Raw genomic sequence first — 253644 nt, forward strand, 5'->3', positions numbered from 1 at the left:
GAAGAGACGGTACAGGTTTTAGAGAAAGAAGTACTTACGTCAATATAAATACCTACACGGCTTGAGAAGGATTAAATAATTGGCTTGGGTTCTAAAATTAATTAACTGAACCAGACAAACCGGATTTAGAAAGGAAACGCCGGGTCAAGTCGTTACAATTTTGACTCGTTCCAATCAAAAGTCTGATCGCCAATGTCCACATGAGACAGATTAAAGACTACCTAAAGATGTTAATAAATTTAAATTTAAATATCTTGGTACTAAATTTTTTTTCAAATGTTAATAACTTTAAATTTAAACAAATAACAATTATCAAATTGAAAATATTTTAATAAAAAACTAGATATTAACCCGCACATCCATGCAGATATATTTATATTTTAAATTAATATTTAAAATACAAAATATGTTATAAAGATATATGTCTAATATCAATTTTATGTATATAATTTTTATTTTGAAAATTTTTATTTGTTGAAATTTGTTTGATGATATTGTACAAATCATATATTAATAAAGTATTTTATTTTATTTATTTAAAATACAACATCAATATTAATAGTTTAATTTTAAACATTAGTTTTATATGAATTACTAAAAAAATATTAGCTCTTTGTTTAGAAGTTTTTATTCTCGAAATGTTTTTATGTAAATAAATTAAATTGTTTTTGTTATATTTTAAAATATTATTTTATTTAATATATTATATTTCAGTTTAATGTTTTTATTTTTACTAAAAGTATCAGCATAAATGTTACAGCCAATAAAATATTATTTATTTTGTTTTATATAAAAATTTAATTTGATCATTTAAAAAGAATTGGGCTATACTATTTAACTTCAAAATTAGTTACTGAAATATATAAAATATGGTCTATATTAAATATTATAAACAGTCAAATGATAATTACTTAATGACAATATATTTATGTTTTCTTAGAAATGTTATTGTTTAGATATATATTGTTTTTGTTAGGAGAATATTATATATGAGTAATTTTAGGATGTTTAATTAAATTTTTAATGAATGTGGTCTAACATAGACTTGTATATGATAGATAAAAAATATGATTTTATTTTAATAGAGTAGATACGGAAACAATTCTTGCAGCGTAGCACGGATGTTTACCTAGTCTTGTTTCTCTTTTTCATGCCTCCACATCATTAGAAAAAAAAAAACCATTTTGTGACACCAGTAAGTCAAATTTTTTTTAACGAAACAATTTTTTTACGTTTTGAAAAACTATCAGAAAACTATTATGGGCGGCTCTGTTACCATTTATACCAAAACTTTTATTTGGGCTTATATTCGTGTTTAGCATAAGCTGTATTGTTGGCCCACCAACGAAACCCTTTTGTCACTTCGTCTCTTTTGTCAAACTTTGCTTCTTCGTAACTGATGGAGTTAATCAGTTAATCTTAATAACCTCCACTCCTCATCGATTAACTGTAACAGGTTAATGATGGCATTTATTCACATCAATCCGCAACTTCTTCATCCTTTCACCTTCCCTCACTTTTTTAACTATTTTCGTCCACTATATATATATATATATATGTAATTCAAGCAATGGCTCTGTGCGTCTCTTTGTCCTGTATTATACCTAAGAATCTGCAAGCGATGTTACACTCATGACGAATCCGAACTCTTATTCTGAGTTGAAGGCTGGTCTGTGTAAGGAAACTGTATCGATCTGTCTCCTTTGTTTTTGGAAAGCAAAGAATTTAAAGAAAGGTGGAGCGCTTATGGGGCATTGATATTGTTATGGTAGATAAACATGTATGTTATCTTCAGTGAATCTGTTTTTTCAAAAGATCATTATTCCAAAATAGATTCTAATGTGCGACTGTGTTTTATGGAATGCAGTCTACTCTGATCTCGAGCTCCATTAGCATCCACCGCTTGAACACCTTTCAACACCTCCTCAAGAGAGGGAAGGATGTATGAGCTGAGTGGATTCGATGTGACAAGGACTAATTAGTACTTTAAGCTCACCACGCACCCGTCTCTCTTTGATTCACGCAACATACCAACATGGTCGAGATTACAGAAACCATTCATCTCAACCAATGGAGGCCTTCATATTCCGCAATTATAATGAGATGATGTTACTAGAGAACACAACCACATACTAACAAGGTCAGTTTGTGAACTTTACCTCGATATTAGTTTGATTAAATGCATTGGCTCGACGATAGGACCGTTTCTCTAGCACAAAATATATACACAATGTTACTTGTCTGTTTATTTTCTAAGTAAATAGGTAAAATTATCTTAAAAGGTGACTGAACAAGTGAGGTACTTGCAAAAGATGAAGACGAGAATCCCACTGAGCCTAGCGCTTAGGGCTTATGATGTAATCCCTCCCTATGATCAAGCAAAGGCCCTTGGGAAGTCAAACATTGACGTTGGCCGGATTGCTGCTGGATTACCTTGTGGCCGAAAAGGAACTTTACAACGAAAGAAGAGAGTAAGTGTCAATGCTTGTCAAGTTTCATCCTTATTTTCTGCATCAGTTTCTTATGGCACTGATAGTTGGAATTAAATTCTCTGTTTTGAATATCATGCATGCAACGTTTTGTCAATGCTAGGTACGAGCTGTTACATAATTCTCATCTCAACTTGAAAGGACTACACAAACTCTTCAAAGTTGTTCATGTATGAACTGAATACAAAAACTGAAGTCTTTCTTCCATTTTCTGAAACTTCAATGGTACATGTACATCTTTGTTTTGCATTTTGACCATGAACTATGTTGATTAGCCAGTTATGTGGTGTGGTTTCAGTTACTTGCAAATGGTGTAATCCCAAATGAGTATGGGATCAATCCACAACAGAAGCTCACAATCGGTTCAAAGGTGTGATCCTCAACGTTAAATTCTAGCTCCCACAAAGGTTTGTAATGTTTTACGTATTCATGCTTTCATGTTAGATATTTTTGGTGAAGTAATGATGTTCAAAACCACTTACGATGATGAAACACAAACTATTCAGCATATTATGGTAAACCTGCGGTTATAACAGTATGTTAAAGCCTCTGTGCTTGGAAAGTCATGTTATAAGTTGTGGATCTCATGGTTGTTTTATGAATACTAAAATAACAACATTGAACCAATGTTCAGAGGCCCGACTGTTTGGATAAGTGTGTTCTACGGGATCGCAACTCTACTTTCCGAGTAATTGGTGGTGTCCATGGAATACTCAATTCTGTTACGGTGGCTTCAACGTAAACACCAAGCAGAGTTGCTATAGACCTACTTAGAAACACCCTTTTCAGGTGCATATATAAATTTACATTTGGAGTTTATATATGTATATATATATATGCGGATTTGGATAGCTTTAACCTTATCAAAAAAAAAACATAAAAATGGAATGTCGTTGTAAATGCCTAATACAACTTTGGCCTTATGTTGGAGTTTTGTCTGTAATCATCTGAAACAGTACAGCACACAGCAAACCAACACACACCTCATAAAGAATCACCCTTAGGTTGAGCTATCTTCTAATATCTAGCTAGAGTCTTTATTTTTCTTTTGGCATCGATCTAGCTAGAGTCTATGTAGGTATCCACAAATATGGATAAGTCCAACACAAACGTCTTCCAAAATGTATTTATGGATCAAATTCAAATAATTCTGACATGTTCTTACTTAACGGGTATCTATTTCTCAACATTACTTTTTCTAAAAATAATATATTTCCCAACATTGTGAATTATCATCCATACAATTAGTATAAAGAATTTCTGACAAATTGTACATAAATAGATTAACTAAACTGAAATGGTTCAAGAGCAACTTACCGGGTGTCAAAGCTAGATGGTCAACAACTCCCCTCAAAAGTCACATAAATGCAAACAGGATAGATGATAACATCAACAACAAATTCAACAAAAGTAGGAACTCTACATCGAAAATAACACTCATAAAAGAAGAAACTTGGAAGAACCTCACTATCAAGCTACTACCGATGCATTATACAAACGAATGGGAAAGGATCATCCGGACCTTAACAGACCAGACAAGCAATACGACACGATTATTTCTATTCAGATACGTCTTCCAAGCTACTTTGTCTGCTATTTGGAAGGAACGAAATGACAGAAGACATGGAGAAAGTCCTAATAGCCCTGCAACCTTGATCAAGAGCGTGGACAAGGCAGTGAGAAACCGAATCTCTAGCATGCGTCTTATGGGAGTGTGCAAGTATACCAAAGCCATGGAAACATGGTTTTTAGTAAGATAAACTTTGAGATTTTATTTCAGATTACATAAAAACTCTCAACTTTTGTTGCATCTATTGTAAAAACGTTTTTTCTTGAATAAATTTAACATTCATTCAAAAAAAAAAACAACATTACACACTCATAATTACTAGCAATATTGTAAAAAAAAAATTATAACTTAACTTTCGATAAATTACCAACATGAAAAAATTAATCTTTATTTTTTTGGTTTAGAATTAGATCAATGTAAAATATGACTAAATTCAGTAAAATAAATATATTCTTTTCAAAAAACCTCTTATAAATATATGTTCACAATATAGACATAAATTAATAAATAATGTATACAAAATTTACATATATATAAGCAAAATATTTGATGTTTTTTCACACAGTAGTTTATTTGTAGTTTTTCTAAAAACCTCAACATATTTTGATGTTATTTTATTATTTTTAATGTAAAAACTCCATCTGCATTTAAGGTACATAATTTCAATATCAAATGGTCTAATAAAATAACATGAAATTTGCATTTGCAAAATTTAATTAATAAACATACTTTTAAAAAATCTTTTTTGCATAAAAATATAATTCAAAACATATAAATCTATAAAACTCTAAAAACTAATTTTTTTATAAACTAATAAATATTTTAATTTATAGTTTTAATGTATCTAAAACTCTCAAATATGGAAACAACCCATATCATATAGTTTACCACCTAACATATACTCCACACATTAAGTTATAGGAAATTACCAAAAATACCACATTCATAATACCACTTTTCATATTTACATTGATCATTTTTACCCTCACTTTTAAATAGGGAATACGACATTTATAACCCTAAAGTTAACTAATCTAGAATTAGAGTCTAGAGTTGAAGGATGGGGTAGAGTTTTTGGAATGTGAAATTTAGGATTCTAATAAATATATAATAAATACATTAAAAATAGGGTGAACGATCTATTTCCCCATGATAACTATTATATAGCATCAGTTCCCCACCGAACTATGACCTCATTCTAAATCTCCATGAATTAAAAGTTGTAAACTTATTTCTCCGTGAATCAATAGTTCGAAACTTAATTACCCATAGACCAAGGTTTAAACTCAATTATTGGCTTTAATTGGTTTACTCCTAGTTAAAAAACTTAAAATCAATTAAACCAAACCAAAATCCAATTTTTATATTTAATAGAGATTTTGCCCGGGCACGCCCGTGGCTATATACAAATAACATATATTTTATATGTATATTAAAATATATTACATCTATGTTATAAAATATAAATAATAAATTGAATTAAAATGAGTAAAACTCACAATTTGTTGTCTTCTACTATCTAAAATATGTATGGGATAGTGAGCAATATGAAATTAATAAAGAATTTTTTAAACCTAAGTTATTCTCAAAAATATTTTTACATGTTTAGTTTATTATAAAATATATTATTATCTCAACATCACATTTTTTTTTGTTATATGTGTTATTTATATCATGTGTATGGTTTTATATGTCTCTTATTTAATATTTTATAATATTCACTGAATATATGTGATGTTGAGATTAATAATATATTTTATAATATATTTAGTTTATTGTAAAATATATTATTAATCTCAGTATCACATATTTTTATATATCTATATTAAATATTTTTTCTTATGATTAGAATCTGTTTTTTTTTTAATTATAATTAGTAAAGCTGATTTAAATACTCATTGATTTAAATAAAACAACATTTAAAAATGCTTATTATAAAATATTTTATTATAAAATATTTTATTATAAAATATTTAGTTTTATATATTTATTTAAATAAAACAACATTTAAATGTTTATGTTTTACATATTTAGTTTATTATAAATATTTGATGCAATGATTTGAGAATTAATATTGATGTTTATTGTTTATTTATAAAACACACAGAAAACAATATAGGGTTATGTTAATCAGTAAAAGATCATACCTACTTGTTGAAGAGCTGCAGTTCAAAGCCAATACGGAGCTCCCTGTTTCTTGACTCCCATAAGTGGAATAAAATGAAGTGTAACTCTGAGTCAGAGAGGCCTGGTGTGATGGCGTTGAAAAATAGAGCCGCCGAAGACTTGGTTAGAGATTTTGCTGGTTGAGTTTTCCTTGCAGGAGGACGTTTTATGGATGTTGTTGAATGAGCTTGGAGGTTGGAAAAGGTCTTTATATAGGAGGAGAGATATGGAGAGTCAGAATGATCATATCAATTAAACTTAAAGGAGTGTAAGAGAAAATTGATAGAAGAAACAGAAATGGAACAGTATATTAAAAAGGAGGAAAAAAGGAGCTGAAATGAAACCATAAAGAAGTAGTATTGATGGATCGATTAAAACTCAGTCGAAATGGTTTACGGGGAGAAGCCGAAGTGGCAGAGGAGAGAGAGAAGACGAAGTGGCAGAGGAGAAGAGAGAAGACGAAGTGGTAGAGGAGGCGAGAAGAGACACGCGACTTCAGCTCCGCGTCGTAGACCTAGGTCTAATTGTTAGATGATCTTAAAGCCCAATCCCAAATCAAAAGAAGTCCACACATAAGTCAATTCAGAAAAAAAATTAAGCCCAGCCCGAAAAACGAAATATTCTGATTGGATGATTATTTATGCTGACGTGGACATGCTAGAATTGGAGATGATCCCCTTTTAGTATAGTATAGACTAGGGATTAACCCGGGCTACGCCCGGGTATTTTTATTTTTTTCTAATTTAAGTTGTTAAATTATTTATATTTAGGTTATGATATATATATTTATATAAATGTTAAGATGCATGTCATAATTAAAACATATTTTTAAATTTTAACACGTTAAATTAACATATTTTTTACTATTTAAATATTTTTTGTAATTTTGTTGGCTATCTAGTTATCATATTTAGCAAAACTATCTGTTGAGTGTTAACAAAAATGTTTTAGATATTAAATTAAACTGTTGAGTATTTTTGGATCGACCACATGCTCAACAATCAATCGATCCGTAAAAAGATGGTCGATCTCCTTGGCCAGGTAAGTACAATTTTAGCAAAAATATCTTTGATTTTCAGATATTAAGTATATAACTATTCTTTTTAATTATATTTTCTGATTAAATTATTGTATTATAATGTTTATGTAAATATTTTTGTGATGTTTGAATTTGTGTTGTCCGTATACTTAACCTAGATGATATTGATGTTTAAGAATTTATTGTTTTCTGGAAATAGAAAATAATGATATATCAAAACGTATCTAATACTTGTTAAATGATAGTATAATGTAAATTATATCCATTATTTGAAAATAACCATTTGTTGTTTTTAATTTTTTTTTTTAAATCAGAAATTATTTTTATTTAAAAACATTATTCATATATAATATAATAGTTTAAGTTTGGAAGATTAATCTATATATATAAATTATGTATATTTTAAAAAAAATAATTTAAGATATTATATATTGAGTAACTGAGTAAAAGCTGAATTTCTTATCTTGAAAATAAAATATTTATATTTTTGTCTTCATGTTATACTCACCAATCCATCATTGATATTTATAACTCAGTATGTTTTTAAAATAACTTAGTTTTAAGTAATAAACAAATTTAATAATTAAATTCATCACCTATAATGTTATATAAACTATATTTGAAAACTCTTTAAAATTATATTTTAAGCATAATATTACTATTATTTAATTTAAGTTATTTTAAGCATAATATATGCTAAACCAACTTAAATTATATTTACAATAGAACCATCCTAAACGTGTTAATAAACCAAAAACAATACTAAACCAACATGAACCAATACCTGATTCGGCGTGGAAGGAAGTGTTTTGGGATAAATGCTTGAATGGTTATTAACTGTAATAGTTTGATCATGAAATAGTTAGTATGAATATTAACAATAAAATGATGGATTAGATTAATTTAAATTTGTAAGAATACCTTTGAGTCTATGAAAAGCAATTCAATTCCCATGAATAAGTTTGGCTTTTGGAAGTTGCGGGTTTCCCAACAATGAATCCACCTAACAAAAAGTTCGTTGTTATAGAAAATCTCCTTCAAAGTCATTAAAGGTTTTTGGGACGACAATAGTTGATGGTGGAACCATTTTTTTGCTCGAGTGCTTTGAAGTTTTCCTTGATAGTATGAGGTTGATGTTGATGGAATAATGAGTTTTGTATGGACTTTCTTGACTCCCTCTGTTTCAAAATACATGAAGTTTTAGGTTGGGACACAAATATTAAAACACTTGTTTTTTATCTAAAAGGTATCACTAAAATATAAATTAAAAATTATTCAACCAATCACAAAACATACTACAAAATATAATTGGTTACACAGTTTTTGATAAAGTTAACAGATACCTTGAAATATGAAAACATCGTCTATTTTGAAACATCAAAAACTCTCTAAAACAATATCTATTTTGAAACGGAGGGAGTACATTTTAATTTTTTTTGTTTAATGTGGTATTTTCATTTTTATATAACTTACTACCATTTTAAGATATATGTACCTTTAAGATAGATGTTTAAATCTTAATGTACTTTTCCATTTTTTTTAAAATGTTTATTTCCATTTCTTATATTTTTTATTTACGTAATATCTATATTTTATATTTTAAAATAGATATTTAAATCTTAATGTACTTTTTCCTTTTTTTTTAAATTGTGTATTTACTTATATTATATATTTAATATTTTAAGATAGATGTTTAATGCTTAATGAACTTTTTCCATTTTTTTAAAAAAATTGTGTATTTACTTATTATTATATATATAATTCATATATTATAGATTTACATATTTACTTATTATATATTTTCCTGTATATGTATTTTCATTTCTTGTACTTTTTATTTACTTAATATCTCTATTTTACTTTTTAAGATAGATGTTTAAATCTTAATGTACGTTTTCCATTTTTTTTAAATTGTATATTTCTATTTGTTATACTTTCTATTTACGTAATATCTATATTTTAAATTTTAAGATATATTTTTAAATCTTAATGTAATGTTCCATTTTTTAAATTGGGTATTTACTTATATTATATATTTAATTTTTATTTATATTGTGTATTTCTATTTCTTATACTTTCTATTTACTAATAATTTTATATTTTAAGATAGATTTACATTTTAAGATAGATGTTTAAATACTAATGTACTTTTTCTATTTTTTTAAATTGTGTATTTCTTTTTCTTATACTTTCTATTTGCGTAATATCTATATTTTATATTTTAAGATAGATGTTTAAATCTTAATATAATTTTTTCCATTGTTTTTAAGTTGTGTATTTCTTTTTCTTATACTTTCTATTTACTTCATATCTGTATTTTACATTTTAAGATAGATGTTTAATATTTAATGTACTCTTTCCATTTTTTAAAAATTTTGCATTTACTTATTATTGTATATATAATTCGTATATTTATATATTTATAATATTTACTTATTATTTATTTTTCTATATATTGTGTATTTCTCTTTCTTATACTTTATATTTTATTAATATCTATTTTTTATATTTTAAGATAGATGTTTAAATATTAATGTATTTTTTCATTTTTAATGTAAAACGGCAATGTTTTAAAGAAGAATTTGGACAAATAGTCAAATAGTTATATTTATGTTTTTTTTCTTTTTTTTATAAAATGGTTATGTTACATTATGGAGATAAACTGTTTTTTTTTAGTAAAAAATAGTAATTTTACATATGTTTAATGTAGTTTTTCCATTTTTTTCATGCTGTATGTTTACATATTATAGTTATTTTTAAATATAAAATGGTAATCTTACATATGTTTAATGTAGTATTTCCTTTTTTTATGTTGTATGTTTACATATTATTTATTATTTTCAAAATTATATATAATGTTTTTTTACAAAATAGTAATGTTACATTATGGAGATAAGATGTCTTTTTTTTAGTGAAAAATGGTAGTCTTACATATGTTTAATGTAGTTTTTCTATTTTTTTTATGCTGTATGTTTAGATATTATTTATAATTTTCGAAAATTAGTAATATTAAAATGTAAAACTATATTTTATGCCACGTGTCATCTTTCGGGAGAAGTTTTTTTGGCTGATGTGGACGCTCTATGGAGCCTCAAAGATAGATTTACATTTTAAGATAGATGTTTAAATACTAATGTACTTTTTCTATTTTTTTAAATTGTGTATTTCTTTTTCTTATACTTTCTATTTCCGTAATATCTATATTTTATATTTTAAGATAGATGTTTAAATCTTAATATAATTTTTTCCATTGTTTTTAAGTTGTGTATTTCTTTTTCTTATACTTTCTATTTACTTCATATCTGTATTTTACATTTTAAGATAGATGTTTAATATTTAATGTACTCTTTCCATTTTTTAAAATTTTGCATTTACTTATTATTGTATATATAATTCATATATTTATATATTTATAATATTTACTTATTATTTATTTTTCTATATATTGTGTATTTCTCTTTCTTATACTTTATATTTTATTAATATCTATTTTTTATATTTTAAGATAGATGTTTAAATATTAATGTATTTTTTCATTTTTAATGTAAAACGACAATGTTTTAAAGAAGAATTTGGACAAATAGTCAAATAGTTATATATATGTTTTTTTTTTTTTATAAAATGGTTATGTTACATTATGGAGATAAACTGTTTTTTTTTAGTAAAAAATAGTAATTTTACATATGTTTAATGTAGTTTTTCCATTTTTTTCATGTTGTATGTTTACATATTATTGTTATTTTTAAATATAAAATGGTAATCTTACATATGTTTAATGTAGTATTTCCTTTTTTTATGTTGTATGTGTACATATTATTTATTATTTTCAAAATTATATATAATGTTTTTTTTGAAAAATAGTAATGTTACATTATGGAGATAAGATGTCTTTTTTTTAGTGAAAAATGGTAGTCTTACATATGTTTAATGTAGTTTTTCTATTTTTTTTTATGCTGTATGTTTACATATTATTTATAATTTTCGAAAATTAGTAATATTAAAATGTAAAACTATATTTTATGCCACGTGTCATCTTTCGGGAGAAGTTTTTTTTGCTGATGTGGACGTCTATGGAGCCTCAAAGATAGATTTACATTTTAAGATAGATGTTTAAATACTAATGTACTTTTTCTATTTTTTTAAATTGTGTATTTCTTTTTCTTATACTTTCTATTTGCGTAATATCTATATTTTATATTTTAAGATAGATGTTTAAATCTTAATATAATTTTTTCCATTATTTTTAAGTTGTGTATTTCTTTTTCTTATACTTTCTATTTACTTCATATCTGTATTTTACATTTTAAGATAGATGTTTAATATTTAATGTACTCTTTCCATTTTTTTAAAATTTTGCATTTACTTATTATTGTATATATAATTCGTATATTTATATATTTATAATATTTACTTATTATTTATTTTTCTATATATTGTGTATTTCTCTTTCTTATACTTTATATTTTATTAATATCTATTTTTTATATTTTAAGATAGATGTTTAAATATTAATGTATTTTTTTCATTTTTAACGTAAAAAGACAATGTTTTAAAGAAGAATTTGGACAAATAGTCAAATAGTTATATTTATGTTTTTTTTTTCTTTTTTTTATAAAATGGTTATGTTACATTATGGAGATAAACTGTTTTTTTTTAGTAAAAAATAGTAATTTTACATATGTTTAATGTAGTTTTTCCATTTTTTTCATGTTGTATGTTTACATATTATTGTTATTTTTAAATATAAAATGGTAATCTTACATATGTTTAATGTAGTATTTCCTTTTTTTATGTTGTATGTTTACATATTATTTATTATTTTCAAAATTATATATAATGTTTTTTTTTACAAAATAGTAATGTTACATTATGGAGATAAGATGTCTTTTTTTTAGTGAAAAATGGTAGTCTTACATATGTTTAATGTAGTTTTTCTATTTTTTTTATGCTGTATGTTTACATATTATTTATAATTTTCGAAAATTAGTAATATTAAAATGTAAAACTATATTTTATGCCACGTGTCATCTTTCGGGAGAAGTTTTTTTTGCTGATGTGGACGCTCTATGGAGCCTCAAAGATAGATTTACATTTTAAGATAGATGTTTAAATACTAATGTACTTTTTCTATTTTTTTAAATTGTGTATTTCTTTTTCTTATACTTTCTATTTGCGTAATATCTATATTTTATATTTTAAGATAGATGTTTAAATCTTAATATAATTTTTTCCATTGTTTTTAAGTTTTGTATTTCTTTTTCTTATACTTTCTATTTACTTCATATCTGTATTTTACATTTTAAGATAGATGTTTAATATTTAATGTACTCTTTCCATTTTTTTAAAATTTTGCATTTACTTATTATTGTATATATAATTCGTATATTTATATATTTATAATATTTACTTATTATTTATTTTTCTATATATTGTGTATTTCTCTTTCTTATACTTTATATTTTATTAATATCTATTTTTTATATTTTAAGATAGATGTTTAAATATTAATGTATTTTTTCATTTTTAATGTAAAACGACAATGTTTTAAAGAAGAATTTGGACAAATAGTCAAATAGTTATATTTATGTTTTTTTTTCTTTTTTTTATAAAATGGTTATGTTACATTATGGAGATAAACTGTTTTTTTTTAGTAAAAAATAGTAATTTTACATATGTTTAATGTAGTTTTTCCATTTTTTTCATGTTGTATGTTTACATATTATTGTTATTTTTAAATATAAAATGGTAATCTTACATATGTTTAATGTAGTATTTCCTTTTTTTATGTTGTATGTTTACATATTATTTATTATTTTCAAAATTATATATAATGTTTTTTTTACAAAATAGTAATGTTACATTATGGAGATAAGATGTCTTTTTTTTAGTGAAAAATGGTAGTCTTACATATGTTTAATGTAGTTTTTCTATTTTTTTATGCTGTATGTTTACATATTATTTATAATTTTCGAAAATTAGTAATATTAAAATGTAAAACTATATTTTATGCCACGTGTCATCTTTCGGGAGAAGTTTTTTTTGCTGATGTGGACGTTCTATGGAGCCTCAAAAGGTCTCTTTTATTAGTAAGGATTTTTTTATCAGCCTCCATCTGTGATGTATCTTTGTTTTCTGATGAACAAAACAGAACCTTTTTCAGTTGTAAAAACAAATGCGTAAACTCCCCACTTAAACCACCGTAAACCTTTTTATGTTTCCGTGATGTACTAAAATCTCTTTTGCAATTTTTTTTTTAAATAAACATCAAACTTAAGTTCTTCCTCCAAATCAACATTATCTCCTTCATCAAGGATATCCACCCATGCCTTTTTTTAGAGGCTTAAGTACCCAGAAACCAAATTCAACATTTAATTCATCAACATGTCGGTTAGATTAAACCCAGATCGCCTTTTTCACCGGAAACCATCAAATACGTCCGCAGCATATGCATATATACCAAAACTACAAGTCTCTCCCGCAGTATATTGACGGATTTACGTTGGTGATGTCTGCATTTTTGATTAAACGACAATGGAGGAGGAGAGATTATAGCCTGGACTGAGGAGATGCTCAGAGACGATGAGTGAAGAGTTAGAGAAGGAGAAACGCCGGGAGCAACAGAGCTTTTCGGTTTTAGGAAGACCAGTTACGGTATTGTGTACTGAGAAGGGTTCGGGATGACTCCAATATTGCTTTTGTTCTCACCAATAAATTGATCATGAGAGAAGATCAGTTTTTGGCCATGGCTAGGGTTAACGACATTGGTGAAAAAGGAGAAGGAAGGCCTCTGAAGAAGATGAAAAAAAAAATTATATATAAAACTGGATTTTGGTTTGGTTAATTGATTTTAATCTTTTTGATTAGGAGTAACCAATTAAAACCAATAATCCAATTTAAACCATGGTCTATGGATAATTAAGTTTCGAACTATTGATTCATCGAGAAATAAGTTTGCAATTTTTAATTTATGGAAATTTAGAATGAGGTTATAGTTCGGTGGGGATCTGATGTTATATGATAGTTATCATAGAGAAATAGATCATCCACCCTTAAAAATATTTAAGAAAATAAATAGTTTTAAAAATAATTTTTGATTTTCAAAAAGAAATTTTGAAAAAAAAAATTACAAAATTAAAATTCAAAAAAAAAATTATAAAAAAATTTAAATTTGGAAAAGTATAATTCGAAAACATAAAATTGTTATTTATTTATTTAAATAATTATTTATTATATGAGAAATTGCCATAAATACCACATTCATAGTATCATTTTTCATGTTTACACTAGACACTTATACCCCTAAGTTAATTAATATAGACTTAGGGTTTAGAGTTGAGGGGTGGAGTAGAGCTTTTGGAATGTGAAATTTAGTATTCTAAAAAACATATAAATAAATACTTTAAAAAATATAAAAAAATTGAAAAATAGTTTCAAATATCATTTTTGATTTTCAAAAAGAAATTCTGAAAAAAAAATTCGAAAAAAATCAAAAAAAAATTCAAAAAAAAATTCAAAAAAGATTTATAAAAAAGTTCGAATTTGAAAAATTATAATTCAAAAACATAAAAAATTTTGTTTTTAATTTATTTTTTATTTATTTAAATAATGATTTATTATATATATAGAGAACAAGTGTATAAGAGTCTTTTGCCACTTAATGAAAAATGTATTTTTGAAAATGTCCCTTTAGTGGTGGCAAAGATGAAAAGTGGTACCTTGAAAAGTGGCAAAGATGGAAAGTGGCAAATGTATAATTTTTTTTTGAATTTTTTTTTCAAAATTTCTTTTTCAAAATCAAATATTATTTTTAAAACTATTTATTTTCTTAAATATTTTAAGCCTCTAAAAAAAAAGGCATGGGTGGATATCCTTGATGAAGGAGATAATGTTGATTTGGAAGAAGAACTTAAGTTTGATGTTTATTTGAAAAAAAAATTTGCAAAAGAGATTTTAGTACATCACGGAAACATAAGAAGGTTTACGGTGGTTTAGGTGGGGAGTTTATGTGTTTGTTTTTACAACTGAAAAATGTTATGTTTTGTTCATCAGAAAACAAAGATACATCACATATGGAGGCTGATAAAAAAAAATATAAAAATTGGATTTTGGTTTGGTTTAATTGATTTTAAGTTGTTTTGACTAGGAGTAAACCAATTAAAACCAATAATCCAGTTTAAACCATGGTCTATGGGTAATTAAGTTTCGAACTATTGATTCACGGAGAATTAAGTTTACAACTTTTAATTCATGGAGATTTAGAATGAGGTTATAGTTCGGTGGGGATCTGATGCTATATAATAGTTATCGTGGGGAAATAGATCGTTCACCCGTCGAGTTTACATATTGAAGTTCATATAATAAATGAGCTGAGCTAAGATAGCTCATGAAAGAGCCGAGTTTACTATGAGTTGAGCTGAGTAGAGCAAATTAGCTCATTTTGATATCCCTAAATGTTATATTTTGATTTACACATTTTTCAAAAAACAAAAAACATTTAATTACATAAATAAATTTTCTTCTAAATACTCAATTAAAGAACCTCACGGATGATGGTCCTCTTAGAGCATGATTAATGGGGGTTCTTAGGATTGTGTTCTTAGCGGAATATAAGAAACCGTCTCTTAACTTTTAACTAAAAAAGCTAAGAACCGGTTCTTAACTTGTATTCAGATCCAAAAACAAATCAGTACAATTCATAGTATTCTACAAACAACACAACGAAGTCAATCACAGTACAAAACAAAAATGAAGACTTGAGAGGAATTTTATTTTAACAAATCGAATCCCTAAACTGTAAATCCAAATCTATAACTGTAGGATAATGTTGTTATCAATCGAACTTAAAGCAAACAAGAAATCAAAGCAATGAAGAAATATGAGCAAGAGAACAACTATTCGACACGATTTGAGCTCAATTCGAAAGAGATGTCGAAATGTGAACCTCTGATACTTTCGAGATGGAGAAGCGGAGTCGAATCGAAGAGTTGTGGCGATTGCGAGAACGGCGGAGATGATTTCTTAGGCAAATGGAGATGACTTTTTAGGGTTCAGTAGATAAGGGGGAAACTGAGAGAGAAGAGAGGGAAACCACAAAGAGAGAGAGAGAGAGAGAGAGAGAGAGAGAGAGAGAGAGAGAGAGAGAGAGAGAGAGAGAGAGAAATGTGATTAGATTAGGGATTTTTACTAAGTGTGTTGCGGAAAAGCTAATTTTAGTTTTCCGCTTACTTAAACTTTATCATAGCGTTTATGCAATGCTATTCTATAATAATAAATTTTTGAAGTCATCTACTACAACAGTTCGGTAAAACGAGGTATAACAATGTGCTATCAATAGCAATTTTTTTTGTAGTTATAAAACTCTAGTAGGATTCAATTAACAAGCTCTTTGTTATAGCTTATCCCAAAAGGTGGTGTCTTTATTTATCAGCATACGTGAGTCTTCCATTTATTTTCTTATAGTCGTTCGAGTATTATCTAAACTATTAAAAGAGAATTACAAAACTAAAATATTTCTTAAGTTTTCAACTTATTTACAATGGCATACCACTGAAGTTATTAATTAACTTATCTTTTATGATTCTTTGTCTTTTCTTTTTTAATTAATATATTTCCAAAATCAAATTCAAACTAAAAATTTATGCCAACAATAATTAATAAACCTAGGTTTTTGTATTCTTTGTCTTTTACTATTATTTTACATATGTGTGACTGGAAATAATTAATTCCATATATAAATTTCATAATTTAATACATACATTATACGGTAACTATTATACTAATTCGAAAAATACATAATATATAGTATATACAACAATTTTACTATACATTATCATAAACTTTTAATCCGTAAATAGTATATACACAAAACATTATTATATATTAACATAAAATTTTGATCCATAAAAAAATACATTTGTTTGGATATATAGGTCATATTCTAAAAATATTAATCATACAATTGATGGTTTACAGGATAAAATAAAATTATTCAATATAAACAATAAAGTTATTGTGTTTCGAAATGTCATATTAAACAATTATTTGAATGAATAAATTTTAAATATATATTATAACTAATACAAATAAAAAATTATTTATAAAAAATAAAAATAAACGTCTGCGCGAATCAAACTCTAGTTTATGATTATTAAATGTACTATGACTGAATATTTAATAAAAAATTAAACAAGTCAATCGCCTAATTTCCAAATTCTATCTTTTCTTCCTCTCACCTCTCTTTCTAATCTACTTTACAGGTGTTTGTTACCGAATTTTGGAACAAGAGAATTATCATGCTAACTAATGAAACATTTGAGATTACCAACAAAGAGTTGGCATTTTCCCTATGAGAGGCCAACGAGAGCCGCGGTGCCATTATCGATAGTCTTTTTTGCAGTGGGCACAATTTCAAAGCTTGAGACCCATCATTTTCGTATAAGCAATCGCGGAAAATGGTAAGAAAAAATCCACTGGTTAGATATATTATCCGACTAGAACGGAATTTTTTTTTTATAAAAGACAAATAGTACATAATTGTTAAACAAAACAGAAATTTATTTTTACAATACAAAATTTTACCATCAGTTTAAATACATAATAATTTAGGCACTTATGATATGCATTACATTAAGAGATCACAATATGATGTTTATTATTCCTACTCATATAGTTTATAATCCTTTGTATCTTGTTATAAGAAAAAAAATCATTCGATCAAACAAATTTAATGTGATACTTTAGTAATTTTAGTAATTTATAGTCATTTTTAAAAGTTTTAAATATAAGATACACGAAAAAATCTAAATTTTATTATGTAGTTAATGTGATTATTTAATTTAGTTTAATAATATAAAATTAAACAAAAAATGATGAATTTTTTTATTCAAAATCATTAATTGTCATATATATAATTTGATTATATTAGGTAACCACGTAACTTTTATTTAAGGAAATAATAAGAATATATATATATATATATGTGTGCATTAATAATTAATTTATGGTTAGTTTAATAAGAAGTACGATATATGTTATTATGTTTAGATGAACCAACTTAATTCTCTAAAAACTTTAATAATCACTCTAGCGAAGATACTCACATATTTTAAAAATTGTAAAGCTTCTCAAACAATATATATAGAACATTTCAATACCAACACACACCGTTTTGACCGGTTTATTAAACATACACAATATTTCAATACCAGTTTACCAAAAAAAATACCAACAGCGACAATTAGTATATAAAAAAAGCTTATGATGAGTTGTTTCGATAAATCTTCATTTTAATGTCTTGGACCATTTGTTAACACGTACATTTGCTATCTGCGCCTGCAGATTTTATCAACAAAAGAAAAACATCATCAGTAAACTGGGTTTCTGTAAACAAATCACGCACACAGAACACATGTTTTGACCCAAAAAAATGGAGAACACATGCAACAAAAAAAGTTTACCTCTTTTTCCCAATCACACCTCATCGTGATAAAACATAAAATCATTGTCTGAACTAAGGTTCCTCCAAACATCATACCAGCCCAAATACCCTACAAATAAATAAAATCACAAACCATTATTCTCAATAATCTCATATATAAATGATTTAAATAAAATAATAAGAGAATATTGTGAATCTACCATGACGCCGAATTTAAAGACCCAGCCCATTAAAAACCCAAGTGGAACCCCAATGCAATAATAACATCCCAAGTTAATATATGCCACGTAGGATTGCCAACCCGATCCAACAGCAACACCTACTCAAGAATCAAAAGTAAACACAAACTTTGACTCAATAATTAAAAGAGAAATTGAAAAGTGATAGCTATAAACAAAGGGATTTCGACGTACCGGAAAGAACCGGTTGAACGCTGTTAAGAAGAACGGTGAGAGCTAACAAAATGGTGAGTTTATTAACAGCCGTTAAAACGGCTTCGCTTGATGAAAAGACGTGAGCGATTTGGTTATGGAAAAGCATTATGATCACCCAGAAAAATAATCCGATTATTAAGGATTGTGTCACCGAGACAATCATAGCAAACTTTGCTCCTTTTCCATTACCTGCTCCTAGTTCGTTTGCTACACGTACACTGCAAATAGTTATTAAACATTCCCATGTTATAATAATAGATAACTTGTGACTATCTTAATATATACCTACACATGTCTACACAAAAAGAAAAGACGAGAATAAACTACAAATCGACAGTATACGTACAGTACATACTTAGTTAATCCTCTGTTTCATTTCATTGAGTCAATTGGCCTAATATACAAAAAGAGTTAGATATTAAGGATTTGCCTAAAATAGTATAACATTAGGTCAAACAGTGAATAAAGAATAAGCCAATGACGGGCTTAACCCTACGCACTCTGTTGCTTCCATTTTGACTAGGTATAGATATTAGAAAAATCTGTTTAAAGATTTTATTAGATTTAAGAAATATTTGGAGATTGTGTAATTGTCAAGTAGTAGATTTTGGGTAAACACAAGCCACATTTTTTTGTAACTGAAACGGCACATTTAATACCAAACTAGATTTTGACACGCGCTTTAAAAGCGCGGGTTTATTTTTTTTTTTATTGACAAATATTTGGTAAATATAATATTTTCATATATTTGTGTTTTATTTTATAAAGACTTAAACTTTTTATCTTTATTTATCGTATTTTATTTTAAATGACTATTTATGTTAAAAAAAATTAAACCTTATTTCTTTAATGAATTAAGTTGGTATAACTCTGATAAATTAATTTTATTATGTGGTTAATATTTTAATAAAAAAAGTTATATACTTTTAGTAAAGATTTATACTTTTCAATGAAAAAAATTAATTTTTTATGAATGCTTAAATTATATTAAGAAAAGAAAAAAAAATTAATAATAGTTGAAAAAAAATTATTTGAACTTAGACTCAATGGCCCAAAGGAAAAAAAAAAAGTGAGAATTGAATCTGATTTTTTAATAGGCCCAAATGGCCCAAGAGAGATTTGATGTGCGCTGGATCGACCCAATATAGATGTGTTATTGATATTACTTAATTGCCCTTAATGAAACATGCAATGTTAGTAAAAGAAAGGGCAGACTAAGGTAATTATGACAATATGATCCTGCTTTAATAGTATAGATAACCCGAGGTCTCTTTACAAAGAGAATTTGCCTGACTGAGCTAGCTCTGCTTGTGACTGTGTGCGCAAAAAAATGTTGCAGAATACAAGTTCCTCTCTCGAACAAGATTTTTAGTGGGGTCAGCAAAACACTAAACCTTAAACCTTAAATCATAAATCTTAGATTTTTGGGTAAACTATAAAATTTTGGGTAAATCTTAAACCCTTAGGTAAACCCTAAACCTTTTGATAAATATTAAACTCTAAATCAAAAACACTAAATACTAAAACAATCAAGGGTTTTCCAAGGGTTTATGATTTAGGGTTTAGGGTTTAGTGTTTGCTGACGATGTTAAAAATATATTTTTTAGTTATTTTTTTTTGTAACTGCTACTTTTTTTTAAACATAATATAACTTGACAATATTTTGTTAAAACAAATATCAAATATAAAATAACAAAATCATATTGGTTGGTGAACCTACAAGTTCACCTTAGAGAATGAATCCAAGAATAAATCTTAAATAAAACATCAAAGTTAATTTGATATTTGAGAAAACTATGAGATCTTAATGATATTTGGTGTATATAAATGAGATTGACAAATAAGATTTTGAGAAAGATACACACGCAGAAATGTAGGTTCACCTTAGAAAATGAATTCAAAAATAAGTCTTAAATAAAAAAAAAACTAGGAGATGTTAATGATATTTGGTGTATATAAATGAGACTGACAAATAAGATTTTGAGAAAGATACCAAGCAGGAAATACAACTTGACCAAGATCTCTTCTACAGATTGCTTATATATAGATCTCTCCTATCGTTGGTAGCTTGCACACTGAGTAGGGGTAGCAGGGTAATATAAATTTAAGAACAGTGTCCAACAATGTGTTTTAGGTATTTTTCTAATATTGGTATAATGTATGTGTACTGATTACAAATACTCTTTCATTTTATTTGATGTTTAAGATTCTTGAATATTTATTAAAAATGCATAATTTTTTTTTTTGGATAAAATGTTAAATATTATACCAATTTTCAGTTTGTAACAGCAGTTACAAAGACACCACTAGTAGCATAATACAAAAACGAAACTAAACACACAAACTAAAAACAATAAGCAACATTGAAAAGAAAACCGAGTAGAGAAGCTGTCATAGAAGCTATCTAAACAGTGAGACGGACCAGGACCAAGCGAGCAAGAAAAACCGGAGGAAAAGAAACCGGTTGCCGCAAGCTACCGAAAGATAGGTGCCCTCAAACCTAGAAGCTATGGATCCCCTGCAGCTTCCGACAACTCAACCCGACACAAACCAACCGAAGAATCCAAGCACGGACCAAACCACCAAACCAGACAAACGCATATCCGACGGCACGAGAGAGAACCTCTACACGACGATGTCGTCGTTCGAAAAGCAGACTTAAAGATTGCCGTCTCCAAACCCAACCTTCTATGACCGTGTACACCCATTGAACCGAAAACTCATATAGAGTGAGCGGACCGCACAGAGACTAACCCTCTGGAACTACACTTGCAAGAGAAGAGGCATGACCGAGAGACCAACTGTTGCATAACACCCACAGAGAAACTAAACCACCAACAAGATTGCTCATTTATTCGGGACGAGAGATGAAGAAGAGAGATGCAACCGCCAAGAGCTCCAGGGAAGAGGGAAGGAAACACCACCGGAAATGCCGGAATATGCTTGCAAACGAGCCCAAGTAACACAATCGACGACACGCGCCACCACCACGAGTCGTCAACCTTCCACACGCTGCCACCACGCACCACCTCTATAACCACACGCTATCACCAGAGGCCACCGAGAGACCACGCACCTCCTCCAGAGATCACCGGAGGAGCAAAGGAGAGAGAACGGAGACTCGCGAAATCTCAGATCTAAACCACCGCAGAGCCCAAGCGCACAACCGTCGCACCACGATGCCGGAAATCAAGCACTCGAGCTAGGAAAACCCCTCGATGCACCTCACGCTATCGCTCACAAACAGGCTCAGCCTTGGACACGAGAAAACCACCGGCCAAAAACCCTAGAACTCTCCACCGCCAAAGCTTCGTCAAAGCACTGCTGTCCTTAAGCAACGCTTCCACCAAGAATCAATGAACCAGAAAAGCTCCAAAGCTACAGGATCTGAACCGGAACAGAGCCAATCACAAACATTATCCCACCGCAGAAATCAAAGACACAGAGAGACGAAGGAGGAAGAGAAGAAAGCAAAACGGGGGTCTCTGGACGGCCGTATTGAGGACGGCGGCGACCACCGTAGAAGAGGAGGCCGACAATTTGAAACCCTAGGAGAAGAGAGAAAGTGGAAAGCGGTTTTTTTCTTGTTGGCTCCCGGTCCAAAATTTTATTCAATTTACCTCTTTTATGCTAAAATATTATTAACTAAAACAATTCCACTAATTAAAAATCACTATGCAGAATATAAATAGTCACAGAAATCAAATAATTTTAAAATTTTACATAGAAAATATGAAAAAAAAAACTAAAATAATTCATAAAACATCATCTTCTCTATTAAAAGAGAAGTACTATTTTTATCTACCATAAAAAGTCATACTAACCTTATTAGGTCCATTTCATTAATTACATTTATTTAATTATTTATATTAATCTATTCAATATAAAAATATATTAATAATAAACCAACTGTAAATTTAAATTTTATTTTTAGTTATAACAAATATTGAGAAAAAATCTAACAAAATCTTTCTAAAAAATTAAATTATTTTATTTAAATTAATACCATTGATTAATTTCATAATTAATAATATATACTATTATACATTAATTTAAATAAAATTTTAGTAAAAAAATAAATAAAATAAAGTGTATGCTATTTTTCAAATTTATAATTATATTCTATATCTTCTTTATTAAAAGAAATAACATAAAATTCATACTAGGTCTATTTCATCAATTACATCTATTTGACTATTTAAGTTAATCTATTTGATATATAACATTTCTAAAAAATCTTATAAATTATATAGATATTAATAAATAAATTTTAACTATAAATTTAAATTTTATTTTTACTTATAACAAAATATGTTAAAAAAACCTAACAAAATATTAATAAAATTTTAAAATATTTTTAAATTAATGCAGCGATTGATTTCATAATTAGTAATATAGTATTATTATAATGTATTTACTTATATAATCTCACAATATACTAAAATAAATAACATAGAAATATAAATTATGCTAAGAAAATATCAGTTTTATAATATAACTAAATAAATTTTTAAAATGTATTGTATTCACTCTATAAAAATTAGAAAAAATGAGATTCTCAATTTTTTATTTCATACTATGAATTTATTTTACCAAACTTGAAAATATATTATATATAATAACAATTAATAATAAAGTAAAATATATAAAACAAATCATTATACATTAATAATATCGAATAAGAAACATAACCAATAACATTATAGATTTATACAATATATAACACAAAAATGTAAATATTTTTTAAAGTTTTGTGATAGTATCCGTTATATATTTATAAAATAAAAATCTATCCGTATGGATGTGTGGGTGAAAAATCTAGTTTATATTAAACGGAGGAATTAGTATTTTATAGTCCCACGTCTTTCTGTCAACGTACGTGAACTGTCACTGAAAGGCAGCCACAGCCATGCACGCATTTACAACATAACTAACACGAGTTCGATTACAATAAATACGTGGTAATAGTTACACGCACATAAATTTTTATAGAATTAAATACTTGGAATGCAGAACAAAAATCAAACCCGACATGACCTTTATCAACAATCATTTATTTATAACTTTTAAATTCACGGCCCGCCTATAAACGACCAAATATTTAATACTTTACTAAATATTACTCCTTCCGTTTTTATATATATGACGTTAGAGGAATTTTTTTTTTTTAAATTATTTAACGTTTTCAATTTTCTATGTAAAATTTAATACTAATTAATGCTAGGTGACCAATGATATTATAATTTCTATTTTATTATTGGTTAAATTGTGGTTCGGTAAACAATTAATGATGTTTTTGTTTAAAAATTAAATATTTCTTAATCTATGTGCACAATCCTAAAGCATCATATATAAAAAAACGGAGGGAGTCTTAAAACCGAATCTCTGATAGGATTCTACCTTTAATTTTAAAGTTAATTACAAAATCATGTCATTTATATATTTATAGTTAATTAACATATTAATTATCTAAGGATATTTATGGATACTATCCGAAAATAACAATAGATACAATCTGATTTGAGTATTTTGTATCTAAAATAAATAATATATTTGATTTATAATTTTAATATTATGTATTAATATTATTATAAGTATAATTATAACAAATATATATATATTTATATATTCGGTTATGTACGATACTCATTTAATTCTCGGTATGGGGCGGATTCGTATCGCTCTTTGGAGTTTCGAAAAATGGACCCGTTCAGATATTTAAGCCGGATCCTACCAGATTCAATATCCTGATTTTTGGGTTGGTTCCGAATCAGTTTTTCGGATGCGGATATTATTCTCAAATCCTATATACTATCAAAAATTAAACCACATAATTGACAATTCATTTTTAGTAGAATAATTAAAAGAAGATAAATTCTGCGTTTTTAAAGTGCGGTTTAAAATCTAGTGGGTGTATTAAAGTGGACTATATCAACCGAACCAGATCCCAGAAATAATTAACTGGTTTAGAAACTAGTTATAGAGAAGGATGACGTTTACCCGGTTCCGGCGAAGAAAGAAAGAGGAATCATCATCTCCCATCCATTTATCGTCATGCTGCCAAAAGTTTTGTTTCATAAGTCAATCATATCTAAGAACAAGGGATTACAACAAATAGTTATTCCAAAATAATAGAAGATAAATGCTTTTATTGGTATAGACAGTGTGGTACAACTAATGATCATCTCTTATGACTACATTTTTCGTCATGTTTCAACTTTACTGTCACCTCTTATTATTGTCGGATACTATCAAAAAGATATACCGCCCGTCGTATAAAAAGTGATTATACCCTTTTTGTAACAACCAAACGAACACACTTACAAAACAATGCGGTACCATAAACACACACAAAAACGTTGAAACTTTCTTACCATATGGACAAAGAGTCGACGGCTATCCGAGGATTCTGAAGAGTTCCAGTCATTATAACCAAGATCTGATAATACCAGTTCTCCAAACTGTCCAGAAGAAACCAAACACCAACTGCTTAAAAAAAGTTGTGTGGTACTGGTACACACAGACAATAATATCAGAAAAGGATACTTTACAAAAGTAAAATGTTGGTACCAAAGCATAACGCCAGAAGAAGCAGAGAGTTTGAGAAACTCCCAAAGTCCGGTGAAGGCTTCGAAGGATAAGCCGGTCCAAGTGAGTGGACAGCCACCGCAAACCGAATAAGCTAATAGAATAAGAACACTGATCCACCAAGATATACCAACTGTAGCCATTGTCCCCGCGACTCCAAGTTGAAGCCCGTACACGAACAACCAACACATTAAAACGTGAGCCACCAATGCAACCGCAGCCGAATATGCAGTCACCTTATAACTCAAGAGGAAAAAATGATTAGCTATTTAGCTTAATATAATAAATGTTTTAATAAATAAACTGATTTTTTCATTGTGTTTGCATTTAGCGTTGTTTTCCGTACTTTGTTTCTGAGCTGGCACTGGAGGAAACGTTGAAGCGGTAAAGCTAAGCAAAAGGAGAAATGGAGAGGGATGGCCCAAAGGGCGACAACACCGCAAAGCTCAGCAATATCGTCCGGTTGACCGAGAAATTTCAGGACCGGAGTTGTGAAAAGATAAATCGGTAATAAAAATACAGAACAAACGAACAGAACAATCCAAGAACGCTGCATATAAACTCCTAACATGTAATACTTCTTCGCTCCAAACGCTTGTCCACACAACGTCTCTAACGCGCTCGCCATTCCAAGCTGCACCATTTCATATACATATATTTTTTCATGTTACTGGGAAAAAATCAACACACATCAAATAATTAAAACTACATAGTACCAAGAGGCCGAAGTTGAAGCCGAGGATGACGTTAATGACAATCGATATTGCGGCGAGTTCAACATCTCCAAGATGACCAGCGAAAGCTTGAGTTATTACAAGTATCGAATTAGTCGTTAGCCTACTGAATATCGCAGGACCAACGATTGTCCATAGCTTCTTTGTCTCAACCCAAACTCTCTTCTTCAGTTCTCCACCGTCTTCCTCTGCCGTGTTAAGACTTTTCAACAGTGGAATCCTCGACTCTGATTCTTCTTCTCCTCCTCTTCCTCTCATAGCTAGTCTTCTTTTTTCTCAGGAGATGAAATATGAGGGAAAAAATCAAATGAGAGGGGAGAATAGAAAGAGCAGAAGGTGAACTTACTTCTTCCAGGTATTTTAATTGAGTTTTGGAATCAAATCATTTTCCGCATGTGATGTAATATGCTTTGGGCATCATTAAAAATGCTAAATATGACAACAAATGATAAATACCCCCTCTGTTTCATTAAAAAATGTCATTTTGATATTTTCACACAAATTAAGAAAATGATTGAAATACATTAAAGTTCTTATTAATTACACATATTCAACCAATAGTATTTGAGATAAATAAAATTATTTATAAAATCAATGTATTTGTAATTAATTTTAAGTTGAAAGTTATATTGAAATTTAAAAATGACACTCTTTTTTTAACATGAAAAAATGCTAAAGTGACACCTAATATGAAACATAGAGAGTATTTTCTATTAAATTTTATAACTTTCTCAATATGATAAACTACAACTTGTCTGTAAAAATGAAAAATAAATAAATCTTGCCTCGTCATAAGTGTTAATACGACACTTACGTGACATTAAATATATGCTTTTTTTGAGACAAATATATATATATTAATATTTATTTGCCACGGTTCCCACGAGTATTAAAAATATGAAATAAGTAAATAAATAGAAGTTTAGTGTATTTTAGTAATAAATTGGAATAGTTATGATCTTGATGTAACGCATTGTGAGACAAGACTCGTCACAGTAGGTAGATTTACCTTTTTTATATCATTTGAAAAAGAAAATAATTACGTAGTAGATTTCTTTTTGGTGAGATTTTCTGTCCAGTAGTGATCAGTAGGCCTGGAACGGATCTGGATATCCGGAAAATTCGGGATATCTGGATCCGGATTCGAATCTATCGGATCCGTAAATTTAATATCTAGATCCGGATTCGTGGTTTCGGATATCCGTCCCGATATTCTATTATCCGCAGATATTTGGATCTGGATCCATAAAATAACTAAAAATAATATTTAAAAAAAATACTAATTTTTTAATATAATACATAGATCAAATATTTATAAATATATTTATATATATATATATCTATAATATTGTATAAACTAAAATATAATATAATAAGATTAATTCATGTATAAATATTAATATATCAAATATAAATAGTAATGAAATTTAAAAATTTAATCTGTTTTAAAAATACGGATCCGGATCCGAATATCCGAACCTAAAAATTAAGATATCCGGATTTGGATTCGGCTTGGACGGATCCAAGATTTTACTATCCGAATTCGGATCCGGACACTTTGGATATCCTATTTTCAGAACGGATCCGGAGCGAATCTTGGATTGAATCCGGATCTCGGATAATTAGTTCCACGCCTTGTGATCAGTTGAATTATAATACGTTGACTAACAGTCTAACAGTTGGAAAAAAAGTGTCCCCTGCGATCTGATTGCTAACCCAGTAATATGGTAGACACGGGCAGGCTTTGAAAATTGTAGTTAGATTCAGATTAACTAAACCTTTTCTGTCAGAACAATTATGAAGTGACTTAGGTTGTGAGAGTCCAATCCGACGCTGTTTAAGCACCAATAGTAAAAATCATTTCAATGGTATATGTTGCACCAAATATAAAGAGATGAACACGCCAAATATAGAGTAACACTGTTCTTTTATTCTATTTTTATAGTAAATTTGTTTCTTTTCAAAATGATTTTTCATTGTTATATGTTTTCATTTTTCATCAAAATAAAATTATTTAGTATTATTTTACACATTTAAATACTATGTTTAGTACATCGTTTGTTTATGATTATGTGCTGTAGTAAAATTTTAATGTTAAAATAATCATTCAGTTGTATAAATAGTGTAACTATGGTAGTATATTGTTACAAAATAAAAGAAATGAGTAACTTTTTAATATTTTTAAAGTTAAGAATTGTATAATAAATTTAAAATATATAATTAAAAAATATAATTAGAATTTTTTATTTTTTTTGAACTTGAGAATATTTGTTTTTAGAGTAGAAAATAGAGCCAACCCTTGGAGAAAACCCATCTTCTAGTTTAGAGTAATCTATTTTTAAAGTGAAAGATAAAAGTAACCATTGGAGACATTGGAGGCAACCCATGCACATTTTCTTTTAGGCAAGTTATTTGAAGCTGACATGAGTCACTGAAGACTTCAAATTAAAACATCATTTTTTACATTCCACAGTTATGGTGAACATTTTCTTATAACCAACAGTTTTACAGACAAGTTTTTGGATTTCATTAATTACCTAGCTAATTAACCAATACTCATGTAAAACCAGTATGATACATATATACATTATGTTAGTTTATACTTTATACCCAGTTCAATATGTAACTCTTTTCCGATAATTATTGTTACGAGACATGTTTGAGAAATAAGTTCACAAAAGGCATTTTTGTAGTTACTACTATATAGGGTTGGTTAAGCTTGAATAATACTTGTGATACAAGTTTCCTTTTCTATGTTGTGTTAGATTAGGAAATATGATAATCATAGATGGAATAGGAAATTGTTAGGTCCTATATATATGAATGCATAATGAGATGCATAATGGGTGATTTTATGATTTGTAATTTGTGATTGATTAATAAGAGAAGGACTTCTTATTATTGAGTTTGTGATTCTATATTTGGTATCAGAGCTTTCTAAAAGTTTTGAGACCTACGTACTGCAACCATGGAAGACGTCAAGGGCGAGATCGTGCGACACAAAGAGACTGGACCAAACTCCGTTAAGTTTCCGATGCTAACTCTGACAAACTACACCGTCTGGGCCTTAAGAATGAAGATAGCTCTCAAAGTCAGAGAGGTTTGGGAAACAATTGATCCCGGAACCAAAGACGAGAAGAAGAATAATATGGCTATTGCGTTCTTGTTTCAATCCATACCTGAAACGTTAGTTTTGCAAATTGGAGACATAGATACAGCAAAAGGAGCATGAGATGCGATAAAGGCAAGACATGTCGGAGCTGAACGAGTCAAAGAGGCTAGGTTACAAACCCTAATGGCAGAGTTTGACAGGATCAAGATGAAAGATGGAGATACGGTTGATATGTTCTCAGAGAAACTATCAGAAATAGTCTCCAAAGCCGCTTCCTTAGGAGAAACAATCGAAGAACCTAAGCTTGTAAAGAAAATATTAAAGAGCTTACCAAGAAAAAAGTTCATTCACATGGTGGCTTCACTTGAACAAGTTCTAGATCTCAATACTACAAGCTTTGAGGATATTGTTGGTAGCCTGAAAGCATACGAAGAAAGAATAGCAGAAGAAGAAGATGATAATGATGATGACTCCGGAAAGTTGATGTACTCTAATGCAAACTCGAGTCATGAAAACTATGGAAACAATGGCCGAGGACGAGGACGCGGTGGCAGAGCAAATTGGAGAGGAAGAAGTCGCGGTAGGTTCGGATCTTTTCAGCAACAGCGAGAAGCCTACAAACAAGGACGTGGTGGAAGTGATATCTCACATATCACATGTTTTAACTGTGACAAACCTGGACATTATGCCACAGATTGTCCAGATAAGTTGTTGAAACTGCAAGAAACCGTTGAGAAAGATGAGAAGAAAGACGAAGATACTCATGAAGCGGATACTTTGATGATGAAAGAGGTTGTTTATTTGAATGAAAAGAATGTGAACCCTAAAGCATTTGACACAGACACAAACGCAAGAGATGTGTGATATCTAGATAATGGGGCGAGCAACCATATGAGTTGAAACCGTATGTTCTTCTTTGAGCTTGATGACACTATTACTGGCAAGGTACGCTTCGGAGATGATTCTCGGGTCGATATAGTGGGGAAAGGTTCGATTTGTTTCATTATTAATGGTGGAAAGAAAGTCTTGAAGGATGTCTACTATATACCGGCGCTACGAAGCAACATTGTGTCTTTAGGACAAGCCACAGAGGTAGGCTGCGAGGTAAACATGAAGGATGATACACTGAAGCTGATTGATAAACATGGCCATCTAATGGTAAAGACTAAAAGGGCTAAGAATCGTTTATACAAGGTCACACTGCAGATAGACCGTGTGGAGTGTATGCACCTAACGACTGGAGACGAAACTACAATATGGCACGCACGCTTAGGCCATATCAACAAGGATACAGTCAAGACGATGATCAAGAAAGAACTTGTTACCGGCTTACCAGCATTACCGGATAGCACAGAGATGTGTGTCTCGTGTTTGAAAGGGAAACAAACACGAAAGCCCTTCCCGCAAGCATCCTCTTATCGAGCATCAGACCTTCTTGAACTAATTCACGCTGATCTCTGCGGGCCTATCACACCACCAACATCATCCCACAAGAGATACATCTTTTTTCTTATTGACGATCACTCGAGATACATGTGGACAATATTGATCAAAGAGAAGAGTGAAGCATTCGAGAAGTTTAAAATCTTTAAGAAACGTGTTGAGCAAGAAACAAAAACAGAGCTAAAGACATTGAGAACTGATAGAGGAGGCGAGTTTGTATCAAGAGAATTTCAGTCTTATTGTGACAAGCACGGCATCGATCATCACTTAACTACAACCTATTAACCTCAACAGAACGGAGTAGTGGAGCGACGAAACCGAACCCTTCTAGAGATGACGAGGAGCATTCTAAAACATATGAATCTACCAGATCATCTTTGGGTTGAAGCAATTAGGCATGCTACTTATTTTATTAACAGGGTTGCAACAAGATCTTTGGTAGGAATGACCCCGTATGAAGCAATGAAGAATCGCAAACCTAACCTCTCCCACTTAAAAGTTTTTTTGGTGTGTTTGCTACGCTAGAACAGAGACAGTTGGTAGTAAGAAACTAGATGATAGATCCAGAGTTCTTGTCCACTTAGGAACAGAGTCGGGATCTAAATCATACCGACTACTCAACCCTCTAACAAAACGCATAATTGTTAGTCGTGACGTTGTGTTCGATGAAGGTAAGGAATGGCGTTGGACAGAACAAACCGGCGACACTAAGGCTGGTGAGTTTATATTCAGTCAAAATCAGTCAAGTGATGGCACCACGGGTATGGAAGCTTCAGATATTTTTGATGTGAATGATAATACAGACGAGGACGATGGTGATGATGACAATGATGAAGGGAGTGATAATAATGATGATGGACCCGCGAGACAACCTCGACGATCAGCAAGGGTATCCACGCGACCCGTATACCTCGACGATTATGTACTTTTTGCAGAAATAGAAAGTGAACGTCTGTTGATGATCATTAATGAAGAACCATGGGACTTCAATGAAGCTAAGGATATAAAAGTCTGGGTGGAAGCATGTAAGGATGAGATCTTCTCTATAGAAAAGAACGATACATGGGATCTTGTTGAGTTGCCCGCAGGTGTGAAGCCAATTGGTTTGAAGTGGGTGTTTAAGATTAAACGGAATGCTGATGGAACCATTAGTAAATACAAAGCCCGGCTAGTAGCTAAAGGATACGTCCAATGACATGGCGTTGATTATGATGAAGTGTTTGCACCGGTGGCTCGCATTGAAACAATTCGATTGATTATAGCTTTGGCTGGATCACACGGCTGGGAAGTACACCACCTTGACGTTAAAACCGCGTTCCTACACGGAGAGCTAAAGGATGAAGTGTTCATTAATCAACCAGAAGGTTTTGTTGTTGCTGGAGAAGAACACAAGGTTTATAAGTTGAAAAAGGCTCTTTATGGACTGCGGCAAGCACCTAGAGCGTGGAATATAAAACTTAATCAGATCCTACGGAGTTTAGGTTTCAGACGATGCTCAAAGGAGCCATCTCTCTACCGAAGGGAAAGCAACCAAGAGATGCTTATTGTAGTAATCTATGTAGACGATCTCTTAGTCACTGGACCTTCGTTAAGAGCTATATTGGATTTTAAACGTGAGATGCAAACAAACTTCGAGATGAGTGACCTCGGGTTATTGACGTATTATCTAGGAATCGAGGTGTTGCAAGGTAAAGATGGGATTGTTCTCAAGCAAGAGAGATACGCTCAAAGGATACTTGAAGAAGCTAAGATGAGTGCTTGTAACTTGACTCATATCCCGATCGAGCAGAATGCAAGTTTCTCTAAGTCGTGTAAAGAAGAAAAGATAGATGAAAGGGAATATCGGCGTACTATAGGGTGTCTTCGATACCTGCTACACACACGACCTGACTTATCTTTCAGTGTGGGTGTACTCAGCCGTTATATGCAGGATCCAAGGATGTCTCACGGTGCTGCATTAAAGCAGATTTTTAGATACCTTCGTGGAACTAGCTCTCTAGGACTACATTATTAACGTGACAAAGGCTTTGATCTCTTGGGATTTAGTGACGCTTCTCATAATGTTGATGTTGATGACGGTAAGAGTACGACTGGACATATATTCTACCTTGGCGAAAGTCCTATAACATGGTGCTCGACAAAACAAGAGCTTGTAGCATTGTCTTCATGTGAAGCCGAGTTTATGGCTGCAACGGAGGCAGCAAAACAGGCGATTTGGTTGCAAGAACTCTTGAGTGAAGCTGTTGGAAAAGAAAGCAAGAGAGTGGTGATTAAGGTCGATAATAAGTCTGCCATAGCATTGAGTAAAAATCCTGTTTTTCATGGCCGTAACAAGCACATTCACAGAAGGTTTCACTTCATAAGAGAATGTGTTGAGAAAGAACAAGTTGAGGTTGAACATATTCCTGGAAGCGAGCAGAGAGCTGACATTCTTACCAAGTCACTTGGAAGATTAAAATTCAAAGAGATGAGAGACCTGATCGGTGTTCAAGATGTGTGTGAAAGTAAGCTCAAGCTTAAGAGGGAGAATGTTGGTTAAGCTTGAATAATACTTGTGATAGAAGTTTTCTTTTCTATATTGTGTTAGATTAGGAAATATGATAATCATAGATGGAATAGGAAATTGTTAGGTCCTATATATATGAATGCATAATGAGATGCATAATGGGTGATTTTATGATTTGTGATTTGTGATTGATTAATAAGAGAAGGACTTCTTATTATTGAGTTTGGGATTCTATATATAGAACATTAGAACCTATGTAATACTTGGACTGACTCTGACTTGGTATACTACATCAGTCTTTTATACCAACATAAGAACATATAGCAGTTTAGAAAAGCAAAAATCTTGCTGCCAAATTATTTAATACACAGATTCAAGCATTACACAAATTTTTATTTTATTGTGTTGGACCATTTGTTAACATGTGCACTGGCTCGTTGTGCCTGCAAAATTTGTAGTAAAAGAACGTCATCAGTAACTACATACTCCCTACACGATCAAAGACAAATAAAAAAACAAATGCAAAATATCAATTTACCTCTTTTTCCCAGTCACATCTCATTGTAATAAAACTTAAGATTATTGTTTGAACTGCGGTACCTCCAAAGATCATACCAGCCCATATTCCCTATAAATGAATAAAATAATAAAACATCAATACAATTAAATACTCCAACCTAATTGGATAAATGATGTCACTAAATAATTAATACTATAAGCGAAAGAAAACGTTTATTACCATGACGCCAAAATTGAAAACCCAACCCATTAAAAATCCAAGTGGGATCCCAATACAATAGTAACATCCCAAATTTATATATGCTACGTAGGATTGCCATCCTGATCCAACCGCAACACCTAAGATGAGTCCGAAAATTAACACAAAACGTTGATACACTATATAAAGATTTTTTCTCAAATTTTTTAAAATGAAAATATTACCAGAAAGAACTGGTTGGACACTGTTAAGAAGGATCGTGAAAGCTAGTAGAATGGAGAGTTTATTGACAGCCATTAAGACCGCTTCACTTGAAGAAAATATCAATGCTATTTGGTTATGGAAAAGCATTATTATCACCCAAAAAGATAATCCAATGATTAATGATTGTGTCACTGATACAATCGTCGCAAGTCTTGCTCCTTTTCCATTACCTGCTCCTAATTCATTTGCCACACGAACACTGCAACATTTAACATAAAAAATAAAAATGTCATGTTGAATTATACATCAATTAAGTATTTGTTAGGTTGTGAATGATTTCATAGACTTCTTTAGCTGTCTTGTCTAACAACTAGTTCACCTTTTTAATTCAGTCGATCTTTTGGTTATGGAAGGACCAGATACCATTAATATGACCTTCTTTTGTTTGTTCATAGTATTAAAATCACATTTTCGAGGTTTAGACTTTAGTGATTGTGCTTCCTAAAAAGAGAGAAATTTCAGCTTGTTGTTGAAACATTATAGTTATTATAATCATATGACTCAGTTGTTCCTAAAGTGTAATTAAACTTCTAATTAAGAATTAATTTCCTTTATTTTTGTGTTAAGCATTATATAACCTTACGTACTCTTACTATTTTGAGTTTTTTTCAGGATTATTCCGAACCACCAAAATTGGAGGATGGGAAAACAGTTCACGATTCATTATAACTTTAAATTTGATGGTCATGTTAACAACCAACCTACAATTAGTTGAATTAAAGTGGACTCAACGGAACCGGATCAAGTTAGATCACAAACCGGTTTAGAAATAAGCAATCGAGAAAATTGGATTTTACCCGGTTGCGGCGAAGAAAGCAAGAGGAATCATATTTTCCCAGCCATTTATCGTCATGCTGCCAAAAAACATTAGTATGTATAACAATGATTATTAAATTATACAAATTTTCGCAACAACCTTAAATGATGCAATAAGGTCATATACGGATTATGTTTGATGACTTCTCCTGCTGGAAAATGTAAAAGAAACGACTTACCATATGGACAAAGAGTCAACAGCTATTCGAGCATTCTGAAGATTCCCAGTCATTATAATTAATATACGATAATACCAGTTTTCCAAACTGCCCCAAAAAGACCAAATATCTACTGTTAGGTAGTTGTGTGGTACAACATTGGTCAATAGTACACATAGACATAGTATAGTAAATTGGTACCAAAGCATGACGCCTGAAGAAGCGGAGAGTTTGACAAACTCCCAAAGTCCGGTGAAAGCTTCGGAGGAGAAGCCGGTCCAAGTGAGTGGACAGCCACCGCAAACGGAGTATGCTAATAGAATAAGAATGTTGACCCACCAAGAGATACTCACCGTAGCCATAGTACCGACGGCACCTAGTTTTAGCCCGTCCACGAACAGCCAACACACTAGAAAGTGAACCACCAGTCCAACTCCAGCCCCAAATGCAGGCACCTAAGGAAAACAAATGATTGTTCCGTTCGTTTGCGTTAACATTCAAGATGTATTATTTTATAAATAACTAATCCACGATCTTGTACCATATAATAAGCAGAATTAATTTGTCACTTGCAAGTGTATATGTTCAACGCAAATACAAGGAAGCATTAGGTTAGATATTTGCGATCTGCAGTAATATATTAGTAAAAACTGAAAATAATATTTGTTAATTTTCTTGTCATCTAAACGCAACTTAAACTAATTATTTTTAAAACAATCAGATCGATTACTTACGTGACTTTTGAGCTGGCACTGGAGGAAACGCTGGAGCGGAAAAGACAAACAGAAGGCGAAATGAAGAGGGATGACCCAAACGGACACGACACCGGAGAGCTCGGCTATATCGTTCGGTTGCCCCAACAATTTGAGAACCGGAGTTGTGAAAAGATAAGTCGGTAACAACAACATACAACAAACGAAGAGAACAATCCAAGAACGCTGCATATAAACTCCCAACATGTGATACTTCTTTGCTCCAAACGCTTGTCCACACAATGTTTCCAACGCACTCGCCATTCCAAGCTGCACCGCGTTCATGTTAGGTATTGTCATATCAGAAAATATAATAATGATTAGTATTACAATTAAATAAGTATCATACAAAGAGGCCGAAGTTGAAGCCAACAACGACGTTATAAACGATGGAGATTGCAGCTAGCTCGAGATCTCCGAGATGACCAGCGAATGCTTGAGTTATTACAAGCGTCGAATATGTCGTTATACGAGTGAACATTGCCGGAGCAACGATTTGCCATAGCTTCTTTGTTTCAACCCAAAGTTTCTTCCTCAATCCTCCACCGTTTTCCTCTATCGTGCGAGGACTTTCCAACAGTGGAACTCTCGACTCCGATTCATCTTCTTCTCGTCCTCTTCCTCTCATCGCTAGTTGTTATTATATGTTTTATTCTTTCGGGATGAAATGTGTAAGAGGTTGTAACTAAAGCTGGAGACAAGAGCAAAGTAGCGTGTGTGTGTGATTTGATTTTTCCTATAAATATATAAAACGATGTGACTACCTCCTTTTGATTTGGTTTTAGAATTAAGGAATTTCTAAATATATATAAGCTTTGTGGGGACTGTTATTTTTGGGGAATTTTGATGTTATACATTGTTGGTAACATTATTCATAAGGAAAGATTTTTACTTGTTACAAGATATATACTTAAAAGGAAAAAATAAATAAAAGATGTTAGCGGTGGTATTTGAACCATTAAGGGTGTCAAGAGGGACAATTCACCAACAGAACTACTGAATTTACCTGTCTTTTGTGAGCAAAAGAGAGTTTTTAGAGATTTAACGGGTGTCAGATGACACTCCATCTCCTTACATAGATCCGCCACTATGTACACTTTCGCTAAAAGAGAAATTTTCAAAAATATATTTTTTATTTAGAGACAAATGATTCTTATACTCTTGTTCTATATATATAATAAATAATTATTTAAACAGATAAAAAATAAAAAAAAATTAAATAAAAATATATTTTATTTTATATTTTCAAATATACTTTTTCAAATTTGAACTTTTTATATTTTTTATATTTTTTGAAATTTTTGTTTCGGATTTTTTTTTGAAATTCGAAAAAATTAAACTATTTTTAAAAAGATTTTTAATTTTTAAGTATTATTTATATATTTATTAAAATTCTAAATTTCACATTCAAAAAACTTTACCCCCACCTCTCAACTCTAAACCCTAAGGCTAAATTAGTTTACCATAAGGTTATAAATGTGTTTTTCATATTTAAAAATAAAAGTAAAAATGATTAAGGTAAATATGAAAAATGAAATTAGGAATGTAGTATTTTTAACAATTTCTCGTAATTTTTTCTAGGAGAGACTGGATTTCAAAGTATTTTACTTTTTTATTTTTTGATAACTTCGAGTATTAAATTGTAGAGTTTTGCGAAATTGATATATTCAAACATACATGCAAACATGAGAAATGGATGGGACATTTTTTTTTATCAAGAAAAGATAAATGGATGGAAGAAAATGGTAAAACCCGTTCGTCAAAAAAAAAAAAGGTAAAACCCGAGCTGTGCTTGTGTGTCATTTTGTTTCTGTTGCATCTCTCTGTCTCTGCTTAAACTAAAATAACTTCACAAAATGTATTTATTTATTTATTATTATTTTTTTTTCACAAAATGTATTTATAAAGGAACGTAACCAGAAATAAGATAAAACAAACTTGAGTTCAACCAAAAGAATGAAGACAAAAAAAGTCTGCCATCATGAGAAATTTCACTATATGACGACAGCAGATAAACCTAATTTTTATTTCTCGTGAAGTATTAACGCAAGCTACGTAACACTTGTTTAATATTGAATATGCACATTTTTTTAAAATATGCACATATTTTACAACAATATTGCATGTTGGGAGTTTATAACATTTTTGTATCACTTTTTAATAATTATTATATTTGTAAGCTTATAAGATTTTTTTGTAAACTTATAACCCGAAACAATGTTGTGTACTATATATATTTTCTCTGTCCCATAATATTAAGATGTTTTGTTTATAAGATGTTTTACATTATAGTTAGAATATATTATAATATAGCAAAATATTTAGGCGGTAGATTATTGATTAGGCATAGATTAATTTTTAAAAAGTTTCTTTAAAAAAGGTTGTGTCATTTAAATCAGATTTGCCTACTAGACGGATGAATCATTGTATAATAGATTAGATTAGATTTTTTTGTTTTAATAATGTGGATTAACTAAATCCGGGTACAAATATAACGATAGCACCAATATAATTTATATATTGGATGTCTTAGCCTGTTATTAAATAGCTCAAACAACTTGTTGGGTCCAATTACAGATAATATACATAAATAAATCGTGGAAAAGAAGTACTGGCTCAACTAACGTAAATATTAATGCAAACAGAACACAATAAATTCGTAATATCAGACAGAAGTTGGATAGAAATCAATAAAAACTCGGTTTTTATATTTTACCAAATAAAACACGTGGCTTTTATTCTTCTAATACGTGGAATCACTAGTGACACAAGTGTATGACATGAATGAACAAGGGTTGAAAGAAAGAAAGAGCGTAAATAGATAGGTAGATAAGCCGATGGGAATCGTAGCGGGCTCTCTAGCAGCGTGGATATGCTGATCTCTCTGGTGCGCAAGGAACCACCTCGTCTTTGAAAAACGGAGTTTTTCCCCTAAAGAAACAATCCAGAAAGCCATCTCTGATGCAAGGGAATGGATGATGGCTCAATCCCCCTCAAAATCAAATCCATCGATGCTTTTGATCGGAGTTGAACCAAACCTTAAAAGACTCGATCTATGCTCGATCTTCAGCGTGGAATTCATCAACGGGCGAAGCAGGATTTGGTTGGATCATAGATAATCTGGTCTCGACTTCTCAACATGCAGCAACAGCGACTTTCGTCCCATCGCCTCTTATGGCAGAAACATTGGCAGTACTCTCAGCCATAACCTTTGCCTTCTTTCACAGTTTAGAAGCCATCTCGATACTTTTAGACTCTCAAACCCTCATCAATACAATCAACAAGAAGGAGAGAAAGCTTGAGATCTATGGCGCACTAAATGACATTTACCTTCTGTCTTTGTCCTTTAAATCTATTTCCTTTAGTTTTATTCCTAAATCGACAAATGTTAGGGCCGACCAAATTGCAAAACAAGTCCTTTGGGCCTTGAACCCAATTTAAGTTTCTTTGAATGAAAATTATGGTTTGAACAAAAAAAAGATAGATAGGCCGACATTTGGTATTGGTCGGGTTTGTTTTGTTCAGATGTCCTTTTTTTAGTTTGTATGCTTCTTGTAGATCTAGATTTGAAGATCAAGGATTTGGTGTTGAGTTTTATCGGTGGTCCAATCCTTGGCGTTGGTCAGTCAGTCGGTCATGTTCTTGTTTGATTGTTGGCCAATGGGTTGGTCGATGCCTAGGATGGTTCGGGGGTCTGCGATGGCGGGTTATACGGCTCTGTTTGTGTCACCTCTGCTCTGATTCTGTCTGCATGTGGTTTTGTTTGCTTCTTGTGGCGGATCTACCCGTGGAGGAAAGTTGTGCTTATCCTTGTTTCTCTTGCAACAGGTCAATCTGGAGAAGTGTTCGTTGTTCTGATCTGGATTTGTTTTCTCCGACTCGTCTACAAGGATTTAGAGATGTGGCTCTTTGCACATAGCGTGGAGGTTTGATTGTTAAAAAGTTGGGTTTCATCATCCTCTGGGGTTTGTGATCTACAGTTTCTCTTGGCTCGTCTAGTGAAAAGTCAGAGCAGTATAATGAGAAGTCGTTCTTTCCCAAATATGGTTCACTCTTTGGTGTGCGCTTATTTCTTCTGTCCTCGTCTGGTATATCCAGTCACTTTGGGTGTCTTGTTGAATTGATCTAATGTCTATGATTGGATTCTCTTTTAACTTTTGTTAATTATGATTTGTTTAAATTTCCAGAGAATTTGTTCAATTATGCCGGCTTTTATCTCCAGAGTATGATTTTGTGTACTCTTGGCTTTAGTCTCTAGGAGTTTAATAACTCGCTAGCTTTGTTTGTGTATCACGTGTAAGTCATGGATTTTCATCAATGAAATGGAATGTTTCAAAAGGGACTAGATTTTGATCCGTGCAACCGAGCGGGTGTTTGTTTTCACTTTTCTATACATAAATTATTGTTTTTAAACATTAGTGGTATATATTTTTAACGTTAATCATATATTTAAATGTTTATATAACTATTTTTAAATACAATAATTTTATAATTTACATGTTATAATTAGTCAATTGTTTAAAATCGTATGTATTTTTACTTCTTATTATATATTTATCTTATTGTATTTGCATTTAGCTATTAAGCAAATTAATATATTCATGAGAAAACATATTTGAAAATTATTTTGTATTTAATTTATGCTAAATTATGATCCGTGTTTAAAAATCGTATTTCTTTTTACTAATATTTTTTATGCTTATGAATTTTAGATAATATATTATTGTATATACAAAAGTCTAAGATATATTCATTTTTAGACATGTATTATATGGTTTGCTAATTTTAAGCCATTCTATCATCATATTATATTTTTAAAATAAATAATTTATATTTATGAAAATAAAATTTAGAAATTTATCAATTGAATATACTTTTATCATATTTTTTAAGTATAATAATTATATTTTAACATGATCATGACTATAAATTAGATAAAATATGATATACTTTATTTATTTTTTTCATTTTATAAACGATAACTTAAAATACATTAAATTATTGTTAAAATATTTTACACAGATTTATTAGAATTTTTAAAATGTAATATATAAATATATATTATATTTAAAATGAAAATATATTATGATTAAAGTAGTTACAAATATTTTATATTATAAGCTTTAAAGAAATACATGTTAATTTTTATACATGTATTATACAGTCTGCTAATGTTAACCCATCTTACCAACATATTAGATTTTATTTTTGAACATAAATATTTTATACCTACGAAAAGAAAATATATAATATATATAAATTTAATACAATTTTATTATATTTAGCTCAATATAATAATTTTCTTTTAATATGATTGATTATGATTACATAATATATAAAATATGACAGATTTTTTATTTTTCATTTTATAAACGATTACTGAATTTATTAATGTATAATAATATTTCAAACTAATTTCAAAATTAGTGAAAATATTTAAATATAATTTCGAAAATAAAGATCTTGTAAAAATCTTTTAAAACAGAATTGTTAGAATTTTAAAATAAATATATTTATATTTAAAATAAAAAGATATCAAAAGATATCTATCTTATTAAAACTGAAGTACAAAATGAGATTGTTTGGAAACATGTATATGAGTTTAAAAAATAAGAGTGTTTGGTAACATGGATTGTAGTCTTTTAAAAAAATATTACTTTTGTTTGGAAATGAAGATAGTATTATTAAGCAAAAAAGAAATGGGCTTATATTATTAAGGAAAATTGAAAGTCCATCATATTATAAGAAACTATCTATTTGGATCAGTTTTAAAATGAGTCAAATCATTTAAACTTTTTTTTCTAAACTAACCATAAAACAAAATTTAAACTTTATATACATATTTCAAATCAAAATAATAATTTAAAATTGATTTATATCATAAATTAATTGAAAAATATACATATATTCAAAAATATACATATATTCAAAAATAAATTTTTACTAAACTATTTTTCAATAACCATTACTTTTGTTTGAAAATAAGGATAGTATTATTAAGCAAAAAAGTAATGGGCTTATGTTATTAAGAAAAATTGAAAGTCCATCATATTATAAGAAACTATCTATTTGAGCCAGTTTTAAAATGAGTCAATCTAATTGCCTAAGTGGGGGTTATTGGTTGGTGTATTTTGATGGATTTGAAAATCCAAACTAAATCTAGTGTTATTGGTTCTATGATTTTAAAATATGTATTGAAATCATGTGTTATTCGTTTAATGATTCATAAATTCTAATTCAAATCAAGTGTTATTCGTTTAATGATTCAAAAATTCTAATTCAAATCAAGTGTTATTCAATCATACGAAATTATTAATAGATTTGATTTCATAATGTATTTGAATGGATTTGCATGGATTTCTTTGTGAAAAATACAAAGGCCCAAATCCGAAGGAAAACCTCCGGATTTGTAAATACTAATCCGAGAAAATTTGAAAATTTGTATATTTTACTTGGATTTATAAATACTATATGAATTTCTAAATCAATAAAAATACATAAACCAATAACACCTCCTAAAACTTTTTTTTCTAACTAACCATAAAACAAAATTTAAACTTTATATACATATTTCAAATCAAAATAATAATTCAAAATTGATTTATATCATAAATTGATTGAAAAATATACATATATTCAAAAATGAATTTTTACTAAACTATTTTTCAATAACCATTATAAAAAATGTTGTCAACATATATATAAGAAAAATACAATACAAAGCCCAATTTGAAATACCAACTCAAATTATGGTTTTTATATTTCATATTAAGTTTTAAAAATATAATATATATAATTATTTATATGATGGTACATATAAAATACGATTAATTATATGATGACAATATAAGATACATAATAATGACTAGGGATGGGCTTTCGGTTACCCATACGAGTTTGGTTCTGATCGATATGCGTTTCAGATTTCCGGGGTCAAAGATTTCAATCCTATTAGGATGTTTCTAGATTTTGGTTTGAGTGTGATTCAGACCTTTGCGGGTTTGGTTCGAGTTTGGATCCATTTAAATTATTTTTAAAGTTTTAAATCATTATATATTTTAAATTTATCAAAATCTATAAATAAAATAATATATTTCCTATAAATTTAAATAACATATGTCAGAATACCTAAGCTTAACATATCAATTGGCTTGATTTAAAATTTTTGGATACAAAATCAATAATTATTTTAAGTATTTGTGGTGATTTGAGTGTACCTTAACTATTTCAGATATTTACTTTTGACTGTCTATATATATTTTCAAGTATTTAAACCAATTTAAAAGTATCATTCTTGATGTTTTATATACGTTAAATCTAAAAATAATTAATATATATAAGTATATAAATATATTTTTAGATAAATTCGGGTATCCGAATACTTCGGTTCAGATCAGATTTGGATCTCTAAATATCAAAACTTTGAATATTTAATCAATTTATGTTCGGGTTTGGTACTATATTTTCGGATCGGTATCGGTTCTGTTCCTCGGATTCATTTTGCCAAACTCTAATAATTACATGAAAAACAAATATCAACATATTTTTCAAAATATACATCCGCGCAGACGCGCAGATTAAATATTAACATATTTTTCAAAATATTTTGCTATCAATTTTGGTTCAAGTTTGGTATTACACTTTCAGATCAAGATCGGTTTCGTTCTTCAGATTTTGTTTTTTTCAAGCACTATTATTAACATAAAAAACAAGTAGCAAAATATTTTTGAAAAATACACCCGCGCGGGTGCGCGGGTCAAAATCTAGTTATGATTAAAGTATTTTAAAAATTTTATGTATTATTAGTTTTAATAAAATACATTTAATAAGATTTCTAAGTAATGGTCCAAATTAAAAAAATCATATATAAAAGAAATCATGACTTCTATTTAATATATAAAATAGGCCCGCATTTTTGTCAGCTGTATATTTGGAGCGCCTATATAAAATATTGGGCTTGTTTGTGAGATAACAAACTAAGTCCCACATTGGAGAATTAGATAAAGAATGTCTAATATATAAAGAGATGTCCAACTCTAATAGTACGAGGCCTTTTGGGATGAAAACCAAAAGTAAAACCATGCGGGCCAGCCTCTAAGGCCCAAAGTGGACAATATCGTACTAATAAGATAAGATAGAGTTGGACACGGGATTTCACAATCCCAACAATTGGTATCAGAGCGGTTGACGAGAAATCTGCAAGAAGACCGAAATACCCTTCGAGAGATGAATGGTATCCTATGAGTTAGGAATGAGAGGTGTGTGGCAGAAATCAAGTCAGAAGATCCTGGAAGTCAGTTGTGGGACACGAGATGAATGTGATACTTAGTTTGAGGGGGAGAATGTGAGATAACAAACTAAGTCCCACATTGGAGAATTAGATAAAGAATGTCTAATATATAAAGAGATGTCCAACTCTAATAGTACGAGGCCTTTTGGGATGAAAACCAAAAGTAAAACCATGCGGGCCAGCCTCTAAGGCCCAAAGTGGACAATATCGTACTAATAAGATAAGATAGAGTTATACACAAACCTAACCTAGATAGAAACTTCCTTTTCCTATTTCTAGGTTTCCTTATTGTGTTTATCTTAACATATTAAACATCTAATAATATGTTAAGTTTCCACAAGCTTGGAATTATCCAACATTCACCCCCTTAATTCCAACTTGAATTAGGGAGATCAATTTCTTGAACTCCGATTAAGCTCCTCATTTGCTTGAACTTAATCATCAAGTAATCATCATCCACCACACCACGGTGTACGAATCCACTCATTGGATTCACATCTTTCTCAAGGTTAGACCGGATGCTCTCCTTGCTTCCGTACCGCTTCTTCTTAGAATCGGCCCAGTTCTTGTAGAACCTTCTCATGACCTCTTCACTTAAGTTGCGATGAGTCTTGTGGCTGAAGCTCACTGCGATGATAACTCTGGTCACATCCGCCATCTTGCGTACGTGAGCTCTGGGAAGGATGTTGGCCTTCTGCTCAACACCCAACTGATTTATCTCTGGTTCATCTTCAGCCTTTGAGAACCTTGACTCCATTGGTACGTGCGTTGTGTCACACGCTTCCACCTTTGTGTCACACACTCCTCCGTGAGTCGTGTTACACACTCCTACGTGAGTCGTGTTACACACTTCCATCTTTGTGTCACACAGGATTCCTTGAGTCGTGTTGCACACTCCTATGTGAGTCGTGTTACACACTTCCATCTTTGTGTCACACATGATTCCTTGAGCATACCTCTCTTGCTTTATTCTGATTCCGTCTGCTCCTTGAATCACCTCTATGCCAAGGTAGTACGTTAGCTTACCTAAATCTGACATCTCGAACTTCTTAGACATCTCCTCCTTGAATTGCCTAATCATCTTAAGCGAAGTTCCTGTCACAAATAGATCATCAACGTAGATGGCTATGATCAAGACGTCTCCTCCTTCAGTCTTGCAGTACACTGATGGTTCCTTCGTGCACTTCTCAAATCTCATCTCCTTGAGAACCTGATCAAGTTTCACACTCCATGCTCTGGGTGCCTGGCGTAACACATGCAACGTCTTGTGTAACACACACACTCGATCTTCTTCTCTTTTCTTCTCAGAACCAGTCGGTCTATCTACAAGCTCCCATATCTTGTTTCTTGTGATAGACTCCAACTCGTCTTCCATAGCTTCAACCCAATCTTCTTCACATGATAGGTTGAACTCATCTGAGGCAATCTCTCCTCCTCTATCGGTGCATCCTAGATTGAACACATCTGAGGCAACCTCTCCTCCTCTATTGGTGCAACCTAGATTGAACATAGCTGAGGCAAACTGTCCTCCTCTATCGGTGTGAGATCTTTTGAACCGATAGAATGCCTCACGATTATCTGCTGGCGTTGGTGGTGCGATTCGTTCACACATATCTCCAAGCAATAATCTCCCTGGCTTTGATGTACAAACCATGGCCTTAGTCGGGAATGAATGTCTGATCTGCTTCCCTGCGAAACATGTGTCACACACGCCTTCTTCGTGTGTTACACTCGGGAATGAGTGTCTTGTTTGCTTCCCTGCGAGACATATGTCACACACGCCTTCTTCGTGTATTACACTCTGCATTCCTACAACCATCTCCTTCCTTACCATGTTGTTCATCACTCCATAGCATATATGTCCTTGTCGAGCATGCCACCTCCATGTAGCATCATCGTCCCTGACATGTAAACATTCCGGGTAGCTTATCTCCATAGGGGTCTTGTAGAGACGGTTTGGAGATCTTGTCACACGAACTAGCAACCTTCCATGCGAATCTGTGAGCGTTAAGTAGACATCTTTCATGTTAACCTCACATCCGTTCTCTGTTGCTTGCCCAAGACTCAATATATTGTGCTTCAGATCGGGTATGTAGTATATGTCCTTGAGTGCCTTCTTCTCTCCAGTCTTGCACACAAAAGTAACCACACCCTTTCCTACAATGTCAACACACGATCCATCACCAAACTTCACCTTCCCTTTGGTGTTGAGATTCAAACTCGAAAAGAACTCCTTATTCCCTGTCATGTGATTGCTCGCTCCATTATCCAAATACCAGACACTTGCATCGCCTTTGTTGATATCAAGATTCTTTGGAATCACCTTATCTTCGTTCAAAAACACCTCCTCGTGTACATAGAGTGCATCGGCCTCTTCTGTCTCGTTTAGGTTGGTTTCTTGATCCTTCTCTGACTTCTCAGGACAAACAGTTGCGTAGTGACCAGGCTTGTCACATCTCCAACATATCAGCTTTGAACGATTCTTCTTCGAGTTGTTATCTTCGGTGTGTGACGAACGGTTTTGGTTGTGTGACCTACCTCGACCTCTGCCTCTACCGTTCCGTCCTCTTCCTCTACCACGGGAATTCTCATAGCCCTTCTGACTATGCTCTTCATTGTTCGAAAACATTAGCTTCCCTTGGTCTTCTTTCTGAGTTTCTTCTCCTACACGCTCCTCGTACGCCTTAAGCCTTCCAACTATGTCTTCAAACCCCGTCGAGTTGAGATCTAGGACTTGCTCAAGTGATGCTACGATCTGGATATACTTGTGTCTTGGAAGACCCTTCAAGAACTTCTTGACCATCTTGGATTCTTCTATGTTTTCTCCCAATGAGGTTGCTTTGGATGATAGGCCCGATATCTTCCCCGCGAAGTCATCGACTGTATCTGCATCATCCATCTTCAACCTATCAAACTCTGTCATCAACGTCTGAAGTCTCGCCTCCCTTACACGATCAGCTCCTAGGTGTCGTGACTTGATGGCGTTCCAGATCTCTTTTGATGCGGTTTGTTCTCCCACCTGGAGAATCAAAGTCTCTGGAACAGATTGAAACAAAAGAGCTATCGCAACATCGTTCTTCTTTTGATCATCTGAACCGGGTTCGATTGTGTCCCACACTTCATGAACACGTAGTAGAACCTTCATCCTCATCGACCAAACTGTGTAGTTTGTCGATGACAACATCGGACATTGGATGGATGTAGATCCAAAGTCCTTCGTGCGTGGAGCTCTAGTCACGTCAGCCATCTTGCCGTCGCGATCTCTTGTTCACAAGCACCAGGATCTTAAGCTACAACTTAAGCTTAGATCGAGTCTCAAACCTGAGGCTCTGATACCAATTCAGATCTCTTAGAAACACAAAGAATTATAAGAACAACTTTTCTTATTAGCTTTAGAAACTACTCAAAACTAAAGCTCTCAATATGTTTCTCTTAGATCATATGGAACACCTCTCCATTAGACCTATATTTATATGAAAGACAATTCCCTTTAACATGTGGGATATGGAAAACACAAACCTAACCTAGATAGAAACTTCCTTTTCCTATTTCTAGGTTTCCTTATTGTGTTTATCTTAACATATTAAACATCTAATAATATGTTAAGTTTCCACAAGCTTGGAATTATCCAACATTGTTCTGTTAATTTAAACAGACCCGTATCTTTACGTAGTTTTAAAAACAAACCAGTATGTAATCTGCTTATTTTCTTGGTCTGATAGTCACTAAGTGATCATGTTTTCACAGAGTTAATACGGCACTGGGGTGGCTTCATATCATTCTCCCTTTGGTTGGCCGAGGATGGAGGAACACTTTGCGAAGTATGGTAACGTAAGCTGTTTATAATCATGTGTTGGTCTTCTTTTTTGGGGTTCTAAGTTGTTCTTTATCTATTTGCGGGTTCAAAGTTCTTTTAACCTTTCAAACAGCCAATAATTTTCTGTAGCTATTTTCCAAACTAACAGCTATAAATGTTTTAAGAAATAAAATGATACTCCCTATATTCCTAAATATAAAATGTTTAGATGAAAACACACAATTAAGAAAATTATTATTTTTATTTAAAAAGTATCATTAAAATTATAAATTGAAAGTATTCAACAAATTATAAAATAAACTATTAAATATGATTGGTTATACCATTTTTAATAAAGTAAATGTTATTTAGAAAAAATAAAAATATCTTATATATTGGAATATCAAAATTCTTTAAAATATAGTACATTTAGGAACATAATGAGTATTTTTTTGTAGTAACTGCAGAGAGCAACTTAATAGTTGAAACGCTTTCTAGGTACATTTTGCTAACATGATTTTCAAAATTTAAGATACACAACCAAGTCGAAAAATTATTGTGTGAAACTTCATTTGATTATGTTGGACCATTTGTTAACACGCGTATTTGCCTTTTGCGCCTGCAAATTTGAATTTAAAATCGTTATCAAAAATTTGAATTCCTCTAATGAATGAGAGACGAGCATAAAACTATATACAAGATTTTAAATTTACCTCCTTTTCCCAATCACATCTCATCGTGATAAAAGCTAAGATCATTGTCTGGACTGCGGTTCCTCCAAAAATCATACCAGCCCAAATACCCTATAGAAATACAAAACATCATACTGTTAGTCTGAAACAAAATATTTGGTGGAATTAGCGAAAAAAAAAACAAAAAAAAAACAAAATATTTAGTGACCTAAATCTATTTTTTTTTGTGCACACCTAAATCTATATAAATGTAAGTAAATCAATATAAGGACGAAGGAGAAATGTAATTACCATGACACCGAAGTTAAAAACCCAGCCCATTACAAACCCAAATGGAACCCCGATGCAGTAATAACATCCCAAGTTTATATAAGCCACGTATGATTGCCAGCCCGATCCAACCGCAACACCTAATCAAAAATGAAAAGTCAACATAAAAATCATTGACTTTATATATGAAATAAATAATTTTGTGACGTACCGGAAAGAACCGGTTGGACGCTGTTTAGAAGAACTGTGAAAGCTAGCAGAATTGAGAGTTTATTAACGGCCATTAAGACTTCTTCGCTTGAAGAGAAGATCCAAGCGATTTGGTTATGGAAAAGCATTATGATCACCCAAAAAAATAATCCGATGATTAAAGACTGTGTCACTGATACAATCGTCGCAAACCTTGCTCCTCTCCCGTTGCCTGCTCCTAGTTCGTTTGCCACACGTACACTGCAATCGTTGATGTATCATGAGCCAAACGTAGATGATTGTTTTTCTATAGCCTTTATTCAATCAGGTTTCTAATTAAAAGTGTAACGACAGTTATTTCCTACAATACATGTAATGTAATTGTCAGGCTAGCTAGTCTAGTGGCCTACTTAATAGTACACTTGAATCTGCCCCCACAGAACTAAAAAACAAGTGAACAACGAGAAGCTATAGATCAGGTAACATATACGAAGGAGAAAAAAATTAAAATTTGTGTACTCGTACTGTCTTATTCATCATACAAAACGACAAGTTGGCAAAAAGAATCAAACAAACTACGGAAGAAGGTAGAAGAAGCCAGAAGGATGTAGCCCAAAATGCCAATATTAGGTTTGAATTTCATATTTTTCAGAAAATAATAATGTTCTATGCAAAAAGTATCCTATTCCTTCCTTGTATTAGAAGATGTGTAGTGTAATGTTTTGAGAATAATGGCTTGAAAACAAAAGAGAGGAAGGTGTTTGATGTTTTCTTGCGAATCATGTTCATGAAATCATGAATAACCTAACTAACAGTAAAATCGTATACTTGCCAAAATGTACATTAACTGCGAACCAGAAAGCAGAAACGCATTTAAGATTCATAGCTTATACTAAATACCATTTAATCAAACGCATTTTTGTAAAATCCTTTTCAGATGTAGTTGAAAAAGAAGAGACGCCACGTTTTTCACGAACCCTAAATGTTATCTAATAATTCCATTACCACCTTATAATTTTACGGGCCCGTTGTAACAGCCAGATGCTTTGCTTTATATGCCATTATAAAGTGGGTTAAACCGACCAGATCTAGTAGACCATATTCGTAAGTCGGTATAGAAGTTAGCAAGTGGAGAAGAAAGTCTTATTTACCCGGTTCCGGCGAAGAAAGCGATAGGAATCATCATCTCCCATCCATTTATCGACATGCTGCCAAAAGTTTTGTTTCACAAGTTAAAGTTGGTCATACATAAAATAATTACAAAATAAAAATATACAGTTGTTTAGAAAGAATTAAATAAGTCAATTATAAGTTAATGACCTTTCAGCAACAACCAAAAGTAGACGTGCAAAACGATGCGATAAGATTATATGATTGATATGGCTTTTTCTTCTATTATTATATAGTGAAAAAACAACTTAGATATAAACAAAACAAAGAAAACGTATGAGGTAAAGAAACGACGACTTACCAAATAGACAAAGAGTCAACAGCTATTCGAGCATTATCAAGATTTCCAGTCATTATTATCAAAATTCGATAATACCAATTCTCCAAACTGTCCAAAAACATATATCTACCGTTAGAAACTATGTGGGCTCATTGTAAAAAGCCACAAAATTGATATATATATAGGTACCAAAGCATGACGCCGGAAGAAGCAGAGAGTTTGAGAAACTCCCAAAGCCCGGTGAAGGCTTCGGAGGAGAAGCCGGTCCAAGTGAGTGGACAGCCGCCACACACGGAGTAACCTAAAGTAATAAGAACGTTGACCCACCAAGAGATACTAACCGTAGCCATAGTTCCCACGACTCCGAGTTTAAGTCCATCAACGAACAACCAGCACACTAAAAAGTGAACGACCAATGCAATCGCAGACGCAATCGCAGTCACCTAAATAGACCCACAAACAAATGAAGACTTTGTCATCCAAGAAAGACTATTATAAATAACTATAGTTGCTTCTTGCCTTTGTACTAAACATTCTTTTGTGATAAACTTGTATAAGCATACATAGGTACTTTCTCTATTGCAATGTAAATGTCTTTTTAGTATTTTAAACACACACACACACACGTACGTGTATATTAGGTATCTGAGCTGAATGTTGCGTAGAGAATTCAAAAACATGACTAGTATTTTTGCCAGAAAAAAATAAAAATCCTAAAGAAATATTTGTGTAAAACAATATCGATATTACGTACCTGGTTTTTGAGCTGGCACTGGAGGAAACGTTGAAGTGGGAAAGACAAAGCGAAAGCGAAATGAAGAGGGATGACCCAAACGGAGACGACACCAGAAAGCTCAGCGATATCATCAGGCTGACCGAGAAATTTGAGAACCGGAGTTGTGAAAAGATAAGTCGGTAATAACAAAATACAACAAAAGAAGAGAACAATCCAAGAACGTTGCATATAAACTCCCAACATGTGATATTTCTTTGCTCCAAACGCTTGTCCACACAACGTTTCCAACGCACTCGCCATTCCAAGCTGCACCACGTTCATATTATGTTTCCTCATCTTAAATTAAAGGAATAAGCAAAAAATGAAAACGTACCAAGAGGCCGAAGTTGAAGCCGACGACGACGTTATTAACGATTGATATAGCGGCGAGTTCGAGATCCCCGAGATGACCAGCGAAGGCTTGAGTTATTACAAGCATAGAATATGTCGTAATACGAGTGAATATCGCAGGACCAACGATTTGCCATAGCTTCTTTGTCTCAACCCAAACTCTTCTCTTCAATCCTCCACCGTCTTCCTCCGCCGTTTCATGGCTCTTCAACAACGGAATCCTCGACTCTGGATCTCCTCCTTTTCCTCTCATCGTTATACTCTTATATTTTCTTCCCTCTCTTCTCTTTACTTTTTCTTTGTTTTTGGAAGATTGTATAAATAGAAAAAGAAAGGAGAGAAAAGAAAGGTGAAGACTAGAAAGATAAGTAGTGTCTGAATTGGCTTTTCCAATGTATATACTTATAAAACGATTGGTCTTCTTCTACTGTCTAATTTAAAATTCCAAAATATTTAATTTGATATTAAAATTCCAATATTTAATTTGATACTAAAATTTAAATATTTAATTTGATTTTAAGTTTGATGAATTTAAAAATATTTGTGTCATTCCATCATAACGGATTCCAAATGTTGACTTTGCCAAATATATGCAGAAAAACATGTACACGATACTTGCTTAATTATAGCTTACTTCTTTATTTTTATCTTTGCCACGGTCTGCCGCTTATTTTATAAGTATAAAAATTAATTCAAAGAATTTGAACTATGTTTAATACAAATATTTATAGCATCTTCGACTCATTGCTAATTTCACTTCTATAATAGCATGTAAGGATAAAATTGCTCTAATTTACCTCTATTTCTTCATTTATAATAGAGATCTCTATTTTTTTCTCTATTTATAGAGAAAAAAATAATATTCCTCTATTTTTTACTCTATATTTAAAGTATGCTATTTTAGAAGAATACATTGTAACATATCTCACTTCTATTATAAAATTCTTCTATTTTAAAAGTGAAAATAGCAAAATACATTAGAGATAGTCTTCGCGATTGCAATCTTGCAAAACAGCTTTTTTTGCCGTAAGACTATGGTCAATAATTGATTGTATTGTTGTTTATCAAATGTATAGTAATCTTAAGCTTTGGATAGGCTCAGATTTGCATCTAATAAATTATTATGATAAATTGATAGTGGGTGATTTAGAACTACAAGATCAAGGGGGCAGATCAAGTTCCATGTAAGGAGCTACAACATGTGCGAGGCACGTGGTAATACTATATGGTTTGTATTTAGTATTGGGTAACGTCGTTTTATTCCCACATGCGTCAGAGTCCATTGTGATCTCATTGCTTACCCAATGATAGGTATGTGTCTGATTGACAAATACCTAAGATAATACTATAAAATCCATTCCCCTCCTAGTAAAATGATTGTAATTATTCCCAGCCAAACTTTACATTTTCCAGAAAACTACATGCTAACTTTATAATTATAACTACAGCCAAAATTATAGCCTTTAGTCAAAAGAAAACTGCAGCCAAAGTTATTTAAATTTCAATTCTACAGTTGTACCAACAAACCAAGTTACTTTTTATTTGTTCAAATTTTCTCTATTTCTATATATTTATTTGTTGTTTGACTGTTTCAACCGCTGTCATTCATGCACATTGAAACAAAGAAGTACAACTGTATTGTATTTTTTTATTAGTACTGTAATTTGTAACAGTTGGGTTTTGCTAGCTGCCTTTTGCACTTTACATCATCCAGTCTAATGTGTTAGAAAAATACATCAAGCTATCTGAATATCTTTTTGGACAGGATTAGAACATGTTAATAACTCCTTTTTTCCAGTGTCCTTATTTAAATTCAAGGTTTTAATGGGGTTTTATGGTCACCTAGTACATTTCTATAAACTGAACTAGCGACATCAAAGATACAACCTGCTGAATAGTTCGAAGATTTGTTTGCTCACTGTATATATTAATAAATTAACCATAACGTTTGGCGAGTCCTGAAATATGGATGCAGACCGAAAACAATGTATTAGGTGGAAGTTAGCGCGTAACTGACACAAAAAAGGTAAGTGTATGACCGACGAGTGTTATGGGACATGGTCAGAAATGCGTGGATGTGAATACTCTGATGCTTTTGTCCTCGTGATTACTTTGTTTACCAGTTTCGCTTTCTGTCGCGTGAGGAGGTCCACGTTTTTTACTGTCACAATCAATACTAGTACAGCTTAAAAAAACTACTTGTTATAAAAATTGGTTTACGGTATTCAATTAAGAATTTGAATTGATTTATACTAAAATAATAAGTATGTCGATATTCAAATATATACTTAATAAAATCTTATATATTAAAACCGAAATAATGACTTTGTTCATGTGTGGTTTTTTTTATTTGGACCTTCCTTTAGAAAGTTTATCAAATTTTACATAACTTAATCATCAAATCTTTTAATATCTTTATCTTTTATTTAAAATACAAATAAATATTGTTTAAGAAAATTCTAAGAAAATCTTTTCAGAATAATGATAAAATTTATTTTTGAAAATTAATTAACTTATATTTTAGTTATCATAAAATATAATTAGAGTTTCAAATTAAATTTATTTTGTATTGTATAACAAAAAATAAAATCATATAAATATTTTAATTATATTTTGATGATAATAAATATTTAAATTGATTAATTTTCAAAATACAATTTATAAAGATCTTTAAAATATTTTGTTAGAAAGAAATATCCTTTCTGTTTCAAATAAAAACATTTACTGCAAAATCAGTTTGTAAGTACAATATATTACAGTTTCTCTTTCAAAAATATTTTATGTTGTTCTTAAGAGTATCTCAAAATATTTCTTCTCAATTATGTAGGTCCAATTTAATCTAACTTCCATATATATATTTCAAATATAGAAATAAAACCAGAAATTATGTTGGTAAGTTCCATATATTCACTTAAGCTAATAATATAAAATCTTTGTAACTATTTTAATAATGATATAGTTTACTGTTAAATAGAATTATTATTGTGCATTGATATATATATTCAGTTATTGTTTATAAAATAAAAAATAAAAAATTTATTTTATTTTTATATATTTTATAATAATAATAAATCATGTCAAAATAAACTTTTATATTGAAATAAATATGATAAATTATATTAAATTGATTAACTTATTTTGATAAATATAAATATTTACGTTAAAAATATAATACGATGACAGAATGGCTTAATATTCGCAAACTATATAATACATGTATAAACAAATTACATATCATAAAATTTTGTATATACAATAATATATTATCTAAAATAAATAAACATAAAAAATATTGCAAAAAGAAAATCCAGCTTTGAAGGACGGTGGGTTAGAATTTAGTATAAATTAAACATAAAATAATTTTCAGATATGTTGTTTCATATATATATTATTTTTTTCCAGTAACTAAATGCAAATATAATAAAATAAATATATAATAAGAAGCGACAAATGCATGTGATGATTTTAAATAATTGATTAATTATAACATATAAACTATGAAATTATTGTATTTGAAATAGTTTTATAAATATTTAAATATATAATTAACGTAAAAATATATATTCTATGAATGATCTAAAATAAATATTTATGTATTTAAATTGAAAAAATATCCGCGCGGTTGCGCGGATCAAAACTAGTTTACTATTATTATAGAAACAACAAGGTGAGATTCTTATTGATTTTAAAGTATTCTGGTAAAAAACAACTGTTACTTATTTCTTTTTCTATTTTTATTGATAAGCCGTTGTTTTGTTTCTATATCTCTCAGTTGGAGAGTACTATTCCAGTGTCCCAATAAAAATTGATTAATAATAATATAATATTCTAAAACCCCAAACTTCACGATATTAACTGAAATTGTATTCTTCTTAACTAAAATCTTAATAAATTATTTATTAAATCATTGCAAATCACTCCCATCTTACAACTTAGAACACCTTTCAGTCAAAAGAAAATTAGTCAAAAATACAACTTAGAACACCTTTTTAAACGGGAACCTTGAACTATCTATAAACTTTTTGACATAATGAATATCATTTGTTTAAATTATTTCGTATTTAAGATTTTCCAACTTTATTAAGGTATAAAATCATAGTGACAAGTTATTAACCAATAAAAATGTTGGACCAGCAATAGCCCAGAGAAGGGGAACGTAGCCCATCTGAGAAAGGGCTTTTCAGCCTGGTTAGAAGTCATCATGCATGGAAACTAGCATAGCTCATGGGAAAGAGAGAGATCCCCTGTATATTAATAGATAAACATTAAAAAAATTATAATCTATAGTTTATACTAATTAAAAAAGTATTATCCTGAGTTGTCACGTAATTGAAATGCTAACTTTATTTACGTGACGGCTTGAAAATCAATTGAGAATTTTGTTAGTCTAAAATTAAATTGCAAGGAAATGTTATATTATATAGTATGACCATTATGAACCATTCATTTATCAAGTTGAAATTATTATATAATATTTCTTTAAATAAAACATACGGAATTACCTAATGTGATTAAGATATATAAGGCAACTAATAATTTTAAATAATACATATTTGCTAACAATCTGTATACTTTCTTATCATTTTTGTTTAATTATTTATTATTAAAATAACTTAAATAATTACATTAATCATATAATAAAAATTTAGATTTTTTTGTATATGTTATATTTTGAATTTTTCAAAACGAGTATAAATTACTAAAATTGTTAAAATTCTCACATAAACTTTTGTGATCAATGTTTAATTTTTTTTCTAAAATAAGATACAATGATTATAAAATCACATGAATAAATTATTTTATTTTAATAGGTTTTGAAGTTTATATATATATACATATATATATATTTCATATCGTTTAAATTAAACTATACGTCATATGAAAATACATACTTATATTTTGATATATGCGTTAAACATATATTGAAAAGTTAATATTTTAGTTTTGAAATTTTCATTGTTTTTTTAATAATTATAAATTATTGAAACCACTAAACATTCCACATTAAAAAAAATTGTTGGTGTAAAAGTTTGTTCCACAAATATGCAAATAATCATAAAATCATATGAGTAGAAACCTCATTTAATAAATATTCATATTAAAAATATACTATATATCTATGTTCACATCATTTAAATTTAATTACACATCATATATGATAGATAAAATTGAAAGTTTTGATTTATTTACCCTAAAATGATTGCGAATAAACAAGAGTGGTCGTTTGATTTATATGTGCACGCCAATTTATTACATAATAGTAACTGATTTCTTAGTTACTTAATATATAATTTTTATTTTATTATTTCATAATATGCAGAAAAACATAAAATAAGTAATAAATATAAAATATTTATTATGTACAAGACGTAGATCATAATCTAAATATGTATCTTTCTAATAATTTTAAATCTTAAACATTTTCTAAATCTCAGACCAAAACAAAATAAGAAATGAGATTAAACTTAAAAATCAATATTTATATAGAGCAATAACCAAAATGAAAAAAAAAACACAAAAATGAGAAAAATATTGAAGATATATAGGACTGGTACGTGAACGTAAACTTTTTTTTTGGTAAAAATGTAAAGATATTATTACCAATTTTTAAATTTTTGACAGAAATACAAAGACAACAAGAAGCGGAGGAAAAGAAAATAAAATCTAAACACAACTCGACCTAGTCTAAACTTGGACCGACTCAAGAAACAATAGCCGCTTAAACAGAGGTCTCAACCAAAACGCCACAACTGCTTACCGCAAAAGGACAAGCCACAGTTAAACCGAGAGACAGAATCCGGTAATTTTGACCTCCCCGATGAACTGCTCTTAAAGATCTGGCCCGACCAAGAACAGCTCGCAGCAGGCATTCTTAGCATCCACCAACACGAACAGCCAGCCATGCCCGAGGCCAAGCACATGCCTCGACGAACCGAGCAATTATTTGGGACAGAACAGCCACTAATGAGCTGCACCATAATTAACTTCTCATAACCATAATTAACTTTTAAATTTCAAAATCATGATATAAAACTGAGCTGACATAGTTCATTGTAACCAAATAGTAGGCCTGAGATTCTTCGGCCTGAACGTTAAGTTCTTATCCGATAAGTAATTTTTTTACCTAAAATTAAAAATAGGATCAGTTCATCAGTATACAAATTATGTAATTAACAAAAAAAATTTTAAAAAAAATTGTTTAAGGGTCAGAAATATTAATTCGATAAAGAATATAAATTTTATTTTTCTGTACGATATTTCTTAAATAATATTTATATAAATTCACCATGCGCAAGACGCATGTTTTATCCTAGATTTGGTTGTGTGTTTGTATACGGTTTCAGAGAGCACATGAATTTTGAAGAATGCTTGGATTATTTTTATTTTTTGAACTGAAAACAAGCTTATTTGCATGGATTATTATTTTTTTTGTTGGTAAAATGCTTGGATTATACTGAGGAAACATGATAACGAATGAACCATTTGATGATCTTCTTAGTTTTCCTGGGGTTTTTTTGTATGCTTTCCGGTGCTGATCATATATATATTATCAGGATCATGGACTATCCATTCTTGATGCGACTTTTTCGAGAATGTCGAGCTGTGCTCTTGATCCATTTTGTTTTGTTATCAGTTCTTGCTGTGGGCTTCCATCTGCAGCCATTCTTAGAGTGCAGAAGAGGTACTTAGGGAATCAGAATCCATGTTGTTCTTGGTGTTAAATATCATGAGCAAAAATTCCCTGGTTGATGTTTGGACAGTCCAAAGCTGCAGTAGTGCATTCTCATCTCCAATTTGTTGTCTGTCACTCCACTTCATATGTTACCCGGAACAACGTACGGGACTGCATGTTCTTGACTCGATTAAATGCACTGATCTGCTGATCAAATGCCAAGTTTTTTTTTTAATTAAGCTTTGATGTCGCCAAGATTGAGAGAGAGTTATGGGTAAGATAGAAGCTAACTAGTGCTTCTCTGTATGTTAACATAGTTTCAAATCCTCGTTAGAGCTTCTCTGCTACAACATCTTGATTGTCTTTCGCTGTTTCTATCAAAGGACCAAACATGACTTCGGAGACACTGACACTTGTATATAATATTTGAAATCTTAATTGAGCATACATGTAGAGACTGTAATTCTGAAAACATAAGGCGAGGTTCTCGTGGGATCATTTGTTGAGCCAGTGGTGATCCGTCATACAAGTGGGCACGCTATATGGAAACTCGGTTAATAGGAAAAATCAAACTAGTAATCTTTAACTTCCCGTTAGATTATTAAAGCAGCATAAGAAATTAAGATATGTCTCTTCTTGTTTTGAATAAATGCATATCCTAAAGCAGGTTTATTGGGGTTCTTTAATAGGGATTGTTATCATAATTGGGCTTTAAAATTAAAGAAAAAATGGGATTAAAACAAGAGGCGTCGCTTAATAAGAAGTGCGAAAAGACGTCCCTTACCAGCCACGTGTCGCGATACTACTAGAGAGAGGAGCGGTGTCGGGGTTTCGACAAAAATGTTTTCTTTTCTCCTTTCTCTCTTTCGGTTCGTCTTCTCTCCTTGGCGAAAGGCGATTTGAATGGCTATTATCTCCCTTCTGATGGCTCTCATCGACGAAACGGTGACGGTTCTATCGGTGGATCTCGGCGAGGAAGGAAAACAGAGACCTTTCCATCGGTGGCTCTACTCGAAGAGGCGTCTGGCGACCTCTCTCTTTATCGGTGGCACTCTGCAACGAAAAACAACGGCGACTGTTGCGGCTGAGGCGAATCGAAAGGTAAAACTGCGGTAATTTATGTTTATGTTTCAATATTTCAAGTATGCATGTCTTAGATGCTTCATCATGAATCTTTAAAAATAAATCCTCTGATTTTTTTGGATTTGTTGTTTTTTTTTGTATCTTTAGGTGGATTGATCAAGAGGCATGATCCAGGTAGATTTATTTTTTCTTTATCGTCAATTTGTAATACATATCCTCTGATTTTTTTTATTTGTTTCTCTCTGTTTTGTCTTAGGTGGATTGTTGAAGAGGCTGTCCGAGGTAGATTGTGTTTGTGTGTAATTAGGTATATTTTGCTCCTTCTTCATCGTTATTTTTATTTGATAAATCGTCGAATTTGTTTTGATATGTTTCGGTTATTTTTTGTTTTTAGATGGTTTGATCAAGAGGCATCACACATGTTCTTGAGACAAAGGGCGTACGATGCATCATACAGGTAAAGCCTATGTCTTTGCTATGTTTATGTGTGATAAAGCATTGTCTTCGATGGTGGTTTGAAATGAATTTAATTGTCGGTTAGTGTTAGGTTATGTAATAAATAGCTTTGGTTATTGTTTGATAATGGTTGTTTTAGGTAATAAATAGCTTTGGTTATGGTTAGATAGAAATAAATGGTCGGGTGTGTTGATTGTGTTAGATAAATGTCTACTCGGACAGCTTGGTTGTGATCAATGTCTTGATAGGATTCTTGAATCTATAAAAAAATTTGCCTTCTCCTCTTTCTTGAATACACTTCAAAACGCGTTCTTCTCTTCCCACTTCCTCACTTTTCTTCTTTCATTTCTCTCTTTCTTGATCGTCCTTCTGATGTGGATTCTTATCCATCTTCTGAAATTTCAAAGTTTGTTGATCTACTTAATAGTCAACAAACTGTTTCCTTTGGAAACATTGAAGATAGTGTCGAACTATCTTCATCTCAAGTTCCCTTTTTAGGTAGTCTAGGAACCGAAGCTTCAAACTTTGATGGAGACACGGCCGCAAAGCGTAGATAACGATGAAATTGGACACCAAATGATGATATTGTCCTGATCAGCTCGTGATTAAACACGAGCAAAGATCCTGTGGTTGGCAACGAGCAAATGTCAGGAGCTTTTTGGAAAAGAATTGCCTCATACTTTGCGGAAAGTCCTCTGGTTGCTAGCTGCGAAGAGAGAGAGAGGCAAGCCATTGCAAGCAGCGGTGACACAAGATCAATGATCTTGTGTGCAAGTTATGTGGTGCGTATGAAGCTGCTACAAGAGAGAAAGCTAGCGGCCAGAATGAGAATGATGTTGTGAAACTTGCTCATCAAATATTCTACAACAACCACAAGAAGAAATTTACTTTGGAACACACTTGGAAGGAACTACGCAACGACCAGAGGTGGTGTGACCTAGCTACTGCTAAAAAGGAAGTGAGCTCGAAGAAGAGGAAGTGTGAGGACGGTGCAGATTCAGAGAGCTCTCAAGAAACTGAGAAAAAGCGTCCCCGGGTGTGAAGGCCGCAAAGGCAAGTGGTAAGAAGAAGGTGGTAGAAGACAATAATCTGAATGAGTTTCAGACTATGTGGACGATCAAACAGCAGGATTTGGCTGCGAAAGAGAGGTTGTCTAAGATGAATCTGCTTGACCGTCTTATTGGAAAAAAAGAACCTCGAGTTGAGTATGAAGAAGCACTCAAGAAGAAGCTCATAAACGACATGTTCTCAATTTAGTTAGTCGTCTAAGAGCATGTTCTTTTTCTTGTTATGTTTCATGTTTAAGTTTGATGTTCTGTTTCAGGTTTAAGTTGATTGTTCTTGTTTCGTTTCAATCTTATTATGTTTATGTAGTTCTGGCATGCATTAATGTAGTTCAAAGTTTAATTAAAATGTTCTTGTTATGAAAAATATTCTTTGAGAAATGTTGTTATCTAAAATGTTCTTGTTATCCAAAATGTTTTTTTGAGAAATGTTGTTATCTAAAATGTTATTGTTCTTGTTATCTATAATGTTCTTGATCTTGTAATGCATATCTTCTATTAACGAGACAGAGGAGACAGTGCAAGAGTGTCACGATGGTGGAGACAATGAAAGAGTGTCACCAGAGTGGAGATAATGAAAGAGAAATGACGAGAAATGTATGTTTGTGTGTTGTGGTGTCATGAGCAAAGATCATGTTTGTGTGTTGTAGTGTCACGAGAAATGTATGTATGTGTGTGTTGTTGTAGTCTTGTGTCACGAGACAAGCAATGTGTGTGTGGGTGTCACGAGAATCTGTGAGTTGTTGTAGTCTTGTGTCTGTGTGTATTTGTTGTGCGTCACGAGAAATATATATATGTGAAACATTATATATGTGTCACAAGAATAAATCACTAACACACTCTTTTTTTCTCACATTCTTCTCTCCATTCTCATATCACATTCTTCTCTCCATTCTCTCTTCTCTTTTATCTCCATCGTAAACAAGATTATAAAACAAACATCTCATGGCATCTTCTTCACATCACAATTTGAAAGGGTCACTTGATGAAACATTTGATGAATCTTTTGATCAACATTTCGATCAAACATTTGGGAATTTGTGCAATGTTTATGGTGATCAAGAAGATGAAAGGAAGACAGGGGAAAAAGAGTTTTCATCGAAAGAAATCGTGAAGAAGGCCATCTCCGGTTATGGAATGATTATTTCAGTGACACTCCAACATATCCAGAAAATCTATTCCGACGATGATTTAGAATGAACAAACCATTGTTCATGCATATTGTTGATCGCCTCTCCAATGAAGTTCAATTCTTTCGTCAAAAAAAAGACGGTATCAGAAGGCTTGGTCTCTCTACACTTCAAAAGTGTACAGCAGCTATTCGTGTGTTGCCATATGTTTATGCACTTGATGCGGTCGACGAATACCTCAAGCTCGGTTCAACCACGACTCGGTTATGTGTGGAAATTTTTATGGAAGCAATAATAAATTTGTTCGGTGATGAGTACCTAAGAAGACCAACACCGGATGATCTTCAACGTCTACTTCATATTGGAGAACTTCGTGGATTTTCCGGGATGATAGGAAACATCAATTGTATGCATTAGGAGTGGGAAGAATTGTCCCACCGCTTGGAAAGGGCAATATTTTCGTGGTTCGGGAAAACCCACAATCGTTTTAGAGGCGGTTGCTTCATATGATCTATGGATATGACATGCGTTTTTGGACCTCCAGGTACCTTACATGATATTAATGTTCTTGATCGCTCACCTGTTTTTGATGACATAATAAATAGTCATGCCCCACAAATGAATTTCTTGGTCAATGGAAGAGAGTACCATTTGGCTTACTATCTCACTGATGGTATTTATCCAAAATTGGCAAATTTTATCCAATCTATTCCAATTACACAAGGACCGAAAGTAGTTTTATTTGCACAACGTCAAAAAGCTGGCCGAAAAGATGTCGAGCGTGCTTTCGGAGTTTTGCAAGCTTGATTTACCATTGTTAAAAATCCAGCACTTTCTTGGAATAAAGTCAAGATTGAGAAGATTATGAGAGCATGTCTTGTACTCCATAATATGATAGTAGAAGACAAACGAGATGAATATACTCAATTTGATGTTTCAGATTTCAAACAAGGAGAAGGTAGCGGAAATTCACATGTCGATCTCACCTATTCTACAGATATCCCTACAAATATCGCCAATCAGATGGGTGTTCAAACTAGAATTCGTGACTGACAAGCGCATCAACAACTGAAAGGTGATTTGGTTGAACATATAATGCGTAAATTTGGACGTGATCAAGACAACAACCGAGCTTGGATGCCTCTATGAAGTTATTATTGTTTATTTTAGTAATCTTTGTTTTTATGTTCTTATGTTTTTATGTTTTTATTTTAAAATCTATGTTTAAAATGTTATGTTTAACTTTGTTTTTAAATAAATTTTATCTTCAATAAAATTATGTTTAATAAATTTTTTTTAGAACCCCTATTTAAGAAACTACCAAAGAAACACTAAAATTAAGGGTCTCTTAACAAAAATTCTTAACTTCACTTTAATACTTAAGAAATCACTAAGAACCCCTAAGTGGGTTTCTCCAATAAACATGCTCTTATGAGCTTTATATATGTCTTTTGCAGACACTCAAGTTTTATTAAACATGAGGGATGCTACTTTATATAGACTTTCTACTTTTTTATTTGAAGAAAAGAGATAGGTGAAAAAAGAATGGTGATGCACTAAAGAACATGAGTTAAATTATTGTCCTTTTGATGTAAGTATTAATGGTCAAATGTATTCTCATCATAATCTATAAGTTCTTCCACTTGTAACCAAAGTCTTTCTTCTTTTTCAATCTACCCTCAAGCCCTATTAACTTAGCCTTGTCGGTTGCTTTTTAGTCTCTTTATTCTTTAAAAGGGTCAAAATTCATATTTTATACTTTATTATGATATATATAATTGATTTAACCTATCGAATTACACATCCTATGATTACGCATAGGCAAGATATAAATAGATTTCAAAACATGGGTCGTGACAATTCAGCATTATAAACCAACATAAAGTTGGATTCTCACGCTTGCAAAGCTTTGCTTTAACTGTTTCGTTTTTTTTGTGAAGTTAACTAGGACTAGACTCAAAAATTAATATAAGTGTCACTGATGGGTATGGAACTTTGGTTTTGGAGGGTCATACACAATATTTTACCAACTAATCTACCAATATATTTACAGTTTTCTACACAAAATCTAATATTTTATCTATTTTTTGTGGTGTCAAATGACTCCACACCCTATAGTGTGGGTCTGCCTCTGCATATCCGCTTTGAAAATTCAAGTGTTCAGTGTTGTCAAGGCAAGTACAAAATTGACAATTTATATTGCATGGAAACCAAGTTAAATATCAAGTATCATTATTATTTTTAATACTTGATTCATTACTTGCCCTGTTTTTTGTCTCATTAGTTGCTATTTGTTAAATAATCTATTAAATACTTGTTCATATTTGTCTTTTCTTTTACTTGTATTCAGGATGGACACAAATACTCATTACTTTTCTTATACTTGTTCTTAGGGCTGGGCAAAAAACATGAATCTAAAGAACTAAACCAAACCCGATCCAAAAAAGTAATACATAACCTCAACCAAAATTGATTAAATATCCGAACGGATTCAAAATTATGGTATCTAGAGATCCGAAACCGAACTCGACCCGAACTGAAATATTTTAGATACCCGAATATATCCGAAATAGATTTATATACCTAAATACATTACTTATTTTTAGATTCAATGTATATTAAAAGCATCCAAAATATATAAGATACTTTTAAGTTGTTCAAAATACTTAAAAATATATATAAATAGTCAAAAGCAAATGTCTAAAATAACTAAAATATACTCAAAACACCAAAAATACTTGAAATATTTATTGATTTTCTATCCAAATATATATTAAAACCAAACCAATTTATATGTTAATTTTATGTCATTTGACATATGCTATTCACATTTATTTGTAATATATTATTTTGTTTATAGATTTTGACAAATTTTAAGAATATAATAAATTAAAAAAATTTAAAAATAATTTAAATGGGTTATCCGAACCCGTAAAGATCCAAACCCGAACTGAAATTTAGAAATACCCGAATGGGGCTGAAATCTTTGAACCCGAAAACCTGAAATCTGAATAGACCCAAACCGAACCCGAATGGATATCCGAACGCCCACGCCTACTTGTTACTTGTTTCGTATCCGTCTTGATTTTTAAATATTCATCGTCATCTAGTCAAGTATCAAATAGTAACAAATATTAAAAATCAGCTATACGGCTTGTTATCACATGTTATTTACTTAGAGAAGACATTTTAGTCATCGTGAAAATTACACAATGCTTATATATATATATATATATATCAAAATATTCATATGTTTTTTTTGTCTTCTTTAAAATATGAACAAATATTTCGTTTAAAGTAATTCACATGTTAATTTTAGTACAATAAACAAAACAAACTTTCATGTTTTTTTCTTATAAAGTATTATTTAGTAAGTAGTTCTTAAATACTAAGAAAAACTGGTAAATAGTTCACAAATATTTGTAAATAGTTCATAAGTACTCGTAAATAACAAGTAATAAAACGGGATAAGTAACTTGCAAGTAATTCATTTTTGATCAAGTACTCAAAATATCAAATACTCGTTTTTAACAAATCAAGTACAAATAAAAAAATTGACTACTCGTGCAAAACAAGTTAAGTAGAAAGTACACGCAAAATAGCGAGTACTCACTTTGTGTCCAGCCTTAAAGTTAACAACTCATCATAATAATACATTTTACATCTTCAATCAGTTGTTTCGTTTAGTCATATTTTCTTTTGTTTTCCATATATTCTCAATACAAAAAAAAACATTTGAAACAAAGTACAATTATTTTTCACCATGAACACTTTTCCATGATTTATATGATATTAGTTGTGATGACCATGTACCATCATATACTAATAGAAATCCAATAACTAAAATATGAAATGTAAAAATAATTTAGGTTATGAATAATAATGAATGTGAGACCAATTCTCTGTGTGTCTCCACGTAGGAAAGCGGTTTCCCGGCAGCTGACAAGTGCACGTCATCTCAAACGTCTTTCAGTATCCATTTGCTCATGTCTGATATCCTCCTCACTCTCAGAGTCCGTTTTTAATTTATATTTTCTGTGAGTTAACATAAAAATTTTATTTTACTTTTACCTTTCGTTTCATGTCAATGAATTGTTTTATTCACTCTTAATCTTTACTTTCCGTAATCTGAGGCCCTACAAAACATTCGCATTTATTATATAATGCGACACAACTGTTGTCTAAATCTTACAACACTGTTATTCTGATAGGAACAGTCATCTACTTCCTTTCATAATAGTTAATGTTTTAAAAGATGTTTATTGTTTCAAAATTGATAAAATTTTGATAAAGTTGTATTATTTTTAACTTTACTGAAAACAATGTAATCAATTAGATTTTACAGTCATTTTTTTAATTGATTAAATGATTTTTAAATTATATTTGTAAAGTTACTTTTTAAAAATATTTAGATTTTTTAATCTTTGTGTAATGGGTCAAAACATCATGTATTATGAAACAGATGGAGTATATTAATTCTCAAATGTTTAATGCACCCCAACACATTTGTTTTCTGGTTTTCAGTTTTCTAACATCTTATTTTTTGCAAGATCATGTTGTTTCTTCAATGAATTGGATCTAATATTCAAATATTAATTACTGCTAATGTTGCTTTCATTCTCGCGTTCTTATATTCTTGCAATATGATGTTGTCTATTATGTATTTGTAGATACGAACGAATGTCACATTATACTCCCTTTGAAGAAAATAAAACCAAAAATGCCAATGTTTGGAGTAAAAGGACTTTACTAAATCACATCCACCATATTTTCATGGTTATTACAAATACATCTCTTTCTTATTAAAGGAGAAACATCATTAGAAATAAACCTTGGCCTCATGTGTTTATTACATGAGTGCCATTTTCTAGGTGTCATCATATAAGCCACTCTCACAAGCTTTTTAAAATAACCCTTTGATAACTAGAATATTTACAACCAAATGCCATTGGACATATACATTATACAATATGCTTTATTTTCATCTCGATCGGTTTTGTTACCGCTGCATTAAACTCCGCTTTAATCACAAACCGGGACTTTATGACAGGCGTAGAATCTGAATTATTTACGGTTGAAAAAGACAACAAATATATCTCGACATCAATCCAATGAATTCTAAAAGGGTGAGAGTGGTTCTTCAACATTTTTTAAAACGGATTGTTATCCTATTTTTTTGAACATTTTTTGAATCCAACATTTTTTAACTAATATCCATGAGTATTATAATCATACTTTTTTAATAAGAAACTTGGAATTATGAACATTTCTATGCAACATCTTTCGTTATTTCAACTACTTCTTTCGATGATCATTTCTATGCAACATTTCAAATCGCTTAATTGGTCAAAGTTCAAAGGAAACACAATATTAATGTAATGCATATAAAAGGAAACAAAATTACAAATAATCGAAATCATTACCTTAAACAAAATAAGAATATTCGTGATTTATTTACGTTTGACCAACACGCTTCTGATACAACATATTGAACGCCAATTTGAATCACGCAATAACCAAATAAGGTAAGTGTAATATATGGGATTAAAGAGGAGCATTAATATGTGATCGTCTATTCAATTTGGCGTGGAGAGTAAAAAACCTATGTGATGTGTTGATATAAATAGTGGAGCAATTCGATACCATCTCCTCACCATCCCTCTTTCTCTAAACTCCTTAAGCGACAACTTTCAAGCAAACACACAAAAAAAAAGGGTGTGTCAAACTCATTGATAATAGCGAGATTAATAGGAGCTGATATTATATGTATATCTATTGTATTTATTGTATATATAATAGGTTAATAGGAGCTGATATTATATGTATATTTTTCTAATATTTTTCTGAATTTGCTAATAAGGCCGACTTAAGAGGGTTACTAACATTGATGGGATTTCGAAAATTGTTTTCGACCCCATTGGTGTTCCAGAAATTGATGCTTTACGATTGAGGTAATACATGCTTTTACAGATTTTGTTAAATAATATTTTTAAAATTTCTACATGATCTCTTTTCTATTGCTCAAAATAGGATTGCAAACGAAGACTTCTGAAGATTGCAGTTTGTCAGCAGTTATTTTGTCTGAATTTTTAATTTTCTTTGTTTTTATACATTGTTCTTTTAATATTTTATTAGACTATTGAGGATTTTTTCATTTAATATTATATTTATAATTTACCCGCATGCAACCAAATATACAATTTAATGCTCATGAACATCGAATGTAAAATTATATTCACATACTAAAATTCCTAGGTATAAACCGTACTTTCTTACATATATTTTTTTCTTACTATGCCTATAATTTTAATTATGCCTACATATTAAAATTTATAATACATTAATAATTTCCTTGCTCCGCGCAGGGCGCGGATTATCACCTAGTTATGTAATATATTCATCGTGCAATTTCGTGTTGACGAGACAAATGACCCTCGCCTGAATTTATGCAGACACTATCATTAAAATAATTTGAAAGTGCCTTAGAACATGTTTAATGCATGTCTCTTAGGCTGAGATTCTTAACGTAATATAAGATACAGTTTTTTAGCTTTTAACTAGAAAAACTAAAAGATTGTATTTTATATTACGGTAAGAATTTCAACCTAAGATACATGCAATAAACGGTTAAACTGTTTTGATATAAAAATTATAAATTTTAAAACAAAAATCTGGTGCCGTAAATTTAACTTCAGCACGTGTTCATTTATCAGATGGCTATATGTTGGGAAGTGGTCACCTCATACGTTTTTTTTTTGATGAAATGTTTAATTTATTGATCAGAGCAAAAGAATGTATATGTACAAAGAATAATACTCAAGACTTCAAACTACTTCAAAACTAGTGTACTAAACTATAAAAGAATTAAGGCATGTGAGCTTCAAACCAGCGGCACATCAGACCCTGCAGCTTTGGTTTCTGATAATACTTGGTCGACATTATCCGACTTCTCATTGTCTTGTCTATGATACGGTCAAGCTGGTGCACAGTCTTAACAGAGTTGTTGTGTCTCCTATCATTTCTTTCCCTCCAGATGTAGTATATGGTTACTTGCAAAACCATTCTCAACAATATGAAAGTAAGACGATCATATGTTCATGTGATCAGCCGCGATATAGTGATGCCCCAGTCCGGATCAGGTTCAGCACCGAAGAGATTCCCCACAACTTTCAACCACAGTGTGTAAGTATACGGACAAGCAAAATATAGATGATCTCTCGTCTCATCTGACTCGCCACATAATATACAAACTTGCGGTTGACCCCATTTGTGCATTCGATGGCCTGTTGAGAGCCTATCACAGAGAGCTAGCCAAGTGATGAAAGAGAACCGAGGTACCCTTTGGGAGAACCAGACAATCGTGCTCCACTGAACTTCATCTCTACTCTGTCTGATCTGTTGCCAAGTACCAGAAGCGATGAACTTATCCCTATAGTCGTCAGGGCCATTCCTCCACATGACTCCGTCAGGGACATTTACAGTCAGCGATAAAGGGAACTGGCGAATTACCTCCACCAGCTGCTGTATGTGCTGATCGCGTGATGCCCTTAGATTCCAAACATCACAAATTCTCGCATTTCTCGGAATGCCTAACTTTTGAGTTCCAATCTCACCAGCAAGGTCAATCAGTTTCCCTGCAGAGAGCCACACATCAGTCCAGAACTTTACTGTTTGGTCATTCTTGATGTTCATACGCAGGAATTGCTTAGCGAGCGTACGGAACTTGAAGATTTTACGCCAGACCCAAAAATCCAACCCTATATCCTTCACATCCCATAAAATCTCACCTCGCAGCAGATATTATCTCGCCCACGTTTCCGTTTAAATTTCGCAAATTATCTTTACACGTACTTAATGGTAGTTATTTGATGATCCAATAATAAACAAAAAAATATTTTATGTATAATGAACTATTCAGTAAATAATTCTGAAAGGTTGTCAACAAAAATTCAGACCTTGAAATTATTAAGGGCATTACTGATTTTGATGTGATTAGACTGCCCATCACTTTATCGCAGAAATATTAATGCATATTATATACTATTGGCATATGGACAAAAAAATAATTATCGCATGTGTTTATATTTTATCCCCTTTTTTAGTTTCCCAAAAAGTTATCTCTAATACTATCCCTTCGCTTTACTTTTAAAAATCAAACGCTAAACTATTTGTATTTTGTGTCGTCAGTTTCCTATAAAAAAAGAAGAAATTGTAAAACATAAGAAGTTAAAAACAGCTAAGATCATACATAGAGGTAAATCAGAAAACACAAATCATAAGTCAGTAAATTCATATTTTCCAATTTTGTTTCTTCAATCAAAATCTCACAAAATTATAATTGTTAACTTTAACCTATCTATATATACAAATCTTAGTATTGATTAAGTTCGTATGTGTCATTTTATTTTAAAAAATGAAACAACTAAATGCAAACTAAAATCAAATTTTGTGTTTCTTAGAGTGGTCCGACCAAACTAATTGAGATAAAAGTAATAAAATAGTGATAAGTACATTGGTTCTACACTTCTACTGCTTGGTTGACAAAAAAACAGGGTAATTTGTTTCTCAACTATATTAAAATTTTAAATTAAAATTAGAAATTCAAAAAAAAAATTGTAAAGATAAAAGAGAGCGTTACAAAGTGTGGTTGAGGTCAGATTTACAAGATTCCGATTTCCAATAACGAAGAATGTAAAATAGCAAAAATATATATTAAAAAAAAAACACTTTCTCAAATCTCAATTCCAAAGAGATGAGATAAAAGAGAGAAGACATAAAACCTTTGATGTCCACACTCTCTTTTATTTCTTCTCCTTCTTGAAACTTCCTCTATCTCTCTCAACATAAAAAACGACGTAGTTTTCACTTGCTTCAATGGACTTTGAAGACAACAACAACAACAACAACGAAGAAGAAGACGAAATGAATCTTCACGAGGAAGAAGAAGAAGAAGACGACGCCGTTTACGACTCTCCTCCTCTTCCTCCACCGTCTCGCGTCCTCAAAACATCCACTGAAAGTCCTGACACGGCCGGAACAACCTCAACAGGCGGTGGAGGGTTCATGGTGGTACACGGTGGTTCCTCCGGTGGAGGAGGAGGAAGCAGGTTTAGGTTCCGCGAGTGTCTCAAGAACCAAGCGGTGAACATAGGAGGACACGCGGTGGATGGCTGTGGTGAGTTTATGCCAGCTGGCATCGAAGGCACCATCGACGCCCTAAAATGCGCCGCGTGTGGCTGTCACCGTAACTTCCACCGCAAGGAATTACCTTACTTCCACCACCACGCGCCACCGCATCAGCCTCCACCTCCTCCTCCGCCGGGATTCTACCGTCTTCCGGCTCCGGTGAGTTATCGACCACCGCCGTCACAAGCTCCTCCTCTTCAGCTAGCTCTTCCTCCTCCACCGCAAAGAGAGAGATCAGAAGATCGCATGGAGACTTCTTCTGCGGAGGCAGGAGGAGGAGGAGGAAGTGGGATTAGGAAGAGGTTTAGGACTAAGTTCACGCCGGAGCAGAAGGAGAGGATGTTAGCTTTAGCTGAGAGTATTGGTTGGAGAATTCAGAGACAAGATGATGAAGTGATCCAGAGATTTTGTCAAGAGACTGGTGTTCCGAGGCAAGTTCTTAAGGTTTGGTTACATAACAACAAACACACTCTTGGTAAGTCGTCGTCTCCACCACTTCACCAGCATCAGAATCCAACTCTTCCTCATCCTCCACAGCCTTCTTCCTTTCACCATGAACAAGACCAACCATGAATCTTGATTTCTTGATCACTGTTAGGGTTTTTAATTTAGCTAATCAATCGCTTGAGGAATTTTAAGAGGGTTTTTATTGTTTAATTTATGTACCCATTTTCGTTTTTCTTGGTGATGATGTTCTTGATGACGCTCTTTCTGTTTAATTACGTTTCTCATTATCAACTTCTAAAGTCTCTAAGGAAATTCATGAGCTGTCTTGCTATAATTAGTGACTAGTGCGGATTTTAGTAATTAACATAACATGTGTCAGTGTTTTAGTTCTATCGTGTCTTTCTCTATGAGTATTACATGATTAATGTATGCATTATATACATAATATGTATTTGTTAGCATATGATTAATGGTTTTGTGTGTTTTTCCTTAGCATTATTGGGACATTGTTCCTAATTGTTTCTTAAGTCATCGGTGTTTGAGTGGGAGTGTTATTATTTGTGCTAGACCATTACTTGAACACACACATTTTAAAATTTTGATTAAGTGATGATGTTGTTTCTTAAGTTCTTGGTGTTTAAGAACTAAGATATTTTGTTGATTTTTTTTTTTTTTTGCACACACACCTTATAATATTTTTTTATTATTATAAGTATGTGTTTGTATACGTACTTCTCATTTAATTGTCAAATGAGTGTAGGACTCGAATGTGGATCGGTCGGAATTTCCTTGGGATGGAGATTTCTACCTAAAATATTGTGTAATGGCTTAGATATAGCGTGGATTCCATATTCACCAATCAGTGTATATATATTTAGATGTTAAGACATTTATTTGTTCCCCCTTGGAAATGAAAAAGGTCAAGTTACATCTGCTAGCTGCTGCAACTGTATTCTGATTCCTGGGAATTAATTAAACTCTTTCACTTGAATAAAAATAATAATAATAAAAAAAAACAAAGAAGAAATAATCAAAACATGTCGATGCATCCAAAGCTTCATCGTCCTCTTTATGTCTTTCTAATTGTTTACATTATATGCATGTATACCTGTGTATATATATAGCAATGTTCTTTGGAAAACTGGGGAAGGAGACATGTGGGCTCTTTGGAAGCATGAAGGAGAAGAGATAAAAACATATGGGCACACATACATGTAACATACTAATTATGTTATTCTTCCAAATCCCTAGTTAGACTTTCACTTGTAGTCATGCATTTTTGTTTATTTTTCTTAATTAAGATATTAGTTCATTCGCTTAATTCACTTTATTTTATTTTTTTATGCATTCGATCTTCTATTCTATTAATTAGTTAATTTATGTTTACATTCAATTTAATCGAGCAATACACTTTTTTTTTTATTAGTATCCTTTCTTCAACTAATCATTTAGTTAGTAATAACGGTAAATTGCAAAAATTTGTAGTAAACTTAGAAGTGATTAGTTCAAAAAAAAAAAAAAAACTTAGAAGTGATTAAGCCTAGTAATTTTATTCAAATCCTGATGATACCAACAAACAAAGAAAATTTGAATTCAAATGAATATGAAACCTAGGGTTTTGGTGATGACGCAATGAAATATGGGGAGGGAAAGAGGGAACCAAAATGAATGGAAAAGGAAAGAAGAGGGAGATAAGATTCGAGTCCCCATCTCACGGCCACTTCCATATTTAGCCTTTCATGTCTCAACCTCTACATCTCTCTAGAGAAAGAGAGAGACAAATCTACACACAAATGAAGAGACTTGAGAGAGATGCTTTTGCTTGATAAGGCAATCTCTACGCCTTCTCATGTCCAAACTAAGGCTGCACACTCCAAAGTGTGAAGATGACTTTGTGGTCCTCTCTCTCTCTCTCTCTCTCTCTCTTTTATTTTCTGTTGGGTCCAAAGTTTTGTTTTCGCAAATTTCAAACGCGTGTAGCGCAATTAGCTAGTGTACTTGATCGAGTTTGATCAGTACATGTTTGGGCATAACGAGCTATTAACGTTTGTTAAATAAACACGCGATATTAGTTAGCTTTGACTACTTGAGAAACCTAACTAAATGTGTTTCTCCGTTTTTTGTCCTTTTCTATTGTTTATATTGGGTGACATGAGAACTGCCTAATTAATATGGAATCTGAATAGAATCATTTGTTTTAATTTAGATATTGCTAAAACTTCTTAGTTTGCTCTAACCTTTTCCATTGCTTCACAAAGCAGTTTAATGATGGAGACCATATAACACGTTTACGATTACAAATTTTATTGAGAGGTGAAAAATGTTTACTCGGCTACTGCAGTAATGAGAAATGTTTGTGCCATACGTTGGAGTCTGGATATGTAATAAATGTTCATAGAAAGTAGTGAACCGCAGATATTTTTTGTTTGTGTGCAAAATTTTGGGCTTTTCTTGTGAGCTAAGTTGAATTATTGATGTAAGATGTTTTGATCAGATAAATAAGTATATGTTTTTAAACATAATTTTTTTTCTTTTACTGTGGTCCTCCTTCATGGAATCTTTCAGTCAATACGCAGAAACCCGGACAACGACCCATCAAGGTGTGTGGATGTGTTGTGTATACATGCGTGTTATATCATCATCACCATAATCAACATCATCATTCTCACAGTGTTTTTACTGTGGAATAGTTACTGTCGTTATGCTTCATTTAGGGAATCTAAATGTGACCCACAAGCAGGGTTTTATTACCAGCCTTTCAAGCTAAGTTTCAAAACAAGTAATACTATTATAATAAAAAGGGAAGGAAAAAAAAAACTCGATTTGATTGCGTAAAATAAAAAATATAGGACTAGCTAGGGTTAGGGTTTTTTTCCTTTAAATTATATGATATTCCCATACTCTTAGCTTCAAATACTTTGCCCTAATTTGGGAAACTGATGATGATGATCATCATGATGATGATTCACGTGCAATAGGTCAGATCTAAGAAATATCAGTGTATTCTTACAATATTGTTAATTAGAGTCACTTAATTAATTAATTCAAATGATCGTACGATTTATGTAATTACTGAAAGACAAACTTTGTTTTTCAATATACAAAAGAAAAGTATTTTCTCTTTAGTTATGCGTAAAAGAAAAAAGCAAAGGTTGAAAAAAGTTTAGAAACTAACTTTTAGCAACTTTTTTTGCAGGAAAAATAATAAAATAAAATATTTTGTTTTGGACAGTTGAATGACTATGACGACTCATTATGACGACGCCCAATGAAAGAAATATAAAAAGTTTGTTTGTTTTGTATTGTTTTGTTGTCTCCAATAGTCCACTGTCCAAATAGTTCTTCATTTCAAATTTTGCGTGTATGTATATTATATACTGTGCGACCACTACGAAATCTGAATGCGTATAGTTACGTACAACGTACATATACGTTCATGATATTGTAAGTGGTTAAGTACAATTAGTAGTCACAAGAGGGGTAGTTGCCCAAAAAAAAAAAGTCACAAGAGGGGTTTAATAAAAATAATTCTATACACCATAAGATAGCTGTTATGAATATGATAACTAATATTTTGGCAATTATAATCACTTTTTTTATCAACTATAATATTTTGGCAATTATAATATTTTGGCAATTATAATCACTGCTATATTACTAAGTAGGATAGCTGAAAAATTTAAGGTATCCGGATCCGGATTCGTCGGATTTAATATTCAGATCCGAATTTGTGGTTTCTGGATATCCGTCTAGATATCATAATACTCCATGATATCCGGATCCGGATTCGTAAAAACAATTAAAAAATATTTTTTAAAAATAATATATAAATTAAATATTTATAAAAAATTTATTTAAATGTATATAATATTAAAATTAAAATATAACATTATAGAACTAATTTTATATATAAATAATAATATATCAAATATAATTATTAATAAAATTAAAATTTTAAAAACTTTTAAATATATGGATCCGGATCCTGATATCCGAACCTAAGAATCAAGATATCCGGATTCGTTTCGACGGATCCGAGATTTTATTATCCGAATCCGGATTCAGACGCTCTAAATATCTTATTTTCAGAGCGGATCTCATATCGAATCCTGATCCCAAATAATAATTTCAGACCTATTACTGAGGGATATAGAACAAATACTTAAAATAGCGAGTTTGTGGGTTTATTATCTTAATCATTTAATAGTAAGTTTTACTATACAAATTAGTATATTAATAAAGTAAATATATCTTAATTCATTATAATTTTTTTTATATTTACAAATTTAATATCTCTATATATATTTTTTACAAAAATCTTTCTTATGTGTATCATCATGATTACGCTCCTAAATATCTAATAGTTATATTTTCATACTCGATGGAAAATAAAACCTAGTGTCAGAAGTTAAACTTTAAAGAAAAAAGTTGGACCAATTGTTTTATGAAGAATAAAGCTTTAACGCTTCTGTGGTGAAAATATTCGACAACCTAAACTAATACATAAAGGAGGAAAAATCTTCATATTTTTTATCTACAAACACTATTTTAATTTGCCTCATAAGGTCCGGCTTGGCTCCAATCCTTTCTCATACTTGAAGGTCAAAGTCAATAAGTTGAAGGCTTTGGTTATTACCGCGGGTGTGAAGCAGCTGAACTCTATGGTTCCGTTATTATTTTTTCCCTACTTTTCTCTTTCCGATGCCTATTGGCATCCTTTATTTTGCCTCTTTTCTGCTTTGGTGCTGGTTTTCTTTCTGGTCTCCGTCTATGGAACCAAAACACAAGATGTTATGTTTGATTTCAGTGTTAAAAAAAAAAAATTGATGATCGTTAAAAATCGCTGCTGAGATGCCAAACGACATTGGTAGGCCCGAATTATTTAATTTTAATGAACATTCGATTGGCCCGTTACACATAGTTGCTGAACCTAGAGGTTTAGTGGACCTGAACTCCAATCATTTTGTAATTTTTATTTGATTTTTCGAAAAGTATTTTTTTTAGTTCTTTCTTTTTCGACTTATTTCTTTTAGTTTGTAAATATTTTGGACTTTTGTTGACCAAGTTAGAAAGCACAAAAGATATCATTTTCAATTAGTGGGCCCAATTCTCAGCCCATTAGTGCCTTGCGCGCCTTATTTACTTAGGCTACACCGTTTGAAAGCGTCTTACAACTGAAAGTCAACCTATCAACGCAACCGATACGGTTTTTTTCCCGCTACATTTATTTGGCGGGAACAAAAAAAAAACATTCTCTGTCATTTTCTCTTCCTGTTTCCTACCAAAAAAAGTATTCATATCATTATCATCCTTTTTCATTTTTGGTATGTAGGGGATATATTAAAATATTGAAATTAAAATGTTTTTTCTTTTATTTTATAAATTTGATATGATTATTTTCTTTTCTCAACCTCTCCTCAGACATAATAATGATAATTTATTTTAAGAAAAAGACAGGGAGATTTAGGAAAGATGTGTATGGGGAGAAGAGGAATCATGAGTCTTAGAGCTGAAACAACAAGCTGATACTTCTAGAACCCCATTGGGTGTTTGCGACTCACAACGCTCTATCATTTCCCCAATCTTCTTCACTCTCTCCTGCAAACAGAGTTTAAGCAATAAAAGAACCAACAAAGTTTAAGAGCTTGACATTTTGTTTTATCTCTTTGAACAGAAAAAAACACAAACATAAAGATCTCTTCAGCTTTATTTGGGGTATATAAAAAGAAGATCTAAATGCCAACCAGTTTGATTTTTAGATAGCAAGATCAAATCAGAATCAACCATACCACAACATGTTTTGTGGGGACAATATTTGGTAAAAGATGTGCTAGAGTGTGCAGTGAGTGTATGTGTGAGAGAGACAAAGAGTCACAAGGCACACAGCTATAGAATGATATACTTTAAAGTGGTCTTTGGTCTATACGCTCCACTAGTTCTGGAAGTCAAAGGATTCAGACCCATAAACCAGTTTCTCTTTGCTCTTTTTTTTTTTAACTTATACTTTTTTATAAAATATCATTACACATGTGTATGCGATGCATCAGTTAGTGCACACACACATATAAATGTGTCATCTTTAATGATTTCAATCTTCTCCACAACTGGCATTTCCTTGAAACTGAACACCCAATTGCTGCTTTATATATTGATATTTAGATTTATGAGATTTTTGGTGGAGTTTCTTTTTTACCTTTTGAAGTAGTGAGAAAAGAGGAGAGAAGGAAGAGTTGTCAAAGTGTACTGTGTACAGTTCTCCAGAAACAGAAAGTGCAACTGCAGCAGCAACTTCAGAAGGTCTAAACTCCAAAAAGTCAATACCTGCTCACTCACACAACCACACCATTATTAGTCCAAAACATTCACCCAAAATCATAAAAAAAAAAAAAAAAAAAAGCAAAAGCACAAAGACAAAAAGTGATCAAGTAAAATAAAACAAAAAGGAGACAACTTTTTTCACCTTTGGTTTTGCTGGCTATCACTTGTAATGATCTGGATATCAATGTGCTGGATGGTTCTTGATCACATTGACTCATCTTCCTCAAGAAATATCTTATGTATGAGCAGGGAGTAATCGCTCTCAACCTCCATTCCAATCTGTTCAACACCAAAAGCTCCATCCTTTGGACTGATTTAGCCTCAAACACAAACTGAGGATGTCCAGCCTGCTCCCAAAATGTGACCAAAACCGCAATTGATTAGCGTATTGAAAAAAGAACATCTCCACAATTTGAGAGATTAATAGTACCTGAAGATCTATTAGCATTGGGACTTCAGTTTCTTCAATTTTGGCTGCCAAGGATAAACAAGCCACAGCTAACAACTGCACTGCCCAAGTGTTGCCACTCTACAAAATTGGGACTTTTAGACGATAAAGAGCTAACACATTCACAATCTTTTTAGATGGATCAGTGAGAACTTACAGGGAAATCATGAACTGATAAGAACCGATCCAAGTAGTTCATAGATAAGCAAATACACATTGGTCCAAACTGGTGTTCCTCACAAGCCTGTGGTAATAAAAACAAGAGATACATCAAAAGGTGAGCTTTGAGAGATCTAAAACTCCAAGATTTAAGTGAATCTATTTTGATCTAATATACACAACAACACACTCTTTATGTCTCGGATCATACATCAAAGAGAATGTGATTTTCAGAATTCAAACTCATATGGATGATATTAAAGCTGATCAATTTAATCAAAAAAGGGAAGAGATATAATAAAAGATCAGACCTTCAAAATCCAATTAAGAGCTTCTCTTCTTCTGACATTCAAATCAAAATCTCCACTTCTGAGTCTGCTGATGTAACCATCACTTGGCAAAAGCTGCTTCTCCTTCTCCATCATCTCTCTGATGAACTCATCGCTCTCCGATGGAAAACCCATCTGAGAAATCGAGATTTCAGGGAAAACGATCGGAGCTTTGTCAAGAATTATGACGTTGTCTTCATCACCAACGTTGGTGATCTCTGTACATAAAAGACTCAGTTCTAGATTGTCTGCCATTATAACAGAGTGTTGTTCAAAAAAGTAAAAAAAAAATGTTCTTCTTTCCGATCTAAATTGTTAAGACAAGGATTGTCATCGAAGAGATTGGGTTTTTGATTTTTCCTTATGCCTTCGTGGAAGGGGGTTTTGTTTTTTTGTTTTGTTTTTGGTTGATGGGTAAAAATGTAAAGGGAGGAGCTTTTTATTGAGGAAGTGATGAAGAGGTATTTGGTTTTTTGGGTAAGTAGGTAATGTGGAAGAAGAAGATGAAAGAGTAGAAATTTGAAAACAGAAAAGAAAAAGAAAATGAATTGACTATCATGGTAACAAATGTTTCCTCATTGATAAATTTATGGGAATGTGTTTAAAATTTGTTGTAATAAATAGACTCAGTTGGTTTGGTTTTATTGGTTGTATTTTTGTTTTTGGACGATGAATCTAGTTTTTCGTGACCAAAAAAAAGGATGATGAATCTAGTGAATATTGGGCTGAGTTGTTTTTTATATTTCTGTGTATAATTTTTTTTTTATAGGCGATAAAATGTTTTTAGCATATTTTTGTAATTACATAGATGCTAAAATAACTGATGTTGAAAATTATGATCACATTAGTATACAACTGTATTCCATGATTTTATTCTTCATTTTAGTTGCAATAAATATAGTCTGGCTAATAGTTTAAAACAATATGAAATCCATTTCAATTCTTTTATAAAAAAATAAAATGTGTCTTCTTATCTTATGAATTTTAGTATTATAGGATCAATATGGTATTTTCAATGCACAATATTTATAAGATTACAAGATTAATTTTTATATTGTGATATTGTTCTTTTTTGGTAAAAACATTCGTCGAACAATGAGATCTTCTAAATTCAATCAAATCTAATAAAGTATTTAAATTTTAAATTATAAATTTATCAATAATTATGCTTGAAACATTTGCTCTTATTGATCTTTGACTACTGTTTTGACTAGTCTCACTTTCTGTTTTAATAGTACCAATTACTACATCACTGCATATGCATTTTTGATGGATTTGATGATAGTGTCAATTACTACATCAGTGCATATACATTTTAATGGAATTAGTAGACATGTATAAGAACAATTTTATATACTAACTTGGAATGACCTTTGTTTTTACACAATATGGTCTTTCTTTAGTATGGTTTTATTTTACCCAAAGATGCTGTCTTCTGTTTTACCCAACACATAAGATTAACTATAGGGTCTTTGTTTTATATATCATATAATTACTTGTCCCCAAGTGGTGGTCAAAATTTCGGACCCAGACCTAGGGCCTCTATATGGCTTCCGGAGATCCTACATTAGTATTTCAAAAGAATAAAAATAAATTAATTATCGTTTTACCAAGTGTTTCTTTCTTTTGATGGTAGTAGTAACAACGTGAACTGGAATCACGTGCGAGCTAAACAAGCGTTTGTGTTTTTTACAATCTTTATCTTTTCTGAAAAGATTGGTAAGAAGAAACAAAGGTTTAAGTAAAGAAGTAGTTTTTTGAATTAGAGCAAAAAGACTCGCCCTTTATGATTTTCTTCTTCTTCTCATGCATGCAAATGCCAGACAAAAGTGGTCCATGTACACCTTTGATGTTTAGCTTATCTTTGTGTGTTCTGTGAGAATCGAATTTTTGGATCCTGACTCTGTATAACTTTCTTTATGGTGAATATATATTTTTATGTTTAAGCACGCCTATGGTCAGGTTGACTCAACTTTACCCTAATCACATGGCATGATGGCCCCAATCCGAGATTTAAAACGGCTTTATCCTAATAGTAAATTTTAACGTAAAAGGTTGGAGTCGGAGAAGAACTCATACACTCTAGCTAAGAAGGAAGAAGCTTTGACGTGCAACAAAGAAACCAAACCGGAGCTAACCGGGAATCATCGACTAAAACCAAACCAAAATCTGTTTGTAGGATTGAGCAAGATGATTTTGATTGATTTTAATTGTATAAAACCAATAAATCAATGAATAGAAAACCAAACTGTAAACACTCCCAAGTGAAATCCTGTTTTTACCAAGTCCTACATGGCTACATGCAGCGTTTCAACACAGCATAGAGAGCCATAAAAGAGGGGAGAATTTCAGTCCAAGGCTCTCAGCTAAGATTTGGGACACTGAATAGGTTGCAGTAATATAAACTTTTAATAGAAAAAGGAAAAGATGATGATAAATTAAAAAAGAAAAACAGAGTTGGAACAGAGAAGCAGATAACACCAAAGCTGTGCACATAACCGTCATAAACAGACCATTTTTTCGACAAGTTTTACAGCAAAGGGGGTTCTTGAGTTTGAACTAGATTTTCGGTCATGGTTGCGGGGAAATTACATAACCGTCTGTTCTTCCACAAACAAGATCTTCAGGCCTCATCCATCTGCTCCTGAATAAAGCAATCAATCATTGAGTTTTGATGTCATAATCCAAATAGTGTTACAAAGTTATAAGAGTATCTATGATCACAACACTTAAAAACGTATGCAGATGAGGTGATTGAATATGAGAGAGAGAGAGCAAACCTGCATGTCGGAGGTCCAGAGGGTTAGGTTGTCCCTTAGCAACTGCATGATGAGAGTACTGTCCTTGTACGACTCCTCTCCCAACGTGTCCAGCTCAGCAATGGCTTCCTCGAAAGCCTGCAGGTAAAACAGAAATTAAAAATGCAATGATCAGATACCTCGCAAGTCATACTAACTCTTGTATATGTGATGCAATTGTTCCAGATTCAATATGCACCACTAACCTCTTGCACTACCTAATCCCACCCTAAGTCTGTCATTCTAATAGATTCTACTGACAAAAGGAATAATTAGGTTAACGTGAGTCGCAGGTCAAAAAAGTAATAAAGAAGATGACTTTTAAAAATCTCTGGTATGAAAAGAAGTGGGTCCGTTCGGAAAGAAGAAAGAGCTACTTTTCATTGAACAACTTCTCTACTTGTAGTAATTTTTCAAAAATTCATTAACATCAATCCAACACAATGAATGAAAGATTGGGACACAAGTAGTCCACTAAGTCACTCAAAACATCATCAAAGCAAAAAAAAAAACAACGAATTATGTTAGTCTCAGAACAGATTAGCTTCGAATTCTTCTAGTTGAAACAAACATGCAGCTTAAGGAAGAAAGAGGTACCTGTTTGGCCATGCTACAAGCTTTCTCAGAAGAGTTGAGAATCTCGTAGTAAAACACCGAGAAATTGAGAGCCAGACCCAGCCTGATCGGATGCGTAGGCGCTAGATCAGCAACCGCAACGTCCTTCAAGAGACAACATTCATATGATCAGTTCGTTTCCATTAAAAAAATAACAAAAATCAACAAACAATTAAAAAAAACCAAGAAATAGAGAAGCAAAAGTTGACTACTTTAAAATTAGCTCAATTTGAAACCAATTAAGGAACTAATCACATAGTCTAAGCTAATAGCCCAAACCTGAGCAGCCTTGTAGGCGATCATGGTATCTTCGGCAGCAGTCTTCCTCTCATCTCCAGATTTGAACTCGGCCATGTACCGATGGTAATCCCCCTTCATCTTCAGGTAAAACACCTTCGACTCGCTAGCCGTAGCCGAAGGGATCAGATGCGTATCGAGCAGCTTGAGGATCCCCGAGCAGATCGTCGAGAGCTCCCCCTCCACCTTGGATCTGTAATCCTTCACGAGCGACACGTGCTCCTCGTTCTTCCTGCTCTCTTCCTTCTGCTCGATCGATGACACGATCCTCCACGCCGCTCGTAGAGATCCGATCACGTTCTTGTACGCCACCGAGAGGAGGTTCCTCTCCTCCACCGTCAGCTCCCCCGCCGGCGTGGCGGAGCTTACCAGGCTCTCCATGAACTGGACCATCTCCTCGTATCGCTCCGCTTGCTCGGCCAGCTTCGCCATGTACACGTATTGGTCTCTGCTCAACGTCGCCGCCATTAGAGAGATCCCGATTTTCTTCTCCTTTTTCTTTTTCTCTTTTTTTTTTTGGAGTTTGAAAATCAAAAGAAATTTCTGGAAGAAAATAAGAAAATAAGGAGAAGAAATAAAGGCTCAACGCCGAGTCATCATGAGCTGTAAAGGGAGTTCTCTCCACTCGCGCGTGAATGAAACTCTCGAGTGAAACGACGACGTTGGTTGAATAAACTTTAAGAGCGTGAGATCACGTGGATTATGTGAGGCGTATGGGAAGATGGCTTAGCTTCCAGCCCAGTTGACACTGTTTAAAGTCAAAGTTAGAATATGGGCTTTTTGAGTAAATGGGTTTCCTGAAGCCCATTAAGCTATAACTTGCTGGCTAAGCATATGCGTTTTCGGCGTGACCTGGACACAACTAACGCGGTCGGAGAAAAAGACATATGAAGACAAGAACAAGTTGTCTAAACTCTTCTTTCGCATGATATAATATATGATACTACTATTCTTTTTGCTTAACGAATACTATTATTCGTTCTTAGATTAAAAAAATGTGTAGGCAGTAAAAAAAAACATCAGATTAAAATGCGAACTGTGTATTAAGTGCTAATAAATGAAATTAATTAGTTTACATTTTCCAATATAATAAACATTAAGCACCGGATCAAATTCGTTGTATGAGGAATTGATGAAATTGATGCATAGTCAAAATGGGATAATTGAGAGATCCCGCAAGACACCGGTTTGGCAGGAAAAAAAGAAGAAGTTGGTCGATAAAATGCGACCACATCATTAGAACGAAATCTAAAGAAATTGATTACTCATCCTTTTAATAATAGCAAGTTGTATAGAAAATTGTTTAAATAATAAAAGCTGGGAACACCTATTGATACGTAATAATTTAGATATTAAAAACTGCTAATGCTAAATACTCGTAAAATGTTGAAAAATAAGAAAGACTCGTAAACTGCAAATAATACTAAAGTTTAAAAGGGGGAGTTGAAAATAAGTAATTTAGCAAAAAAGAAAAAAAAAAGAGAGTTGAAAATAAGTAGATTAGTAACAGGTAATACTTGACAAAAAAAAAGTAACAGGTAATACGATTCACAAAAAAAAAAAAAAAAAGTAACAGGTAATACAGGCCTGGATAGAGGCGAGCGTAACGTTGCCGTTATATGAGAAAAAAGGGCGTGTCTCCACATGCCACGTGGGGTTGACGCATTCGTCATAAAGTCTCTCCATCACCGTTAATTAACGTCTCCATCCAACGCCGCTCTCATCAAATCCTTTTCACCGTAATAATGCATGTGTATATTTTATTTTCCTTGATGGCGCAAGTTTTACTAAAACACAACACACTGATAAAAATAAATAAATAAAGAATATACGATCTTCGCCGATCTTCCTGTTCTTTCTAATCCATCGCTTTCGTCTTTCTTATTCTTAGTGAATTCGACGGAGACTCAATGACTGTCACTCACGGAAGTTTTGCTTCACTATTATCAGTTTGAAGGATTTTTTTTTTCAATTTACTGGGGGAAGCATCGGTTTCACACTTGCTATTCTCTCTCTCACTGAGAAAATCTCCAGAGATTCTTCTTCGGATTAGTGGTAACTGGTAAGCTAAATGCATTTGATTGATTTCGTGTTAGATGAGTAGATTGATTCGCGAGTTTCCGTTCACGATTTCGCCTCTCTTTCATGTGAATTTCGTGCAGGAGAGATTAAAAAAAAGTGGTTCTCATCTTTCTTTCTTTATCTACATTGCCTTTGCTCGTTTCACTTGAATTTTGCTTTTATATCCTTCGATTCGTTTCAGTTGCTGCTATGTGCTTAGGAATGTGAATCCGAATTTGATCGTTTTAATCTCTGTGGAATCTAGGTCAAAGATAAGGAGCAATGTTCAGGGAAGCAGGCTTAAGAAGCTTAGGAGAGGTATGCTTCTCTCTCCAATCTCTAGTGCTTGTTTATTTATTTACTCTTATTTTTTTGTTCGTTTTAACATGTTAACAGGATCATGTTGGTTCACGTTGGACGATTGGTAACCGTAAATTGGATGCTAAGTCTGTTTCCAACGGTGTGAAAGCTTCTCATGGTTTTGGACTCAGGACTGCTCCTCCCGTTCCTTCGGCCACTAAACCTGCTGCTGCTGCTGCGAGAGGTAATCATAAAAACGGTGGCTCGAGTTCAGACATGGACATTGCTTCTGATTCAGATGAAGAGACCTTCGAGAGACACCACTCGCCTCAAGATTATAAAACTCACGTTCGCTTCCCTCACGTGGCGGCAGCTCATAATGGTGGACTTGGGCGTAATGAGAGGAACAATAATATGTCTTCGCATAACGAATGTGAAACAAGGAGAAATGTTGAGGCTGGAACTACAGGAAGGACTCAGAACGGCACCATCACTTCAACGACTTCATTGCTTCCTCGTTTCCCAACCTTCCACGCAAGGTTGACTTACTTGACTTGCATTGCTCTCTTATAGTTTGTTTCTCGATAATTAATTTCTCCTCTGTTTGAATGCAGTGAGCAAGGTCCATGGTCTGCGATGATTGCATATGAAGCATGTATGCGGCTATGTCTCCATTCACAGTCAGTGGATAGAGTCCACGAAGCTTCTTACTTCCTGAATAACGAATGCAAGACAATGCGAAAGGCATTTAGTTTGGAGAAATTCTTCCTTCAATCTGAAGAAGAGTTACTTGGAAAGGGACCTTGCGAGTTGGTTACCGAGCCATCTGCTCCGAAAAATAAGAAAACTATTGGAAAAATTAGAGTCCAAGGTATATATACTCTCCTCACATTGCATTTGACCTTTTGTATCGTCTGCAGCGTTTGTTCTTATATCACAGTATTGATTTTGTACAGTTCGTAAAATTAAAATGGGATTAGATCCACCGCCTGGCTGTAACATTGCATCACTGACGGTCCCCAAGGAAAAGCTCGTAGTTGTCCGTCGCAATATCGCGGAGCTGAATTTGACTTTATCTTCTGGATGGAAAGCAGCGAAGAAAGTTCACGTCACTCCTCGTGTTCCTCTTAATGGTTCCTTTTCACGTCAAAGTCTGGCTTACGTGCAAGCAGCTGCCCGCTACCTTAAACAGGTCTCAAAAGCTGTTAAAAACGAAGTGGTTGCATCTCACACTGGATCACAAACTTATGAAACAGTACAAGGTATTTATTTGCATTGTGTTTTGGACATTACTTACTGTCTTATGTTGGATCATTGGGATCTGATTTTTTCTTTTTTTTTTTTGTTTCCAGAAACATATTCATGTTCATTGAGGTTGAAGAGCTCCGCTGAAGAGGATCAAATTAAGACGCAGCCTGGATCCAGCGAGGCGTTTATTTTGTAGGTGCCCTTGTTTGTTCTCGTGATCATTAAAGACCTTCTTCATAGGTGAATCTTAATATACATTTCTCTTGTAGCTTGCCAGACAGTCTTGGAGATGATTTGATTAGTGAAGTTCGAGATTCGAAGGGGCAACTTCTTGGTCGTGTTGTAGTTCAGCTAGCAGCTATTGTTGATGATCCGGTAAGATTCTCTCTCGCTATCTTTCTCAGCTTTATGTTTTCAGATCCCCGAGTCTATTAGATAATGAAGCTGAGGATCTTAAGTTTTTGTCTTTTTTTTGGCTGAACCAGAATGAGAAGGTTCGATGGTGGCCAATATATCACGAACCAGAGCATGAACATATTGGGAGAATACAACTTCATTTAAGCTATTCAAGCAGTCTAGATGAGAAAACCAAGTGTGGATTGGTGGCAGAAACGTCAGCTTATGATATTATCCTAGAGGTGGCTATGAAAGCAGAACAATTTCAGCGAAGAAATTTAGTGTTCAAGGGCCCATGGCTCTGGATGATAACTCGATTCGCATCATATTATGGGATTTCAGATGCGTACGCAAGATTAAGGTAAGAATCGAATGACAAATAATGGTTTTTTAGTTGTCTTAAAATTATCTTTGCAGCAATTAAGCAGTCTTGTGAAAATTTGCAGATATCTTTCTTATGTCATGGATGTTGCTTCGCCTACCAAGGACTGTCTTGATCTGATTTATGATTTTCTACTCCCTATAATAATGAAAAGCAACCACAAGTCTGTATTGAGTCATCAAGAGGTGGGTTCTCTTGGATCTTCTAGTTGCTTATCTTTTTTTTTTTTTTTTTTTTTTTTTTCAAGTAGCTTGCTTACTTCAACCTTTGGTGCCTTGTTGACAGAACCGATTACTGGGGGAAATTGACGAACAAATTCAGCAGATCCTTGCTTCAGCATTTGAGAATTATAAATCACTTGACGAGCTGTCTTTCTCCGGGATGAAAGATGTATTTGAGTCTGCTACGGGGACTCCAGCACCGGCAATAGAATCATCTGTCAAGCTTTATGCTCTTCTCAACGATGTATTAACCCCTGAGGCACAGCTGAAACTTTGCAGATACTTTCAGGTATCAATCAAACTCTTTATCCGTTTCTTAAACTTATTTTCTCATTCGTATGTTGATCTATTGAAAACCATTCAGGCTGCTTCAAAGAAGAGGTCAATAAGACATTTATTGGAAACAAACGATTTACTTAACAACCGTAGTGAAGGTGCTGCACCAGTTGATCCGATGGCACTTACAGCTTCTTATCAAAAGATGAAGTCTCTAATATTGAGCTTTAAGAACGAAATATCCACTGACATTGCGATCCATAACTGCAATGTGCTCCCAAGGTTTGTTTTCAGACTTTCAAGTCAAAAATGTGCAACATATATGTTAACTTAGATATACATTTATATTGTTTGCCTCTTAGTCTCTAATGATTCTTTCTGTCAACTCTCAAGCAGCTATATAGACCTTCCAAATCTTTCCGCGTCAATATATAGTGTGGATCTTTGCAATAGGCTCCGGGAGTTTCTTCTCGTATGTCCTCCTCCTGGACCATCACCTCCTGTTGTTGACCTTGTTATCACAACTGCTGACTTTCAGAGAGATATTACTAGCTGGAACATAAAGTAAATTGACTAATATCTACAATTCTATCTTACTATCTCCTTTTCACACTTTCATGTTACCGATAGGCACTTACATATTCTGTTGCCATGTTGCAGTCCTATTAAAGGTGGTGTGAACGCCAAAGAGCTATTTTATTCGTATATCACAAACTGGATTGAAGAGAAAAGACGCGTTCTATACGAACTCTGCAAGCTAGAGACGGTACTAATTAATTGTCTACTGCAGAACGTGCTAAGGCCCTTATTCTAACGCAATTTGAATTACATTCTTCTTTTTTTTTTCAGGTAAAACCATGTGGTGAGATCTCGGGATTGACTTCTCCTTTTGTGGATGAGATGTATCAGAGACTCAATGGGACACTTGACGAATATGATATTATCATTAGGCGTTGGCCAGAATATGCAATATCCTTGGAGAAAGTAAGTGAAACAACAAAAACTTCATCTTCATTCTTTAGACTCCAGTAACAATGGCCTCACATCGCATGAATCAGTATAAGCTTTTGAGATTTATTATCTTCTCCTTCTTCTAATGTGTTGCTGTTGCTCCTTACAATAAAGGTTGTAGCAGATGCAGAGAAGGCAATAGTGGAAGGGATGGAGAAACAGTTTGCTGAGATTATATCTCCGTTGAAGGAAAGTAAGATCTTTGGGCTGAAAATCGTCAAGAAGTTCACTAAAGGCGCACCTAACCCTTACGCTGTGCCAAAAGAGGTATGTGACTCATTGTTTATTATCTTGGATGTGTAAGAGTAGAAGACAATAACGCAATTTTTGGTGAAATTTCAGCTTGGAGTTCTTTTGAACTCGATGAAAAGAGTACTTGACATTTTACGGCCGAGTATAGAGAACCGGTTTAAATCTTGGAACTCATACATCCCCGACGGAGAAAACAGAATCTTGGGAGAGCGGTTGAGTGAAGTTACAGTGTTGTTAAGAGCCAAGTTCAGAAGTTATATGCAAGCACTCGTGGAGAAACTCGCTGAGAATGTATGTTGTTCTCTAAAACTTGATTTTGTTCTCGCCACCTTTTGTTGAAAACCTTGTTGATGTTTTAATTTGTGTTAACAGACGAGAATACAAAATCACATGAAGCTAAAGAGCATCATCCACGACTTAAGGGAAACCACAGCAGAACCAGATGTTAGAAACCGAATGATGGCATTGAAAGATGTGCTAGACAAAACCATCGATCACCTACACAGTGTTTTCTTACCGGATGTGTTTGTATCGGTCTGCAGAGGAATCTGGGACCGACTGGGACAGGTTCGAGACATCATTAAATCAGACTACGTTAGCAGCATTTTCTTCATCATTTAACTTAATGGTTCTCTTTCTCTTTCAGGATGTGCTTCGTCTTTTGGAAGATAGGAAAGATAACGTGACTTGGCACAAAGGCCCGAGAATCGCAGTTTCTGTAAGTTTTGGTTTAAACTCTCGTAAACAAAATGTTCCTTTTGTTTGTCTCTCTTGTCTTATCTTATGCTCCGATGAGTTCAGGTTTTGGATGAAATCTTTGCGACACAAATGCAAAGCCTGTTAGGGAACGCTCTCAAGCCTGAGCACTTGGAGCCGCCGAGATCAATGATGGAGCTCAGGTCTATGCTATGTAAAGATTCTAAAGACTACAGAGAAGGAGGCTACAGCTACTAGTGATGTGAACCGGTGAAGAATCTGGTTCTGACGGTTTTTGTTTCACTGCAAAGTCTTGTCTCTGGTTCATTAGTATGTTGAGATTTTGGACAAAAACATTGAACCAAAGCAAATGTAGTTAACAAAAAAAAATAGAGGTCGCAATTACAGTAGTAGAAACGAGCAAAGTTTAATCAGAGAGCTGAGACGAGTAGAAAGTGTTTGGTAGTGCAGTCACGCATGTTGTTGAGTTGTTGTCAACTACGGTCAAAGGCAATTATTAAAAAATAGACGTCGCCTGAGAGATTCGAACTCTCGCGGGGAAACACCATGTACTTAGCAGGCACACGCCTTAACCACTCGGCCAAAGCGACTTGTTGTTTATCTCCTTGTTAATTAAAATAATATACATGAGTCAAAACAGAATAAATCAGACATCGGTTTGGTCGGAAAGGGACCAAAACAAAAAAAGAAAAGAAAGTAGAAACCGTAAAACGACAAAAAACAAGTGCACGTTGATTCCCTCCTTCTTCACTTTCTCTCTCTCTCTCTCTCTCTCTACATACAAATAGACCATTTCTCATTTCATCTTTTCTTCTCTCTCTCTCTCTCTCTAGCTTTTTAATCTCTCCAGATGCCCAAATCCTTTACACTCCGTCGCCACCGCCGTCTTAGATTCCATTTACCCTCTTACTCCCATCACCACCGTCGCCGTCTACACCCGCCTCCTCTGCATTCGTCAAAATCTCATTTTAAGCAATGCTGATCACCACCACCCTCTGAGGGCTTCTTCTCTCTATCAGAGATTGATTCTTGAAAATAAAGAAAAGAAAGATGTCTCCTTTTCTCTTAATTGGATTCCTGATGCTGGCTTTTCTCCTAATCCGCCGCCAATGGAGATCCGCCGCCGTGAAGCGGGAGGAGGTTCTCCGGCTTATCTCTTTAGCCACCGAGGAATCTTATCTGGCAGCAGAGAAAAAGGAGGAGGAGGAGGCTCGTGCCACTGTGGACTACTACGGCTCCTCTTCTGTTCCTCCAGATGTTTATAGTTGCGCTGTTTGTCACTACCCAACCACTACTCGCTGCGCTCAATGCAAATCTGTTCGCTACTGGTTCGTTCGCCTCTCAAAGTATAATTTTTTTTACACAGTGAAAGATCATTCTTTTACACGTTTGAGTATCTTGTAGTTCTAGCAAGTGTCAGATTCTTCATTGGCGACGAGGTCACAAGGAAGAGTGTCGACCGCCTCCTCTTCATGATTACGACAGAGAAGTGGATCAGTCTGATGGTAATTTTAAAAAAAAAGACTCAAGCTTTAGCAAAATTCTGTTTCTATTTGTTGTGTGTGTGGTTTTAAATGACTTGGAGCACTATGCAGATGGGGAAGAAACAAATATTGAGTTGCCATCTCGTGGCAGTGGGTTTGAATCATCAGCAGATGGGTTACATGGTCCGGAGACAAACGACAGGGTTAATAATGATGGCGTGTCAGTTGATCTTGCCTGTGACATCTCTACAAGTAGGCCTAGTGTTCAAAAGTTACAACCCAAGTCTGAAGCTGTGGACTTCACTACTTCTTTAAATGAAAAAGATAATTTCTATGAGACGAAGCCAATAAGCAGGAAGAAGTCACATAATCGCACAGAGAAGGTTGAATCATCTAGAAAGCATTCCAAAGGGAAGAGTGTTCTATTTACTGATGCAAAGCCGCAAAGTTCACGTAGGTCAGCTGAGGATACTGTTCAAGTGTCAGCTTCGAATCATCTTTTGTCAGTGAAACATGAAGGAGAAAAGATTGCACTTGGACATGGGAAAACGACATCTGAACCATCTAGTAGTGCTCCTTCTGCTGCGCTGTCGTTTTCAACTATTCCTTTACCTTCAAAAGCTATTAGTAAACCAAAAGTATCACAAGCTTCTTCAAGTAGTAGTGTCTTGAAAACATCGATGCAAAAAGTTGTTCAGCATTTTAGACCCCCAAAGTCATCAAAACTATCTCAACCTTCCACTTCTGTCAATGAGGTTAGGTTTACCAGAAAATATTATCTATCTACTGCCATTTTTTCCATATTGATGTTACTAATTTTTTTTGTGTTTGTGTGTGCAGATGAGCTTCTCTTATGAGATGTTTGTCAAACTTTACCGTGATAGAATAGAGTTACAGCCATTTGGCCTTGTCAACTTGGGGAACAGGTACATAGTTATCCATCTTTAACGTCTTCTTGATTTGACATTGCTAATGTATGGACTGATAGTGTTGTTGCTTATCACTTATATGATTACACTTTTGTAGTTGTTATGCAAATGTTGTTCTCCAGTGCTTGGCCTTCACTCGGCCACTTATTTCTTATCTAATTAGGGGAATACATTCTAAAGCGTGTAAGTTTGCACAACCAAAACCATTTTTAACCACTCTTAACTGTATGTGGAAATCTTATCTTGGTAGTTGGATTTTTTACAGGTCGAAAGAAGAGTTGGTGTTTTGTTTGTGAGTTTGAGTTCTTAATTTTGAAGTCAAGGGGAGGAGAATCTCCTCTGTCACCTATCAAAATCTTATCAAGATTACAAAAGATTGGGAAGCATCTTGGCCCTGGAAAGCAAGAAGACGCTCACGAATTTTTAAGGTGGTTATGCTTTTAGTAGCTTTTGCCGTTTTTTTCTTTATTCAGTAAGGTGAATAACATTGTTGTTTCATAAGAATGTCAGGTGTGCTGTTGATACAATGCAATCTGTTTTTCTCAAAGAGGCTGATGCAGCTGGTCCGTTTGCAGAAGAAACTACTTTAGTAGGCCTTACGTTTGGTGGTTACCTTCACTCCAAGGTTTATATGATTACCATCTGAATCCTTGGCTTTTAGTACAAAGTAATCCTTGTTATTGAGATTTTATTGGTGAATTATATAATATAAAAACACAGATTAAATGCATGAAATGCCTGCACAAATCTGAGAGAACGGAGCTGATGATGGATCTGACTGTTGAGATTGGTGGAGACATAGGAAGCCTAGAAGAAGCACTTGCTCAGTTTACAGCCTATGAAGTCCTAGATGGAGAGAACCGATACTTGTGTGACAGGTATAACTTGAACATGTCTTTTTTGAAACCAAAATAAACTAATAACTCCAAGCTTATCATTTTTGTCTTACCACAGATGTAAATCTTACCAGAAAGCCAAAAAGAAGTTAATGATACTTGAAGGACCCAATATTCTTACTGTGGTGTTGAAACGTTTTGAGGTGAGAGAGTCTTGATCCTCTTCTGAGTGTCTATTATTTGTAGAGTTTATTCAGGAGATAATGATTTGTTTGTATTCATGCAGTCTGATAACTTTGGGAAGCTGAGTAAACCCATTCATTTTCCTGAGCTTCTCGATATTAGCCCATACATGAGTAACCCAAATCATGGGGATCATCATCCAGTGTATAGTCTCTATGCAGTGGTGGTTCATTTAGATGCCACTTCATATTCAGGTCATTATGTTTGCTACATCAAAAACCTTCATGGAGACTGGTTCAAGATTGATGACAGCAATGTAGGTTTCACTAACATTGTTATTATACCACTATATATATTTTTTTTTCTTGATTCTTGATGTTTCATTCCTTATTGCAGGTTTTCCCGGTTCCATTACAGACTGTGTTACTAGAGGGAGCATACATGCTTCTCTATGCAAGGTAAGTTGTGTGAACATTATCAAACCCCAATGTTTGATGTGTTTGTAATATCTGAGAAATCTTTGTCTTTGACAGAGATTCTCCAAGACCGGTGAGCAAGAACGGTGGTGGTCGGAAATCAAAGGAAAGAAGAAACTTGTCTGCAATCCCGTCGAGATACGACAACAATAGCAAGAAGAAGCAAGAGAGAGACAGTAGTAGCAGTATGTTGCCACGAGTAGATTTGTCCAGTGGAAGCTTATCATCAATGTTCAGCTCATCAGAGACAACAAGCTCATGCAGCACAAAAGACTCATCAGGTTTTGAGAATTTATCAGATTACTTGTTTGGTGGAGTTGAACAGGTTTGGAACCAGGATCCATCTTCTCAAAGAGTTTGATGTCCATTTGTTTTACTTGAAACAGTAACCAAAAATAGAAATGTAATTTTTTTATTTGTTCATCTTTTAAGCCAATTAAAATTGTAATATATAATTTATTAATTTAAACTAACACTATCTTACTGGAAAGTAAATAAATTTTTGGTCAATTGCCTGAAGCGGTAACTTGTAAAGTTCACTGGCCTTAGCAAGATTCTAGTGAGAGCTTCTTTTAGCTAAAACTGTTCTTAAACACAATAACACCATTAGTGGCCGCAAAACACTACAGAGTACACACAAATACAGAGAAATCAAAAAGTATATTAACCCTCACAGTACAAAAAAACAAAGAATACTTACATAAAATAGAGAACATTTTGTTGTTGTTTCATGTCGATTTGGTGGTATCTTTTAAGACACCTCCTTTCTCAAGCTCTCCAACGAGGTCCCTAAGAGAGGGAACCTTCATGGCTAGAGTTCTGTAGAGTCTGGAGTACCTAGCCCTCGTGCCATCAGCTGTTCTCGCCAAGGCCAGTGAACTAAGAGCTTCCGGCAACGGACCAAACACTTGTTTCATTTCCTCCAAACTCATGTTTTCTAAAACCGAAGGTCTTGGCACAACTCTCACGATTTCTCCTCCTTTAGGTTCTTGAATTCTTGCATCCGCTTTGATCACGAGCTCTGAGCTGGAGTTAGCTCCGCATTTTATGATGAACGGAGCTGAAGAGCCTCCCGTGTTGAACTGCAGAACGTTCCATTGAGACACGTCTGTTTCCGTTGAGGACATTGAATCTAATGAGGGTCTCTTTTCTTCTTGAAGATTGTCCTCTTGTTCTGGGATTGTCTCGACCAACTGGCGAGCCGTAGCGATTTCTCTCTGTGCACATGGATGATCAACGTCAAGAAGAGAAGGCATTCGTTCAGTGAGTTCTTCGAGAGACTCAAGTAATGCTTTCTTCTTGCTTTTACTCAAAACGTGGACAGAGGCTTGTCTTGTTATTTCCTACATGAATCAAACAGTTTTTTTTTATCAAACCATCGAAGATCAAGTAAACACTCGTGATGATAGAGTTATGAACTACCTTCACTTGCTTCAGTATGGCATCTAGAGAAATGAGAGAAGCTAATCTCGCCTCTTCGGCTGCTGTAGAAGGATTTTGAACTGGAGAAGTGCCTTCCTCCAAGTTAAACAAAGCTGCATCACTTCTCATTTGTTGCAAAATCTGTTAAAAAGAGGAGAATATATAAATTAAAGGCACGAGAAAAACTATTTAAGAGATAATGAGGATGAGGATGGGTATTACCTTTCTTCTTTTGTGGTCAACAGACTCAAGAGCTGACCGAAGCTTTGCTACTTGACCAGCATCTTCTGCTTCTTCCGACGCCAAAGTACCAGCAATATCCTAAGAAAAACATCTCTTTATAAGAAAGATCTCAACATGGCGAACAAGATCTTAAGCGAACCAACATAAGCCTACATACCTTTAGATGCTGCATTTGAGAGGTGTAGACTCGTTTTGCATAATCGGATAAAAGCTGTCCCAAAGCATCTGTGTGAGGTGGCACCGCAGCTCCTACCCCAGCCATCCAGCCATCCATAATTGCTGTGGAAAGAAGCTCTAATTGGCCTGTGGTTCCTCCAGAAGCATCGTCAGCTGTAACAGAAAGAAACTCAAAGCTTTCTGCAAGCCATGACCTAATCTGCCTTTGCAGTTCACCAGCCGGAGTGTGAACAAACAAAGCAGCCAAGGGTTTGTTTCCAATAGCAAAACTTTTGGCGTCATCTTGTATCTCCCTCAGCTTTCCTCCAGTCACTTGCTGCCTCCCAGTATCCTAATATCAAATTTATAAGCAAGAGAAGGTTGTCTGTAACACATGTTTGTATCTCGGATGCTCATTTATTACCTGGTCATGTCCACGGATTCTTGAAACTACGGATACCAACTTGCTTTTCTTGTCTGGCTTTAAATTTACTTTAAAGCCATGTACCTGCTCTTCATAGTATCGAACTGGGGATCTACCCGGGCTGCTACTCCCGCTGGAGCTTCTAGTTCGACTAGTGTAAGGCTTCTCCAAAAAGCGTTCAACAGGAGAAACCTACAAGAAAGTGGACTTAGTCAAAGCACAGGAGACGCAAAAGCCAAAAGAGAAATAACTCTAGTAATATTTATTTATGCTCACCTTGATCGACTGAAGCTCAGGTGATCGCGCAAGTAAGGACCTTATGTACAATATCCTGACTCGAGAAACAAGCATTGTATCCATTACTCTTCTTGGCTCCATCTTCCGGATGAATGAAAAGACAGCATCTCTGATCTCAGCAAGGATCTCATGCTCTCTGGAAGCACCAGCCTTTATAACTGCTGCCAAAACCTGTAAGTCAACAATAACACCAATAAACATTTGAAGACATATCCCAAACAGCCATACATGTTTAATGAGAAACAGACTTTACTTCAGTGGCAGTACCAGCCATACATGCATTCCTGAATATATATATATATATATATAAATATATATATATAAAGGTACTCAGCAAAGAAAACTATTAACCCAGTGGGAGTACCAGCATCAGAAGCTTGTTTGCGCCATCAGCAATGGCTGCAAGACCTTCATACTGTTCCGGATCAAAATCATTCAGAGCAGCTGTCAAGTATTCTCCAGCTGGTGTAGTTTTTACTATTTCAGAGCTGGGTTTTACTACTGTAATTGCGCCATCATTCTTATCTACTGAAGATGGTAAAGCACCCACACTATTTTTCCTGAAGAAAAAATATTACAGTTCAGGTGCCAAGGATGGCAGAACTGTAGATTTAAAAAACTGTTCAAAAGTGATCAAATAATTAATTACCTGTCAAAATCTGCAGGCTGAACTGTTGGTGAAGCTTTCGATGATGGGCTAGAGACCTATATTACAACAATGGATGAGAAATGGAAAGCTGATACATAAGTATGCTCAGCGTAGGCTAGAGAAAAGAATCACCTGAGTCGAACCAGCATTTGACTTTTCTGTTAATCTGTCAAACAATTTTTCGTTTTCTTCATGCAACCTCTGCGGAAAGCAATTATACTCTCTTCAGACGGAATGTTCCAAGTCCAAATATAATTTCAGTGAATTCGAAAAATGGAAGAGTCTATAAATGTGCCCAAGAGGAAGTCAATGTATAACCTCAATCAGTGCATCACGTTTTTTCAGCTCTTCCTCAAGTTTCTTGGTAACAGCAGAGGAATCAACTGTGCTCCCAGCTGTTCTGGGATGAGATTCTAAGGGATCTGCCGATCTTGTTGTGTCAGACTTAAGGGCTTCACTCAGTTGTGATTCTAAGGCTTTAACTTTAGACTGCATCAATTTATAAAGAAGATAACGTTATGGCTATCTTTTCAGAAGTTTATTTAATGTGCCAAGGTTCAGAAAGTAGATACTAATGTAGGACCAACCTGGAGATTTTGAATGGTGGAATCTTGTTGTTGCACCTGAAGCTTTTGCTCCTGTTCTAACTGTGAAAGTTGAGTTATTTGATTTCTTAATTGAGAATTCTGCTCCTTTTCTATGTTATGCTTGTCTGCAACCATAGTAGTCTCTGACTGCACGAACGAAAAAAGGTAAATCATTAGCAGAACGAAAAATTATAACGAAAACTTAGATAACCAGACAATATCACAGTCAGCACTGAAGAACCTTTAAATCTGATTGCAGAGTGAATGAAACTCTCCACGCCCTCTGTACTTCATTGTAGAGCAGTACACATTGGTCATTTGCTTCTTTAAGTGCTTGTTTCAAACCCGTAACCTCTTGTTTAAGACGCTGAGTTTCCCTCTCTTTCTCTAATACCTCCTTCCTGGCATCATTTGCCTGCAGGAAAACAGGATATTTACTCTACATATTTTCGAACTACGTGAGCATATACAAGAACAGCAGGTTAAGCTACAAAGTTACAAAGTATCAATGTCAAGAGACGAGAGAAGAAGGAAAGAGGATGTCATTCTCCAGTTCCACTTACCAAATCTCTCCATTTCTTGATTGTGTCTCGATTCCCAAGGCTTGGTACCGTATTCCGAGCTCTAGCGGCATAGTTGAGGCATGACATTATCTCAGACAAGTTTCGAGCACTTGGACAAATGTTGACGATCATCAATGTTTTGGAGCTCCCCCCTGCACATTACATGAAATTGTAAAGAGAAGTTGAAGCACTGGGGGGAAATCATCAACACAAAGAAAATATAGATGCACATGTAATGGAAAGCAGAAGGATTTACCTACTGAGTCTGCAAGTATTCTTGTAAGAAATGAGTTCTCGTACGGAACTGTATCTTTCTTTGACGTCAGAGAGGATAAAACATCTCCCAGCCTACATGAAGAAAATTGTCAAAGAGTATTGGAAATGCAGAAGTTTAGGCAAGGGAGGGAGCAAAAAGAGGGAACGGGAAAGGACACTTGAACTTACGCAGAAATTGAATTTGTTACATGGAGAAGATCAGTGACGTGATCTCCATTGTCATCTTCCACAGTTAATCCTTCACTCCCAGCCAGGTCAACTAAAGAGAGCTTGCTATTTACACTTTCTCCCGTAATTGTGTTGTTGTAACAAATGTGTACTGAGACAATGCTACAAAGAGAGTAGATGTCCAAAAAGAAAGCATTATCACATTGAGAATCTTAGCAGAGATAATATAAGGGTTAAGCATGAAATAAGACATACAGATGGGTCACATTAGACTTTGACTTATCATTCCCTCTACTCTCAAGTGCAGATTTCAGGATTCTCAAGAACTCCGATGGATTATCAACTTTCTCCTGAGAGATCTCTATAACAGATTCTCGTAAACCCATATTGATCTTTGGTAAGTTGCTCTGACAACCCGGGAGTAAATCTCTGATCTAAAAAACGAAAGTTTCTGAATTAGAAACGGTCTTCAGTTCCCATTACATTATCATGTTTCACTAATAAACGAAAGCCAAAAATATTAAGACATGAAACGGAAAAAAAAGGAAAGCACCTGTTCGTTATAGAGCTCAAAAACGGAAACAGAGAAAGTGAACTGAGATGTGGAAGTTGAATCAGAGTTGGCCAAGTCAATAAGTTCCTCAAAACAACGAGCATATAAACCACGTTCCTGATTAGATCCTTCCTGAGAAAAAGCCAACAACATATCAATCAAATTAACAGGGAGCAATTGCGTGATATAGGTATATATATAAAGGTAAATCGATAAGATGATCATTTAATATGAATTTTTTGCCCCGAGTTCAAAGTTCAGACACATAGATACCAAATAAGAACTATACTTAGTAAGGGGAAAGAAGAGACAACCATGGTGTATGTCTTCCCGGCGTTAGTTTGTCCATAGGCAAATACAGAGACATTAGATCCATCCAGAGCGGATTGCATAAACGGTTGGACATCACTGAACAGTGAAGCTGAAGAAAGTTTTCAGAATAAGTTCCGAGTTCTAATGAATAAGTACAGTTCTTAATCATGAGTTAAGATTGCATTTACAGTGAAGCATGAGGTATCTCACCTTGTCCAACATGAGGTCCAAAAACTCTGTCAAATTCAAATTCCTTCTTGGGGTTGGATAGAGTATCATCACCAGTGTTTACACGTACGGTGCAGTTATCAGGAAACTCAATAATAGAGGGTCCCTCGTCTTCAAATAAAGGCCTTGCTCGACAAAATACCTTCACGTTCCCTGAAAGGTATACACATTCAGGTCAAAATAGAACAAACCAAACTGGTGTAGCCTGTAGGTAAAATGTCAATTAAAAAAACTATAGATTTAACAAGGAGGACAGAGAGAAAGACTGATGACGTGGGTAATGGAAAGATGTGCGCACCTTTGGTGGTGAGTAAGTCGTTGAAGAGTCTTTTCTTCTCATTGATAAGTGGAGATATCCTAGCCTCCGTTTCAAGGGCATGTTGATCTGTGATTAGGCTACGCAGATAAGTGAAACAAAACACATTCCCAGAATAGATATAGATACATACATGAAGTTCCAAAGTGAGCAAGAGATTATTAACTTCTCAACATTTTCTAATCCAAAAAGTGATTACAAAAGGAGGGGGAAGTTAATAACTGACCCAAGCTACGACTTTTATCAGCGAGAACACCTAAGTAACGAGTAACCCTCTCAAGCTTGGCATTAGAATACTCTTGAAGATCAATAGCTTCCTGTCTCAATCCCACATAATCATCCTTTGCAAGCTGTTCAACCAAAACAAGCACTTCCTCAACACTTAAATATACATATCACCTAATTGCATAGCCGCAATAGCATTTCACCTTAAACCTTATACTAACGTTATAATCTCATAGTCACTGGACATATTACATATCCACATTCAAACCTAAAAGACAAAATAATCTCGATATCTTTAAGAAAATGCTTCAGACCTGAACTTTCTCCTTCAAACTCTGAACCTTAGATGCAAGCTCCGACGAGTGCGGTGGAAGCGAGTTCTCAGGGATCGAATAACCTCGAAGCGGAGTCCGATGGTCCTCACTGGAAGAAGGAGACTTGTTCGGTTCGAACCCAGTCACCTCCCAGTTCCACCTATTGTTCTTCTCCCCCATTCCCAAATCCACGGAAAAAAAAAAACCCTAATTTCTATTCCAGATTTGGGCAATCAACCTCAGATTCGTTGCCAAGAGCATTCAAAAGTTTTTGAATTTATTACCAAAACTCTTTTTTTCTTTCCGGTTTGCCTCTTTGTCTCTTTGAGATATATAAAAACATCAAAGGCGGAGGCTTTTCTTTTTTTTCTTTTCTATTAGAACTCTGCGACGTCGTTTTGGTTATTTTTATTTATTTTATTTTCTTTTGAATTTTTAAAAAAAATATTATATGACAGACACCAAGGCGTAAGTTGTTACTGTGCGACTAGCTTTTTCTCATCTCTCTCTAAAGCATTTGCTCTGACCTCTCTCTACATATTTCCGATTACCGACTCCGGCTGCTCTCATAGAGTCGGAGTCGGGTATAGCCTTTGTTGATCTTGATCATGGTTTTGAAAGATCTACAGATTATCTCTCCTTCTACTCAACGGTCGGATGATCCGATCATGATCGGAGTGTTTGAGGGATGTTTGTAGATCTTTCTGGTTACAACACTTTTCTCATCTAGTTGTTTGGTTGGGATTTTGTCCTACTTGTGCAGATCTGATCTTCTTGGAATCTTTTGTATGGATGTGTGAATTTGCATGTTTGGATTCGCGATGTCTTTGTTGTCTTCTCCGGTTCGATCTTCTACCTTATTGTTCCTTGCATGCGGTGGAATCCGGGGTTGATTGGATTCGCTCCTTGTCATTACCAATTGATCTGATCGAGATCTTCACTTTCGTCAAGCTTCAATTTGGCGGTTTCAAGTCCTTCGCGACAACGCCGTTCCGGTTTGAAGACTTAGAAATGGTTCGTCTTCATGTTATACTGGCTCTTGTTGCTTGGGTTCTCAATTGTCTGGGCTATTCACAATAGGAGGTCTCTCTTCACGGTGGTTTGATCAAGTTATCATCATCGGTTTGTTCTTCTCAAAGGATCCGAAGACTGCATGCAATTTTTGCTCATCGTGTTTATGAATCTGCTGTTTTGTCTTTTGCTCAACTAGATGAAAGAATGTTGTTTATATTTTTGTCTTGTTAAATGTTTTTTTCTTTTCATCATGTCTCCCTTAATTGGGCTTATGCTTCTGGGAACTTTTGTTAAGTTCGCCAGCTCCTTTCTCCGGGATACCTGTATCCGCGGAGCTGTATGGTTTCTATCTTTGATCAATATAATTTTAGTAGTGTTTAAAAAAAAAAGACAGACACCAAGGCGTCTTCTGGGACACAAAAATATTTGCGTTTACGACGCCTTCTCGTGTTCCATTTTCCTTCTTTATTTTTCTTTTTTTACTTTCTGATCAATTTTTTTTTTTTTGGTCAAAACTTTCTGATCAATTAAAAATACTATCAGACAGAGTCAGTAGCCAGTTAGATTAATATTTTCCTTATTTTTCGTCTTCTATATTTTTACGAGTATCCTGATTATATACAGTAGAGAGACTATAAAACTAAACACAATGAACACTTCAAATTTACGGTGCAATGAGTATCTGCAATTGCACTACATTATTACCATAAAGGATATGGGTGCATAAGATGATAATTATTACAAGGTGCAATAACAATCGAATTTTTAATTGATTACTATATGATAATAATAACACACGCATATGTGCTCTTTATTGTTATTTTAATTCTTTTATAATTTTTTGGTCCGACCAGATAGCGTGTCACTGAAGGTAAATAATTAGTATTTTCACAGAAAAAAATTGATTACAGAATTTTGGTGGGTCTACCTTATTAAAGACGAACCACCACCAGGGAAAATAGAGCCTGTCAAGGGATAGAATAGTTTCTGAAAGCTCGGAATCAGTAATGTGCTTAAAATGTCATTTCGTTTTAACTATATAAGGCCCAAATTCTAAATCATTTTTGGACCTTTAGCAATATACTCAAAATATAGGGCCATTGCTTATTTGGGGTTTTAGTTAGCTCAGGCCCAGATGATTAGACTAATCCAAAATTATAAACTTTTTGAAAAAGCCTAAAGCGTAATTAGTTAGTGTCAATGCTTAAGACATATAATTGGCAAAAGCAGATGATGTTATTGGATTCCAGTATTTTGTTGGTATTTAAATGTTTCTCCATCTCATCCACACCACTGATTTGGAATATTAAACTGGTTAACATAAGAGATCAATATTAACTTTTAAATGCTTTAATGGATTTCAGACCAAAATAATTAATGGTTGTGGTACCATATTCTTTAACTTAAGCTTTTTATATAGTTACCTTTTGATAAGTTGCGATTGCAGTGTTAACAATTCCGCAAAACTTTATACATATTTTTAAATGTACGAAACCTTTGATATCATTCAACTCATATTTTGTTTCTTTCCCTCCGCTTTTAAAACCTTTAACATATGACTTAACTTTTGCTTTCTTTGATAACATATCATCAACCTACAGCTAAATTATTTGGAGAAAGTATGATAAAATTCTGTAAAAGAAGAAGAATCATATTCTCACGTTATGTTTCATCAAAAACGAGTCCTTTGAAAATCACTTTCATCACATACTACTTTCTTTTCTTTTTTTTCATCACATACTACTTAGTTATGGGTAAAACCAAATAAAGCTCTCACGTTGTTGCCTAATTAATTTTACAAATCTTGAAATCCTTAAACTTTAATTTAAACCAATATGAGTTATCTTGAAATCCTTAAACTTTAATTTAAACCAATATAGAGTGTAAATCTTTCCAATATATATAGCTGACGAAAGGGTTATTTTCTGATCCTACAATCAAGATTTTTGATATAATTCTATAGTTTAATTATTTTCTATTGGGTTAATTTACCTACCAGAATATTTGATGAATTTGTTTAAATTCTTGCCAAACATAAATAAGCATACCGTCTTTCTTAAGTTACGTGCAGACTTTGCAGTTGCTTAGCCAAACATAGATAGAATCACATTTATTAACGGGAATTTTGAAGTAAAAAAGTCGGGTGAAAAGAAGATAAAGAGAAATTAAAAGTAAGGACACAGAGCGAGAAGAGTGGATCTTTGTGATGGACATGAAAATCTGAAGTCAAGCTGTAGTAATGTGAAGAACACAACAAAGTGTCGGTGGTGCCTCTCTACACATATTCTCATAATTAATTAATTAATTTTTTTTTTTTGCAAATTCTCAAAAGCCTAAATATCGTTCCATCATGCCTTTTTGGAAAATAAAAAACCTGTCTTTATCTGTCCAACGGTCCAAAAATCTAATAAAATAAGAATATCGATAATGCACTCTTACTCCCAAGGTTTTTCACACTTTTTATTGGATTTTTTGTTTGATTTATATTTATTCCCACGAGAATGTAACAGGCAAATACTAGCTTTCTTCTCTTTTTATTAGCTGTAGATAGTGCCACTAAATTAATCCACAACCACTAGCTTATGTGTGTGGTACTATGTCTATGTGTCAGTTTTAGTGATGGTGATGTGATTTTATTAGGCTTTAATTAATTACAGTAGTTCCAAAGGCTTGGTAATCCTAAACAGAAAGATGTCATTCTATGCTAATCACATAGTCATATAGAACCGAACGCCATATTGTCATTTAGTATTATTATTTGTATGCTAATAAATCGTAAAGGCTGCTCAATGGGTTGATTATGGAAAAAAATTTGTAATGGTAGAAAAAACGATTAATTATCTATACTATTATTTGAGAAGTGAATTAACTTACTTGTCAATTTTTCCATAATTTTAAAAATAATTATATAATCATTATTACTAATCAATAGTCATAATAATTTAAATAAATATTTTATAATATTAAAAATCAAAAGTTTTGAAAATATAATGATTATTACATGTATAATCCACATTAATATTATAAATATTATCTCAAAAATAATTAAAAACATGTTGGAAAAAAAATATTTCCATCTATTTATTTTGTGTTTATCTACATCTTTCTTTCTTATTTGCTAATTTTAATATAATTATTAGTATATATACACATATAATAATTAGATTTATTTATCATTATACTAAAATATTAAAATTAGTTTATAAAATAACAAAAATAATAATTTATATTTGTTTGTAAACTTAATATTTCATTGCATAGTTTCTCAATTATTAAATTTATTTTAATATTAAAGTACTAAAATAGTATATAATCAATAACAATAAATTTGATTTGTATTTGTTTGTTAACGTGATTTTTTTTGTCATGGTATTTTCATTTTCATTTTTATTCTTATTCTTATTATTCAGTTGAAATAATAACATTTATTTGTTATTAAAGTTGAAAAATTATTATTTTTTGTCAGCAACAATTCCACTCCCATTAAATAATAAAAGAAAAATAGAGATTGACTATAACATATTTTTCTTCATTATAGCATTTAGAAATGGATATAACAATATATAGAAAATGTTCACATAACATATTAATGTTTTGTTTGTCAATAAACTTGGTCTGATTGAGTGTTTATTCAGTTATTATGGGAGGTATTTCACAATATAATTATACAAATATCAATAGTTTTAATTAATTTAGTTAATGTAATGTGTAAAGTTGGCTTCGGTTAAATACTCTTCCGCTTTTGATTTATTTTGAGATTTTGTAGGTTTTGGTAATTTCAAAATTTTGGTTTAATAGCATCACTTTATATTAATAATTATATATTTATTTATTTAATTAGATATTTTTTTTATAAATTAATATAGTAAAAAACATGGTTAAAGATGACAACATATTTTAAAATAAAAAATATTATTGTTGTTATCCAAATAATGTTTTAAATCAATACAAGTTAGAAAATTAAGAAATTAATAAATTAAAAAATAGTTAAATTAATATTTGATTTAATTTTTTTGATCTTTTAAATAATTATATATTTGTTAATAAGTATTTATAAAATAATTATGTCTGCATGTGCGGGCAAAACACCTAGTTTATAGTATGTATTATAAATTTTAGCAGTATAAACAAATAAATATAAGAAATTATTTGTAAACTTTTAGATCATGCATATACAAAAATACCAATTATAATAACATATACGATTTTTATAGCAGACAAATTTACATGTGGTATTCGAAAATCTACTTATATTTTGCTATATATTGATCTTGTACCTTTAGTTATGCGAAACGGTGGTTACTTATAATTTGTTTATTGTTTAGGAAGTCAATTTCAGTTTAAATATTATTTTGAAAAATAGATCCAAAAAAAGAGAATCATGGAAACAAATATAACACTTGAGGTAATCATTTGATATTTTTGACTACTATACTTGACTTCTGAGATAACTAACCTCGTATTAATATAGTTTTCCATATACATGTATGAAGACTATAATGTGAATTAATTTAGAGAAATACATGTTTTAATTTTTGGTAAGTCAATATATCATTTTGTCATTTACTCATTTAGTGTGATTCTTTCTGTAATTATGCAACGTTGTCATTCAGGAGTCTTAAAAACAATAATTAAATTAGTGAAAATCGGCGCAAGAACCCAAAAAAAAAGTGTTAATACAGTGTATCCAAGCAAGAAAGACGGGGGACCCATTGGAGAGACAAGACATCAAAGTTAAGTAACAGGTGTCCATGTGAAGACAACTTCACGCGCTCTCTCTTGAACACTTATAAACCGTCCTGGGAAATTGTTGTAAACAACAAAAGCTTGTAAATAAGCGAAGAGAGACGAAGAAGAAGTAGAAGAAAGAGAACTAAAATCTCGGAAAAAAGTAGAGAGAAAAAGACAAGATAGCATTCTGATTCATGTGATTTACCTTTTCTTCGATTTTGCTCTCGTGCTTCTCTGCTCTGTCGTTTTCTCGACGGGTTTGTGATCGTTCTTTTATTTTTTGGTTTCCGAGCGTTGATTGGTTATAAAGCCTCGAACTTTCCCGGATACTGGATCTGGGTTTCTCTCGTTTCTACACTCGCCTTGGAAAAAAAATGACGAATCTTTACGCGAAAGACAGGATGATTCTCTCTGTGATCTTATTCGTCGTCGTTTTGATTTGCAACGCTTCTACTTCGTCTTCAGCATCTGTAAGTTTGGATAAATAATTTTTTTTTTCACTTTGAGTATGGTTCATGATTCCAGAAATAGTAATTTGAACTTTCCTAGTGAAGAAATTTCGCAATTTGTATCCGTTTATAGAAAGTTTAAGAGACAGAGACATCAACGGTGGTTATGTTTGTTGATTGACTCTTCTTCTTTTGTTGGTTTGTTGAATTTTAAAGTTAATTAACCGTTTGATTAAATATCTATGGATTTAATAGAAAATTTGACTAGTTTGAGACCGAAAGTAATAACTCAAAAGACTTGTTTAATTTCAAAGTCAAGGAGTCTCTCTTTGGTAATGAAAGTTTTTTTTTGATGGATGCAGGACGCGATCACAATAAAGCCAAGACATTTATCTTTACTAAAGAGTGCTTTACAACGGGTATGAATTAGATTATTTTTTAAATGATTATTCATGATTTCTTTGTTGATTACTGTAGTTTATATTTCAAAAAAATTAAATGAGATTTTTTTGGTTATAATTTCAGCCAAGTGGAGAACAGTCTGAGCTATGGAGGCCAATGACCGATCAAGGATGGAGTCCATGTCTTGATTTAGGAAACTCCCCTTGTAAGTATTTTGTAAAAAATATTATCTCTCTTTTTTTTTCAGATTATATGTCTGATCGATGTCCTCTCTAATTGCTACGGAGCAGCATTACCGGAGAAAACCGAGGGCTACATTCAGGTGTTTCTAGATGGAGGACTTAACCAGCAACGAATGGGGATATGTGACGCAGTTGCAGTTGCCAAGATCTTAAACGCAACGCTCGTGATCCCTTATCTTGAAGTGAATCCTGTTTGGCAAGACTCAAGGTAATGTTGTTTTCTTGATAGAAAGTCTACAAAGGAATGTGTTGGCTTAAGTTTTGTGATCTCTGTTTTGGAACAGCTCTTTTGTTGATATCTTCGATGTGGATCATTTCATCAATACCTTAAAGGATGACATAAGAATAGTTAGAGAACTCCCTGAGGAACTCTCTTGGAGCACAAGAGAGTATTACGGCACAGCGATCCGTGAAACCCGAGTCAAAACCGCTCCTGTTCATGCTTCTGCTAAATGGTATAGAGAGAATGTCTCACCGGTTCTTCAAAGGTACCTCTCGTCTGTTAACTTTTTATTAAAAAAACATGTTTGGTTTAAAAGCTTTTTGTCTGAAAGGGTTTGGATCTTTTTTTTTTTGTTGTAGTTTTGGGATAGCTGCTATTTCTCCGTTCTCTCATCGTCTTTCGTTCGATCACTTACCTGCTGAGATCCAACGTCTAAGATGCAAAGTTAACTTCCAAGCGTTACGCTTTGTCCCTCACATTACATCGCTTGGTGATGCTCTCGTGAGCCGTCTTAGAAACCCGTTGTGGAGAAGCAGCAAGGATAGAAAGAATGTGGATCATTTAGGGGACATTACAAATTCTCACAGCAGACAAGAGCCTGGGAAGTTCGCTGTTCTTCATCTTCGTTTCGACAAGGTAGATTCACTTTTTCTCACAAACGTTTTGATGATGTCTGTTTGAGTTGTTTGGTAGTAAGAAGTTTCTTTTCTTGTGTTTATATATAGGACATGGCTGCGCATTCGGCTTGCGATTTTGGTGGAGGCAAAGCAGAGAAACTTGCATTGGCGAAGTATAGGCAAATGATTTGGCAAGGAAGAGTGTTGAACTCTCAGTTCACAGATGAAGAGCTGAGAAGTCAAGGACGGTGTCCATTAACACCAGAAGAGATGGGACTTCTTCTAGCTGCTTTCGGTTTCGACAACAATACTCGTCTCTATCTAGCTTCCCACAAGGTCAAACTCTTCACCTACATTGCTTATCAATGTTTTAATCGATATCGTCTAGGCTGTAAATCAGTTATAGTGTTCTTAAAATCTTATTTATGTGAATCAAATCGTTTTAAACCATTTAAATCAATCTAAATTGGTCTAAATCTATGGAATAATACTAATTTCAATCCCCAAATTTGTCTGTTTTTTTTGTATATATAATTTTTATAATTTATCAAAATAATTGTGTAATTAAACCTAAAAGCTAAAATATCTAATATAAATGTGAAATAGATAAAAATAATATTTTATTAATGATTAGGCTCGAATAATCTGCTTAGTTGCTAGTCTTCTGCTAAGTGTTTAGTTATAGCCTAACTATTTTTAAGTTTTCTAAACATTATTGCTTGTAATGCAGAGGAATGCAGAGGAACTCTGTTTTTAACTGGGATTTTTTGTTTTTTTTTTTAACCTTCAGGTGTATGGAGGAGAAGCTAGAATCTCAGCACTAAGACAAGTGTTCCCAAGAATGGAAGACAAAAGAAGTCTTGCTTCTTCTGCAGAACGAGCTCGTATCAAAGGCAAAGCTTCTTTACTAGCTGCACTTGATTACTACGTAAGCATGCACAGCGACATTTTCATCTCTGCGTCCCCTGGAAACATGCACAACGCTCTCGTGGGTCATCGAACGTTCGAGAATCTCAAGACGATTAGACCAAACATGGCTTTGATAGGACAGCTTTTCCTGAACAAAAGCATCACGTGGGTCGATTTTCAACAAGCACTTGGTGAAGGGCACGTGAACAGACAAGGACAGATCCGGTTAAGGAAGCCGAAACAGTCCATTTATACTTATCCGGCTCCTGATTGTATGTGCCATGTCTGATTAGAATAAGTCCTTTAGATTGTTTTCTGATAATAAAAAGCTCGGTTCTTGATGAGAGGCTGGTTTGGTTCTGTTTTGAGGCTTAATAAAAAGAGAAATTGTACTTCCTACACACAACATATACCCTATTTGCACTCTATACTCTATTTCCCCCCAATTTTTTTCCCCCCATCATCACCATTTTCCCTCAACTCTATGGTATCTCACTTCTTTTTGGATATTGAGCTAATTTACTCTAATAAAAATAGTTACATTATGATAGTTCATAAGTACAAGTCATGATTATTTTACAATAAATATGTTATATTTCATATCTAGTGTAACACCATACGAGCTTTTATTATTAGTAATAATGCAATGCTGGTGACGACAAGGATAAATCAGTAATTTGAGGAAAAAATAATAAATGACTCGAGTGGATAAGCCTTAATTTTTAGCGGACGATACTCACAAGTGTATAGAATATGCTATTTGTGATATATTCAGATTCTGATTAATGCACTAATTATCTTGGAATTATCCTTTTCCTGTTAGCTATGTATTTTGATAAATTGAATTCCATTTTTTTCTGCTTAGGTATGTATCTGGACATGTCTATCGACATGTATAGGCCTCACGGATCTAAAGGCCACACCATAATTGAAAAAATAATGAAGGGTTTGGTAATTGGTAGTATAACTCTATACAGTGCCGTGCGAATAGTTTTAAGGGTCTAAGGCAAATTTTAAAAATAAATTTATTTACAATCGTAATAAAAATAATTTTCTAATATGATATATTATTTTTACCAAATACACAAGTCTAATACTGTAAATGAATAAGTTTATAACGTAAATATGTTATATTATGTTATATAGAAAAAAAATACATGAATTCAAAAAATAAATTAATTAATTTTCGTAGAAATGTTTTTTTTAATAAGTCTAAACTACTATTATAAAAATTATTTTAAATTTTGAAGCCCTAAAAACAGTTATATTTATCGGGGGCTTGAGGCGAATGCCTTTTTCAATACACTGTAGGTACGCCTCTGACTCTATAATTACACATAAATTCACAATGAGTATTATTAAGCAGAGTCACTATAATTACACAAAATTCCATTCAGAAAACTAGAAATGCTTTTGAGTATTATTCCGCCTTTTGTTGGTTATTAGGTAAAAATCCTGTGTGGTAAAGTCTACAGTATAAACGCACAGAAAGAGTTTCCAGTGAACCAAGTAAACCGCTAAGAACCGTCGGATGAATCTTTAATTGGTTTGGCAGGAGGGGAGGGCCCAATAGAAACGGGAAAGGAGAGTAGTATAAATGAAGCGGAGCAGACGATGGAGCTTCTTCAAAAGTCAGGCCAAAGTCAGAGAGAGACTGCCAGAAAGAGAGAGAGCGTCGCCATTCTAGGCTTTCTTCCCCATCGTTCGATCTCACACTTTTCTCTCTCTCTCTCTTGGTAATCTACGTTTCGGAATTACCGGAGATTTCTATTTTTCTAATATTTTCCTGCCGAATTTTCCGGTGAATCATTGCCGTGTTTTAACGGACACGGAGGCGTGCTTGATCGTCCTCCTCCCTTGTTTCATCATTTTGTTGAATTCGCTTTTCTATTTTTAGGCGATCTGGAGAAGCGTTTATGACTTTCTATTAACGAAGAATCCGCGAGATTTAAATAATAATTAATAAAAAGAGATCTCCTTTCTGTGGAATTTTCATTGAAATTGGAGAATTGACTAGAAAAAAAATCTGATTTTTTATTTTTGTGATGGTCACATCGTAAGCAGTATTAATGGATTGGAGATTTTCTCATTTGGTTTTATGAATCAGTGTTTGTTTGTTTATTTGTGTTTGGTCAGTGTCATCATTATGTTGACATTATGATTTGTTTTATTAATGAAACAAGAGGATGATTAAAAAGGGTAACTATTTATTGTTTGACAGGTCGGAGAAGATAAAAGGCACCATTCATTATATTGATCTATGGCTGGATGATAAGAGTTTTTTCTCCGGAGGTTCGGAGTTTCTTTTCTTTCTAAAAGATGGCAGTCTCTTTCCCTCGTCTTCCGAGGTGGTTGTGTGGTGGTAACTCCAAAGAGAGAGATAAGAAAGAGTCCAAAGGGTCTTCTTCACTGAAGAAGATTTATAATAAGACTGGATCTTCTTCTACTGTGAAGAAGATCAAGAGAGGGTGGATTGGTAGAGGAGGAGGAGAGGAGGAGAAGATCATGGGGAATGTTGTGTTTCCTCAACCAGATGATCCAGAGTGGTCTATTGGTTGGGTTGAACCACATGGACCAGGGTTTAAAAGTGAGGATGATACTGGTGGTGGTGGCTTTGTGGTTCTTGTTCCTTGTTACAAGAAGTTGATTGATGGTTCTGGGAATCAGATTCCAACTGCCTTCTTCTCTCCTGTTGCTCCTGGTAATTGTTTCTTTCCATTTTCATAATTGTGATCATTAATATCGATTATGTTAGTGCATGTTATCAGTGATTTGCAACCTGAATTTGTTGAACGTTTCGACCTTTATATAACTGAGTGAACTATCACCGAGAAATGTTTGTGTTTCTTATAGTAAAAATTATACCTGCAGATGTGAAGAATATGGAACAGTGGCTGTCGTCTATGGGGAAGCTATAATAAACTGGAGATTAGGAAAGATGAAGACCGTTTCTCTCATGTTTTTTTCAGTTTCAAAAATAAGAATCGAATAATAAAAGAGAAAAAAGAAAAAAAAAGGCAAGGATTCGTGGATAGCTTCTGGAGAAGTCCTTTTGATTTTCTGTTGCAAGTGAGTGACACCAAAACATCAAGTCATCTCTCAAGAATCTACTAATGGACAAAGGCGATGGTGATGGAGACTTGGCAACTTTATAAAGATTGAATGATGAATGATGAATTGATATGCTATGAATATGATATTTGATTTGAGTATTGGATATTTTTCTGCTTAGCTTCTGTGGTCGAGATTATTGGCTTTGGAAAGAAGAAAAATAAATGTTTTTTCTGTTGTTCTCTTGTGGTTGATCATGTGTAATACAGTAATAGTGTAGTGTACATGTACATAAGGTTCTGTTTAATTGTTTCTTTCTTCAATCACATGTCATGTGCTTACTTCAGACAACACAATATCCCCAGCGTTGTACACGTTATATAATCAGAAACATAGATCTCGTAAAATAAATACTAAACCAAAGTAAATTTCAAACATGTTTATACGCTTTGTTCAGATATAAAACCTTCATTTCACTACTTGTCGTTGGAGTCCTTTGGAAGTTGCAAACCCATGAGGCCGAGTAAATTGGAAGCAGGACCAGGAAGACCTTGTTGTGAAGAGTAGGATTCAAGTAGGTTCTTAACCAAGTTGAAATCTGCATCAATTGGTGTAAATTCATCATCATCATCTTCTTCCTTCTCTTCTGTAGTCTTTGATGATTCCTGCAGATGTGGCACATAAAATATCATCAGAATCAATAGTCAAAACTCTTCAAATTCACAAAAAGAAATGGTTATGTAAGAATTACCCCGTTTTGCTTAGAAGAAAGTTGATTCACATGTTCAAAGCTCTTGTCAAGAGTTGAGTTCTTAAGCTCCTCATTCATTGCTCCAGAGTAGGATTCCATAAAGGCTTCCTTCTCATCATCGTTAGGATCTTCTCCTTCACTTTCATCATCAAAATCCATGTCCATCGAAGATCCTTCTGAGCCATCACTGTCATCATCAACTTCTTCTTGACCACCTTGGCTCCCTAGCATTGACTCAATATCTTTCATGAAACGGTCCACATCTAGATTCACTTCTTTGAAATCCCTGCACAAGTCCAGCAACAGAAGAAGTAAAAACGCTGATTAAAGCTCGACACTGTCATGATACCATATGCAGCGTTCAAGAAAAGTAATAACCTGTTTTGTGGCACTTCTGCTCCTTTGTAACTTGATACCTTCTGGATGAATTGTTCCATCGACTTTGAGATATCACCAAGATCAAAATTGTTCACGTTTGCATCAGACGAGCTTCCACCTTCTTCCTTCTCCTTTCCCTTCTGTTTCCTCTCCTTCTTCTCGTTATAAAACTCCATCTCCTTCTGCCTCTCTTGAAGAACAGAGTTCAACTCATCTTCTCCATCGTACAGCCAAGAATCACTATCAGAAACAGCAACTTCCTGACCCTTGAAGTCATCCTCCGAGTAAGGCAAAGCAAGAATCTCATCAATACGTCTCACAGGCGCACTCATAATCTCTCTGCACATAACAAAACAAACAACTCAAAAAAGACGAATCCTTTTATCAACTTACTAAAAGAACCAATTATACCTTGTTCTTGAAACAGACGAACTCTTCTGATAATACTCCTCAGCGTTCTCCATCAACCTCTTATACTCCTTGGACCCACAAAGCAAACCTTCAAAATAGCCACTCTTCTCGAGATTCTCCTTATACTTGCTCCAACCACTCCCTCTCCCATCCTCTCCTTCCTTCTTCCTCTCCTGATACATCATCTCCATACCGCAAGCGATCTTCATCCCTATCTCAGCTTCAGCGTAAGCCTCCCGATCGCTAATGCTCGGCATCGGATAACAACTCGGCGCCTGAAACTTCTGCTGCACGAGCTGAGCGTACATCGCACGTGACATCTTGACATTAACAACCACAAGCTCCTCCTCTTTGCTTAAAAACTTCTCCATCTTCGCCGCGTGCTTCATCGAGTCCACGTCACGGTCGTAGAAGCCTTCAACGGCAAGGGAGATTAAAAAAGGCACGTGCCTCAGCACGTGCGCCACGGAGACAGGGACCCTGACCCTAACGCGATGCATACTCCTCCACGCTCGATCGGGATAACCGGAGACCCGGTTCCTCAACGCGGTTTGAACCGGATCCGACGCGCGAGACTCGCTACCCCCGCGCTCGAGGAGAAACCGCAGGGAGGTAACCAAGGAAGGATCTGGAAGACGGCTGCGCGGGATGACGTGGAGGTCGCCGCCGCGGATGAAGACGCGGTTGCGGCTCGTCTCGGGGTTGAGCCAGCGAGGGAGGTGGAAGGCGGCTTCGATGAGGAGAAACTCGCCGTCGGTGTCCCAGACGCGGATGGAAGTAGAGGGGAACGCGGCGGAGATGCGGAAGAGGAGGAAGACGGCGAACCATTCGTCTTCTAGGTTGTCGCCGTACTTGAGCTTCCCGTGGAGATGAGGGAGGGGAGTATCGGTGCAAGGACAAGAGGCGGAGGAGGAGGGGAGGGAGATTGAGAGGGAGAAGGGCTCGTGCTGCCATATGTAAGGGGAAGTGAAGGGGGAGAGGAAGTCGATGATTTGGAGGTGGAGTGATTGGAGAGCGGCGGAGGAGAGGGAGGCGTCGGGGAAGATTGAGAAGAAAACGGTGTCGTCTGGGAGACGAGAAGAGGTTTGAGGGAAGAAAGAAGATTCCGATTCAAGGTTCGCCATGGTTCTTTTACTTCTGATGACTAACCGCCGACGACGTATTTATGTAAAAAAAAGAATACCCTGAAAACTTCTGGGAGGACTAGAAGGTTTTGGAATCACCACTTCTTATTTTCCGAAAACGCCCTTTGATAGATATGAGTTATCTTCCTTTGGAGAGATCACTCATTTTTCTATTCCACTAGACTTTCACGGCCGTTTTTTTTTCCCCCAAATTTGTGATAACTACCGTGAATTTCTGTACCTAAAACTTTTCTTTTACAGCTGCAATTACATTTCATTATGTGGTGTAAGTTTGTTCAAAGGTTTGGAAGGTCTTCACAAAAAAAGCCATGATTGTTGTATGATTCTTCGTCTGTACATAGATTTGCTCATGCTTCTTGATTTGATTTCGAAAGTGAAACGTCTTTCATGAATTCTTTTTTTTTTTAACTGTAGCTCATTGTATCGAGATTCACATGATCAAAAGTACGAAGAAGAGAAGAAATTATCTCTCATCTGGTGATACCTCAACTTATAGAAAGAAGACTTTTTTGATGTTTTTCAGTTTGGTCTATGTGATAATTGTTAGTTGCTTCACACTACCACTCCAATGGTTAAGTTAAAACTAGCAAGTAAAGAAAAAGCTGGTAAGCTTCATATCCAAAATCTTTTATGTTACATTGTTCTCGGATCCCTACAGGTCAAAACACTATTGAGAAGTTCACTTTAAAGTATGTTTTCAAGCTACTATACATCTATGGTTGGAGGGAAATGGGAGAAGACATGGTGAGCCACCTCTGCCTTCTGCTAAACTGATAAGACTGATTATAGAAGAGTAAGGAACATGTTTATTTCAGTACAAAAGATGGGAGAAAAGCAATTTGAAGAAGGCTTTCAATACTGATTCTCCACAAGACAAGTAACTGGAGTATAGGGAGCAGATAGAAAAACTTTTTTCATAGTTTTGTTTATAAAAAAAAAGCATTGTAAATGTAGACAAGGGTTTTTTTGGATTGAATACAAATTTAACATTCATTCAAAAAAAAAAAACAATAGTTCTTATTTCTACTTATAATTTTGTCTACTTTGAAAGGAATATGGTCACCTAATTTTAATATCTTGGAAGACATATTACGGGGACTCTAAGCTATAAAATATTACCGGGACTCTAAGCTATAAATTATATTTTACTTAAATAATATGACTTTTAAAATACAATCACACGTTTTTTTAAACTGCTTATTCTTAAAAGATATTAAAAAAATAATTAACAATAAACATCTTTTGATCAAATAATTAAAAATATTTTAAAATAACACAACACTATATACTTTAACGAGGTAGATATATTATATTTTATCATTATTAATTTTTTTTTCATAATATTAACTTTGCTTTTAAATTTTATGTTTGTGTAACTTGATATGACTATAACTGAAATACCAAAGCAAATCTGAATTCTCATTTTTAAGATTATTTAAAATTAATTTCAGTTTGCCATTTAATAAATCTAAAGCATAAAATTATTTAGAATTTATAAAATATTTTAACTATTGTAAATATTAATATGTATTCATGAGCTTCAAAAATGTATTAGTTACTTATGTATGTAACTTCATATTGATCATCTCTTTATTTTCTAATAATTGTTTATAAAAATAAATATATAACTTGACAAATATTATGAAACTACATGCACATTTAAATGATACATAAAATTAATTTTGATTTTATTAATTATAATAAAAAATAATTATACTTCAGTTTGAATTTGAAAGAATATATATAACTCAATATACTCACAACATGAGTGACTCGACTAATACAACTTATATCTAAAATCATAGATTTTACTACAATAAGAATATATAATTTTATAATAATAATTTATTTTATAAATGTAAATTATAGGATTACTCAAAACATATTAACAAGTGAAAATAAAATATAAAGCAATTGTTATATTTTAGTTATTTTGTAAAATTTATATATATGCATGAGACCGTAGAATATTATCGTTATATTAGTTTACGTAATTTAGAATCAGACACTCTAGTTTATCTTATATTTCATTCTAAGCACAATATATAATAAGTTATACATAATCTTTCTCAAATATATTTACATATCTAAGACAACAACCAACGTAAATGCAAATAAGAAAAAAACATAATTTTAATATATTTAAAATAAAAATATATTATAGTTGAATTCAAAGAAATATATGCAGTCTAATATACCCAAATGATAACTAAATCAACCGTAAAAACAACAAAACCAAATGATATAACATATTTAAATCATATCTCTATAATATTATTTGAGAAATCAGTTTCTTATGTGTCGCGCTCACGTTAACTCTAACGGTGGTTTATTACACTTGTACCTTAATGAATTAAAAATATTATTAGTGATTTCCATTTTTTTATTATTAAGGATTTCCATTAATAACAATTATCTATGTTTCCTTTTTCTTAATAAAACTATGATTATTTTTTTAATGTAATTTTTCTTTTTATTAAAACACATAAATAATAAAAAGATTTTTTTAATAAAATATAAACATATACATTTATATAAAATTTATTCTTTATGTTTCCTACGACAAAAATAAAAATTTCAATAACTTTTAAAAATGTCTACTTATAAATATATATGAAAATAACTTCACAAAAACTTAAAAATATCGTAATTCAGATATATTTTTCTAAAATATAATAATATTTTATTATAAATATCTTTCGATCAAATAATTAATAAGAAAATAATTTGGAACAACATAAATGATTATTTAATATCTTATTTTCCCAAAAATTATTATATCTTATCATTATTTTTAAAACAAATAAATATTTTATAACGTGAGGCTACACCAATATAAATAGTATTTCTTATTTATCAATATATTTTTGATTGAATGATTAGAATTTTCATAACAAAATTTATTAGCACTTTAGTTTTTTTAATTTTATGGAAAACAGCATATAGCAAATTATACACAATCTTACAAAATATATTTTTCATCCTAAGATAAAGTAACAAGATGAGCTTATTTTAGTTTAGTTGTAACCAAAACAAATTGGGATCAGAAAATTGATACAATTCAATATACTAAATTATGAAAAATCAAATCAAACAATTATTAAGATTTGGTGTGTAGTGTTCTGCTGTATGAATTTAAAAAATATTACAAGTTATGTTTATTAATGTAATTATGATTTAATATTTATGTTTCCTATTTTCTAAAAGGGGAAATTTTACTTATACACTTTGTTTGATACCACAATTCAATTTTACCATCAATCAAAGGACATTTTCACAAATACCACTTTCATTAATGACCAAAAGACAATACTACCCTTACCTTATCTTCTTCTCAATCATCGATTCTTCTCTCTTCTCTCGGAGTCACCGAGATCCGCCGTCTCTTTGTCTCATGCAGCGGCGACGAAAGAGATTGCAGAGAATCTCAATTCCAAACCTCTAAAATATCGACTCCTTTACGAGATTCAATACCTAGTTAAACTTAACAGCTCAAAGAAGTGATTATCAATCAAAACCAAAGCTTCCATGAGCAATATGATCCTCATCGAATCCAGAAACTTTGGTTCTTAAAGCTATTGAAGGCTGTTACCACTGTTCCCCTTCCGCCATAGCCATCGATGGAAGAAGACTAGAAGAGTATTCATTTTGTTACTAGAAGCTTTGATTGAGATCAGCCCCAATCTCACAAACAATTTTGGTAAACACCGATTGTATTCCTATATTTCATCTCAGTTCTAATTTGGCACTTGCATGAATTAAGAACTTAAACTTTTGTTGTTGTTCTTGTCTAATTCTGCTGTTTTCTAGATGGGTAATTCAAAAGTAATTGCAGCTGTTTATGGCCCAAGAGAGGTACTCTATTACTCATTCTCTTAAGATTGGTGATGCTTTTATTTATCTGTGTTTAACTGTATACATGTTCTCGTTCAGATTCAATACAATAGCCAACAAAAGAATTGTCATATATTGGTATGTATATGTTTGTGTATACTCTTCTTTGTATAAAGCTTTGTGAATTTGAAGTGCTTATGGATATGTTGCTTTACTTGTATGTTTTGGTAGGTGCTGTGTGAGTATAGTATGGTATAGTGATGTCTTAATTTACTAATAAATAAGAGAATCTTTGGCTGTATGCGTATAGTTTGGGTTTATCAATCGATATAATGGTCAGGTTCTTGAAACTTAAAAGCTTACTTATCTGTTGTTCCTTGGTTGATTTGTTATGATGACGAAGAACCGGCTTGTTGCGCTCATCACAAATGTCAAACCTGAATAGCTACGAGATGTTATGTCAGGAGGATGGTAAGACTTTCTTCTATCTGCATCAATCCAGTTAATCAACGATCAAAATATTGTAAGCTTTTCACACTGGCGCTTCTTTTTTGTTAATGGTTTCTTTACTACAGGTTCTTTGTGCTTCAAATGAAGACCACTTAGTGGTGGAACCATTACCACCACCTGCTGGAGCTAAACCAGGAGAGCGTGTTTCATTTTCAGGGTATATAATATAGTGTAAATTGGCTTTACACCAAACCTCTTTTGATTGCTTTGGGTACATACTTTGTAACATCACTTACTTAAGAACCCTTATGTCTTAATATTTATATAGAGTCGAAGGAAAGCCAGAAGAACCCTTACTTTCTAAATTTTTATAACTAATTTATAAACTTTTATAAAATGATTTATAAATTATTATAACTGAACTCTAAACTCTTATAAATGATCTATAAATATTTATGAACTCTCTTATAAATGATTTAGAAGTATTTAAAAATATAAATAAACCCTTATAAAAATAACTTATAAACTCTATAACCATTTATCAACTCTTATAATATTATTTATAAACGTTTATAAAATTATCTATGAGCAGCTGTATATGATTTATAGGACCCTACTAGATCATTATAACTTTTTAAAGGCTTATAAATTATTTATAAGAGTCTTTTTAAATCTTTATAATTGATTTCTAAATCGTTAAAAATGATGTATAAATATCTATAGCTGAGTCGTAAAATATTTTAAATTATTAACAAATATTTATGAACTATTATAAATAATTTAAAAGCCTTTATAAAATTTTATAGCTAATATATAAATCTTTATAAAATAAGTTATAAACCCTTACAAATTAGGTTATGAATCATGCCTGATAAATGATTTATAAGTCTTTATAAATCATTTTATGGTTTCTTTTTAATTTAAATTACCCAAATCCTTCTATACTCTATTTTACTTAAAATCAACCATTTCTACTTTGAACTGATGCTTACAATTAGGTACACATAACTCAGATACAAGGAGTTATAAAACCATTTATTAGGTTCAATCACTACAAAAAAAAGATCAATTTAAATCATTTATTTTTAATATTTGCATTAGTTATAAATGATGTAAAAGAATTTCGCATCACTTAAAAAAATGACTCTGAAAGTGGTGATGCAAATAATTTGTATCATTTCATTAATAATTGATGTAAGAAATAATAATATTTTCATCATTTAGTTTTAGTGATGTTAAAATGTAACGGTTATAAACAATGATGTTAACTCTTATATCAATTGAGTTAAATGATGTTAGTATTAGTATCAATTAAACTAATCGACTTAAATTATTTAAATCATTATTAACAACTGATGTGATATATTTTTAACAGTTAAAATAATTTATTACAATTATTATATTATTTATTAATAATAATATTAAAAATTAAATGGATTAGCAGTTGTCCCATTTATAATTATCTATTTAAAATACTGCCATCGCTTGTACAATGTTTAAATTTATCTCAATAAATAAAAATAAAAATCTTTTAATTAAGCATTTTTTATTTTTTTGTTCCTGTGAAAATTTAACGAAGAAGAAAAGGAGAAGCCTCACAAATAAGACTGGAAAATGAATTCAAAGAAAGAAAGAAAAAAACTTGTAAAAATAGTTAAAAGAATTGGCCATAGCAGTTTCTTCAATAAATTCTTCTTCTTCTTCTTCTTCTTCTTCTTCTTCTTCTTCTTCTTCTTCTTCTTCTTCTTCTTCTTCTTCTTCATTTTGTCTTCAATTGGCCATGGAAAATGATAATGGCGTGGAGCTTGTTACTCCTAAGTAGCAGACAACAAAGAAACATGATCAAATCCAATTGCTTCTGAAACCTGACAGAACAACAGTGCCAATCTTTAGGACATAGAGTTATGTGATTCATTCCAAATGTTAAAATCTTTATACCAAGAACCCTAGAAACTTCCTGTCTCATCATCTGCAGTACACTAGCATCAGCGTGTCTGTCTATATATATATACACTTAGACGTCATCACAATCTAAGATCCTGACAATGTATGGAGAAAAAGGAAATAATACCTATCAAGAATTTTTCATCAGATTTTTAAGAAAAGCAAAATCTTCCTTTCAAATCTTCTATAAACAGAAACACAATCATAATCATCATGATTCATATAAGAATACTTGATTCATGTTGAGAAAATGCTTTTAATCAAATAACAGAGAACAAAAAAACTGATGAAAGAGATTTGAGAGAGTGTGACGAATAGGAAGATCTTCACAGAAAAGAATAATAACTACTTCTCTAATTACATTGGGTTTAAGTGGTTTACTCTATTTGAACTTGTAATGGTGGTTCCTATTTTTGGGGGATTGTAACAATCACATTTGCTACTTTTTAATAGTTATGTGTTTATTCTATAATAATATTGTAGTTTTACAAATTTTGTTCTCGATATAAATTATTTTTTTACTAGCTCAAATATTTTAACTGATGCAAATTAAAATAAAATAACATCATTTTATTAAATTGATGTTAAAGAAAAGGATTATTATAAATTTTTGTTAGCATCAGTTTTCTAATTGATCTAAATTATGTATCATGTTAATAACTGATGTTAACTAAAATAATAAATGCATCAGTTATTTAATCGATATAAATTTATATGATAGCATCAATTTCATTTAAGTGATACAAATTAACAAAAAAAAAATATCATTTTTCTGAAATGATGTTAAATTAATTAATAAAACATCAGTTATTATAATTGATTTAAAAATAGGTATATTCACATCATTTGTAAATAAGTAATTTAAAATAGCATCATTTATTTTTGTGATATAATTTATGTGATGTAATTCACACTTTTTTTTTGTAGTGAATTTATAAGGCTTTCTAAATATCGTTTAAAGTATAATTCATTTATAAGAGGGAAAATTGCAAACTAGCACATCTGAAGTACACTTGTTCATGTTTACACTATTAAGATGTCCATTTTTAAAAGAACCTAAACTGTAAGGAAACAAAAGACAATTATATCATCTAATCTATTTCTATTCATGGTGAGAGACGAGATCTCGTCGACGAGTTTTAAACTGCCTCCATGGGTGGACTACATCATCTTCGTCGGTGGACTACCGTGCTCCGTCGGATCAAAAGTAGCTGGATCATAATCGACCATCTATAAAGTTTATAAAACACATATAAGTATTTATATAACTATTTATAAAGGTTACATTTATGAACCATTTATAAATTTTATAAGAGCTTATAAAACTTTGTATCAACCATCTATAAAATTTATAAAACACATATAAATATTTATATATCTATTTATAATGGTTTATAAAACTATTTAAAAAGGTTTATAAAACTATTTACAAGAACTTATAAGCTATTTATAAGAGTTTATACATTTATTTGTAACTGTTTATAAATTAATTTACAAGGTTTATAAATCTATTTATAAGAGGTTATAAATCTATTTATCAGGGTTTATTCCAAAGATTATAAGAATTTAATAATCTTCATAACACAATTTATAAGAGTATAAATCAATTTAGAAGTGTTTATAAATCAATTTAGAAGTGTTTATAAAGGATCATACAAGCCACTCTTTATGACCTGAAGGCCATCAAGATTCAAGGTTTTGACAGCGACAGTAACGCCAGTGCTAGACTTAACAGGAGCAGTTCCGTTCTCCCCCACCCATCCTTTAAAGACACAACCAAAGCCACCTTCTCCGAGAAGACTTTCGGGTCTGAAATTTCTAGTAACCAACTTGAGATCAAGGAAAGTAAACTGCTTGAGGTGAGAATACATCTTAAGCTTTTCACTGATCATAGGAGTGGACAAAGAGCTTTCATAATTGGTGGTTGTTGCTGTTGTAGAAGAAGAAGAAGAAACAGGGCCAGCTGGTTGCTCATTTGATTTAACAGATTTTGAAAGCTCTTGTCAATGGTCTTCCATGTTTAGCAGGATAATGCTTAATTTTGGTGAAATATTTTTGAACTTCTGCCATTTGCAGCATATGTGATCTCAGCTCGAGCTGGAAGACCATTGACAAGCAATTCAAATAACCTGATCTCACAGTAAGAACATCTTGAAACTGCTTTGTAGCTCCCATAAGTTTTGTTTTCAAGTCATCACAAAATGTTTAAAATGTTTATAATGATTTATAAGAATTTATAAAAGGGTTTACAAAATCACTTACAGGTGTTTGTAAAGATTTTATATAGAAATTATAAGGGTTTATAACGGGTTTATATAAGATTTATAAGGGTTTATAAAAGGTTTTAATGGGTTTTGAAGAGTTTATATAGGGTTTATAAAAATTATAAAGGTTTATAAAACCATATAAATATTTATATAACTATTTCTAAAGGTTTATAAAACCATTTATGAACCATTAATAAATTTTATAAGAGCTTATAAAGGTTCCCAGTATGCTTTGATAGTAGTCCCACAAGTATATCCCTGTTTGTTATAACCTGCAATTGCAACCAGGAACGTGAGATATGTACTGAAACTAAATTTTTCTTCGCCTCAAGTTTGAAATTCCTAGCCAAATGCTCAAGTGAGAAGCATAGGTATGAACTTATAAGCACATCATGAACATATCTCAGTTGAAATTAGATTTCCAGAATACAATGTGTACAGAGGGAGTAACAAACCTCTTTGGCACACGAGGCTGCTGGATCATTGCTGCAACATATCGTTCCAAACATTTGACAATAGTACAAATACTGAGAAAAAAGATAGTACAAATACTGAGAAAAAAGATCTTAAATCATTCACAAAGAGTTAAAAAAACTAACAGTCTCGCCATAGTCACGAGTAGTCCCTGTGGAGTTGATGTAAATGTATACAGGCTCCTTGGGATCCAGCCACTGAAGATACATTAGCTCTGAAACAATGAATCAATTGATGTGTCAACTATCAAACTCAATAAATCATAGTATTGCTGAAGTCAATTTTGAATACATCACCGTTAAACTTCCAAACTCAAGAACATAACGAAGTTAAAGCTTAATACTTGACGATCCTTTAAATAGCCTAGGAATCCATCATCTAGGGATTGGAATTGGAAGGGATGAGTTCACCTGAGCAGGCGAAGACATGAGCTGAGGCGAATCGAAGATGTCAATATACGGCGGCGGACTCGTAAGAGGAGGCGTTTGATCACCAAAGGCTTAAACTGCTCGACACGTTACGAGCTCTCGGAGCCGTCGAATCTTCACCAGATTCTGAGAGAGATCGTTTCGTTCGTCTGAGCTTGTAGATTCTGTCTAATCTCGCCGGAAACTCGTCAACGTCGTCAGATCTCGCCGGAAACTTGTCAGCATCGTCAGATCTCGCCGGAATTGGTCGACGTGAAGAATCTGAGATTTGAGAAATTTGAGTTTGAAGAAGGCATATGTTTATGTTTGATTAAATAAGGGTATAATGGTACTTTAGTCATTAAAATTTTAATGGTAAAGTTGAAAAGTGTAAAGTTGAAAAGTGGTATTAGGAAAGTGGTATTAATGGCAATTCCCTTTTCTAACAATATATATCCATTTATACAAAAACACCAATATATTTACATATATAAGAAAATGAACTTAACTACATGAAATTAAGAAAATAATAGTCCAATTTTAATATAATTAAAAAATATTTTTAATTTAAAATATTAGATATAATTTAAACCAAAATAAATATTTGAAGCTATACAAAATATTATATGTAAAATCATATATCCAAATATCCAATTAAGATGAGAACATAATAATACATAACAAACTGACTTTTCAAATAATATTATAGAGATTAAAAATTAACTTAAAAGTTATAAACAAAGAATTTTTCTTTTATCAATTTTTTAATTCAATCATTGCGTAAATGTTTGTATCCGTGCATGAGCACGGAAAAATCACCTAGTGTATAATTAAAGTAATATAATATTTTTAATATAAATTGTGCATACAAATTATAAATGAATTTAACATTAAAAATAAATAACAATCAATTATTATAGTATATTTATTTTATAAATATTTATATTCGTGCATGAACACGGAAAAATCACCTAGTAATTACATAAAAGGGATAAACAAATTTCTATTATTGTAAAATATTATAGCGTAGAATATATCCACTAATGATTACGAATAGCAAAGGCCAAAGAAAGAAATAGTATTTTAAAATATTTTATAATGTACGATAATGTTTTTTTTTTTGCTAAAATTTTGTGCAGTGTTTCCTCCCCAGTTTCTTCCTTTACGAGAATTCTAGCGTTAGTCCTAGAGCTGGAGGTATGTTTTGAGCCAATTTCCAATAGCTGTAGGATCCCTCCTGCATATATTTGGCATAACCCCAAAATCAGTTTCAGAAAATAAGGTCAAATGGAAACTAAAGCCAAAACAAAGTGAAGTTTTAGACCCATCGTTTGGTCTGAACGTGACTGGAATTCCAGCCCTACTAAGGGATTGTTCACTTAGCCATCCAAATTGGAAGGGAACCGTAGCTGTAACATAATATAATCGAGAAGAGTCAATATCATCTTGCGATTGTTATCTCAATGGATGATTATCTAACTTGTTACACATACAATTTTCATTTGTAAGTAAGATTGGTAACGATGCAGCAAGAGTTCCAGACACAGTGAGGGAATCAATATGGTACAGGAAGTTTCTGCAAGGTTGATTTAAGTTTCCATGTTTAAATGGTATTTAACTTAGTTTCAAGAAATATAAAAAAAATTGGAATAATGTGTAAGTAGAAATATTTACGTCCAGGCAGGTAGCCAGCCGTTGATCCCTACAACAGCGTTTAGGCCCATATCACCCATACCTCCAGCCACATAACCACTCGCAAAGTAGAGACCTTGCGCTGCACCCAGGCCGATACCTCCTACTCCTTTCATGACTATCAAAACCAAGAATTAGTAACATTTGATATATAAATTTGATGCATACTATAGAGTCTAAACTATGCATGTTAGATGTAGATGGTTATGGGTTACCATGAGCAGGTTCACCACCCAAAAGGTTAGTCACTAACACACATGTAGTATTGATAGAAGCCAAATCATCTTCCATGTTTTCAGAAACTTGTGTGACGTCGCACCCTAGTTCATACAACATATTGTAAATACAGTCTTCTTGGTTTTCAATTAAAAGTTTTGGAAGACATAACGTAATTTCAAGTTTAAAGCTAACTGATGATCTTACAAGCAGTGGTTACCGCTCCACCCAAGCGAGAAACGGGACGTCTAGGAGCAGTAGGACAAATCCATTTAATCTATGCATATCCATCATAAAATTCAATTAGAAATTTCGACCAAGTTTCCTTTTGGCAATAAAAACAGATTTATGAAAAACATGTTCACGGATCTGTACATTTGGAAGATTCAACTCTCTGACAAACCGAGCTGAGCTGCAGAACGAATTAACATATATATATATAGTAAGGAACAAACTTTAAAAACATAGAAAAACAAGAGTTTAATTAGGTATATACAAGCTATATGAAATGATCTTTAAATCTCATTTAAAAAAAAAAAAGAAGACTGTGAGGAAAAGAACAAAAGAGAATACTTATTATTCTTTGGCACTAAAAGAATATTGAAATTCTTATTTATAGAACCTTCCGAAATCTAATTTTTTTGAACATCCTTTTCAGTTTTAGTTTTCTTACATTTAAAAAAAAAAAACTCGAATCTTTTCTAAATCATGTTTAAAACTTAAGATCAGGTTTTGTTTGTTGAAAACAAATGAGCATATGTAAAAAAAAAAACGCAAATAATGAATGCGAGAATGTTACTCGTCGCCATTTTCCCCGATGTCGTGCAACCAAACTATAGTGGCTTTGTGGGTTCCTCTAGGACGAACAAGCCTAGTGACTCCATATGCAATCCCATTACCATCTGTGAATATTTTCACAAGACACAAATTCATTATATAGTCAGTTACAAACTTGAATATATATCCTAGAAAATGCTTCAGCAACTTTTATCGTAACTACAGCAGAAGTATAAGCAATAAACAATAAAAAAACATACCAAGAGCCATGTTCTCAAGATAACTGCTTATATTTCAAGGGTCTTTTTCGTTTCCGAGAAGCTTTTAGATTGCGTTACAGATGGAGAATGTAAGGTAATATTTTGCGTATTTATAACCAAAGGAGTGTTAGGAGAAAATTATATTTGTCTTAAAAGATGGATGCATGAAAAAAATCTGGTATTGAATATTGGTTTCAGGAGGAAATCTAATATTAACTTAGAGTCTTATTTTTATATACTATAAAAAGTTGTCAACTTGTCATTTTAAGTTGTTTTAATGGTCCTATTAGAATTGACATATACAATTTATCATAACAATAAAAATAACTAACCTATTAATCTATTTTTCTTATTAAAACAAAACATCATATAGATTCAACTTTATATTTACGTGGAATAATTTTGTTCATTGTCTAGAATTTTCAGTAAGGATCGATATTACAGGAGTAGGCCTATACAGGAGTATCGTAAAGTTTGTTTTCGTAGTAAGGATATTACATTTAGATGTATAATTGATACTAGGTTAAGATCCGCGCCTTGCTCGGAATGAATATTATATATATATATATATATATATTATTTTTAAGTATTATATATTTTTTACATATTATGAAATAATAAATATATATTGAATAATTAAAAATTTAGTAACTATTATGTATATTATAAAATTAGTATAAATACTTAAATAAATTTTATTTATCCAGACAAACACTTTTTTCTATTTTATATGTTATAAAATTAAGTTTAAATGATATTAACATAGATATATATTTTATTTTTAATATCGACATCTGCTAAAAAATATTTTATACTCATATTATTTTTGATCACTTGTATTTTTTATAACAAAAATTTTAAATCAATGATAACAATAAAAAATTCGTGGGATGTTTATTAGTTTTAGTAATTTATAATTTTAAAAACATTCAATGCAAAGTTTAAAATCTAAATATTAAGTTGTCAATAGTTATTCAAAATTTTTACAAAAAAATATCAAATAAAATTCGAAATTAAATACTTAGGTATTTTATATGGTATATAATTTATTTAAAAAAAATATTAATATGCATATATATAATATTTATTAAATGAGAGTTCCTACTTATTTAATTTCGTAATCATTTGTATCTTGTTATAACATAAATTTAAACTATGGATCACAAAAATTTAATCATTTATATTCGTTTTTTAAAATTCAAAATATAACATATACGAAAAAATCTAAATTTTTATTATTTAGTTACTATGATTGTTTAATTTATTTTTAAATGAATTAAAAATGATAGAGAATAGACTGATTTTTATCAAATCTTTATTATTCGAAATTATTAATTGTCATATATTCTTTAGTCACATTAGGTAATTCCATGGTTTTTATTTAAGGAAACAATGAAGAACATTTATGATTAATTTATGGTTATTTTAATAAAAAGCTTATTATATATTTATATGGACCAACATATTTTTCTAATGATTCTAAGAATGATTGTGGTGATGACATGTGGTTACAAAAATATGTTGTAATGCTTTTTTTTTAATATAGAGGGGATATCTATCTTATTATAAAGTACATTAATCAATTGCATTTATGTATGTTCCCATATCGAGTTAACCATTTTGTAGTTATTCTTTTTTTTTTAACTCAAAATTTTATAATCTTTCATAACAGAACACAACGTGGATTACAAAAGTCGACAGAAAATGGTAATATATCCGGAAACAATAGCCCAAAAGAGGAAAATAATAACAATGAGGCAGGATAATACGAAAAAAAAAAACATTAGAGAGCTACAGGTACTAAAGCTGGAACTGATGAACTGATCATAACTCGCAGACACTCATGAGAAACATGAGACCGAAGATAACCAAAGAACTAATGACTTAGGCAAACCCAACCCTGAAGGATACACCACCAAGCCAAACACAGGCGCACCATCGGGACAAGCATGTGCGAGGATAAACTTACATCAACACCAGAGACTGTTGCAAACCAGAGCCAAGGCAGAACCAAGTCAAAACCAAACACCTAGGCTCAAGGACACAAGAGCTTGAAATGACCATTTTGCAGTTTATTCTTGGGGAATTTATCATGACTCAAAACTTGATTTTGATTGCAAAAGTATACCAAAACTTGAATCAAATGCAAAACTAACTCAAAAGTCTTGTGAAATTACAGTCAGTCTCTTGTGACCAAACAAAAAAATAGAACTCATTTTTACGAATATATTCCCGCTAAGTCTTCTGAGATTCTGTTAAGTCTTCTGGACGACGTCCACGGAAGTCGTCTGGTATAGTTGATTTTAAAAATAATTTATAAATTTTGTAAAAAATATTTTGATAAGCAAAAAATTAAAATCATGTAATTATAAATAGTTTTAAGTGATATAAATTAAGATATAATAAAATTGAATTGTTTTCAACATAGATGAGTGAGAGTAATGAATCATGATATTCTTTGGTCTAGGGTTTGGCAACATATGTTGTAGTATTGTATGTATTCTTAGGGTTAGATTTTGGAAAGCTTAAATATTTTTTTGAAAAAAATTAATTTTTTATCTGCATGTGATTATTTCTGTGTATAGTAAATATTTTTAAGTTTAATTTGATTTTATGAAGTGTTTAGTTAGTTAATTTAGTTTAGGGGTTATGTTTAGGGTCTAGACAACTAACATATAAGTCGTCTGATAAGTATTCTAACTCCCGCTAAAAATATTTTAGTTTTCCGCTAAAAATATTTTAGTTCTCCGCTAAAAATATTGAAGTCTTCTGGGCGATTTACAAGTAAGTCGTCTAGTAAGTCTTATGATCGAAAATATTTAACCTTATTGGAATTTTTGTCTCCATATATAAAAAAAAATTACACATTCACTTCCTCCTCTCAAATGGCTGCAACAAAAATGATATGTTCCTCATTCTAAAACTCTTCAACCTCTTTCTAATCTCTTTGAACTTATAAACACCAAACTTTATATCAATTTATTGTTTTGTCTCATGTCTTTCTCAATAGTTTGTCTTGTTTTGCAGGTTTATCATCACATGGTTCTCATCTTCCACTCATTTAAAGGTAGATTTATTAATTTTAGATATGTATTTTTGTGTGTTCTATAAAGGTATATATATCTAATATTCCATTCATTTTCTCTGTTTTAAGCCATTTGAACGTTTTTGGAGATGCATGTTTTTCAGATCTGAATTTGGATATGCATGTTTTCCAGATCTAGAAGACTTCTGGGCTAGAAGACTTCCAGACGACTTCAAGAAGTCTTCCAGACGACTTCCAGGAAGTCTTCTGACGGAATCTTCTCTCATGTCTCCATTTCATAATAGATCTGAGCGTTTTGGTAAGTCCTTATGTTGATTTTTTTTTTCATTTGGTAACCTTTTGTTGCAAAAAAATCATATTTTTTTCAAACTAAAACTCTCCAAACCCACTCTAATCTATTTGATTTGAAAACACTAAACTTTATATGAATTTTTCATTTTTGTCTCATGTCTTTCTCACTAATCTATTTTTTTTTGTTGCAGGTTTTAAACAAATGGTTCTCATCTTCCAATTGGATATGTACTTTGTGTGTTCTATAAAAGTATGTCTATCTAATTTTCCACTCATTTTCTCTGTTTTTAAACCATCTGAACGTTTTTTTGATATGATATGCAAGTTTTACAGATATGGGTTTGATATACATGTTTTTCAGATCTGGATCAGACTTTGGAAGACCTATGGGAAGTCTTCTCGAAAGTCTTCTAAAATGTAATGCGCTAAAAAACTTCCATGAAGTTTTCCAGACGAGACGACTTCTAGGAAGTCTTCTGACGAGGTCTTCTTCCATATCAAGTGGAGTCTAAGCTTGTCTTTGTAGAGGAATGATCTATAATAGTTTTGTTTGTGGCATGTTTTGTGATTTGCATGTGTACTCCTTTAGTTGTGACATTTTTTGTAAATTTGAAAAGATATTAATGAAAAAGTTTGGTAAATATGTTCATTTTCCACGACATTATCTTGCCAAAATTACTTGACATAATTGAAGTTATTGATACAACCTCGATAGCAAAACACAATAACACAAGAAATTAATCAAATTTATTACAACTAAGGAAGAAGAATTCTCAAGAAAACTTAGTCAAATTCACAAAAGATAAAACGTTACATAAGTTTAAAGCTAGAAACACTTTCATTAGATACATAAGTAAAAAGTATGTCTTATGATCTGAGAAGACAGATTAAACCATGTTACTTGATATTCTTGAAGTTACTTAACACTTTTAAAAATTAAATAAACATATCTTAAAGTTACTTAACAAATTAACAAAAACTAATGTAAAAGACTTCCACGGAAGTCTTCTCAATTAGCTAGAAACTTTACTAAGCATGAATGTTGATAACCTTATAAATATATCCAATTAAGTTATAAATTTCATTCAGTAGCCCCAATATTGACTAATAAATATGAATTAACAAAAAAAGTTAAAAAATCTTTATAGTTTTAGAAAAAATGAAAGTTTATTAAACATTGACGCATACGACTTCCACGGAGGTCGTCTGGTAGACTTCTAGGAGGTCGTCTGGTAGACTTCTAGAAAGTCGTCCATTTAGGTTAGTTTTGCAATTGATTTTTAACATAGACGACTTACATGGAAGTCGTCCATCTTTGTTTGTTAAAAAAAAATTCAAGACGACTTCTATGTAAGTTGTCTAGAGAAAATGAGTTAGTTTTGCATTTGACCGGATTGTGTTAGAAATTTGACTTTTCGTGGACGACTTACATGTAAAAAATTAAAAAATCAATATTTTGTTATACCTAGATAACTTTCATGTAAGTCGTCTCAAGTTAGTTTTGCAATTAAAAAATAAAACAAAAAAAATATTTTTTCTAGACGACTTACACAAAAGTCGTCCGTCCGACGACTTACATGGAAGTCGTCCAAGATAAGCAATGTTTAACCAGAATCTCGGAATAAAATCATGTACGACTTTGGTGTTTTCTCTTCTTCCCATTTTATCTTACAACATGTAAAAAAATTTCGAACATTTTTATTTTTGTACTCTTTTCTTCGTCGCTTTATCTATCAATATATTCATTCTTATAAGGGAAATACCCTAGGATAACACTAAAAAAGTTTCTATCACAAATATAAACTCTAAGAATCAAAATGACCAAAATGTTTCATTAAAGAGGTAAATATACACTTATACCCCTAGGGTTAACTAATCCAAACCTTAGAGTTTAGAGTTAAGGGGTGGGGATTTGAGTTTGAGGTTTAAAATTTTAAAATAGAAAATAAATATTAAAATTTTGAAAATAAAAATTTTAAAAATAGTTTCAAAAAGTATTTTCGAATTACAAAAAGAAAATTTGAAAAAAAATTCAAAAAAATTCAAAAAAAAAAATTCAAAAAAAGAAAAATTTATAAAAAAGTTTGAACTTGAAAACATATAATCTAAAACTATAAAAAAAAATTATTTTTTTATTATTTTTTGTTTTTTTTACATATCTAGGATATTAATATCCTTTTACCTATTAAATAAAACATTTTGGTCATTTTCCTCTTTGTGGTGTATTTTTGTGACCAAAACTTGAAAATTATGTATTTATATGAGACTTGCTCTTCTTATAATAAACCCAACTAAATCAAATATGCATTGAATGTTAGAAACTATATTTGATGTACAACCACTAGAAGAATAATCGTTCAAATATAAATTGGGGTTTTCAACAAAATCATACATCTATTCTAACGGTTCTAATAGTTTTGGTTAATTTTATGGGTCAACACAAATCTGTTTTAGAAACAACATGGGTTCAACTTAGTAAAGAAGTCACGATTGAACTGATCTAATTAGTCGGTTCAGTTATTAAAACATTCAATATGTTTGATTAAATATCTAAGAACAATATACTAACACAATGCAAACAAAACTAAAAACCATAATGAATCTTAATTTGATTTTTAAAAATAAAAATAATACCCGTGCAACTCTAGTTACAATTAATTCGGATATCTATTCAGCTTTTGATTTGCTTTTGAATTTTTTTAATTCTAAAGATAAAAGATCCGTTTGGATAATTGATATGATGAATTCGAACCAAACTTCATTTCGATTTGGTTCAGTTCGGTTATTCGAATTCGGAAAAATATGACTAGACCTAAGAGAAAGGATAAAACCTTCTCGGTGTAATAGAAGGTTTTTGAAATCTTGGTCAACTTCCCAAAATACCCTTGTTCAGTTTTTCGTTTCTGTTTCTTCTTCTTCAGACAGAAACTCAAAACCAAAAAAAAAAGAAAAAGAAAAATCAATTTTGTGTTCATCTTTTCTCTCCTCTTTATGTACGATGTGTTACGGTCACAATCAATCGTTTTCACGCAACACCCTCCGTAGCCGATCCCACGACGGAGAAAACGAAGATTCGTTGGTGGTCGACGATCTTCGTGACCGGCTCGCGGAAACAGAGGCGCGGCTGCGACGAGCCAGAGCGAGAGAAGCGGAGCTCAGCCGTCGGTTAGAGCAGATGAAGAGATTCGTTTCCGTCATGGAGATCATGGAGGCTTTCTTAGAACGGAGATTCCAAGAGCAGAAAGATCGAATCGATCGCCTCTTCTCAACCAAATGAAGTATCTTTCGTCTTCTTCCTCTCCTCTGTTTGTTTGTTCTGTTGCTATGAATCTCTTCCTCACTTAAAAACTCTCTCTTGTTGTTTGTGTTTTGATAATATCAATTAATTAAATTACAAAGTTAGAAACTTTTTTTTTTAGTTGTTGTTGTGTTGTGTGTATACAAAAGTAGAAACTCAGGAGGAAGCTTGTGCTGCTTTTTTGCTATGCCAATCTTGAATGAGAGCACGAAGAGTATGGTTCGGTGTCAGAACTTGATAATCCAGTCTCAGATTCGTCATAGGAGATGTGTCATGTCCCATGCTTAGCCACTCCTCTATTGCCTCAAGCTCATACGAGAACCCATCTGCTGCAATATGTGGATTCTTCATCACTTCCTGAAGTATAGGACATATGAAAACACTCGGTATATCATTCGGATCTGCTTCATCGTTCTTTGAGTTAGTTGCTTCCTCGTATCCTCCTTTGGTTCTAAACTCATTAGCTTTCTCCATTATCTTACCAAGCTCCTCCATGATCTCTTTCGTCGAAAACTCCATGTTCCCTCCTCTGTTAACCGAAGAGCACTTCACCGCAAGTGCACCGAACTCCTTAGCTAACTCCAACGGCCACTTACCAGCTGTCTGGTCCAAATCCCTGAGAATACTCGCCTGGTTCATCGACATCGCCTTAAGCAAACCGGGCCAGTTTCTCCCGGTTAAAAGATGAAGTAGCAATACTCCGAAAGCCATCACATCAGGCTTTGTATCAGACTGGTCACTATGCATTGCAAGTCCAAAACCTGTTATTTTAGCTACAAGGTTACGGTCCAAGAGGATCTTGGACGGCGTGAGGCGACCGTGGACTATCGGTTTCGGCTTAACGGAATGTAAGAACCCCAGTCCAGAGCAAACCTGGTGAGCTATACGGATCCTATCGTGCCATTTAAGTATCTTGCTTCTTCTTGATTTCCTCTGCGATGTGAATAGATTGTCCCTCAAGTTCCCACTATGCATATACTCGAAGAGTATGCACTTAGGCCTCTCTGGAGAGTATCCAGCTATTGCTACCAAGTTAGGATGTCTAATCTCATTCAAAAGCTTCACCTTTGCTGCAAACTCCTCATCCGATAAACGGTCGCCGATCACTTTCACAGCCATGGTTGTGTGTTTGATCCTCCCTCGGTACACGTTCGTCCAGTTGCCGCCAGATTTTAACCTCAAACGATCAGAGTAACTCTCTGTGGCCAGTCTTATATCCTCTGCAACGTACTCTCTATACCCACACTTCACTTCATCTGCAGCAAACCCTGTAGCCTCTTTCTCTTTGCAAAACTCAATCCTACGGTTGAACACATCTCTTTGGTTCCTAAGTTTCTCGATCTCCATTATCATCTCTCCTTTCTCTAACGCGACCCTCTCCAGCTCAGCTTCTGTTTGTAGTTTAGCTTCCCTCATTGTCTCAACCTTGCTTGAGAGCTCCTCTCGAAGCTCCCCAAGAGAAACTAGCTTTGCTTTTCCTTTTTCAATGTCGTTCTTTGTTTGTTCAATGCATTCTCTGTCTGAATCTAGTGTCCCTTGAAGCTTCTCTCGTCTCTCGCTTTCTTCTTTGATCCCAGCTTCAAGCTCTTCAATCTAGTTTCAAACCAACCAACAAAAAGTTTTAGGACACGGAATGACAACATGCAGGTTTTAATAGTAACAAAACATATAGATACATAGGTATATATAAAGATTTTTGTTACTATTAACTGCCGTTATAAACATTCTCGAAATTTTAAAGTTCTTGTTTTAAGTGTCAGTTTACTCACTCTGCAGTTGCATAAAGAGATAGCCCATTCAGCTTTGTCTGATCTCTCAGCGTTGACTTTGACTTCTCTCATGTTTCCATCTATCATCAGCTTAGCTTCATTCACCTTTCTTCTCACATACTCTAACTTCTCTCCTACATTCTGACATTTTCAACACATGAAAAATGCAATTAAAATTATTTAAGAAAAACGAATAAAAAAAAGGTATATTCTTTTACCAAATGTTGCAGCACGTCTAGTGCCACCTCCTCACCACCATCTTCATCCTCTTCTTCTTGGACATTGTCTTCATCGTCTTCGTCAAGATTCAAACTCAACAGTTGCTGGAAATAAATCTCCATCTCCTGCAAGTTCTTATCCCATGGACTTCCACTAGCCGCTGGATCATCACTGCCGTTAGATGAACGGTCTAGGTTTCTCCCCGGATCATGGAACATTTTACCAATCCAGCTTCTAATATTGTTGTTGGCATCGTTCTCTCTCTTTAGCAAAACCATTTTGCCTCCACAGATTATATAAAACTCGCAAAAATCCGGTTTATTCTGATATATGTGGAACGATCCGCTTATCGCACTCTTCGATTTCCTGAGTTTCATAAAACAAAAAAAAAGTCGCATTTTTTTAAAATGGATTTTTTTTTCTAAGGTTAAAGTTGGGAACTTTAAACGTGTTTAAGAAGTTACCAAGATGAAGAAGATCTCATGAAAGTGATTCCCATGACGAGTTTTGTGATTCGGAGCTTTGTGATCAGATCTAAGATTAGTACTTGGATTGAATCATCTTCCTTCTCCACCTTGTGTAACTCTGCTTTCACCTGTAACTGTTATTTAACAAAACAGCATAAGAAAATTAAAAAACTGAGTACGTTGCCCTGAATATAATAACGGAATTAACAGAAAAACCTTTTTACAAAAAGTAACGTATTTAGACAACAACTTGTTGATCTTTTGGTCCTCGTACTTTCTCAGTACTTGAAGCTTCTCCTCGCTCACAGAACTCGCTGGAAGCTTCCCAACTATGATAATGATGTAAATTGGGGGTTTATATGATTGAAAAGAAAAAGTAAGAGGTGCGAATTGAGAAGGAAGAGATTGTACAAGGGGTGTAGACGAAATCTTGAGAAATGCTGCAGAGGTGGAGAAGAACGATGGAGATTGGTATGTTGTTCCATTTCTTTAAAGCCCAGTCGATCGTCTTGAAACCTTCTTGTAAATCGTTTCCTACGGCTATGTACACTTTCTCCACCGTCGTTGATCCTTTTGCTTCTTCTTCCAATACCTGATTCTGAACTTCTTCCATCTTTTTTTTTGTTTTTTGTTTTTTCTTGTGAGTGTTTTGTATCTGATGAATGGTTTTCGAAGACAGAGTTTCGATCTGGTTTTTTTATGTAATTGTATCTTGAGAGAGAAAGATTTTTGACTTTTCGTATTTTTGTTAAGTTGACTATTGGAAACAGCCTGAAAATTTCAAAAAAGATATACACACAACATGACGTGCTACCATGTAACATCGTGGTGACCAAAGCATCAGCTAGATTAAAGATTCATAATTTGTGTGTATGATATATGTCAGGTAAGAGTCTTGTCCTGAGCACAGAAGCTTTGAAAAGGCCCACCAGGTTCAGTCTTCAACTCGTTATGACTTTTAAAGGCCATTAGAGCTCCTTTTGATTTAACGGAGTCCCCATTCGTAGCCTAAAGTTCATAAACATCCTTTGAGATTGTAAAATCTGTATTAGGTTTTGTAAGTAGGTCAGTGAAGAATAAATATAGAATATACATCACACATCTAAAACATGTGCATTTTATAAAATATGTGGAAGAAATATAACTGACGGTATAACAACAAATTCCTTACACATATATATTAGCAAATGTATATTTCTGACACAATAACATTTAGACTTGTTAATCATAGATACTTTATCAGATGAATGCGTAATCATGACAATGTCATGGTGTTCTTTTTGTTAAAAAGAACATGTCATATTCGTTAGAATAATAATAAACCGGTGAATATTTTAATTTACTGGGGTAACTTTAATTTTAAACTAAATACAGCTATTTACAGCTTGCAGTGTCGCGTTTTCTTTAATCGCATGGCTGTAATGTTTGACTAATCAATCACACTCCACGTATTCTTTGTGAAATTGTGTGTGATTGTTTAGTTGTTTTTTCTTTCTTAAGTATATGTTCTCCTGTTTTCTCACTGTTAAGTTAACTCGTTTCTGAAAATCATTCGTATTGTATTGTAGTTTAATGTAAAGCATTGTTTGAGGTGTGCAGTGTGCTAGCACTGTCACCCCCAAGTGGTTTGTTACGATACAGCCACGAACTGTAGGCGTGTAGCATTGTTTGAAGTTTATACCATTTGCATGTGTGTTTACCAGAGTATTCTAAATATTTTTTTGTGTTCTCAGACACAATAATATTGGTTCTGATATCATGTCATAATAGTTAATTCATAGTCATATACCAAAATCAAGCATGGATCGTAAAATTCGATATTAACAACACAACATAGTGATTTATTCACAGGAAATAGAGAATATGAGACTAAGACAAAATAGAGATTAAGACAAAAAAAAACAAAAGGTTAGAGAGAGTAATTAGAGACGAGGACGGGGATGCACGTGCGTGGCCGAAATCCTCGACAAGAAAAATAATGAATCAAAACATGCCGCGCACGTGCCTGTTCGGTCAAAGAACAAAAGCAACTGTTACACTTAGCCCAAGTTATTGGAAGTGTGATTGGTAAGAATTAGAGTAATTGAGAGTAAATAAAAATGGAGTAATTGAGAGAAAAAGAAAAGGTGAGAATTAGAGTAAATGAGAGTAAAAAAAAGAAAATATGATTGGTAATAAATTAGAGTAAATGAGAGTAAATGAGAATAAATGAGAGTAAAATAAAGTAAATGAATAATAATAAAGACCTAATATAAGAGATAAAGAGGATTACTCTCAAATAACTAACCAATACTATATCAGAGAGAGAAAGAGAGAGAAAGAGAGAAAACGCGTGTGAGAGAAGGCCGGCGTCCGGCTGCGCGTCCGAGCGCGTACCGGCGCCGGTGGCTCTTCCCCTTGTCGATCCAGTCTAGTTCTACTCTGTGTGCTTCGATCCGGTGGCCCTTCCGATATATTTCCGAATCTGGGTTAGGGTTTGTTCCGGGAAGAGTTCTGCTGATGGAGAGCTTCAATCGGCGGCAAATCCTCCTGTTCTGGATTCGTAGTGAGGTTGTAGGACGGCGGTTAGTCGCTACAGGTTTTCGTTTGAGGTTAGTTTTTGCTTCGGGAGGCGGAGGCTATGATAGCTCCGTCGTCGCCGTTTAAGATTTCGGGAGGGTGGAGGCTTCCTCAGCTCTGCGTCGTCGGCAAAGTCCTCGGGAGGTGGAGGCTTACCCAGCTCTGCGTCGCCGGCTCGTGCTCCGAGGGGTGAAGGATCTCTTTACCTTACCTCGTCGGCTCTTGTTTTTTTATTCTAGATTTGGTTTTAGGGTTTGTCTTTTCATTTTTTCTTGAGTTTGTCGGTTGAGCTCCGAGGGCGATCTCTCGTGGTTGGAAGAGAGAGGTGTCTTATGCAAGTTGGTGATGGTCTGTGCGGCGGTGATGTTCCTCGGGTGTTTGCTCGAACGGTGGCGGATGTGATCTCGCTACGGCGATTGATCTATCCGATAAAGATAACACACGAGTAACTCACGGCTGCGGTTAAGAGGGTGTGGAGGTCATGGATTAGGCCGGTCACAGTGATGCAGGTTCCTGTAATGCCGGTGAGACGCGTCCTCTCCGACGTAGGTGCTCCCGGTGGTGGCGACGTTGCGGGTTTGGGCCCTGAGCTAGGGCGAATCGCTTGTTGTCGGGAATGAGGTGTTTGGGTTATGGACTTGGGCCTAATTTGTATGGTTTCTTTTTATGGGCTTTCGATGTGGGCTTTCGGGTGTCTGTAAGCTTTCACTGGGCTTCGGTCGTTTTTCAATTAAAAATCTACTTAGACGGAAAAAAAAAAAGAGGATTACTCTTGGATAGGGAGGATGACAATCTTACGCCACATGGAGCGATAATGAGAGTAAATTTTATCAATTTTCTTTTCTTATTTTTTCACTTGACTGGTTGTCAAATGATGGGAACCAGCGTTATATTTTTTTCACCATTAACTTTTACTTTTCAATACTTTACAGTCAGACACTTAATCTTAAAACCGAGTTACACATTTAATTTTTAATGAATTTTACAATCATCGCGTTATATTAAAAGCTTCAGAACAGAACCAGTGAACCACCATAAGCCAAGACTGTCAGATTTATTAAATTCGTTCTTATTCTTTTTGTTACACTTACACCATCTCTAATGGCTTATTCTAATTTTTTTACTCTAAATAAACTAATTCTATAATCGAATTTGAATTTGCTCCAATGATATTATATTTTAGAGTAAAAAATAGAATGATGAACCAAAAAAAACAAATCTATATATTTAGAGTAAACCTATTTTTACTCAATTATAGAGTGAGAAATATAGTACAATTGAGACATTTTTACTCTAAACTCTATTTTAGAGTGAAAAATATAGTAGGATTGGAGATGCCCTTAGACCATCTCCAATGTATTTCTCTATTTTTTCTTCTATTATAGAGGGTTTTACTCCAATGTATTTTTCTAAAATAGAGATCTCTACATATAGAGCAAAATATAGAGGAATGCTATTTCTTTCTCTATAAATAGAGGAGAAAATAACAATCTCTATTTTAGAGGCAAAAATAGAGATGGGTTGGAGTGGTTTTGCCTCTAAATGCTATTATAGAGGTAGAAATAGAGGTGTGTTGGAGATGCTCTTAGACCATATCCAATGGTTTACTCTATTTTTTCTTCTAATATAGAGTAACTCTATAATAGAGTTGGATATTGCTCCAATGATACTCTATTTTAGAGTAAAAAATAAAATGTTGAACATAAAATAAATAAAATTAATCTATATATAGAGTAGAAAATATGTTTACACTATTATAGAATAAAAAATATAATACCATTAGAGTATTTTTTATTTTAAACTCTATTTTAGAAGGGAAAATAAAGTAAGGTTGAACATGCATTTAGTTCCACTTAATGGTTCAGTTTTGTTTAATTACATAATGTTTTTTTTGATCAATTTTAATTACGTAGTGTTTTAAACTTCAATATTTGGTCCCATGATCAGGTAAGATGATTGTTTCACATAAATTTCCAAAACAATTATTCCTATATTTTCTCTTGGAAAGAGTATATATTAAGTTTGTATTTGACACTACACGACTAGGCTTAGTTGGCGATATACATTGCAATTATACATCCCCTATATATTAAAAGAGAAGCATTACAACATATTTTTGTAGCCACATGTCATCACCACAATCATTCTTAGAATCCTTAGAAAAATATGTTGGTCCATATAAATATATAATAAGCTTTTTATTAAACTAACCATAAATTAATCATAAATGTTCTTCATTGTTTCCTTAAATAAAAATCACGGAATTACCTAATGTGGCTAAAGTATATATGACAATTAATGATTTTGAATAATAAAGATTTGATAAAAATTACTCTATTCTCTATCATTTTTAAAAAAATTTTAACTTATTAAAATAAATTAAACAACCACATTAACTATATAATAAAAATTTAAATTTTTTCGTATATGCTATATTTTGAATTTTTAAAAACGAATCTAAATGACTAAAGTTGTTAAAAATCTTACATTGAAATTTTTGTGATCCATGGTTTAAAATTTACGTTATAACAAGATATAAATGATTACGAAATTACATAAGTAGGAAATATTATATATATGTATATTAATATTTTTAAAAAATAAATTATATACCATATAAAATACATAAGTATTTTAATTTCGAATTTGCTTTAAATCTTTTTGATAAACATTTTGAACAATTATTGAAAACTTAATATTTAGATTTTAGATTTTGCATTGAATGTTTATAAAATTATAAATTACTAAAACTATTAAACATCCCACAAATTTTTTATTGTTATCATTGATTTATTTTTTTTGTTATAAAGAAATACAAACTATCAAAATAATATGAGTATAAAATATTTTTTAAACAGATGTCACTATTAAAAATGTACTATATATCTATGTTAATATCATGTAAACTTAATTTTATAGCATATATAAAATAGAAAAAGTGTTTGTCTCGATTAATAAAATTTATTTAAGTATTTGTACCAATTTAATTATATACGTTATAGTTACTAAATTTTTAATTATTCAATATATATTTATTATTTCATAATATGTAAAAAATATATAATACTTAAAATAATTTATATTTAATATTCATTCTGCGCAAGGCGCGGGTCTTAACCTAGTGTATGGTAAAAGGTTGAATAAAGTAAAAGTTATAGGATAGGAGATGCTCTAAACAATAGTACGACAGTAGGCCTTAATCACGTGCCTTAATTGCTGGGCACAATAAAAAAAAAATTATGTTCCTTCGTTTTCTTACAAAGGGAACCCGCCCCTACCATCTGGAAGTTTGTCTCATCCACCACATCATAAGCCTTTTTTTTACATTAACATAATTGTTATAAACAAAAACAATTTAACCTATAGCCGGTGTACCGTATTCACATTGTTTTAGTTTTTACGCTGCACTGTATTCACATTGCTCTAGTTTTCACGTTCCACTGTATTCACATTGTTTTAGCTTCACGTTGTGCTGTATTCTACTTTAGCTGTATAAGATTTTGTACATAAACAGAGTAAGCATACTCGAATAGGTCGAACTGCAAATAGCCAGGTTAAACCAGATCCGGGTCAGATGAAAAAGGTGAACGTAAAACCGGCATTTTGCAAACGCATGAAGGGCAAGTGGATGAGAGGATAAAAAGCTGGTAATGACATTATTGAAGAAAGAAGGTCATTTATAAAACTAATCTACTAGCAATAATAATAAGAGTTGCAAATCTATATTATACTAAAAGGAGAAGCTATCCACATCATCAAAAAAAATCAGCCAATCATATGTTTTCAAATTGCCATGTCATATTCTTTTGCAAAAAAAAAAAATTTAATTATTAATTTATTAAACCATAGCCGACGTATAAGATGCTCCTCCTTCCTTCGATCTCCACTTCGCTGGCTAAAAGAAAACCAAAACATCAGGTTTTCATTAATTTTCCTTAAAATATAACATACTATAAAATAACAAAACAAGATGATTAAGAAAAATTAACTTCCCAAACAAATACTAGACAACCCTACATGATAACTAAATGGACATTAATAATCAATCAACATCATTAAAAAATATCAAATCTAGAGATATCTTCCTCTCCTTAACTATGTTTGTTGCACTATATATTCTTCTTTTATAACCAAATATAATACACTTTCATATATATAATATACTCTCAAATCTCAATATTGATAAAGTAATTAACATTTACATGCAAGAACACTTAAGAAAAAAATAACTTATTAAGTTAATGTTGTAGAAAAGAGGAACAGATAATAAAAAACATACATAACACATTTGCAACAAATTAAAATATATAAGACAGCAGTTAGGTGTAGCGCAAGAAAATCTATACGATTTAAGTAAATTTTAGCATTCTCTTAGAGTGTACTTCATATGATATTTTCAGACAAACAACACAAAACGTTTAACTAACTAAATGAATACATTGTGTTTAATTTGTTAAAAAAAAATAAAGAAATCATATTTATAAATAAAAATTAAAATTCAGTAAAAATAAAACTAAAAATTATCTTAAGAGTTACTTTGATGTCTACTCTAAATGTATTGTAAAATTGATATCAAAATAAATTAAAATAAAGTTATGTCAAAACGTTTGTCAGAACATACAAGATTTGTATATACTAAATAAAGTAAATAATTAATGAAACTTTGTGCTTTTGGTGTGTACCACTAAAACAAATCAGCATATACTATTAAAGTAAAAATTAAAATATGTTTGTGGCTTTTGATTAGCTCATTACAAATACTTTTTTGAGAAGTTTTTTAGGATGATCTAGAATTTTTTTGTTACAAATATAGCATTCAAGGGTCAAAATGACAAAAAAAAAGATTTCATTAAAAGATAAATAGACATTTATACTTCTATGGTTAACTAATATATAATTATGGTTTAAATTAGAGGGGTGTGTACATGATTTTTCTTTAAAACAAACTACACAATTTCAACATATAATTTTTTAGTTTCAGTAATAATTTGGGATTTCAAGTTAAAATATGAAAAAATAAAAAAAATTCGAATTCAAAACTGTATTATTCAAAAATAAAAATTATTATTTTATTTTATTTAAATAATTATTATATTTAAATCTATAAAATAAAGGTAGAATGGTCTTTTACTTCTGTAATGAAACATGTTTTAGTCATGTTCCTCTTTGTGAATTATTAAATCTTAAAAGAGCAATTTGAAAAATTTGCCGTAATTCTTTTAGTTGTTATTTCCACTCTATCATATATATATATATACCATTAGATTAATTTTCTATCATTTATTTATAATGTTATACCAAATAATTTTGTGTAAAGTTCAATTTAGTCACCAATCAATGCATTATGAAATAATTTTCTGTAAAGATCAATTTAGGTTAGAACATCATCAATCGATGCAATATGAGAAAGCTTTTCAAATCTCGAAAAATTTACATTCTGATTTCCGCTATTTTAATTCTATTTTAAACTGTTTAATAATTAATAATTAATTTAAGAATGTAAAATAGTAATGGAAGTATGTTTCTACTCTAACATACAAACAATATTGCAATGTTATTATATATATATATTATTTTTTACACAACAACAATGACTAATAACATCTACATATTGAAATACGCATAATCTATCCAAAGTACTTTTACGTAGTATCTAAACATGGAATCATTCTCATTGAAATCTCCAGCTTTCACATTTTTTTAATAAGTTATCATTTAAAAATAGTAAATACCAAAGAATTTTAATATTGAAAAACTATAGTTTCAAATTAAAGATTATTGAATAATTTTATTGGTTATCAAACTTTACAGATTTAAGTATTCAAAATGATTACACATTTATGAATATATATATATATATATATATATGAAATGAAGGTTATTTACCTATTTTTCAAATAAATGTTGAAAAATTAAATCAGATTACTTATAAAGAAATATATGAAACATAAAATAATAGAAAATATTAAAAAATTATTAAATATAGAGTATTTGAACTTTTAATAAAATTTAACATGATTACTAAAAGATTAATAGAATTTTTAACTATGTCTAAATCTAAAATATATATTAAAATATAAATTAACAATATTTTGAAGAAAAAACTTATATTTTGCAAAATAATCCTTCTAATTTGTTAAATATTATATCAAAACAAATAAGTTATATAATTAAATTTTTCTATTTAAGTTTAATATAAAAAATATATATGCAAGTTTTATAGACAAACAAACTGCGCGTAGCGCGGTGATACCTCTAGTAGTAATAGTAAACGTGTTATGTTTTGTCTTCCAGATATTTTGCGACCTTTGTTCCAGACAAAATTTCTCTTCCGCAGGGCTAAAGCTCACCTCCACCTCCTAAAAACATTATTTATTTAATTTGATATACTAAATTTATAAAAAAAATTTAGGGAATTTAGTGATTTAAACCTCGAACTATTTATTTTTCGGAAGAAAAACCTCGAACTATAATTTTAGGCTTTTAAACCTTAAACTATTGATTTCTTAGTGTCGTTAACCCTCCGTCGACAGTGTTAGCTTTTCTCAACGGAACTCCGTTAAATTAAAACGAAGCGTTTCATTAAATCTAAAAAACGTCATGAGTTGTGTAAAAACCCTTTTACCAGTAAAGAAAAACACGATTCATCCCCAAATCTGAGAAAAAATAGGTCTTTCATCTTTCTGAAGAGCCAAGGTGAGGTAAGTCAAATTTAGGGTTCTTGTTGTTTATAAACATAATTCTTTATAACCTATTCGTTTATTTATCAAAAAGGTGAAATTTTGAAAGTTCAGTAACCCAATAACAGTTCAAAATTTGGCTTTGTAGTGGAAAGAAGTACAATTTCGAGTGTGACGAGATGGATAATCACATTGAGGGAGGTGGAATTCCTAGGAAATGTGAATGTGGAGCTCCCACAATCATATTGGAGTCAAAGACAGCTCAAAATCCAGGAAGAAGATTTTACAGATGTGGAGAAATATATGGTCCAAACCATGTGTTCAAGTGGCTTGATGAAGCACACCATGAAGAACTTGGAATATTGAGAAGTCAACAAGCAATGATAGCAAAAGATTTGGCTGAGATTAAAACAGAAATTGGTGAGCTGAAGAAAGATATTGGTGAGATCATTGAAGTGCTTGAGAGTTTTAGATCTAAGTTTTAGACTTAAGTTGCAGAACCGTAGTTGTTTCGTTTATGTATTAAACATCGTTGTTGTTTGGCTTATGTATTAAACATTGTTGTTGTTTGGATGTGTAAGTTGAATTATGTTAAGACTTTATCTACTTCAATATTCGCATGATATTTTGTTTGCCTTTCAAAATGAAAATTAAAAATATAGCATTACAAAAGAACCATCATCCTAAGCAAAACAACAAAATTCAGAGTCAAAAGAATAAAAGCCGAGTAAACATCATCATCAAAACAACACAAACAGTGTAATCATCCTAATTAAAACACCAAAAGGCAAATGCAACATAAAAAAAGCCAAGCAACAAACAACTTCAGTCTGTGGTCAGGTCTGTGGTCGGGTTTGTGGTCGGCTGTCTTTTTGGTCTTCCTCGAGGCAGTTTGGTTGGCTTATGAACAGGATCAAGTTTGCATTTACGCTTGTTATGTCCGGTTTGTTGACAATTGCTACATGTCTGCAAAAAAAAAAATCAGTTCACTTTCAAACCACAACAAATAGTATGAAAAGAAGGAAACACTTACCATAACAGCATTTGCATGAAAAGAAGGAAACTCTTGAGGTGGTTTTGGTGGTTTTGGGACCACTTCTTTTGGGCATGTGCGTATGTTGTGTCCCTTTTCTCCACAGTTACTACAAGTCTGCATTAAAAAGCTTTGGTCAGAGGTTGATAATTGATAAAATATATATGGTAAGAGGTTGATTACCGTTAATGCCTTATTAGAATTTTGAGAAGCTTCTTCACTTGGATCCCTGATTCTGTTGTTATTTTTTGGTCTTCCAGGCATGATTCTGTCCGGAGGAGGCATAACAACAATATCACTATGTGTTTCCCAAAGCTCCATCCCATTCACAGGAAATAGAAGAGATGAGTAGCAAAGTTTCCACTTCTCCACTGAATACCAATCCAATATCACTGTCTCCGGAAGCTTGGTTTCCTTATACTCAGCCCACATTGCAGCCATGATATGACAACAAGGTATCCCACTAACTTCATACTCCCTGCAAGTACAAGATGTATTATCTCTGACATGAACCACAAACTTGTCCTTCCCATGATCGACCTCATATATTCCTCTTCCATTTGACAGCGGAGCACACCACTTTAAGCTCCTCTTACGTTTTTCCATAATCGCCAATGCCTTTGGTGTCACCAAGCTTGTGACACTTTCCATCTCCTTGATCTTAACCAAGTTGCTAGCCATAATATGGCGTCTTATTTCCTCCAGCAATGCAATAATAGGCATTTCCCGAGCATCTTTCAGCACTGCATTATATGACTCACTGATATTGTTCTCCACTGCAGCCGACTTGGTGGTGTCACTAAAGAATGCCCTAGACCAGTGAGAATCAGTGGTCCTCTTCACATCCTCATACGCTTCTAGCTTTATGTTCTTCATCTTCTCAAGTTGTCTCCAAAAAACAGTTTCATTATACGCTCTAGCACACTTCCAAAACGTCTTATGCAGTGGTCCCATCTGTTTATACTTCTTCTGTAAATTAGCAAAGATGTGTCTAGCACACATTCTGTGCTCTGCATAAGGAAGGATTTCTGTAATGGCATAGATTAACCCTTTCTGTTGATCTGAAGAGAGAGCAAGCCCATTACCATCCTCCAATCCCAAATCTTCTCGCAGTAACTCCATAAACCACTTCCAGTTAACTTTATTTTCGACAGGTACAATAGCCCATGCTATGATATACATCGACTCATTAGGATCTCTTCCCACAGCAGTTAACAATTGCCCTTTCATTCTTCCTTTGAGAAAGGTCCCATCAAGGTGTACTATCCGCCTACAAGCACTCTTCCAACCTTGCTTCTGAGACTGAAAGCAAGTGTAGAACTTGTCAAAAACTCGATCTTTTGTTCCTAATATCACAGTAGAACCCGGATTTGTCCTCCTCAACTCCTCCACATAATCATACATTCTTGTGAACTGCTCCGCATACTCATCCTCAATGATATGTTTCATAATCTGTCTTGCACTCTGACACTTGGTTTTTGTAACCCGGAGACCTTTTATACCCAACCTCTGCATGATTTGATCAGCTGTCAACTTCGGATTGTGCCTGAACTCATTGAGAAAATCAGCAGCTATTTTTGGTGCAGTGTACAGGTCGACAACACCTATAGGATAGCAATCGTGTTCTCCTTTATACGACCTCACCACCATTTTATCTGACTGGCTGTTTATTGATGCAAAAAGTCTCCACTTGAAGCACTCTTGAGCACATATAGCCGCTACTCTCTTCTTTTCTGATTTCTGAAAATGGATGTTCACCTTCTCTCTCACAGCATACTTCTCAATTGTTCCCCTGCACTTTTCTTTTGAAACAAACTCTTGCCCTACAAAGAACTCTATCACACTACCTTCATCATCATCATCTGAATCATCACTGTCAACATAATCATTCTGATAGAAATCAATGTGTGCATCATCCTCAGGTTCCTCTTCTACATCATCCCCAATAAGAACATCATCTAAATAAGGATCATCCTCCCTAACCACATACAAATTCAGACTCTCTATCTCTTGTGAACACTGAATCATTTCTATAACATCGCTATCAGTAGACACATCCTTACGATTCTGACCCATTATTCTAGATGGGAAGTAAGCAAACTTACACATATTCTCTGCATATCCAGCCCTCAACACCATCCGCTTCAACATTGCCAAAGTCGGTTCCTGACAATCCAGCCTAATGCTTCGTGTAATTCCACCGTTGTATAAACCATCACTGCCCCAATATCCTCCAAGGTGTAGTCGGAAGAAAATAGTTCTGTAAACAGAAACCAAAAAAAAAAAAAAATGAAACCAAATTCGTGGCTTGAAACAAAAAAGAAACTCAACAACAATAGAAACAAAAAAGATTACCTTCTCATCTTCAACCTACAACAAGCTTCAACTCTGTAGAATTATGAACATAAATGTCGCCTTTTTCACTCAAAAGTTGGGTCCTTCTCCTTCGATTTATACTTAATCAAGCCAAATACCCATCCGAAATCTCTTCAATTCAGAAACCCACCCGAAAACTCTCTGATTCAGAAACCCACTTGAAATCTCAGAATCAAGAGCCCTTCATCGCAATTAGGGTTAGTGAATTGGGATTTTTTTTTAAAGAATTATGTCGTGAAAGAGATTTTAGAGTCAAGTAAAAGACTTCATGCTGTTCTGGACAAACACTGTGTTGTTTCTTACACAAGACGTTTTTTAGATTTAATGAAACGCTTCGTTTTAATTTAACGGAGTTCCGTTGAGAAAAGCTAACACTGTCGACGGAGGGTTAACGACACTAAGAAATCAATAGTTTAAGGTTTAAAAGCCTAAAATTATAGTTCGAGGTTTTTCTTCCGAAAAATAAATAGTTCGAGGTTTAAATCACTACACCAGTCTAAAATTAATTACCATGCCGATTAAGTAATAATTCGATTGATTTCTTGGTGTTGATGTAAATAAAGTTTGTTGGGTTCAAATTCATTTAACTTATGACATATATCTACATGGTATAACCTAAACCTTAACTTAATCAATTATCTTTTTGGTTACCTTTTAACTGAACAAAAAAATTAAAAGCAAATGATATGGTATTTCTGCAAAAGCGAAAGCGTCACTCTTTCGTCCCTTCCGGTTTACACCGGTCGATACAGAAGAAACCGTTCCCACTTTTTCTTTTCTCAACGCATTCACACTCTATATAAAGTGATCTCCTGTTCTCTAATTATCCTTCTTCCTTTTCGTCTTCTTCCTATGCGCATCGCTTCTTCGTCAAAAACTTCTAAAGCTACTACTACTACTATATAGCTAAAGGTGACTGTTACGCTTTTATCAGCTTTATTTTATTTTCTCCTGTGAGTTGCTTTCATTAATCTTTTATTTTTGTCCTTTTCCGCAGATTTTCCTCACATCAAAAAAAGTCTCAAACTTTGAAACCTCTCTCTCACGATGGCGAATTGGTTAACGTTTGCTCTGTCACCAATGGAGATGATGAAATCACCTGAGCATCCCCACTTCGTCTCTTACGACGACGATTCTTCAGCTCCTTACCTCATCGACAACTTGTATGGTAAAAAGTTTCCTCCTTTCTCTTCCCGGTGACGTATAACGCGTGTGTGAACTCACTCACCGCCTCCTTTCTCGGTGACTTGCTTTCTTTTTTTTTGTCTTTTTCCCCGAGAAAAAAAAGGAGAGAGAGATCTTTAACTGTAACCCTTCGTTGCTTTTGTGTTTATTAGTTAAAGTTGCTAACTTTATGTGTGTTTTTGATTGAAAAGTTTTGAAAGAAGAAGCTGAGACATCAATGGCGGATTCAACACCTTTAGCGTCTTTCTTCAACCCGCAAACCCATTCTCCCACTCATATTCCCAAGCTCGAAGACTTTCTCGGCGATTCCTCCTCCTCCTCCTTCGTCCGTTTCCCCGATAACCACCCGGAGACGCTAGACTCTTCTTCTCTCTACCATCCACGTCATCACACCGGAGTCACAGGTCTCTTCTCCGATCATCAACACGACGATTTCCAGGCGGTGGATGGAGGGGTTAAGGAGGGTTGCACCAAGGAAGGAGCTTTGTCTCTAGCGGTAAACAACACTGATGGCGAGAGAGTCAAAAGCAGTAGAAAGGTTACGGTTTCGAAGAAGGAAGCAAAGGCGGTGGAAACAACATCAACTGATGATTCGACGAAGAAGAAGAAGAAGGTTGTTGAATCATTTGGACAACGAACTTCGATTTACCGAGGTGTCACACGGTAAATAGTAGATTCATAGTGCATATTAACTCAAGTTTTTTTTACTTTCTTGCAACGTTGAGATCTCAAAGTTTTGGATCTTTTTCTTAAGGGTGAGGAAAATATTGATAGTTAGCTAATCAAAGTTAACTTCTTTACCATTGGAAATGCAAATGTAGCAGGATGAATAAATGCTAAAGAGATCTATCTATGAGATACAGATTCAAAGTTTTGATATTTTTTGATTAAATAGAGTTTTGATTGATGCAGACATAGATGGACGGGAAGATACGAAGCGCATCTTTGGGACAACAGCTGTAGGAGGGAAGGTCAAGCCCGAAAAGGACGTCAGGGTAATTTGTTTTTTTCACTTTCTATTATTTAAATAAAATTTGAAAAAAAATCATATGAATCATTTGCTTGATTTAGCATCTTTGAATGTTTGCATTCCAGTAAGCAACTGTTGATTGAGATCATTTTGGGTAAACACATTATCTAACTTTTCATGTGTTAGCAAAGCGTTAAGAAGATCAGTTTATCTTTGTTGTCTCAGTATGGAAGCAGTGCAATGCTCTGCTGCAATAAAGAAAGAATGAAAATAAATAATGCATGCAAAAGATTTCATATATATATTAATTTACTTTAAAGCTTTTTCGTTCTGGTTATATGTCTATCTCTCTGTGATGATTGATAGACTCTGTGGAGAAAAGGGCCAAACTTTAAACTGGAAATTCAAACGAAAAGGACTAACAATAATAGAATAGAATATGTATATTTATTTATATTTGTGATTGAATTTTTCATAACAATACTGCCGCCATTTTTGTTCAGTTTCTTCATTAGACAAATCTTTCTTTCAAAAATCTCTGATAGGGGTTGGGAGGGGGGGGGACCCAATACTGATGCAATATATGTTTCTTGATAGACATGTTTTTAGACCCCACTTTTGACCCTTTTATCCCATTATTATTAATATCTGATGTGCAATGCTCAAAGATATTATTTAGGCATGTGATGTAAGACTATTTTAGCCACTATGCAATGTGTTCTTTTGCTAGCTTTTGGGTTTTGAAATTGAAATTTTAAGAATCTTTTTGGGGTTTATGAGATTGATGTGTAGGTTTCTTTATGTCTGTATAACTTGTCAGATTGATTTGTATGTTTTGTTCACATCATAAACAAAAGCAAAGTTGTGACGTAAAAGCTGTGAACACACGAGAGGAATCTAGCTTTGACCCTAAGATTAAACCAGTCCTTTGTTTGTGTCCCCATGAATTATAACAAGTAAATAGACTCAAATCACATGAGGTCAGCTCTGCTAACTTTGTAAATGATCCTTGTATTGGCTAAACCTGTTTTTTTTTTCTATGTTTTGCATGTACCTTCATTTGTAATCCCGGCTTCAAATCAACAGTGTACTTAGGTAAGCAAGATCATAAGTACTCTATTGACAGTTTAATGTAAAGATAAATCGAGTCTTGACAAATTGATGGTTCATTTTTGATTGGTATAAAATAAAGGTGGTTATGACAAAGAAGATAAAGCAGCTAGAGCCTATGACTTAGCAGCTTTAAAATACTGGGGTCCTGCTGCTACTACCAATTTTCAGGTTTTTATGTTCTCTCACTCTTTATAATAACTTTTGCTTTTGTTTGCGTTTATATGTTAACTCTGCTTAACTTGTTTATGCTTATGTCTAATTTTAGATAGCAAGTTATTCAAAAGAATTGGAAGAAATGAATCACATGACCAAGCAAGAGTTCATTGCATCCATCAGGAGGTTAGTCCAAATGAAAATTCATATAACATATCTTATATAATGTTTTTTAAATATGTAAAATGTTTTCAGGAAAAGTAGCGGTTTCTCGAGAGGCGCTTCAATGTATAGAGGTGTCACAAGGCACCATCAACAAGGTCGCTGGCAAGCAAGAATCGGCCGTGTTGCAGGAAACAAAGATCTTTACCTCGGAACCTTCGCTACTGAAGAGGAAGCAGCAGAGGCTTATGACATTGCAGCCATTAAGTTCAGAGGAATCAACGCGGTGACTAACTTTGAGATGAACCGTTATGATGTTGAAGCCATCATGAATAGTTCTTTCCCTGTAGGAGGATCAGCTGTGAAACGTCATAAGCAGCTCTCTCTTGAATCTCCTCCTCCTCCTACTGATGACCATAACATCCAACAACTTTTGCTTCCGTCTTCTTCCGTGGAGCTAGACCCTAACTCAATCCCATGTGGGATTCCGTTTGACCCTTCGGTTCTCTACCATCCCCAGAATTTCTTTCAGCATTATCCTGATCCTACAGTTCCTATGAACCAAGCTGATCAGTTCTTCATGTGGTCTAACCAGTCTTACTAAAATTATATGGTCTAACCCATAAGCTGACCAGAAGGTTGACTGACACGTTAGTAGTGTTATCCCTTTCTTTTGTTAACTCTAGGCTCTAGGATGAAGAAGCAGACAAACTTTTGTGGTCAATTTTGTATTTTGCGAGTGGTGGAAGTGATTTAGTGTTCTTTTGTTAGCGGTGGTTTATGGGTTTTTTTAGTGAACTTTGTTTTTGTATTTAATCGGCGGCTTATCAGTATAACTCTTGTTTTCATTTATGAATATCTTCCTCAGATCTTTATAGTTGTTACTAATGGAAAAAGCACATGTTGAAAGACAAAAAGCATGAAGCTGAGAGACTATACATACATACAACACACTTTCCCTCTTTGGGAGATATATTTCTTTACAATGGAGTAGATGAAGCAAGAAAAGGAAACGTTTTCTATTGTTGTTTCTTCCTTCTTGTTTGTGTGAATTGATTGATTTGATGAGATTGCTTCACTTCACTCCATCAAGAGTTGTCTATGGCGAGTGAGATCGTTAAGGTAGGAGGAAGAGGTGTGATCTTGTAGGTCACACCCGTCCAGACTCTTTCTTCTTGATATCTGCTGCGTCTCAGCTAACCGGTCATCTCCTCCTCCACGCAGTAGCTGCACCAACTGCATCCAAGTTTGCTTTTTATTAGATGCAAACCACTAGTGAGAGACTGTTTTTTTTTGTTTTTGTTTTGGAACATACCCGGTTCATATCAGGACGCATAGCGGCTACATGGTGTATGCACATTGAAGCTGTTTGCATCACTCTTTTCATCTCTGTTTCATCAAACTCATTTCCTAGCTTAGGATCAACTATTTCCTCCACGCTGCTCTTCTCCAGAAGTGGTTTCGCCTATATATACGAAAATCATTCATCATTAATTTTGTTTGATTACGAAATGGAAAATGCTTTGCAATTTATATTTATTTTTTTGGTTAAAGCTTTACAAAAAGTTTTTAAGATCATTACCCACATAACTATACTTTGCCTGCTTGCTGTATCAACAGCTCGACGACCAGTTATGATCTCCAAAAGCAACACTCCAAATGCAAACACATCCGTCTTCTCATCAACAATCCCATGCATAAAGTACTCGGGTGCTAGATACCTTGTAAGAACAACAAAAGGAACCAAACTATATGTTTAGTATTTGATCGAACAGAACAAAATGTTTCACAGAAGTCTCTGTCTGACCCGAATGTGCCTTCGATAGGGAAAACAATGTGATGAGGCCAATTCTCTGGAAGCCACTTAGCTAGTCCAAAGTCTGATATCTGAGCTTCATAGTCTTGACTAAGTAAAATGTTGGAAGCTTTAATGTCACGGTGGATAATACGTCGAGGGCAATCATTATGAAGATAACTCAAACCATCAGCTACACCCAAAGCAACTCTATACCGTTTCTTCCAGTCCAAACACTCCTCCTCAGACGACCCTACAATTTTTTTTTTTTTAAAGAAAAAGACATAAACACAACCAACACCAAACAATGTGTTAAAGCAGTTTTTACTTTTATTGAGAGTGTACCAAAGAGCAGAGAAGCGAGGCTGCCGTGAGGAGCGTATTCAAGCACAAAATGCAAACCGCGATCGCAGCTGAAACCGCGAAGCTTAGCTGCGTTTGGGTGGTTAACGTGTGCGATCATCCCTAGCTCAGATAAGAAGTCGCTGACTCTCTCTTCTGCTTCATTGGCGTGTCTCGTAAGCCTCTTTATCGCCACGATCTCTCCGTCAGGTAAAACTCCTTTGTACACCTCCGCATGTCCTCCTTTCCCAATCATTTTCTCTAACAACATAACCCAAGAAGACCCATGTTAATGTCAGAAACTAGGAGGGTACTTTTGTCTCTTACAGTTTATGTATTTACTCATGGACCGTGGTCATGGTTATATAAATATTATCCAAACCCCGAAAACCGAACAAGACCGAAAAAAACTAAACTAAGTTTCACAATTAGTGAACTATATTTTTTTTGTCATAATCCGCATTTTTCAAGAAAATATGGCGGTTTCTATTTAATCTATTTAAACCGTGATCATAAACAAGTACATAAATATAGTCCCGAAAAAGTGGATATAGAAAACTCTGTTGACGAGCCCCATCAAACTCTAAATATCCTTGAAATTTCTCTATTTGGATTAAAATTCGATTTGAACTAAAAGTAAAATCTTTATTTTCTTGACTTCTGAAATGACACATAGTGCGATACAGTTAAAATAAGGTATTAGATTACGAAAGCACTAAATACCTCATAAACAGGTAGACTGCTAACTGGATTCTCTAACTTTAATAGGTTTCTGTTCGTTATATTATAAAATAACAAAACAAGATGATTAGAAATCTTTTATTTTTTAACCTAATCACTCTTTTGATTTTGGAAATATATATATATATATATATATATATATATATATTTTATCAATATACTGCTTCTTTTACACATCCATCTACAACCTAACCCAAACAGACTAGGGAAAAAATAATTAGGACTCACGAAAAAACTTTGACGGTTCCTATTTTTCTAAACGGAAAAATCAAAACCGAATCCAAACAAAAAAGACAAACGAATATCTAAATATACAAAATATAATAAAATATTAATTATTTTAATTTTAAAATAAGTATATATAATAAGATATTATTTATAAAATTGTAAATTATTTTTAAAAACTCCAACTACCGAATTTATTTCCGGTTTTACGGGTTAACTTGGGTTTTCCATTTTCAATTTTAAACCCAAACAAAAATCCAAACCATTTCCAATTTGGTTCTGATTCGGGTTTTAGGGGAAAATAGAAATTCGACCGACCCAAACTCAACATTACCCAAAACCGATCTGAAAATGTTCGACTGCTAAAGGGTTTAACCCGAACCGGGAACCCAAATGGCTAGCTCTAGTCCTTACCAGCATTAAAACCGTCGGTGGCGGCGACGAGCTCATCGTAAGTGAAATTACGCCACGAGGGTTTAGCCACAAGGAACTGGTCGCAGTCGAATACGTTATCAGGAAGAGGAGACAGCTTCGGCTGTTTCCGCCGCATGTTCTTGCGCGTGAGCTCGTAGCTGGCGAGGAGAGGGATAACAGAGAATCTCCTTATGGATTTCTTCTTGATCGACTCGATCATCTTGTTCCATTGACGACCGTTCGTAGCGGTCGTGGACAACGGCGACGACGACGATTTATCAGGCGAGCACGAGCTGCAACTGCTGCTGTTGTCGGAATCTGAACTCGTTGCTGGGATCTCAAGCACGCATCTTGGCGATGGATCTTCGGACTCTGTTTTTTCATTGCTTCCTTTGGTTTTCTTCTTCTCCATTTCTGTAATGAAACAGAGATTGATTTGAGTTTTTTTTTTTTTATGAACATAACGGAAAATTAACAGAAAGATTCTAACTTTAGTCATTTTTACCTTCGACAGCCATATGTTTGAATTATTATTATTTTTTAAAAAAAAACTCAAAGCTTTCATGAAAGTTTCTCCATCTCCGAGAGGAGGAGAAGGAAGAAGCACGGAGGCCTCGGAGAGAATCCGGAGAAACAGGGAAACAAGAGGGTTTTGTCTTTCTTTTGTCTCGTTTAAGACTCTGTTATTGTTATCTTTAGAAAATTTGTTTATTTTTAGAAGATTAAGAAAGCAGCAAAGTGGATGAAGAAGAAGATGACTTGTAATGGATTGGAATCTCTCCCTGCTATATTTATACAACTCTACCCCCCATGCAAGTCATGTTCTGTTTAGCTTATTTTTGAATATTTTAACTTTGAATTTTAACAACAATAATTATTAATTTAATTAATAATAATTTGGAAGAAGATGAGTTGATAATCGATGGCGTATACATCGCTTTCCAAAGAACGGACACGATGTCGGTTGATATAACTAGAGCTGCTCAATGGCGTTTTCCGTAATTACAGTGAATGAGAAGACAAGACATCCCTCTTTGCTTATGGTTGTGACTTGTGAGGCTGGGCTGGGCTAGCTTCTTTCTGTTATTTATCGGTTGCCATTTAATATTTAGCCATGTGAACGTGCTGACATCTTGTTTTCTTTTATATGCTTTGGTCCCGTCAAGCAACTCTTTTGCTCATTACTGTAAAAACACCACAAACAATTTTTTTTCTGAAATGCTTTCTTGTTTTCAGTTCTCGTGGCACCACCGTCAACATACATGCAACATTTGGCAAAAGAAGCGCTTGACCACTCTAGAGGCCTAGACCAAGCCATCGTTACAGTTTTCAGTTATTTTATTTATTTGACACTGGTAGATATCATATCAAACTTAACATTTTAGATTTTTATAACTAAGAAAGATAGACGACAATTATGAGAGTGTTTTTGTTAACGACACGATAGTCACGAGTCATCATGAACCTTTTTAGTTACAAAAACATTTATCCCAACCGCACACCAGGCGCGACATGGTTGGACCCCATGCACCTTGTCAAGCTTTTCCGCAATAACTTCAGTGAATACAACTTAGTTTATGATGAAGCTTACGTGCGATACGTTCATGTTCACAAATTATACTATCAAGAAACGATTCACCTGGAAGAAAAATTCAACTAATACGATTAACATATAGATATATCACTTTCATGCATACTGCATACATATATGTTGGCTTAGCAAAGATCAATAGAATAATACATTTCGTGGGAGAAACTAGTCAAGTAAACGTATATGAGTCTGACTTATCTTAAAAGTTTAATTGTTTAATTATGTTTAGGAGATTCTACAAAAGGGCTTTTGCATTTGCGTGTAGATTATTCGTTGTAATATTTTTCAAGTGAAGTTGTTGCTAGACAAACACATATAAAAGATAACAAGGTAAGTGAAGTTGTTGCTGAAAAATATTTTTTTGGAAGCCTTTGGTGACATGCGAATTTGATAACGTAATACTAACACTGCAAATTAAATAAAGTTATTAGTTAACTGGTAATTTCAAAGGAGAAAGGTAATAGTAGTGAGAAGAGGTATCTTGCAAAGTGGGTGAACTAAACCCCTTAACTAATTAGTCTCTCCAAATCTAATCCCATTTTCTGCCTGTTTCTTTATTGGGCCCCAAAGTCCAAATCAGAATGGCCACCAAACTCACCAGTCAGTTTATATCGGAGAAGTCAGTCTAACCGATTTTCATTCTCACTTACAGTCATAAACACACTGTTCCAATCTGAAGTTCAGTTAGGTTGAAGTTGAAAATTATGGTGTGCTTTTAAAAAAAAAAAATCATCTAGAACTAATTAATGGTTATCAAATCAAAAATAAAAACCAAGTGACGTGTGTTAATCGTAACTTTCTCAAATAAGAAAGCAATACGTGGATATTTTGTATCCTGAATAAAGAGGCAGTCACTTAACCCAACAACGGATTAGAGATTTGTATTTAGTAACATGTCATATATAAAATCTAACCAAACCACATCGAAAGTGGATGTGACATGTCTACATGGAAAACTAGTTATCGTCATCAACTGAAAGAAGTATTATAATTTATGGATATTGTTTTCTCAAATCATCATATTAAGTTATTAACATTAGTATCATATAACCAAATCAACACCATCGAAGACCACAGATTTATGATAGGACTAAATGGACGTATATTAGATTATTATTTGCTTTTTAACATATCAAAAGGCGCCTGTAGCTCAGTGGATAGAGCGTCTGTTTCCTAAGCAGAAGGCCGAAGGTTCGACCCCTTCCTGGCGCGTTTATTGTTTTTAATTTACAATTTTCATTTTATTTTAAACGACAGTTCTTCTTTTGTTTCTCTGGGGCACCTGATGGGCCGAAGCCCAAGCCCATTTACTAGTAAACAAAACAGAGACTTAATCCAAATATCGAAAGTCAGAGTTAGAGAGTGACGATGGCGCTTCTCGGCGACGACGGCCGAGGCTTCGATCTAGCGAGGAGACTCGAAGCTTCCGGCGTATGGCGGACATGGCTCGGAGATTCCATCTACTTATCATTCAACCATTACCTCTCCTCTCCTTCTTCCTGGGAAACTTTTATGCGCGTAGACGAATCCAAGTCTAGGGCTCAGATTCAACTCCAGCTCCGAGTTCGCGCCCTTCTGTTCGACAAGGCAACCGCCTCGCTCTTCCTCCGATCCAACTCAATCTCCGCTTCGTCAGCGTCCTCCGATGCTACCTCCGTCGCCGTGTCGAAGCTCAATCATAATTGTATGTTGATTTCTATTTATAGAGCTTTGTTCACAGTTTCAGGTGTTGAATTGTTGATTTTATTTTGATTGGGTTTCAGATTTACAGCTGCACGGAGATGATGTGTACTACACTTTGGAGAACGCTTCTCCCGAAGGTGGGTTTCAGCGAGACGGTGGGCTTCGCCACAACCAGAGCTTACCCAAGGTGAGCCAAGTAGCTCTTGTTTGATCTTGACTCGAAAGGATTCACCTTGCGGAACATTAAATTTATATCACTTATATGCTTAGGTGGTAGTGAATTAGGTTACTTCATGATTCTCTATCTAATACTTTGTGGATCTTTGAGCATTGTTGTTCAGTATTCCATTAACACTGATATTGCGTGAGACACTATGCTTATAGTCTTAGTTTTGGGCTTTTTTGAAGTGAATCATGGTACTATTTGTTCTCTATGTTTTTATCTTTCATTGCATCTGTGTTTTGCTTATTTTTCAGAGCCTGTCTAAGCCAAGTTTTAACTCTGGGAGGAGAGGTAGTGAGTCTGATTTCAGCAATCTTGCTCAAAGGTCCAGGTATGAGGAGTTACCCGACACTTGGTACACTCAGTTTATTTCAAGGTGTGGTTTTAAATACGGGATGTCTGTTGGAGGACAAGAATCTGACAAACGCACGCCTGAAGGGATGTCTACTTACCTCAGAGTCGTTGACAGTCATAAGAGAAAGCGTGCTCCTTTTTTAGAAGATCGAAGTACCGGAAGCTCAGGCCACATGGGTAGATCTAATATACATCCAGGCTCCGGATTCGACGGAAGTAGTTCGGATGATGATATACTTCTTCCGGAGACCATGTTTAGAATGAACTGTGTACCCGAGACTGCCCTTTCGCCGTTTGCGAAAACACAAGACGATGATGTTAAAACAGAGTTCTACGGGGTACTTGATACGCTACCTCAAGTTACTACCAGGAGTCATGTTATGATCGAGAGGCTTGGGATGATGCCTGAGTACCTTAGAATGGAAGAAAGAGGCGTTTTGCGCCGTAAGAAAGCTGAAAAGATGGGTTTTAGTGACGAACAAGCTGCTCAGGTGTCACGGAAAGTTGTTGCGCGCATGCTTTTGACAATGGGATTTGAAGGTGCTACGGAGGTTCCGGTTGATGTCTTCTCTCAGTTGGTCAGCCGACATATCTGTAAACTAGGCCGTATTTTAAAGGTTCTTACTGACAGTTACAAAAAGGAGTGCTCAGCGACGCAGCTGATTAAGATGTTCCTTAATACTACGGGATACAGGTGAGTTTCTTTTAAGTGGGTTTGCTTCATACAAGTTCTTTGTAGTTTGTACTCCTCATTTACATATTTTAGTGATAAAAGGTCCAGTTTTCGTTTTATTCATGTGAATTATTTGACGTTTTTACAGTAATCTTGGGAGTTTAGCAGAGCTTGTTAAGGATGGTACTAGGATGATTCATCATCCCCAAAATCAGAAACAACCACAAGTGCTTCAGCAACAGTTACATATGCAGCAACAAGCTCCGCAGCGGTTACCGCAACAAGTATGTACACATAAATTGATAAGTTGTTTTTTGGTTAACTTCTCTGAGTCCTTTGATAAATTGCAGATCCAGCGGCAAATGCATCCACAGATGCAGCAAATGGTTAATCCCCAATCTTTACAGCAGCAGCAGCAACTTCTAGAGAGAATGCGTAAACGTCAAGTTACATCACCGCGACCTGATATGGGTATGGAAAAAGATCGGCCGCTGGTGCAGGTAAAGCTTGAGAATCCTTCTGAAATGGCAGTAGATGGAAATGCATTCAACCCTATGAACCCAAGACACCAGCAACAGATGCAGCAGCAGTTCAGGCAGCAGCAGCAGATTGCTGCACTGTCGAATATGCAACAGCAACAGCAACAGCAACAACCGGGCTATAACCAATTCAGGCAATTGGCTTCAATGCAAATTCCACAAATGCAAACATCGTAAGTAGCGTTGCAAAAACTCAAAAAAGTCACATGGTTCCTATGTTTGGTTTTGAGAGTTTTGTCCACATTCTATTTTGCAGTACAACAGGAACGGTCAGGGCTCAACCCGTTAAGGTTGAAGGATTCGAACAACTAATGGGAGGGGACTCTTCTCTTAAACATGAGACAGAGGATAAGCTGAGATCTCCACCTACCAAATAGCATTTGATACCCTGACCAAGGTCGCTTATTTGTATTGTACGTGTACACAAATCCCTCCTAGGCTTTTAGCATTTTGGGTTAAATGTATTTATTATAAAGACATGTGCAAAGTGTTGTGCCTTATCCCCTTAACTCTGTTTACACATCTCGTTGACGTTATTGGAGTAGACAGTAAACTTTTTATTTAATAGTGTTTGCTCTTTGTTGCGGCTCAAATACGTTTTACTTTTTTTTAACACTAATAATTTATATTAATAAAAACATTTACAAAGGCCAATACAAAAGGCAAAAGGGATCTAAATCAATCAAAGAAAGCTTAGTTAAACAGATGACTAAGCCATGAAGGATAGCCAACAGCAATATAGGATTGAAACAGATCCTCTTTGATCACACTTCTAGCGATGAGTTTAGCTCCCTTGATGTCCTTTTGAGAATGAAATTGAGCTTTCCAGTCCACAATATCACGTAACCATACTGATAATTTGGTGGAGTAAAACTTGAGTGAAGGCCAAGCTGAGGGTTTGTTGATTGCACTAATCATATCATGATCGTCAGAAGCAAAAATGATAGCATTGAAGTGTAGAGTCTTCATACATTCTAATGCCCAATTCCAACTTTCGAAAGAAGCTTCAAGTTTGCTCGAAATTCCAACAAAAGATCTTCTACCATTCATTAGCACTTTGCCTTCACTGTTCCGCAATATCCAAGAAGCACCACTTTGATGATTACTATTGTTCCAGTCAGAAGCAATATCACACTTAAGCCAAGAGATTGGTGGAGGTTTCCATCCGAATATGATCCTCTTTTTTCTTTCCAAATCAATAGCTTTTTCTTGTTTATCAGCATTCTTGATCAGATACCAGTGATCTACTTCATCATCAATCGATCTAATAAGAGAAGGGCCTAAAGCGATCTTACCTTCAAAAAGAAAGGAGTTTCGATTTTTCCATATAGACCAGATAAGCCAAGGACCCTTTCTTCTTATTTGTTCTGGAACAAGTGTATTGATCCTTGTCTTTAAAACATAGAAGATGTTGGAAAAGACAGAGGAAGGATCAAACCCATGAAGAGGATGAGGGAAGTTGCTGTTTGCCCAGGTTTGTCTTGCAATGGTGCAGGTGAAGAGGACATGATTTATAGATTCTCCCTCCAATCCACATATCTGACAACGAGTATCAATCTTCATGCCTCGATCTATAAGCTTGTCTGAAACTGGTAAGGCTCCACTGATAACTTTCCACAAGAAGATTTTGATTTTAGGAGCAGTATCAAGTGACCAAATACGATCCTTTATACCATTCAAGGATGGTAGCAAACTTCCTGATACAAAAGCTTCTTTGTTTGCTTCCTTTTCAGCAAACCAGTAACCAGACCTAACTGTATAATCCCCTGAGCGAGAGTGATTCCAGATGTAAAAATCTGGCGATGAAATAACAGGTTTGATCTTGAGAATGATCTCTATATCTTGAGGATAAAAATTATCTTCCAGCGCTGAGATGTTCCAGTTATGAGAGTTGGGCAGTAACAGATCACATACTCTGAGGTTGAGATCAACGAGGATATTCTTCATGAGCGGTATACGCATTCTATCCCCATCCACCAACCATGGAGAGGACCAAACCGATAAAGAACATCCATCTCCCACCATATGTCTCAGCCCCTTAACTAGAAGCTCTCTCCCATATAGAATACTTCTCCAAGCATAAGAGGGTCTAGATCCTAAAGGAGCAGATAAAAAGGATTTATTGGGAAAATATCTGCTCTTTAGAAAACTGCTTAGAAGGGAAGAGGGAGAAGAGAGAATTCTCCAAGCTTGTTTGGCTAAAAGAGATTGATTAAAGATTTCTATATCTTTAAACCCCATTCCTCCACGATCTTTAGGGACACACAACTTATCCCAACTAAGCCAATGAATTTTCCCTTTATCTTCCTGAGAGCACCACCAAAACGTTGCCATAGCCGCAGTCAAATTCCTGCAAGTTGTTTTAGGAAGTCGAAAACAACTCATTGCATGAATAGGCATTGCTAAAGCTACCGATTTTAATATAATTTCCTTCCCTGCCTGAGAAAGAAATTTTGTGTACCAACCAGACATCCTCCCCTTCATCTTGTCCTGAATGTAATTGAGGAGTTCAACCTTAGAACCACTAAAACATTCAGGAAGGCCTAAGTATGTACCAGCACCTCCTTCAGAGAAAATCCCCAACTGAACTTGTATCTCCTCTTTCAAATTAATATCAATGTTCTTTCCAAAAGTAAGAGAGGATTTTTCCAGGTTTATGATCTGGCCTGTAGCTACTTCATATTTGTTAAAGATCTCTTGAAAGACACGACATTGAAGCAAGTCAGCCTTGAAGAGAAACAGACTGTCGTCTGCAAAAAACAAATGATGAATAGCTGGCCCTTCAACAGAGAATTGAATGCCTTGCAGAGATCCATTATCCGATGCTTGGTTAAGCATATGAGAGAGACCTTCAGCACAGAGAACGAACAAGAAGGGAGAGATCGGATCACCTTGACGCAGTCCACGCTCTGGAGAGATGAAACCATATGATTGATCATTTACAAGCACAGAATATTTAACCGTAGAAACGCAAGACATAATCCAAGATACCCACTTAACATCAAATCCCAAGGCTAAAAGAAGAGCTTCCAAGTAATTCCATTCAACTCTATCAAACGCTTTAGACATATCTGTCTTAGCCGCCATGAAATTCCTGGAGATATAGTCATGAGAGCGGAGGCTATGGATCGCTTCATGCGCCATGATAATGTTGTCAGAGATAAGCCGATCAGAGACAAAAGCTGATTGAGTAGGCGAGACAATATCAGGTAGACAAGTCTTGAGCCGAGATGCCATAATCTTAGATATTGTTTTGTACAAAACAGAGCAAAGACTAATAGGCCGAAGATCAGACATGAGAGAGGCATTAGTCTTCTTAGGAATTAAGCAAATCTGTGTATAATTCCATTCCGAAGGCATCACTCCAGTTTCAAAAAAGAACAGGACTTCATTAGTGATCTGTTCACCCACGATGTCCCAGTATGATTGAAAAAAGAAACCAGACATCCCATCCGCTCCAGGAGCACTATCAGGTCTGATAGAAAAAACAGCTTCTTTAACTTCATCCGGAGAGACTTTTTGAGTAAGAAAATGATTCATTCTTTCAGTAACCTTAGGCTGAAGGTTTCTAAGCAAGGACCTGTAATCTTCTGAGTTAGAAGATTTAAAAAGATCCTTAAAGTAGTCAATGGCAACCTGACCTTTAGAAGCCTCAGACCTTTGAACTCTGCCATCTTTATCATAAAGCTTTACGATTGAATTCTTAGCTCTTGAAATTTTAACAGCAGCATGAAAGACCTTAGAGTTCCCATCTCCATGAAGAATCCAATCATCTTTGCTTTTTTGTTTCCAAAAGTTTTCCTCATCTCTATAAGCCAAGAGAAGATCTTTCTTGAGTGCAAAAACCTTTTGAGTAGAAGGAACTAAAGAAGACTGCTCCTTCTCAAGATCATCTTGAAGTTTGATAATCCGAAGATGAGAGTTTGCTGAGGAATTCTTTTTCCACTGACTAAGCGCTTTCCTACATTGACTGAGACGAGAAGACACTGGAGGGGAATTATGGAAACCGGGAGAATTCCATGCCTTCAAAATAGCTTCTCTAACTAAAGGTTTATGAAGCATTCTTCTATCAAAACGAAAGGATCCTTTATAAGAGTCTTGAGAGGATATTAGCTTTATCAGCACAGGACGATGATCTGATCCACGCTTTGCAAGAAACCGTTGATTTGCAGCAGGGAATTGAGAAAACCATCCTTTGTTACCAAAAGCTCTATCCAACTTAGAATGAATATACAAGTTTCCCCTTGCACCTCCCCATGTGAAACTGTTCCCCGAGCTAGGCAGTTCAGTCATATCACAAGCCTCCAACATAGAGGCAAAAGGCAAAAACGTGTTGTCATTTCTTCTAGGGCCACCAATCTTTTCTGAGTTATTTAAGATCTCATTAAAATCACCGACCATGCACCAGCTACTCTTCCGGTTAATACCAAAGCGGGTTAGACGTTCCCAAACAATGTGACGGAGGCTAATGATAGGGTTACCATATATACACGACAAATAGAACTGCTTATCTTCATATAATACTTGAACATCCAAAATATTCTTGTCTGCATACATGATATTTACATCTACACTGCTTTTCCAAAAAAGAGCAAGACCACCAGAAGTATTTACAGGGTCTACAGTGTACAGACTATCATAACCCAACCATACTTGAAGATCTACTAGGGTATTCCGAGAGTTCATTGTTTCCATAAGAAAAAGGATCTCAGGGAAAAGCGTACGTCGCAATTCCGTGAGTCTTTGGACTGTCAGTTCCTGAGGACGACCCACTCCCCGACAGTTCCAACTGATGATACTCATCTTAGGCGTTGGACGGTCCCTCACGCGGGACCATCAATGATGCATTGCTCTTAGCAGCTTTGGATGCACCTCCCAAATCACCTTCTGCCTTCCTCTTCTTCTGCGAGTTTCCTTCTGGTCGTGCCAAGTCACCAGAGACCTCTGATACTTCCTGAGATTTTTTCTGAGTTCTCTGAACCTTTCTATATCTTCCGGGCTTCCTTTTACTATAAACCTTAGTGATTGGCGCCTTAGCTGAGAAGATTAGAGGAGAGCTTGACTGTTGAAACAGAGAGCTAGGCTGTTGTGTCTGAGAGCTAGGCTGTTGTGTCTGAGAGCTTGACGGTAGGAACATAGAGGCTTGAGGAGTTTGCAGAGTCAAGCGACAGAAGACGTTTGTTGTAGGGTTTATTATAGAACTCCCCGCTGCTATTGCTTAAGCCATAAGCTTAGGTTGCGAGCTTGAGAAGAGAGACTTCAAAGTGAGGTCTTCTTTATCGTACCCAAAGACTAAACCTTTTCCCTTATCAAGATCTTTAGTAAAGACAGGAGGGGGAAGGAGCTGAAGGGTAGACCTCTGTGTGATAGGATTCTGTTCAGCTTCTTTAACTGAGGAAATGACCCTATGCTCGCGGACATGACGATCTTCATTACTGGAGGCAAGCAAGTAATTACGCATTTCTTGCAGAATCTCAGGAGCAATTCGCGGCCGGCCAGAGATGGGGTTGATTCCAACTTGATCCTCTTTTAAAACTCCAAAGAGAGGATCAGTTTCAGAGAGGACCTGAAACGTTTTAGGAGTCTGAGATATAGACATGCATGGTGAGATACGTTCACTTGCTCCTTCAGAGTTGTTGAGAAAGGGGCATCTTGGCTTTGCATGTGTTAATCTTTGACAGTGGTGACATCGCATCTGAACCCTTTCATAGTAATAGTTGACCGTGGTTTGATCTCCACCAGGAAGGTTTATAATCCTTGTCTTTTTTAAAGGCTTCGAGACATGAAAACGAATTTTAACCCGCACATAACTCTGTCTTTGGGGTTTATCAGGATCAAAAGCAACTTCTTCTACATGACCAACAAGATCTCCAAGATCAGAGATAGCTTTTTTGGTGTAGTGATTGACAGGGATATTGCTGATCCGAACCCAGATTGAGACGTATTGAAGAAAACCAGACGGCGGCCGTTCAACCCATCTCTCAATAGCAAGACCCCAGTCATCAAAAGTCTGAATGCCTTTATCAAGGATTTCATTAAGATCGTGTTCATGCATGAACACGAATTGAAACCTTTCTTTGGTTAAGGCAAAACCTCTGACCGTGTTCGCCTTCTGCCATCTTCTTGGTAATTCAAGGATCAGATGAGACATCCTCTGAAATTCTGGGTTGAGAAGGCGACCGATGAGGCTGCATGCGTTCCTTTCTGTGGCGTAGTACTGGGGAAGATCCGGTAGAGTGAAAGGGGAATCATCATCATCTTTGAGGGATAATGCTAGCAAAGCTCTGTCCATCTCAGAAGACATAGTGATCAGAGTTTTTAGAGGTAAGAATAATGGCTTTTGATAGAAAAAGGGAAGGATCGAAGCTTGGTGATGGATACAGGAACAGTTCTAAAGCTCTTTCTGGAAAAGGTAACCACGAAAGAGAAGACAGAGCTCTAGAGAGGATTTTCTAGAGAGAGAGATACAATAAACTCTCAAGTTATTATATAACAGATCTAACAATAAACTCTCCAAACTCTTATGCTTGGAGAAGTATTCTATATGGGAGAGAGCTTCTAGTTAAGGGGCTGAGACATATGGTGGGAGATGGATGTTCTTTATCGGTTTGGTCCTCTCCATGGTTGGTGGATGGGGATAGAATGCGTATACCGCTCATGAAGAATATCCTCGTTGATCTCAACCTCAGAGTATGTGATCTGTTACTGCCCAACTCTCATAACTGGAACATCTCAGCGCTGGAAGATAATTTTAATCCTCAAGATATAGAGATCATTCTCAAGATCAAACCTGTTATTTCATCGCCAGATTTTTACATCTGGAATCACTCTCGCTCAGGGGATTATACAGTTAGGTCTGGTTACTGGTTTGCTGAAAAGGAAGCAAACAAAGAAGCTTTTGTATCAGGAAGTTTGCTACCATCCTTGAATGGTATAAAGGATCGTATTTGGTCACTTGATACTGCTCCTAAAATCAAAATCTTCTTGTGGAAAGTTATCAGTGGAGCCTTACCAGTTTCAGACAAGCTTATAGATCGAGGCATGAAGATTGATACTCGTTGTCAGATATGTGGATTGGAGGGAGAATCTATAAATCATGTCCTCTTCACCTGCACCATTGCAAGACAAACCTGGGCAAACAGCAACTTCCCTCATCCTCTTCATGGGTTTGATCCTTCCTCTGTCTTTTCCAACATCTTCTATGTTTTAAAGACAAGGATCAATACACTTGTTCCAGAACAAATAAGAAGAAAGGGTCCTTGGCTTATCTGGTCTATATGGAAAAATCGAAACTCCTTTCTTTTTGAAGGTAAGATCGCTTTAGGCCCTTCTCTTATTAGATCGATTGATGATGAAGTAGATCACTGGTATCTGATCAAGAATGCTGATAAACAAGAAAAAGCTATTGATTTGGAAAGAAAAAAGAGGATCATATTCGGATGGAAACCTCCACCAATCTCTTGGCTTAAGTGTGATATTGCTTCTGACTGGAACAATAGTAATCATCAAAGTGGTGCTTCTTGGATATTGCGGAACAGTGAAGGCAAAGTGCTAATGAATGGTAGAAGATCTTTTGTTGGAATTTCGAGCAAACTTGAAGCTTCTTTCGAAAGTTGGAATTGGGCATTAGAATGTATGAAGACTCTACACTTCAATGCTATCATTTTTGCTTCTGACGATCATGATATGATTAGTGCAATCAACAAACCCTCAGCTTGGCCTTCACTCAAGTTTTACTCCACCAAATTATCAGTATGGTTACGTGATATTGTGGACTGGAAAGCTCAATTTCATTCTCAAAAGGACATCAAGGGAGCTAAACTCATCGCTAGAAGTGTGATCAAAGAGGATCTGTTTCAATCCTATATTGCTGTTGGCTATCCTTCATGGCTTAGTCATCTGTTTATCTAAGCTTTCTTTGATTGATTTAGATCCCTTTTGCCTTTTGTATTGGCCTTTGTAAATGTTTTTATTAATATAAATTATTAGTGTTAAAAAAAAAAAAAAAACAGATCTAACTATCACAAAAGCAAGTGTTATGCGAAATCAAACAATTAATCATTTTAAAAAAAACAACTAGAAGATACGATACAGCTTATATGTACTTGTTACACTCATTACTCAAATACGTTTTACATTCAATGAAAACCAAAAGAAAAGTACACTTTTACTATTGAGTTAAAAAAAAGACTGGACATCAGACACGACATCCTCCTACATCCTTGGATGTCTTCAAACAACAAAGCATACATTGGTCTTTTTTTTTCATCTTCTTGATATACCTACCCTGCAGAATCAAATGGTTCAGCAGCTGCAACAGAAGTAAATAATGTCGGATTTTGTCAAAAGAATTGTGATTGTCAAAGCTGCTTCGAGGGTTTGTCCTGTGTTAATGCCTTCTCTCCATGCAGAAAGGCCAATTTATAAAATAAAGAGAAAACGACTTTCACTTCCAATGAGCTAGTGAGCCTTTCACTGAACGTTCACCTCCTGAGCTGTGTCTGGATTTTCGGGAAGAAAGCCTGGATCATGGTTTGACTGACCCCTGAAACAAAGTCAGTTGTGAGAGATTTGTCACACAATGAAGCCCATAATATTAGTATTAGTGCGGTACCTTATTGTATAATCTGTAGCAGCAAAGCGAGGCTATCTGGTTTTACATCCCCAAAAAAGTTGCACTAGCCTCTGGCAATATACCCCTTACGTGCTATCAGGAGGTCCTCCAGTTAGCAGTGCATACGTATGAGAGCTAAACTTGCAACCACTTTCCTCCATAACGGCGAACAGTTCATTAAACGCCTCCACCAGTCCCTGCTTCCCAACACCATCAACAACGATCTTCCAAGCTAGCTCATCATGATAATAACCACACCGAAGCAAACTCTTGAAAACCCAAACCCCTCTCTCGTTTTCTCCGTTTTTATACAGCCCACATATCAAGCTTTTGCAAGACTCTAGCTGCGGCAACTGACCAACACAGATCATATCATCCACCACCTTCGCTGCTTCCTTGTACATCTCCAGCTTGCAGCAACAGCTAAGAAGAGCATTGAACATCGACTCACTCGGAGAGATTCCTTCCTCCTGTTGCATCATGCGATCAAGCACCTTTTCCGCAACTCTGAGATTCCCGGTCTCGCAGATCCCTTTGATCAGCATCTCATAGGATCTGGCGTTGGGAGTAACGCCGTGCTCTGCCATTTTTTCAAGAAGCTCAACAACAATGTCAAACTCAATCATATTAGACGTCAGACAGAGATCGTTCTCTTTTCCATGTTTCATCTCTACAAGATGTTTGATCAGAGACAAAAACGTATGATGAGAAGGCTCACAACCAGCATCAAGCATACACTTGAGGACACCAAACGCGGAATCCGTCAGCCCTTGATCGCCATAGCCTTTAATCAGAGAGGAATAAGTGATCGAATCCGGGAAAACACCGTCTTCCTTCATCTTCTCCATCACACCCTCAGCTTCTTTCATTCTCCCTGCGCTGCAATAGCTTTGAATAAACGCTGTGTAAGTATGCGCGTCAGGCTTTGTTCCAGACACCAGCATTTTCTGAAAACGTCTCTCAGCATGATCAAAATCCCCTTCTTTCAGCATTCTATGAATCAAGATCGTATCTGTGATGACTGTACTCTGCAGACCCTTCTCCACCATCTTCTTCTCTAACAACATCGCTTCACTCAGTTTCCCATCGGTGCATAAGCCATGAATCAGGGCGTTGAAAGTAGACGTGTTTGGCAAGCAACTCTTGCTCAGCATCTTCTCGAGGACCGGTTTAGCTTCTTCTAGTTTATCTGACTTGCAGTATCCATCAATCAACGCAGTGTACATCACAACATTTGCATTAACTACACCTTTCTCCTCGAGAGAATCAAATAGTTCGCGAGCTTCTTCTACTCTTTTTCTTTTACATAAAGAATCTATGAAACTATTATACGTCCACTGATCTGGAACCAATCCTCTATCATTCATCATACTAAGCAATCTATACGCACTATCGAAATTACCAGATCTACACTGTCCATCGATCAACGAGTTGTAAGTGACGACACTAGGAGCCACTCTTCGCTCCAGCATCTTGTTAAACACCCCCATCGCTTTGTGCACATTCTTCTTACAAAACCCATGTATCAACTCATTGTAAGTTCTTGTATTCGGTCTAACGTTACGCGACTCCATCAACTCCACAACGTCTAGCGCGTCTTCCATCATCCCATGCTCACAATACCCATTGATCAGCGCATTGTAAGTGACTACATTAGGCATCAACCCTTTCTCCACCATATCGCCAAGTAACTCCCTCGCCTCCTCGAAGTTACATTCACTACACGAGCTGCTGATAAGCACCGTATAAGTGTGAATATTCGGAGTAATGCCTCTCTCCGACATCTCCTTGCGCAGGTCAAGAGCTTCGGACTTCCGTTTTGATCCACACAAGGCGTTTATAAGCACAGTGTAAGTACGAACCGTTGGATAACAGTTATCATCATCATCATCCTTCATTTTCGCAAACAGCTTCATCGCTTCGTCGACCCTCCTCGCCACGCAAAGACCGTGTATAAGGTGAGTGTACGCAACCTCGTTCCTTCTAAATCCCTTCAAACTCATCTCCTCGAAAACCTTAAAAGCAGAATCCAAATCCTTTCTCTGACAGTAACCCATGATCAGAGACGTATCAGTGAAAAAATCAGGTTCCAATCCAGCTTCAACTATCTTACTCACGTACCCTTTCGCCATAGCCATGTTCCCCACCTTGCAATACCCAAAAACCATTTTATTATAAGTGTAAACGTTTGGAGAAACCTCATCCTCCTCCAGCATCTCCATATAAAGCTTCTCCATTTCATCAACCATTCCAAATCTAGCCAACGAATTCAACAACGCGTTGTAACACTCGACCCTAAGCTTAAAGCTCTCGTCTTTATTCATCTTCCTGCATATATCTAACACGAACAGAGCATCTCCTACAGATTCGCATCTCTTAATCATCAACGACCTGATCTTGAACACGACCTCCGCGTACCCGTTGTTGGCGAGGAGAGCGAGGAGAGACGCGTAGGAGTAGACGCTGTGCTTGAATCTGGGGCTCTGAGAGATCCAGTGGGAGAAGTTGAGAGCTGTTTTGGGATCTAGATCGAGCGAGAACAAGGAAGAGACGTGGGAAGGGCGTATCGATGGGACCATTTGCTTTAAAGACGGAGACTTGTGCCAATTGGGTTTGGCGAGGATTGAGAGGAGACGGTGTGGGATGCTGTTCGGGTCGGATTCTTCCGGCGGGAGTGTGCGTATGAGTGGAGATACGGAGCAAAACGTCCGGCGGAGATCTTTGGAGACCCTCATCGCCAGGATTAGTGCGGAGGATACTGAACCGGGAAAGGCTGCGTCGCGGTGTGGTTGTATTCGACGGATCATCGATCCCTTGGTGGCGTTTGGATCGCTCCGGTGAAGAAAGGAAGAAACTTTGCAGAACGGCGTCTGCATCCTCTCCAGAACCAGAGAAGAGTTTGAGAGCTCGATGTTTCTTAGTGGGCCTTTATGGGCCTTCATGGGCTATTAAAATTTAATAGATTAATGGGCTTTTATTAAATGCGCAACTTCTATTACTCCGCCGGAACTGAACTACTCAGGTGATGGACGGCGATGAGAAGAGATCATTACGGCGGATTGATCGTCGTCTCTAGAATTTCAAGCTTCTTTGGTTCTAAAGCAGGAAACTTTCGTAGTCAATTTAGGCTTCTCTGCATTGCAAGCAACTCCTTTACAACGACGCACACTTTCTCTCCGCTTCTCAGACAGTGCATAGACGAGAGATGGTTACCAGGAATCAAGACCATTCAAGCCCAGATGCTCAAATCTGGCTTCCCAGTTCAACTCTCCGGCAGCAAACTCGTCGACGCGGGTTTGAAGTGCGGCGAGATCGGTTACGCACGCGAGGTGTTCGATGAAATGACTGAGAGACATATCGTGACGTGGAACTCTCTGATTGCGTATTTTATTAAGCATAGAAGAAGCAAGGAAGCTGTTGAGGTGTATAGATTGATGATCACGAGTAATGTATTGCCAGATGAGTACACATTGTCCAGTGTTTTCAAGGCGTTTTCTGATTTGGGTCTTGAGGAGGAAGCTCAGAGAAGCCACGGACTTGCTGTGATTCTGGGTTTGGAAGTGTCGAATGTGTTCGTTGGAAGCGCTCTTGTGGATATGTATGTGAAGTTTGGCAAAACGAGGGAGGCGAAGTTGGTGTTAGACCGTGTGGAAGAGAAAGATGTGGTTTTAATCACTGCTTTGATCGTTGGTTACTCTCAGGAGGGTGAAGATGCAGAAGCTGTGGAGGCGTTTCGGAGTATGTTGGGGGAGGGAGTCCAGCCTAACGAGTATACTTACGCTAGCGTGTTGATATCTTGCGGAAACTTGAAGGATGTAAGTAATGGGAAGTTGATTCATGGACTTATGATCAAGTCTGGGTTTGATTCTGCTCTTGGCTCACAAACTTCTCTTCTTACAATGTATCTAAGGTGCGGTTTAGTCGACGATTCCTTGTGGATTTTCAAGTGTATTGAGTACCCAAATGAGGTGACTTGGACGTCTCTTATATCGGGTCTTGTCCTAAACGGTAGAGAAGAAATGGCACTTACAGAGTTTAGGAAGATGATGCGTGATTCAGTAAAGCCAAACTCTTTTACGTTGTCTAGTTCTCTCAGAGGGTGTTCGAATCTCGCAATGTTTGAAGAAGGCAGGCAGATTCATGGGATAGTGACTAAATATGGTTTAGATAGAGATAAGTATGCCGGGTCAGGGCTTATAGATCTCTATGGTAAATGTGGATGCTCGGACATGGCGAGGTCTGTTTTTGATACTTTGAATGAAGTTGACGTTATATCTTTGAACACAATGATCTATAGTTATGCACAGAATGGTTACGGACGCGAAGCACTCGAGTTGTTTGAGAGGATGATGAAACTTGGACTGCAAGCCAATGATGTAACGGTTTTGAGCGTGCTCTTGGCTTGTAACAACTCTGGATTAGTTGATGAAGGTTGTGAGTTCTTCGAGTCCTTTAGAAAGGGTAAGGTCGTGTTAACGAATGATCATTACGCTTGTATGGTGGATATGCTTGGACGAGCAGGGAGATTGGATGAGGCGGACAGGCTTGTGAACGAGGTGGTAAACCCTGATTTGGTTCTGTGGAGGACACTGCTCAGCGCCTGTAAGATCCATAGAAATGTTGAGATGGCTGAGAGGTTAAAGAGAAAGATCCTTGAGATGGCACCTGGAGATGAAGGAACTCTCATTCTAATGTCGAATCTCTACGCATCTACTGGGAAATGGAACAGAGTGATTGAGATGAAGAGTGATATGAGGGGGATGAAGCTGAAGAAGAGTCCAGCTATGAGTTGGGTTGACGTTGATAGAGAGACGCATACATTCATGGCTGGAGATTTGTTTTCACATCCGAACTCGGAGCAGATTCTTGAAACTCTTGAGGAGCTGATCAAGAAAGCTAAAGAAATGGGGTATGTTGAAGACAAAAGCTGTGTGTTTCAAGACATGGAGGAGAGTGCAAAAGAGAGGTCTTTGCATCAACATAGCGAAAAATTGGCCATAGCTTTTGCGGTTTGGAGAAATGCTGGTGGAAGTATAAGGATTTTAAAGAACCTTAGAGTTTGTGTTGATTGTCACAGTTGGATCAAGATTGTATCAAGAGTTATAAACAGAGAGATTATCTGTAGAGATTCAAAGAGGTTTCATCATTTCAGAGATGGGTCTTGTTCTTGTAGAGATTATTGGTAAATGAACGAGACTATGTTTGTGTTTCAAAAAAAAAAGAAAAAGGAAAAAAAGGACGAGACTTTGTTTTAATTAGGCCCAACGCCATTTCATATGAGCTGTGGAAATGAGCCCGACATTTTTGTATTATTTTGGTCTTTAGAGCATCGGTATCGGGGGCCCTTAGGCCCGTCCCGTGATATAAAATGGGTTTAATTTAAATGAAAAAGAAATTAAAAGAGAGTGGGACGGGCCTTAAGTAAGGGCTGTTCGGGCTCGTCCCGTTGACGACGTGGCAGCACGCGAGTGGCTGTCTCCATCTGTGATGTTCGCGTGTTCTTCTCCTCGACGACTCCGAAATCATAAATAAAAAAAAAAAATTTCGAAAGCTCAAAGGCGATTGCGATGGCGACGGCGAAGCCTTGATCTCCAAATCGATCTCTTCAAATCGAAAGGCAACCCTGCGTCTTCTCTCTTTCACTGAAGCTGTAGATCGCTATTTTCTTCGCTGGCGAGGTCGCAGATTCCGGCGTCGTTTCATCCCCCGATCCTTCTCCGAAGCCCAATCCACATCGGTTCGCTTCCGTTCCAAAACGACGAGAAGCAATCCTCCCCAAAACCATTGAGAATCGTCCTAATCTTAACTAGGTATGTTTTTCAAATCCGATATGATTTTGAAATATTTTTTAGGGTTTTCTAGAAATTCGAAGAATAAAATGGTATTGATCAGAGTGTTTGTTAGATTCGATGGGAAAAAGAAATAGATTCATTGGTTTGAGAACAATTGTATTGTTGCTAGGGTTCGGGAATTTTTCGGAGCTCGTATAGATATCCGCAGCTTTCTATGGTTCGCTTGTATGATTGTTTCTATGAATCGCTTGTATGATTGTTTCTATGAATCGCTTGTATGATTGTTTCTGTGATTGCCATGTCTTGATTGTATGCTTGTTCAAAATGGGTTTAAGTTTGGAGCTTTAGTATATATATCTATGAACAAATGTATGATTGTTTCTATGGTTCGAGATCAATTGTTTAAGTGGTTTAGAGTTTGATTTGTCTGCTAATTCGAACCCGTGAACATAAGCTCATGTTATTTAAAATCTTAATTTGTCTGCAAATTCGCTTGTTTAAGCTCATGTTTGATTTGTATAGATTTGAATCGTATAGACTAATAGTTTTAAGAGTAATGTCTATTAAAATCTAAGAGTTTTAGACACATTGCATTTTCCATAGTTTTAAGAGTAATGTCTATTAAAATCTAAATATTCTTATTCTAATGCAGTGAACTGATTGTTTCTCTGTCTTCTGTTAGACATTTAAGCCTCTGATGTTTTAAAAGAAAGTTGATAGCTTTTTAGTTGTGTATTAAGTTGGGATTAGACATTTCTTGTTCGGAGTTGGCCATTAAGGCGGTTATGTACTTTGTATTCTTCACTTCCTCCTATTTAAATCTCTTCTCCTTTCTATCTTCTATCATCCCATTAGTCTTTCACCAACAAATCTCTTATATTTAGTTTCTGTTATGGATCCAAACAATGTTCCTAGCAACTCCTCTAGCTACGTAGGACTGCTTCACAGTCAACAAGGTAGCGTGTTCCATGAGAACTTTCCTTATGAAAGTTTTCATTCTAGTGTTAACTTCGGAGACCCACAGCCTTTTCCGCCTTTCAGCTCACAACAATCTCAAGATGCACCATTAGAGCCACCAGTACAGACACCGGCTGCCCGTGGTGTAAGGCGCAAATGGAATCCAGCAGATGACGAAGTGCTGATCAGTGCATGGCTTAACACTTCGAAAGATGCAATAGTTGCAAATGAGCAGAGGTCGGGGGCCTTCTGGAAACGGGTTGCTGCTTATTATGCAGCAAGTCCCCATGGAATAGAGGATGGTGCGAGGGAGCACGGTTGTTGCAAGAAGAGGTGGCACAGAATTAATGAAGATGTTAACAAGTTCTGTGCCGCATACTCGGCAGCAGAGCGGCAAATGAGTAGTGGTGAGAGTGACACTGACGTTCTGAAGAAGGCACATGAGATTTTCTTCTCTGATTGTTCGCACAAGTTCACACTTGAACACGCTTGGTGTGTGTTGAGGTTTGAACAGAAGTGGCTCAGCCTCAACACACCCACGACGGCTGGCGTTTCGAAGAGGAAGAATGTGGACGTAAATTCCCAAACATCTAATACCGAAGGCTTCGTTGATGTTGAGAGCAGGCCCGAAGGTGTCAAGGCTGCTAAGGCCAAAAGAAACACGGGTAAAGGGAAGTCTGTGGCTGAGATTGCGACCGTTTGGGAAATGAAGAAGGACGATTTGGTGAGGAAGGAGAGACTGTCGAGGCTAGCAATACTAGACAGTCTCCTTACCCGTTCTGAACCATTGACTGAGGCGGAAGTTGTTGCGAAGAATAAGCTCCTACTGGAGTTATTCTAAAAAAAAAATGTCTTTTTATGTATGATATTTCCTGTACGCTCTATGTTCTTGTTTGATGTATGTCCTATGTTCTTATTAGGTGTTTGGTCCATGTAGTCCGGTTTCCTTAAATGAGTTTTTATTAATGAATCATTTTCTTTAAATGTCTTCGCTCTAAATATGTGTATGTAATTTAAATGTTGACAATGTATGCAGGTTAAGTTAAAATGGGACATTACAGCTATACGCAGCCATCAGAAGAGGATGATTTATTTGGAAACAATGAGGACAGTGAGTACAGCGAGACGGATGATCTGATACGACGTGACCAAGCTGAGTTAAGCTTGGAACGTACTCAACAGGTTGACTACCCTCCGCAACCGGAGGTAGAGTTTGGTTTTCCGCAGGTTTGCTATTGTGGTGCTACGCCACTGCTAGCAACGTCTAACAACAGGCAAGATCAAGGTATGTGGTTGTTATTAATTTACTTGCTTATGTGCTAGTTTGTGTATGTGTTTAGCTGCTTTTGCTTGTCTGTGAAACAGGCAGAAGATTTTTCACTTGTGCGAACAAAGACGACGGCGAATGCCATGTCTACAAATGGTGGGATGAGGCGCTGATGGAGGAAATGAGAGCCAGAGATATCCACGTGCTTCAGCTAGGTGAAAAGGTAGAAAGCCTAACCCTTTTGAGTGACTATGACACAGAGCAGAAGATACGAAACCTAGAGAAGATTGTGGGTGATATGGCTAAGGAGAAATCTTCTTTTAGTTATGGGTTTGAGTGCTTTGTAATAGGCATAGTTGTTCTTGTTGTTGTAATAGGCTTGGTTGTTATGTTTGGATAAATTTAACTTCTCTAACCGGCATGGTATGGGTTTTTACCGGATGTTAATCGTTTGAACTCTGTTGTAATTGTGCTCAAATAGAACCGGCATCACAATTACTCTTTAATATAACGCATAACTTTGTTTAATTGTGCTCATTTGTAAATTTTAACATGATCGAGTTTCTTGCTTGTAACATAACTCATTTGTAAATTTTAATGGCTGAAAACTAGAATGAAAGCTGACAACTAGAATGGTTTATTTGTGCTCGTGACCAAAGAGTTCATATCAAAGCTGACAACTAGAATGGTTTCATTTATAAAAGTCACAAGTTGAGATTCTTTGTACCAATAAGTGAGTTGATAAGTCACATGTTTATTATGCTTTCTACCAATAAGTCACAAGATGTACTAAAGAGTTCATATCAATATTCATTCACGGGAGGATTCGTAGACACTTCTTCTTTATCATATAAGTATTGACACTTCTTCTCTCATCTTCTCTCAAATTCTAAACACTTTTATCTTTTCTTAAAATTTTCTATGGCTTCTTCTTCACATTATCATTACCACAAAGATAATGATGATGAATTAGATGACATATTTGAAGATTTATGTGACGAATATATTGATTTCAATCCACAACCAAAAGAGCGAAAAACACGAGTTTTTATCGAGAGACACCGGGAGGAAGGCCATCAGAAACTCTGGAATGATTATTTTAGCGAGACTCCAACATACCCGCACAATATATTCCGGCGACGGTTTCGAATGAACAAGGCATTATTCTTGCGTATTGTGCATCGTCTGTCTACAGAAGTTGAGTACTTTCAACCCAGAGTAGATGCAACCGGACGGTCGAGTCTAACTCCGCTGCAAAAATGTACCGCAGCAATACGTCAATTGGCGTATGGTGGTGGGTCTGACACAGTTGATGAATATGTCCGAATTGGAGAAACAACAGCTCGAAGAAGTTTGCACAATTTCGCGGCGGGAATAATCGACTTGTTTGGCGAGGAATACCTAAGACGTCCCACACCGGAGGATCTGCAAAGACTACTATATATTGGAGAACAACGTGGGTTTCCAGGGATGATTGGAAGCATCGACTGTATGCACTGGGAGTGGAAGAATTGCCCCACGGCTTGGAAAGGAATGTATTCACGAGGAACCGATAAACCAACGATTGTCTTGGAGGCGGTAGCTTCATATGACCTCTGGATTTGGCACGCGTTTTTTGGAGCTCCAGGTACTATGAACGATCTTAATATTCTCGATCGATCACCCGTTTTTGATGACATTATTAACGGAATAGCGCCACAAGTTAACTTCCATGTTAATGGTAATCCATACAATTTGGCATATTATCTCACCGACGGTATTTATCCGAAATGGGCTACTTTTATTCAATCTATCCGACTACCACAAGGTCAGAAGAATTCTTTATTTGCTCAAACCCAAGAAGCTGTGCGAAAAGATGTCGAGCGTGCATTCGGTGTATTACAAGCTAGGTTTGCCGTTGTTAGAAATCCATCTAATATTTGGGATAAAGAAAAAATAGGAAATATTATGAGAGCATGTATCATACTCCATAATATGATTGTGGAAGATGAACGATCATCAGGAACTCAGGCCAACGGTGGTGAATTCGAAGAAAGAGAAGACGTGGCTACATTTTCCGTCAATATGCCTTCACCTATCGTGAGTGCAATTGAGCGTCGCACGAGCGTTCGGAATAGACAAGTCCATGAGCATTTAAAAAATGATTTGATTGAAAATATTTGGACTAAATTTGGACATCTTACCCATCACATATAATTTATAAGTTTCTATTTGTATTGGAATAAATGTTTGTGTGTTTTTTTTTAATAATTATGATGTTTTGTATTTCTATTTTACAACTTTGTAATTTTCTTAAGATTTCAATTTTAATGTTAAACTTTTTTAAAATATATTTCATTTACAACTTCTTTTTATATGTTATACATTATGAAAATAATAAATTAATTAAATAATAACCTAAGGGACCAGGAAAGTCCCACTAATAATTTACCAAATTGTTAAATGTCCTTAGCTTAGGTCCCTTAACATAAAACCTTAATATAAAATGCTAAGGGCTTGTGGGTTGAGTCCCACCAATACCGATGCTCTTAGTCTTGAAATGACAATGTTACATTTTTAACAAAAGTAGAAAAGGTCAAATGTTTTCATTTTAAATTGATAACAATGTAATTCATGATTAATTTTCTAATACAACAACATTGGCAGATTTTGGGGATTCCTAGTTTTTTTTCAGAAAAATCAAGTCAAGTGATAAATGATTCATTATTTATTAGTTCAAAGCATTTGAAAGAAAAATTCAGCTATAGTCAACTGTTAATTGCTTAGTTGGCAATACTTTCCCCAAAAAAAAAACATTTCAAGCCAAAACTGAATTTGAGATATATATACACCTTTTACCTAATACTATATTTTGTAACTTTTGTGTTGTTATATATATATTTTTTTTTTTTGACGTCGTGTTGTTATATATAACTCCAAAAGAACAATCGTTAAAAACAATAAAATTTCGGTTACCATGAAGAGAAGGTAATGATGTGACAAACCGAAAACATGTAACATGTTTTGTGTTGGAAGCTTTCTCTTCTTTCTTTTTTCTCATCATTATCAAAATACAGTACGTTACTTTGTGATGAGGCGTGAGTGTTATGAGAAATTTCGTATGTTGTGCTAGGTTCGACGGCCATATGTACAAAACTTGGTTCGAAAGTAAAGTAGAAGTTATATATCATTTTGAATATTTTTTTCTCTTTCGTTTACTCGTTTGGAATAACAATTTCACCTTTTTCACTTTGTTTCCTATCTTGCCAAAATGCCAAGTGGGATGGTCTACCACCGTCACCCATTTTAGGTCATGTATATGCATCAAATATTCCAGACGACGCGACTCATTTTTTCGTATCAGTATGCTCAAACCTCCACGTACGTTGTTGCATGCATTAATTTAGCCAGACTCAAGGTAAACGGAGAATTATATTACTCCAAGAAAGGAGATCGTATAACTACACTGTTTCCTCTCACGAGTCGAAAACCGTGAGCTTTCTCGCAATTGGTTTAGGTTTTTTTTGGGTAAAAATGTTAAGTGCAATTGGTTTAGGTTCTTGTTGTAAAGCCGTGAAACAACGACCTAATAAATTTATTCATATACGATCTAAAAGCTGTTGCATCACTTGTATTCACATTCATCATGCTCCTTCCCTGTTTATCCGTTTCATTAAATCATCGAAAATATTTGTTTATTTTTATTTGTAACATTGAGATATTTAATATTTATTTGTTATAAATGACATTACATGACTTTAGCCTTTATTTGGCTAGTTAACCAAAAGCAAGATAAAGGTTAATTCTTGATTGTTGTTACCTTTCTAGGATAATTAAAAAGAGGAGAAACAAAAAGTTCGGATCTCGGAAAGGCAATGTTCTTAGGATGAAAAGTCTTATAACGCAAACTTACTAATGATCAATCATAAAAAGCTTAAAGGGAGATTGTAGTATATATGCAAAAGTGCCAACATCACCTTCTTTGTAAAAGTACTTGGAACCTAAAGAAAAAGTAATTCTTCTTTTGTAGCATATACATATATCAGTAATATATTGATCTTTAGATATAATAAAAATAATTGGAACTAAAAGTGAATTACTCATGCATTTTTTAATATATTTTAAAACTTTTTTGCTTTGTGATTTACCTAGCTTTGTCTCTATAATTGTTTTAAAAAGAACTAAAACTCGAAAACGAGTGAGCTCTTATATGGTCTCTACTGAATATATATAACTCCATTGTATTACTTATTTACATACATTATTTTACCACGTAAAATTCAGTTATTTGTTATTAATGATATAAAAGATTCTATAAATATATAGTTTGTTCATTTAGAATTATATATACATACATGTATATATGCCATATCTTTTTGACATTTCTTCCAGCGGATTAGTTAAAAAAAACACGCTTGTGAAAATAGGTGACTTTTTAGGTTGTAGAACCAATCGAAGTAAATGTGATCAAAAGTCACATTGACAATTCTAAACGATATTTGGAATAAAAGGGAGGGAAAATGAGTTACCACGTACTATGATATGACTTAAATAATGACCATTGATTACGATGCGCACGATGGGAGTCGATCGTTAATTGAGTTTGCAAAGAAACACAAATTTAGTTAACTAATTTAATAATGATGAAATGTAATTGACATAGTATTAATTATCAAATAAGTAGAACGGGAAAGGAGTCTGTTAGTAGATGAACCTTTAAACACTAGGCAAAATATTATTCACAATTCACATGCAGGCAGCAGGGGCCACAATTTCTTTCGTAGTCAAATGCAATTGAGTAAAGAACGTAATAGTCGCATGCATGGCTAAACAAATAACTTAACAAAAAATAATTTAAAGTAGATTATGATTTACAAGTTAATGTTCTTCTAGAAGCCAGAAATTAAAGTGGATCAAAGGCAGCATTTTCTCTTTACTATTTAGAAATCCACAATTTCAAATGAAGCGTTAAAATTTAAACCAAATTCATGATTATCATCTACATATGCATCTAAACCCTATATAATACTTCTCCAGAACCTGCAATGTTGTGTATGCTTTTGACACAATTCAAACACTATTATACAATTTTTGAAATAATCAATGTTTGGATTTAGTCGAACTAGTCCGTTTGCACATGCCTACTTCTGCATAAGACGTTCGTACTTGCAGTCGCAGACCTTCCCTTGATCAGTAATAAGATATACATACACATTAGTACAGATACAAACATATATATACATATATATTTATGTTCATGTATATGTAGCGAGAATCTAAGGATGGGGCTAAAGAGAGACTGCAAAAAAGCCTAATGCCTGGTCTCTATGTTTCACGTAGACTCGACATAGTTCAGTGACTTATAAGATGCCATATGCTTGAATGTACATGAATCAGACCACACTTCACTGACAGTTCTTTAATGTAACATACAATTTATGTTTTCAGTTTTGCAGCACAACTGTCGATGTTGTAGCGAATATTACACACCATTTATTGAGATTCTAATTTTACCAGGGTATTATTACAGTTGATGTGGATGGGCAATTATTTTGCTTGGCTCGAGACGTGTATATAATTAGGCTCTGTTAAACTTGACAAAAATCTAGTAAAATTATTTAAAGGTAATAGTAAGTCTATAACTAATCCCAAGGAAACATTGTCTGTTTACTGAAATTGACGTTTCAAGAATTTTCGAATTAACATTGGGACAAAAACGACCAACTATTTCACTACCAAACCAAGAGCCTTTGAATAATTAAGCTTTAAGCGCAGTAAATCTTGTTTCGAATATTTCCAACATTGAGATAATTATGAGTACAGAAAAGTCACAAGTTTAGAGAATCTATTATAGTATATCTCTCAATTCTTAAATTTTTGTTTACAAATTGAAACTTATAAATCTAAATAGTAACCAACAACAACAACAAAAACTGACTACAAAGAGCACCCAAACCAACAAATACTAAAAACATAAATATTCTTTGGCATTACATAAGAAACACACATAATTTTAAATATCTGATCACATAATATAGTTCCTTTTAACTTACCAATAATCATGGCAAAGCATCATAATGGTTAAGATCAGTCCAAGCTTGAACTCCATTGTTCCATTGCTCACTTCCTCCTGTGTTGTTATTATTAGCCACCCCTTCATTATCATTATTATTATTATTATTACCAAAATACCACTCTGTCTGATTATCTCCTTTCTTCGTCGGCGACTGCGATGAGTTCACGATATCGAGATTCCTGTAAAGTATCGGCTGTGGCCTCTCCACAACGACAGTCTCTTCTTTAGAGCTACCAAAAAGCATAGCCATCCTCTGTTGCTGAAGTCTCCAGTGCAAATCTTGGTTTAAAGAACTCAAAGTTTCTATCGAAGTAGCTAAGTTTCCGTCGGTTCCTCCGGCGGTTGTGAACGTCCCCGTTGAATGGTTGTTGTTGCTGTAATCTCCAAAACCCATTAAAGATAAACCCGACCCGACATCTACTGGTGTTGTCTCGACCTGGTCCATGGGCCTAAGGCCAAGAACTTCTTGATTATTCATAAGTTGAAGATCGTTGATTTTGTTGAGAGACAAACCAGCGAGCTGAAAATCCATTGTTGTTGGAGGAGGGAAGAACTTGGAGGAATCTTCCATGATTGAAGAGAAAAATCTCTGAGATGAAGAAGGAGTTGCTACTGCGTTAGGTTTGAATGATTTTTTGGTTTTCCGACATCCTCCACCGATGGGGACGTTTCTTAAGGCACCACCACGTGTCCAGTAACGACGGCAAGCTTTGCAGAAGTGACGAGGCTGAGAGAGGCTGTAGTTGTTGTAGTAACAGAACTTTGTGTTTGAGGAGTTGCAACGAGGGCATTTTAGGGTTTGTTGGTCTTGAGAGGTGGAGGAGGACGGTGGTTTTTTGGTATGGGGTGTCCCGGTGGTACGGTGATCCGGTTTAGGAGAGTGGAGATTGGTATGGGAGGACATGATGATGATGGGACGAGAGGAGAAAAGTTTGAAGGAAATAAGTAAAGTAGGAGAATAGAGAGAAAGAGAGGTTGAGGAACAGTCGGTACAAGGGTTTCGTGTGGTGTTATATATTTATACAAATGATTGTGTAATGTATGTGAATATGATATGTTTGTGTTTGTGTTTTTTTTTTAAAGTCACTTTGGCATAAATAATTATAGATATTGATTTATTTGAAGAAAACAAAAAGTGTTTTTGTCTTCAAAAAGTTGGAGAGAAAGACTTAATTACTTTTCGTTTGTTAATGACTTAGCAAATATAAAAAGTGGTTTTATCGTAAAGAATTGGAAGTACTTAATTATTTGAGATTTTGGCATTTGTAACTCTATTTGTAAGAAAACTCTATTTGTATTTATATTGCACTAATATAGTGTGTTTATATTATAGTGAAACTTTAATAACTTGAGTTTTGTTATTCATTTCTAAGACATTAAATACAGTATTATTAAGTTACAAAAAAATACAGTATTATTAAAAATCTTAGTTATGCGTACTGTACAGTTTACACAAAATTTATGGTAACACAAAAAATTATAAACATAATCTATATAAATTTGAAAACTCAATATTTATGTTATAACAAATCAAATTGTGATAGCTGTGTTGGATGTAAATTTTGTTGGTAACGATTATACAAGAGTAGTATTTTTTTTTTTTTTTGCAAACAAATTAAATATGTATTTAACATGTTTTAGTAAACTCTTTGAGATAAAAATTAAACACTTTTTAACTTTGTTGGCCACATATGTATTAGAAAATGTTATACATCTCTATGGTGTTCCTTTATTACATTTGATTAGTTCATCGTAAATTTCTTTATAGTTAAAGTCTTTGGATTTATTGTAAGTTAAAAACAAAACAAAAAAATGTAGCAGAGGATGATCGGTTAAGTCTCACGAGAGATCCATTCTTCAAGCTCTCACATGTTTCCCATTTTATCTTCTCCGTTCTCTCGTGTTTCTTCACAGATGGAGACGTTTACTCAATCATCGAAACACAATCTTCTCTTTTTATTTTTGGACGTATTACTTATTACAATATTTATATTTTTTTGTCAGCATATTTATATATTATCTATATGTGTGTATAGAAATGCCGTAGTATATCTTTTTTGAAGGACATTGCCTCAACAATTGTGTAACTGGAATTTAATACGTATACAAAAAGAAAACAATTGAATTTGATTCTGATGGCAATTCACTTCAACTACTCAGCAAATGTCAAATAGTGTACATTTAATCATATGCATTACTAGCGATCATACAATAGAAAAAAGGAGAAGAAAAGGCGTTACAAAAGATGTCAGAGAATTCTTTTAGGAATTAATGGTCAAGTTTATATTAAGGAAATAACTTCACAAAATGTCAGAAAGTTAAAAACTAATATTATCTGGCCGAAAGCTATAAGTATAGCTGCATGTATAAAGGAGTATATAATATCTAGTCTACGTATAAAGATTGGTGCAGCGCATACACAGAGAAAAAAACTTACCACAACAATAGAAACAAGACACACATAACAAATTCTATCCGATTTGTTCAGTCATAGATGTTCTGTCTTTTCTGCCACTTCATAATAATCCCCCCCCCCCCCCCCCCCCCCCCCCCCCCCCCCCCCCCCAAAAAAAACCATCTACCTCAAATTGAAAATGATGATAATCCTACACGCCCGGTTTAATTTTAAAACTATTCTTCATATGCATAACCATTAATAGCCATTCTCCCAACATTTACTGTTGAAGGTAATTAACAAGGAACAAAACTAAATAGGAATTTTCAAATAGAAAACTAAAAATCTATGATAGAATTAGACGTTCTAACCTCACCACTTTATATCTACGAGTTATCAAAGGAGCTTATAAAAATATAGATTCTCTCGAAAGTAACAGGCGTATAAAATTTATTACGGACTTTCTAATATATTTGTTCAAAGCAAGAAAGAGACATGACACAAAATGACTCAAGGTAAAAAAAATAGCAGTTTCATTAAAGATATTGGTCAAATGTAATATCGTTATCAAACGTTGTAGAGCCATCAGCCATACACTATACCACCTGATTTACCCGCCATGTTCCCATTTATTCCGGCCGTAATTTGATCTGACTTTTCATTAACTGTTTGACATTTATGTTTATGAGCTCTGTCCGAGATCATAATTATCTACGAGGGATCTTGTAACAAGAGAACAGAAGAGAGGAAATGAAACATGTGAGTGAAGCTAATCACGAGAACTGAAAAGGATAGAGAGCTGATTCGCGGAAGCCCATTAGTATTTATTTGGGCTTTGTTCTGAGAATAGCCTAAAGATGGGCTATATACTTATATGGGTCTAGGACTATCGAAAGAGACTACCTATGTGGACCCTCTGGTGGCTATTCGGACCATACCAATCAACATTCCACCTATCATAAGTTGAACAATACTATGGACGCTTTTTATTAAACCTTAGTCGTCAAACTTTATGACAAAAACACATTTACATCTTTTTCTACAACATTTCATTGAAATTGAAAAAAAACTGCTACTGAAAATGACTAATTCGAACATAACCCATAAGAAGAAAGAAGAGACAGAGAGAAGACAAAGGAACATCCAATTTGACAAAAAGCTTTCTATCATGAGAACTTTATTATTTTTTCACATTCTCGTCTCCAAAACGAATACGTAACAAAAGAGTTTTTTTCACAACTACATATATAAAGAAAAACAGTTAAAAAATGCAGGGATTAACGATAATCCCACAAAGAATAGACACACTTCAAGAGCATAAACAATTATAACAAAAATAAAACAAGAGAGCACAGAGATAGTAAGTGTAAGAACTTAAGAGTTAATCTCAAATCTTAAGCTAACGACCAAATTCCTTACTCGAGAACGTTATCGAAGCTCTACTAGAGTTAACCGAAGGAGGAGAAGAAGAAGAAGCCGAGTTGTAATACGTAGCAACAGGCCTCTTCAACGGAAGATTAGCAGGCAATGGTGACTCCAACTTCATAACTTGTATCGCTTGTTTTATCGATGGTCTCGAACTTTTATCAGGATGACCACACCATAACCCCAAAACTAGAAGACACTCGGCTTCTTCTATATTAAAATCATCACCAAGTTTCTCATCTACACCTAAACTCAACAGCTCTTTCTTCCCATAAAGCTCCCACACTTTCTCCACAAGACTCTTCTCATCACTCTCCGAATCATCATCATCACTGTTCCCTTCCTCTTCTTCATCTTCTTTCCTTCTCTCCAACGATTTTCTCCCCGAGACAATCTCTAGTAACACTATCCCAAAGCTATACATATCAGATTCTTTACTTGCACAACCTGTCATAACATACTCGGGTGCCATGTATCCAAACGTTCCAGCTAATCCTGTTTTATGAGAATCAAGCTTATGACTCATAACCCTAGCAAGCCCAAAGTCACCTAACTTGACGTTGAAGTCGCCGTCAAGCATTATATTACTTGCCTTGATGTCTCTATGTAGTACACACTGATCCCATTCCTCATGGAGATAAAGTATCGCAGAGGCTAGACCAAGAGCTATCTTGTACCTTGTGTCCCAAGATAGTGTCCCTTCCCTTTTACCAAAGAGGTGAGAGTTCAAGCCACCGTTTGGCATTAACTCATATATAAGCAAGAACTCGTTTTCTTCATTACACCAACCAATGAGTTGCACTAGGTTTCGATGTCTTAACTTGCTGATGACTTTAACTTCGTTTAAGAACTCTTTCTTTCCCTGCCTTGAGCCGCAAGATAGTTTCTTCACCGCGACCATCTTGTTGATTTGTTTTAAGTTCCCACTATACACCGCACCAAAGCCTCCTTCACCTAGCTTCCTTTGGTGTGAGAATCCGTTTGTTGCTGACACAAGATCCTTGTAAGAAAACTTTCTTGGTCCTCCTGTTTCCTTTTCTAGGTCTTCGTTTATTGATGATGATGATACCATGTTTGTTATCTCTCTTGAATTCCTCTTCCTCGACCAAACCACAACGGTCGAGATGACAAGAACCGTCACTAGAACAAAGACAGCAACCGCAATGCCAATAACCAGTCCTGTCTTGTTGTCGGCTTTCTCGGGATCTAGACTTGAACTAAGCTCCCAAGACAAGAGTCTATGTTCACCTGTGTTTAATCCAGCAGCTGCTATAAACCCTAACATAACTTCTGATGGTAGAACCTTAGCTAGGTCAATGATGTAAGAAAGGCTTGAACTCTCATCATCAGAGGCTGTTAGCTCATAACCCCAAGACACACTCAAGTTCTTGTTAACAGAATCATAAGAGACACGTGCATGACCAATATCTTGACTATGCAAACTTGCGTTCCAAGAAGTGTAGTTAGAAGATTCAAGAGAATTATTATTGATCCCGACATGAGATGCAACGTCCCTAGGATCCCAACCCGGGTTGCTAAACGTGTCAAACTCGATATGAACGAGGTCAAAAGAAGATTTGTAATCAATATTTGGACCGAAGAGACCCAAGAAACCAGAAGGAGTGTATGCAGGGAGTGGAGCTCCCACAGGAGCAAGAAAGAAACATATACCATGACTATCTTCTGAGAGGTTACGAGCATCGATTTTGAAAGAGAAGCTGGTGTTGAAATCTGAAGCGTTACCAGTTCTACGACTCCATATAGGGACCTCCTTTGAGTAAGTGATCCAACCAACTTGAGATGTACGTGCAGCGCTGTTGAAGTTTACCGTCCCATCTTCATCGGCTGCTGCATCACCGTGGTAGACTATGTTTTGTGAAGGATCATCTGGTTGAAAGCTGGTGATGTTGAAGTAAAGTGAATCAACAACAAAAGGGAAGAGGATGAAAAGGGAAATGAACAAGATAGAATTGGCCATTGAGAAGGAAGAAAGAAAAGATTTACAAGATGAGATTGTAGAAGATCTATGATCATCAAATAAAACCAGTCAAGAGCCAGAAGAATGGTCAAGAAAACAGGCTTATTTTTTTTCAATAGATCACTATCAGTTATGCTTGATCACAGGAAGTTTCGTATTAGTTTACTTTTCTTGAATCACAAGTCAAACCAACACGCTGTACAACAATCTTCAAACAGTTTGACTTTTTGTCCTACTCATTATTATGTTTTTAACTCTTCCAAGAATATGGTAAAATCTGGAAAAGTTAAGATTCTTGAATAAACCTAAAGATTCAAAGCAAAGATAAAATATTATAACAGCTCAGCTTTGATATGGAAAGTTGGTAACAAACTATACAACCAAGTGCACAAAACAGAGATACTTCCACAAGAAATAAGGAGGCTACAAGAGAACAAACACCAATAGATTTAAATACTAATTCCGTATTCTAATAGACAACATTTTAGTATTAAACATATAGAATAACAAAATATTTTCTAAACAAAAATACCATTGATTATTCACTTAATCATAATTTGACCAATAACAAAATATATTGCATAGTACCGTTGGTCATATATAACATAATTTATATAAATATTATATCGAAAATTGGAAAAATATTTAATTTGGAAAAGGAAAAAAATCTCTAAAACGTCAAACATAAAAAACGGAAAGAGTATATGACAACAGATGAAACAGAGCAAAGGGATACAGAAGCATACATCTACTGAGGCTGGGAGTAGTCAGCGACCAAGTTGAGCGCTATAAAAAGTTGTTGTAGCTAACCCCACCTGAGCTTGATGATGATGATGACACATGATATGTAAGACATTTTGTGTGGTAGATTAGGCAATGGTGGTGCCTCGAAAATTCAATACTTGTATCGCTTGTTTTATTAAAGATCTAGAGTTTATATCAGGGTGATGAGCACACCACAACTCTACAATCATAACACACTCTCCTTGTTTCATATCATAATCTTTACACATTTGATGATCACTGGCTGAAATAAGTTCTCCACTTCCGTAGAGCTCACATACCCTCTTTACAATTGCCTCAGACTCAATTTTTCCTTGTCTCGGCTCCATCGACTTCTTTCATGTAACACACTCAGGAACAGATCTACTTAAGGTAAGGAGGGACAGCTGCTCCCCATAAAATTTTAAATTTTTCTTTAAATGTTAAAAGCAAAATTAATTTGCCCCGTCGAAAAATAGTTTCTGCTCCCTCCCTAACTTAATATGTTCTCAAATTTCAGTGTAAAATATCATTTCCCTATTTTAAAGGCTATTTATTATAGCATTACCACGATTCCTTATTTGATTTGAGAACATTTAATCATTGTTGCTTAAATAATAACTTGTTGATGAATTTTGTAAATATCAAATAAAATCTATTTATCTAATAAATAAACATTTTTAGTTTATCATAATATACTCAATGGTGATAAAATTGTTTTTAAATAGTTATCCACTCATAGTGAAAAATAAAATACTTCTTTTGAGGAAAGTTTTTTTTATTATCTGAATGTATATGTATTTATATTTGCCACACCAAGAAAAACATGAAATTTTTGCTTTTATACTTGTTTTTACAAAATTCAAAATTTTTTATTTACATTAATAAACAAAAAGAAATATGAGGTTTGCGTCCCTATTAAACTATATTGTATACTTCAGTTATAAAATTGACAAATGCATTTATAAAATATTTAATAATTATTGAATAATAATTTTTATTTAAATTATTATTTGTTCCCGATAAATTTTTTTTCTAGATCCGCCATTGAACACACTTTCTACCAAAACAATTCCAAAGCTACAGACGTCAGGTTCTATACTATCCCTTCCGGTGCTTATGTATTCAGGAGCCATGTAACCCAAAGTTCCAGCCAATCCCGTAGTCTGGGGACCTAGCTCGCGAACCATCAACTTGCCTTGATGTCCCTGTTGACAATGCATTGCTCCCACTCCTCATGAAGGTAAAACAACACAGAGGCTACACCTAGAGATATCTTGCACCTAGCAGCACATGTGAGATGAGCTTTCTTACCGAATAGGTGTGAGTCAAGGCTACCATAAGACTAAACAATAGTCTTAATAACACATCAAGTTACATTTGCCTTTCTATGCTTTTACCAAGTTTATCTCAGAAGCTCATTTAAACACAAATATAAAGAATAGAAAAACATATCTAACGGGTATATATACTCATTAACCAAAAGTACATGATACATATGTAATTAAAAACCTCTCGGGTACAAATGTAATTAAAGAAACGGCAGGGACCATCTTTCTCAAACAAATACCAAACTATCAGATTACATATATGTAATTAACAGAACTTGAGGGCACATACGAAATTTGATACCATGTTCGAAAATATAATTTAAGAAAATAAAAAGAGAGCAAATATAATAATATTAGCTAGTGATGGAGACTCTGTGTTCGGAGACTTCTGAAACCCTTACGATCATCATCGCGCAAGTTAAAACCATCGTCGAAGTTCTGAGCATAACTCACAGCATCGTAGTGAAACTTTATCAACCTCTTCGGTTTTGCGTTCTTGAGTCCGCAGCTTGTAACCAAAAACAATAGCCTTCTAAGGAGATTCCTTAATCTAGGACTTGACGTTGTCTTCTTGTTGCGGTTACTGATTCGAGCGTACTCGGCTTCCCGGTGTAGTAACGAGAGACAAGACGACGGAGAACTCAAGCATCGACCGGTGACGTACGATTGTTTACGGTGGTTGGTGAGAGCTAGATCTCTATCCATTTCTTGGGGGAGAGAAAAGATATATTTTAATATGAGTGAGTATTTAGGTTTTATAATCGACGACAGAGTTTTGAGGTAAAAATAAATGAATGGCTATAAAATATTGTAGAGTTTTAGCGGTCCAATCATATAATTTCTTGTTTTGTGGAGGCATGTAGCATTCATTGTGACGAACTTGTTAGTTCATGGTGGTCAACTTTTTGTTGTTGTAATATCTGTTTTGGTAGTAAATCGGTATATTCTGGCTGTGTAAGAATCAGTACCACTTGCCAATCCTTAAAATAACTTGACTAGTAATAGTTATAATTAATAGTTTCACCTATACCACACATGTAAAAATATGTTCCACACTTCTATCATTAGGCGGTATGATTAATGAAATAACAGTGGGATCGTTTGTCGTAAAATGGACACGACATCACAGACTATCCCTACCAGCTTGAACGTGTCTTGTCGGGCTTTTAGATCCTCTCGCCAAACAAGTTACTACCATGTGTATCCTGACTTGTGACTTTGTGGGCCAACTATTACCTATAATAAAAGGAAAATGAGCGACAAAAAAAAAACAGATTGTGAAAACGCTAGAAGGAGGGGTCGAACCTCCGACCTTGTGGTTAACAGCCACACGCTCTAACCAACTGAGCTATTCCAGCTTTGTTATATACTGCAGAATAAAACCAGATTTAATACATGTTGACAAGCTATATGTAAACAGCTTTTACGATCATCATCCCGCAAGTTAAAATCACCTATGTTTACTGCATTTCTTCTTACATTAAAAAACTTTCAATTTAGATATAGAGTTTCCATTTAGGTAGGAAGTTACTGATGTAACTAAACTAATTTTACTTCGGGATCAAGTTTAAAATTGACAAAACCTAACCTTTTGACACATCGATAGGCTTGGAACCTCACATAATCACATTCAAAACAAAACAAAAAAAAAATCTCGAAGAGATAAGAGATTTTCTCCCCGAGAAAAAATGAAGAGAATAACAACAATAATCGCAACAACGTTTGTTATAGCCAACACTCTAATGGCGACGACTACAACTTCTCGAGCCTCTCTCAACCTCCTCCTTCGCCGCTCCCCTCCCAAACTTCGAAACTCTAAATTTTTCTCTTCTTCTTCTTCTTGTCAGTTTCGTCCCTCGACTTTACCTAAATCATACCCGTGCCCCATCTGGTCCTCCTCTTTCTCCTTCTGCCTCCCTCCTAGATCCACCTCCACCTCTCTCCCCTTCCGCCACTTCTCCTCCTCTCCTCCCTCCATGTCCTCCGCCATCGCCGCCGCCGCTTCCTCTTCCGTCTCCGATGAGAGTCTCCTCTCGTCGAATCCTCTCTTGCAGGACTTCGATTTCCCTCCGTTTGATTCCGTTGATGCTGAGCACGTTCGTCCCGGGATTCGTGCTCTGCTGCAGCACCTCGTATGTTCTCTTCTTCTTCAGTGTTATTCGTTCTATGATTTTAAAATCAATGTTGAAACTATATTGTTATTGTTTGTATGGATTTGGATTTGAACTGATTATAATATAATATTTTCCAGGAAGGTGAATTGGAGCAGTTAGAGAACTCTGTGGAGCCATCGTGGCCAAAACTGGTTGAACCGTTAGAGAAGCTCGTTGATCGGTTGAGTGTTGTTTGGGGAGTGATCAATCACCTTAAGGCGGTTAAGGACACTCCCGAGCTTCGTGCTGCCATTGAAGAAGTTCAGGTTGAATCTTGTTATGTATTTTTTGAAATTAGAATTCAATTATCTTGTTTTACTAACTAACCATACTGTTCTTTCTTCTGCAGCCGGAGAAGGTGAAGTTTCAGCTCAGGCTGGGGCAAAGCAAGCCTATCTACAATGCCTTCAAAGCTATTCGTGAATCTCCTGAGTGGTCGTCGCTTAGTGAAGCTCGTCAACGTTTAGTTGAAGGCAAGTAGATTTAAATGGCTCACTTTAGTGACCTAACTGTTGTTATCTCTGTGCAACTTTTTAGTGTGCTGACTATTGTTTTGATCACTGTTTCAGCACAAATAAAGGAGGCGGTTCTCACTGGTATTGCTCTTGATGATGAAAAGAGAGAAGAGTTTAACAAAATTGAACAGGTTTTGATTTAAGTCACTGACACTAGTAAATGTCAGCTTGTTTAGTGATTGGTTGGTTCTATGTTTGTCACAGCTTTGTTTCTCCAAGAATTGTCATCTCTCAATAGTCAATACTATTAATATGCTTAATCTCTTTTTTTTTTTTGTTCTGTATTGTAGGAACTCGAGAAACTTTCCCATAAGTTTTCTGAGAATGTTTTGGATGCTACAAAGAAGTTTGAAAAGTTGATAACTGACAAGAAAGAGATGGATGGATTGCCTCCAAGTGCTCTTGGTCTATTTGCACAAGCTGCTGTGTCCAAGGTATCGATATTAACTATAATATATATGCAAATTCCCATGTTATTTTCTTTTGGGGTTCGTCATTTTATTCTCTTGATATTTGTGTGTGACAAAAGGGTCATGAAAATGCAACTGCTGAGAATGGACCATGGGTCATTACACTGGATGCTCCTAGTTATCTCCCTGTCATGCAACATGCCAAAAACCGTGCTCTTCGTGAGGAACTCTACCGTGCGTATCTAACTCGTGCATCTTCTGGTGATTTGGATAACACAGCGATCATTGACCAAATCCTGAAGCTTCGATTGGAAAAGGCTAAACTTCTTGGTTACAACAATTACGCTGAGGTAGACTCAGCAACCTAAGTAAAACCATTTCTTTTTTTCTCTTCTGGTTGGCTTAATGTCACTCTCTATTGTTTTAGGTAAGCATGACTATGAAAATGGCCACTGTTGAGAAAGCATCAGAGCTTTTAGAAAAGCTTCGTAGTGCTTCGTGGGGTCCAGCTGTTCAAGGTAACATGTTGACCACTGTTGTAACAGTCAAATATAGCGTGAGATTTGATACTCATGGTTCGTTTATATTGTATAAATTAGACATGGAAGACCTCAAGAGTTTCGCAAAGAGCCAAGGTGCTGAAGAATCTGGCAGCTTGACTCACTGGGACACCACTTTCTGGAGTGAGAGGCTTCGTGAATCCAAATACGATATTAATGAGGTTCTTTCTCCTTCTCTAACTTGCAATACAACTTTATTGTTTTGAAAATCTTCATTCTTATTTGTCGTTTTGGTCTTTGTAGGAAGAACTACGTCCATATTTCTCCCTGCCAAAGGTTATGGATGGACTTTTCAGCCTAGCTAAGACATTATTTGGAGTCGATATAGAACCAGCAGATGGTGTAGCTCCGGTAAAATCTGGAACCCTATATTTTGCGTCACATGTGAGATACTAGTTAAAGCTTGTTAATTGACATATATATTTATAATCTGAAGGTCTGGAACAGCGATGTTCGGTTCTACCGTGTCAAAGATTCTTCTGGAAGCCCAATCGCTTACTTTTACTTTGATCCATACTCTCGCCCTTCAGAGAAAAGAGGTGGTGCCTGGATGGGTGAGGTTTTTTCCCGTAGCCAAGTCATGGCTCAGAAAGGTACTTCCGTTAGGCTGCCTGTTGCGCACATGGTATGCAACCAAACTCCTCCAGTAGGTGACAAGCCAAGCCTTATGACATTCCGTGAGGTAAATGAAGAATCTAATCTTAAAGATTTTATTAAATCCTTTAAACCTGCTTATATCTTAGTATGACTTAAATTTGCTGACTTCATTTCACGCTAATATATACAGGTAGAGACTGTGTTTCATGAATTTGGACATGCTCTCCAGCATATGCTTACCAAGCAGGATGAGGGGCTAGTGGCTGGTATTCGAAATGTAGAGTGGGACGCGGTTGAATTACCATCACAGTTTATGGAAAATTGGTGCTACCACAGGTACTCTCGAGTTCATTACGAGTTACACTCTTTGTAATGTTTTTATAGTGGGAGTAAAAGCAGCGCTATGATTACTGGTTTCAGGGACACTTTGATGAGCATTGCGAAGCATTATCAAACAGGAGAAACACTCCCAGAGGAAATATACAAGAAACTCCTTGCTGCAAGAACATTCCGTGCAGGGTCCTTCAGTCTTCGTCAGGTGAATGCTTTTGATATTCAGTGCCATTTTATGTTTTGTAATGGATCAAGAAATTTATGTGTGTGTGTGTAATAATGATGATTTGATGGTTTCAGCTGAAATTCGCCAGTCTTGATTTGGAGCTTCACACAAATTACGTACCAGGTGGACCAGAATCCATCTACGATGTTGATCAAAGGGTATCAGTAAAAACCCAAGTTATCCCTCCACTTCCTGAGGATAGATTCCTCTGTGGCTTCAGTCACATATTTGCAGGTAACAGTCCTCAGTCATGAAACCCTGATAGAGATGTATATATTTTTGCTTTATTTTTTCAATCGTAACCATTCACCTATATACATGTCCATGAACTTCCAGGAGGATATGCAGCCGGCTACTACAGTTACAAGGTATAAAGAAAATTCTGAATCTCTGTATAGCAAAACTCCTAACGGGCTGTAACATGCTCACCCAAATTTCTGAATAAAAAACTTGCAGTGGGCAGAGGTTTTGTCTGCAGATGCATTTTCAGCGTTTGAAGACGCTGGACTGGACGACATGAAGGTATATTTATATGAACTCTATACTGAAATATATTTTTAGAGACAAAAAGTTGAGAAACGAGATTATGAAACTTGTTTTTTGATGCAAACAGGCTGTTCAAGAAACAGGGCAGAGATTCAGAAACACAGTACTTGCACTTGGAGGAGGAAAAGCGCCTCTCAAGGTATATGTTTTGTTGTCATATGTTAATATCTTCAATATGTATTTTACGGCCATTGAGACATACTTTCTTAATGACTCGAAATTATGTTCAGGTGTTTGTTGAGTTTAGAGGACGTGAACCTTCACCAGAGCCTCTTCTCAGACACAATGGACTCTTGGCTGCCTCTGCTCCCGCTTGAGTATTTCATTACATTTGGTAGTACTTTAGTCTTCCAAAGTTAGATTTGATTGGATATAAGATGAAAAACTCGAACTTCTTCAACAAATAAGATATTTTTTCAGATTTTCCAACCATTTACATCACTCGGTTCTACATTGCATTGATTCTTCTTTCTCCTAGATTCACCTTCCCTGTTCATCATCTCACAAATACAATTAAACAACTTTCTAAATCTAAAAGGTGAATTAAATAACGAACTCCTCTCCATCAAACTATCATTTCTCTCTATCTAGCCATACCATCTTCTTCTCTAACTACTACTGCTTCCTAAGGTTTCCTCCCTTTACACCCACCTCTCTTGGAGCTTGAAGGCAGAACAATAGACTATCCTTGAGCTTCTTTTGCTTCCACAAATGGCGATTGAACACTATCTGCATCAGAATCACTACCTGATGAACTCCCGCCTGACCCTGAATCTGCAAATTAGCATCAAAACCATACAATGTTGTCAGCGATACACAATAAAGTGGAAACCTTTTGAGGTAGGGGATTTTGGAAAAGGGTTAAAGTAAAATATACCACTAGAGGAAGAACCGCTACTAGAACTAGAGCTGCCTGAAGAGCTAGACCCGCTACTAGCAGCAGCTGCTACTGCAGTACCATCTCTTTCGATCTCAACAGATGGGTAATCTTCGATTGGTATGTCTTCTCCAATGTCTACATCCTCTTCCCCTGCATCCCCTTTCCTCGTTCTCTTCTCCGCACTACCCATTTCTGCCTCCGAAGCCTGAGAGACAAGGTAAGAAACAACACTTAACTACAGTCGACAGACACAATAGCGGTTTCAATAGGATCAAGAGATTGTTTGCTTACCATGTGTCTAGCAGCTGGAGGAGTTGACACGTTAAGGATAAACCCTTGGCGCTTGATTTTGCTAGCCATCTTCTTGTAATTAGTCACGAAACGATCAAGCTCCCACAGAGTCTCATTGTCTACAGCTTCAATATCTAGCTCTATCTCATCTCCATCCTGAGCTAAATGACCGTTTCTCTTCCTAAGAATCTGAACCAACTGTCCAAGCTTCTCGGGAGGCAAGTCTTGTAGATTCATACCAAGCTTTGACTTCTCCTCCATTGTCATCAGCCTTTTGTTTGGATCCTTAGCTTTAGGCTTCGGTAACTTCCCTTTCCTCCCTTTGGTTACTTCACTCACATCAGGAGGTGCTTCCACTTCACTAACCGGCTGCGGAAGTGGCGGCTGAGGCTGAGGCTGAACAACCGGAGGAGGAGAAGGTGAAGGAGTTCGCTCTCGTGGCGGCTCAACTACTTGAGGAGGAGACAATGTAGGTTCTAAGGGCTTCACTGAATCCAACTTCTTCGCAATTGAGATCTGTTCAGTTCCTCTCCTCACATTCCCCTCCACTGGACTCTGACTCCACTGTCTTTGCTTCACCACCGGCTCAGAACGAGACGTTGAGCCAGTGAGCTTCACCAGCTGAGCTTCGAATTTCTTGAAAGCGGGATTAAACATCACATCAAACTGATCAAGAAGCTTCTCAGCCATAAAGTACACATCTTGCCCCTTGGGGTTATACGCCATCGCATTCCTGAACGTCAATCTAACATCAGTCGCGAAATCAAGCGGCGAAACGTAAAAGCCCTTTTCGAGATTCAGCTTAACCGTGCCCAGATCCATGGGCTTCTTCACGATGAGATGGTAGTCATGAAGCCCCAAACCAACCACATCGACGGGCGTGTTAAACACCCAGGCCCATTTGTGCTTCATCAGCTTAACCAACATCTGACCGCAAGTATTCAACATAGCCGCCAACACTCTCTCCGACTCCGGGTTCGAAGGAGTCTCTTCGGAAGCGAACGGATTGCATCGCTTCTTCGGTTTCTGCTTCTTCGATTCAACTCGAACTTGCTGAGACTCGAACGTTCCCGACTCGATCCGTTCCCTGAGGATCCGAATCTGCTCGAGCTCAGAGGTAAAGCGCTTCTTCAGCTCCCTGAGCTGACTCGAGTTGTACCCAGCGAGGTTAAAAGTAGCGTAGCCTCCGTAATTAGACGGATTGCTCGAATCGAAATTAGGGTTAGGGTTAGGGTTAGGGGTGAAGAGGGGAGGAAGAGGGGTAGTGCTGTTCTCGGCGACGGATTGTTTTGTAAATTTCCTCATAAAAACGGCGCCGCATTGTCCATGGAAGGACGGTTCGTTTAAGGTAGACAAAACAGCTGGTGCCATGCGAATCGCGATGGTCTCAGGGTCATTTCGCGGGGAGGTTCGTTCTCGCTCTTATAGAATCTCCAGCTTTTTTTGTTTTTTTTTTTTAAGAAAAGTTTTAGCCTCCAAAAAAAGGGCGGGAAAATTACGTCACCGGTTAATATTCCGGCGATCGGATAATAAAAAAAATTTTGAGAGCTTGAGGGAGGATGAGAGGAGGAGGGGTTTTGAGATGACTGGGATGAGGAAAAAGATGGGAGGCACCATCTCTTCTTAAAGGCCTTTGGAATCTGACCTTCGTTCCAATCTAACCGTTTAATTTGGATCTGACGGTTCAGATTCTGCTGCCCGGGAAATCTGCCACGGATGGCTAAGATCGCGTACGTAGACACGTGGCGTGTTTTAAGCCGTTTGTTCGTGAGGCGTCGTGTGTGTTTTTTTTTTTTTGTTTAAATTTATGGGTCCCACTGTGACGTTTTCTTCTTTATTCAAATTTGTTGTTTTTTGGTTTTAGTCTCTCCCATTGGTCGCTTTTTCTTTGCCAGGTCAGCGATGGCCACGTGTAGACAGCTAGGATTACTCGTTACCTTTTTTGATTAACTCCTTGAACTTTTAATTATTCGAAGAAGAAGTTTCACTTAGGATTATGCGAGACTATATACATCATAATATTTTGATACCAATAATTTTAGAAAATTATCTAAATTTACCAAGTACATATTGCAATAGTATATCGAACAAAATTTAAATTTCGACAAGAAAAAGAAACAAACAAAAACAAAAATCATTTTTACATGACCGCACAGAGTCACCGACTATATAGACAGCGACCGAATTTAGGGCAACACCTATCAATGCATATTAGTATATTACGAAACTACTATCCGTTTTTATGAACCCAAATCACTAATGGGCTGGGCTGGCTTCTCCTTTCAGATCTCTGGGCTATAATTGCTAACGCCCGAAAAAAGTCTATATCAAATCATTTTCCATATTCTATATGATTTTAAGAAGGAAAAAACGATTTAATATAATTCCTGACCAGAAAAGCGATTTATTGTAGAGTTTGTAAAGATAAAACTAGAATGCACGGGTGTTTATTTTAATAAAATAAATATATAAAATTCTTCAGAGTACAAAGATGTAATGGTTGCATAGACATGCATCCATATGTTTGTTTTCGATTTGTAGTATATAAAATTTATGATAGATCAAAAAAATTTAATTTTCTATAATTTGTTGATTGTTCATATTATGGTTGGATACTAAACCAAAAATGATATCCTATATAACATATTCATCAAATAGTATTTTGACGTATTTATTTATAAATTAAAGCACAAATTAGTATGTTTGTGTTGTATATTAATAAATCTATCTTTCCAAAATAAAATAAAATATGTCAAGTAAAATTTACTTGTGTTTAAGAAAAACAGATGTGTCTCTAAATTTTTAAAAGTCAAATACATTTTCTTCTATGTTTATGTTTGAAGAAAATATTAAATTAAAAAAATTATATTCTTATAAATTATATACTAGATTTTGACCCGTGCAACCGCACGGGTGTTTGTTTTCACTTTTATATACATAAATTATTATTTTAGAACATAAGTGGTATATATTTTAATTGTTAATCATATATTTAAATATTTATATAACTATTTCAAATACAATAATTTTATAATTTACATGTTATAATTAATTAATTGTTTAAACCTTATGTATTTGCCACTTCTTATTATATATTTATCTTATTGTATTTGCATTTAGTTATTAAGCAAATTAATATATTCATGAGAAAATATATTTAAAAAATATTTTGTATTTAATTTATGCTAAATTCTGACCCGTATTTCGAAACTGAATTTCTTTTTACCAATATTTTTATGCTTATTCATTATAGATAATTTATTATTATATATATAAAAGTGTAAGATATGTTAATTTTTAGACATGTATTATATAGTTTTTTAATTTTAAGCCGTTCTATCATCATATTATATTTTAAATAAATAGTTTATATTTATGGATATAAAATTTATAAAATTTTCAATTGAATATAATTTTATCATATTTATTTTAGTATGATAATTATATTTTAACATGATCATGACTATAAAAGTAGATAAAATAGGATATATTTTATTTATTTTCATTTCTAAATGATAACTTAAAATACATTAAGTTATTGTTTAAATATTTTTACACAGATTTATTAGAATTTTTAAAATATAATATATAAATATATATTATATTTAAAATGAAAATATATTATGATTAAAGTAGTTATAAAGATTTTATATTATTAATTTTAAAGAAATACATGTTAATTTTTATACATGTATTATATAGTTTGATAATGTTAACCAATCTTACCAACATATTAAATTTTATTTGTGAACATAAATATTTTATAATTACGAAAATAAAATATATAAATATATAAATTTAATACAATTGTATTATATTTAGCTCAATATAATAATTTTATTTTAATTGATGATTGATTATGATTGTATAATAAATAAAATATTATAGATTTTTTATTTTTCATTTTATATAACTGAATATATTAATGTATAATAATATTTTAAACTAATTTCAAAATTAGTGAAAATATTTAAATATTATTTCAAAAATGAAGATCTTGTAAAAATCTTTTTAAACGGATTTGTTAGAATTTTAAAATAAATATATTTATATTTAAAATGAAAAGATATCAAAAGATATTATGATTAAAATATTTTAAAAATTCTATTTATTATCAGTCTGAATTAAAATGTAGTATGAATTTCTATGAATAGGCCTATTAGGTCCATTTTTAAAAAAAAATCACACATGAATCAAGGTTGTGACTTCTGTTTTAATATATAAGATATATATATAAATAATATTAATCATCAAATTATTTAACATTTATTTGAGAAATAATTTTATATGTTTTAATAAAACATTTATAATTTATTTTTTTATGTGGAATGAAATAATAATACATGAGTATATAATATTTAAAGTTTGCATGTCACATTTTAATAAATCTATTAAATTTTATAGTAAAATTTAATTAAACAATATTTTGGTTAGAGAATAATGGCAAGTTTGGTTAGAGAATAATCTAACAAAATAAATGATTTATAGTTAATTAATAATAGTTATTAAATTGGTGTCATAAATTGTAATTATTATGATGAATGAATTACTATTTTTAAAAATACTTGATTTGAATTGGAAATAAATGAGAATCCTAAGTAAATGGTAGATTTAAGTGATTTCCTTAAATTTATAGGCTGGCTCATAAATATAGGAAGTAGTTTGTACACTAACTCAACAGAATATTCCGTAAATTTAGAGTTTTTGTTAATGTGTTTTTTTCGAAATACAAAAGATAATTGATTTTTTTGCGGTTAAATAGTAGGTAACAGATTATCTGATTCGGAAATATTTAAGAATCTGATTTGAATGAACGTATGCTAAGAGTATAACAAAAATATAACATGGTTTTTGATTCATAAAAAAGCACATGAACATTTTTAGCAAAAAAAAATAAAGCACATGAACACTTGTTTATGATTTTGACGCCAGAGTGATATGAATGAACGTGTAGCTTACGAATTAGAAAAATTGTAAGTACTTTGAATAATAAAATTCTTTAAACATTTATTTCTTTTGGTACATGTTAGAGCAGCTATTGAGCTACTGGTGAGGATGAAACGAAAACAAACTTTAGGTGAGTAATTTTATGGGAGCAATTAAAAATGTTTTCTATGTCATTCATTACTTTCATGTATTATGCTTACTTATTTTACGGTTTAATGACTTGATGTAATGTCTAGCTTCCCAACTGGTAGACGGTTCCTTTTCCCCCAGATTAACGAAGAAGGTAGAAGCCAAGTTTTTATTTTGTATTCGTTTTCGAAAATTAGTTATTAATATAAAAAAGACAATGATTAATGTTAGAGTTATTTAATACTTCAGTGGCATTTCATTATAAATAATTACAAGTTAAAAGAGTGAATTTATAGTTGTATTTGTGTTTTAATAATATAGATGTGAGCCATTATTACCAAGAAAAATAAGGTAATGTCTAGAGCAGAACTTACCCAAAAAATTGAATGTTCGTGATTTCATCATTCACCTATCACAAGACCAGGGGCGAAGCCAACCATACATTATGGAGACCTGTGCACACGTGATTATTATATATAGTTTAAATTTCACTTAACAAAACTGTGAAAGAATCTAGCTCGATCTTGGTTGTTCTCTCTCAATCTCTCTCAATACTCTCGTGTGTTTAACTCTCTATCTCTCGTGTGTAGGTCGCGACTCCGAATCACGATCAAGCAAAGCAAACGTAAACGAAAGCAAGAAAAGAGACGACACAAGCAACGTTTTAGAGTTCCCCTTCACACCGGGTACATCTCCTTCAGGATCGGAATCTGGTAATCCACTAGATCAGTGTTTACAGAAGCTTTCTCTCTCTACGAGCTACAATGGCACTCTCTCACTAGCTGAAGAAGAAAGAGTTTGTTATAGAGATAATTATCCTCTGTTTCTCGTCTCACTCTTATACAAGAGCTAGACTTTTGGGCCTCAGTTAATCTACTCCGCGGCCCAGCTTCTGTCTTCCCGAGTTTCACTTATCATAAGCCCATTGGGCTCATAAGTCGAATACCAACTTCACATTCTCCACCTTGGTATCGACTTCTCCTTCAGTCGAAACTCCATGTCTGAAAGTCACCGTGAGCTTGTCTTCTCTTGACCAGTCACCGCCGTGTCTTTCAATCTGATCCCGGTACCTCAACCCTTGCATATTCACACGGGTTCTGCTGAATCTTCTGATTCCCACATCTCTCTGACTTCCAAGACGAGATTCAATTGCAGTCACCTTCTCAGTTCCAAAGATGACTGTTGCCGATCTTCTCAGGTTTCGATGACCTTCAGCTTAGCCAAACAACCATCAAATTTCTCTCCAGGTAACGCTTTAGTTAACATATCCGCCGGATTCACCAAAGTATGAATCTTAAGAACATTCACCACTCCATTAGCGATAACTTCTCTGATGAAATTGTATTTAGTCGCAATGTGCTTGGTCTTTTCTCTGTAGACGAAGTTCTTGGCTAGATAGATAGCCCTTTGCGAGTCACAGTGAATCTCAAACACCTCGTCACTTAGCTTCAATTCTTTACATATGCCTTTTAACCATATGCCTTCACGGACTGCGTCTGATAACGCCATATACTCTGCTTCTGTTGTTGACAGGGCCACAACCTTTTGAAGCGACGATCTCCAACTCACTGTATTACCTCCCACCGTGTAGACGTATCCGGTAGTTGACCTGCTCTTGTCTAAGTCTGACGCATAGTCTGAGTCGCAGTAGCCCCTCACCTTGAAGTCAGACCCTCTTGTAAAAGTTAAGTTTATCCCAAGAGCTCCTTTTATATATCTCATAATCCATTTCACTGCTAACCAATGCTCTTTTCCCGGTTTGCTCATGTATCTGCAGACTAAACCTACTGCATACGCCAAGTCTGGCCTTGATCCTACCATTGCGTACATCAAGCTGCCCACAGCACTGAAGTACGGTACCTTCCTCATTTCTTCTTCCTGCTCACGTTCCTGATCTTTAGTTAAGGCTTGTAATTTGATCTGTGATCCGAGCGGTGTACTCACTGCTCTGCACTCGCTCATACCAAACGTCTTTAGAACTTTGGTTAGGTAGTCACTTTGTGAAAGCATCAATGTCTGTCTTCTCTTGTCTCGTATGATATCCATGCCTAGAATTCTCCTAGCTGCCCCTAGATCCTTCATCTCGAACTCTGCACTGAGCTGATCCTTCAGCCTCTGAATAATACTTCCTTCCCTAGACGCAATCAACATGTCGTCTACGTAGAGCAATAGATAGACCATGTTCTCAACTCTTGACCCTTTTAGGTACACGCACGGGTCATATTCACTTCTGGTATACCCATTCTTTATCATGAATGTGTGGAACCTGTGATTCCACTCCCTCGGAGATTGCTTGAGTCCATATAGGGATTTCTTTAACAAGCACACCATGTTCTCCTTTCCTTTCTGTATATATCCCTCAGGTTGTTCCATGAACACTTTCTCCTTCAATATTCCATGGAGAAAAGCTGTTTTAACGTCAAGCTGTTCCAACTCCAAGTCATAGTTTACTACTGCTGATAGGAGAAGCCTGATTGATACGTGCTTGACGACTGGGGCGAAGATTTCATTGTAGTCTACACCTTCTGTTTGCGCATAACCCTTCGCAACCAACCTCGATTTATGTCTTGGTTTTTCAACTCCCGGTATTCCTGGTTTGAGTTTATGTATCCATCTGCACCCGATGACCTTGTGATCTTTAGGCCTTTCGACATAATCCCACGTGTGGTTCTTCCTCAAAGAGTCCATCTCTTCATCTGAAGCTGCATTCCACAGCCTCCAATCCTTGCTTTCCATTGCTTCTTTGTAGTTTCTAGGTTCTTCTTCTTCTAAGTCTTCTGCACTAGCCAAAGCATAGGCTATAAGGTCAGCATCTTCAAACCTTGAGGGTGGCCTTATTGTGCGGCGTTCTCTGTCCCTTGCTAAGACGTAGCTCCCTAAGTCTTCTATCTGAGTCGAATCATCATCCTCATCAGTGTCACTTCCTGAGTCTTCTACCTCTTCTGTTGACATCTCTCCTGAAGATTCTCCAGTTTCTTTTGAAACCTTCGAGACTGCTCCACCTGAGTTTGAGTCCTCTCCTTCGACTTCTACTAGAACGCTTTTGAATGAGACTTTCTTCTTTCATTTACTCTTCGCAGTTTCTTCAGGTGTTCTATCAATGTCCTCATCCTTTTTCATATCTTTGAAGAAGTTTTGCTCGTTGAAGATAACATTCTTACTTACTACTATCTTCTCCTCTTCAACGAGCCATACTCTATAGCCCTTAGTTCCATCTTCATAGCCCAAGAACACTCCTTTAGTAGCTCTAGCACTCGTTTTCTCCCTTACTTGATGAACATATGCAACGCATCCAAAGCTCCTTAGATGATCATAAGAAATTGACCTCCCTGACCATTTGACTTCTGGAATCTCGAACCCGATAGAAGAGTTTGGAGATCTGTTTATGTCTCGTGTAACATAGACCTCACTTTATCCATTACACTTCTGTTCATACGCTCGGAGACTCCATTCTGTTGGGGCGTATAAGGGCATGTTTTGTGCCTCTTAATGCCCGAGTCTCTGCACAGCTTGTCCATGCTCTGGTTACAAAACTCCAGGCCGTTGTCAGTTCTGAGATATTTTATCTTTTTCCCAGTTTGATTTTCTACTAGTAGCTTCCACTCGGAGAATCGTTGAAACACTTCATCCTTAGTCTTTAAGAAGTAGATCCACACCTTCTTAGAAAAATCGTCAATGAAAGTTAGGAAATAATGAGCCCCCGATAAACTTGAGACCGTGCTTGGAGAACCCCAAAGATCTGAGTGTATATACTCAAGCACTCCCTTTGATGTATGTTTCGCTCTTGGGAACTTCTGTCGATGCGATTTTCCCATTGTGCAAGCTTCGCAAAACCCCAAGCTTCCTACTTCTTCCTTGTTTAAGTATCCTTTCTTGACCAGTGTTTCCATTGATCGAATATTCATGTGCCCCAACCGTGAGTGCCACTTCTTAGTGTGATCAATTACTGCCTCAAAAGAATTTGCTTCTGCTGGTTTTACAATTCCTTGAAGATAATACAGACCATTTGCGTATTTTCCTGTCAAGACCTTCGTAGTTCCTAAGTAGAACTCAACTAGATAGTCTCTTCCTGTGTAGGTGCACCCTGTCTGTTGTAGTTGTCCATAGGAAATGAGATTCCTTCCCATCTCTGGCACATATCGCACGTTGCTTAGTAATTGTTGAACCGTTTGCATTTAGGATCTTTATCTTCCCTTTTCCCCTAACCACGCAGTGAGAATTGTTTCCCATCATTACTTTTCCTCCTTCAAATTCTTCGAAGTCAGATAACACCTCTCTTCTGGGTGTTATATGGAATGTGCAGCCTGAGTCTAGCACCCAGTCATCTTCAGAAACTATCAGGCTCGCTGTTAGGGCCACAGGACCAGGTAGTCTAGATGCAATGTTTGCTGCGTCTTGTTGGTTGTTTTGGTGGAAACCTCTCTTTCTGTCTGGACAATCTCGTTTCCAGTGGGTCACACTCCCACATATCCAACAAGCTTTCTCTGATTTTGTGCTGGACCTCCCTCTAGACTTTGATCTGTATCTACCCTTGCCTTTGTTCTAAGGCTTTCCCTTAGCTGTCTCTCCTCGTGTGGATTGCCTTCCTCTTGAATCCACATAAAGCCCTTCGCTTTGTTTCCCTCGAGTCAGCAGTCCCTTCTGCTTCAGCTCCACCTCCTTTGAGTAAGCCGCAGTCATCACTTCATTTACTGTGAGCGTGTCTTTTCCCGTCCCATATTGGAGTGTGTGAACCAATGGCTCATAAGCTGATGGCAGTCCTGAAAGTAGTTGTATTGTCTGATCTTCATCTGTGATGTAGATCTTTATGCTGGCAAGATCTGCTATCAACTTCAAGAAGGTGTCGACGTTTTCCTCAATTGACTTATCTTCTTCCATCTTAAAGCATGAAAACTTCTTCTTTAGGTAGATCCGGTTAGGTAGTGACTTTGTTTGATAGTCACGTTCCAGTGCCTTCCACATCCCTAGTGCAGTCGTCTCGTGCATAATCTTCCTCAGAATCACGTCTGATAGGCACGTGCTGAAGAGACTCCTTACTCTCAGATCCTTCTCTGATTTCTTTAAGTCAATCTTCACATCTGCAACTTCAACGGTCTTGGTTGAATCTGATGTGGTAGCTCCTTCCTCCAGGACTGAGAGTAGTCCTTGGATCTCTAGTTGCGCTAACATCTTGAATTTCCACAATCCAAAATCTCCCTTTCCATCGAACTTAATGACCTCGAACTTTCCCGGCGTTGGATCCATCCTCGTGGTGATTGCTTCTTCTCATGTTTCCTGCAGATAACGAGATACAATACCACAGTAACAATATCCAGAACCTTAAGCGAGATCAAATCAATATCAGATGCCTCGTTTCTATTCTAATGAGAAAGAAACACTCCCTGAGATTTTGGTTGAGATCTTTCGTAGTACTTTTGACGAATCTCTTTCGCCTCTTCCCGATCCTTCTGATTTCTTCGAGTTTCTTGATCCTTCCTCTGATCGCACTTGAACCGTGCTCTGATACCACTTGTGAAAGAATCTAGCTCGATCTTGGTTGTTCTCTCTCAATCTCTCTCAATACTCTCGTGTGTTTAACTCTCTATCTCTCGTGTGTAGGTCGCGACTCCGAATCACGATCAAGCAAAGCAAACGTAAACGAAAGCAAGAAAAGAGACGACACAAGCAACGTTTTAGAGTTTCCCTTCACACCGGGTACATCTGCTTCAGGATCGGAACCTGGTAATCCACTAGATCAGTGTTTACAGAAGCTTTCTCTCTCTACGAGCTACAATGGCACTCTATCACTAGCTGAAGAAGAAAGAGTTTGTTAGAGAGATAATTATCCTATGTTTCTCGTCTCACTCTTATACAAGAGCTAGACTTTTGGGCCTCAGTGAATCTACTCCGCGGCCCAGCTTCTGTCTTCCCGAGTTTCACTTATCATAAGCCCATTGGGCTCATAAGTCGAATACCAACTTCACAAAAACATAGAAAATTTGTTGGTTCAGATGGAAAAATAAGGTTGTGCACTAGATAAATTGTCTAGCTTCGCCCTTGCACAAGACTTTAAATATTGCCTTTTGATCATAAATCATAATCCTCCACAAGAAAAGAAAAAAAAAACTAATTCAAACTAGCCAAGAAACTGGAAGTGAACAAGGATTCATGCTTCTCAGAAACAGAGGAAAACATGAACAGCAACGAGAGATAACAAAAGAGAAGATAGAGAAAAAAGAGAGAGGTCAAGCAAGAGTAAATAATACACAATTATTGAGAGAATGAGTGCAGTTTTTGCCTATATACTTTCAAAACCAATGGAAAAAAATCTGGACTGAAAAATTTATTTTATAAAACGAAAAGCATTTGTGTTTAAAAAAAGACAAAAAAAAAAAAAAAAAAAAAACAAAACGAAAAGCATTTCCCCATGGGAAGCCCATTTTGAGCATTAGTTATTTATACAACCTTTTTGAGTTTTGAATCTTTTGATTGTGCCGCGGGCAAAATTCTTCCAACCTACTTTTTCTTTACTGTCATGACCATTGTTTAATATTCATATTCATTTTAATTTACTATAAGTTTCCTTTTTTTTTACACATCGTTTGATTTTGAACTAACCATTTTGATTATTTATCAGTTTTTAAACATTATCTGTTTCAAAAAAAAATTACGTACAAACTTGCAAAAAGTTTTTCCACGAGAAAAAAAAATGGTATAAAGAGAAAATAGTTCATATCTCATATCTGTATTAAATAAATGTGGATGTTAATTAAGGATAGCGTATAAGCCCAACAACTGAAGTGAGAACAATTTTCAGAAAATTATGGGATCCACGACAGCTAACCATGCACGCACGAGATATTTTTTATTAACAACCACGCGCTTATTATAAAGTGCGTGCGCTCACACTACCATATGACTATGTGGTAATATTGTTTTTATTGAAAAAAAGAACTATTATTTCTTTCCTCATAAAAACAAAGGTTAATTTTTCAAATAACTAATTTTAGACGCAAAATGAAAATCATAGCTATGATTTTAACATTATTAAGTCAATAATATTTTTTCCCAAGTCTCATCCGGTTTTATCATTTTTTATAACAATTTTTTTGTGAAAAAAATAAATGATAATGTTGATGGTAAAAAAACATATGAACCAAAAAAATCAAGAATGTAGCCGGTTAGAAAATCAAAGATCCTCAACAATGGAGTATGTACCGCGGTGGTTACCACAACGACAATGACGTAAGATGTGGTGGTGGTGATTACAACAACGGTGGTGGAAACTATGTAGTCATGGTTATGGATAATGAAGCGGTTGCATGTACATAAAAATGGTGATCTTTTATAACAAAGATTACTACGTTTGTGGCGGAGCTCGTGGTGATCACCGACATAATTAATGTAGATTGAAGAAAGAGACTATATAAATAGAATGGAACATATTAAATAGTCTAGTACATATTGTTTAAATTTTGAAATGTCTATGATTGTAAAGAAAGAGGTAATGTTTATCCCAACGTCAACCCAAAATTTCTATAAACTAAACCCAAAACACTAATCACTAAACCCTAAAAATAAAAATAAACCATAACTCAACTATCAAAATATGCACATAGTACATAATATGAACAATTATCAAAAACCAACAAAATAGCATATTACATATTTTTCAAATTTTGAAATGTTTATGATTGCAGTGAAAGAGTTAATGCTTACCCCAATGTTAACTCTAATCTTCCATAAACTAAACCCAAAACATTAATCACTAAAACCTAAAAAAATATAAACCCTAACTAAAATATCAAAATATGCACATTAACATAATATGAACTAGTGTCAAAATACAATAGTAACAAACACATTAGCATAATACATATTGTTCAAATTTTGAAATGTCTATGATTGTAGGGAAAAATGTAATATTTACCCAACGTCAACTCAAACATTTAATAAACTAAACTCAAAACACTATTTACTAAACCCTAAAAAAAAATATAAACTCTAGCCCAAATATTAAAATATGCACATAGTACATAATATGACGCATAATTAAAATAGAATAGTAACAAGCAAAATATTATACATATTATTCAAATAGCATAGTACAACCGGAAACTTACAGTACAAATGAGTGGTGGTGGTTAAGGCGGAAGAGGTAGTGACTGATATCAAAGAGATGATGGTTGTTTTGAAAAATGTGATGCCAAAAATATGAAAATGAGGATTACGGATTTGGTTACAAAGAAAAATTTGTGGTGGTGGTGGTTACATCAATGGTAGCGTTAACTGGAACGGTGATGATGACTACAAAGTAACTGGTGATTGTGGTTTTGGAAGAAACTGTAATGATAGATAGATAAAAGCACTATGATAATGGTCATGGTAAAAATGATGTGATATATGTGGATATAGAAGAAATAGTATTAATTAGAAGAGAAAAAGTTATTTCCATAAGAAAATAAAGCAAAAAATGATAGATAAATAATAAAAGCAATATAATATATATTGTAAAAATGTTAGAGACCTTTTATTTTTTAGTTAGATTCTTAATTATAATTTTTTTGAAGGCTAGTGAATGCAATTTCTCTAGAAACAGTTATTGTAGTATATCTTAAGACCATCTCTAATCCCCACTTTTTTTTTTACTTTTTGCTTCATTTTGAAGTAAGTTTTGCCTCAACCCTATTTCATTTTTTGCTTCGAAATGAAGTAATAAACAATGTTGATTCAAATTTGAAGATCTACTGTACATATCTTCATTTTTGTTGAGATGAATTTTTTCATTGTAAATTGGTTCTTAACTTTTATTTATTCTTATCTTTTGCCAAAATAAACTATATGCTTTAATATAATCCAATTAATTTCAAAATTTTGACTATTATTTTTATCTAATCAGATGTTTATATCAAAAAGCATATGAATATTTGTTTTTAAGAACTTTTTAACTCGATTTAAAAGAATCAAAGATAAATAAGCTCATTTATTATTCTAAACACTTTTGTTAATCAATTGTAGAAAAAAAAATATGTGGTGTTTTTATACAAATTATGATGTTTTATGTTTGTTTATTCATGTTATGTAATAAATTCATTATATGAGAATATTAAATTTATATGAAATAATAATTATATTGGATTATTGTTAAAAAAATAGTTAGGTAAAATAAGTAAATAAAAAAGTATAAGGTGTCTATTAATAATTAATGATAAAGTGGAGATGAAATATAATTGGAATATTCTTTTTATTAGAAAGAAATGAAGTAAACCATTAGAGTGAATGTTGTTTCATTTTTTTTCATTTTGAAGAAAGTAAACTTTTGAAGATAAAAATGAAGTCAACTATTGGAGATGCTCTAAGGAAATATTCTTCAAATTTTACCGAAATTTCCATGTAAATCGAAATTTCCAAACGACTTAATAGTATATTTCGAACGATTCAGACAAAACAAAAAGTAAATTGCAGTTTAGCCGCTAATAAATTGAATTATCTTAACAGTTATATGTTTGCTCTTTGAACCAATTATTAGGAGTAGATCAACTGAACTAACCGACCAATTAGGATCATGAACCAAAACCGGTTGATTTGCGGATTCTTTCATTTACATGATAACTGGGCTACTGACGCTTCCTAGCCGTATATATCGGAAATCATTATAAACGGGCTACCAACCAATGGGTTTTAATGTAATAGCCGATTAAATATAGTTTCTTACTATTAGAGGCCCAAACAAGTGCTCCCTTTGCCCACTTGAGTGGAGGCCCGAATAATTGCCCTCTCTCCCATTTGGTGTACAAACTGCTCCAATCTCTCCTACTCGACTACTTCAGGGTAGAGATTATAGAGTATGTTTATTTTAAAATATCTAATAGTAATAACTACTAAGCATACACGAGCAAACAAATAACATTAGTGGTTCCAGTTTATACTATTATGCATTGACTTAGGCAATAAAAAACTACTGTGGCAAGCTGTCATTAGAGATGTGGAAGAATTTAGAAGATACGAATTAATTGTTAACTTGATTTGTAGCGTGAAATAAATAGTTTTGGACATGTGAATGTAAGATGAGATGTGACTCTTTGATGGATGATTCGTACAAAGCCTATAGTGAAAAACAAAATTAAATTAACAATATATCCAAAAATAGACATGATTAACTGAATCTGGCTCGTGTTCTCATAAAGCTCTCCTTCTATGTTGTAATAATTGAATTGGCCCACTCTTTTTTTATTTTTTATGTTCGTTCCATTGTTTTTGTTAAGTCGTTCCATTGCTCCCAAGTAAATGTACAGTAGGTATCGTGTCGAATTTGATTTTTGATGTCTCCTCAAATAAAAATAAAGATTCAAAAACTTTTGACTGATTGATTTCTCGAAAACTCGATTCTACAATGTAATTAGCGGATAGCTTTGGGTTTATTTCTTTTAACTGGAGCTTTGGGTTTATTATAACCGTGGATTTAAAAAGTTCTTCTTATGTATGTGTTTCTTTACATTATGAAACAAAAACGTTATTTAAATTGTTACCGGTTTCAAGTATTATCCAAGAGGTTTATAAAACAATACCCTTAAATAATTTTTTATAGGAGGGTTACCAATATTTTTTTATTAAATTAATAACCCTCCTGAACTTCATCTAATATTATTTTATAATAAAATATTTAATATAACATATAAATTTAATATTATTAAATAAAAATCGTTTTCAATTATATATAAAACTCATTAAGGGTATTGTTTAAGTTAATAAATTAGTGAATAAGTTAGAAATTAATGATAAATCAATAACCCAACCAAAAGTATAAAACCTAATAATAATATGACAAAAAAAAGAAAAATTAACTAAATATTTAATATAACATATAAATTAATATAATTAAAATAATATTCGTTTAAATTATATATAAGATTTAATAAGGGTATTTTTTAAGTAATAAATTAGTAACTCAATTAAAAACTAATAATAAATTAATGATTTACCTAAACCCTAATAAAAACATATATAAAACTTATCTTATTTTTAATATGTTTTTTGATAATTATATTATTTTATAATAAATTATTTAATATAACATATAAATTTAATATTATTAAATAAAAGTCGTTTTCAATTATATATAAAACTCATTAGGGGTATTGTTTAAGTAAATAAATTAGTGAATAAGTTAGAAACTAATAATAAATTAATAACCCAACCAAAAGTATAAAACCTAATAAAAATATGACAAAAAAATAAAAATTAACTAAATATTTAATATAACATATAAATTAATAAAATAAAAATAAAATTCGTTTAAATTATATATAAGATTCAATAAGGGTATTTTTTAAAGTAATAAATTAGTAACTCAACTAAAAACTAATAATAAATTAATGATTTAGCTAAACCCTAACTAATAATGTTTTAGCTAAACCCTAATAAAAACATGATAAATAAGTAAAATTGCCTAAAATTATGGATACGATGACAAATCAGCAAATTCACTTCTCAAATAATAGTATAGATTGGTTTTCGAATAGTTAAACAACTAGTATCTCAGCTTTAAGAAACAACTTTTTAATATGTTTTAAACAAGTCGAAGTATTTTTTTTTCTTTAATGACTAAAATGATTTGTTATCCTCAAAACTATAAAATGTAAATCGTTAGTTTTAATGTTTATACATATCATGCTATTTTATTAGTAATACTAATAGCACATTTATTTTATGTTATACCACTTAAAATCATATTCATTCCCAGTTAAGTTATTAGGCACTATCTACATTTATATTTATATATATATGTTTGATATCCAAGATTTCCTTGAATATTGATTTTCGCTGATCAAATATATTTTTCATAGTTCCTAAGAAGGATACAAAAATGTAGGCTTCTAATTATGACAAACACGCGCTTGTTGTGTGGAGCTGCAACTAACAACTTTTGATATAAAAACAACAATCGTATGATCAATCAGTAGGTCGAAACCAACAAAATATTTTCATTCATGATATACCTTTGTAATTTTTTCATATATATACCTGATCACTGAACCATTTAAGATTTTTATGGAGCATCTAATTAAATTAGCTAAAAATTATATGCTAAGGGCACAATGGCAGACTCAGAATCATCTTTAAGCGGGTCAGAGAATGTGGGTATTTGACCCAATATAACAATAATTTAGAAAAACAATGAAAAAGTGCACTACCTTAGTGTCGAGCTTGAATTATGGGGGGGTTAATAGATGGGGTAAGTAACCAAATGTTTTATAGAATCTTAAGTGTTACATGGTAAAAACTTCTTTATATAATTCTAACATGTGTCACCTGACACTCCATTTGTCCACATAGATCCGTATCTATAAGGACATCTCTAACCATGACACCAAATTTAGGTTTAAGTGTCATAATTTTTTTTGTCATCTCCAACCATGACACCAAATATCAGACCAAAAGTAATATTATATATTATTTGATGTTTTCAGTTTTAATAATTTTTATTTTTTTGTTATTTGTAATTGATAAATAATTATTTTACCATACTTTATTATGTTTGTTAAATTTTTGTAATTTTATGTTTATAAAATTTATTTACATTTATATTTTTGGATTTAACAATATTATACTTTTTATGTATTTATTTTATATAAAATATTATATTAAAATTACTAACTATTAATTATGAACAACACATAACAAACTAATATATTTATTTTATGTTTTGAGTGTTTATTTCAAATTTAATATGCATTTTAATCATATAATTATTAACTTCTATATTTTATAAAGTATAATTTAGTGATTTTTTTACTTTAAAATAAAATAAATCTATTTTAATTTTTAAAAATATTTTTTTTAAACAAATTATATATTCTAATTATGTTTATTACTAATTAATAATGATAATGACCTATATTATTAAATAAACACAATAGAATATGAATATTAAATATTTGGTGTGATGAATAGTGTTACACATACACTAAATTATGTGTAATACTATTTGCTCTACACTAAATTTAATGGAATTGTATAATTTTTAGTGTCTCTTTGAAAATGAGATTATACCAAATTTGGTGTTCCATTGGAGTGCCTAGGACATATTTCTTTGTTTAAGATAAACAACCCGCCGCCGGTTTGATATACTGCTTTGTGGAGTATTATTTTAAGTTGCGACTCGTAAATTCAGAATAAACGGGAATGATCTTTTGCCCTTCTTTTCACGTAAAGTGCAAAATGTATAAATTTAGTTCGCACAAAGAAATATGTGAGTATAAATATCATGACGACATCAGTATAGGTAATAGGGGAGAGTCGACGAGATAAAACCGGGGGACCCGAGACGTGTGTATATGTGAGTCTATGCTCAAATTTAAAGTTATGATAGTGAAAAGTTATATGGACCAATTAAATGCCGTTAATAAAATGCCATAATACATAGCATGATTGCAAAGGCATATCGACGAATAAAAATATAATGAGTGTGACATGCTGACTATTCGTGAGCTCTTACTTTAACGTACACATATATGTGGAACGGATCGAGAATATGACGTTGCCATTTAACTGCTTTCTTACTCATACGCAGTCCAGTCCAGTTACAATATATCTACTGGATGTATGTTAACGACATTGGTAACAAAACGATGAAAATATTTTAAACGGTTATCAGCTTACTTTTCTTATTAGTTATTTTATATTAGTGATTGTATAAAATGCAGGTTTTGGAATGGATGAAAATGGGTTTGTCGTACATATACCTTTATGTATATGCTATTCTTTGATTGATTTAGTTTGAGTTAATGGTTGAACTCATAGATAACTCAAAATTATCACCAATCATGCATTAATTTTTTTTTTAAGTTTGAGATATCATGTATTTTGGCAAGGGTACAATTTTGAATTACGCTCTTTGTAAAATTGTTAAATCAAAACTTAATGTAACATCATGACTAATCCCATGTTTTAGAGTTGAAGTACAATTATAACTAAAGTTTATGTCTAAAGTACAAGTGAAAATAATAAATTCGAAACACACCACGTATGAAAAGCTTTATATTATACGTTTTGGAATTTTTTGTTTGTAAATAAAATATTATTTATATTTCCAAAACCACCTTAGCAATATCTTATTCTTATTTCTGGAAATCTATTTAACAATAATATGCAATTTCACCTGATTTTGTGTTAGACACAGATTTTTAATGGAAAATTTCCAAAAATACCACATTTATAATACTACTTTTCATTTTTACCTTAACCACTTTTATCATCACTTTTGAAAAAGAAAAAAAAAACATTTACAATAATATGCCAGGAACAGTTTCTGCTATGAACATTACCGTATGGACCCTTCTCTGGTTTTTGATAAGGCCTTTGAAGAAGCAGAAACTTCGCGAGGCTTGAATTCGACACAAGCTCCACCTAATCACCCAGCTGAACCTTCTTCGGTGCTTCCCTTGCGCTGGTGTAGACCACCGAGGAACTGGCTGAAATGCAATGTAAGTGCTTCTTGGGGATCTCATAATCGTATGGGCGGTGCAGCATGGATCGTGCGAGACGCTGGTGGTATCCCTCTAGCACATAGTAGACGAGCATTCTTTGGTCACACTTCGAATATAGAAGCAGAACTCCAGTCTCTTTTGTGGAGTATTCGCGCGCTTATTGACTTAACAATCAAATGGGTAATCATTGAGTCCTCACTCACTCAAGTTCGAGAGGCGCTTCTCAAACCCCATGAGTACCCGGAATGGCGACATCTGATTGATACCATTAGTGTCTTATTGAATGAATTTGATGGAGTGAGTTTGGAACATGTAGTTGCTGGCAGAAACAGGATCGCCAATTCTATTGCACTAAGTGTGACAAGAGATCATCGCTACCAATCTTACGTAGCTACAGGTGGTCCAACATGGCTGAGTTCCCTATTACGAGAGGAGGAGTTGAATTTGGTGGTTCGTGTGTAAAATCGTTGGAACTTAGCTGCGGTGGGCCCTTGCTCCTTTAACTGATCGTGGTCTTGGTTATTATTTACAGCACCTACTGGTGTTTTTCTTATTCTTATCTTCTTTCCTTTTATTTTCTCCTCAATCCTCTGTTTGGAGGTGTGTGTTGCTTTTGGGGGGACGTTGTATTACTACTCTTTACACCATTGATTGAATCCAGCGTCAAAAAAAAAAAATCTAGACAGAAGATTTAGAGTTGAAAGGTGGGATAGAGTTTTCGAAATATGGAGTTTAAGATTCTAATAAATATATAAATTAATACTAAAAATTTTTAAAAATAATTTCAAAAATGACATTCGAATTTCACAAAGAAAACTTGAAAAAACAAAATTCAAACTTTTAAATTTTTTTAATAAAAAGTAAGAATTTGGAAAATTATAATTCAAAAATATTTTTAAAAATATTTTACTTTTTTATTTAAATAATTGTTTATTTTATATATATAGAGCAATGATATGAAGTCTTTTGCCTCTTAATGAATAAAATATTTTTGAAAATGTCTTTTTAGTGGTGGTAAACATGAATAATGATAACAACAATGTCGTAAACATGGAAATTTCCTATTTTTAGTTCTCTTTCTTGTTCTTATTTTTGTATTATTAACTTTAAATTATTATTTTATAATTATTATTTTACATAATCTTATTAGTTGTAAATTTTATTTGGAATGGAAATTTATAAATTATTTTGTTATTGATATCGGATAAATATTATAATCAGTAAGTATGGTTTTTATAAAATATATATTTCAACTTAATTTTTGTTAAAATTTATTTTATACATATTAAGAATAAATAAAAAAATTATTATTTATTTAAAATAGGTTATGTTTTTTGTTATTAATAATAATTTACTATCTTATGTTTATATTTATTTTTATTGAAAACTATACTACAATTTATGCATCAGAAAGTTTACATGTCATCAAAAGTTTTCAGTAATCTGGACATTGATCCTATGGATACGCTTAAATGGGCGAAAACAAAATTCACACTTTGGGCTGAGGCACATATATTGAACGAACAGAGGATAATACCACAAGTTGCGGTTACGACTCTGCCGCCAATTCCAAGAAGATGGTGTTAAACAGATAGTTCCTGGAAAGAGGGTGATATCTTTTCCGGACAAGGTTGCCTCAATACTCTATAAGGATTTGATGAACTGTTAGGGGCGAGAAATGTTCGGGCTAGCCTCTCTCCTCTTCATGCGGAGATGGAAGCGCTATTATGGACAATGGAATGCATGAGGAATTTACGGCAATTTCAGGTTACGATTGCAACAGATTGTTCTCAATTGGTGAAGATGGTTTCGAAACCAGAAAAATGGTCAGCTTTTGCAAATTATTTAGAAGATATCAAGACCCTGAAAGAAAGTTTCCTCCGATCATAGATCATCTATGTACCAAGGACGCAAACTTCAAAGGCGGATAGTCTAGCACGCAGTATTAGGGTGCAACTGTCTTTCGTCGTTCACATAGATGCAGATCATCCAGTTTGGTTCACAGAGTCTGTATAAGCTGATGACACAAAAAAAAATTTGAAAAGTAGTTTTGCTGGTTTGTCATGTTTTCCATGATTTTAGATATTTTTTTAGGAGAATTTTCATGTTTACTACATTGTGGATACCATTATTCATGTTTACCTTCACTAAATAAACATTTTCACAAATACTTTCTTCATTAAGTGACAAAAGACGCTTATACTATTGTTTTATATATATATTACATTATTATTTTATAAATATATAGTTTTGGAATTATACGTTTTCCAATTCGAACTTTTTATACTTTTTGAATTTTTTTCGAATTTTTCTTTTTCGCTTTTTTCAAATTTTATTTTTGAAGTTCGAAAAAAAATTGAAACTTTTTTAAAGAATTTTTTTTAAAATTAAAGTAGTTATTATATATTTATTAGAATCTCGAACTCCAATTTTCAAAACCCTATCTCACTCTCAACTCTAAACCATAAGTCTAGATTATTATACGCTAGGGTTATAAGTGTCTTTTTACATCTTAAAAGTGAATGTAAAAGTGGTTAAGGTAAACATGAAAGTGGTATTAGGAATGTGGTATTTTTGGCAATTTTTCTTTTGCTTATTTTCATTTTTTTTATTAATTTTTATCTCAGTCATTAATTTAAATCAGTTATTTTGCTGATTTATTAATTTAATAAGTTTTTTCTGACTAATTTAACAGAAATTATAAGAAATACCACAAGTTAAGTACAAATTTTCAAAAATATCATCAATCAAAAAAAATAATAACATTTTGGGTTATGCTTTAGTGATTATTGTTAAGGGTTTATTATTAACGGGTTGGGGTTGTAATTATAAATGTTCTATAAATATTTTAAAAATTAACTTAATGTTATTTTATCACAAATTTAGGATATTGGAGAAAATAGTCATTCATTAATGGTAAATTTGAAAAGTGGTATCAAACTTGTGGTTGAATTAAAATTTCTCCTTAATTTAAATATGTGATTTTGCTGATTTGTTATGTTTTCCATAATTTTAAGTAATTTTTACTTATTTGTCATGTTTTTATTAGTTTTTATCTGAATCAATAATTTATTAATATAAAAAATAAATTTTTAAAATTTAATTAGAATTATATTTAATCTGATTTTGATGAGTTAGGACCAATTCTTATTTGTCATATGTAATGTAAGAGATTTTAATTAGTGAAAATTCTGTCATATATAAATAATAAATACTAAGGAAATTGCTAAAAAATACAATTTTCAAAGTATCACTTTCATGTTTACACTAACCACTTTTACCCTCATCTTTAACGAAGGGTAAAAGACATTTATAACCCTTGGATTAACTTTGACAAAAAAACATATGGTTAACAAATCTAAATTTAAAACATCAACTCTAAACCATGAAACATCAACTCTAAACCCTAAGCCCCGAAACATCAACTCCAAACCTAAACCCAAAACTTCAAATCTAAAACCTAAAACATTAACTCTAAACCTAAACATAAACCCTAAATCCTAAATCTAAACTTAAAACATCAACTCTAAACCTTAAATCATCAACTCTAAACCCAAAACCATGAAACATCAACTCTAAACTTTAAACCATGAAACATCAACTCTAAACTTTAAACCCTGAAACATTCAAATCTAAACCCTAAAACATCAACTCTAAACCCTAAACGTAAACCTTAAACCCAATATTTTTCTGAAATTCGAACCCTAAACCTTTAAATCTAAACCCTAAAACATCAACTCTAAACCCTAAACATAAACCCTAAACCCCAAAAACCTAAACCTTCAAATCTAAACCCTAAACATCAAATCAACTCTAGGGTTTTAGGGTGTTGGGTTTAGAGTTGATGTTTTAGGGTTAATTTTTTGGGGTTTAGGGTTTAGTGTTGATATTTTAAGGTTTAGTGTTGATGGTTTAGGATTTAGAATTGAAGTTTAGGGTTTAGGGTTTAGAGTTGATGTTTTAGGGTTTAAAGTTGAATGTTTAGGGTTTAGAGTTGATGTTTTAGGGTTTAAAGTTGAATGTTTAGGGTTTAGAGTTGATGTTTCAGGATTTAGGGTTTAGAGTTGATGTTTCAGGGTTTAGGGTTCGTATTTCAAAAAAAAGTATAGGGTTTAAGATTGATGGTTTGGGGTTTGTATTTCAAAAACAAATATAGGGTTTAGGGTTCGTATTTCAAAAACAAATATAGGATTTAGGGTTTAGAGTTGAGTTTTTGGGTTTAGGGTTAGAATTTCGAAATAGTATAATTCAAATAAAATAAAAAAATTATTTTTTATTTTTATCTATTTTTTATTTATTTAAATATTTATTTATTGTATATATAAAGGACAAAAGTATAATAGTTTTTTGCCACTTAATGAAGAATGTATTTTTGAAAATGTCTCTTTAGTGGTAAACATGAAATTTCTCTTTAGTGGTAGACACAAAAACTCATATGGTAGTTTCTTTTTATAATTTGTGCAATTCTTTCAAATAGTCATTTTTTAGTTTTTGTCACAAAAATAGTTTTCAATAAGGATAATGACCAAAATACCTCTTTTATTTTGAAAATTTTAATTTTTTTATTTTTTTAAATCTGAAAACCTATCCTAAAAACCTCATCCCTTAACTCTAAATCCTAAGTATAGATTAGTTAACCATTGGGTATAAATGTATTTTTACTCTTTAATAAAACTTCTTTTAGTCATTTTTCTCATTGAGGACTATTGTTGTGATAAAAACCTAAAAAAGTTATCCTAAGAAATTTTTCATCTCACAATTATGAAAGAAGTAAAAATTATAAGAGAAATTCTCTAGGATAATCTTTTTAAACTTTTGTCACAAAATATTTCTCGATGAAAAAAACGACCAAAAGAAGATCTTATTAAAGAGTAAAAATACATTTATACCCTAGGGTTAAATAATCTATATATACTTAGGGGTTAGAGTTATGGGGTGGAATTTTGAGGATTGATTTCAAATTTTAAAAAATTAAAAATTAAAATTTTCAAAATAAAAAGGAGCTATTTTGATCACTTTTCTTATTGAAAGTTATTTTGTGACAAAATCTTAAAAATAGCTATTTGAGATAATTGTCTAAAACTTATTTACCGCAAGTGTATTTAAATGATTTTATCTGAGATAAATGACCTATTTCCACACCCGAAGTATCATATAATAACACAGTTCTATACGATTTTTCAACCTCGGCCTAATTCAACATATTAAAAGTATTAAAACATATTTCTCCCCAATCCAAAAGATCAAAACCCGTATCTCCATAATATATTAAGTAGAAACTAAAATCCACACAATCTGATTTAGATCGGTTTACTATTCAAAAATTTGAAACTTAACCAATGGCTAACCTAATTGAATCGATACGATCTGATTTTAAAAATTTACCAAAGTCTGATTGAGAATTAGGTCAGGTTTGTATTTGGATCTCATGTTGGCTCGGGTTTAAATTCGGTCCAAAACATACTAACTTGGTATCGGTTTACGTTCAAACCATTTAAACCAAGTCAAACATTCATTTATAGGGATATGAGTTTCGATCTTTCTGACTGGGGAGAAATAAGTTTTAGTACTTCTAATATGTGGAACTAGGTCGAGATTGAAAAATTGTGTGAAATTATTACTATATGATATTTTTGGTGTGGAAATAGGTCGTTTATCTTTTTATTCTGTGATCGCGGGAAGTCATCTAGTAAACTAGATACATTCAGATATTATTTTTGAATTTGTGATTTAGTCATTTCCAGTGTATTTTCTAAAATAGAGATGAAAATTTTCTATAATAAATATAGATAAAAATATAGATTGTTATTTCTTCCCTATATAGAAGAAAAATAGCAATTTCCATTTTCTATAAAATAGAGATGAGTTTGTGCAGTTTTGGTTTTAAAATATTATTGTCGATGCAAAATAATAATGAACTAAAAGCAATTTTAAAGATAAATTTGTGGCTTTCAGCATACACAATTAATTTCCAGCTGAATTTTTAATTTGATTCTTTTTTCGTGAATACCAAATACGTATATTAAAGTAAAGAGCTTAAACGATTATAACCAAAGATGACCTTAAAATAAGACGAAAGATAGGTGGTAAAAGAGAGAATAGACTTGTATAAAAACTTCACTTGAAATCTTAAACCCACGATTTGAAAGAATAAAAATATCAGGTTGATACCGTTATTGAAGTATCCAACAATGGGATTTGAAAACGGCTGAAAACCGTCTTTGATAATGCTCGCTTCGCTTGAGAGAGAAGTATTCTCATCTCTTCGAAGGAAAACTGAGATGTTGGTTGTTTCTCCATTACATTTCTGGTGAGATACAGTACAGCCCATGAACTCATGTTTTAGAATAGTCGTTGGGAAAGATAAATGATGTAATTTGATTCATAATTTATTTTATATTTTTAATCGTACGGGTAATCTAGCTGGGGTCTTCAGTTTCTCCAATAGTTCGACTAGCAATTTGCACATATGTAGTGTAAACCAAATCTAAGAGGCATGGGTCTTAACATCGTTAGATAAACATTTCTCGGTTTTTCCAAAGTGTATTCCTCTTGTATTACTCTAAATTTTACTCCAAAATAGTATAACTCCAAAATAGAGTTGGGTTTTACTCCAATATATTACTCTATTTTTTACTCCAAAAAAATATTTTTTTTTTCATTTAATTAATAATTATTAGTAGTACCTTCAACTTATAAAAATTTAACAATTAACACAACTTTTTTATTTTTACAAAATTTCCATAATAATATATTTTATTTAATTAAGTATTTATCATTAAAAATATAACTAGAGATTATCTTTCAATTACAATTCATGCAGTTTTTATCATATGCAATTTTTCAAATTCAAAAATATTTATATGCATTAAAAGAACATAAAGAAAAAACAAAGTTTTGTTTTGTTATTTGAATTATGTATTGGGTCCTATTGTTTGTGCATATATCAAGTTCAACAAGTACAAATGTTATCAATCAAAATTTTGACCTACAAGATTAAAAAAACTCATCGGTTCCGTATGAATAATACTTCACCGATTTTGGTAGTTTCAAAAACAATTTACCAAATTAATTATTAAATTACTTATTTATATTATATTATTTATTCTTAGTTTTGACTTTTATGAGTTTATGCATATTTTATGTAAACTATTAAATAATCTTTTGCAGAATATTATATTTTTTTATGCTATTATATTATTTTATGTATGAAATAAAAAATTAAAAATTAGAAGGACCATTTCATAAATAGAAAAAGTTCAACTCCAAAATAGAGTAATGGGTAAGATTATTCTATAAATGGAGTAACCCTAACTATTACTCCATTTTGGAGTTGAATATGGAGTAGGTTAGAGAAGATTTTACTTCATAATTAAGTTTGAAGTAAAAAATGGAGTAGGGTTAGAGATGCCCTTAGTCATCCCTTTACCCTAAATGTTTTATTTGTTAACGTGCTTAACCTAAATTGTATAATTAAAGAATTCAAGTATATAACTTAGGCGTCCACAAACGGGCCCGAAGAAAGAAAAATGTCCTTTCCAAGTGTATAATAAAAAAGGAGTGAACAACGAAAAGTGAAAAGCGGTTTTGATGAGAGAATATTGATAAACTATGGGCTGTCCACCGATTTCATGCAATGCAAACAAAATCTCCCTACGTACGATAAAAATAAATTATTATTCAGTTTTGAGAAAAATATAGATTTTCAATCAACTATACATTTTTTAGCTACAGATTCTCAAATCTCAATCAGGTCAAATAATTGGACATTGGCGCATTGATATATATATTTTATAGCTGCTAGGAAAATTCCTAAATCATTTGAAAATTCTTTTCGGTATATTTAATATATACGGTATTCACTATAAAGAAAAAAGACATAACTGTGGTCTTCTAAACTAAAATGGTATTAAATCGACCTGGTATGATTATAAAATGAATCGAGGAATTGTCCTTAATTAGACAATAATATGCTTTCTTGCGAAAGTCAAAATAACTGTTCCCCAAAATTAAAATAAACCATGTGAACATGAAAAAAAAACATTTTCTGCATCAAAATCTGCATCTGCACAGCATCCCCTGATTTAAGCTTATTCTCTATATGACACACCATGTATTATCATTATTAAAATAAACTGTAGTCCATAAGCTTTTCCAAATTAATAACAAATCACATTTTGTCAGTAAGTATAATTGTTAAATTTTGTTTTTAGGAACAACTATTTTCTTTCATATTTTTATTTTTGGAGCATACGGAAAAGATGCCTGGGTCGCCTAGCGATGGTAACATGGACACGTGGATGCTTTAAAAAGAGACACGTATGATAATGCTTGGAGAATTCACGTGGTCTTGGCCCCTTCTCTTTGTCATACATTCACCTTGAGAACCGAATCAGGTCAATCTTTGTTTATGTTTAACCTTCCTTTTTCTTGTTATGCTCCAAATGCTAAATTAAGAATTATCTTAAAATAAAATAAGACCAAACTACTTAGATTAAGAGAGAAGTTGAAATCCGGTTCAACTATAGATTCATTAGCTGGTAATCAAAGTGCACTCGTTATTAGCTGGCAGTGAGTACCAGTAGTCCAGTACTATCAGTTACTTTATCCTCTCTCTAGTTTTAACATCTAGAAGTTAAATATTTCCTTTACGTAGATGAGAATCAAATATGCTAAACTAATATTTACAATAATTTCAAACCATCCCAATCGTCGAAATTTCATAGATCCAGCAAGGGTTTTGAGTCTTTTGACTTATGATTATAATACAAAGAGAAGTTAATAAAAATGACGAGTACGTACAGAAGAAGACGAAGTTATAATTAAATCTTGCCGAGCAGCGTTTTGGTTAGTCTAGTCATGTGAAGAGGAAGAAGAAGATCATTAATTAGGGACAGGGTCATGATACAGTTGATGACAGTTCACTGAATCTCAATGTGCCCCCACAAACTCTCACGTATATCACAGTCTTCCGAATACAAACAAGCCTCGATCCATTCCACATACTTGTCCGTCTCATCTTCTTCCTCGCATCGCTCATCTTGTATAATACTAATGAACATGTATATCCTATACACGTATTAAAAAGTCTATAAAAATACTTGTACTCATTTGTCGATGTGTGACCATAGAGAAACATATGTCGACAACACATAAGTTTAAACTAAGTTTTGGCAGATAAGTAAACTGTTACGTACCACTACAAAAAAAAAGATGAATTGTATCATTTAATTTGCGTGACAAACTTAAATGATACTATTTTGAATCGTTTATTTATAAGTGAAACAAAAATAAATAATTTAGCATTACTTTAAATAACTGATGTTAATATTAACTAATTTAGCATCAGGTCAATAAATTGATATAATTTATTCTAATTTGTATCTAATTTGCATCACTTTAACGAAACTGATATTATTATATAAAATTATATCAATTAAACAAAGTGATGTCAATTATTTGCATCACCACTTTCATAGTCATTTATTTAAATGTTAATTACTACAAAAAAATTTAGATCATTTATAACTAATACAAATATATAAAATAAATGATGTAAACTAACCTTTTTGTAGTGTATGAGTATTTTTTTTGTAACACTGTTACGACTATCCATTCTTACCAATTTAGTCTAATTTACATGAGAAAATAAAATGTTTTGTGCTCGAAACAATATGTTTGCAAAAACATCCACACGGGCATTAAGCACATAAAAATATGATAAAACACTAAGAACTCAAAAATATACACGTAATAAATAAAAACATCCACTTCCGAAGGAAAGATCAGCCAGACTTCCGGATTCTTTGTTTGTTTAACTTGTTTTCAGCAACTATAGATGGTGGTCATACCAAAAAAAAAATATAGATGGTGGATAAAACAATATGTTAAATTGTAAATGCATGCATGCAGACTCAGTTTATTTATGTTTTTACTTATGGAAATATTTCATATGGAGTGCATATGCATGCCCTATAAGATTAATCAAAGAATAATGTTTCAGAAATAATACTTTTTCGTTTTGGTTTAGGTCAGGGAATTTTGAAATACTTTAAATGTTATTATTTTCAAATTCTATACATATGTGTATATACTCATGTATTATATCAATGTAAGTATATATATTACTTAAATATAGATTGAGAGTGAGTGAACTGAAAGGACGAGAGAGGCCTTAGACAGTTTGTTTGTTTTCGTGAACATGGAGCTCCCTTTGCCATGTGCTTTTTCTTTTTTTCTATTCCTTTATTTGTTTATTTACTTTCTTTAAGTTTTGTTTTTACGGTTTTATATACGAGAATGGCACTGAAGATGGAGCAAGAAGTTCACATGCATGCAAACATAAAAAATTACACATGAAATCAAAAAGCTACATTCTAGGCATATGCGTGGTTTTCCACGGATATAACCACGCATATATATAATATATTTTTAGCAGTCAAGTATTCATATATTTAAGCAGTCCAGTAGCTAGATTTGCTTCTATAAGTGTAGTTTTTGATTTAACCCTTTTAGTCTCACATTTGCTAATTTACCCCCCTACCAAGTTGATGGCAAACGAAAATTCTGAAAGTTCCAATTTTTTCGGTGATTTGTTTAGAATAACCGCAGCAAGTAGCCTTCTAATTATGAAAATTTGACTTTAAAAGCGCAATTTTAAAGAATAAACGTCAATATCAAACGTAAGACAAATATGAAAGTAGGGCAATTATTTCTGCGGCCTATGCTATGCATTAAAAAAAGCCCGGATTACTATTCACAAACATTACCTTGATTTAAGGGTCAAATTGCAATTAAAATCAAACTTGATGCTGATTTTCGAATTAAGGCAAGATTTAGACGCAATTATTTGCGTATACACAATAGACAACTACGTGTGCTTATGTGACCAGATATTAGTAATTTTCTCTCAGACTTCATCATTAATTTTAAATATAGAAAAATATCAGACAAATACACATAAATACATAAAGCACGAAGGGGGTAGAAAATGTTGATCCGTTTTGGTCGAGACACGAAATTTGTGGGATCAAAGCTTTCCGGCAATGAAAGGGAATGAATCAACGTATACTCTCTTTCTTGTTGCTTGTCAATTACGTACAAATAATTATTAGATTCATTACGGTTTGATAAAAAAAATACATCTTGAGGATACCTATTGTAAAGAGATTAATTTACAGCGTCTTCTTTAACCACTAATACTAAGGAATTGTGTAAAATATAAATTGTCCGTCTTCATTTAAACTAGAAATATATGAATGTTTTATCGTATTTATTTCGACATAGAAATCTATCTACGTACAGTACACAACGGACAAAGAGGTATATTCAAAACTGAAACAAGTATGAGTTATAATCAAACGGTTGCAAAAGAAGAATTTAGGACAAAACATAAATCTATCAACGAAAGATTCAAATTTTGGTATGAATTAAGTTGTCGTCTGCTTATGCAGACTTATGATATTATGCTTTAGGTCTCACTTAAAAATCCAAAACATAACTATTTATCATTATTATATTTTGGCAGAATTAGTTGGTTTCAGCTTAGATATCTACGGTTAATCCCAAAAAGATAGATATTATATTGTAGAACTATGACCGACGAATTTATAGAATTTCTAAAAAAGCTAACCCCACATACTACCATAATATAAACCATTAAACTAAAACCTCTTGTATAATTTGTTTCTCAACTTTCTACAAACGAGTGTTAATTTTTTTTTTTAAAGACTCTGCGTTATATATGATTGTGAGTAAATTTTGATTACCATTAGCACTTTTATTTTGCATAGGCAATCCTTGGTAAAACAATAATTACATTTATTCATGTAAAGTCTTGTAATATATAGCTCATCTATTCCTAGCTAGAGGCTAGGGGTACAAAAATGTTTTCATTATTTGTCACGAGAGATAACAAAAAAATGTGTTACCAAACAAAATAGAGCCATACATTATATAAAGGCATTAAGCTCCTAATAATAGTATTAAAATATAGTTAATAAAAAGTACTACTGCTAATCACAAATTTAAGACTAGAGTCTTTAATTTAATCAACAGTATAGTCTCTCACTCATACATCTATCTCTCCAGATTTATATATAAATACGCTTACACTTCATCTTCTTTAATCCACAATATTCTCTCTCATTCACATACACTCTGTTCTATCTTCTTTTATTACAGAAAATGGAACTGTCGACTCAAATGAACGTGTTCGAAGAGCTTCTTGTTCAGACAAAGCAAGAAACTACCGACGACATCAACACCAACTACAACAATCTGAGCTTCAATGGCGGATTTGATCATCATCATCATCCCCATCAACAACTATTCCCAAATGGATGGAATATTGACTACCTCTGTTTCAACAACGAAGAAGAAGACGAAAATACCCTTCTATACTCTTCATCTTTCATGGATTTAATCTCTCAACCACCTCCATTGCTTCTTCACCAAACACCACTATTACCACCACCCTCCGCCTCATCTCCTCCGTTAACATCCTCCGTGGCCACAACATTCGATTACCCTTTTCTTGAGGCGTTACAAGAGATTATCGACTCTTCCTCCCCTTCACCTCCATTGATGCTTCCAACTTCTCAAGAAGATAGCTTCATTAATCCTACGTCCTATCCATCTCCACTGATGGAGTCTGATCAGAGCAAAAGCTTCAGTGTTGGTTACTGTGGAGGAGAGACAACGAACAAGAAGAAGAGCAAAAAGCTCGAAGGCCAACCTTCAAAGAATCTCATGGCCGAGAGACGTCGAAGAAAACGACTTAATGATCGACTCTCTATGCTCCGGTCCATTGTTCCCAAAATCAGTAAGGTAAATTAATATTCTAACCTTTTAATGAAATAACATTTTCTAATAATTATAATCAAAATGGTCAAAATCAACGAAAATTCTTCCTAGTTTTTTTTCAATGAGTGTATAATGTATGATTATTATATGGGGTTCCTAAAGAGATTAGCCTTTTTAATCTTCATGTTTTAAACACTTAGTTAAATCTGAAAATCTAAACCCTATATAGCTACAACTTTTGTTTTCCTTGAAGATTTTATATTTGCTTCAAATAATTAAAATAAATTTGGTCAAGAAATCAACAAAATATTCGGCCTTTTTAACGAATGAATTGATTAAAAATATATAGCCTTTTATGTTTTCAATGCTATATGTTTGTTTCTTCTTGTTTGAACCTTTTTCAAGATTGTATAATTATTATGTTCTTACTTTTATGGGAATCTACAGAACCGGTTGAAAAGTGATATATAAATGATTAACCATTTAAGTTTATAAAAATAATTATTATTGGTATGTTTAAAATTAGATGGACAGGACATCGATATTAGGAGATGCCATAGATTACATGAAGGAGCTTTTAGACAAGATCAACAAATTGCAAGAGGAGGAACAAGAACTTGGAAATAGCAATGGTTCACATCATTCTAAGCTGTTCGGTGATATCAAGGATCTCAACACAAACGAACCTATGGTCAGAAACTCACCAAAGGTATAAACAAAGATGATGATATTTTTCATGTCACTGTTCTTGATTTTGATAGTTTTACATTCCAGTCCCTCTGTGCATGAATTGTTACATAAATACCCTCGAATTTTCAGAAAATCGTGGTTTGATGCGGACTAATTTTGTTAAAATTCTTTTGTGTTTTGGATAGTTTGAAGTGGACAGGAGAGTCGTAGATACTCGGGTTGACATATGTTGCTCTCCCAAACCGGGATTGCTTCTATCAACTGTTAATACATTAGAGACTCTAGGCCTGGAGATTGAACAATGTGTTATAAGCTGCTTTAGTGATTTCTCTTTGCAGGCTTCTTGCTCCGAGGTACTAAAACTATATATTATGTAAAGAGAAATATATGATTCAAATAATACATTTGCAATGGCAAGAGTGATGAGTTTGTGTGTGTGTGTGTTGTGTGTCTTTATAGGCAGCTCAGCAGAGAGATTTCATCACCTCGGAAGATATAAAGCAAGCACTATTTAGAAACGCAGGTTATGGAGGAAATTGTTTGTAAGGCGTTTTAATGATGAAATTAATAAACCAAAATTTGTTTTAATGATGTTAGCACTTTTGAAGATTAGAAGAAGTTTGGTTTTATTTTCATTTTAGTTTGTATTTTCTAGGAAAACATTATGAGTTGTAATATTTTAAAAGGAAATAAAAGAAAAGACAGATGTTTTCTTGGAGAATCATTGTAGGTTGTAACCTTAACTAAAATCCACATCGGATTAAGATGTAATGATGTTTTAATGAATTAAAATATTGGTCATTTGATCAAGAAAAAGGTTTAAATTGTGTTTGCTTTTGGGGAAAAGGGTGAAGGACTCGATAATTGAGATTAGGGTTTTGTATATATGACAGTGACCGATGTCTCTGATCAGAAAGATACATTAAATAAACAGCGTCTTATAATCATAAAGTTTTAATGGCTAATGATGAAAGTGATTATAATGTTAATGACCGTACCTGCGGGCCCTCCACCATCAGCGCATTCATCATTAGGTGGCACTGTGTCAGTATGTCAATTAAATTAATCTTGCCGATAAAAAATAATTCCAAGAAGCCTGATTTGGGCAAGCCCATATTTATTTTATTTTAATATATTGGGCCTCAAAGGCTTTGATTTTCTATTTGATTTCTATAACATGCATAGTAGTACCCTAATTGATTTGATTAGGCTTGGTCCGCCAGACTTTTAAGAGTATAAATAACTTAGTCCGTTCACGAACATCAATTAAAGCATAGAGATAATGGGTTTTCGTTTGAAGGCCCAAGTATAAACTCCACCATTGAAAAGGATCCACGATATATCATATAATCTAGTATTCATATAAGTTAAGTTTTTAATTTGTCGACTATATAAGTTTTCTTTTGACAGCAACTTCTACATTGAATGTCGACTATATAAGTTAAGTTAAGCTACTAGTATAATTAATATTTTAATCAAAATACCTAAATAATGTTTCTTGTTGAAATATTCTTAGAATGATTTTATGCCCAAAAACATAGAATAGACTAGATTTTGACCCGCACATCCGTGCGGATATTTTCCATTTTATAAATGTATTACTTTGATATTATTATAAATTTCTTAAATATATAATTTTTAGTTTAGTGTTATATATTGTGTAACACTGTTTTGTTTAAATAATACAGACTTATTATTTTAGTAAATTGAAAGTATACATAGTAGCATCTATCATATTATTTTAGTAAATGTTATTGATATAAAATATTTTTGGATGTTATGATGTTATGTTTTTTTTTTTGTTATAAAATTAAGATTTCAAAAAAAAATAGATTACTTTAATTTTTATAACATAGTTTGTTTTTCATGTTACATTTTAAAAATTTATTCTTTATTATCTATGATTTTATCTTTTGCAAAATTTGAAATTATAATTTTAAGTTTTTTGGAAAACTATTATATGACTTTTGAATTGGTTTTTATTACTATATTAATACATTACTTTATAAAAATAATTTTAATTTTCGGTACGCTTTTTATATCTTTCAACATATTTATTATGATTAATATAAATATTAAATTTATAATTAAAATTTGATTTGTCATAATATTTTTAGTGAATTGTTAAAATTTCATAGTTTTCGAATAGCATATTTTTAAATAGTATATGAACTAAAAGTTAGTTATAAACTATTATATTTTTGATTATAAACATTGTTAAACAGTAAATTGTTGTGATTTTAAAATAAATAAAAAGATAATTTGTAGTTGTAGATATAAAAGTTTAACCTATGTTGTTAATAAATTTATGTTAACAAATTTATTTTTGTAACAAAATATTTTATAGCTTATGAATTTTAATACACTTTAATGAAGAGTGGTAATTTATTTAAACGAAACAATTTTAAAAATAAAATAGTTCAATTTACCTATTTAATATTTTTCATATTTAATTCATATATTACTGCTATTTTAATAATGCAGAATATAATTAAAAGTTTATAAAAAATAGTATACAATTTTGTTTTCTTGTTTTATAATAAATTTTTAATTAACATAGATTTATAATATAATATTGATAATTAAGAAATTAATTAGTATGTTATTTTATAAAAAAATAATTAAAAGTTTATTAAGATTTTGCTAGTTTTTTCACAACAGATTTTTTTATAATTAAAAAAATAAAATTTAAATTTATAGTTGGTTTATTATTAATGTAAATAATCAAATATGTCATATTAACTAATTCTTTAGATGGTCTTAGTATGACTTGTTAACAGTAAATAAAAATAGTACTTTAAATTAATAGATTAGATTGGTTTAGTAGAAATGTTAATTCTCAATTTATTCTGGTTTATGACACTTTTTATGTATACAAATAATCTTCATCTTAAGAAATCATTAGATAAATGTTATTCAAACTATAAAATAGCGGTATATTTTACATGCTAATTATAAAGTAATCTCAAAAAGGTATATGTTCTATATTTTGGATCAAAACAATTAAGCCGTGTATAATATTTTATTTACTTATGAAAAGTATGTCCAATTAAGTTTCTATACCTTGGTTAGTATTGGTATAACGTACCTATAAACTGTTGGTCACCAAGTTCATAGAGACCAATATAATATTCAGTGAGTTCATGAAATGTATGATGAATATTAAAGTCATTTCAAACTATTTTTAAATCTAATAGTGTTACCAAAAGATTTGCAGAAATCTTTAATGATGTTGCGCCGTAAATTTGTCTACTAAAATTACCTTATAAGATAATACCATATAAGATAAAAAAAAGAAGATATTATAGATAACACATCTTTATATTTGGTGACAACATGTTCAATAAGTCCAAATTAAAAATATACCACACAAAATTCAAATAAGACTCTAAATTAATAAATTAGATTCCCTCGACTTATTTCATGAACTATAATCAATCATTGGACTAAAGATCATCATTTATGTAGAATGAAGTTAAACCAATAAAGAAAGTATACACACAAAACCACGTCATGGCCTAATGGTTTCCACTAGATGAAGAGTTGTTCTGGTGGTCCGGGTCAAGGATCGATTTCCCTCTAATATAAAATTATTAGCTCCATGTGTTACAGCACTTGCCACTATTAATACCCAATAGCACTGGAAAGAAGGTTACATATAATCCGGAGACCCAGTAGCACTGGAAAGAAGGTTACATATAATCCGGAGCAAAGGGCAATAAACAGGTCCTAAAAATCATTTAACTCGTTTTCTCACTTGGTTAGATAACTAAAAATGAGCAGGCATTCACTAGAAATCTGCACAAACATAACTGAAAGTTATGAAATAAACTAAAACAATGACAATGTCTCGTTTTAACATAAAACCGGTTTGAAACAGCAAATATGATTGTTTAAAGAAGATATACATTAGTCATGTCTAACCAAGTATCTTAGTGTATGCAACTTGCAAAAGTACATAACGTTGCCCACATCCTTATTTAACATTATCTGCATCTTGGAAACGAATGATGAATCCTTTTCGAACTGTGTTTCAGCCCAGCAAGTTGTGTAGCAGTCCTTTCTCATTCATACCTGACAGATGTTAGAAAATCAATAAAGTCGATAAAAGAGAATATATGGGACGGATATGAATTGATGATGATGGTCCAATTAGTTTTCTAATAAATTATGAAGATTTCATCTAAATACTTTTAAAATAGTTTGATCTTAGATAACACATTATAGCGTCCGTAATACAAGAATCTATCATTTACACGTGAATAATCCTATTAGTGTCGCCCATATTTATGATGGATAATAACCTCCGAGAGGTTACAGTCCACAGACTACATTAACTTGCATTATTTAAGATTTGAATGGTTTCAGTTATTGGGCCAATCCAGGTTTCTGAACAAATTGTGTGTTTAACAGCAAAAGAAAACTAGGGGTTGGTATTAATCCATGTCGAGTTTTATAATTATCAAAACTACGTGTACCTAACCATTTACATGGATTCCACTACAACCGTTTTATATATCTCTAAAGATTAGAGGAAAAAAAAACACAATCTTTCTGTCATATATTCGAAAAATCTTTAGTTTAATTGTAGCCGCTAATTTTTTTTTTTTTGTTTTCTTTTGAGCAACAGCCGCTAAAATATACTCCCTCCGTTTTTTAATATAAATCGTTTTACAGTTATGCACGTAGATTAAGAAAACCATTAATTTTTTATATTTTCTAAACAAAAACATCATTAATTATTTACCTAACCACAATTCAACCAATAGAAAAATATAAGATATATTACCATTGGTCATACAACATTAATTATTAATAAATTTTACATAAAAAACCGAAAACGACATATAATTTGGCACAAAAAAATTTCTCTAAAACGACTTATAATAAAAAACGGAGGGAGTATTAAAGAAAAAAAAGAATACAAAGATTAAATAAAAATGAAAAAGCTGACGTCAGGAAATAAGAAGGGATAAGAGAAGCACTACGAGATGTTTCCCCCATGTGACCTTCGTCAATCTCCGGCCCGCCCTTGTCTTGCTTACTAGTATTACTTATCATCCGTACGTTTTACATTATACTCCACTTTTCATCCATTTTCTTTTAAATTTTATTTAAACCCTTTTATGGTTTTTTCCCATTTGACTATTGTTTGTTAGGTTATTTTGAGAATTGTATTTGTTACTAACTATCTCAGAAATCTATTATTAACTTATTTGCGAAAGAATTATTTGAAACCTTCACAAAATACTGTGGTTGATTTTAGTTCCACTATTTTGTAAAATGTGTATGGAAAGAATTATTTGAGTTACAAGTTATTGAAGGTTTTGAATTTTCGAATAATAACAACATATCCTTATTTCCTAAGAGATTGTAAAATGTTTCATTTTGCAGCATCCAAACCAAAAATGTTTTATAGTATATCTGATGAAACCCTGTTTTCATATTCACATCATTCAACGGATTCTGAAATTATAAAAGTGTTATTGTATAAATTTCAAGTTAAAGAAACAAAAATAAACAAAGAGATCAATTGGCATGATCCCTAGGTTTCAGCGGCGGTTGCGGTGCCCTCACATGCTTTCATATGACTATACATTATTTTAATTTGTTTTTCATGACAATCTATCTTATATTCTGACAATAATACTCTAGGGACAATATTTAAATACGTGGTAACAAAATTTTCGAAAATAATGAGAATAAAGCTGCTCACCTTTTTCTTATTTAACAGTAACTATAGTCAGATGACTCAGATCTGTTAACCAAACAATTTTATGAAATAAAACTAGTTCGCATTTACAATAATAAAAATTATTCTTTTCTTTTCAAAAATAATCTGTAGTACAAAAAACAAAATCTAGGAAGTTACGTTGAGAAAGAAAGAACTTGATTCATGTTCTTCTTGTTTGAGGGTATAATACATCATGGAATACACAAAACGTCACACATAACAGAAACTTGAGCTCAGATATACTGATGGATGTTTCCATGATGTTGGTGTCTTCATAATCGCTTAGATTTCATAGTTAATATTGAGGCTTCCTTAGTGTATATGCTTTATATTTAAATACCAAGAAAATGAATTCCACTGAAGCAGAAAAATCGGTCGCGGAAGAACCGCGAAGCAAAAGATAACGTCATAATGGAATAAGTACAGTCAGTGTGTACTTTGCAGTGTAGGACGCACATGATACAACACTGTTTACTGCATTTTTCGTAACATTTTAAAAAATATATGGAATTCATTCTTTCCAAGCATTTTGTGCTTCAACTGAATGAAATTAGTTTATTCTGACATTTTCTGGTATTATTATCCTCTGTCGTTGTGATGCGTCTGAAATTCTAAAATTTATAAGATAAAAAAAAGATATCTGATTCGGAGTTAATTTAGTAATATTTGTCATTTTTGGGGGGAGGGGGTTGCATAATGATAATTAGTGGATTTGAACAAAGGATAAATCTCTATCGATCGGATTCGGTATTATGTGGATTAGAATATTATGATCAACCAATGAATTAGCAAAAGATGAAATTCGAATTTCAAAATGCCAAATCAACAAAATACAGGAATAAGATATATAGAAGCAGTGAAATTAGGTCATGAAGTTGATTGTCGAAGTGGTGGGGATGTGTTTTGAGAACTTGCTTAACAAACTTAGTGACGTCAATTTTCATTTGGAAACTTCAGTGCTAATTTTATAAAGTATATATTTTGAGGGTCCCAAACTTTATTAGAACAGAAAGGAAATTAACGGAGCTGGGATAGAGATTTACGGGGATCTACCTAACGTCTAATTCATATTTTTATCATAGGAATAAACCAATCTCACTGTTGGTGGTTAGACGTCAATTTCAGTAATTCCATAAAACAAAAAATGTCTCGTTTTTCAGGAGTTTTAAAACATTTTGGTTCTTACTAATCCATCCAAGCGCTAAATATCTATTGGCTGAATAAAATAATTGTAGTGCTGATCAAACTCAAATAATAATTATTTCATCTATATTTCGATGTTTACTATGTTCGGCGAGTAATCATGAAGCTTCTTGTTGTAAGTTGTAAGCTTTAAATCAAATTTATTTGCTTGTTTTTTTTTTGGAGCAATTTGCTTGTTTTTTCTAAGCATCAAACGTGGTAGCATAAAACACCTTTTAAAAATTGGATTACTAATGAAAATGGCAATGCGAAGAAAAATGCAGTCTGCGTTGGCTATCTATATATGGTACGATTCAAACAGATCTCGAGATGTCCTAAATTGGTTGAAATCTATATTTTTATGGTAAATATATATAAGTAGGTAGTTTTGTTTCCAGTGAACGTCTATCGTTTAATATTTGTAGCCAGAGGAAACAGAATTGAATCAGGACATCTACATCGAAAATATCGTCTGACGAAACGTGCCATGTGTTTTGTTGTTGCATACGGCATACATATGTAATAAGCTCAAGTCGATGAACACTGAACAATGTTAAAACACCAAAAAATAACCATGAAATTTTATCTTTTTTTTCTTTCTTTTTTGAACATTATTATCTTTTTTTTTATGCGTGCAATTTTACAGTTATTCTGTTTCATCAATCAAATAATCACGCTTTAAAAAACAAAATTAACCTCTAATTACATAGTTTATTTGGTTCTAAATAGCGTCATTCTCTAATTATTTATTCATTCGCACAATCAAACCATTCCATAGTGTTACCAACTAAACACAAAAATGGGCGAAAAAATTGAAATGTAAATTCATGATCCATATGTACATCAAAAACGAGACATTTCTACATTTTCGCTCATTTTTTGTTATCATGTAGCTAAATTAAATCTAATAAAGAGGAACGGGAAAGCGCGGCGGCTTCACAGGTGGTGAATGCGGCGGACTTTGAACATCGACGGTGAGCTTCTCCGGCCTATGCGGTGCACAAGGACACGGTAATGCTATAAATTTCGGCGTATTATCTCCAGGCATCAACACCGGTACGCTCAGATTCTGGTTTTTCTTCAAATCCTGTCCATAATATTTTTTAAACTTAATACTCAAACTCGCTATATTTACTTTTATGTTCATAAATGTTTTTTATATTACTTATATTATTATTACTTTCAAATTTCCAAATTCCGACTTCTATCACAAATAAATTATAACTTAAGTGCCTGCTTATTCACCTATTTTCTTAAATATCTAATTTATTAAAACAGAGTCCTATTTTTTATCTACCCAAAAAAGTTCATTTTAAATTTTGGACTCTTTCAGTTTCCTTACTAGGCTACCTTATATATTGGACCCGTATAAGTTTGTTATCATAATAACTATATACACGCTGTTTAAATAACATAACCGGTTCACTTTAACTAGACCAACATCTAATATACTAAGCCCTTCCAAAATTAAATGATATGTTAAATAAATAACATAACCCGTTGAATTTAATTAAACCAAACTCTACCGTACAAAACCATCCAAACTTACACGATATATTATTAGATATAATAACTTTAATGTCAGATTATGAGTTATTTGGTTCATCTTTCAACGTACAGAACATTCTAATAGGTGAAAAAAAAACGATTTAAAACAACAATATACATTGCAGACAAGCTACTCTCATATAGAGTTTTGATTATGGTCACTGTTTTTTTTTTTTTTTGATAATCCAGGTATCCGGACCTCTCACTTAGTCCGACTATTCCACCGCGTCCAACCGGAACTGGCGAGAAAGGTCCTGGAGGCCAAACGGAAACCATGTTAAATCCGTTGTGGCCGGAGCTCGAACTCGTGATGGCGAGCACCTCAGCCGAGGTTCCTTTACTATCAGACCACGAGGCCCGGTTATTATGGTCACTGTTTATATTACATATGTTTAGTTTGATCTATTAAAACCAAAATTTCAATTAAACACTTCCAGTCATATCAATGGTCTCATTCAGATATTTTTAGATTATAAATCGTAAACTAAAATACTCTAACCACATCAATAGGGAGATTTTAGCAAATTTAAACTAACGTGTCTTGCAAACGAATCCTATAAAATATGAAAACCAGAATATGCTATAGATATATTTCATTTTTATTCAGAATATCTTCACAATACATTAATCTAACGTGACTTGCAAACAAAAACTGAATATCTAAACTACCTTTAACAGCTCCTAAAAAATATGAAAATCGGAATATGCTATAGATCTCTTTTTTTTTTTTTGAATTCACAATATTTTTATCAATACCATTAAACCTAATTTTATAACCAAATCACTATAAAACATCTTCGTTCGCCTCATATTTTCTATAGTCATGCCTTGAAAGGTCATAGTCATGCTCGATCTACAAATAGAGTATAAAGATCTATCACATCAAGATACCAAACTAATTTGGAGGTTTGATATAACCCTGATCGTTTAATATGATAGTATACAGACAAAAACAATTCTACCTTAATGACAGTAGATCGATTGTGAAGATGATAGAGTGAACGATTTTGAATTTCTCATCAGCAAACAGGGATAGTTTCAACAGATTTTGTTTGTTGTTATCGAGAAGACGATTAAGAGGACGTGATTACCGACAGAGAAGACCAAAAAAGTAAAGTTGTTAAGTTTTTTTTTTTCGACACGTTAAAGTTGTTCACCTTCCCGGAAAAAAATATAACTTTGGGCTTTATTTTGTTTTTCTTGGTTTTCTGTAACTAATGGACCAATTTCATTAGACTAAAAGTTTAATTCCTTCCAAATTAATGGGTCCATTACGCCTATCAATTTGATCATATGGTCCAAAGGTGTTTATATTCGTTTGATTAAATTAAAAAAAAAGGCAAACAACCAAATGTTTGCATATATTCATGACAAGTCTTAACAACAAAACAAAATTAAATTATAAGGAGTTCTCCAAAAAACGTAAATTGTAAGGAAGAAGTATATTATAAATAAAAACTCAAAATGAAATTATCTAATCTCAAATAATTTAAAAATATTATTTAAAAACAAAATACACAAAAATCTGAATCACCGGAATATTTTTATCAAAATATAAACGTCACTGAATTATCCAATTTTTTTTATCCGAAAACCAAAAACCTGATATTTAATAATATAAAATACCCGAATTTTATGATTTTTAAATCAAATTAACAGAAAAATAGAATATTACCGGAACCGAATAGAATCTAAAATTATCTCGGATATTAGCTGATTCTGAATTTTGTTACCCAAACTGAAAACCAAAAAATAAGAACCAGAACAAAATCAAATTTTCTAAAAATCCGAATGGATCTTAAAGCTCTAAAATAGAACCAGGTAACTGAAACCAAAAACCAAATGCCCATGATTAATATGAATAATTCTAATAAAAATTTACAAAAACAATATCCGCGCACAGCGCGGGTCAGTATCTAGTTAATAAATTATAACTAAGTAAAACAAATAACTACTTAACTAAAATTATCTTTTTCTTACAAGTTATAATATTGTAATCTTCTATGAGAGATCGGAAATAAAAAAAATTAGCAAAAAAATAAAATGAAAAATGAAATGAAACCAAAATTTTGGTAAAACTGTTACTTTTTGGTAATATCGTCGTAATTTATCCTACTAAGAAGTTTTGGAATTAATATGATAATTGCAATATTAGGGAAAGGAGACTATACCGGAAAAGGGGGTCTAGGTTTGAACGGAGAGGACTCTATGTCGGCGGAAGTGGCTGAGGGATGACCCGAGGCATTGGCCAAAGAGCGGCGGAGAGAGCGATGTTTATCCCAATGGTAACAGCAAGAGAATATTCCCGATAGACTGAAAATGATTATGAGAAGCAGAGCTGTGCCGAGAGGGAATCCCAGTGACGGCCGAGAAGCATCCATGTGGGGCGGAGAGAAATCTTGAGTGTTCTCCATCTACGGTGGCGATATAATCAACGGCTGAGATTGTGAGATGGTTCTCTTCGATCATGTGTTTGAGAAAGAAACAGAGAGAGAGAGAGTTTGTGAGTTTGTGAGAGGACAAGCGACGAAGCAGGGGGAGATATAGAGGGTTTATTTATAAAAGAAAGTTTTTATTTTAATGGGTTTTAGAAAACAATATTTTATTTATTTTACAACTGTTAAAAACTTATAAAGTTTTACTCAGTACAAAAAGCAAATATGCTGTACAATAAAGTATTAAAGTTGTCCCTTTTCTTTTCGCCTTTGAAATTCTAATTCCCCTTAATTATTATATCATCAAAGGGTATAATTTTTCTTGTTTGTTTTTCAAAAAGCAAGGATTATGTTTCTTGACTTTGTTTGTTGAACCTTTTTCCATTTTACCATTTTTATGATGCAGGCATTTAAAGGTAATTTTTTGTACTGGAAACAAGTTTCACCTATCTAGTGAGAACAACAATGATTTATAAAGAGAAAATATCTTCTTCCCACGACGATAAACTAGCAAACTTGTATTCTGTGGAGATGTTGATAGGAATAATATGTGAGATTCTTTTACAAAATCGAAGACAAAGACTTCCAGAGCTGGACTTTTTATGTAGAAAAAGAAAATGGGATCCATAATTTTAGAAATATTATGAAATAGAAGTATTTTGATCAACAATACAAAAATAAATAACAACTAATAGCAGTAGCCTCCAATCAACTTAATTGATAACGAAAGTTTTCTGATAGTTTATCAAGTTCCTCCATTTTGTTAACATGTATTGATACTTGATATTTCAAAAAAAAATTCTTTATTATTTTCTAGTCTTGTTTAAATGAGTCGTACATGCATCCGAGTAATGTTCCTCGTAGCTGAAAACATTTTTTTTGCGTTTCAGTCTATGATACAAAAGTAAAAGAAAATCGATTTCGTAATGACTGTACTTTACGACATAAGGATTCGAATCTCCGAATAACGGGACCAAACTCGTTGCCTTATCGCTTCCTTACGTCCAATTTTTATTTTTATATCAGCTATAGTACTTTTAAATATATATATATATATATATATTAGTTATGTTTTATATTATTTTATAATATTTTTTGTATGTTATATACATAAGACGACATATTTTATTATTTTCCTGTGTTTCAAAATTGTAATGCAAAATTGTTTATTGCATCTCAAACAATAACACCAAATTTGGTGTTAAAATTACACTAAATTTGATATTTTAATTTTTTTTATATCATCTCCAACAATAACACCAAATCTTACACCAAAAGTAATATTATATATTATTTGATATTTTCAGTTTTAAAACTTTTATATTTCTATTATTGTAATTGATAAATAATAATTTTCTTACATCTAGGTTATATTTATATTTTATTATTTGTAAGTGATAAATAATTATAGTTATTTACTAATTTATTTTGAATATAATAAGAAAATAAAATATTTTTTTTAATTATATGAAAATAAATTAAAAAATACAAATAATATAATATTATTTATATTTAATTACAAATTTGATAGTAATTGATCTACATTATTAAATGAAACATATTAAAATATATTTTAGAAATTTTATGTGATAAATATTGTTACACCAAATGTGAAAGTAAATTTAAAATAAAAATAATACAATATATTTATGTTTAATTACAAATTTGATAGTAATTAAACTATATTTTTAAATGAAACATATTAAAATATGTATTTTAAAGATTTGATGTGATGAATAGTCTTACATCAAATTTGGTGTAACACTATTCACATTACATTAAATTTGATGGAATAGTATCAAATTTGGTGTCTTGTTGGAAATGAAATCACACCAAATTTGGTGTTTTGGTGGCTTGTTGAAGATGTTTAGTCAATTGTTTTTTTGGTCGACGATCAATAATTACATGATTAAACTCGATTTAATCAAATCTTTGTAAAAATGAAGCGTAAAAAAGGGAAGAGAGAGTGGAAAATGTACGTGGAAAGAGGAAAGAGAGAGGCCGCCTGTACGGAGAAGACGTGGACTCCAAGGTCCACCATGTTAGCGTATTAAATATTATTCGCCGTTGTCACATAATTTTCATTAATTAACCCTAATCATATACTCTTATCTCAACTAGCTACTCCCACCAAATATACTACTCATTGTCTTATACGAAATGTTTACACTTCGAGAAAGTTCGGTTTTAGGCTCTCTCCTCTGTATTATTTAATTTTAAACCCAAGTTGAAACTTTTATTCACGTCTATGCCTTGTGCTTTCACGTGTTCTTGCAGTTTAAGTACGCATCAAGCCGGGCAATAAGAGAGTATTGTGGTAACATAATTCTATTCTCATTCTTTTTAAGATGAATGAGAACGACAAAATCGCAATATCATTTGTTTATTCGAGGTGTTAGCTCGTCGATCTCCACCGACGATATTCTGTTTAATTTTTAAATGAGTTTTAGCATTATATAGTATATAGTTTTTGGCGTTTTTAAATGCGATAAAAATTAATTCTGGGTAAAAGTACTATTATGCTACCAAATCAAAACAAATATCACATTATTTGTCTCTATTTGATCGATTTGGTTTTCAACGTTTACAATAATGATGATAGTAGTTCGTACATTTCAAGATAAAATATTGATCATGATGTGATAAGTTTCTTTAATATTTATTGATAATGTATGGTGCTAATTCGCAAATCATAATAGACTATAATATATCTGCACTTTACGCGAAATAAAGATTACATATATATCAATTAGATCTCCTCTCTCTCTTCATCCTCTAACCTCTCTCAAGAAAAAAAAAAAAAACCAGTTCGTTATCTCCGGCGTAGGCGGCTTGCCGCTGGCGTCGGATCTCTTCCTTTTCCCTCCTAATTTTTTCTCTTTGCTTCGTCTCTTTGTCTCCTCTCCCTTGCCGATATGCTAAAGCTCTGAGGTTCTCGTGTGAAGATAGATTTGGGGTCCGACCATGGCGGTTTCTCCCGATCTGTAGACGCCGATAACCTTGGTGGGATGGTGAGGTTTGTGGAGGTGCGACGATTTGAAGAGTCGGCTTTTTGGGTGGCTAGGGTTTTAGATCTCCCGATTTTCTGATCTTTTTGGTGAGATTTATCTTTAGTCTGTTATGGAGGCGCGTGAGGCTCGAAGTAGGCGCCTTTGGTACAGATCTGGTTTCCACCGGTCTGTGTCGGTTTGGGATGATGGTCGTGGGTTTTGCTCTTCGCCTTGGTGTCTAGGCGGAAGCGGCTTTTCAACCTTATCCAAGTAGGGCTTCGTGGGCTTTGCTCACCTGACGCGCGTCGGTGTTGAAAATCTTGGCGGTGTCAGGTTTATTCTCCCGACGGCGCGTGTCGCTTAAAAAGATGGATTAGGCGCGTGGAGGTGTCTGGTACTCAGGCGTTGGCTGTCTGTTCAAGCTACCCCTTGCTTTGTTCTCTTCGGTTCACGGCCATGGTGAGAGGAAGGCCCGTCTCCTGGTTGTGAGCTCTCCAAGTCTCTGGGTTTTCGGGATATGGTTTTGTCATCTCCAAGGTCTTTCGTTCTGTCTCGTTCGACCCCATCTCCTGAGAAGGAAACTTTCTCTTGTCTTAAGAGAAGTATCGTGGGAGGTTTTTATCGGGTTCGTGGTCTTGGTTCTCCGGTTACTCCTCTTTGACGGCACGATTAAGGCTTCATCATCCCAGTGTCGAGGTGTTTTCAGTTGATTATCCTTGGCAGATTTAGTCTTGTTCCTTTTAGTGCAGGTCTTGTTGTTTCCTCCACCAAGCAGCTTCCTTAACTCCCCGCTCTTGTCGTCCAGTGGTGTTGCTTGTGTCTTCTATCCTTCAGGTATGAAGTCCCTCACCCATTGTGTGCTTAATCGTCAGTGGTTTCGCAAGTGTGGATGAGAGTGAGGTAGCTCCGGCTCCTCTCTGGATTAACAGTTTCTGGATGGCGAATAAGATGTAAGACTCGGAGTCGTTTGTTCGACTTGTCTGTGTGTCTGACCATTTTAGATCTGTCTGATTTTATGTCGTACCAATTTTACTTTCATTCCGCTTGTGAACCTCTGTTTATTCCCTTCTAGGACTGATTCAAACTGGAATTCGTGTCCTTATGTTTTTTACTTTCCATCTGTTTTTCTTTTTCTTTTGCTCTGTTTCTTTGTATAACTCTTGTAAAATTCTGTTCTTGTGTTTTTATCAATACGAAAGCCAGTTAAAAAAAAAAAGATTATATATATAAATTATTGTATATATTATATGTTTTACATATAATAAAATAATAAATATATATTGAATAATTAAAAATTAGTAACTATTACCGAACATATAAATTAATTTTATTATTTCAAACAATATTTTTTCTATTTGATTAGATATATAATTAAATTTAAATGATATTAACATACATAATATATTTTTAATAGTAATGTCTATTAAATGATACTTTTTACTTATATGGTTTTTTGATCATTTGTATCTTTTATAACAAAAACCTTTAATTACCGATAACAAAATTTTCATTATGAGACTAATAATTTTAATAATTTATTATTTTTAAAAACTAAGTGTCAATTTTTGTACAAAGTTTTTATCAAAAAATTGTTCAAAGTAAATTTGAAATTAAAATATTTATGTACTTTATATGGTATATAATTTAATTTAAAATGATATATATCTTTTAATCTTAATAATTAATTAAAAGACTTTTTACTTATATGATTTTGTAATCATTTGTATTTTGTCATAACAATAATTTTAAATCATGGTTGTAATCACAAAATTTGAATGTGAGACTTTTAATAGTTTTAGTAATTTATAGTCGTTTTTTAAATTCAAAATATACATATACAGAAAAATCTAAATTTTATTATATGGTTAATGTAGTTATTTTATTTATTTTAATAATTTAAAATTAAACAAATATGATACAAGATACACTAATTTTTATCAAATATTTATTATTCAAAATTATTAATTATCATATATATATATTTTAGCCACATTAAGAAATTCTGTAATTTTTAGTTAAGAAAATAATAAAAAAAATTAATAATGAATTTATGATTCGTTTAATAAAAAACTTATTATATAATTAGATAGGCCAATCTATTTCTCTAATGATTATAAGAATCATCATAGTGCTAACACGTGACAATAAAAAAAGTTATAATGTTTTTCAATTAATATATAGAGGATTGTTGATATTCACATGAAAATTAACAATATGGCCAGTACAGGTACTAAATCAATTTGTGTTAGTGTCGTGATACAATTTTGATTCGAGTTCGTCTATTGCTTTGGAGGTTATTTCATATATGTGTGTATAATATAGCTTGACTTCACCCACTATGAAAAATGATGCTAATTATATGGCCATGTGCAGTGCATTGATTTGTGCGGGTGCGTGTTAACAGGCACATCCAGCTTGTAATGATTAGAAGAGAAGTTGAGTACTTCTTGATCGTACGTACGTCCTTTTGTGTTTGGTATTCCTTGAAAAAGAAAAATATATTTGATCAAATACCGACATTTTAAAGGTGTTCTTATTTTCATGTTGAGAAAAAGTTCTAGTAACTTTGTTATAATAAAAAGTTGTTGAACTTCAAAGCAGATATTGTGGAATTGACGAATTGTGTTTGGTTCCTACACCGTCCGAAGACAAAGCAGTCCCCACTTAACACTGAACATGTCTCCCTCACAAATATACGCTCTCTTGATTTTTCAAGTTTCAACTATAAGTCTCTCATCAGGGGATTTAATTTGATTATGTCTTCAATCAGTTTCAGCCAACAAAACGATTGTTTTCATATCCATTAATAGACAGGCGATCAATTTTGATTGATCATGATAGACAAGATATGATTTGCTATGACTTACAACCAAGCAATAACATCTAGTAATCAAAAATTAAGGATTAATTAGTTGTGCGAACGTGGTTCATTCATAGATTATCCACTTGGGCTCTATAACAGAAAATCTGGAATGCAAGTAAATACAAAACGTGCTTACTCCTCCTATCCAGCAAACCCCATAATATTATAGGTTAAATTTTTTAAAATAGCAAAAAGGGCCAAAACTTGTAATACATTGGAACTAGCTCAAAGATTATGGATAACTATGAAACATATTCCTACGTCAAATGTTTGGGACTTTTGCCGGTACTGCGTGCGTATCAACTATTTCTTTCTTTAATTTGATAGTTTGGTTGAAAAAAAATTATTAGAAAATGGGTTTGACATCTTTAGAGGAGATAAATAAATTGTTGTCAAATGAAGAAAAAACCTTATTTTGTCAAAAAAAGAAAAATGAAGGAAAAAACCTTGCGACTCAAAACTACCACACTCGACTTGAAATTACGAGAATGGACCTGAGCGTTTTTGGGTTTGGTCATTTGGCCCTTTGAGTTCCAAAGGGACACATATCGGTCCATCAATTATAAATGAGTAAACAAATGAAACTACAGAAATCGATGATAAGATATGATTCATGGCCTCATGGGTAATGGCTTGCTTTATTTTATTAGTTTTGAAAGGTTTGACGTGTTATGTACTTGTAAAATATATAGAGTGAACATGTTTGATTGTTGAAGATAAACATATGAACAATATAAAATACTAGATAACAATATTTTAATTTTTGTAACATGGGATAGTATCATCAAGTAACCCGTATATGCTATCAATAGATTTTACGGCTTCTATGCTATCTAATGAAAACAAAAGAGTAGCTGCCGTGTGGAACTCGAATTTGACAAAACTCTTTAGTTTTATTCTGACTTCAATTTTTTCTTGTATTTGTTTTTGCAGTAGTAATTGCACATAATGCCACAAATCAGTTAGTCTACAATTTAATTATTTATTCAAAGTCTCCCAACTTCTGGAAACAAAAAACTCTGGTTTCTTCGACACTCAAACGTTCCACATTGGCATGAGAACTAGAACATTCCATGCTGCCACCATTCCGTTTCTTTTAATGGCTGTGATTAAACAACATGCGATCCATTTATCAAATTAGCATAGCTTCTTTGCATTTTACGTTGATATTTGGATTTCAGTCAACAATCGTTTCTTCAAGACACAAACGCTCACATTGGCATGAGAATCCCTTACTGCCACCAATCCTTGTCTTTTAATGGTTGTGGTAAAACAACATCCGTTCACTACCATTGATTCTTTGCCTTTTTACGTTGTTATTTGGATTCCCACTATTTTTAATATATCATTATAACATTTGAAATGGTATTAAACGTATAAACATAAAATAGAACAGGTTTACATATTTACTTGAAAGTTGGAAGTAGACTTGTTACTTTTTTACATAATAAGTTTTCTTTGTCTGAAGACTCAACTTTAAATGGGTCTTTGAATTGGTCGTCACCGTGTCTTTCAAGGTGAGTATGCATCCACTAAACCCAACTTAATTACACTTTTCATATCAATATTAAATTCCATTAAACGTTTTTAACAATAATATATACAACATATATATCGACGATTCAATTAGATTGTTCATATAATGGACTCCATATTATCTACTAATTATGGTATGCAGCATGCTGAGTTTGTTTTGAGACGACATCAATCCTTCTGTAACCTCAGACTACTTAAAGATACATAGCGGTTTTTTTCATTTAGAGAATATTATTTACTATGCATTTGTATCTTGCAAAATAATCCAAGGCTATCGCGCAAATAAAACTAAGATGTATGGGACCATGTTGATGTAGACTTAGGTACTGATGTTAATAGCCAATACAGACTTAGGAAAATTTGTTCTTCCCTTCAATCCAATTCATATACAGCTGTATATATCTACAATTTTAAATGTTATCTTATGTAATCTATTAGGAGGGATGAAATATCTTACTGGAGATTTATATGTGAAAACTCGAAGGTGTATCTGATTTTGGTCAATTCTATTTAATGGTCATCTCCTACATTCATGATCACGCCTTGTTACATTGTATTATACGAATTCCCAAACTCACTAAATTATCTGAGAAATTTTGATTTTAATAGCTTGTTGTTTGACGGTATTATAATGCGTTAAACATATAACAAGTTGATAAACTATTAATTAGTCGTCTAGGTCTAGAGTATGTATTGTAAAAAATATCAAATAAAATGGACACAAATATAAAGATTGAGAGCAACATTATTGCCTTTGACTAACGAATAAATATCTTTCGTACATATTACGTAACGAGACCTAAGCATAATAACTTCACGGGCCTGGTTGATGTGGCCCATTAAGAAGGAAACGATTTATAGGCCTGTGTTTTAATCTGAGAATTGTTAAAAGGCCTCATGCTAAAAATAGTTTATATGTGTGTGTGGTGTCCAAGCCTGGCCCAAGTCACAGAGTCTAATGTGTCTTGTCGTTATTACTGAAATTAGTTTAATTACCTGAAGTCTGTAAAGAATCATAATTAATCAAAGACTAATAAAATAAGCGTGAAGGACAAAAGCACTATGGGTCCCATTGTCTTGTCTCAACCCGCATTATTTGTACTCGCACTGCTAATCTGATCTACTGTTTACTTTTGCATTTGTTGTAATAATTTATCAGGATTATTATTGTGTGTTTTTACTAATCACTAGTATTTAATTAGCCACACATTTTGAAGTACCTGAGATATTAAATATTTTTCTTTTCTCTCCTCCCCCGAAATTCCGTTTTCGTTCAATTTAAAATTTGGCATAGAAAAGTAAATTTTGTTTCTAACATCACCAATCCCACTCTATTTTTTTTCTAAAATAAAATTTAAAATAAAAATGCTCTAATATTACTATATTTTATATTCTATAATAGTATAAATCTATTTTTTACTCTATATATAAAATATTTATTTTTATTTTTTGTTCATCACTCTATTTTTCATTTTAAAATAGAATATCATTGGAGAAACATCCAAATATATTATAGAATTACTCTATTTTAAAAGAAAAAATAGAGTAAACTATTGAAAATGGTCTAAGTAAATCAGACATTTTTATATTAAATTCTGTATTTTAGATGTTTATCTTGTTTGAGATATATTTCTAGCATAAAAACTGTGAGAACACAATTTATTTTGGTAACATAACAAATAGGTAAATTTCGTAGGATGTTTTAATAATTTGTTTCCTTTGTTTATTGAAAAATTGGCTAATTATGCCATATTGAAAAAAATATATTTGTATCCTTGTACCTTTTAATCCACTTTTTCGTTTCAATATACCTTTGTTTTTATAAATACAAAATTAACATTGTAGTTAACAAATAACATAATTTTACTAACCTTAAATGTTAATATCATTTCTATTTTCTATTTTTCCTTTTCAATATGCTTTTGTTTTTATATATACAAAATTAACATTGTAGTTAACGAATAACATAATTTTATTAACCTTAAATGTTTATACTTTAAATGTCATTCGTTTACTCCGCTTCTTTACAATAAGTCCTTTCATGAAAAAAGTAAATTATGGTGATTTTCTAATGTTTTCACCTACATTTAGATCAGTAGAATTTTACATATAATAGTTATAAAATGCAAAAGAAATTTGTAGAATTCTAGTCAAATGGTAATGGTTTAGTATTTTATTTGAAGACGAATGGTATTGCAATATTAAAGACTAGAACTTTGCAAAGTTTTTTTTGTTGGTATAAACTTTTTGACTGTGCATAAGGGTTTTTTCTTACTTTCTCGTCGTGCATAAAGATTATTTCTGGAGATGTTTATGGTCTTTTAATTCGATTAGTTTGCAATAAAAACTAATTTTTCTTTTATAAAAGAGAGGGGTATTGAAATACATAGTGGTACGGGAGAGTGATGATTAAAAACAGTCAGAGAAACTCATGATGGACGGACACAGGCCTCCTTCCATAAAATCCAACGGCCATATCTTTTGCTTCCCATGCGTGTTTCCACTCCTCCATTTTCACCGCCTCTTCTTTTATTATTATGCCCCCTTCCCCAATCCCTTTTTACCTTCTTTTTATTCTTTTATTTATCAATACTATTAAAAAACAAATTCTGAAAAAATCTATTTATGTAAGATTGTTAAACCCTTTCATTAGAATTAATTTTTATTTTGATATTATCTTATATATTTATAACACTTTATTACTCAATAACATTATACTATATGTTTATCCGATTTTTACTCTTTTGATGAGTTAACCACTATAACAACCACATATGTTTTTATCTTTAGTTTAAGAGTCTATTAATTTAAAAGCACGATTGCAACCGTATATGTTACAACCGTATATGTTGCAATATAATAGATATATTCTCTTATACATTATTCCTTCTCTATTCTAACATATATTATATTTTTCTTAACTCTTTGTTAACAAAATCTATAAACAATATATTTTCAACTTCCCATAACCTCCTCACCAGTATATTCCCGCATTGCAAGGTATTTAAATGAGTATATCACACATAATCCTTTTTAAAATATGTTGCATGCAATTTATTAATTTAAAATTACGTTTTTATTACATTACTAATATAATGAAACTCTTTGATTAAAAAAATATTATTGCATTCTATCTAAGAAACAATAAATGATTTTTTATTGATATTCAATATAGCGATTGATTTTATAATTTATGAAAAATTGCATATAGAGTTATTAATCAGAATAACATTAAATTCGCTTAAGCCTATTAATAAAATTAATATTATACATGCAGGATAATATTATGCATTCCAGTATATCCTTTATAAATGACACATGCATAATAATATTAAATTCACTTAGACCTATTAATAAAATTAATAATATTCATAGGTCTATTTTAGCTATCATAAACTTAATTTTATTAATAGATCTAAACTCATTGTATGCTTCTAAATATAAAAAATAAATCTATACTATTAAAGTGAAAAAATTCTTTAAAAATCTATTTAAGCAAAGTTGTTGGACCATTTCATTAGACTTAACTATTTTTCTGGTATTTTCTTATATTTCTCTAACTATATAAATACTTTACATAATTTAAATGAACTCATTTATTATTCTCCCATAATCTATCATGTAATTACCTTGCAATGGATCCTCATGAATATATGACAGATTATTCAAACATGTTTACACATGAAATGATCATTACCATATATAGTTCCATTGATAATATAAAACTTTCAATGGTTTAGTTATGTTTAATATATGTTGTAATGGAGAATCTCTGGTGTATAACAATTTTTTTTCATTTTTACGTGAATTGGTAACTAAAAGTCTCAATGTCAACTATTCAACTATGAACATTAATTTAATTAATTACATGCAATCAATTATTAAGATCTGATCTTATATTCAACTATGAAACATTAATTTAATTAATTACATGCATTCAATTATTAAGATTTGATTTTACATTCTTATATATGAACTAAATGATTAATCTTAGTAAAAAAAAATATTCGTTAAAATAGAACATGTTTATTTACATTACAAATTCTAAGAATGCATATGATATGTTTTATTGAATTTTCTCAAATGTAAAATATTTTGCGCTTTAAATCGGGTAGTTTAGGTTGTTTGGAAAAAAATAT

At 33.3% G+C, this 253644-nt stretch overlaps 34 protein-coding genes, 1 long non-coding RNA gene and 3 other non-coding genes across 42 annotated transcripts; 16 read left to right on the top strand and 22 right to left on the bottom strand.

The window, feature by feature from the left end:
- Positions 1-18393: 18393 nt before the first annotated feature.
- On the bottom strand, positions 18394-26860 carry LOC106347984 (protein DETOXIFICATION 27). The gene is made up of 9 exons (XM_013787619.3): positions 26440-26860; positions 26070-26357; positions 25706-25959; positions 25510-25596; positions 25136-25192; positions 19115-19353; positions 18902-19020; positions 18721-18810; positions 18394-18595 (listed from the first exon to the last, which is right to left on the bottom strand). The coding sequence occupies exons 1-9, from the start codon at positions 26713-26715 to the stop codon at positions 18545-18547; spliced, it is 1461 nt and encodes a 486-aa protein (XP_013643073.2). The 5' UTR covers positions 26716-26860; the 3' UTR covers positions 18394-18544.
- A 6892-nt stretch (positions 26861-33752) lies between these two features.
- LOC106347982 (protein DETOXIFICATION 27-like) lies at positions 33753-37002 on the bottom strand. The gene is made up of 9 exons (XM_013787617.3): positions 36576-37002; positions 36209-36496; positions 35676-35929; positions 35496-35582; positions 35298-35354; positions 34461-34699; positions 34258-34376; positions 34057-34146; positions 33753-33961 (listed from the first exon to the last, which is right to left on the bottom strand). Exons 1-9 carry the CDS (start codon positions 36852-36854, stop codon positions 33911-33913), a joined length of 1464 nt encoding a protein of 487 aa, XP_013643071.2. The 5' UTR covers positions 36855-37002; the 3' UTR covers positions 33753-33910.
- An 11685-nt stretch (positions 37003-48687) lies between these two features.
- LOC106347983 (protein DETOXIFICATION 27) lies at positions 48688-52411 on the bottom strand. The gene is made up of 9 exons (XM_013787618.3): positions 52023-52411; positions 51668-51955; positions 51103-51356; positions 50935-51021; positions 50615-50671; positions 49486-49724; positions 49296-49414; positions 49026-49115; positions 48688-48931 (listed from the first exon to the last, which is right to left on the bottom strand). The coding sequence occupies exons 1-9, from the start codon at positions 52290-52292 to the stop codon at positions 48881-48883; spliced, it is 1455 nt and encodes a 484-aa protein (XP_013643072.2). The 5' UTR covers positions 52293-52411; the 3' UTR covers positions 48688-48880.
- A 17129-nt stretch (positions 52412-69540) lies between these two features.
- Positions 69541-70137, bottom strand: LOC125609990. Its single transcript, XM_048781626.1, has one exon. It carries the CDS (start codon positions 70135-70137, stop codon positions 69541-69543), a length of 597 nt encoding a protein of 198 aa, XP_048637583.1.
- A 1019-nt stretch (positions 70138-71156) lies between these two features.
- On the top strand, positions 71157-72369 carry LOC106347981 (zinc-finger homeodomain protein 1-like). The gene has a single exon (XM_013787616.3). The coding sequence runs from the start codon at positions 71320-71322 to the stop codon at positions 72202-72204; it is 885 nt and encodes a 294-aa protein (XP_013643070.2). The 5' UTR covers positions 71157-71319; the 3' UTR covers positions 72205-72369.
- Positions 72370-77424: 5055 nt separating this feature from the next.
- On the bottom strand, positions 77425-79912 carry LOC106347980 (cyclin-D4-1). Its single transcript, XM_013787614.3, has 6 exons — positions 79315-79912; positions 79002-79088; positions 78827-78925; positions 78539-78743; positions 78272-78399; positions 77425-77676 (listed from the first exon to the last, which is right to left on the bottom strand). The coding sequence occupies exons 1-6, from the start codon at positions 79585-79587 to the stop codon at positions 77542-77544; spliced, it is 927 nt and encodes a 308-aa protein (XP_013643068.2). The 5' UTR covers positions 79588-79912; the 3' UTR covers positions 77425-77541.
- A 1834-nt stretch (positions 79913-81746) lies between these two features.
- On the bottom strand, positions 81747-83613 carry LOC106418429 (14-3-3-like protein GF14 kappa). 2 transcript variants are annotated; one of them, XM_013859142.3, is made up of 4 exons: positions 83025-83613; positions 82728-82850; positions 82113-82229; positions 81747-81976 (listed from the first exon to the last, which is right to left on the bottom strand). In XM_013859142.3, exons 1-4 carry the CDS (start codon positions 83508-83510, stop codon positions 81956-81958), a joined length of 747 nt encoding a protein of 248 aa, XP_013714596.1. In that variant the 5' UTR covers positions 83511-83613; the 3' UTR covers positions 81747-81955. The 2 variants fall into 2 exon arrangements, with proteins under 2 accessions (XP_013714596.1, XP_013714597.1); XM_013859143.3 differs by having other exon boundaries at positions 81747-81970; positions 83025-83591.
- A 1209-nt stretch (positions 83614-84822) lies between these two features.
- LOC125574979 lies at positions 84823-90295 on the top strand. Its single transcript, XM_048734978.1, has 19 exons — positions 84823-85104; positions 85369-85421; positions 85500-85942; positions 86018-86274; positions 86360-86665; positions 86756-86843; positions 86921-87026; positions 87137-87408; positions 87494-87614; positions 87715-87939; positions 88015-88208; positions 88323-88490; positions 88587-88692; positions 88776-88910; positions 89052-89204; positions 89280-89480; positions 89562-89756; positions 89836-89907; positions 89991-90295. Exons 2-19 carry the CDS (start codon positions 85386-85388, stop codon positions 90141-90143), a joined length of 3231 nt encoding a protein of 1076 aa, XP_048590935.1. The 5' UTR covers positions 84823-85104; positions 85369-85385; the 3' UTR covers positions 90144-90295.
- Positions 90296-90414: 119 nt separating this feature from the next.
- TRNAS-GCU lies at positions 90415-90496 on the bottom strand. Its single transcript has one exon. It is a non-coding gene; the product is annotated as a tRNA-Ser (tRNA).
- A 192-nt stretch (positions 90497-90688) lies between these two features.
- On the top strand, positions 90689-94324 carry LOC106347976 (ubiquitin carboxyl-terminal hydrolase 17). The gene is made up of 12 exons (XM_013787611.3): positions 90689-91234; positions 91311-91411; positions 91502-92145; positions 92231-92316; positions 92417-92502; positions 92585-92747; positions 92830-92944; positions 93040-93197; positions 93274-93358; positions 93442-93654; positions 93735-93796; positions 93872-94324. Exons 1-12 carry the CDS (start codon positions 90957-90959, stop codon positions 94173-94175), a joined length of 2295 nt encoding a protein of 764 aa, XP_013643065.2. The 5' UTR covers positions 90689-90956; the 3' UTR covers positions 94176-94324.
- Positions 94325-94384: 60 nt separating this feature from the next.
- LOC106347975 (kinesin-like protein KIN-14B) lies at positions 94385-100881 on the bottom strand. Its single transcript, XM_013787610.3, has 22 exons — positions 100548-100881; positions 100235-100358; positions 99991-100077; positions 99675-99845; positions 99467-99573; positions 99153-99284; positions 98855-99033; positions 98600-98761; positions 98412-98503; positions 98156-98307; positions 97834-98007; positions 97593-97739; positions 97324-97494; positions 97138-97206; positions 97006-97061; positions 96721-96916; positions 96336-96527; positions 96060-96251; positions 95637-95987; positions 95459-95557; positions 95237-95377; positions 94385-95157 (listed from the first exon to the last, which is right to left on the bottom strand). The coding sequence occupies exons 1-22, from the start codon at positions 100725-100727 to the stop codon at positions 94543-94545; spliced, it is 3789 nt and encodes a 1262-aa protein (XP_013643064.2). The 5' UTR covers positions 100728-100881; the 3' UTR covers positions 94385-94542.
- Positions 100882-106372: 5491 nt separating this feature from the next.
- LOC106347974 (O-fucosyltransferase 39) lies at positions 106373-109732 on the top strand. 2 transcript variants are annotated; one of them, XR_007314405.1, is made up of 9 exons: positions 106373-106762; positions 107104-107160; positions 107267-107348; positions 107434-107593; positions 107670-107873; positions 107968-108244; positions 108334-108561; positions 109016-109506; positions 109660-109732. XR_007314405.1 is itself a non-coding variant. In XM_013787609.3 (8 exons), the coding sequence occupies exons 1-8, from the start codon at positions 106667-106669 to the stop codon at positions 109421-109423; spliced, it is 1512 nt and encodes a 503-aa protein (XP_013643063.2). In that variant the 5' UTR covers positions 106373-106666; the 3' UTR covers positions 109424-109732. The 2 variants fall into 2 exon arrangements, 1 of the variants encoding a protein (XP_013643063.2); XM_013787609.3 differs by having other exon boundaries at positions 109016-109732.
- Positions 109733-111365: 1633 nt separating this feature from the next.
- Positions 111366-112511, top strand: LOC106347973. Its single transcript, XM_013787608.3, has 2 exons — positions 111366-111835; positions 112006-112511. The coding sequence occupies exons 1-2, from the start codon at positions 111454-111456 to the stop codon at positions 112050-112052; spliced, it is 429 nt and encodes a 142-aa protein (XP_013643062.3). The 5' UTR covers positions 111366-111453; the 3' UTR covers positions 112053-112511.
- LOC106347972 (protein ecdysoneless homolog) lies at positions 112399-114906 on the bottom strand. Its single transcript, XM_013787607.3, has 4 exons — positions 113726-114906; positions 113315-113653; positions 112937-113222; positions 112399-112850 (listed from the first exon to the last, which is right to left on the bottom strand). The coding sequence occupies exons 1-4, from the start codon at positions 114847-114849 to the stop codon at positions 112662-112664; spliced, it is 1938 nt and encodes a 645-aa protein (XP_013643061.2). The 5' UTR covers positions 114850-114906; the 3' UTR covers positions 112399-112661.
- A 5763-nt stretch (positions 114907-120669) lies between these two features.
- LOC125575850 lies at positions 120670-122008 on the bottom strand. The gene is made up of 2 exons (XR_007314406.1): positions 121226-122008; positions 120670-121019 (listed from the first exon to the last, which is right to left on the bottom strand). It is a non-coding gene; the product is annotated as an uncharacterized LOC125575850 (long non-coding RNA).
- Positions 122009-124833: 2825 nt separating this feature from the next.
- Positions 124834-127624, bottom strand: LOC106347971 (acyl-protein thioesterase 2-like). Of its 2 annotated transcripts, XM_048734980.1 has the most exons (8): positions 126954-127624; positions 126530-126566; positions 126362-126431; positions 126154-126258; positions 125921-126056; positions 125740-125822; positions 125571-125655; positions 125205-125483 (listed from the first exon to the last, which is right to left on the bottom strand). In XM_048734980.1, exons 1-8 carry the CDS (start codon positions 127085-127087, stop codon positions 125432-125434), a joined length of 702 nt encoding a protein of 233 aa, XP_048590937.1. In that variant the 5' UTR covers positions 127088-127624; the 3' UTR covers positions 125205-125431. The 2 variants fall into 2 exon arrangements, with proteins under 2 accessions (XP_048590936.1, XP_048590937.1); XM_048734979.1 differs by having other exon boundaries at positions 124834-125655.
- A 5808-nt stretch (positions 127625-133432) lies between these two features.
- Positions 133433-133946, top strand: LOC111210845 (protein SKIP34-like). The gene has a single exon (XM_022711543.2). It carries the CDS (start codon positions 133527-133529, stop codon positions 133803-133805), a length of 279 nt encoding a protein of 92 aa, XP_022567264.1. The 5' UTR covers positions 133433-133526; the 3' UTR covers positions 133806-133946.
- A 36-nt stretch (positions 133947-133982) lies between these two features.
- On the bottom strand, positions 133983-137554 carry LOC106431866 (putative U-box domain-containing protein 50). The gene is made up of 6 exons (XM_013872704.3): positions 136693-137554; positions 136498-136610; positions 136279-136415; positions 135814-136180; positions 135596-135736; positions 133983-135419 (listed from the first exon to the last, which is right to left on the bottom strand). The coding sequence occupies exons 1-6, from the start codon at positions 136892-136894 to the stop codon at positions 133983-133985; spliced, it is 2397 nt and encodes a 798-aa protein (XP_013728158.2). The 5' UTR covers positions 136895-137554.
- Positions 137555-145699: 8145 nt separating this feature from the next.
- Positions 145700-146005, top strand: LOC106350448 (uncharacterized protein At1g43920, Chloroplastic-like). Its single transcript, XM_013790333.1, has one exon. The coding sequence runs from the start codon at positions 145700-145702 to the stop codon at positions 146003-146005; it is 306 nt and encodes a 101-aa protein (XP_013645787.1).
- A 340-nt stretch (positions 146006-146345) lies between these two features.
- Positions 146346-148916, bottom strand: LOC106350447. The gene is made up of 4 exons (XM_022688442.2): positions 148909-148916; positions 146737-148813; positions 146554-146670; positions 146346-146486 (listed from the first exon to the last, which is right to left on the bottom strand). The coding sequence occupies exons 1-4, from the start codon at positions 148914-148916 to the stop codon at positions 146346-146348; spliced, it is 2343 nt and encodes a 780-aa protein (XP_022544163.2).
- Positions 148917-149734: 818 nt separating this feature from the next.
- Positions 149735-153362, top strand: LOC106348120 (AP2-like ethylene-responsive transcription factor AIL7). The gene is made up of 8 exons (XM_013787784.3): positions 149735-149841; positions 149927-150097; positions 150306-150777; positions 151027-151109; positions 152171-152179; positions 152277-152365; positions 152463-152536; positions 152606-153362. The coding sequence occupies exons 2-8, from the start codon at positions 149977-149979 to the stop codon at positions 153114-153116; spliced, it is 1359 nt and encodes a 452-aa protein (XP_013643238.2). The 5' UTR covers positions 149735-149841; positions 149927-149976; the 3' UTR covers positions 153117-153362.
- LOC106431862 (receptor-like cytosolic serine/threonine-protein kinase RBK1) lies at positions 153337-156834 on the bottom strand. Of its 2 annotated transcripts, none has more exons than XR_007314407.1 (7): positions 156535-156834; positions 156030-156443; positions 154653-154910; positions 154320-154560; positions 154099-154233; positions 153828-153977; positions 153337-153748 (listed from the first exon to the last, which is right to left on the bottom strand). XR_007314407.1 is itself a non-coding variant. In XM_013872701.3 (7 exons), exons 1-7 carry the CDS (start codon positions 156545-156547, stop codon positions 153593-153595), a joined length of 1371 nt encoding a protein of 456 aa, XP_013728155.2. In that variant the 5' UTR covers positions 156548-156834; the 3' UTR covers positions 153337-153592. The 2 variants fall into 2 exon arrangements, 1 of the variants encoding a protein (XP_013728155.2); XM_013872701.3 differs by having other exon boundaries at positions 154095-154233.
- A 1925-nt stretch (positions 156835-158759) lies between these two features.
- Positions 158760-158832, top strand: TRNAR-CCU. The gene has a single exon. It is a non-coding gene; the product is annotated as a tRNA-Arg (tRNA).
- Positions 158833-158958: 126 nt separating this feature from the next.
- Positions 158959-161669, top strand: LOC106431889. The gene is made up of 6 exons (XM_013872727.3): positions 158959-159304; positions 159384-159490; positions 159781-160574; positions 160702-160837; positions 160904-161265; positions 161349-161669. The coding sequence occupies exons 1-6, from the start codon at positions 158989-158991 to the stop codon at positions 161467-161469; spliced, it is 1836 nt and encodes a 611-aa protein (XP_013728181.2). The 5' UTR covers positions 158959-158988; the 3' UTR covers positions 161470-161669.
- A 4641-nt stretch (positions 161670-166310) lies between these two features.
- Positions 166311-167396, bottom strand: LOC125609991. Its single transcript, XM_048781627.1, has one exon. The coding sequence runs from the start codon at positions 167394-167396 to the stop codon at positions 166311-166313; it is 1086 nt and encodes a 361-aa protein (XP_048637584.1).
- Positions 167397-169111: 1715 nt separating this feature from the next.
- Positions 169112-172620, bottom strand: LOC106348116 (pentatricopeptide repeat-containing protein At5g65560). The gene is made up of 2 exons (XM_013787779.3): positions 169707-172620; positions 169112-169637 (listed from the first exon to the last, which is right to left on the bottom strand). The coding sequence occupies exon 1, from the start codon at positions 172580-172582 to the stop codon at positions 169793-169795; it is 2790 nt and encodes a 929-aa protein (XP_013643233.2). The 5' UTR covers positions 172583-172620; the 3' UTR covers positions 169112-169637; positions 169707-169792.
- Positions 172621-172741: 121 nt separating this feature from the next.
- LOC106431888 (pentatricopeptide repeat-containing protein At5g65570) lies at positions 172742-174961 on the top strand. The gene has a single exon (XM_013872726.3). It carries the CDS (start codon positions 172742-172744, stop codon positions 174890-174892), a length of 2151 nt encoding a protein of 716 aa, XP_013728180.2. The 3' UTR covers positions 174893-174961.
- Positions 174962-176390: 1429 nt separating this feature from the next.
- Positions 176391-177296, top strand: LOC106350646 (glutathione S-transferase T3-like). Its single transcript, XM_013790506.2, has one exon. It carries the CDS (start codon positions 176391-176393, stop codon positions 177294-177296), a length of 906 nt encoding a protein of 301 aa, XP_013645960.2.
- LOC106350647 (uncharacterized protein At4g04775-like) lies at positions 177007-178215 on the top strand. The gene is made up of 2 exons (XM_048734981.1): positions 177007-177740; positions 177821-178215. The coding sequence occupies exons 1-2, from the start codon at positions 177503-177505 to the stop codon at positions 178120-178122; spliced, it is 540 nt and encodes a 179-aa protein (XP_048590938.1). The 5' UTR covers positions 177007-177502; the 3' UTR covers positions 178123-178215.
- A 5256-nt stretch (positions 178216-183471) lies between these two features.
- Positions 183472-184786, bottom strand: LOC106431864 (dof zinc finger protein DOF5.7-like). Its single transcript, XM_013872703.3, has one exon. The coding sequence runs from the start codon at positions 184679-184681 to the stop codon at positions 183761-183763; it is 921 nt and encodes a 306-aa protein (XP_013728157.2). The 5' UTR covers positions 184682-184786; the 3' UTR covers positions 183472-183760.
- Positions 184787-187336: 2550 nt separating this feature from the next.
- Positions 187337-190203, bottom strand: LOC106348114 (L-type lectin-domain containing receptor kinase IX.2-like). Its single transcript, XM_013787775.3, has one exon. It carries the CDS (start codon positions 189573-189575, stop codon positions 187572-187574), a length of 2004 nt encoding a protein of 667 aa, XP_013643229.2. The 5' UTR covers positions 189576-190203; the 3' UTR covers positions 187337-187571.
- Positions 190204-191787: 1584 nt separating this feature from the next.
- LOC111198917 lies at positions 191788-192530 on the bottom strand. Its single transcript, XM_022688255.2, has one exon. It carries the CDS (start codon positions 192371-192373, stop codon positions 192026-192028), a length of 348 nt encoding a protein of 115 aa, XP_022543976.2. The 5' UTR covers positions 192374-192530; the 3' UTR covers positions 191788-192025.
- A 422-nt stretch (positions 192531-192952) lies between these two features.
- Positions 192953-193026, bottom strand: TRNAN-GUU. Its single transcript has one exon. It is a non-coding gene; the product is annotated as a tRNA-Asn (tRNA).
- A 287-nt stretch (positions 193027-193313) lies between these two features.
- Positions 193314-197431, top strand: LOC125575851 (probable cytosolic oligopeptidase A). The gene is made up of 17 exons (XM_048734982.1): positions 193314-193800; positions 193920-194087; positions 194171-194294; positions 194391-194467; positions 194627-194770; positions 194866-195096; positions 195174-195264; positions 195346-195467; positions 195550-195657; positions 195743-195988; positions 196094-196239; positions 196324-196441; positions 196537-196696; positions 196799-196830; positions 196919-196984; positions 197076-197147; positions 197239-197431. The coding sequence occupies exons 1-17, from the start codon at positions 193357-193359 to the stop codon at positions 197323-197325; spliced, it is 2436 nt and encodes an 811-aa protein (XP_048590939.1). The 5' UTR covers positions 193314-193356; the 3' UTR covers positions 197326-197431.
- LOC106348113 (transcription factor GTE7) lies at positions 197401-199776 on the bottom strand. Its single transcript, XM_013787774.3, has 3 exons — positions 198180-199776; positions 197886-198093; positions 197401-197782 (listed from the first exon to the last, which is right to left on the bottom strand). Exons 1-3 carry the CDS (start codon positions 199548-199550, stop codon positions 197691-197693), a joined length of 1671 nt encoding a protein of 556 aa, XP_013643228.2. The 5' UTR covers positions 199551-199776; the 3' UTR covers positions 197401-197690.
- A 17788-nt stretch (positions 199777-217564) lies between these two features.
- LOC106350446 lies at positions 217565-218185 on the top strand. The gene has a single exon (XM_013790331.2). It carries the CDS (start codon positions 217565-217567, stop codon positions 218183-218185), a length of 621 nt encoding a protein of 206 aa, XP_013645785.2.
- An 11657-nt stretch (positions 218186-229842) lies between these two features.
- LOC106348110 (transcription factor bHLH93) lies at positions 229843-231938 on the top strand. Its single transcript, XM_013787772.3, has 4 exons — positions 229843-230551; positions 231054-231236; positions 231403-231570; positions 231677-231938. Exons 1-4 carry the CDS (start codon positions 229910-229912, stop codon positions 231761-231763), a joined length of 1080 nt encoding a protein of 359 aa, XP_013643226.1. The 5' UTR covers positions 229843-229909; the 3' UTR covers positions 231764-231938.
- A 6909-nt stretch (positions 231939-238847) lies between these two features.
- LOC106351923 (uncharacterized protein At5g65660) lies at positions 238848-242232 on the bottom strand. Its single transcript, XM_013791638.3, has 2 exons — positions 241853-242232; positions 238848-239220 (listed from the first exon to the last, which is right to left on the bottom strand). The coding sequence occupies exons 1-2, from the start codon at positions 242093-242095 to the stop codon at positions 239038-239040; spliced, it is 426 nt and encodes a 141-aa protein (XP_013647092.2). The 5' UTR covers positions 242096-242232; the 3' UTR covers positions 238848-239037.
- Between the last annotated feature and the right edge of the window lie 11412 nt (positions 242233-253644).

This window comes from Brassica napus, chromosome A6 (assembly GCF_020379485.1).
Source record: "Brassica napus cultivar Da-Ae chromosome A6, Da-Ae, whole genome shotgun sequence".
Classification (NCBI taxonomy): Eukaryota; Viridiplantae; Streptophyta; class Magnoliopsida; order Brassicales; family Brassicaceae; genus Brassica; species Brassica napus.

What these genes read in the sequence shown, in the direction of transcription:
- LOC106347984 (XM_013787619.3), bottom strand. Translation starts at nt 26,715, where the DNA reads ATGAGAGGAAGAGGAGGAGAAGAAGAATCAGAGTCGAGGATTCCACTG. An exon ending in CGTTCAACCGGTTCTTTCCG is followed by an intron (nt 19,021 to 19,114) that starts GTACGTCGAAAT and finishes ATTCTTGAGTAG; the next exon opens with GTGTTGCTGTTGGATCGGGT. An exon ending in GGTGTGATTGGGAAAAAGAG is followed by an intron (nt 18,596 to 18,720) that starts GTAAACTTTTTT and finishes TAAAATCTGCAG; the next exon opens with GCGCAGATAGCAAATGTACG.
- LOC106347982 (XM_013787617.3), bottom strand. Translation starts at nt 36,854, where the DNA reads ATGAGAGGAAGAGGACGAGAAGAAGATGAATCGGAGTCGAGAGTTCCA. An exon ending in TGTCCAACCAGTTCTTTCTG is followed by an intron (nt 34,377 to 34,460) that starts GTAATATTTTCA and finishes GACTCATCTTAG; the next exon opens with GTGTTGCGGTTGGATCAGGA. An exon ending in GATGTGACTGGGAAAAAGAG is followed by an intron (nt 33,962 to 34,056) that starts GTAAATTGATAT and finishes CAAATTTTGCAG; the next exon opens with GCACAACGAGCCAGTGCACA.
- LOC106347983 (XM_013787618.3), bottom strand. Translation starts at nt 52,292, where the DNA reads ATGAGAGGAAAAGGAGGAGATCCAGAGTCGAGGATTCCGTTGTTGAAG. An exon ending in GCTTCAACTTCGGCCTCTTG is followed by an intron (nt 51,956 to 52,022) that starts GTACGTTTTCAT and finishes AACGTGGTGCAG; the next exon opens with CTTGGAATGGCGAGTGCGTT. An exon ending in TTTTTAACTTCGGTGTCATG is followed by an intron (nt 49,116 to 49,295) that starts GTAATTACATTT and finishes GTATTTCTATAG; the next exon opens with GGTATTTGGGCTGGTATGAT.
- LOC125609990 (XM_048781626.1), bottom strand. Translation starts at nt 70,137, where the DNA reads ATGAACATCAAGAATGACCAAACAGTAAAGTTCTGGACTGATGTGTGG.
- LOC106347981 (XM_013787616.3), top strand. Translation starts at nt 71,320, where the DNA reads ATGGACTTTGAAGACAACAACAACAACAACAACGAAGAAGAAGACGAA.
- LOC106347980 (XM_013787614.3), bottom strand. Translation starts at nt 79,587, where the DNA reads ATGGCAGACAATCTAGAACTGAGTCTTTTATGTACAGAGATCACCAAC. An exon ending in TATCAGTTCATGATTTCCCT is followed by an intron (nt 78,926 to 79,001) that starts GTAAGTTCTCAC and finishes CCAATTTTGTAG; the next exon opens with AGTGGCAACACTTGGGCAGT. An exon ending in TTTTCTCACTACTTCAAAAG is followed by an intron (nt 77,677 to 78,271) that starts GTAAAAAAGAAA and finishes CTCTGTTTGCAG; the next exon opens with GAGAGAGTGAAGAAGATTGG.
- LOC106418429 (XM_013859142.3), bottom strand. Translation starts at nt 83,510, where the DNA reads ATGGCGGCGACGTTGAGCAGAGACCAATACGTGTACATGGCGAAGCTG. An exon ending in TCGCCTACAAGGCTGCTCAG is followed by an intron (nt 82,851 to 83,024) that starts GTTTGGGCTATT and finishes TGTCTCTTGAAG; the next exon opens with GACGTTGCGGTTGCTGATCT. An exon ending in CTTGTAGCATGGCCAAACAG is followed by an intron (nt 82,230 to 82,727) that starts GTACCTCTTTCT and finishes TTTTACCTGCAG; the next exon opens with GCTTTCGAGGAAGCCATTGC.
- LOC125574979 (XM_048734978.1), top strand. Translation starts at nt 85,386, where the DNA reads ATGTTCAGGGAAGCAGGCTTAAGAAGCTTAGGAGAG. An exon ending in AACTTATGAAACAGTACAAG is followed by an intron (nt 86,666 to 86,755) that starts GTATTTATTTGC and finishes TTTTGTTTCCAG; the next exon opens with AAACATATTCATGTTCATTG. An exon ending in ATGCAATATCCTTGGAGAAA is followed by an intron (nt 88,911 to 89,051) that starts GTAAGTGAAACA and finishes CTTACAATAAAG; the next exon opens with GTTGTAGCAGATGCAGAGAA.
- LOC106347976 (XM_013787611.3), top strand. Translation starts at nt 90,957, where the DNA reads ATGTCTCCTTTTCTCTTAATTGGATTCCTGATGCTGGCTTTTCTCCTA. An exon ending in TGCAAATCTGTTCGCTACTG is followed by an intron (nt 91,235 to 91,310) that starts GTTCGTTCGCCT and finishes AGTATCTTGTAG; the next exon opens with TTCTAGCAAGTGTCAGATTC. An exon ending in AACCGATACTTGTGTGACAG is followed by an intron (nt 93,198 to 93,273) that starts GTATAACTTGAA and finishes GTCTTACCACAG; the next exon opens with ATGTAAATCTTACCAGAAAG.
- LOC106347975 (XM_013787610.3), bottom strand. Translation starts at nt 100,727, where the DNA reads ATGGGGGAGAAGAACAATAGGTGGAACTGGGAGGTGACTGGGTTCGAA. An exon ending in GTTTGAAGGAGAAAGTTCAG is followed by an intron (nt 100,359 to 100,547) that starts GTCTGAAGCATT and finishes TTGGTTGAACAG; the next exon opens with CTTGCAAAGGATGATTATGT. An exon ending in TCAAGAAATGGAGAGATTTG is followed by an intron (nt 98,008 to 98,155) that starts GTAAGTGGAACT and finishes GTTTTCCTGCAG; the next exon opens with GCAAATGATGCCAGGAAGGA.
- LOC106347974 (XM_013787609.3), top strand. Translation starts at nt 106,667, where the DNA reads ATGACGAATCTTTACGCGAAAGACAGGATGATTCTCTCTGTGATCTTA. An exon ending in TAAAGAGTGCTTTACAACGG is followed by an intron (nt 107,161 to 107,266) that starts GTATGAATTAGA and finishes TTATAATTTCAG; the next exon opens with CCAAGTGGAGAACAGTCTGA. An exon ending in TCTATCTAGCTTCCCACAAG is followed by an intron (nt 108,562 to 109,015) that starts GTCAAACTCTTC and finishes TTTAACCTTCAG; the next exon opens with GTGTATGGAGGAGAAGCTAG.
- LOC106347973 (XM_013787608.3), top strand. Translation starts at nt 111,454, where the DNA reads ATGGCAGTCTCTTTCCCTCGTCTTCCGAGGTGGTTGTGTGGTGGTAAC. An exon ending in CTTCTCTCCTGTTGCTCCTG is followed by an intron (nt 111,836 to 112,005) that starts GTAATTGTTTCT and finishes TTATACCTGCAG; the next exon opens with ATGTGAAGAATATGGAACAG.
- LOC106347972 (XM_013787607.3), bottom strand. Translation starts at nt 114,849, where the DNA reads ATGGCGAACCTTGAATCGGAATCTTCTTTCTTCCCTCAAACCTCTTCT. An exon ending in TCGTCTGTTTCAAGAACAAG is followed by an intron (nt 113,654 to 113,725) that starts GTATAATTGGTT and finishes TGTTATGTGCAG; the next exon opens with AGAGATTATGAGTGCGCCTG. An exon ending in GCAGAAGTGCCACAAAACAG is followed by an intron (nt 113,223 to 113,314) that starts GTTATTACTTTT and finishes GGACTTGTGCAG; the next exon opens with GGATTTCAAAGAAGTGAATC.
- LOC106347971 (XM_048734979.1), bottom strand. Translation starts at nt 127,087, where the DNA reads ATGAATTTGTGTCTTGTGAAAATATTCACAGATGGTAATGGGATTGCA. An exon ending in GGGTGGTGAACCTGCTCATG is followed by an intron (nt 126,057 to 126,153) that starts GTAACCCATAAC and finishes TGGTTTTGATAG; the next exon opens with TCATGAAAGGAGTAGGAGGT. An exon ending in GGCTGGCTACCTGCCTGGAC is followed by an intron (nt 125,823 to 125,920) that starts GTAAATATTTCT and finishes TCAACCTTGCAG; the next exon opens with AAACTTCCTGTACCATATTG.
- LOC111210845 (XM_022711543.2), top strand. Translation starts at nt 133,527, where the DNA reads ATGTGTTACGGTCACAATCAATCGTTTTCACGCAACACCCTCCGTAGC.
- LOC106431866 (XM_013872704.3), bottom strand. Translation starts at nt 136,894, where the DNA reads ATGGAAGAAGTTCAGAATCAGGTATTGGAAGAAGAAGCAAAAGGATCA. An exon ending in ACGTTACTTTTTGTAAAAAG is followed by an intron (nt 136,416 to 136,497) that starts GTTTTTCTGTTA and finishes GTTAAATAACAG; the next exon opens with TTACAGGTGAAAGCAGAGTT. An exon ending in TCTCTTTATGCAACTGCAGA is followed by an intron (nt 135,420 to 135,595) that starts GTGAGTAAACTG and finishes GTTTGAAACTAG; the next exon opens with ATTGAAGAGCTTGAAGCTGG.
- LOC106350448 (XM_013790333.1), top strand. Translation starts at nt 145,700, where the DNA reads ATGGATAATCACATTGAGGGAGGTGGAATTCCTAGGAAATGTGAATGT.
- LOC106350447 (XM_022688442.2), bottom strand. An exon ending in ATTCTAATAAGGCATTAACG is followed by an intron (nt 146,671 to 146,736) that starts GTAATCAACCTC and finishes TTTTTAATGCAG; the next exon opens with ACTTGTAGTAACTGTGGAGA. An exon ending in TTCATGCAAATGCTGTTATG is followed by an intron (nt 146,487 to 146,553) that starts GTAAGTGTTTCC and finishes TTTTTTTTGCAG; the next exon opens with ACATGTAGCAATTGTCAACA.
- LOC106348120 (XM_013787784.3), top strand. Translation starts at nt 149,977, where the DNA reads ATGGCGAATTGGTTAACGTTTGCTCTGTCACCAATGGAGATGATGAAA. An exon ending in CCTCATCGACAACTTGTATG is followed by an intron (nt 150,098 to 150,305) that starts GTAAAAAGTTTC and finishes TTGATTGAAAAG; the next exon opens with TTTTGAAAGAAGAAGCTGAG. An exon ending in ATTTACCGAGGTGTCACACG is followed by an intron (nt 150,778 to 151,026) that starts GTAAATAGTAGA and finishes TGATTGATGCAG; the next exon opens with ACATAGATGGACGGGAAGAT.
- LOC106431862 (XM_013872701.3), bottom strand. An exon ending in GGCAAAGTATAGTTATGTGG is followed by an intron (nt 153,978 to 154,094) that starts GTAATGATCTTA and finishes TCGTATATATAG; the next exon opens with GCGAAACCACTTCTGGAGAA. An exon ending in TGCGTCCTGATATGAACCGG is followed by an intron (nt 153,749 to 153,827) that starts GTATGTTCCAAA and finishes ACTTGGATGCAG; the next exon opens with TTGGTGCAGCTACTGCGTGG.
- LOC106431889 (XM_013872727.3), top strand. Translation starts at nt 158,989, where the DNA reads ATGGCGCTTCTCGGCGACGACGGCCGAGGCTTCGATCTAGCGAGGAGA. An exon ending in CGCAGCGGTTACCGCAACAA is followed by an intron (nt 160,838 to 160,903) that starts GTATGTACACAT and finishes GATAAATTGCAG; the next exon opens with ATCCAGCGGCAAATGCATCC. An exon ending in ATTCCACAAATGCAAACATC is followed by an intron (nt 161,266 to 161,348) that starts GTAAGTAGCGTT and finishes TCTATTTTGCAG; the next exon opens with TACAACAGGAACGGTCAGGG.
- LOC125609991 (XM_048781627.1), bottom strand. Translation starts at nt 167,396, where the DNA reads ATGTCTTCTGAGATGGACAGAGCTTTGCTAGCATTATCCCTCAAAGAT.
- LOC106348116 (XM_013787779.3), bottom strand. Translation starts at nt 172,582, where the DNA reads ATGCAGACGCCGTTCTGCAAAGTTTCTTCCTTTCTTCACCGGAGCGAT.
- LOC106431888 (XM_013872726.3), top strand. Translation starts at nt 172,742, where the DNA reads ATGAGAAGAGATCATTACGGCGGATTGATCGTCGTCTCTAGAATTTCA.
- LOC106350646 (XM_013790506.2), top strand. Translation starts at nt 176,391, where the DNA reads ATGGATCCAAACAATGTTCCTAGCAACTCCTCTAGCTACGTAGGACTG.
- LOC106350647 (XM_048734981.1), top strand. Translation starts at nt 177,503, where the DNA reads ATGGGACATTACAGCTATACGCAGCCATCAGAAGAGGATGATTTATTT. An exon ending in TAACAACAGGCAAGATCAAG is followed by an intron (nt 177,741 to 177,820) that starts GTATGTGGTTGT and finishes TCTGTGAAACAG; the next exon opens with GCAGAAGATTTTTCACTTGT.
- LOC106431864 (XM_013872703.3), bottom strand. Translation starts at nt 184,681, where the DNA reads ATGTCCTCCCATACCAATCTCCACTCTCCTAAACCGGATCACCGTACC.
- LOC106348114 (XM_013787775.3), bottom strand. Translation starts at nt 189,575, where the DNA reads ATGGCCAATTCTATCTTGTTCATTTCCCTTTTCATCCTCTTCCCTTTT.
- LOC111198917 (XM_022688255.2), bottom strand. Translation starts at nt 192,373, where the DNA reads ATGGATAGAGATCTAGCTCTCACCAACCACCGTAAACAATCGTACGTC.
- LOC125575851 (XM_048734982.1), top strand. Translation starts at nt 193,357, where the DNA reads ATGAAGAGAATAACAACAATAATCGCAACAACGTTTGTTATAGCCAAC. An exon ending in GTGCTCTGCTGCAGCACCTC is followed by an intron (nt 193,801 to 193,919) that starts GTATGTTCTCTT and finishes AATATTTTCCAG; the next exon opens with GAAGGTGAATTGGAGCAGTT. An exon ending in GTGGGGTCCAGCTGTTCAAG is followed by an intron (nt 195,265 to 195,345) that starts GTAACATGTTGA and finishes TGTATAAATTAG; the next exon opens with ACATGGAAGACCTCAAGAGT.
- LOC106348113 (XM_013787774.3), bottom strand. Translation starts at nt 199,550, where the DNA reads ATGGCACCAGCTGTTTTGTCTACCTTAAACGAACCGTCCTTCCATGGA. An exon ending in CTCCAGCTGCTAGACACATG is followed by an intron (nt 198,094 to 198,179) that starts GTAAGCAAACAA and finishes CTTGTCTCTCAG; the next exon opens with GCTTCGGAGGCAGAAATGGG. An exon ending in TAGCGGTTCTTCCTCTAGTG is followed by an intron (nt 197,783 to 197,885) that starts GTATATTTTACT and finishes GCTAATTTGCAG; the next exon opens with ATTCAGGGTCAGGCGGGAGT.
- LOC106350446 (XM_013790331.2), top strand. Translation starts at nt 217,565, where the DNA reads ATGGACCCTTCTCTGGTTTTTGATAAGGCCTTTGAAGAAGCAGAAACT.
- LOC106348110 (XM_013787772.3), top strand. Translation starts at nt 229,910, where the DNA reads ATGGAACTGTCGACTCAAATGAACGTGTTCGAAGAGCTTCTTGTTCAG. An exon ending in TGGTCAGAAACTCACCAAAG is followed by an intron (nt 231,237 to 231,402) that starts GTATAAACAAAG and finishes TGTTTTGGATAG; the next exon opens with TTTGAAGTGGACAGGAGAGT. An exon ending in TGCAGGCTTCTTGCTCCGAG is followed by an intron (nt 231,571 to 231,676) that starts GTACTAAAACTA and finishes GTGTCTTTATAG; the next exon opens with GCAGCTCAGCAGAGAGATTT.
- LOC106351923 (XM_013791638.3), bottom strand. Translation starts at nt 242,095, where the DNA reads ATGGAGAACACTCAAGATTTCTCTCCGCCCCACATGGATGCTTCTCGG. An exon ending in AACCTAGACCCCCTTTTCCG is followed by an intron (nt 239,221 to 241,852) that starts GTATAGTCTCCT and finishes TATTATGGACAG; the next exon opens with GATTTGAAGAAAAACCAGAA.